We start from the raw sequence: 288358 nt of genomic DNA, 5'->3' as shown, positions 1-288358 counted from the left end.
CCTGTTCCAGCAGCTCCTCCACTTGGTCCAGCAGCTGCTCCTCCTCCAGCAGCCTCTTCTGCTCCTCCTGTTGCCTGTCCCGTTCCAAAAGCTTCTCCACCTGCTCCAGCAGCCTCTCCTGCTCCCGCAGTCTCTCATCCTGCTCCCGCAACCTCTCCTGTTCCAACAGTTCCTCCACCTGGTCCAGCAGCCTCCCCTGGTCCAGCAGCCCCTCCTGTTCCTCCTGCCACCTCTCCTGTTCCAATAGCTTCTCCACCTGCTCCAACAGCCTCTCCTGCTCTGGAAGCCTCTCCTCCTCCCGCAGCCTCTCATCCTGCTCCCGCAGCCTCTCCTCTTCCAGGAGCTTCTCTACCTGGTTCAGCAGCCTCTCATGCTCTAGCAGCTTCTCCTCCTCCTCCTCCCGTCTCTCCTGTTCCAACAGCTTTTTCACCTCCTCCAGCAGCCTCTCCTGCTCTGGCAGCCACTCCTGCTCCCGTATCCTCTCCTCCTGCTCATGTATCCTCTTCTCCTGCTCATGTATCCTCTCCTCCTGCTCACGTATCCTCTCCTCCTGCTCATGTATCCTCTTCTCCTGCTCATGTATCCTCTCCTCCTGCTCACGTATCCTCTCCTCCTGCTCATGTAGCTTCTCCTCCTGCTCATGTATCCTCTCATCCTGCTCATGTATCCTCTCCTGCTCGTGTATCCTCTCCTCCTGCTCACGTATCCTCTCCTCCTGCTCATGTATCCTCTCCTCCTGCCCAGATAGCCTCTCCTCCTGCTCACGTATCCTCTCCTCCTGCTCACGTATCCTCTCCTCCTGCTCATGTGTCCTCTCCTCCTGCTCACGTATCCTCTCCTCCTGCTCATGTAGCTTCTCCTCCTGCTCACGTATCCTCTCTTCCTGCTCACGTATCCTCTCCTCCTGCTCATGTAGCTTCTCCTCCTGCTCACGTATCCTCTCCTCCTGCCCAGATATCCTCTCCTCCTGCTCATGTAGCTTCTCCTCCTGCTCACGTATCCTCTCCTCCTGCTCACGTATCCTCTCCTCCTGCTCATGTATCCTCTCCTCCTGCCCACGTATCCTCTCCTCCTGCTCATGTATCCTCTCCTCCTGTCTCCTGTTCAGGAGACTCAACATCTGATTGTTTTCCACCTCGGCCTGAAGCTGTCTTCCCAGACTCTCCAGCTCCTTCCTTAGGTGTTTGGTCTCATCTTGTAGCTGCTCCACCTCAGAGGGCCCTCCTGGGGAATCTGGGGCCCGGGGTTCAGCTGAGAAAGGAAGCAGACAATAAGGGTCTCTGGATTCTCAAAAAAAAAAAAAAAAAAAAAAAAAAAAAAAAATCCTCCCATTGGTGCAGAGCTCCTCCTCTCAGGCTTCCCAAACTTGGCCTCACTGCTAAGGATTCCTCGCACCCAGATGGTAGCCAATCTTCCAAGCCACTTTCAATGGAGAGCACTGTGGGTGGCTGACAATGGGCACTCCTCCCTCTTTGCTGATGGGGACACCAAGGCTCAAGCAGATGACAAGGCTTGCAGTCTCCTGGCACAGACCTCTCTCCCTCTGCCTCAAAGCCCTTCCATCCACCCACCTCCCTGGGGCATTCTAAGCCACCCCCACAGCCCTCTGATGCCGGTCCTGCTCCCAGGTCACGCCAGCCCCATCTTACCCCTCTGGTGTTTGAGTTTGAACAAGCTCCTCCCAAGCTTCTGTACCCGATGTATCTCACGCTTCTCCTCCTTCAATGTGTGAACCTGCCCAAAGCACAGGGCAAAAGGGCCTTGGTGATAGGGGCTGAACCTCTAGAGACAGAGTTTGAGAAAGGCCCCCCCGTTCTGCCAGCTTGTGATTTAGAAAGGTGCGTTCATTCAACAAACATGTGCTGAGCACCTACAGGCCAGGTATGGTTCTTCACAGCAGAGATAGAAGACAGAAAAGGACAGACAGGAGCCCTTGGCCCTGAGGTTTCCATTCTAGGGGCCTTTAAATCTTGGACTCCCAGAGCGAACAGCGACCTTTGACACTCTCTACCTCGTCCAGAAACAGGAGCCCAAGGAGGAGAGAAGGCTTGTCCAGACTCAAAAAGCAAATTAGGGACTGAGTCAGGGCAGAAATACAGGCCCCTGACAAACAGCCAGGCTAGTGCTTCCCTGAGAGGCAACAACCCCAGGGCATGTGTGGCAAGGAGTCGAGCAGGGGTGTCTGGAGAAGAGAGAGTCAGCAAAGAGGGCAGTGCAGAAGAGCCATGCTGCACGGTCTGTGCTCTGGGGTCCATCCAGGTGAGGCCTGGGTGCCCCAGCTCCCCATTTACCCTTGGCACCAGGGGCCCCTAGACCCTTTCTTCAGGGCCTCAAGGGGAAACGAGTCCAGGTTTGGCAGCGTGGAATCAGAGGATGCCACTGGACCCTTCCCAGTGAATGGATGTTTTCACTGGGTTGACTGATTATTGCGGAGCTTTGAGTCAGGGGTTCCTGCTAGTTCTTGGTACTGGCTCTGAGGTGCATGCAGAGAGGAGGAGTTGGAGGATTGCGGGGAGGGGTAGAGAGAAGAATCATTAGAGCTGGGGAGGGGTGTGTCTGGGCTGTCTCAGCTGGGAGAGGGGCAGCCAGCCCCTGCTGTGGGAGGAGGTTGGAGGGCTGGCCTGCAGGGTCACTGAACCTCGGCCCAGGGCCTCTTACCTGCAGATCTTTCAGGTTAGTAGATGACACAGGGCCCTCCCCGTAGACACCTGTTGCTGACTACAAGAGACGAGAGTGCACATGGAGATGTTCTGTCCCCCTCAGTGTCTAAGCCCTCTGACTTCCTTTCTTCCCCATCAACTGACAAAAGTTTCTTTTCTGCCTATCTTGGACCTTTTGTCCCATAACTCCTTTGTGCCAACTTCTCTCATGGTTTTTATCACCCCACCATCCCACCCTGGGGCCCTTTCAGTGACTCCTAAAGGGACAGCCTGATGGCAAGTGACTCTTCTCATTGGCCTGGCTTCCCCTTGAGACTGGGAGTGAGAAAACTCAAACAGCAATGACCATTTCGTGGGTGTCCTGGGTGTTTACAGCAGGCCATGTACTAAGGAGTCTCAGAAAAACAACAATAACAAATCTCATTTAAACTTCACAAATAGATGTTTAAAAATCCCACCTCTATTATACAGATTTGAAAAGAGAGACCCGAAGATCTCAAGCAACTTGCCCTAAATCATATCTTAATGAATCCCTAATCAATCATTAGCAGATGGAGAGGCAGGATTCAAACCCAGAATTCTTAACCAGTGCCCAACAGTCCATCCACAATCTTAACAGTTTTCCTCTACTGCCCCTTAGGCCCCCTGTCCCCAGGAGCCTGGCCAGCCAAGACTCACATCCCCAGGTGAGCGGTAACCACCAGAAGCGGCGGTGTCAGGGCTACTGCCATTGATTTTCTTTTTCCTGTTAGCTCCTGCTGGAACGCCAGGGCTCTTCCTCTGCCAATATTCTTTTAACTGTGGGAAAGAAGAGCAGTGACACTCATGAGAACTATCAGCCCCTACAGCCACACCCTCCTTCACAGTTTTGACAAAATACTCTTCTACATCATCTGATTTAATGCCACCACCAACTGTACAAGGTGTTGTCACAATCCTTTAGTGACTGAGAGGGATTGATATCATGGCTAGAAAAAAAAAAAGAAATGAAATAGTTAATACTGGAACTTAAGCTCCGTCTTCTGACTCCAAGCTCTGGGGTTTTGCCATGAATCAGCAGCTGCCAGAGACCAAAACCAGGGGCGGAGTTAGAACAGTAAACATGAAGGAGGCAGGAACTGTATGCCGTGTGGTTTAGAGTCATACATCCTCACATGTCCGTTAGTGTGAAGAAGTGCACCAGTACCTCTCACACTTTCATGTCAATGTGTCCTCATGGCAGAAGGCAGCTTTCCTGTTAAATCTGGGAATTTTTCAGAAAGAGGACCACCCAAGCCTGATTTCAGAGAGAAGTCTGGTATATGCTTAGAAACCTATGTGACTGTCATCCCTAAGGACATTAATGTTTGATCTGAAGAGAATCAAGGGAAACTGATGCTTCAGAAAGATGTCCCACATTCATCCTGTGGCACTCAAAGTACCCCAGGTTGAGATGATATGAGGAAGAGTCAAGCTATCTAGTTCAGCTTCCCAAGATCTATTCCACTGAAGATGAGCAAATCTCACTTCAGAGACCACTGACTGAAGGGCGGTCTGGTCCCAGAACCGTGGAGAACTCAGAAAAGAATGTTAAAGTCTCTCTGCAAAGTAGAAGCCTGGGAGAAAACCAAACTAAGCCCATTCTCCCATGGCCACCCAGAGATACTGTCAAGGTTTTGAGCACACAGGGGAAGTGCTGTCAAGGTTTTTCCCACTGTCAGTGTCTCTGTGAAGGGAGTAAGGCGGCCTGAAACCTCTTGTTCCTGGGTCCCATAGTCCCCATTCCCCTTCCAACTGGAAATTTGTGCTGTGACCAGAGGATCCGGAAATGGGGTGAGAAAACTTAGGAGACTGGGTTGTAAGATCAACGGCTGGTCTTGCAGCAGTAATGGCAGTTCCTAGGAGGACTGTGACATCACTACATTCCATTCCTCCCAGTGGAGAGGACCACATCAGCGTGATGCCCGAGTCGCCACTCCATGATGGGGGAGGGAAACACAGGGTTCGGACCCAGGTCCTTGGAGACACCAGCCGAAGGAGCCCAGGGAGGTGGAGCTTGGGGCAGCAGGAGGGGAGGGCAGAGTCCGCAGTAGGGAGCCCCGGGAATCACCAGCCAAAAGTCACCCAAGGATGACTGGCAACGGTGGGGCCTGGGACTGGGGTACCCAGGTCCTGGGAGACGCAAGCCCAAAGAGCCCAGGAAGGTCAGGCTTGGGGCAGCAGGAGGTGAGGGCCGAGTATGGAGCGGGGTGCCCGCGGTGTCACCCGCCCAAAGTCACGCTGGGGTAAAGATCGGCAAGGGCAGGGATTGGGCTGCTTGCTGAAGGGGTGGGGCTGACTGACAAGAATTTGGTGAGGGGGAGCCCAGAGTCACTGGTGTTGGGGGTCCCATTCCGGTATGCCTGAGGAATAGTATGGGCTCTGGCAATGGTCTTGTCATCGGAGAGGATCTGTGGTTGGGTTGGGGGTTATGACCTGGTGCATTTTACCTTTTTCTTGGCTGCGGTGAATTTTCCCTGTCGTGTTTTTTCTGACATCATGGGGTGTGGAGGGAGGCGGGGTTGGGGTCACATCAGCGAAATCCCAGTGAGCACGGCTGAATGCTTCCAGTCACCTACCAGGCCGCTGTGCAACTGAGCCAGAGGAGGCGTAACCAGGGCCCCACTAGAACTCAGAAGAGGGGCGTGGCCTTAATGCTGCAAGCCCATTGGTCAGTGAGAAAGATGAAAGGGAAAGGAAGCGTGGCCAGGCGGCAGGGTGTCCAGAGGGACCTGTGGCATCACAAGGAAAGCTGCCCATTCAACCGCTCTCCCCGCTCTACTCAGAAGGAGGGGAGGGGCCTTCTCTGGGAGAGGCAAGGGTCTGGCTTTTGCTTTAAAAGCTTTAAAACTGTAAAAAATAAACTTAAAAATGTATACATGTGTATACTTTATATATATGTGTGTCTGTGTGTGTATATCTATGCGTTCCTCCAGAGCTGTCTTCATTATCCAGCTTCTATGCAAAGTCTATGATTTTGGACTATATTTTTCATCTTCATATGGAGTATAAGAATTACCAGTATCACCTTAACTGAGATACAGATCCTATAAAAATGGAAAATTCATAGCATGCTTGATGATTAAGGAAGTAGACTATAGTATCCAACATTCCAATAAGACAAAATAATCACAGTGATTTCTCTTTTTTGGAAGAACATTTCTCTTATTCTCCTACATTACGAAGATTTTTTTTTTTTAATGATAAACATGTCTAATATCTTTAAAAACACAAAGCTTTTGGGCCGGGTGCAGTGGTTCACACCTGTAATGCCATCACTGTGGGAGGCCGAGGTGGGTGGATCGCCTGAGGTCAGGAGTTCAAGACAAATATGGCCAACATGATGAAACCCTGTCTGTACTAAAAATACAAAAACTAGCCAGATGTGGTGGTGGGTGCCTGTAATCCCAGCTATTTGGTCGGCTGAGGCAGGAGAATTACCTGAACCCAGGAGACAGAGGTTGCAGTGAGCCAAGCTCACGCCCCTGCACTTCAGCCTGGGCAACAGAGCAAGACTCCATCTCAAAAGAAATAAAATAAAAGACAAAATAAGTAAGAACACAAAGCTTTCAATTTAATAAGCACTTAAAACTCTCTACTTGTTTAAGAGAAATACAAGTCCCAGTATTCTAGATCACCTGACCTCTCTAAGCCTTGCAAATGAAACTGAATTTCTCACTTGATACTTGGCTATGATTTGCAATCATGAAAACCAAGAATTATGTCACTGTGTACTGCTTGTTACCTGAATTCCACACTAGGCTGAGATCAAGGGTTGAATCTTTCATGATTTTCTCCATAACCTGTGTGCTTCTTATCCCAGACCAAACTAAGTTTTTTTCTAGAATTCTACAGTTTACAATTAATAGACAAGAGTGGTTTTCAAAATGTAGTCTATGGACTAACAGCACCAGCAGCACCTGAGATCTTTTTATAAGTGCACGTTCTCAGGTCCCACCCTGGGCCTGGTGAATCAGAAACTCTGGAGTAGGGCTCAGCAGTCTGTGCTGCAGTAGTCCCTCCAGGTGTTCAAGAACCTCTGGCATACGGCAGGCAGAAAAATATGTTTCCTTCTGTAGGTCCAAGCCAGGGATACCATATGTTCTGCCTTGTTATACAACAATGACATGCAATTAAAAGACATAAATCTCCTTCCTACTCCCACCCTCCATCCAACGTGTTTTATTTTTATGAGTTCAATTAGAAAGCAAGTGGCAATCAGAGATTTAGTCTAAAATATATATTTACAAGTGTCAGTTCTCATCCAGCCTGATCTCATACAAAACCATTTATGTCCTCTTACACTTCAAGTTTGAAAAATGTATCTTCACAATGTGAGACTCAGGCACACTAGCAGTTCTATCATAAAACACCAAGTAGATTGGAATGTTCAACCTTACTAGAGAAGAAAAGTGGAATCACTGGCTATATTTCCAATTTGCATTCAACAGGAAATTTGAGTTTTTTTCACCTTCATACTTCCAATTTAATAGAATTAAACCAGAATACGCCATTCTTTCAAAGCCTCTAGCCAGGCAAAGTTTTACCATATTATTTCTTGTTTTCCATGGATATAAAGCAGATTCCTGGTAGGCACATTTTGTATACCTGCAAAGATGCAGAACTAAACAGTTCCATCTGTTCAACATTGAAACAAAAGTCCTGTAAACCTCAGATGGTGAGTGCAATACTTCAGCATTAGCCCCAAAGCCTCAAATATGAAAGATACCAAGAACGCCACTAGCAATCAAAACTAAACTCTCGACTAGGAGCAGTAGTTCATGCCTGTAATCCCAGCACTTTGGCAAACTAAGGTGGGAGGATTACTTGAAGTCAGGAGTTCAAGATTAACCTGGGCAGCATAGCGAATTCACGTCTCCACAAAAAATTTTAAAAATTAGCTGGGCCTGGTGGCACACAGCTGTAGTCCTAGCTACTTTGCAGGCTGAGGTGGGAAAATTGCTTGAGCGCAGGAGTTCGAGGCTGCAGTAGCTATGATTATGGCACTGCACTCCAGCCTGGGTGACAGAGCGAAACTTAGATAATTACATTTTCTCCTGCTCCTGTTTACCCAGAAATCCCTCAGTTAAAAGGCTTTCAAATTTGGCAGGATAAAAATTAAGTGAAAAGTGACTTTGGAGCTTGGCTAGTGAAAGAAAGAAAGAAATGAAAGATAGAAGAAAAGAAGGGAGGAAGGAAGGAAGGAGGAAGGGAGGGAGGGAGAGAGGGAACAAAGAAAGAGAAAGAAAGGAAAGGATGAAAGAGAGAGAGAGAAAGAAAGAAAGAGAGAAAGACAGAGGAAAGAATAGGAAAGAAAGAAAGAAAGAAAGAGAAAGAAAGAAAGAAAGAAAGAAAGGAAGGAAGGGAGAGAAAGAGGGAAAAAGGGAGGAAAAAGCAAAGAATGGCAAGGAAGGAAGAAGGAGAAAGAAAGAATGCAGAAAGAAAGAAAGAAGGAAAAGAAAGGAGAGGAAAGGAAAGGGAAGGGAAATAAAGGAAGAAAAACTGAAATGACAAATTACTTAATGGGAGAAAGTTTTTGTAACCTCAATGACAGATAAAAGGTTTGTATCCTCAGTCTATAAAGAAATCTTTAAAATTATTAAGAAAAGAAAAACAAATGAATTTCAACTAATAATGGGCAATGGAGAAACTGGCACTTCTCACAAGAATAAAAATGGCCAATGGCATATAGAAAGATTCAAAAGCACTAGAAATCAAAAAATTGTCATGAAAACAGTGAGATTTTCTGTATAAAGGCAGGAAAGATGATAAATGGAAGGGGCAACCTGGAGCTCTGTCCTTGTTAGTGGGAGTATAACCTGGGTCACTTTTCCTGGAGGATAATTTGAAAATTTCAATGAAAAACCCTAAAAATTATTTTCCTCCAGAAATTCTACTTCTGTGAATTCAGTCCAAAAATGCTTGCTCGAGTCCATTAAAATGTATATATAAGAAAATTCGGCCAGGCGCGGTGGCTCAAGCCTGTAATCCCAGCACTTTGGGAGGCCGAGATGGGCGGATCACAAGGTTAGGAGATCCAGACCATCCTGGCTAACACGGTGAAACCCCGTCTCTACTAAAAAATACAAAAAGCTAGCCGGGCGAGGTGGCGGGCGTCTGTAATCCCAGCTACTTGGGAGGCTGAGGCAGGAGAATGGCATAAACCTGAGAGGCGGAGCTTGCAGTGAGCTGAGATCCGGCTAGTGCACTCCAGACTGGGCGACAGAGTGAGACTCCGTCTCAAAAAAAAAAAAAAAAAAAAAAAAAAAAAAAAAAAATTCACCTCTGGGGTGGCAATGGTTAACTTAATATACACCCAGCTATTAAAAATGATGATGCCAGGATATATTTACTGCCACAGAAATATACTCAAAATATACTAAGTGACAAAAGACTATATATATGATTCTACTTTTTAAAAGGTTTATATGCATAAAAACATATAAAAAGCAACAAACCAGAATGCTCTGAGTGACAAATTAAAGATTTTTCCTAATATTTGTCATGCAAATTATTACAAAAAGAATGATTTCCTTTATAATCAGGGAGAATTGTTATTTGCATGTATTTGTATTTAAATCTCTTTTCTTTTTCTTATTTTTTCTCCTGTATGTATCCCATGTAGGCTGGAATCCCTGCCTCTTGAGGTAAATCAGCCCGTTGTTGGGAAGTGCACTACATAAAGCTGCCCCATCCTCCTTTACTTTAAGAGATCTGGAGACATTTTTGTTTCAAATTGTTTGATTGTTCTCAGGTTATTTTTTTTTATGTATGAAATTGAGGAAAAGACAAAGGAAAGGCTGACTCCCTACCCTCCTGGGGCTACTCTTCCAATTTTTGCTGCTATTGTTATGTATTAATATTCACTGGGTACCAAAAAGATGGGCAGCCCCTTAGATCCTTTGTTCTTATCTCTTTGTCATAATCCTACTTCATTCCTCATTCCTTCATTCACTTATTTTTAAAAGGGTCATGTGTACAAATACATAGTTCAGAAAATTTTAAATATATCTATAAAAGTATGTGGCAAAATCGGCTGGGCGCGGTGGCTCAAGCCTGTAATCCCAGCACTTTGGGAGGCCGAGACGGGCGGATCACGAGGTCAGGAGATCGAGACCATCCTGGCTAACACGGTGAAACCCCGTCTCTACTAAAAAATACAAAAATCTAGCCGGGCGAGGTGGCGGGCGCCTGTAGTCCCAGCTGCTCGGGAGGCTGAGGCAGGAGAATGGCGTAAACCCAGGAGGCGGAGCTTGCAGTGAGCTGAGATCCGGCCACTGCAGTCCAGCCTGGGCAACAGAGCAAGACTCCGTCTCAAAAAAAAAAAAAAAAAAAAAAAAAAAAAAAGTATGTGGCAAAAAGTATGTGGCAAAATCCCATTCACAGTCTTATTCTCCTTCCACAGCCACTTTTTTTTTTTTTTTTAAGGAAATATCACTACAGTGTAATTATTCCCAGAATTCAATGCCCGTATTTGTAAATTGTTCCAGATAATCTGCCAACAACCTGAGAATGTTATGTTTTTTCCCTAAAACTTCCATCTATTACTGAGTGTCTACAATCATAGTTAACTCAATTGCGATGTGACCTCTGGTCAAGCCCATTCATAGCTTTTATTTTAGGTGATATTTTTTGTTTGTTTGTTTGTTTGTTTTGAGATGGAGTCTTGCTCTGTTGCCCAGGTTGGAGTTCAGTGGCATGATCTCGGCTCACTGCAAGCTCCGCCTCCCAGGTTTATACCATTCTTCTGCCTCAGCCTCTCCAGTAGCTGGGACTACAGGCGTCCACCACCACAGTCAGCTAATTTTTTTTTTTTTTTTTGGTATTTTTAGTAGAGACAGGGTTTCACCTTGTTAGCCAGGATGGTCTTGATATCCTGACCTCATGATCCGCCTGCCTCAGCCTGCCAAAGTGCTGGAATTACAGGCATGAGCCACCACTCTCAGTCTATTTTAGATTATTTTTAATTTTAATTTTTGATTTTGAAAGTTTCCTTTTTGTTTTTTAATCTAGCAGTGTCTGGTAAACTTCAACATTTCTATATCCCTGTGTCTTTGCACCTACTGGTCTCTGCTTGGAATAATATCTCAAGGTTTTATTCACCTGGAAAAATTTCTACTCACCCTTAAAGAATCATCTTAAATAGGCTGGGCGTGGTGGCTCATGCCTGTAATCCCAGCACTTTGGGAGGCCAAGGTGGGCACAACACTGAGGTCAATAGTTTGAGACTAGCCTGGCCAACATGGTGAAACCTCGTCTTTACTAAAAATACAAAAAATAGCTGGGTATGGTGGTTGATGCCTGTAATCCCAGCTACTCAGTAGACTGAGGCAGAAGAATCGCTTGAACCTCAGAGGCAGAAGTTGCAGGGAGCTGAGATCACACCATTGCACTCCATCTTGGGTGACAGAGTGAGACTTCATCTCAAAAAAAAAAAAAAAAAAAAAAAAAAGCTTAAATAATACCTTCTCTGAGAAGCCTTTATATCTTCCTATTCTTTCAGTAAGAGTTAACAATTCCTCAACTCTTGAAACATTTGTGCCTCTATTACTGTGTATCAGTCACTGAACTGAGTGCCTAGCATAGAAATATGAAACTGTAGACCCTGCCCTCACAGAGCTCATGGTCCAATATGGAAAACAGCCATAAGAACAAATAACCACACTATCTTCCTTGCAACCCACCAGGGCCTAACACATCACATCACTACTTTTGAAATTAGGAAACAGGCTCAGAAGTCCAAGAGCTTGACCAATGTAACTCAGCTGTTAGGTAGCAGAACCAGGTTGGTATGATTCTTCTTCAATATCCTGTCAGTTACATAGGTAAGTGGCCTCAAAATCAACAAAAGACAAGTAGAGGTGGACATGCATCAATGGAGAGAGGCTCAAAAGGATGACTTTATACACAACAACAGAACAGAAATGTTCTGGAAGTATGTCTGTGGATGTGAAGTAGGAGGGGGCACACCAGATTTCACCTCGGTCAAGTGAATCTGTAATTCCAACCTGAGCCTCACCCCTGAGCTCCAGACTTAGCTATCTGTCTTTCTTACTCTAATATAAAATACACAGGGCAGGACTTAATCTCTAGCTTGTTCACCACAAATTAAAGCAGAGTCTGGTATATAGTAAGTACTTAATAAATAAATAAACTATCAAAGAAGCTAAAGAAACATTCCACACTCTTGCGGGAAGGGATTACCATGAAACAGACCCTAGCAGTCGCTTACAAATACAGTTGACCCTCACTATTTGTGGATCCCACATTTGCAAATTTGCTTACTTGCTAAAATGTCTTTGTAATCCCCAAATTAATACCTGTGGAGCTTTCAAGGTGATTCATGGATGTAGTGAAAACTCTGTCACTCCTTGCACATGTCCCAAGCTAAGGTCAAATAAGGTGACCCTCGGTCTTCTTGTTTCAGCTCTCATACAAAGATGACCCGAGGACAGAGACAGTAGAGGACAGTGTAGTGTGGTGCAAGAAGCTGTGGCTCTGGAGCCAACTGGACGGGGTCTGAATCTTGTCTCTGGCACCTGTTAGTGGAGCAGCCTCAGGCAAATCACTTAACACTTCTGTACTTCCCTTATTCTTTTGGAAAGAAAAAATTCAATCTACCAGGATGAGTTGTTTTTAGGAATTAAGATTATAACCTATGTGAGATATTTATGTATGTACATATTTACCCTGGAAACAAGGGCTCAGTATTTGACTAATTCACTGTTCCAGGTAACTTTATAGAATATCACTACTGCAAATAATAAGAATTGACTGTAATTATTTATAAAGAAAGAACAGGGATGTAGACAAAACAATTATCTGGATGAGCTACAGGCAGCCTTTAAGAAGCATTTGAAAAAACAGAACTTCACCAGACACATAAGGTGTGGGAAAGGTTTGCAAAGAGAGAAAATGGTGCCTACAGAGAGAGGTCCAGATGGTGGAAAAAAACAGGTAAGTTCAGGAACTGGAACTTGGGAAGTCTAGAGCAGTAGAAGATGAGGTCAGAACATGGTGCCCCAGCGCTTCTCTGCACCTTGTATACACCTTGTACTGCAGAACCTCATTCTCTGCGTTGAATTCTTGGTTTCTAGTTATCTCTTCCATTAAACTGTAAGTCCCCAGGGTCAAGGTCTCTAAGAAGAAATCATAGCTACAGTCCTCTAAATTTGCAAACAAGTTATTATTAAACACAGATACACCCAAAAAGACTGTACAAAAATAACATTGGATTTTAACTGCAGTCATAACAATTTACAACTGGTATAGACTTGCAATTTGTCCAGGATTTTTCTCTGATAACTGCTGTAACTCTGTCATAAACCCTTTTCATTGTTTTAGACAATGAAATGTCACCCAGACATTTGTTAGAATGTCTGGGAAAAAAACATTCTAAAAGAGCAAGAAAGATCTTGGTCTTTTTAGTGTAAATGATTGATGGGTTGATTGACTGAGATGGGGTCTCATTATATAGCCCAGGCTGGTCTGAAACTCCTAGGTTCAAGCAATCCTCCTGACTCAGCCTCCCAAGTGGCTGGAATTACAGGCACACGCCACTACGCTGGGCTCTAGTGTGATGTATTAACGTTAGGCTTAAACATACAGCCCATTAGACAAGGCTGCCACCTCACAGTAAAGATTTCTTTTAATTCACTCTAATAGACTTATTTCTCCATATGCAAGATAGAATTTTACCATAGTAAAAATCAAGGAAGCATACTGATATACAAATATGTTACAAACAGGATAAGGAAAGCAATATAATTTTCTCCACAAAAGCCTGCAAAACCCTGGCCAAAACATAGTAAACAGGATGCTAAACTCACAGCTTACATTTCTCCACTGAGACCTAGGAAAAACAATTCTAGTTTTTGTACAGTCACAAAACTAAGCACTGTGAGAATTTACAAGTTTTGGTAAACTTGTATATTCTCCCCACCCCCATACACAAGTAGCCAAAGGAGCCTATCAGTCTTACCTCAACACTTCAATCTCCTCCAACCTCCAAAATAAAACCCTTATTGTCCAATATCTGAATTTATATTTTCAAACATCTAAAATCTTAATCAAAACTAAGAGCAGTGCATTAACTTTTCCCCCATGAAATTCCTGGTATAATTTTACTTAGACACAACAAAAGTTGTACTATTATCTAAAAACATATGGATAGAGCCAACATTACTAGAAACCAAACGAATATACTATGAACGTGAAAAGAGAATAGGGAGTGTTGTTTTTAAATGGATTCAGTGCTGTTATTCTCCACTCATAGACTGGGTGTGATCAAATCACATCATGCTGTACAGCTAAGTATGTCCTATATTTTATGACAAAGTAGGGTAACAAATTATTTATTGATGACCTGTTGGGTACACAGAGGCATGCTAGAAGCTGTAAAAGACTTGATTCTTGCCCTCAAGAAACTTTCTAGGTTGTACACAGCCTGACAGAAGGTAGTCAAAAGCAAATACTTCAAGCACTATCCATCACAACTACCTTAGGTATTTACTTTACCCTTCTACAAGTCTCTGAATATTTCCAGGCCCCCTTTACTATCTCCGATGGACTCTATGGCTCAACATTATTTATAGCCACAGGCTTTCATGGACTTCACATTATTATTGAATCTACATTTCTCTCTATCTGCCTCCCCTGCCAATTAAAATTCCAACCACTACCTTGGCTTTGCATCCAACCACCACCTTGGCTTTGAAGCCGCTGCCTGATATTGACACTTCGTAGATGTAATATGACTATACTTCTATGTGCCTCTATCTACTGATGAGGATCCTACTCTTTAGTATAAATAGTGCCATTGACTTCCAATCAATTACTTTTGATAATATCCAAAATATCAGATAATATCTGATAATACTCCCCAAACAAATAATGTTCTCTATAATAATAATGAGTGATGTTGTCTCAAATATATGTACAATCAAATGTGAAATGGAGGAGATGGGGAGGACCTTAGACTCAGAGACTATATTCAGGCCTTTGTAGTGGCATTTATTTGACATAATTATGCATTTAAAAAGCAAGTTAAATTGTCATTAGATCAGTCTGAAATTTTATAGAGGCTTTGGTTGGTGAGGAACATATTTTATACATAATAATTTTCCCATGAGAATGCTTTTGATTAATGTTATCTGTTAAAGATTTTAGTTCACAATATTTCCACTGTTAATAGTACACATCTTTGTAGAGCTGATCTGGAGAAGTCGAGGACCACATGCTAATTGCTATTTGATGTTATTCTAGTAGGACAATTGATTGGCTTTGGGTTGAGGGGAGTTGGAATTTGAAGGCAGGTCTGACTCTAGAGATATTGCCTCTGAATTTTGGCAAGTCTGTTGATTGTGCCTTTGGAAGTGACTTTAAATGCTTATGGAAGGCCGGGCACGGTGGCTCATGCCTGTAATCCTAGCACTTTGGGGGACTGAGGTGGCTGGATCATTTCAGGTCAAGAGTTTGAGACCAGCCTACATGGTAAAACTTTGTCTCTACTAAAACTACAAAAAATTAGCCAGTCATGGTGGCACATACCTGTAGTCCCAGCTCCTCAGGAGGCTGAGGCAGGAGAATCACCTGAACCTGGGATGTGGAGGTTGCAGGGAGCCAAGATTATCCCACTGCATTCCAGCCTGGGTGACAGAACAAGACTCCATCTCAAATAAATAAATAAATAAATAACATTAAATAAATAAATAAATAAATAAATAAATAAATAAATGGAGTATATTTTATAACTCTTCTGCACATTTCCAACAGAATAATAGTAACATCACAGAACATCCTTGGGCCATTGTTTCTATGTTTGGGGTTATTAATAGTTACTAAGTTAAAAATGTAGTAAATATATGTAATAGAGGTAACAAATTAATAAATAAATTTGGGAAATGCTTGGTAAATTCAACAGGACTTCTCAGAACAGTGAATTTATATGGCCATGATTGTGTATTTTTTTTTTCAAGGAGCTGTCACAAGACTTTGTAGTACACCAGTTTGGGAACTGTTGGTGTAGGAATCAGGGTAATTGGGATTTGGACTATTCCAGATAGAAATTGTCACTATGTTCAAGGAACTGTTCTTAGTCTTTGTATATATCAGAATTACCTATAGCAAATTAAGAAGCAAAAATATAAGAATGGGGCCTTGGCTCAGGCCTAACAAATCAGAATATCTGAAAAATTTGGATGTGGATAAGCTTCCGAACTACTCAATTACAATAGGCCTTCTCACCCCTTACTAAATGACTTGTTAATCCTAGTTGAGTATGCTTCTGTTTTGTTTTCTTGGACCTGGTCCAGAGACTAGACTGTTGCTATAATTAAGTTCAATTTTAGCATTCTTCCCACAGTATCTATATCCCAATTTTCAGATTCTATTTCATCAGTGGGACAAATTTATAGGTCAGTATAGGAGAAGTTTTTAACATTAATGGAAAAGAGATTGTATCATATTGATGTTGTCCTTCTAATCTGGCAGCCTTGAATTTAATTTAGAAAATGCCTCTATTTCTAATTGTACCTTAGTTTTGATATATTTTACTATTAAGGATCACATACATAATTTTCCTCTTTTTCTTGATTTCCTTGTCAACTAATACATTTTTGAAAGCTTCTGGTTAACTTCTAATTACAGGTAAGTGTTGTTTTCCATTTGCTTAACAAGCTTATTGAGGTTTTTTTCTTTTTGAGCCCGAGTCTCGCTCTGTTGCCCAGGCTGGAGTGGGATGACATGATCCTGGCTCACCGTGACTTCCACCTCCCTGGTTCAAATGATTTTCATGCCTCAGCCTCCTCAGAAGCTGGGATTACAGGTGCCTGCTACCACGCCCAGCTAATTTTTTCTATTTTTAGTAGAGATGGGGTTTCACCATGTTGCCTAGGCTGATCTCAAACTCCTGACCTCAGGTGATCCACTCAACTCAGCCTCCCAAAGTGCTGGGATTACAAGCATGAGCCACTATGCCTGGCCACTTCTACCATTTTTTACAGGATAGTTTTTTGAACTTCTAAGAACTCTTTAAAATAGTAAACCTCTGCCATAATGCTGTTAAAAACCTAAGATATAAAATGTGTAGTAACATGCTTTCTTAACATTAATGAAAAAGTGTTTTTTAATCAGTCCATATTTTCACACAAAGGACAAAACCAAAAGATTTAGAAAAAACTGTATATAGAAAGTACATATACCCCGAAGCTTCCAAGTGATTGTGAAGGAGTCACTTCCAAACCCTACTGCCCACCACCCAAAACATGAGGAGAAAATAAGAATGTTGGCCTTTTCTATTCTAATTATCAGTAGCAAAGTACTCAAAGCCCAGTTTAAAGAAATGTTTCTGCAGAGGCTTTACTGTACTGGGGATTTAGCCCTTTCTATTCTTCTAACTCACTGATTTCTACTTTATGTCTTTAATAATTTCCCCATTCTGCTTTCCGTCAGGTTTTTTGATTGTCCTTTCTAAGAATGAGTTAGAGGCTTCATTCATTTTCATTATTTTCTTAATGACATAAGGATTTTAAGGCAATGAACATTCATCTGAGCTCTCCTCTAGTCTCTAATCAGTAACGATTGCATTATTGCTATTCTCTGCATATTTGGCAGTTTTAATTTCAAATCCTTCTTGATCCAAGGGTTACTTGCATGAATTTAAAAATTCCACAAATCAGCATTTGTTTTCTGGTTTTGTTACTAACTTATAGATTTAACTAAGATCAAAGAATGCCATCTGTACTTTTTCTACTTTTCAGTATTTGGGGTGTTCTTCATTGAAAAAGATTAGCTTCTTGAATGTTCCAGAAAGGAAGTGGGAGGGAGAGAGAGAGAGGAATAGATACAAGTTTCGTATTTTAACTATGGTTCAATTCTAAGCATTCTAAAACTGCATTGAGTTTTTCAAACCATGAATTACAAGGGTGTTTAATTTCCAAATTCATGTAGCTTTTTGTTAATCTCTTTATTATTGCCTTCTAACATTAATTGCTTCATATTTAAATTATAAATTATATGGTGTGGATGGTACCAATAGTTTTTAAATCTTCTGACTTGCTTTATAAATATATAATTAATATTTCTCCAACAGTCCACATATGCTTGATAATAATATAGAATATCTAATTATTGGGTACAAAGGTCTATATTTGCCCATTACACCATGTTCATTCAGTGGTTATTCAAATCTACATGTGGGCATTCTGTGTAACTTACTTATGGTAAGCAGGGTATGGTGAAATCTCCAAATACAATGGCAGACTTGTCAGTTTCTCCCTGTGGTTTTATCAGTTTTTCTTCTGTATTTTGAGGCTATTTTGACAGGTACATAAAATATGAAAACTGCTACATCCTCCTAATTAACAGTCATTTAGCATCAAGTCCTTACTAACACTTTCTGTTCTAAAATCCTTTTTTGTTTGATACTGAAGCTCCATCACTTGTTTTTGATTAATGTATACTGGCATATCTTTATCACTCTCTCTCCTTTATAAAATCTTTCAATCTTCTCATATCCTCATATTTTAAATATGATGGATTAAAACAGCTGGATAGTGTTTTATTAGTTCCATCTGTCTAACTGGTAAATTTAGTCCATTTACATTTGTTGTGACTGATTGATGTGGACTTCCTTCTATCACCTTTAGAAATTCTATTTCTCTCACTTTCTAATATAATTTTAATATCTCCTCCTGGGATTCCACTAAGACATATTTTAGACCTCATTCTGATCTCCCTCCCTGCACAACCCCACCAACTTCTGCCCTGTCATCTATCCTCATGTCTCTCTGTGTAACATACTGACTTACTTTTGGGAGGTAATTGTCTAACCAATTAATTCTTTCTTCTGATGTCTAATCCATCCACTGAGTTTATTTCAACAATTACATTTTTTATTTCTTTATTTCATTTCATTTTGAGACGGAGTCTCAGTCTGTCACCCAGGCTGGACTGCAGTGGCATGTACCTGTAGCCTTGGCCTCCTGCGCTCAAGTGATCCTCCCACCTCAGCCTCCTGACTAGCTAGAACTATAGGCACATGCCCCATATCCAGCTTTTTTTTTTTTTTGGTGGTGTTGGGGTATTTTTTATAGAAATGAGTTCTCACCATGTTGCCCAGGCTTGTCTCCAACTCCTGGGCTCATACCATCCTCCCACCTCAGCCTCCCAAAGAGTACTGGGATTACAGGTTACTCAGCTATATATTTTATTTTATTTTATTTCTGTAAGTTCTATTTCATCCATTTTCTTTTCAGGTCCTCCTCATCATTCCTGGTGGTCTTACTGGTTGCTCAATTTTATGAGTCCATCTTTCTTCTATATTAGGTTTCACATGTAACTATTTTCTCACCATTCTAATATTTGAAGTCTGTGTTCTGTATCTGATAATTCCAAAACCTACAGTCTTTGGGAAACATATTATTCATTGTTTCTGACAATTCTCAAATATGTTGGGTTGAGACTACTTGAATGCTATGATTTGACTGAATTCATAGTTGCCTGCTTTTAATCTTCGGGAATCCTACAGGCTTAAGTTAGAGATGCTTTCCTACAAAAAATATCTGTGTCTGCTTCTGATGAGAGCTGTGGATACAACTAACATGAGACCACTTTACCACCATGCATAATCCTGACATGCTCTTGGATTCTCTTGGAGAATCTCAGGATTACACAAGGTTCTCAAATTTGGCTCCCCAACCTTGCTCATTTATACACAGAAGACTAGACTGCTTAGTACAGGTGGTGACTCACTTCCTGCTACCCTGGAAAAAACAAAGCAGATCTCTCATCGGAATGTGATCACAGACTAGGAAATTCTGAAGGTGAATAGCTGGAGGCTGTGGGCAGCAGGGAAAGATGGGTGTCTTTCCTGACCATAGAAATAGGTCAGAAGCTGCCTAAAGGCCGTGTGCTGCAGCATTTCACTATTTAGTTCAACTACCATTCCCTCCACAAGAGTGTGAGTGGAAGCTTCTTAGAACACCATGTTGCCTTTAAACAAAATCATATTTTTGCTAAAAAGTCATGGTCATGGTAAAAAGAAAACCTCTGGCTTTGGAAGGCTTTCTCTGTAATGTCCTAGAATTAAGGTTACAGCCTGCATTTCATGTTAACTAAACAGAAAACCAGCCTGACCAACATCCTTCTGCCCCATGGCTTGCTCTCAGCTCCTTTTGGTAGGGCTTAGGGCAGTCAGGCTGTCTCATTCCAATCCTTGCTCTGCCACCTGTGACCTTGGACAAGTTACCTGCCTTCAGTTGCCTCATCCATAAAATGCAGATATTAATAATACCCTCTTTTTAAGTTATTAAGAGGATTGAAAGAGCTAGTGAAAAGTAAAAAATAAAAAGACTTGGTAAGCATAGGCACAGAGGGAAAAAAAAGTAAAAATAAATAAATAAAAAGACTAGTGTCTAGCACATTAAAGTTCATCAGGAATTAATTCTATAACATGAACTTTGCAAAACTTCAAAGTACATATAACTTTTACTAGGGTATACATACCAATAATAAATTTACAACTGTAGACATGTTTGTCTACAGTAAATATAACAAAGACTAAACAGATACTAAATCATTAAGTGATTATTAGTCAGTGTCTTTAATTTTCTTATACTTCTATATTTTCTATAGATCATCTTTGTAACAAAGAGAAAACAAACCAAATGAAAATGAAATGAATTCTCTCAGAAAGAATTAAGACAGGAAGTAGGCTCACAAAGTAATATAAAATGTATCTTACGGTTTATGTAAAATTCTTAATAGAAGTACCTTCTTTGCTCCAAGCTGCACTTTGGCTTTGCCTTTGACTCAGGTGGCATTTATTTGCATGATGACTGATTCTATGGAGTAGGCACTGCTTCAGCCCTACAGGAAGAACAAAACATCTCTAGAACACAGCAGCATTCCTGATTCCCACTTGAGAAGCCCTAACAAAATGGCATATAACTTAACAGCAGCAGACCAGTGTTACAAAGTCTGGAGTCAAAGGGAAACAGTAAAATTGGAACATTTCCAGAATCTCACAAAAAACAACAAACCAATGTTCTAAGTGCCCAACATGAGCAAATTAGAACCTTAAATAAAGGTCACTCTTAATGCCTATCCTAGCATAGATTCAGCACCAAGTACAATGTCATTTTACTGGTTTACCTTTTTTATTTTATTTATTTATTTATTTATTTTGAGACGGAGTCTCACTCAGTTGCCCAGGCTGGAGTGCAGTGGTACCATCTCAGCTCACTGCAAGCTCTGTCTCCCGGGTTCATGCCATTCTCCTGCCTCAGCCTCCCAAGTACAGGGGGGCTGCCTAAAAGTGGTTGACTCTACTACTGGGACTACAGGAGTCTGCCATCACGCCCGGCTAATTTTTTTTTGTATTTTTTTAGTAGAGACGCGGTTTCACCATGTTAGCCAGGATGGTCTCGATCTCCTGACCTCGTGATCCATCCACCTTGGCCTCCCAAAGTGCTGGGATACCTTTTTCATTCTTGAAAGTAGGAGCTATGAAGAAAAAACAACAGCAACAACAAAAAACCCACTAAAATGTCTTTAAGAGAACCTTCTACTTACCATCTAACTTACATAATCAAAACACTCTATTGCGTGTGAAAACTGAGTATTATAAGAAAATAATCACCTGTTTTGTAAGAGTTTCCATACATAATGCTCCTTCACCCAATATATACCTTAAAAAGAAAAAAGGAAACATATAAAATTATCTTGAGAATTATTCCTGCTTAAACAATTTCTATGTGCCATTATTAAGAAAGTACACACAAAGTAAAGATAAGAAGAGAATATGCAAGCATGAACATACTTGTTAGGGATATAGGACTATGGATAATTTAAAAATTCTAATGATATTACTCTCATGTAATTGCTCTGAAATTCTAGTTAATTGTTTGAAATGGCTCCTAGAACAGAATACTTTGAAATTTTGATGATGTCAAAAACTAAGAACTTGGCCCTAAATAATCCAAAGAATAAGGGCAGAAGAACCCGTTTCCTTCAATGATATTTGAGTATTCTTTACGACGGAAACTTTCTCTCCCATCCTGTGATGGCCAAGGGTTTTTCCTCTGACAATGGCACTGACCTTACCCTATCCAAAATATGAACATCTGCATGGTTTCATGGTTCAAATTATTTTTATCCATTCTGTTGTGAGAATCAAATGGTTCACAGCATGTGGCTCCTCTGTGGGACTCCTCAAGTCCTTTCTAAGCCTGAAGACTGTTCTCTGAACCAAAGACAACTTCTGGGGATGTACCAAATCTCCCATTAGAAAATTATTGGCCAGGCGTGGTGGCTCAAGCCTGTAATCCCAGCACTTTGGGAGGCCGAGATGGGCGGATCATAAGGTCAGGAGATCAAGACCATCCTGGCTAACAAGGTGAAACCCCGTTTCTACTAAAAAGTACAAAAAACTAGCCAGGCGAGGTGGCGGGCGCCTGTAGTCCCAGCTACTTGGGAGGCTGAGGCAGAAGAATGGCGTGAACCCGGGAGGTGGAGCTTGCAGTGAGCTGAGATTGTGCCACTGCACTGTAGCCTGGGCGACAGAGCGAGACTCTATCTCAAAAAAAGAAAAAAAAAGAAAGAAAGAAAATTATTTAGATCAAGATGTTTTAACCTTTTAACTCTTTCTCAAACAAAATCATTTCATTTCTCCTTTAATGTTATTTTAAATTTCAAAATACACAGATAGCATGCCTAAAATAAAATCAAAGGAAAGATAGTTTTAGAACAAAAACTGTGGTAATTTTGAAAACACAAAAGCTAAGACACTGATTGGATCTACGTGGACACCAAGTCCACCACAAACTGTTCTCTCCTCTGGGGCTCTGGCCACACCTTTCCCTTGCCTAAGATTCCTTTTGCTTCCTACCCTTCCAAATGCTGTATTTCCCCCCAGAAGACTTGCCAAGACCACTCTAGCCTGCACATCTTCCATTTCAGCTAACCAAAGGCATCCTTGCATTGACTAAACCAAATTGTTTTGCAGAGAAGGCATCTAAAAACTTCTACTGTAGACCATTCAGCTTAATAATTGTTATCATGACATTATTCAATAACAAAATGAGGGAAAGAAGTCCTCTTTAACTCCTTTGCCCTGGAGAATCCAAGCAAGTGGCTTTCCCACTTGCTTTGACCAAACCCTGGGACCTTTCAAAGTGAAAGTTTAATGGAAAGGAAAGAAAATCTAAAAGAAAAACTCTCCAAAAAACTAAACTCAGGTAAAGAATCATGGGATTAAAAATTTTTATTCTTTGTGTATTTGATTTCTGAAACATAGAAATTGATCTCTCACTCCTTAAATCTGCCACTGGGCTAAGAGGATATTGCACATAATGTGTACTCATTGATTTAACAGAATTAGAACATCCAGGTACTCACTGAAATTTTGATTCCACAACTGCTCAAAGTCTATTCATTAGTTAATGAGTTAACACAACACTTAATTTTCAAATTTTGGAAATGCTGATGGTAGACAGGAACTTGTTTTGGCAAAAGGAAGCATATGGTAGACATTGTTACCCATTATCCAACCATTACCACCTTTCCTTTAAAGTACCCCACTCTTCCTTTAAAGTTGCAGAGTCTCAGATAGTGGGAAGAAAAGAAGATTTTGCATTTTCAGGTCAAAAGAAAGTACATTTGTACAACCACATAATAGCTATGCAAATGTTTGTTGAAATCTAAACAGAAGACAGAAGTAGTTCTAGTACCTTCACAAAACGTAAGATAAGTAAACTTTTCCTTAATACATACTTTCAGCAGCATCGACATCTAAAAGTGGTTGACTCTACTATTGTATTAAATTACATTCATTTTGTCAATATGTGTTCCAAATTCTTACTGCTCTTTGTCTCCAAAGGGATCCTACTGAATATTGAGACAGTTCAAGAATACTAGGGGAAAAAATTTGAATAATTGAAGCAAGGGTCATCTAAGGATAATATGTCACATATACAGACACAGTAATATTTTCAACTTAAAAAAAAATCAGTTGTCAAAGTTGCACAGCAAGCACTCTCCTAAGCTTAGCCTCTTCAGGCATTTGCTTTATAATCACTTTAAAGAAAAGTCAGTCACAAAATGCCACATTTTGTATGATTCTATTTATATGAAATGTCCAGGATAGGCAAATCTACAGAGACAGAAATTAGATCAGACATTGCCAGGATCAATGGTGGGGGAAATGTGTATAGGGAGTGACTGCTAATGGGTACAGGGTTTCTTTCTGGAGAGAAGAAAAGGTTCTGAAATTAGGTAGTGGTAATGGCTGCATAACTCTGAATATGCTAAAAAAAACTACTGAAATGTACACTTAAAAGGGTGTGACTTATATAAAAACTGTATCACAATCGTTTCAAAAATGTTTGGGTATGTCAAGAAATAAAGAAATAGGATCATAGCTCAAAGATATGGGATATAAAATAAATGGAACAAAACTGCTCAATAATCTATCCAGAATCACACAACGGTTAAGCTTTACCCTGACTAAAATTGCAAGCTTGGTGTTTTGTTGGTATTTCACATTTTTTACTTCTTCCTAAGTCAGCCAATAACTCCTCCTCCTCACTTAATAGTTGACTATGAAGACCGAGCCATTTTGATTCTGCCTCCAATGAGCTTTCACATGTCATTCCTCCTTCCACTCCCAGGACTACCAAACCAACATAGGTTCTCCTCACTTCACTCTAAGATGACGGCGTGGCCCTCAACCACTGTCACACTCTTCTAGGCTCTGTGAGCACAGTGTGTCTCATATTCTCTTCCGCTGTCACCAGATTTATTCTAAAACAGTTTCTTTACTGTTACTCCCCTGTTTCTCAGCGAGTTACATAGCAAGATGAATATCCGGGGTAATAGTTTACTTACTAGAAAAAAAAATCTGTCACCAATTCACAGAAATGTTTCAGTACAAAACATTACATCGGCAATATTTCCTACAACTCTTCTACATGAATCCTACCCTCCTTGTGTTATAGCTCAAACTGGTCTCATGTACTCTGAATCTCTCATTCTCTTTCCTAGATACCTGATTGTGTTTACTTTTCACCTATGTAAATAATCTTCCTGCAACCTCCACCAACTGACCAAACCCCACTCACATTTCACTGCCCAACTGAGATCCCACCTACTTAATGAAGAGCAACTCTTTGCAGCTTTAAACCTCAGAGAAATTAAGTCCATGCTTAGCTTTTCTTTTTCTTTTTTGTTCAGATGGAGTTTATCTTTGCCACCAAGGCTGGAGTGCAGTGGTGCAATCTCAGCTTACTGCAACCTCTGCCCCCCGAGTTCAAGCGATTCTCCTGCCTCAGCCTCCTGAGTAGCTGAGACTACCAGTACGCACCACCATATCTGGCAATTTTTTTTGTATTTTTGGTAGAGATGAGGTTTCACCATCTTGGTAAGCCTGGTCTGGAACTCCTGACCTCAAGTGATCCATCCCCCTCGGCCTCCCAAAGTGCTGAGATTACAGGTGTGTGCCACCATGCCTGACCTATGGGTAGCATATGATAATCAATAGGGTACTTAGAGTTCTTAGAACTTTTGATCTCCTCTTATATAGCTGGCATTTGGTATAATGAAAAACACTTTATTAGGAATCAAGATTTATTTGGGTAGGTCACAAGCTGACTTATTATTCAAATTATTTATCCAAATAATGAGGACCATAACACACTGTTGCAAAAAAGAATCACTGAAGAAACTATGTGAGAGATTTTAAAACTGAAAATGGCATGACTCATAACTTCATGTATTTGTCTCAATTCTAGGTGGTATACGAAGATCATACACTTACATTCTTGGCATTCTTACAACAAAATGTTGAAAAGCTATACTGGTCCATTGTATAATCACATTTTCAAATGTTTTCATACATTTATCCTGAATTTGCAGATTTTTATCCAAATCTTTTCCTTGATCATTTTTTTTTTTCCTCAAGTAAGATTCTGAACAAAAAAATGACCCATTTTCCTTTCCTGTGCTTATGGGAATATTGAGGCAACATACACGATTTTATAAACCAGTGCATAAAACTGAAGCACAATGCTAATGTCTTTTCTCCCCAATCAGTAAGGGCTTCATTAAAAAGCCCTTACATTTTAACATTCAACTATGAAAAACAAAAGAACTATGGCTTGGTGGCTAGTAAAAGGCTGGTATGGTGAGTAAGAGACACAAAGGTTAAACATTTGCTATTTTTCAGTCTTGTGTTTATTTTGTATATGTAAGTATTTGGCTGGGTTACCTAACACTGAACTTCCAAAACTGACCATGAGGTTTTATGCCAAGAGAAGTACTTTTTATAGCAATTTTACTGCTGAAACCAAAACAGCCCAGAGAAGATTTAAAGGTAACAAAATAAAACAGTACACAATTCTAAACAACTCTGCTTCACACCCAACCGGGGACTTACACTCACCTAATAGTATATTTGTGATCAATTTTGTAACAAGCTGTCAAAAGGAGACCTCTAACATCTGCTCATGAAGGAATCACTTCAGCATGTCCTGCTGTGCAGCAGGAAACACATGGGAATCACTCAGAACTCCAGATTTCCAACAGAGCAGCATTTCCCAGAGAGTAAGCCAGAGGGCATTGTCCTCTGAGATGCTGTCAGGAGCACTAATTAACAAATTTGGGAAAAACAGAAAATGGCATTAAGGCTTCCAAGAAGTCCTTTGGTAAAAGACACTTTGAACCTGGCTTCCCCAAATCCTTGCAATCCCCACAAAACAAATATCTATGAACATACCACTATATTAGCACTCACAGAACACTTGGGGAGATATGGCAAAGATTAGGCTGCAGGCCTCAGGTAAGTAAACTCTTAAAACACAATATTGAAAAAAATAGAAATCTAAAAATTAAAACAGAAAAACGAAAGCAAAAGATAAATAAATAAATAAAAAATTTTAACAAACAATATTAGGCTGGGCAAAGTGGCTCAGACCCATAGTCTTAATACTTTTTGAGTCTGAGTGGGGTGGATCGCTTTAGCCTAGGAGTTCGAGACCAACACGAGCAACATGGTGAAACCCTGTCTCTATCAAAAATACAAAAATTAGCTTGGCCTGGTGGCATACACCTGTGGTTCCAGCTACTCAGGAGGCTGAGGTGGGAGGATGATTTGAGCCCGGGAGGCAGAGGTTGCAGTGAGCTGTGATTGCACCACTCACTCCAGCCTGGGGCAACAGAGCAAGACTCTGTCTCAATAAAATTAATTAATTAAATAATAAAACCAATATTCATTTACTGTGTGGGGAAACTCAAAATGAGCTTGGCACATCCATACGTAATACTAAGGTTTTTTTGTTTTTTGTTTTTATTCTTTCTTTATTTTTTATTATTATACTTTGAGTTCTAGGGTACATGTGCATAACGTGCAGGTTTATTACATATGTATACTTGTGCCATGTTGGTGTGCTGCAACCATCAACTCGTCAGCACCCATCAACTCGTCATTTACATCAGGTATAACTCCCAATGCAATCCCTCCCCCCTCCCCCCTCCCCATGATAGGCCCCGGTGTGTGATGTTCCCCTTCCCGAGTCCAAGTGATCTCATTGTTCAGTTCCCACCTATGAGTGAGAACATGCTGTGTTTGGTTTTCTGTTCTTGTGATAGTTTGCTAAGAATGATGGTTTCCAGCTGCATCCATGTCCCTACAAAGGACACAAACTCATCCTTTTTGATGGCTGCATAGTATTTCCATATGAACTTATATCATAAGTTTCCATATGAACTTATATATCATAGTTCCATATGAACTTTAAAGCAATTTTTTCCAATTCTGTGAAGAAACTCATTGGTAGCTTGATGGGGATGGCATTGAATCTATAAATTACCTTGGGCAGTATGGCCATTTTCACAATATTGATTCTTCCTATCCATGAGCATGGTATGTTCTTCCATTTGTTTGTGTCCTCTTTTATTTCACTGAGCAGTGGTTTGTAGTTCTCCTTGAAGAGGTCCTTTACATCCCTTGTAAGTTGGATTCCTAGGTATTTTATTCTCTTTGAAGCAATTGTGAATGGAAGTTCATTCACGATTTGGCTCTCTGTTTGTCTGTTACTGGTGTATAAGAATGCTTGTGATTTTTGCACATTGATTTTGTATCCTGAGACTTTGCTGAAGTTGCTTATCAGCTTAAGGAGATTTTGGGCTGAGACAATGGGGTTTTCTAAATATACAATCATGTCATCTGCAAAGAGGGACAATTTGACTTCTTCTTTTCCTGACTGAATACCCTTGATTTCTTTCTCTTGCCTGATTGCCCTAGCCAGAACTTCCAACACTATGTTGAATAGGAGTGGTGAGAGAGGGCATCCCTGTCTTGTGCCAGTTTTCAAAGGGAATTTTTCCAGTTTTTGCCCATTCAGTATGATATTGGCTGTGGGTTTGTCATAAATAGCTCTTATTATTTTGAGGTACGTTCCATCAATACCGAATTTATTGAGCGTTTTTGCATGAAGGCTGTTGAATTTTGTCAAAAGCCTTTTCTGCATCTCTTGATTTTTTTTTTTTAACCCACAGTTTTTTTTCTCTTTTACTGGTGGATATCATGTCCAGATAAGTATTCTGTAGTACCAACACCACAGTTAATATGTATTTTGATTATACAGAATAATGATTCTTAACAGGATCTTAGCCCCCAAAACACATACATAAGCATGTACATCAAATACAAGTAAAAATAACTGTAGCAACAAAGCTCTTCTGGAGAGAGTTCTGAAGTCTGAAGTAGTCACTCATATTTTTACCCTAAATGCAACTATTACTATCTCAACCATAGAAATGATCAAAGTAAGGGCTGGAGATATTTAGATTTTAATCACCGTAATGTGGATTATGTCACATAATGGAATTAGTCAGCTGAGTGTTTGAAAATCCTCATTATTTTAAATTCCTCATACTTTCAGGGTCTACAGAACATTTCACAACTAACCTAGCAAACCGTGATCTTTTCCCCAGTTCTGTAAGACTTCCAATCACAAAAAACAAGCAATACAAATTTCAGTAAAACTGCATGACAATTACCATTTGATTCTACTACACTGCAACTATCACCTCTAGAAGTAATTAGCCAGCTCCACAGGTCCATGAGACTTCCCATGATTATTCCTAGAAGTACCAATTAGGATCACAGGCATGTGGGGACCACTCTGTAATCGTAACATTCTCTAAACCTTCAGTCACAATTTATGTTTGAAAAACCTTTGGTTTTTATGATTAAAATGTGTATATATGTGTGTGTGTGTACGTGTAAATATATATGTGTGTGTGTGTATACACATATATCACTAAAATCTCTACCTATCAACAACGTAATGATTTATAACCAACGGTTTCAGATGTGGGCCCCAGAACAACAGCATCAGCTTCACCTGGGAACTTCTTAAAAATGTAAATGCTCAGGCAACACCACAGACCTATTGAATCAGAAACCCTGGGACTAGCTCTCCAAATGATTCTGGTGCACACTGTATTAAAAAAAATGTAGGCCAGGCACAGCTGCTCATGCCTGTCATCCCAGCACTTTGGGAGGGCAAGGTGGGAGGATCGCTTGAACCCAGGAGTTCAAGAACAGCCAGAGCAACATAGTGATACTTAATCCTATAAAAAAATTTTTTTAAACTAAAAAAAAAAAAATTTAAAGTAATCACTTAAACGTATGCTCCTGAAAGAACAGTTAACACCACTCAAACAAATGGAGGATCAAATGGAAAGTTAGCCTAAAAAGCAAATAAGCAAGTTTAATTAATTTGAAGAACATCCTTAATGCTATATACTATTTGGAAGATTTTCAAAGAATCTATAAAAGAATATGTACATTTATTATCAGATAATGGGTGAAAGCCATAAAGGTAAAATTAGTAGGAACAGAAATGAAAACCAAAGCAAATAAAAATGAAGTGAAAATCAGGCCCAAACAGAACAGTGTTATGGTAAACTTATGGAACATATGAAGGGGTTCCACTTCAATAGAACTATATAAAGGAACCATTCCAACGATGACAGTCTAGGTAACTTAGATCAATCTTCCCACTGAGAATAGAAAAGTGGACAAAATGTAATGATTACAGGGGCTGAGAAAAGGGAATACCAGAGAACAGAGTCTTCCTTTCCCCCTTGGGTTTTCTTCCAATGACAGCAGAGAAGAAGAGGTTAATAAGCTGAGCTAGAACTCACAGCCTCACAGAGCTCACAGGGAGATAAACATTGGAGCTCAGCGTCCACTGAGGAGAGGCCCCGCTAACTCTCCCACTCCTCAGGTTGGGGACCTGAAGAACAAACTGCAAATTGCCCTGACAGGGAATGACGGCCAGCTTTAATCATCTCAATCCCTGATTGGATGAGACAATCCTGGGTCGCTAATTTCCAAGCCCCTGGCAGGGGCAAATGTAAATCCTCTCTGGAGAAGAATATCATCCAAGGCTTCAAATTAGCTCCACATTATATATTTCATATATAATGTCTATCACTAAAAATAAAAAGCCACATGAGACTTAAGAATGACATAACAGAAAATAAGAGAAGCAAACAACAGACACAAAACCACAAGGGATCGAGATAACAGAGTTACCAGACACACTTCAAAATAACTCTGCTGAACATGAGCAAGGAAAGACAGGACAAGACTGAAAACCTGGCAGAGAAATGCAAATTATGAAAATCAACCATATGAAATTCTGCAATTTAGAACTACCAAAACTGAAAGTAATAACTTAATGGATAAGTTTAACCACAGCAGTAACCTAGCAGAAGACAGATTCAGTAAATTCAAAAAAGGCAGAAAGACAAAAAGGCAGAAAATTGAGAAAATAAAAGACAATATGTTGAAAAGTTTATCACATACGTAGAGCCCTGGAAGAAAAAAAGAATGGGACAGAAGCAAGAGCTGAAGATATGGTTGCGGAGAGTTTTCAAAAACTGATCAAAGACTTCACAAGATTGAAGCACCATAAACACTTCAAGAGAAACAATGGAAGCTACCATAAGAGAATGATATCTTCAAGGTGCCGAAAGAAGGAAACTGCCAATCTAGAAACTTACACTCAGTGAAGATATTCTTCAATAATGACATAAAAAGTAAGGATTTTCTCCATCTGCAGACTCACACTAAAGGAAATACTAAAGGATATTTTCAGACAGGAGAAAGAGGATCCTCTACATCAAAACCTGGGGACTCTATTCCATAAACTCTGTACCCTGGAACTCAGGAATCAAGATTTTACAGAAATAAAAAGCGTTCTTCAGGGAGGGGAAAATAAAGATTGAGGGTGACTGGTAAAATGAAGTTTGAGTTACCTTAGTATATGTTAACTCTGAACCAGACTCTCAGGCTCTACAAGGATCTCATGAAGTTATCTGATTTCCCATTTAACATCTCAGCCTTCTAAGTTATTCATAAGGATGAAGAATATTCTATTTATCAAAGACTACATCACCAGGTCTAAATAGTTACAAGTCACTTCCTTACATTGAGTTGAAAATCTCCCCTTTGCAATTTGACTTATTAGTTCTAGTTTTATGCCCTGTCTTCACCAAAAACAAATAAAAATAAAAACTAATGCTTCCATATACATACTTTTTCAAATAGTTGAAGACAAGCTATCATGAACCTGAACCCCCATGCTTTCATCTCCAAATCCACAATTTCACCAGCTATCCTAGGACATGGAAAAGAATCTCTTCCCAATCCTGGCTATTATTCTCTAAATGAACCTATCCTTGTCTAAGTAGACCCTTCTTAAAGTACTACCTAGGAATTCAAGTCAGTAACTCTGATGTTGCCTGTAACATCAGAAAATGACTTCCTTAAAAGTACAGCAAGTTGGATTTGCCAAGTTGCTGACCAGGTTGCATTCCCTCCTGCCCTCACTCCCATCTTTGTGTTATGCTTTATCTCAAGTTTCATTTTGCTTATTATTCATGACTCTCAACATGTCACAGTGGACATCAGAGGCCATACATATATTTTGTTCTGGCTCTTTCCTGCAAATCTTTCTGAGTCATACCTGCTATTCTCCAAACTCTGTGAATCCCGATACTAATAACTTGGCAATTCAGTTTAAGGTCCTCTTCAGAAGGTCAGTTAGCTCAAGGCAATCACCTTCTTCCAAGGCCTCTTAAGAAATACTCCAACCCCAGAAAAGGCCCTTCTTTCTGGCATCAGGAGCCATGGGCCACAAACACAAATCCAGTAGAATTTCGGCCATTTACCTCCCAGATCATCCCCTCCCTAAAGTTCTAACTAGAGCAGGAAAAAATAATGAAAACACCACCTGCAGTCACAAATCCTCCAGTTTCTTGGCCAATATTTCATATTCCTTTCAAGATACCTCCCAAAGAGGACATGACAAGGGAGGGGCACACAGAGTGCTACAGGTACTGATAAGGTTCTATTTCTTTATTCTTTTTTCTCTTTTTGAGATGGAGTTTTGCTCTTGTCACCCAGGTTGGAGTACAATGGTGCGATCTCGGCTCACTGCAACCTCTGCCTCCTGGGTTCAAGTGATTCTCCCACCTCAGCCTCCCAAGTAGCTGGGATTAGAGACACTGGCCATCACACCCGGCTTATTTTTGTATTTTTAGTAGAGGTGGGGTTTCACCATGTTGACCAGGCTGGTCTCAAACTCCTGTCCTCAAGCGATCCACCTGCCTCAGCCTCCCAAAGTGCTGGAATTACAGGAGTGAGCCACCACGCCCAGCCAAAGGTTCTATTTCTTAAGTTTGGTGTTGGGCATATGTTCATATGATTTAATGTTTTTTTAAAAAATTATATCTTCCTTTTTGTGTGTATGTCTGTTTTTTGTTGTAGGCCTGCGTGCTTCATTCGTTTACCCATATGAATCCATAGAGAAGTAACCATTAGCAACTTCAGTCAATATATACTAGACTCATACTTTAGGAAGACAACCCAGTTGACAACCACAACAGTTTCTATGCTAACAAAAGTCAGAGAAAATACTGACATTAGGGTCATTTCAAGACAGTTTAATCATAAGACATATTCCCAAGCAAAAATACACACACAGAAAATCTAAGTCAGAAGCTTTCAGAAAACCACTACCATCCTTAGAGTAAGTACAACAAAGTATTCTTTTATGTCTTTGTTTTTTTCATCAAAATACTTCACATAGCCATAGATTTTAAACCATTACATCTAGATTCCATATTAGATCATTAACATTTTTTCTAGATTCCATTGTTATTGTTTTGTAACCTTCATTTTTAGTATCTTAAAAATACTTTATTAATATAACACATTCAGAAAAGTACACAAAATATACTTTAAGGTAGACCTTAACAAGTTATTCTAAATTATTTGCCCATTTAACCACCAGACTGCTTCAGAAAGATATTAGAGCCAGGATCCAAGAGCCCACAGACGTACCTTTCAGTTCACACCTCCCTACCTCCCACCTTAGGAGTCCTCCCTAAGATGGACTCCTTAACGTACTCTGTGTGTAATCACCTCTTTTTTCTTGACAGTTTTACTGCCCAAGTATGAATCCATAAATAAGTGTTTCTCAGTTCTCTTTTCATTTATGTTCTATGGCCCTTTGGGGGGCAGCAGACCATGGTAATAGGTAAGATTTTCTTTCACTGTAAGGACCAATTTTCACTCCACTGCAGGCGATATTGCCTCCACTAAGAATGTGTGCCCTAACCAACATGAGTTTTGCCTATTTTTGAACTCTATATAGAGGGAATTGTACAAAATACGTTTTGGGGGTCTGGTCTCTTTTGCTTAATATAATGTTCAAGATTCGCCCATCTCGTCCCACATAGCTGTAAGCCATTTTATGAATACCACAATTCTCCATTTTACTGGAATGAACGTTTGGGTTATTTTCTGTTTGGGGCTATTACAAACAATGCTGCTCTGAACATTCCTGTGTCTCCCGGCACCTACGTACTCGTTCTTGTGGAGTATATATCCACGACATTCCTGAACCATAGGGTATGAGTATCTTCCACTTTACCAAACTGTTTTCCAAACACTTGTACAAATATACACCCATTAGAAGGATATAGAGTCTCACAACAATTTTCTTACCTTAAAAGATAAGCAAAATGTCTCCTATCCCTTGTTTTTCTTTTAAGATCTGAGGATCACTGTGCAAGGACTATCAGGGTCAACCTTGAGAATTACAAAACAAAAAAACAATTCAAATAAAAAGATTATTATTATTATTATTATTTTTACTAAGTCAAAAATGAACCAATCTGAAAGCTAAAATAGAGCACCCAGGGTAAGTTCCAGAAAGAGGAGATCTTAAGCTTCTCTATATCCCCAGGAAGAATAGAGGCCACTATAGCTTCCAGCTCCTTTAGGATAAGTATCCCAAAGAGATCATAATAGCCTAAATCTAATCTAATAAGGGGGTTCAGAGTTTGTAGTCATTCTAAAGGAAAAAAGTCACATGTATATAATGTTCTCAAGAATTCAAAAAAAGTTTGCTATGCTTTCCTAAACTTGTGTTATTAGCCAGTGTGTTTAAGGAGAAAAATTTGCCATGGACAGAACTGTCAAAAGCTTTTTTTTTTTTTTTGAGACAGAGTCTCGTTCTGTCGCCCCCAGTGGCGCGATCTCGGCTCATCGCAAGCTTCGCTTCCCAGGTTCACGCCATTCTCCCGCCTCAGCCTCCGGAGTAGCTGGGACTACAGGCGACTGCCACCACACCCGGCTAATTTCTTTTTTTTGTATTTTTAGTAGAGACGGGGTTTCACCGTGTTAGCCAGGATGGTCTCGATCTCCTGACTTCGTGACTCGCCCGCCTCGGCCTCCCAAAGTGCTGGGATTACAGGCATGAGCCACCGCGCCCGGCCAAGAACTGTCAAAAGTTAAATCACTAAAGAATCAGTATTTTTCTACAACTGTCCTATATATACATATCCAATATGTATCCCAACCCCTACTCCCCTCTTTTTTTTTGTTTTATGAGACAGCTGGAATATAATAGTGCCACCCAGGCTGGAATATAATAGTGCAATCACAGTTCATTGCAGCCTTGACTTCTCCTAGCTCAAAAGATCTTCCTGCCTCAGCCTCCCACCACCCCTCATAGCTGGGACTACAGGTGTATTCTATCTATATATTTCAAAAGTAATAACATAACTACCTCCACAATAAGAGTTGAATGTTGCTTTCAAACTTAGGGGAAAAAAGTCACAAAAATCAACTTGGCAATCATTCCCTGTATAATGAAATGTATTACTTTTATTTACTTATCAAGCCATATTGCTCGAGCTTTTTGCCAGAAGATAAAAATCATGTAAATGTTCACTCTATCAGGAAGATGACAAAAAAAAATTCCAATGGGCTTATAAAAACAATTTCTTTAAATCCAAAAACAAGCAAACTTATCCTATCTTACCTCCTACATCTTTTGGAACTTGATTGTGTTTGAGTTTCACAAAATAAAGCTAATAAACATTTCCATTTCTGTCCAGTTTTAAGAAATGATATTTATAATCTGACAACAGAAAAGAACAAAGAACAATAAGAGCAGGGATTTAGAGATCCTTACCTGTCTTATAACTCTGTGATCTATATATGTCCCTGAGCTCTTCTGTAAGTCTATCTGAAGCTTACACTGACCCAGACACTGCAGCCTGAAACACAAAAGCCACTGTTTACCAGGGTCTACTGAGCCAACTAATTTAAAAATTTAAGGTATTTCAACCTACTCTAAAAGATTACAGTAGCCAGGCAGGGGGCTCACACCTGTAATCCCAGCACTTTGGGAGGCCGAGGCGGGTGGATCACGTGAGGCCAAGAGTTTGAAACCAGCCTGGCCGTCAGGATGAAACCCCATCTATACTAAAAAAATACGAAAGTTGGCGAGGTGTGGATGCACGTGCCTGTAGTCCCAGCTACTAGGGAAGCTGAGGCAAGAGAATCACTTGAACCCAGAAGGTGGAGGTAATACTGAGCTGAGATGGTGCCACTGCACTCTGGCCTGGGCCACAGAGCAAGACTCCATCTCAAAAGAAAAAAGAAAAAGATTACAATAAAATTAGATCATCACTTAACAATTTCAGAAGTAAAAAAAGGCAAGGCACTGTGGCTCATGCCTGTAATCCCAGCATCTTGGGAGGCTGAGGTGTGCAGATCACAAGATCAGGAGTTCAAGACCAGCCTGGCCAACATAGTGAAACCCAGTCTCTACTAAAAATACAAAAATTAGCGGAGTGTGGTGGTGCATGCCTGTAGTCCCAGCTACTCAGGAGGCTGAGGCAGGAGAATTGCTTTTACCCGGGAGGCAGAGGTTGCAGTGAGCCAAGACCATGCCATTGCACTCCAGCCTGGGTGACAGAGTGAAACTCCATCTAAAAAAAAAGAAAAAGTCCCATTAAATGAAGCATTATGAAGTTTGAAGATAATATAAAACTAGACACAAATCTGGTCCATTTCCTTTTTCTTATCACCTGAAAAACTCTAGCCAACATGTTCAGACCACCATGGACTCCACAATAGCATAGAATTCAGTATGAGTCTATTCCAAACCCGAGTAATTTTTGAAAATACTAGAAGACACTCAAGGTGACACATTATTAACTCAAATAGGCTTCCATTCATAAGACGACAAGCAAGAATATTACACAGATGGTCTAGTTCACACATTAAGACACTGGGAACCATGTGTGTTTACATGCAACAGGTTTCAGTTTTTCAGCGCAGGGACTTCTCTAAAGATGAAAAATATCGATATCATATCCTAAGACTATATAGAAATGGAACTACTTTTTGGTCATGTGAAACCAAAGGTTTTAAAGACTGTACTAGACTTTGAAGGAGAAAAAAAATCAAGTTTATAAAAATATTACTTCTTAGCTATGTAACCATGAACTCATTTCATATCTATAAAATATGAGAAGCTTTTCCTATCTCTAAAATATGAAGAGCACCTATTTCACACAGTGGCTATGATGAATAAATGAAAAGATCTATAAAGTATAAAGTATTTAGCATAGTATCGGTCATGCAAAAGTGTTCAATAATTTATCCTTGTTTTGAAGATAACTCAAACTGGAATTGATCACAAGACACAGAAAGAACAGTAACATTAATTCAAATGCTACAATCTCAGTTTTTTAAATAATCAAGATATGGGGCATTGGCTAAATTTCTTTGCCGTATGAAAAATTACCAATTAAATTAACATATAAACAAGATTGAAGGAGGGAGAGTTATCTATCTGATTTCAACATTTGGCATCTACTTGCTTAACAATTCATTCCCTGTTTTGGAGAACCTGTGCCCAAGACAAAGTAACTGGTCCTCGGATATTGTGGAGCTGGTAAATAGCTCTAGTACAAGGCAAGAAGCAGTAAGTGTTCAGACAATTATTTGATATTTCCCTACTCTGTCTAGGCATTTTTTGTATATACATACATCATTTTAATTTATTTTTCATAGCAACCATCCAAAAGATATGTACTGTCTAACCATATTTTAGAGTTGAGCAAAGTGAAACCATACGTGTGTCTGTCTCCAAACTCAGTGTTTCTTTCCCATCCTGCCGCTTCACCTAAAAGAGATTTTAAGTCAAAAGAGAAACATTACTTTTGGTTTGGTCAGAGCAGGATGGACCAAAGTCAGCTTCATGAAGGAGAAATAATTTGAGTTGTGTTTTGTAGGAGAGAATGAATTTGAATGTACAGATGCCACAGAAGGAAGGTCAGCAGAGAAAACAGCATAGACAGGTGGAAAGGGGCATATACAGGGATCAGCTGGTGGTTCAGGATGTGAAGAGCAGATGAACAGGATAAAAAGTAGCTATTCATAGATGAGAAAGATAACCCTGGGCAGCAAAGCATATGAGCGTGGCTGGGCATGGTGGCTCATGTCTGTAATCCCAGCACTTGGGCAGGCCAAGGTAAGAGGACTGCTTGAATTCAGGTGTTCAAGACCAGCATGGTCAACATAGTGAGACCTCATCTCTACTAAAAATCAAAAAGTGGTGTGGTGGCACATGCCTATAGTCTGAGACACTTGGGAGGCTGAGGCAGGAGGACCACTGGAGGCAGGAGGACCACTGGAGCCTGGGAGATAAAGGCTACAGTGAACTATGATTGTGCCACCGCACCCTAGCCCAGGTGACAGAGCAAGACCCTGTCTCAAAACCAATAAACAAATGACTGAATCCACCACTAAAGCAGGAATGGAGGAGGAGAGCAGCTGAGATCAGCATGTTCATGAATTGCCTGGTGTTAACTATAATTACTTGACCAAAAAGTCCAGGCTCCAGATATTTATACGCAATTACACATTTAAATGGTCTTACCTTTCAGTCTTCCTAATTCTCTCTAATATTGCCCAATTTTTGTTTTCAGTTCCTTCATCCTCCAACATTTTCCCACTAATAGGCTCTTCTTTCATCTCATAATGATCTAAGTCTTCTATATCCTGCAAAAAGAAGAAAAATATTAGCTTATTCAACCTATTTTCTTCAGCAGTTTCTTATGCCAAAATTCTTGACTCAATGGGGGACAAGAAACAGAATATATCTATCCTATGGGGAGAGAGATAAAGCCCTTACATTCCATTCAAGAGGTTCCCACCTTTTATATCCTGTATTTTATTTAAAAGTTAGACTCTGGGTAAAGCAGATTTAAAAGCTTTACAAAGTCACAACTATTATGAAATAAGACATCATTTATTTATTTACTTTTTATTTAATTTATTTTTTTTTAATATAGAGTCTCACTCTGTCATGTCGGGCACCGGCCTATAGTCCCAGCTACTCAGGAGGATTGCTTGAACCCAGGAGTTCAAGGTTACATGACCACTCCATCCTGAGTGACATAAGACTCTGTCCCAAAAAACAAACAAAAACAAGCTTACAACACTACTTCTTTAGTTCTGAAGCCCTCTAAAGTATATTTTAGATTAATAAATTCCAAACCAAGAAAATGAAAGCCTAAATTAATTATAAGACCCCAAACAGAAAAAAATCTTTTATAACAATCAAGACCATGGAATTCACATACATTCTATTTGGTCAATGCAGAGATATAGATCTTTGTTCCGAAGTTTAAATTTAAATGCAAAGCTTCAGAGCCTGAAAACATCTAAAATTATACCCATGACTGACAGCTGGCCTAAGCTCAATGTCTTTGGAATTTGCTCTACTAAATTTGCTACTGTTGGAATGTATTCCCTCCAAAATTCATCTGTTGATGTTGTCAATGTGATGATATTAACAGGTAGGACTTTTAAGAGGTTGTTAGGCCAAGAGGGCTCCTTCCTCATTCATGGGATTAAGGCCCTTATGAATGAGGCCTCACACATTGGACTAACTTGCTCTCCTGCCCTTCTGCCTGCTAACATGTGAGGATGAAACAAGAAGGCCCTGAGACACCAAATGTTGATATTTTCATCTTGGATTTCCCAGACTCCAGAACTGTCAGAAAATAAATGACTGTTCTTTATAAATTACTCACTCTCTGTTATTCTGTTACAACACTATAAAACAGACTAAGACAAATTTCTTTGATGATTTTTCAATGAGACAGTTTCACTACCTCCAGCAAGTAGTCCCTAAAATATTCTCAAATTCTCCTTTTATGCAAACATAAAATTTTTAAAACTCAGTAGTTTCTCTTCCAAAAAATAACCACATACAGGTTAAGTACTGATTAGTATTAAATATAATTTTAGTGCTAAAAGTTAAGAGCTTTTGTTTTCCAGAAAACCAAATCCAAGAATTCACATAAAACAATTTGCTCAAAGGCATATCATGAGTTAGAGGTAAACCCAGAATTTATAAATTACATTCCATTCCAAATACGATGTCTTTCAATTATTCCACATTAGTAGTTACTTATAAAGGAGATTAGAGAATTACTCAAATGTTCGAAACTGAAGATATTTATGATTTTTTTTTTTTTTTTGAGACAGAGTTTCACCTTTGTCACCCAGACTGGAGTGCAGTGGCACACTCTTGGCTCACTGCAACCTCCACCTCCCGGGTTCAAGCGAGAAGAAGGAAAAAGACAAAGACTCATCCTCCAAATTGGACTTTTATTTAAACCAGGGTTTGTCACCCTCAGCAATATTGGTATATTGGGCCAGACAATTCTTTGTGGAGGCTTCTCCTGGTGTGTTGTGGGACATTTAATAACATCCCCTCTACCCACAGAATGCCAATAAGACCTCCCGACCATGGCCAGTTGTGACCACAAAAATGTCTCCAGATATTTCCAAATGTCCCATGGGAGGCAAAATATTCCTGTAGGCAAAAGTTACTGTGTAAACTAGATCTACATCCTAGGTCTTAGAAAAAAGATGTAAAGCTTCCCAAGTTAGCCCTGCACACCCTTGATACTGAAATGAAATAAGAGCCTTAAAGGAAACAAACAAAACCTTAATCTTCTTTAATACAGAAGTAAAAACGCAAAAATAAAATATTACTATAGCCGTTCTAACAGTTTTTTTATAGGAATGTGATGATGATTCAAAATTAGGAAAATTTCATCAGGTAATTCACAAATTATATTTCTCCATAGAATTGTAGGCACAATCAGGAAAAACAAGGTAGCTCTATATGCATTAAGTCCGTGTGCTATTCAGTGAAAAACACAAGTTGCAGAAGTCTTACAGAAAAAACTGAACACTGAACACGTATTTCCACCATCTGCTCTTTGTCCTAAGGCTCCACTAGAAATACAGTGAAGAAGAAACATATAAACACACAATTACAAAAAAAGAAATAGGATTACCAACAGAAGAGAATTCACCTTCATTAGACAATGACAGTAAATGGAAAATGGTTAATTAATGGAGCAAAGCAAACAAAAGTGGAGGTTCCAGCCATCATTTATGATTGCACCGGGAGATAAGATAGAGGGGTAGAGGATAACAATTAGGAATCGGCATACATTCCCCCTAAAAGCTATCAGTTGCCAAGTCTTGGCCATGAAGAACTCCCAATCGATTTTCTGTTTTTATTTTTTATTTGTATTTTATTTATTTATTTATTTATTTATTGAGGCAGAGTCTTGCTCTTTCACCTAGGCTGGAATGCAGGAATGCAGTGGAATGATCACAGCTCACTTCAGCCTCAACATCCTGGGCTCAAGAGATCCTCCTGCCTCAGCCTCCCAAGTAGCTGGGCCTACAGGTGGGTGTCACCACACCTGGCTATTTTTTAAATTTATTTTCATAAAGATGGGGTCTCATGATGTTGCCTAAATTAGTCTTGAGTTCCTGGGCTCAAGTGATCCTCCCACATCAGTCTCCCAAAGCACTGAGATTGTAGGTGTGAGCCACCACACCCAGCGTCCCAGTCTTTTAGTACTTCTCTCATATATGAATAAACAAAAAGGGGAATTTAAAAAAAAAGAGAATACAGGCCAGCACAGTGGTTCATGACTTTAATCCCAGCAATTTGGGAGGCTGACTTGGGCAGAGCCCCTGAGATCAGGAATTCGAAACCAGCCTGACCAACATGGAGAAACAAATACAAAAATTAGCCGGGCTTGGTGGCACATGCCTATAATCTCAGCTACTTATGAGGCTGAGGCAGGAGAATCACTTGAACCCAGGAGCTAAAGATTGCGGCGAGCCAAGATCATGCCATTGCACTCCAGGCTGGGAAACAAGAGTGAAACTCCATCTCAAAAAAAAAAAAAAAAAAAAAAAAAAAAAGACTACAAATGATAAACAACATAGAATAGATATTTAAGGAAAGGCCTTAAAAAGTAAAATAAGACCAAAGTAAACTAAGAAAAAAATTTATTAAAGAACAAAGAGACGCTAGGGAGCAGGCAAAAGAGTATCAAAATCACTTCGTAAAGACACTTCTGAATGTATTAGATGAATAAAACAAAATAGAATATGAATAAGGAATAATCAGAGAAGAAAAAGTTCTTAGAACTCAGGGTTCATCTTGGGAGTTGGTCCCCAATGAGCCACACCTCCTGTCACCATGTCCTTGAACAGGCCCATCCCACAGTGAATCTGGGTTGGCCCCAAGACTCACTTTAACCTAGAGAATTTGGTAGAAATGACACTGGACCTGCTCCAGGTCTAAGCCTTCAGAACACCTGGCAGCTCCGCTTCTGTGCTTCTGGAAGCCAAAAATAACAATTGACTATCCTCTTGGAGAAAGACAAGCCACATGAAGAGGCCTGAGAGGATGAGACGCTATGCAGAGAGGAAGGCCACATGAAGAAACACCAAGACAGCAGACCTGTGGGTGAAGAAGCCATCTCAGACACTCCACTGCAGCTGAGCATCCAGATGACCAGTCCCTGACACCATCTAACTGCACAGTGAGAGATGCCAAATGAGACCAGCAGAAAAACTGTCCAGCTATCCCCAGTTAACCCATACGGTAGTGACAGATAGACAAATGTGTGATTTTATGCCATTAAGTGTTGGGAAAATTAGTTAAGCAACAATAAATAACCAAAACAAAACTTAAATTTATGACTATACAAATAAAATTTCCTAAAAGTCAAAAGATAAGAAAAATATTCCAGAACTTAAAATTTAAAAAAGAATTAGAAATAACGTGAGATACAAGACTCAAGACAAGAGGACTAAAATCCAATTAACAGACATTTCAAAACAGACAAATAAAATGGAAAAGAGAAAGTTAACAAAAATATGGCAAGATTCAAGATTCCATCTTTGAAAGACCCCATCCATACGCCTATCCATTTGGTGTACCCAGCACAATGAATGAAAAAAAGACCCACACTAAGTACAATGTTGTGCTATTTCAGCTCACCAAGGAAAAGACAAACTCCTAAAAGCTTCCAGAAAGTCATGTATAAATGAGTGAAACTCAGGATGACATGAGGTTCCACCACCACAACTGGTTAGAAGACAACAGCACAGACTTTGAAATTCTAAGGTAAAATTATCCTCAACCTAGAAATACATAATCAACCAAACTATCCATCAAGTGTGAGGGTAGACTATGACAAAAGAGAATAGTGATGGGGATGTGCTATGCACCAGGCACTATTCTAAATGGTTTACATGTACCAACTCATTTAATCCTCATAGCTCCCTAGAAACATAGGTACTAATGCTATTACTGGCTCCCCCATTTTGCAAATGGAAAATTGATGCATAGAGCACTTAGGGAATCAGCCCAAGGGCATACAGCTAATAAGTAGTAGAACCAAGATTCAAACCTATCTCAGACTGGCTCCATAACCCAAACACTGGATTGTATTTTTTCAGAAGCTAGAGATCAGAAAATATACCACTCCACGCTTTCTTAGGGTTTTACTTGAGGACATAGTCAGGTAAAATGACAAAGGGAAAGCCAAGAAAGATGACATGGGATCCAGGAAACTATGGATCTACTCTAGGAGAGCAGATGAGAAAAACCTCAAGGTGACATCTGCACAGCCAACCCAAAGAACGACCTGCCAAAATGGGCACAGAGGAGCCAAAGGCTTTGGAAGAGACGGAGATCTCACAGGAAGGGCTACAACCGAATTTTTTAAATTAAAAAGTACTATTAAGAGGAAGACACTGCAAAACTAAAAACACCATCAAGAAAACAAATATCCTATCCTAAATATTCTAGAAAACTTGGCTTTACAAAGTCCTAATGACAATTAGTGATAACTTATATGACTAAAGATAATGTTTGAGGAAGGGAAAGTGGGTGGTATAAGAGCTAAATTCTCATGTATTATACTAAAAAGTCAATAACAGAGGCCTAAATAGGTAAATCCAGGAAGAAGTTAGGGGTAGTGGTGACCTAGTGGTGATTTCTGTTGCTTGCAGGAGATAACATGTGGGTGAGTCCTTAAGAAGCAGAGACAGACTTAAGGAGACGGCATTTCTAGGTGAAGGTAATTCAATGAGCAAAGACAAACAATGAAAGAAGCAAGAACATTTATGGACACCAGGAATATTAACAATGAAAAGCTGGTGTTAGGGAAAAGGGCAATTTTTTTTACCTGTCATACTAAATGCTAGCAGCTCCAAAGAATGAAAAGGTTATTTTTAGTATCTAAAACAGAACAAACAAAACAATTCAATAGGAACAGAAAAACTAACTTCTAAATGACGTGAATAATAATAAAAAAAATCATCCTAGTTTGACTTTTGTTTGAGACAATTTATTTTAGCTCTTGAACACTGGAGAATTTTTACTTTACCTGACCCATGGGTAGTGGTTGATCTGGCATCTCAACATCCAGGTGCTTAGGAAGGTTATCTAATCTGCAGAGTCCACATATCCAGCACTTCAGTTGCTGATGAAGCCGTAAAACACATTTCAGTAAATAAGCATTATGTTAAAGAGCCCTTAGAAGACATTAATAATGTTATGACTACTGTAATCAATCCAGAAGGAAATAAAAAAGTTTGTTACTGCTCAACTGTAGCTTACAGATAAAAAAAACCTCTTTAAAATATTTTCAGGAGTCTCTATTTTAAGAATGTTACTATGGCTTGGGGTATAATCACTAAAACTGATAACTAGTGGAATGACAACAATATAGGCAGAGGAAGGAAGTTCCAGACATTGTCCAATTTCTCATTGCTACCTTGTTTTCTTAGAAACTTACAACTTCAAACAAGAGAACATTAATGCATTAATGAGGCTACCAAAAAAGAAAAAAAGAAGAAAAAAACATACAGGCAGTGTTGTTACACATGGCTTATAAAATTGTATATTCCAATCACAGCCAGTTAAAAGTACAAAAGCAAATGTGATCCAGCAGACAGAGCCTGGAAATCTAGATGACCTTGGATATCACATCTAATTCCCTGAGTTTGAGTCTACTCATCTGTAAAACAAAGAAATGAAAACTTTCCCAGAATGGTAAAGATCAAATAAACCTGCAAAACACTTGATACTTAGTAGGCTCTTAAGTGTCTGTCTAAAAAATAATAATTCACTAGGAAACTGCAAAGAATAACTGTAAATTTCCATGTTTAAGTCCTAATTGTGTTGTAAGCACATTTACTTTAAGGAAGTAAGCAAGGTAAACTATGTGCACAAGTGTGGTTTTCATTGTTTAAAATGTTTTTCAATGTATAAGGTGACTCAAATGGGATCCAATAAGGCAACTCACTTCACTTGGTCGGGAACAATTTTCTGGGTGTCTCTGACCAAGAAAAGAGATGAAGAGAAAGAAGCAGGTTTACAAAGGACAAAGAAAGAAGACACAGGATTAGAATGGGTTAACGAAGCAAAGAATAAGCCTTCCCAAAGTGATCAATGAAGAAGGTGGAAACAGGAAGGTTGAACCATAAATTAGGATCCACCAAAAATCCTCATGCTTAAAAGGAAGCCAAGCCCCAGTGTGGATTTGTTATGCACCCAATGTGCTCTGCTTTGTGCTAAGTACATAATGAAGATGAGGCAGGGCGATCTGGACACAGACCTGGACAGGACACTCTGACCTCTAGCACAGAAGGGACTACAGGAGGGCTGGAGTGAAACAGGAATTAAAAGAAATTAAAGGGCCGGGCGCGGTGGCTCAAGCCTGTAATCCCAGCACGTTGGGAGGCCAAGATGGGTGGATCACGAGGTCAGGAGATCAAGACCATCCTGGCTAATATGGTGAAACCCCATCTCTACTAAAAAATACAAAAAAAAAAAAAAACTAGCCGGGCGAGGTGGCAGGCGCCTATAGTCCCAGCTACTCGGGAGGCTGAGGCAGGAGAATGGCATAAACCTGGGAGGCGGAGCTTGCAGTGAGCTGAGATCCAGCCACTGCACTCCAGCCTGGGCAACAGAGCGAGACTCCGTCTCAAAAAAAAAAAAAAAAAAAAAAAAAAGAAATTAAAGAATGTGAAACTACCATCAGAGTGAACAGGCAACCTACAGAATGGGAGAAATTTTTGCAATCTACTCATCTGACAAAGGGCTAATATCCAGAAACTACAAAGAACTTAAATTTACAAGAAAAAATCAAACCACCCCATCAAAAAGGGGTGAAGGATATGAACAGACATTTCTCAAAAGAAGACATTTATGCAGTCAATAGACACATGAAAAAATGCTCATCAGAGAAATGCAAATCAAAACCACAATGAGATACCATCTCACACCAGTTAGAAGGGTGATCATAAAAAAATCAGGAAACAACAGGTGCTGGATAGGTTGTTGAGAAATAGGAACACTTTTACACTGTTGGTGGGACTGTAAGCTCGTTCAACCATTGTGGAAGACAGTGTGGTGATTCCTCAATAATCTAGAACTAGAAATACCATTTGACCCAGCCATCCCATTACTGGGTATATACCCAAAGGATTATAAATCATGATGCTATAAAGACACATGCACACATATGTTTATTGTGGCACCATTCACAATAGCAAAGACTTGGAACCAACCCAAATGTCCATCAATGATAGACTGGATTAAGAAAATGTGGCACATATACACCATAGAATACTATGCAGCCATAAAAAGGATGAGTTCATGTCCTTTGTAGGGACATGGATGCAGCTGGAAACCATCATTCTCAGCAAACTATTGCAAGGACAGAAAACCAAACACCGCATGTTCTCACTCATAGGTGGGAATTGAACAATGAGAACACTTGGATACAGGATGGGGAACATCACACACCGGGGCCTGTCGTAGGGTGGGGGGGAGTGGGGAGGGATAACATTAGGAGATATACCTAATGTAAATGACAAGTTAATAGGTGCAGCACACCAACATGGTACATGTATACATATGTGACAAAACTGCACATTATGCACATGTACCCTAGAACTTAAAGTGTAATTAAAAAAAAAAAAAAAGAATGTGTAAGCAAAAACTCAGCTGTATGTAAAAAAACAAACAAAAACCAATTCCCCCTAGAAAAGAAAAAGAGGTGGAGTCCTTTAAAAATTAACTGCTTGTTTTTCTGAGGCTAGTGAGCCTTATCTCTCCTCCTTTCCCAGGCATTGTGAAGACCCTGTTTCTCTAGCTGTGCAGCTGCAAGGTCACTAGACAGATAAACTCAAGTTGTAAAACATGTTTTTCCTTGAAAAGTAAGAAACAATGTAATGCATGTCTCAACTGAATAACTGTCTTTGTTTCTTGCTTCTGTAATATGCTTCCCCCTGCACAGATCTCCCCTCTACCCCACAAAATGCTTAAAAGGTAACCTGACTCTTTGTTCAGGGCTCAGTCCTTTAGATGTTAATCTGACTGGGCCAGGGCACCTAAATGATAATATATATCCTCATCAACCCCTCAGTCTCTCTGATTCCTAAATTATCCCGCTGCAGGGGGAGAGAGGCAGCAGAGTAGTGGAGTCATACCAAGCAACAAGAAAGGCAGGGTAGGGGCCGGGCACGGTGGCTCACACCTGTAATGCCAGCAATTTCGGAGGCTGAGGTGGGAGGATCACCTGAGGTCGGGAGTTTGAGACCAGCCTGGCCAACATGATGAAACCTCATCTCTATTAAAAAATACAAAAATTAGCTGGGCATGGTGGCAGGTGCCTGTAATCCCAGCTACTCAGGAGGCTAAGGCAGGGAATCACTTGAACGCAGGAGGTGGAGGTTGCAGTGAGCCAAGATTGCACCATTGCACTCCAGCCTGGGGGACAAGAGTGAGACTTCATCTCAAAAAAAAAAAAAAAAAAAAAAAGGAAAAAAAGAATGAAACAAAGAAAGACAGGGTAGTACAAGTTCCATGAATTTCAATTTTACTCTCCTTCCCCACTGCACACACACAAAAAGCATTTGAGGGATGGGAGGAAGAAACTGAGATCACAAGGAAAATAGTAAGAGACATTCAGAAGGACAGGTCTTAGAAATTTACTAGTTTCGGGGGGAGGGGGGCAGTCAGAGAGCAGTAGTATATAAAAGAATGCTAGGACAGTTCCCAGGTTTGCGCATGGGTGACTAGTTTGATTATTTCATTTTGTCCCACTCACAATGACAAGGAGAATTGTTGATGGAACACATGATGGGGCTGATACAGTGCTAAAAGGTAGATACATGAAGATTTAAATATCATCATTTTGAACACCCATGTTACTCCAAGTGAGATTCCCTAACATATATGATATACAGACAGATATATGGGTTTGAAACTCGAGATGAATATGGGTTTAGGAATCCCTGGAACACAGGTCATGACTTAAGTAATGGGAGTCAAAGATTACTCAGAGAAAGCACAGAATGAAAAGAGAAGAAAGAAGTAGGCCAAGGAAGAAGAGATTGGAGGAGACCAAGGTGGGTGATAAGATCAAAACAGGAGAAAAGAATCTGATAGAAGTCCCATTCGATTATCATGTCCCTTCCCAGAGGACATGGACATGCCTTTTTATCTTTTATACCCAATTATCACAGGTCCTGGCACAGAAGCCACACAGTTTTTTTTTTAATTGTGTTCTACTATTCAGTTTCCTGTATCCACCAGGGGAGAAAAAAGTATAAACAAGCACAGACATAGATTTTTTTTACACTGTATACTAAAGGGGTCAGATTATACACAATATTTTATGCCTCACTTTTTTACTTAATATATCTTAGAAGTTTGCACATGCTCTTATGGAAAGACTACTTGCATTTTTTGGTCTACAACAGAATATTCTATTATAAAACTACACTATAAGTTTTATTTAACCAGCTCTTTATTGGTGGACATCAAGAATGGAGGAATGTTTCAACAAGGGAACAATCCACAGTATCAAAATACTACAGAGGGGTCAATTTGGGGACTAAGAGGGGAGCCACTAGATTTGGCAACTAAGAGGTAAATTTTAGCGCAACGATGAAGGCAGAATCCAGATTATAATGAGCTCAATGAGAAAAGGTGAAGACATGTAGCTTATTCTCTCAATAAACTAGGTTATGATAAACTGGCAGAGGCTGTAAGGGTAGGAGGTGAGTTGTTTTCTCCTTCATGTAAATATATTTATTTTTTAAACACTAGGCCCCATTTTATATCCTACTTCATTTAACTTTATGAACATGTTTATGTATGTATGTATGTATGTTATATAATGTTTTAGACACTGAAAAATAACTCATTTCTGCTCTTATAAAACTGTTATCTTTAGATGTTCAGAAGCAACTCCCTAAAAGGAGGTAGCAGTAATGGAGCTATGTCTATCATTTTTTCCCATCAACCCCCCTGCTGGAGATGTAAACATGTGTTCATCAAACCTTTAATTTTTACCTCTTATCTTCATGGCTCTCCATACAAACCTTAACTCTTTTTTGTACTTGTATATGTATATTTATATGTATATCTATATCTAGAGAGAGAGAGAGAGAGTCTTGCTATGTTGCTCAGGCTGATCTCAAACTCCTGGGCTCAAGCAATCCTCCCATCTTGGCCTCAAAAAGTCCTGGGATTACAGGCATGAACCACTGTGCCCAGCCTCAGCCTTAACTCTTAAAATATCGTCCAACTGAAGTTCTTCTCTTCTAATATTTAAGAATAGATGTGTTTAAACTAACTATAACTTATTTTGACAAAAACTGAAGTTAAGACTCAAACTTCCACAAATGGCCAGTTCTCCTAAAACTATTTACAGAATAATCTATCTTTTCACTATGAAGGTAAAATATCACCTTTTCCTTATATTAAATTCTCATTTGCATGACTCTGGTTCTAAACTTCCATTGCCTTTATCTGTCTGGCCCAGGGCTAGTCTACAATATTTTATTTAATATCTGGTTGAAAGAGTCTATACTTGATTATTTTTTATTATTTACTCTTCTAAACAAATTTTAGAATTGTTTTGTCAAGTGCCAAAAATAAATCTGCTGGAATTTGTACTGAAATTTGTATATATATATACACACACACACACAAAATGTATATATATAAAAAATATATACACACACTTTTTTTCTCTTTTTTTTTTTTTTTTTTTTTTTTGAGACACGGTCTCACTCTGTCACCTAGGCTGGAGTTCAGAGGCATGATCTCAGCTCACTGCAACCTCTGCCTCCCAGGCTCATGTGATCCTCCTGCCTCAGCCTCAGGAGTAGTTGGAACTACAAGTGTGTGCCACAGACACCCAGCTAATTGTCATCTACTCACCTCAGCTTCCCAAACTTTTGGGATTACAGGTATGAGCCACTGTGCCCAGCAGAAATTACATTTATAAATTAATATGAAGACATGGTGATAACTAACATATTTATAGCATGAAATCTGCTTATCCAGGAACATAGAATGCAAATGTTTCATTTCACTCAGCAAAATTTTGTCATGTCCTTGATAAAAGTCCTGCACATCTAAGTTTATTCCTAGATATTTAATTTTTGCTGAAACACCTGAAAAACCTGAAAAAATACTGCACCACTATATCTTCTATGTGATTATAGCTAGCATTGGGGAAGGATATTGATTTTTATATAAAGAGATTTTAGCCACTAATCTTAAAAATTGTTTTTTCAGTTGGTTCCTTTGGATATTTTCAGGTAAACAATCATGTCAACTGAAAATAATGATTTTTTTTTCTATAAACACTATGACATCATGGTAAAATACAGTAAATACTTTTTAAAAGAATATAAAAGGGCCGGGCACAGTGGCTGACACCTGTAATCCCAGCACTTTGGGAGGCCGAGGCAGGCAGAACATGAGATCAGGAGATCGAGACCATCCTGGCTAAAATGGTGAACCCCCATCTCTACTAAAAAATACAAAAATTAGCTGGGCATGGTGGTGGGCACCTGTAGTCCCAGCTACTGGGGAGGCTGAGGCAGGAGAATGATGTGAACCCGGGAGGCGGAGCTTGTAGTGAGCGCAGATCATGCCACTGCACTCCAGCCTGGGCAACAGAGCGAGACTTCGTCTTAAAAAAAAAAAAAAAAAACTATAGAGAATATGACCTCAACTATTTAAACATATCTATAAGGGATATGTATTTTACTACCAAAGAAAAAATATATACTGGTAGAAAATGGCCATCATGTCAACTGTCAATAGTGGCAATATTAGGTAGAGAAATTACGGAAGACTTTAATTTTTTTCTTTTTCTTTTCTGTACTTTACTAATTTTCTCAACAATGGTTGCTTATGAGTTTTATAATTTAAAAAGGGTTTTTAAAATTTTTCCAACATGGAAAGTTATATTTCTTTACATACTAAAAATAAAAACAAAACTTTCTATTTGAATATCATTGACTTTTACTGCAGATTTACAGTCCCTTGAAAGAAAAGGCAATTCCCACCAGGTGCGGTGGCTCATGCCTATAATTCCAGCACTTTGGGAGGCCAAGGCGGGTGGATCAAGTGGTCAGGAGATTGAGACCATCCTGGCTAACATGATGAAACTCCATCTGTACTAAAAACACACAAAAAATTAGCTGGGCATGGTGGCACGCGGCTGTACAGCTACTCGGGGGGCTGAGGCAGGAGAATGGCATGAACCCGGGAGGCAGAGCTTGCAGTGCGCCGAGATCACACCACTGCACTCCAGCCTAGGCAACAGAGTGAGGCTCTATCTCAAAAAAAAAAAAAAAAAAAAAAGGCAATTCCCTCCTACTAGTTCTGGTATCATTCTCCCCATCACTACCTTCACTTCCACCTTGGTCTTTTTTCTACTTCTCACCTTGGCTAGTGGTCTCTACCCAAAATGCTTGCTTGGCTCTTAATGGTTAGAATTCAGGGAAAAAGAGATCCTGAATTCCTAATCTAAACTAAGGTTATACATGTGGTAAATAATAAAGCGAATCCAGATAGTAAGAAAGATTCGGAGGACTTAAAATACCCAGACTTTATTTATTTATTTATTTATTATTATTTTTTTTTTGAGACGGAGTCTCGGTCTGTCGCCCAGGCTGGAGTGCAGTGGAGCAATCTCGGCTCACTGCCAGCTCCGCCTCCCGGGTTCACGCCATTCTCCTGCCTCAGCCTCCCGAGTAGCTGGGACTACAGGCGCCTGCCACCGCGCCCGGTTAGTTTTTTCTATTTTTAGTAGAGACGGGGTTTCACCATGGTCTCGATCTCCTGACCTTGTGATCCGCCCGCCTCGGCCTCCCAAAGTGCTGGGATTACAGGCGTGAGCCACAGCGCCCGGCCATACCCAGACTTTAAATCCTCTAAGATTATGGTCATTAAGCATGCTTTTTAATCATGTTATCTCTTAACATTCAATTTCTATATATCATGTTCATGAGGAAAACAGAAAATAGGTTGGCTTCTTTTCTCACCAAATTGTTGTTCTTAGTATCTTCTAGACATTCCAGAACTTATGTCAGATTTGGCTCATCAGAGTCCACAAACCATATCGGTGAAGAAAATGAACAGGATTCCTGTTTAACACAGAGACACCTGTGTTTACATACAGACTAACCCAAATATAAAATTAAACCACACCACTAAATGGCAAGATGACCATGGATTTAAACAAAATGTATCAGGGGGAAAAGGCAACACATTAAAACTCATATGAGGCACTGGACTTCTAAGACAGCCATTCTCCTTGCATAGCACTGTCTGCTGCTACAGCTCATAGAAGTCAACAATTTTCTTCAACACTGGCAGGCAGCCTCTAAATGGCCCTGATCACTGTCACCTCCTGCCATTCATGCCTTTGTAAAATTCCCACTCCTGGACCTAGTGACTCACTTCTAACAAAGAGAATACAGCAAAAGTAACAATGTCACTTCTGAGGTGAGGCTACAAGGAGACTATGATGCCTGCCTTGGTCACCCTTCTCCTGCTCTCTCCATTGCTCCCTCTGATGGAAGCCAGTTGCCATGTGATGAGGTGCCCTATGGAGAGGCCCACATGGCAAGGTATTGTAAAAGGCCTCTGACCGATAGCCATCTAGATATGGAGGCCCAGTCCAACAGCCTCTGAGATGAATCCTGCCAATGTGAGCTTGGAGATGGATTCTCTCCCTATCCTGCCTTGGGATGATCACAGCTGCCACCAACATCTTCACTGCCTGGTGAGAGGCCAAGTCAGTGAACCCAAGGTAAACTGCACAGAATCCTGACCCACAGAAACTGTGAGATAAGGTTTGTTGTTTTAAGCCACTAAATTTGTGACAGAACAATAGATAACTAATTCAAACACCATAAAATTCTAACATTTTATTCTATCACACGAACCAAGTAATACCAATAAATGCCATTACTATACATATATTTTCAGAACACAATTACATGTGATTTTTAAAAAAAGTTAATGAACTAAGCCTTATGTGCTTTCACCCACTAATAGACAGTTCCTCTGTTATGTTGTAATGTTTTCTGTTATAAATTGGGGAAAAGCCATTATTATTACATATTAGCTTCAGAAGAACTAGGTTCAAGTCATGGAAAACCATTTCACACACACAACGTTAGGAAACACTGCTTTCAAAACTGTAATCTGAATTATAGCCAAAGCCACAGAAACCAAATACTTACCAAAGGTTCTTTTAAGAAAAACAAGTTGGCTGGGTGCGGTGGCTCACACCTCTAATCCTGGCACTTTGGGAGGCTGAGGTGGGTAGATCACGAGGCCAGGAGATTGAGACATCCTGACCAATGTGGTGAAACCCCGTCTCCACTAAAATAAAAACAATTATCCAGGCGTAGTGGCACGTGCCTGTAGTCCCAGCTACTCAGGAGGCTGAGGAAGGGAAATCACTTGAACCTGGGAGGCAGAGGTTTCAGTGAGCTGAGATGTGCCACTGCAGTCCAGCCTGGTGACAGAGAAAGACTCCATCTCAAACAAAAACAAAAACAAAAACAAAAACAACAAGTTGTATTGAAGGAGGACATCATTAACAGTGTATCTCTTCAAAAATTATTTATTTTACTATTCTCATTCTTCTCATTCCTCTCTTACAGTGTCCCAAATCTCTTTACAGGCTAAAACTCTTCAGAATTAATCCTATTTTTTTTTTTTTTTTTTTTTTGAGATGGAGTCTTGCTCTGTCACCCAGGCTGGATGCAGTGGCGCGATCCTGGCTCGCTGCAAGCTTGGCCTCCCAGGTTCACGTCATTCTCCTGAATCAGCCTCCAGAGTAGCTGGGACTATAGGCGCCCATCACCATGCCCAGCTAATTTTCTGTATTTTTAGTAGAGACAGGGTTTCTCTATCTCTTGATCTCGTGATCCGCCCGCCTCGGCCTCCCAAAGTGCTGGGATTACAGGTATGAGCCACTGCGCCTGGCCCAATCCTATTCTTAAAGAACACCACGTTTGGACTATTGCATTTTCTTCTTCAAATTCTGCAGCATACATTGGGAATACACCATATGGACCATTTCTACATTTTTAGTTTTGGGGTTTTTTTTGTTTGTGTTTGCTTTTTTTTTTTTTTTTTTTTTTTTTTTGGTTAAAGAAACTGCAACTAGATCTAGGACCTCATTCTATTAGGTTAGTATTTATCTAGTAAACTTCAGCATAAGCAAAATAAAATACATGTTGTTGCTCTGGACTGAAACCCATCAAAACCATATTTTAAAAATTACAAAAACATTAACTGCAATCAAGTTTTTAAAAATCCTGTAGATGAAAAGATATGATATATAGTAGGTGTAAGCACCTATTTCATTGGTTCCCAAAGTGCGGTCCTCAGACCCCCAGGTCCAAACTATTTTGACAGGAATACTAACATGGTGACATTTTCTGTAAGGGTGCAGATACAATGGTGGGTTAAAATGCTGGTACTTTAGCACAAATAAAGGCAGTAACACCAAACTACTAGTAGTCATGGTATGACTACTATGCACAGGAAAGGTTTAAAAAGGAACGGTGGGCCGGGCAGTGACTCAGGCCTGTAATCCCAGCACTTTGGGAGGCCAAGACGGGGAGATCACCTGAGGTCAAGAGTTTGCAATTAGCCTGGCCAACATGGCGAAACCCCATCTCTACTAAAAATACAAAAATTAGATGGACATTGTAGTTGCATGCTTCTAGTCCCAGCTACTTGGCAAGCTGAGGCAGGAGGATTGATTGAGCCCAGAAGGTTGAGGCTACAGTGAGCTGTGGTCATGCTACTGCATTCCAGCCTAGGTGACAGAACAAGGCCCTGTCTCAAAAATAAAAAGAATGTCTATGATGAAGGAGTGAAAATTTTACATTTTTTTTTTTTTTTTTTTTGAGACGGAGTCTCGCTCTGTCGCCCAGGCTACAGTGCAGTGGCCAGATCTCAGCTCACTGCAAGCTCCGCCTCCCGGGTTCACGCCATTCTCCTGCCTCAGCCTCCCGAGTAGCTGGGACTACAGGCGCCTGCCACCTCGCCCGGCTAGTTTTTTGTATTTTTTAGTAGAGACGGGGTTTCACCGTGTTAGCCAGGATGGTCTCGATCTCCTGACCTCGTGATACGCCCGTCTCAGCCTCCCAAAGTGCCGGGATTACAGGCTTGAGCCACCGCGCCCGGCCAAAATTTTACATCTTAATCCTTGAATATATCTTTTTAATATTTTATGTGATGAAATGGGAAGTATACATGAGCATTCCTACAGACTACCTGAGAAAAAACCCTCGTGTGACTAAGTCATGAAGTGAATTAACCATTTTAATGGAATATCATTTTTACTTCAAAGGATTACTGACAAAAAATGTTATTTCAGCTTGGGTTTTGGGAGACATTTTCTCAAAAAAAGGAGATTCTACTATTTCTTTTTTTTTTATGCTTTATCTTCTAGGGTACATGTGCACAATGTGCAGGTTTGTCACATATGTATACATGTGCCATGTTGGTGTGCTGCACTCATTAACTAGTAATTTACCTTAGGTATATCTCCTAATGCTATCCCTCCCCCCTCCCCCCAACCTACGACAGGCTCCAGTGTGTGATGTTCCCCACCCTGTGTTCAAGTGTTCTGATTGTACAATTCCCACAAATGAGTGAGAACATGTGGTGTTTGGTTTTCTTTCCTTTTGATAGTTTGCTCACAATGATGGTTTCCAGCTGCATCCATGTCCCTACAAAGGACATGAACTCATCCTTTTTTATGGCTGCATAGTATTCCATGGTGTATATGTGTCACATTTTCTTAATCCAATCTGTCGTTGATGGACATTTGGGTTGGTTCCAAGTCTTTGCTATTGTGAATAGTGCCACAATAAACATACGTGTGCATGTGTCTTTATAGCATCATGATTTATAATCCTTTGGGTATATACCCAGTAATGGGATGGCTGGGTCAAATGGTATTTCTAGTTCTAGATCCTTGAGGAATCACCACACTGTCTTCCACAATGGTTTACAGTCCCACCAACAGTGTAAAAGTGTTCCTATTTCTCCACATGCTCTCTAGCACCTGTTGTTTCCTGACTCTTTAATGATCGTCACTCTAACTGGTGTAAGATGGTATCTCATTGTGGGTTTGATTTGCTTGTCTCTGATGGCTAGTGATGATGAGTATTTTTTCATGTGTCTGTTGGCTGCATAAATGTCTTCTTTTGAGAAATGTCTGTTCATATCCTTTGCCCACTTTTTGATGGGGTTGATTTTTTCTTGTAAATTTGTTTGAGTTCTTTGTAGGTTCTGGATATTAGCCCTTTGTCAGAAGAGTAGATTGCAAAAATTTTCTCCCATTCCATAGGTTGCCTGTTCACTGTGACGGTAGTTTCTTTTGCTGTGCAGAAGCTCTTTAGTTTAATTAGATCCCATATATCAATTTTGGCTTTTGTTGCTATTGCTTTTGGTGTTTTAGATATGAAGTCCTTGCCCATGCCTATGTGCGGCATGATATTACCTAGGTTTTCTTCTAGGGTTTTTATGGTTTTTAGGTCTAACGTTTAAGTCTCTAATTCATCTTGAATTAATTTTTGTGTAAGGTGTAAGGAAGGGATCCAATTTCAGCTTTCTACTTATGGCTAGCCAGTTTTCCCAGCACCATTTATTAAATAGGGAATCCTTTCCCCATTTCTTATTTTTGTCAGGTTTGTCAAAGATCAGATGGTTGTAGATGTGTGGTATTATTTCTGAGGACTGTGTTCTGTTCCATTGGTCTATATCTGTTTTGGTACCAGTACCATGCTCTTCTGGTTACTGTACCCTTGTAGTATAGTTTGAAGTCAGGTAGCATGATGCCTCCAGCTTTGTTCTTTTGGTTTAGGATTGTCTTGGCAATGCAGGCTCTTTTTTGGTTCCATATGAACTTTAAAGTAGTTTTTTCCAATTCTGTGAAGAAAGTCATTAGTAACTTAATGGGGATGGCATTGAATCTATAAATTACCTTGGGCAGTATGGCCATTTTCACGATATAGATTCTTCCTATCCATGAGCATGGAACGTGAAGGACCTCTTCAAGGAGAACTACAAACCACTGCTCAATGAAATAAAAGAGGACACAAAAAAATAGAAAAAAGGAGATTCTGTTATTTCAAGGAAAACAACAGACAGGCCATAATAAAATTCAACAATAAAATTGCTAATAACAAAACTCAAGCTTTTGAACAAAAAATTAGAATTTTAGAAAACTTATATCCACCATAGCTTTCCAAATGTATTCTGATGAGATTGATGGTAATATTGATGAATGTATTTTGATACCATATAATCAAATGTATCAGCATATAGAAGATCTCAGTGAACCATTATTTTCAAAGTGACCAAGGTATGATATTATAGTATCATGCAAGGGTAAAATATCCAAAGTTCAAGAAAAATCAAGTTTTAATGGAGTATCAAAAAAGCAGCTAAGGCAACATGGCAAAACCCTGCCTCTACAAAAAATACAAAAAACTAGCTAGGTGTGGTAGTACAGGTGTGAGAGGACATTTTACAACCTCTGCCAAGATGCCTCAATTCAAATTAAAATTCAAGTGGTTTTGCCAGCCCCTCCTCCAAGTGAGAAGTACATACCTCCTCTTAAAGCCATAGGAAAGGCATTGGAGAGAGCTGACTGTCTCCTCATTTTGGACATGAGAAAGTGGGGCACAGATCAGACAGGGACTGGCCATAGGTCACACCTGGGCACTCAAAGCTTAAAGTCAGAGCACTGTATCGTAACCAGTGGCCATTGCTTGGGTGCGTGGGAAATGGACATACCAAACAGAGCAAAGAAACCTGCAACTGATGGCAGCCTCCCGGGGGAACACACTCCTGCTGGTGGTGAAAGGACAGCAAGGGGCCTCGCAATCGGAGGTGAGAGAGGACAGACCAGCACTGAAACTGATGAGTCAGCTGTGTTAGCATGGTGCTGTTGCATTGCAGGTATTCTCTCTTTTAATTATCTCAACAAATCTGGGTGATTAAACCCATTTCATGGATGAGAACACGGAGGCTCAGAGACAGTAAGTAACTTGTCTAAGGTAGTCTCATTAGAAGTTAGCTGTGCTGGCTGGGTGTGGTGGCTCATGCCTATAATCCCAAAACTTTGGGAGACCAAGGCAGAGGATCACCTGAGGTCAGGAATGTGAGACCAGGCTGACCAACATGTTGAAACCATGTCTGTACTAAATATACAAACATTAGCCAGGCGTGGTGGTGGATACCTATAATCCCATCTACTCAGGAGGCTGAGGTAGGAGAATAGCTTGAACTCAGGAAGCAGACGTTGCAGTGAGCCAAGATCAGATCACGCCACTGTAGCCCAGCCTGGATGACAGAGCAAGACTCACAAAAAAAAAAAAAAAAAAAAAAAAAAAAAAAAAAAAAGATTCAAAAGCATTAGAAAGCAAATAAATGTAATGAAAACAATGAGATTTTCTGCTTAAAAACCAGTAAGGAGTACAAATGGAAGGGGGAATGTGGAGCTCTGCCCCTGTTGGTGGGAGTATAAACTGAACCAATTTTTCTACAGGATAATTTGAAAATTTCTATTAAAAACCCTAAAACTGTTTTATGTTATTTTCCTCCAGAAATTCTATTTCTATGAATTCAATCCAAAAATGCTTCCTCTAATCCATTAAAATATATGTATAAGAAAATTTACTTCTGGGGTGGCAATGATTAAATTAATATATATTGAGCTATTAAAAATGATGATGCCAAGGATAGATTTACTGCCATAGAAATATGTCCAAAATATAGTGACAAAAGACTATATAATGATTCTACTTTTTAAAATGTTTATATGCATAAAAAAGTGTAAAAAGCAACAAACCAGAATGTTTTGAGTGGCAAAATTAAAGACTTTTCTTCATAGTTTGTATTCCAAATTATTACAAAAAGAATGTGATTTTCTTTATGATCAGGGAGAAGTATTATTTTTATTTATTTATATTTAAATTTCTTTTCTTTTCCTTATTTTTTCTCATGTATGTATCACATGTAGTCTAGAGAGCTTGAATCCCTGCCTCTTGAGGTAAATCAGCCCATTTCTGTCTATAAATTTGCCTTTTTTGGACATTTCAAATCAATGGAATTATACAATATGTGGTCTCATATCTGGCTTTTTTACTTAGCTAATGTTTTTGAGGTTGTTCCATGACATATTGTAGCAGGACGAGCCACAGACAAAACTCCTCAGATACTGTGTTAAAGAAGGAAGGGGCTTTATTCAGCTGGGAGCTTTGGCAGACTTGCATCTCAAAAGCCAAGCTCCCCAAGTAAGCAATGCCTGTCCCTTTTAAGGGCTTACAACTCTAAGGCTGTCTGCGTGAGAGGATCGTGATCGATTGAGCAAGCAGTGGGTTGTGACTGAGGGCTGCATGCACCAGTAATTGGAATGTAACAGAACAGGACAGGGATTTTCACAATGCTTTTCCATACAATGTCTGGAATCTATAGATAACATAAGCAGTTAGGTGAGGGGTTGATTTTTAACTACCAGGCCCAGGGCGCATGCTGGGCTATCTGCCTGTGGATTTCATTTCTGCCTTTTTGTTTTTACTTCTTTCTTTGGAGGCAGAAATTGGGCATAAGACAATATGAGGGGTGGTGTCCTCCCTTAATTCCCCCTTTGAGAACTTCACTCAAAGTGAGAGCTCTCACTTTTATCCTCATGACCCATGTCTTCTTGTAGGACAGATTGATAGTTATTTATATAGTACACTTGTGCTGAAGAATTTTGGTGAACTAAAGTAGTGACGAAGCTTTTTATCATTTGAAGGAGTACAGGTAGCAAACAAGGGAGGAGTAATCAGGTTCCTATTACTATTATAATTTCTGTTATAAAAGTTTTAAATCCTCCTAGCACTGGGAACCATTTTCTAAACATGGCCCCAGATTAAATACATGCCACACTTGCATGGGCACATGTACCAGTTTTGTCATATCTTTAAGTCTTCAACTACTTGCTCTTGTTCATCTATGTATAGACAGCAATTGGTAAGGTTAAACTTCCCACAGACTCCTCCTTCAGCTGCTAGCAAGTAGTTGAGAGCCAATATATTTTGATAGATAGCATTTCTCATCTTAGTTTCTTGCCGGCCCAGAATAGTCAAGGCTCTGCCGGTTTCACTAGTGATTATTTCTTTTTTTTTCTTTTTCTTTTTTTGAGATGGAGTCTCGCTCTGTCACCAAGGCTGGAGTGCAGTGGCACATCCCAGTTCACTGCAACCTGCACCTCCTGGGTTCACGCCATTCTCCTCCCTCAGCCTCCTCAGTAGCTGGGACCACAGGCACCTGCCACAACACCCAGCTAATTTTTTGTATTTTTAATAGAGATGGGGTTTCATCATGTTGGCCACAATAGTCTTGGTCTCCTGACCTCGCGATCCACTCGCCTCAGCCTCCCAAGGTGCTGGGATTACAGGTGTGAGCCGCCACACCTGGCCTCTAAGACAGCTTGTAACCATATGCTTTGGTTGAGCATATAAAGGGTGTCCGGTATCCCCACGAGCTGTCTTGTGACCAAGTAGCAGGCTCATAGTATTGTATGACTTTTTTAGGGAGCCATTTATCGTCTTTCTGATTACCTATAGCTTTTTTTGTTTGTTTTTGTTTGTTTGTTTGTTTGTTTGCAGGAAGCATAGATAGGGAAGCCCAGGAGTTCACCTGTTTTTATGGGCAGTAGGAAGAAGGATGGTTTAATAGTGCCAATCACACAACTACCTGCCCACTGGTAGGGTAATTTGGCAAAAGCTCTATGGCTGCATATCCAGTATAATCCAGTGGGGGCTGTCCAGTCCTGGTGGGACTCTGGGTGGGTCCACACGGTTTGCAACTTTGGGAATTTACTAAATGGGTTCATTTTAGTATGGCCTAGACCCCAGCAGATGGCTGTTTTTAATTTTATTTTAAAAACTGTAACCATAGGGGGCTCAGATGGGTTATAACACACATCAGGCTGGTCACTTCCTGGGCTAAATACCTTGTACTGGGTGACATTATACAAACAAGTCCCTATTAGAGTTCCTGCACATTTATAATATCTATAGAACAAAAAGACAGTTTTAACTTTTTGCCCTACCTTAGTGACCTCATGTATACACTGGGAACAGTCCTTATTTTGAGGAAGGTCATTTGAAGTCCTTACTGTACAAGTCCAAAATGTAAGGAAAATAAGTCCCATGGTGAGTTTCCTCATGTTTCGGCCATGCATGGACCAGTCAGCTTCCGGATGTGACTGGAGCAGGGCTTCTCATCTTCTTCAGAGTCACTTTGCAGAGATTGTTTGGGCTTGGTCTCACCTCCCAGGTCTCAGGTGCTGTGAGTTTCACGTGGCTGTGGTGGATCCAGGCTGGGATTCCTTTTACTTTTACAGCTGTGGGAGTGGTCAAGATGATGGTCTGGGGTCCTTTTCACGTGGCCACAAGGGGGGCTATGTTCTAATCCTTGATCAATACCCGATCACCTTTGCTGTCCTCTGTAACAAGTCAGCCATAAACACCAGCCCATTGTCCAACCCCATTCATAAGAGCAGTCCAAACCTATGGATGAGATCTCCACATTTGGACATCTCGGTGAAGTCTACTTGGAGATCTTCAAAGGGGGCTGTTCTATAAGCCTGTATGCCAGGCAGGACAGTTGGACCTTGCCTAGCAGTGTGCTGCTGGGAGGTGACACACTGCTGTGCCACTGTTTTGGTGAGGGTTGACAGACATGAGATGTAGAAGTACCAGCTTAACAACTTTTCAAGTGACTCTTGGCCTAGGTGGGTGGTCTCATACACAGCCAGTATGACTGCAGCTCCTAGCAGCTGTGGCACAGCTATACTTCTGTCCGATAACCGGATCCATCCTTCTTCCAATACCCACCCTCCCTCTAGTTGATGAAATACCAGGGTAAATGGGATAGCCAATTGGACTAAAGTACAAGTGCCACTCCAGTTATTCAGCAGTGTCCAGTAAAGGTCCACCACAATACCACCACACATTCGCTCAGGGATGAACAAGGGCTAACTTATTGCTAAGCTCTTGAAAATTCTTAAGCTCACTGCATCCCTTCAGGTCTCCAAGGAATGCTATGTTTCCTCCATGTCTTGACAGACATGAAGTGAACTTAGTGTCAGGAGATGGAAGTGGGATGGCCCTCAGGGGCTGACCCTCAGGGTGTTGAACTTTGGGATATAGCAGAGAGAGAGCTTGGCACAACTTGTTATTCCAGGCTGTAGAATCCTGGAAAAGAGCTACCATGTAGTCCACGCCTGGTTGACTGGAGGGCCACCTTAGTGGAAAGTGGTCAATCTGGGCTTTTGGTCTGCCATGTGCACAAGCATAACAATTGCTTTTGTTTAACATGCGGACAGAATATTTGATCTATTCCAACCAGGCATTTCCATCTTGGTATACTGTGTTAATTGTCAAGGTTTGTTTTAAGTCTTTAACTTCTATGATCCTCCAGTAAAATGAATGTATGATTTTAGGATATTACAAAAACTGGTTGGGGCAGTCCATCCTTGCTCTTTAGTGGTCCACAGAACATTGGACCAACTATGGGATAAAAGTTCTACATCGCAGGAGGCAGGGGGCAAGACTTCTGGTTGACACTGGGGTCTTTATTGAAATCTCCTCAAATTAAATGGTCCTAACTTAATAATGCCTAGTCTGAGGAGAATCAAGAGGGACAGAAGTACTTTTCTGAAGTAGAGAGCTGTCTTTGACTTGGCAAGTCCCCACAGGTTATAACAAAGCAAGCATTAAATGCAATAGTTTTAGGTGAAATTGACTTGGTTATGTTAATAACTAGATGATCAGCAATACAGTGAGGAAAGAAGAAAGAGTAATAGAATAGATGAAAGAGTTAAATTTTTCTTAGCTTTAGTTTGGTAGGGTTTTCCCCTGGAGCTATGGCCCACAACTCTGGAGGGGTTGGCACTTTCTTGACTCAGGTGTGATGAATCCATTCCTTTTTTGCTGTACGAACAGCAGTCTCAGTGCTTGGTAGCACAAGATAGGGTCCTTCCCAGGCTGGCTTGAGTTTTCCTTCTTTCCACCCTTTGATGAGAATGTGATCTTCAGGCTGGTGCTGGTTTACTGGAAATTTTAGGTGTGGTACATGTGTTAAAAGACTTTTAGTTTTGAGGGAAAGGAAAGTGGAAGATAAACCAAGTATATAATTTTTGAGAAATTGACCTTTTGTTTTAAATGTGGGGACATCAGCAGTGGACTTTATAGTCCTTGGTGCCTTCTTACTGAGAAATTTCCTTTAGCACTTATTTTTATTAGTTTTTAGACCAAAGAAAGCTAGACACCGTTTTATGTTTGACAAGGCTTTCTGTATGATTTTTATACCAGATAAGCTAAATTTCATCTTTATATTAGTGTGTTATTAATGAAAAACGTAGTTTTAATAAAACTTTGTAGACATATTTATTCAATTTTTAATGTCTGACCATAAGGTAAGATTTTTATAGACTCTTTTTAACCTTTTATAATTTTTGTTAAGGAGTAGGTTAGTGCTTTAAGAAAAACCCATTGTGTTTTTACTTTAAGGTCCAGTTCACAGAAAAACTGGATGATGCCCCTTTAACTTTAGCTAATATGTTTACACCAGAATTTGCTTTACAACTAATGTTTTAAGACTTGCTTAAACCTTGAAAACAAACAATTTTTTTTAACCTTTTAATGTAGGTAAAAATCCACATTCTTATGCCTCTGTATAATCTTTTTACCAGAAGTATATTTTACTTTCCTTACACATCTTGCACATAAACTGTTTTTTCAATAGTTTTACATTCAGGAGGCCTAATTACTTTTACATTATACAACATTTCTTGCAAACATTTTTTTCATGACTTTTGCAGACAATTCTTCGACATGTCTCAACTTTCTGACTTATTACAAACATTTCTTTCTTTAAACAACCAGTTAACTTATTTCAGGATAAGAATTTACCATACAGCATTCTTTTACATAAATTTTGCCCCCATTTTTTCCTATTTTTTTTCAAAGATGATAATCACTCTTTTCCAAAGCAAACTACTTTCGTGTCTGTGGACTAGACTGTCTAAGGCCACAAGATTAGAAGTTTACTATAATACATGTTACACTGTTAACTTTTAGCAAACTTTACTTTTGTTGAAAATCTTGTAGGTTTGGGATTTCAATTATCCTTTGCTATTAATAAGACCTTGTTTAGTCCAAATTAACTTAGAATTGGTATAAATGGCTTATTTTTTTTTTTTCCCTTCTATTACCTGGAAGGAACCATCTATCCTCCTGTCCTGAAGGGAGTTCCTCCTAGGTCTGGTTGGACCTTTGTATGGTAATTAAGATTTAGATCTCTGTTAGGAAACTTGTTGGGTTAAGGGAATTTTCAGTGATTAATGTTAAATTATCTTTTTTTTTTTTTTTTTAATGGAATAGCGCTATACTTTAATTTTTTTTTTTTTTTTTTTTTTTTTTTTTTTTTTTTTTTTTGAGACGGAGTCTTACTCTGTCACCCAGGCTGGAGTGCAGCATCGCAATCTTGGCTCACTGCAAGCTCCGCTTCCTGGGTTCATGCCATTCTCCTGCCTCAGCCTCCCAAGTAGCTGGGACTATAGGCGCTCGCCACTACGCCTGGCTAATTTTTTGTATTCTTTAGTAGAGACGGGGTTTCACTGTGTTAGCCAGGACGGTCTCGATCTCCTGACCTCGTGATCCACCCGCCTCAGCCTCCTAAAGTGCTGGGATTACAGGCGTGAGCCACCGTGCCCAGCCTACTTTAAGATTTTTAAGTTAGTAAGCTACCTTTTTGCCTTTTTTTTTTTTTTTTTTTTTTTAACTTAGGATACTTCTGAACTGGTGAGGTGTGCTCACAAGGAGGTTTCCTCTAAAACTTATTTTTCTACTTTCTTCTGTTAGCAAAGCAGTTGCTGCTACACATTGAATGCATTTGGGCCATCCGTGGGTTACTGGGTTAAGGATTTTTTGATAGGAAGGCTACGGGTTATCAGTGGCCTCAGTGCTTTCAGGGTAAGCCCTCATTTACACTGACAACAAAGTGGTATTGGAGTGTTATAGGGTTATGGAGAATACCTTTAATTATCAATTATAGGTTTTAAATTTACCTTGTCTTTTAAAGGAATAGGGTACACTTTTTTTTTCTTAACTACTTGTTTATCTCTCTCTTTCTCTCTCTTACTCCCTTTGACTTTCTGCCTCTCTGACTTTCCTTTTGCCTCTGTCTCTTCCTCTCTCTCTGCCTCTCTCTCTTTCTCTCTCTCTCCTTGACTCCCTCTTTGTCTCTCTGTCTCTTACTCTCTCTCTTTACCTCTTTTCCTCTCTGTCTCTTTCCTCTCTCTCTCTCTCTCTCTCTCTCTGCTGGTCTTTCTTTGCCTCTTCCAGCTGCTTATGCTGCTGATCTCTCAATCACTGTGGGGGCATCTAAAAGCAGCTGTAACCAAGTGTCTATGTACGGGAACTGGTCTGGCTCCCTGGCTTACAGGTTACCTTGTGCCATACCTTTGAAACAAGGGACCTGTCCAGGCTTCTTTCTGATGCCCAACCCACGTCTAATGCTGGCCAGTCTATTTCACACAAAGTTCTAAATTTTCCTGGTGTCATAGTAACACCGTAATTTCCCTTAAATCCTTTCTTGAAATTTTTCAACATAGTTCCTAGTGGGGTGGGCTTACTTTGTGCCTGACCCATGTTTCCTTGAAACAAAACACCATGCTCACACCACAGGCACACCACAAAACAAAGAAAGGGTAAAAAGGGCATACACATACTTTTACAGTTTACACCAAACCAGACTCAAAACCAAAATCAGAGTATCAAAAACTCCAAGCTAGGTCAAAACCAAAACCAAAGTAACAAGCAATCCAAGTCAAGTCAAAAACAAAAACCAAAGTGCCGGTATAGGCATGCTGTGGGTGATCAGGCCATTCTTCCACTCAAAAGGAGTGGGCAAGTTCCAAAGACCAGTTTTGCCAAGTTTCAGATATCTGGACTCCAAGTGCCAGTTCCTTCCCAGTGTTCAGCCACTGCATTGATCCTCCACAGGGGCCTGCCACAAGCTGCTCTGGTGAGGCGTCCCTCTGAGGCAATTGCCTACATGGCAGCGCTCTTTGGATCCAAAGAGCTGGTCAGAATCCCCTGCAGGGATGCTCCCCAAGGCAGGCCTAAGTCACCTAAGGGGCTGCTTCAACCATCTGCCAATCACCTCACTTCCCGGTCAGGGAACCAAGAAATGTAGCAGGACGAGCTGCAGACAACCTGCAGACACTGGGTTAAAGAAGGAAGGAGCTTTATTCAGCTAGGAGCTTCAGCAGACTTGCATCTCAAAAGCCAAGTTCCTTGAGTGAGCAATTATTGTCCCTTTTAAGGGCTGACAACTCTAAGGAGGTCCATGTGGGAGGGTTGTCATCGATTGATCAAGCAGGGGATACGTGACTGGGGGCTGCATGCATCGGCAATTGGAATGAAACAGAACAGGACAGGGATTTTCACAATGCTTTTCCATACAATGTCTGGAATCTATAGATACCCAAATCAGTTAGGTGAGGGGTTGATTTTTAACTACCAGGCCCAGGGTGTGTGCAGGCTATCTGCCTGTGGAGTTCATTTCTGCCTTTTAGCTTTTACTCCTTCTTTCTTTGGAAGCAGAAATTGGACGTAAGACAATATGAGAGGTGGTCTCCTCCCTTAATATAACATGTTTTGATAGTTTGTTCCTTTCATTACAGAGCAGAAGTCCATTGATGGATATAGCACATTTTGTCAGCAGAGAGCCTTTCAAACTTGGATTCCAACTTCCTGCAGTCTAAATGAAACCCTCTGAACACAGGACTTAGGGCAACAGGACTGAACACAGGACAGGGCAAAGCTGCTGTGCATGTCAAAATAACTACTTATCAGAATGAGCTTTGTCATCAGGAGCTTGAACTGCTGCAGAAATTTTTATCATTTTGCAACACCTTTTTTACAAGCAACCTTTGTGCTACTACACGTTAGGACTTTTGAAGCATCTGATACATCCATCTAATAAGTATGAGCGTGTGTCTGAGTGGACAAGTAAAACCATCTATGCTACACTGCATAATTTTTCCTCCCCTAGACTGGACCAGGGAATCTCTCAGTTTTCTAGAGTATCCTGTCTCCATTGACAAAGTGGAACAGTATTAAAGACCCTGCTGTCTTTGTTATGCAGATTCAGAGGGGAGGCCCAACAGCAAGGGTGGAAAGGAAATAGAGAGGGGAGCTTGTGGAACAGCTCCCACCTGTTGAGGATGTTGTGGATGGGGAAGTGCTGATGGTGTCCCGAGGCAGCCTAGCACCTCCATTGGGCCCAGAAGGTCTTGACTTTGGACCCTTACCCATGTTCCAGAAGTGTTTAAAAGATGGAGTTTTTTGTTGTTGTTGTTGTTGTTGTTATTTTCCTAAATACTAATTACTTGGTAGTTATTAATCTTTCTTTGGGAGAGGGTTGGGGCTTTAAAACTGAAGAACAGGCCGGGTGCGGTGGCTCAAGCCTGTAATCCCAGCACTTTGGGAGGCCGAGGCGGGCGGATCACAAGGTCAGGAGATCGAGACCACAGTGAAACCCCGTCTCTACTAAAAATACAAAAAATTAGCCGGGCGCGGTGGCGGGCGCCTGTAGTCCCAGCTACTCAGGAGGCTGAGGCAGGAGAATGGCGGGAACCCGGGAGGCGGAGCTTGCAGTGAGCCGAGATCGCGCCACTGCACTCCAGCCTGGGCAACAGCGTGAGACTCCGTCTCAAAAAAAAAAAAAAAACAAAAAAACTGAAGAACATAATTTTCATGAAAATATCAAAAATGGAAAAAAGTTACTTTGTAAACAATTTGCTATACAAAGCAAATGGCAGCTGTTGAGGATCTCAGTAAAATGTTAAATGCATTTGCTGCTTTTAGAAGAAAAGTGACAGACCTGAGTGAATCAGCACGTCTTAAAAAAAAATCTAATAAAACTACCTTTTAATAATCCTGAGGTTTGTTTTTGAAATAATAGATACAATTATTTACTCTAAGCATCTGGTTATGATTTTAAATCAGTAATGCATACTGTCTCCACCTTTTTTTTTTTTTTTAATGGAAACAGAGGTTTCATCCAGAAAACCCTAAAACAGTGATTTTTTTTTTTTTTTTAAGACAAGGTCTCACTCTGTCACCCAGGCTGGAGTGGAGTGGTGGATCTCAGTTCACTGCAGCCTTAACCTCCCACCTCAGCCTCGCGAGTAGCTGGGACCACAGGCACCACTGTGCCCAGCTAATTTATTGTATTTTTTGTACAGATGGGGTTTTGCCATGTTGCCCTGGGTGGTCTCAAACTTTTAGTCTCAAGCAGTTCACCCACTTCGGCCTCCCAAAATGCTGTGACTACAGGCATGAGCTTTAAAACCCTTTAAAAACTTTTTAAAAGCATCTCTTCTTAATTCCTTTAACTGGAGGTATCTCTTCTCTCATCCTCCTCGTCTTTGGTGTTCCCTCAGAGTTTACTGCTGACTGGATGTACAACATACATTTCAAAGTCAAGGCTGGGTGCGGTGGATCATGCCTATAATTCCAGGGCTTTGAGAGTCCAGGGCAGGCAGATCGCTCGAGTTCTGGCACAGGTTGGCAAGTGCATAATCTGGGGAAAAAAACAAGAACAACTTTGGCCTGGAGTAGTGTATGTGCGCCACCTTTCTAACCTACTGAACGAAACCCTGATCCTATTCTATTTCTCTCAGTGTGGCACTGTTACAAGGTTCAGACTATCCAGAAAGAAAAGGACTGGAAATAGCAAAGGCTATGCAAGTGTGGAGTGTGAGTCTGAGGATATTGCCAAGATAGTTGCTAAAACAATGAACAACTACCTGTTTGGTGAAAGACTCTCGGAGTGTCATTTCATGCCACCTGAAAAAGTCAGAAAGAACTCTTTAAAGACTGGGATATTCCATTTAAGCAGCCATCATATCCATCAGTGAAACGTATAATCAGAATCGGCACTTACACAAAAGCTAATGATGGAGGGGCAATTTAAAAAGAAAGAAAGGGCCGGGCGCGGTGGCTCAAGCCTGTAATCCCAGCACTTTGGGAGGCCGAGACGGGCGGATCACGAGGTCAAGAGATCGAGACCATCCTGGCTAACACGGTGAAACCCCGTCTCTACTAAAAAATACAAAAAAAAAAAAAACTAGCAGGGCGAGGTGGTGGGCGCCTGTAGTCCCATCTACTCGGGAGGCTGAGGCAGGAGAATGGCATAAACCCGGGAGGCGGAGCTTGCAGTGAGCTGAGATCCGGCCACTGCACTCTAGCCTGGGTGACAGAGCGAGACTCCGTCTCAAAAAAAAAAAAAAATAAAAATAAAAATAAAGAAAGATTGCTTTGGAAGAAATTAGTTTAAAAAGGAATTGATTATGATTTTCCTTCTTTGATTTTACAGAAAATGGAAAGTATTTCAAAAACGAATCATCAGATATCTACAAAAGGCCAGGTTTTATGTAAGAAGAAGAAGAAGTTTTAGGCACTCCTGACTCTCCTGAGAAGACTGCAGATACCCAGGGCCCCACACCAGTTTGCACATCAACATTTTTGGAGAGAGGAAAATCTGAAGCATCTGAAATGAATGGTGATGATGAAGATAATGAAATAGTTTTCAAACAGTCCATATCCTGTGTAAAAGAAAAAATACAAGAGACTCAAACACCTACACATTCACAGAAAAAAAGAAGAAAAACAATCACTGATTTTCAGTGTATTATATATGATTTCTTCTGAAAAGTATAATATTTTTATGACAAAAATACAAAAAAATTAGCTGGGTGTGGTGGCTCATGACTGTAGTCCCAGCTACTCAGGAGTCTAAAGTGGGAGGATCAACTGAGCCCAGGAAGTTGAGGCTGCAGTGAGCCGTGATCACGCCACTGCACTCCAGCCAAGTCAAATCATTACATTTATCTTAGCCTATTCTGGCTGGCGTAAGAGGGATTTGTATTAAGAATACAATAGGCAATGTCACAGACATCAAAGTACAGAACTCAACATATGACCACACCATGGAAGGACTGGGCTGGGAGATTATTTTTCTCTCCCGCATGCCTTTCTCTGGACTTCTGCTCCATGCTTGTGCTTTGCTCTGCAGATGGACATTCAGCATGTACACCAGGCTCCTCCAGCCTCTGAGGCTTTGGCTTACCCTGGCAGTAGCCCTAGTCCCAGTGTTACTGGATCTTTCCATACAGATGCTCATCTGCAAAAAAATCTATCGAGCACCCTCTGTGTCATTTCCAATGAGAGGATAGAGAATCTGATCTGCCTAGCAGTGGGGGTGGGAGTTCCATAGTTTTCCCTGGATGTGTAGTCCTGCCCTTTCCAGAGACTCAAGGAGGGGCTGGATATCCAAAAAGAGGGCATGGGTGGGGAATCAGTAATGCAGTCTATTTCAACAAGAAAGTATAAAGTAGAGGCGGTGGCTCATGCCTGTAATCCCAGCACTTTAGGAGGCCAAGGAAAGTGAATTACTTGAGCTCAGGAGTTTGAGACCAGACTGAGCAACATGGCAAAACCCCATCTCTACTAAAAATACAAAAACTTAGCTGGGTATGGTGACACATGCCTGTAGTCCCAGCTACTTAGGAGGCTGAGGTGGGAGACTTGCTTGAGCCCAGGAAGTCAAGGCTACCATGAGCCAAGATCATGATGCCACTGCACTCCAGCCTGAGTGACGAAGCGAGACCCTGTCTCAAAACAAAACAAAAAAAGTGTAAAGTGGAAGCATCTGTATGCATGATTGAAGTCATGCTTTCCACATTTTTTTCCACCTTGCCCTTTTTCTCTCTACAACACTGTATCTGAAGCTTTTCCCTATGTTATCAAGTACTCACAAGCATTATTTGAATGATTGCATCAGATCCATTATCTGGATTCATTGTCATTATCCATCTGCTGTTGCTGGAGTTACTGCCCTTTCTGCCACACTCAGTCACCCTTCTGACCTTGCTCTTGCCCTGTTATCTACTAATATATATACTGGTCACTTAGGACTTAAAGTTAAGAATAAATAGTTAACATAGTTCCTAACACTTCAAAGAGAATGTAGCTTCCTAAAAATAGAATGGCTTGGTGGTTATGATAATTTTAAAGTAAAATAGACAAATTGATATTGAAATTAATGTTTTGCTTTCTTCTTATATCTATTTTTCACTTCTCTGTCATTTTGATGGATAAATTTTCATTTGAAATTATTTTTATTTCAAAATAGAAATAGCATATGACATGAGAATGGGAACTCTGAAAGGTTCAACTTTCTAGTCATTAGTTTCCTTAGATTGTCACAAAAACTACTGATAGTCAATCATGATTGGCCTATATTGAAAGTGAGTTAACATTATGTACAACTTAAGCACTATACTTTCTATCAGATATAGAAAAATAGGTGGTGTGTTTGGAAAAGTATTGGGCTAGGAGTCAGGAAGCTTGACTGTTAGTCCCAACCCTGCTTCTTCAGTTGAGCACCTCTAGGCAATAATTCAGCAGCTATTTCTTAAATACCTACCGAGTTTCAGGCTTTGTAGTTGGGCTGGGAATATAGACATAGATATTGCATTCATGATTCTCCAAGTGTCCCCTCCTCACCCCGGCTCACAGTGAGCTTTCTTATGTATTGTGTAAATCTGTCTCCTAACAGGCCCCTACTCTGTCTCCAATCTGCTTCCCAGGGCAGTTATGAGGATCAAATGTGGGAGAATATGTGTGAAAGCAAATTGTAAATGATTTTAAAATGCAATAAATATATAACCCATGGAAAATTATTTAAAGATCCTTAGAATTTTAAATAAACAGTACATTAACCTGAGTTATCTATGGTTTTTATTTTAAATAGATATGAAAGTTTTACAATGAATCACTGATATGGTAGAAAATCTTGGTTTGATTATTCTCCAAGAAAATGAGAGGGGGGCGGAGCAAGATGGCCGAATAGGAGCAGCTCCAGTCTCCAACTCCCAGCGCGAGCGACACAGAAGACCGGTGATTTCTGCATTTTCAACTGAGGTACTGGGTTCATCTCACTGGGGAGTGCCGGACGATCGGAGCTGGTCAGCTGCTGCAGCCCGACCAGCGAGAGCTGAAGCAGGGCGAGGCATTGCCTCACCTGGGAAGCGCAAGGGGGAAGGGAGTCCCTTTTCCTAGCCAGGGGAACTGAGACACACAACACCTGGAAAATCGGGTAACTCCCACCCCAATACTGCGCTTTAGGAAACAGGCACACCAGGAGATCATATCCCACACCTGGCCGGGAGGGTCCCACACCCACGGAGCCTCCCTCGTTGCTAGCGCAGCAGTCTGTGATCTACCGGCAAGGCAGCAGCGAGGCTGGGGGAGGGGGCGCCCGCCATTGCTGAGGCTTAAGTAGGTAAACAAAGCTGCTGGGAAGCTCGAACTGGGTGGAGCTCACAGCAGCTCAAGGAAACCTGCCTGTCTCTGTAGACTCCACCTCTGGGGACAGGGCACAGTAAACTAAGACACACAGACACCTCTGCACAGACGCAAACGACTCTGTCTGACAGCTTTGAAGAGAGCAGTGGATCTCCCAACACGGAGGTTGAGATCTGAGAAGGGACAGACTCCCTGCTCAAGCGGGTCCCTGACCCCTGAGTAGCCTAACTGGGAGACATCCCCCACTAGGGGCAGTCTGACACCCCACACCTCACAGGGAGGAGTACACCCCTGAGAGGAAGCTTCCAAAGCAAGAATCAGACAGGTACACTCGCTGTTCAGAAATATTCTATCTTCTGCAGCCTCTGCTGCTGATACCCAGGCAAACAGGGTCTGGAGTGGACCTCAAGCAATCTCCAACAGACCTACAGCTGAGGGTCCTGACTGTTAGAAGGAAAACTATCAAACAGGAAGGACACCTACACCAAAACCCCATCAGTACATCACCATCATCAAAGACCAGAGGCAGATAAAACCACAAAGATGGGGAAAAAGCAGGGCAGAAAAGCTGGAAATTCAAAAAATAAGAGCGCATCTCCCCCGGCAAAGGAGCGCAGCTCATCGCCAGCAACGGATCAAAGCTGGACGGAGAATGACTTTGACGAGATGAGAGAAGAAGGCTTCAGTCCATCAAATTTCTCAGAGCTAAAGGAGGAATTACGTACCCAGCGCAAAGAAACTAAAAATCTTGAAAAAAAGTGGAAGAATTGATGGCTAGAGTAATTAATGCAGAGAAGGTCCTAAACGAAATGAAAGAGATGAAAACCATGACACGAGAAATACGTGACAAATGCACAAGCTTCAGTAACCGACTCGATCAACTGGAAGAAAGAGTATCAGTGATTGAGGATCAAATGAATGAAATGAAGCGAGAAGAGAAACCAAAAGAAAAAAGAAGAAAAAGAAATGAACAAAGCCTGCAAGAAGTATGGGATTATGTAAAAAGACCAAATCTACGTCTGATTGGGGTGCCTGAAAGTGAGGGGGAAAATGGAACCAAGTTGGAAAACACTCTTCAGGATATCATCCAGGAGAACTTCCCCAACCTAGTAGGGCAGGCCAACATTCAAATCCAGGAAATACAGAGAACGCCACAAAGATACTCCTCGAGAAGAGCAACTCCAAGACACATAATTGCCAGATTCACCAAAGTTGAAATGAAGGAAAAAATCTTAAGGGCAGCCAGAGAGAAAGGTCGGGTTACCCACAAAGGGAAGCACATCAGACTAACAGCAGATCTCTCAGCAGAAACTCTACAAGCCAGAAGAGAGTGGGGGCCAATATTCAACATTCTTAAAGAAAAGAATTTTAAACCCAGAATTTCATATCCAGCCAAACTAAGTTTCATAAGTGAAGGAGAAATAAAATCCTTTACAGATAAGCAAATGCTTAGAGATTTTGTCACCACTAGGCCTGCCTTACAAGAGATCCTGAAGGAAGCACTAAACATGGAAAGGAACAACCGGTACCAGCCATTGCAAAAACATGCCAAAATGTAAAGACCATTGAGGCTAGGAAGAAACTGCATCAACTAATGAGCAAAATAACCAGTTAATATCATAATGGCAGGATCAAGTTCACACATAACAATATTAACCTTAAATGTAAATGGACTAAATGCTCCAATTAAAAGACACAGACTGGCAAACTGGATAAAGAGTCAAGACCCATCAGTCTGCTGTATTCAGGAGACCCATCTCACACGCAGAGACATACATAGGCTCAAAATAAAGGGATGGAGGAAGATTTACCAAGCAAATGGAGAACAAAAAAAAAGCAGGGGTTGCAATACTAGTCTCTGATAAAACAGACTTTAAACCATCAAAGATCAAAAGAGACAAAGAAGGCCATTACATAATGGTAAAGGGATCAATTCAACAGGAAGAGCTAACTATCCTAAATATATATGCACCCAATACAGGAGCACCCAGATTCATAAAGCAAGTCCTTAGAGACTTACAAAGAGACTTAGACTCCCATACAATAATAATGGGAGACTTCAACACTCCACTGTCAACATTAGACAGATCAACGAGACAGAAAGTTAACAAGGATATCCAGGAATTGAACTCATCTCTGCAACAAGCAGACCTAATAGACATCTATAGAACTCTCCACCCCAAATCAACAGAATATACATTCTTCTCAGCACCACATCATACTTACTCCAAAATTGACCACGTAATTGGAAGTAAAGCACTCCTCAGCAAATGTACAAGAACAGAAATTATAACAAACTGTCTCTCAGACCACAGTGCAATCAAACTAGAACTCAGGACTAAGAAACTCACTCAAAACCGCTCAACTACATGGAAACTGAACAACCTGCTCCTGAATGACTACTGGGTACATAACGAAATGAAGGCAGAAATAAAGATGTTCTTTGAAACCAATGAGAACAAAGATACAACATACCAGAATCTCTGGGACACATTTAAAGCAGTGTGTAGAGGGAAATTTATAGCACTAAATGCCCACAAGAGAAAGCAGGAAAGATGTAAAATTGACACTCTAACATCGCAATTAAAAGAACTAGAGAAGCAAGAGCAAACACATTCGAAAGCTAGCAGAAGGCAAGAAATAACTAAGATCAGAGCAGAACTGAAGGAGATAGAGACACAAAAATCCCTCCAAAAAATCAATGAATCCAGGAGTTGGTTTTTTGAAAAGATCAACAAAATTGACAGACCACTAGCCAGACTAATAAAGAAGAAAAGAGAGAAGAATCAAATCGACGCAATTAAAAATGATCAAGGGGATATCACCACCGACCCCACAGAAATACAAACTACCATCAGAGAATACTATAAACACCTCTACGCAAATAAACTGGAAAATCTAGAAGAAATGGATAATTTCCTGGACACTTACACTCTTCCAAGACTAAACCAGGAAGAAGTTGAATCCCTGAATAGACCAATAGCAGGCTCTGAAATTGAGGCAACAATTAATAGCCTACCAACCAAAAAAAGTCCAGGACCAGATGGATTCACAGCTGAATTCTACCAGAGGTACAAAGAGGAGTTGGTACCATTCCTTCTGAAACTATTCCAATCAATAGAAAAAGAGGGAATCCTCCCTAACTCATTTTATGAGGCCAACATCATCCTGATACCAAAGCCTGGCAGAGACACAACAAAAAAAGAGAATTTTAGACCAATATCCCTGATGAACATCGATGCAAAAATCCTCAATAAAATACTGGCAAACCGGATTCAGCAACACATCAAAAAGCTTATCCACCATGATCAAGTGGGCTTCATCCCTGGGATGCAAGGCTGGTTCAACAGTCGCAAGTCAATAAACATAATCCAGCATATAAACAGAACCAAAGACAAGAACCACATGATTATCTCAATTGATGCAGAAAAGGCTTTTGACAAAATTCAACAGCCCTTCATGCTAAAAAACGCTCAATAAATTCGGTATTGATGGAACGTACCTCAAAATAATAAGAGCTATTTATGACAAACCCACAGCCAATATCATACTGAATGGGCAAAAACTGGAAAAATTCCCTTTGAAAACTGGCACAAGACAGGGATGCCCTCTCTCACCACTCCTATTCAACATAGTGTTGGAAGTTCTGGCTAGGGCAATCAGGCAAGACAAAGAAATCAAGGGTATTCAGTTAGGAAAAGAAGAAGTCAAATTGTCCCTGTTTGCAGATGACATGATTGTATATTTAGAAAACCCCATTGTCTCAGCCCAAAATCTCCTTAAGCTGATAAGCAACTTCAGCAAAGTCTCAGGATACAAAATTAATGTGCAAAAATCACAAGCATTCTTATACACCAGTAACAGACAAACAGAGAGCCAAATCAGGAATGAACTTCCATTCACAATTGCTTCAAAGAGAATAAAATACCTAGGAATCCAACTTACAAGGGATGTAAAGGACCTCTTCAAGGAGAACTACAAACCACTGCTCAGTGAAATAAAAGAGGACACAAACAAATGGAAGAACATACCATGCTCATGGATAGGAAGAATCAATATTGTGAAAATGGCCATACTGCCCAAGGTAATTTATAGATTCAATGCCATCCCCATCAAGCTACCAATGAGTTTCTTCACAGAATTGGAAAAAACTGCTTTAAAGTTCATATGGAACCAAAAAAGAGCCCACATCTCCAAGACAATCCTAAGTCAAAAGAACAAAGCTGGAGGCATCACGCTACCTGACTTCAAACTATACTACAAGGCTACAGTAACCAAAACAGCATGGTACTGGTACCAAAACAGAGATATAGACCAATGGAACAGAACAGAGTCCTCAGAAATAATACCACACATCTACAGCCATTTGATCTTTGACAAACCTGAGAGAAACAAGAAATGGGGAAAGGATTCCCTATTTAATAAATGGTGCTGGGAAAATTGGCTAGCCATAAGTAGAAAGCTGAAACTGGATCCTTTCCTTACTCCTTATACGAAAATTAATTCAAGATGGATTAGAGACTTAAATGTTAGACCTAATACCATAAAAATCCTAGAGGAAAACCTAGGTAGTACCATTCAGGACATAGGCATGGGCAAAGATTTCATGTCTAAAACACCAAAAGCAACAGCAGCAAAGGCCAAAATTGACAAATGGGATCTCATTAAACTAAAGAGCTTCTGCACAGCAAAAGACACTACCATCAGAGTGAACAGGCAACCTACAGAATGGGAGAAAACTTTTGCAATCTACTCATCTGACAAAGGGCTAATATCCAGAACCTACAAAGAACTCAAACAAATTTACAAGAAAAAAACAAACAACCCCATCAAAAAGTGGGCAAAGGACATGAACAGACATTTCTCAAAAGAAGACATTCATACAGCCAACAGACACATGAAAAAATGCTCATCATCACTGGCCATCAGAGAAATGCAAATCAAAACCACAATGAGATACCATCTCACACCAGTTAGAATGGCAATCATTAAAAAGTCAGGAAACAACAGGTGCTGGAGAGGATGTGGAGAAATAGGAACACTTTTACACTGTTGGTGGGATTGTAAACTAGTTCAACCATTATGGAAAACAGTATGGCGATTCCTCAAGGATCTAGAAGTAGATGTACCATATGACCCAGCCATCCCATTACTGGGTATATACCCAAAGGATTATAAATTATGCTGCTATAAAGACACATGCACATGTATGTTTATTGCAGCACTATCCACAATAGCAAAGACTTGGAATCAACCCAAATGTCCATCAGTGACAGATTGGATTAAGAAAATGTGGCACATATACACCATGGAATACTATGCAGCCATAAAAAAGGATGAGTTTGAGTCCTTTGTAGGGACTTGGATGCAGCTGGAATTCATCATTCTTAGCAAACTATCACAAGAACAGAAAACCAAACACCGCATGTTCTCACTCATAGGTGGGAACTGAACAATGAGATCACTCGGACTCAGGAAGGGGAACATCACACACCGGGGCCTATCATGGGGAGGGGGGAGGGGGGAGGGATTGCATTGGGAGTTATACCTGATGTAAATGACGAGTTGATGGGTGCAGCACAGCAACATGGCACAAGTATACATATGTAACAAACCTGCACGTTATGCACATGTACCCTACAACTTAAAGTATAATAATAATAAATAAATTAAAAAAAAAAAAAAAAAAGAAAATGATACAGTGGTTTGTGTGATGAATTTTCTAAAATTGCCAGCCAATAAAACCCAAAACCTCTTTTGAGTTGAGTGACTGGATCAGTAAAAGGAACATTGACTATGTAATGAAGAAATGTTTTCTGTGTTCACTAACAGCTTGCCGTTGTTTGATTCCAGCTGCAGCATATCATGAGTGATGAGATCTGTGTACAGGTGACTGACCTTTACCTGGCAGAAAATAATAATGGGGCCACCGGAGGCCAGCCAAACACACAGAACTCAAGAAGCCTCCTGGAGTCAACACATCAGCGGAAAGCTGAGCAGCTAATGTCAGATGAGAAATGCTTTAAGGTGAGAGTTGCTCATGTAGTCGAAGACCTTGCTGGTGACAATGTAAGTTGTTAGGATTCTCTGAATCAGAAGTTAAAGCCAAGATACTTTGACCTGTGATTCTACTCCTGGAACTTTTTAGAGTTCCTAATGAGTTCAGCAGAAAAACACAAAGTGGAAGTAACTTCCTGGACAATCTACTTTCTTTCTTGCCTTAAAAACAAGCAAAAACCTAATTATATATGATTTTTACAATTTTGTATTCTCTTTCTCTGAACATTTTTCATAGTACGCTTTGTAAATATTATTGTTAGAAAAACGTTGGTATGTGAAACCCATGGTCATGGTGATTATAGAAAAGAAAACGTAGGCCTGGCACACGTGGCTCATACTTGTAATCCCAGCACTCTGGGAGGCCGAGGTGGTCAGATTGCTTGAGACCAGCTTGGGCAGCATGGCAAAACCCCATCTTTGCAAAAAATACAAGAATACTAAAATTAGCCAGGGGTGGTGGCATGTGCCTGTAGTCCCAGCTACTCAGGAGATGGAGGTGGGAGGATCGCTTAAGCCTGGGGGGTCAAGGCTGCACGTCACTGCACTCCAGCCTGGGTGACAGAGCAAGACCCTATCTCAAAAAAAAAAAAAGAAAAAAAATGCAGATAACCAAAAAAATCACTTTAGAATTCTGTCCTGAAATTACCATTGATGACATTTCTAGGCTTTTCTGTGCTAGAGTATATATTTTGAAAGAGTTTATGCTGGACAAATGGTCTTTCACTTTTTTGGGGGGGGGGCAGGGTCATGCTCTGTTGCACAGGCTGGAGTGCAATGGTGTGATCTTGGCTTACTGCAACCTCTGCCTCCTGGGTTCATGCAATCATCATGCCTCAGCCACCCTAGTAGCTGGAATTACAGGCATGTGACACCACACTGGCTAGTTTTTGTATTTTTAGTAGAGATGTGTGTCAGATCCCAGCGTCCAGATCTAGCCCATGCTGAAGTCTGAGGGGAGTGGGTGGGTGAGCAGAAAGAACCCTTCGGAGGGCTGTAGGCAGGTGAAAGATAGTTTTATTCAGCGGCAGCTCTCATTAACAGCTTCCTTACACTAGCTCTCTTATTAGCAGCTTATTCTTAAACTGTTCACCCTGTCTCGGCTGCTTGAGCCAGCTGCCCCCACACACAGCTGCATAGCCGGCTCTCCCTCGCCTTCAGGGTCAGCAGCTTAACTCCTTCTGTCTCTGGGCATGAGCAAGCCCAGTTGTGCCCTGGCTCCCTCCCATCTGTCTGCCAGATGGATGGCTTTTGGCTCTCTCTTTCTCTGGGTACCAGTGCGCTCGTCATGTCAAGCCATGTTGAGCCCAGCTGAGCCAAGCCCCCAAGAGCCATGTCTCTTATGCACAACATCAACAGGGCAGTTATACCTTTTACAGACCACAGTGGTATAAAGCCAAGTATGAACTTACACAAATAGGTTATATTACAAGTGGAGCTGTGTGCTTGCACGCCAAACTCGAGCCATGCAGGCCTGGCTATCCGCCTCGGCCTATTCCTTGACCAAAGCACATCCATGTACCTTGCAATGTAGTTTTGCTGTGTTGGCCAGGCTGGTCTCCAACTCCTGGACTCAAGTGATCTGTCTGCCTCAGCCTCCAAGTGCTGGGATTACAGGCGTGAGCCACTGCATCTGACCTGAAATGGCGTATTTTTGCTCAGTTAGCAACACTTCTGGTCTTTAACGTCTTTTCTATGGCTATTTGATATTCACTTTATAGAGAAATAAAGCCTGTATTGTTGGACATTTAGGTTGTTCCCAATTTTTCAGCATTATAATGGATAATTATAAAAGCAAACAGTTGGAAACAACCTTGATGTCCAACCTACTATGGGGATTGGTTAATGATATCCTGTTATGAATACTGGAGACACATTTTGCAATTATTTTTTAATTTTTATTTATTTATTTATTTTGAGATGGAGTCTCATTCTGTCGCACAGGCTGGAGTGCAGTGGCACGATCTCGGCTCACTGCAAGCTCCGCCTCCCGGGTTCACGCCATTCTCCTGCCTCAGCCTGCCGAGTAGCTGGGACTACAGGCGCCCGCTGCCACTCCCAGCTAATTTTTTGCATTTTTAGTAGAGACGGGGTTTCACTGTGTTAGCCAGGATGGTCTCGATCTCCTGACCTCATGATCCGCCCACCTCGACCTCCCAAAGTGCTGGGATTACAGGCGTGAGCCACCGCACCCAGCCCACATTTTGCAATTCTTAAAAATAAATTATAAATTGGAGAAATGCAGAGTCTGCCCCTGACCAAACTATTTTGGAAATAACTGTATTTGTGTGTATGTATTATATTCTTGCCAGGCTATAAGCTTTACTAGCAGAGAGGAATTTTTAAAGTTTTAAAAGAACACTGAGCTGGATCTAGCTTCTGGCTCTGAGTTTATTGACTAGTGGTGTGCCTTGAGAAACCAGAACTCTCTGAATTTCAGTTTTGTCTCTGTGTAAATGAAGAAGGTTGAAATAGAAAATTCTCAAGTGTCCATCCAGGCTCTGATCTTCTCCATGTGATTCTGATAGTTACCTCGTCTGCAGAAAGCCCTTAGCGTAATGGCCCTGAGAATCTCAGGGTTCTGAAAGGGGAGATCCATGTGCCATCACCATTGATAGTTGTTTTATTCAAAACATGGTTTGCTTGCCTCTATTGGTGTGTTGCTTTTAAGCATGGATTTTTTTAATCACACAAATAATATTAGTGGAACTCAGAATTTCAGGAACTTCATATGCAATTAGTGTCATTATAACAACACTTGTTTTGTTTTGTTTTGTTTTTGAGACAGAGTCTCACTCTGTTACCCAGGCTGGAGTGCAGCGGTATGCAGGAATGCCAGCAGTTTTTAGCCAATGCAAGAGATCCCTGGAGGTCAACGCATCCTGGTTATCACTCTAGCCTTCCTACCAATTAGTTAATTACATCCACATTGTTGATGATGGTGAAGTGCCACCACCTGGCATCTGCTGTTCTGGCCTTCCACCATTCCCACTGACACCACGAAGCCTGGTCTCACGGCAGCATCTCCTCTTGTCAGTCCTGGCCTACAAAGGATAGTGCCCTGAGTCTCTGAAAGATTCAGGTGCCCTTCTCACTAGTGCCTTCCTCGTTAGCCTAGAGAGGGGAGTTCCTGTGAGGCCTCCAAGGGCACATAGTCAAGTGATGGATTCTGAATCTGCTGGCATATAATGAACCATTCCAACATTCCTACCTCCCTGTACTTTCCAGCTTCTTTGATGCCTCGTGAATGAAGTTGTATAATCTCCGCCTAATTCACTGCAGCAACTGTTACGTCCACATTTCTAGAAGCCACTCCAGCAGCATGTTACAGCCCCAGGTGTCCTTGCCAAGCCATTAAATCCTGAGTGTCCTCCCAGGTCAGTGTATTCTCATGTATACAGCCTTTAGTCTCCCCCTGGTCCAACATCCTTATGTCCAGTCCTCCACCTCCTCTCCCAGATTCTGCCAGTACACACTAGGCAGCCCCTACAACATTTTTGGCAAAAAAAAAAAAAAAAAAAAAAAAAAAAAAAAAAAAAATCACTCTCCCATAGCAGATTGTGCTTGTGACCTTGGGCCATGATGAGGAATGACCATAGCCTGGTGTCAATGTGGGGCAGCAATGATGACACACCTCATCCTGCTGTGAGGCTTTGTTGGAGGCTCTTTGCCTAGTCTCCAGGCAAGGGACAGATGCCTTTCTCTTAGCAAGGAAAGGGGGCTACTTCTTTTAGACCAGAGCATTCTGTGGAAACTGGAGGCTCAAAGTTCTCAGATGCATCCACTTAAGTTTCCCCATACCAGATATCATTCCTCTCTTCTCCTCTCCATTCCTCTTCTTTCCTCCATCCCCTCCTCTCCTCTCCTCTTTCTCTTCTTTTCTCTTTCTCTATCTTTTTCTCTCTTTCTCTTTTATTTTTTGTTTTTGAGATGGGTTCTCACTCTGTCGCCCAGGCTGGAGTGCAGTGATATGATCTCGGTTCACTGCAACCTCTGCCTCCCAGGCTCAAGTGAGCCTCCCACCTCAGTTTCCTTGGTAGATGGGACCACAGGTACATGCTACCACATTTGGCTAATTTTTGTATTTTTTATAGGGATGGGGTTTCACCATGTTGCCCAGGCTGATCTCGAACTCCTGGGCTCAAATGATCCTTCTATCTCAGCCTCCCAAAGTGCTGGGATTACAGGTATGAGCCACTGCACTCAGCTCTCCTTTTCCTTAAGTGATTCTAAATAAAAACAAGACTAAATCATAAAATAAAATTTGTGTTTTTTGGGGGAAATGACACAAAACTTCCATGACACCTGAAATTAAAACAGTTTGTTTCTAGATTTTCTGCCATGTGTGTTCATGTGTGTGTGTATCCGCACTCATTCTTGGTTGGCGCCCTATGTGTGTACTTGCTGTATCTACTGAGTCAATCTGCACAGTGTCTGACTGCACAATTTCTAGCACACAATAGCTCTACATAGCAGCTGAGACTGAAGCAGCAGTCTCCTTCTGGGCTTAATTTGAATTAAACTGTCAGGCTGTACTTGTGTGAGAAACTGACAATTTTCAGCAAGAAATTTCCAGATGAGGCCTGTCACCCTCCAGTGTAACTCTAGGGCCTGCTTGACAGGGGAACTGGCTTTGGCTGGAGGCTGGGTCAAAATGACTGCCCTGGAATGGCACATTCCCATCCCAGGATGAAGGTCTGTTGGAAGCATGAGATGGACTGAGAAGACCCATCCATTAGGAAAGTGACCCTTGGCCTGTCCAGTTTTAATGGAGGAGGGGGGTTGGTGCGATGACCTGTTTTGACAGGGGAACTAGTCGGGGACATGGGCATTGTCTTTCCCATGTGTGCCCCAGTGGGGGCCCACACCTGAGGGGTGAAAAGTTCCTGGAGACAGATCAAGAGTGGTGGACATGTCACAGCTGCCCAGGCTGAGCTCCTCCCACCACCCCTTGGTCTTGCCCTCTGGAACCCTGGGCAGACTGGCAGGAGCCCTGTTCTTGGTCTGGGTTTCTGGCCAGGATGCCTGTTGCTTCCTATCATCTATGTGGGGAAGGCTAATTTGAAGATTCTGAAACTAGGAGAACAGCAATTTATCAAGATGTGACTTGACTTGAACCCAAGATGTGACTAAAACTATCTCTGATGGCAAAGCCTTTGACGACGAAGAGTCTGGCTCATAGAAAGATGGCCCAGAGCATGGCACTTCTGACCAAATCCCTCACTCTGACCTATTGAGCAAATGAGCCTAGCCTTGCTCACAGTCAGGGCTGGAGGAAGATCTCATGGAGTCCACGCAATAACTGTACTTTCTGTGTGCCTGTCACAGCTGATTCCACCCACACTGTCCTCTGCCCCAGCCAGCCCAGCCCTGTCATGCCCTGCCATTGCAGTCAGGGCTCTTTGGGTGTGAGTGACAAAAAATTCACTTGAGTTGGCTTAGGCAAGAAGGGAAGTTCATTGGTCAGTAAGTTAGTCACGCACAGGGCAGGGAACAGCTGGGCCTCAGGAATACCTGGACTCAGAGTCACCAGCGCTGTCAGGATTTGCAGGCCCCTTCCCTTGTCTCTGTCTCCACCTCAGTCTGCAGATCAGTTTTGTGCTCTCAGAGAAACTTTCCCCGCAAGGTTGGAGTCAGGCTGTTGGTAGCACGAGACTTCCATCTTCCTGGCTTTGCCCCCAAGAAAGGATGGGGCTTCCCTCCATTAGTTCCTATTCAGAAAATTCCAGAAGAAAGTTTCTGCTTGGTCTGGTTTGGATTGGCTGGGTGGCTGGGTAGCTGGGACACTAGAACTTCTAAGCCCTCTAGTGTCATGTGGTTGAAGTAGGGTGGGGAGATGTATCAGTCAGTTCAGGATGCCATGCCAAAATACCACAGACTGGGTGGCTTAAACCACATTTATTTCTCACAGTTCTGGAGGCTGGGAAATCCAAGACCAAAGTGCCAGCAAGGTAGGTTACATTCTGAGGCTTCTCTTGACCCATAGGTGGCTGCCATATTGTGTGCTCACGTGACCTCTTCTTTGTATTTGTGAGGAGAGAGTGAGTGCACTCTCTGGTGTCTCGTCTTATAAGGACACTAATCCTACTGAATCAGGGCCCTACCCTTAGGACCTCATTTAACCTTAATGACTTCCTGAGAGGCCTTATATCCAAATGCAGCAACACAGAGAATTAGGACTTCAATGTGAATTTGGAGGAGACAGGGACATTCAGTCCATAATGGGAAGAAAAACTATTCAGGAAGAAAAGGGGTACAGTGGCCAGAAAAAGGGGGCAGATAAAACTTCAGATGCTCTCCCCATTTCCCCCAATACACAACACACACACACACACACACACACACACACACACACACACACACACACACACACACAGCCCTGCCTTTGCCCCTTCCCCACAAGGCCACTCCCCACTCCATTATTTACTTCTCTCCTATCCTACTCTCTGGAGCTACCTCTTCCCCTAAGTTGTCTTGTGGCTCAAAGAATGCTACATGCAGGTAGGTGCATGTAAATGTAGCCCGGAACTGGGGACCTTCTGGACCATGTGTGTCCTGAGCCCCACCATGGGACTGGGCAGGACGTAGGTCTCACCTATGTCTATTGTCCTTAGGCAGAGCCTAGCCCTGGGACATGAGTTCAGTGGGTGCTGCAACTTTGTTGGATTCACCTCAGGCCCCCTTTCCCCATCCACTTATAAGGTTCCCAGGGCCTTGATACCTCTGTTCTTGGAAGAAAAGAATGAGATTACCCAGCTCACATGAACCTGCTGGTAGCTTCCCCCAATAGAAGGACATAATTTTCTTTCTTTCTTTCCTTCTTTCTTCTTTCTTTCCTTCTTTCTTCCTTCCTTCCTTCCTTCCTTCCTTCCTTTCTTTCTTTCTTTCTTTCTTTCTTTCTTTCTTTCTTTCTTTCTTTCTTTCTTTCTTTCTTTCTTTCTTTCTTTCTTTCTTTCTTTTCTTTCTTTCTTTCTTTCTTTCTTTCTTTCTTTCTTTCTTTCTTTCTTTCTTTCTTTTCTTTCTTTCTTTTCTTTCTTTCTTTCTTTCTTTTTTCCTTCTTTCTCTCTCTCTCTCTCTCTTTCTTTTTTTTCTTTCTTTCTTTTTTTTTTTTTAGATGAAGTCTCGCTCTTTCACCCAGGCTGGAGTGCAATGGCGCAATTTTGGCTCACTGCAACCTCTGCCTCTCCAGTTCAAGCGATTCTCCTGCATCAGCCTCCTGAGTAGCTGGGACTACAGGCACCCGCCACCCCGCCCGGCTAATTTTTTGTATTTTTAGTAGAGATGGGGTTTCACCATGTTAGCCAGGGTAGTCTCAATCTTGGCCTCCCAAAGTGCTGGGATTACAGGTGTGAGCCACCACACCCGGCCAGAAGGACATAATTTTCTAGTTCAAAAGTGTGGGGTGATCAGGCCCAACACCAGGCTGTGGGGGCTACAAAGTCTGGAGGGGTCAAAGGAATGAGAAAAGGCCAGAGTGCATAAAGTGGGTCCAAGGGGCCAATGCTAGATTGGAGGCTGCAAAGGCCCCAAGCTCTGGGAGCCTACACTATTTATTGGTGATCAAACAAGCAAGTGGTGAGGACATGTGGATGTGCGGGTAAACAGGTGAGGGTGTGGGGACATGGGGGTAGAAATGTAGCAGTGCATCAAGTGTAACTGTGATGGTTTAGCATTTTCTTTGATGCATATAGAATATGCTCTGCTGCTTGAGATAATGGAGAACATGTTTACGAGCCTGGGAGAGCAACCAACAAGTCTGTACACATTCCAGAGGTTATGAGGGGTTTTATGCCCTGAGCCCTGGATTCCGTCCAAGCCACAAGGGATTTTATGCCCTGGGCTTAGATTTCTGGTGCAGTAGGGCAGCCTTCCACCCTTTGGCATAGCACTTGGTATTCCAAAGGCCACGAGGGGTTTTAGACCCTGGACCCCGGACATGTTGCAAGACTCTTTTATATTATGCCAGACAAGCCAGTCCTACCTCAGCTCTTCTACCAACAAAAAGCATCTACCAAGTAACTAGCACAGTGAATGAAGAAAGACTTACAAGAAGGCACATTGGACCAGGCGCAGTGGCTCACGCCTGTAATCCCAGCACTTTGGGAGGCTGAGGTGGGTGGATCACGAGGTCAGGAGTTTGAGACCAGCCTGACCAACATGGTGAAACCCCATCTCTACTAAAAATACAAAAATTAGCTTGGCGTGGTGGCAGGCACCTGTAATCCCAGCTACTCAGCAGACTGAGGCAGGAGAATTGCTTGAACCCGGGAGGCGGAGGTTGCAGTGAGCCGAGATCACATCACTGTACAAAAGACTGTACAGTGCTGTACAAAACACTGTACAAAACACGGTACACAACACTGTACAAAAGCTGGGCAAAAGAGTGAGACTCCATCAAAAAAAAAAAAAAAAAGGCACATCACTGAGAAATTCTAGAAAACCAAGGGTAGAGAGGAAATCCTAAAATCTTCCAGAGAGAAAAGACAAGTCATATGCAAAGAGCCAAGGCTCCGCATGACACTGACTTCTTCCCAAAAACACTGGGAACTAAAAAATAATAGAGCAGTATTTCCCAGTGTGAGAAGAAGTTATGTTTAAATCAGAGCATTACGTCCAGCCAAACTAGTAATCAGGAGATGAGGTAGAACAATGATATTTTAAAATATGTGCAGTCAGAAAGCTTGGCTTCCATTCACTCTGTCTCAGGAAGCCACTGGAAGATGTGCTGCAACACAATGAGAGGATAAACCAAGGAAAAAGAAGATCTGGGGCCAGGGAACAGGAGATGCACACAGAAGAGGCAGCAGGAAATTCACACGATGTTGCAGAGACACGCCAGGATGCCAGCTGTACCACAGGCTGAGAGAGCTGAGTCCAGTTTGCAGCAGAAGGATGGAGGGCAAGGGAGAGAGGGAAGCCTTCAGGAAAATAACGGGGCTGATACAGTATCCAGTTTTTCTTAGTTTTTGGATAATTATCACTAGACATTTAATAGATCAGTTGGAGCATCTGAAAAAAAAAACACTAGGTACTAGGTAGGTACAAAAACATATAAACAAATGAAGGGAAAATATCTGAAGCAATTCTTAACTCCAGAGGAAGAAAGAAATGAAACAATTTTAGTGCAGGACTTGGCTGAGGGAACAATATTGAGATATCTACAAGAATGTAAATATTTTGATTTCATAAGATTGTGATCCAATCAAATTGGTAGAACGGAGGCAAGGAAATTGTTAAGACCTCATAAGGGAGGTAAATCCCAGCACTGTGCTATGCCAGGAAGTCGACAGATACTGAGGAAAACAAATCAGGAAGTGGCAACATAAACATCATTTAGAAATATAATTATAAATACCAGAGGACATAGCAAAACGAGTTTAAAGTGATGGCCTCTGGGAATTAGCACTCAAAGGCAAGAAAGGAAAGGGCACAAGAAATGGTTTTTGATATAAGCCTTTTGTCACCATTTTGTCCTTTTCTTCTTTTTTTTTTTGTTCTGTTTTTTTGTTTGTTTTACTGAGCATTTCTTGCTCCAGATACCATTTTGTTCATAACTCTGTGTATCTAGTAATTTGATCAGAATTAATACAATGTTAGTAAGTTCTGGAGATCTGTTGTATAGAATGATGACTATAGTTAATGTATACTTGAAATTTTCTAGAGTAGATTTTTTGCTTTTATTATTTTTAAGTGACACTTAATAGTTGTACATATTTATGGGTACAGTATAATATTTTTACACATGTATACAATGTGCAATGATCAAATCATGGCAATTAGTGCCTCCACCACCTCAAGCATTTACCATTTCTTTGTTCTGGGAGCATTCAAAATCCACCCTTCTAGCTATTTGAAAATATATAATAAATTGTCATCAATTATTGTCACCGTATAGTGCTAAAGACACTAGAACATTTCCTCCTAACTATATATATGTGTGTGTGTGTGTGTGTGTGTGTATATATATATATATTTTTTTTTTTTTTTCAGGCAGGGTCTCACTCTGTCCCCCAGGCTGGAGTGCAGTGGCACAATCGCAGCTCACTGCATCCTTGACCTCTCAGGCTCAAGTGATCCCCCCACTTCAGCCTCCTGATGTTTACTTTGAGTACTTGGATTAAGGTACATCTGTCAAGTTTCTCTACTGTAAACTTTTCCCCTTTGTAATTGTGAGCAGATATTTTGAGGCAAAATATCTGTTCCTCATCAACTTTTTGCCCACTAGCTTTAGCATCTATTGGTGATATTCTAACTCCATCGTTCCTTTTGTATTTATTCGTATTCTACTGTAAGGAAGAGATTATTTCTTCCCAGCAAACGTTTGTATTTGTGTGGGTGGGGTGGGGGGGGGTAGGGCATTCTCAACAAATACTCTTATCTTCTAAATACAGCGCCGCATAAAGAAGCCCCTCCGCTAGGTCTGGCGTTAATGGTGAGGAAACGATTGGGCTTTGTGTAAGGATAGCGGGGCAGGGAGCTGAGACAAGGGGGAGCTTACACAAAGCCCAAACTAAGAAAAATTACCAATAATAATGAAACTTGGCAGCTTGCTGTGATACTTGCCACACTCCTCCACTGGGGGGAGCTGTCATTATTTTCATCATCCCAGCTCGCCCATCTAGGAAACCTGCGCTAGGTAACTTAGATACGAAGTAAGAGATGGGGAGGGACGGGCGGCTGCACGGGGGCTGCCGGAAGCAGTTGTAACAGTGCTCCAGCTGCGCTGGAGCAGTTTAGGCTTTCCTAAACAGGTTACTCAGAGGAACCTCTTTAGAGGAACCTCTTCCCTCTAAAACAGGACTAATCATAGTGCTCATTAGAGCTACCGGAGGATCTCATTAAACGCAAACGGTCAGGCCCCGCCCCCGCCGCCAGGGGCTGTGATTTGTGTTTGTTTGGGGCGGGCCCAGCACAGGTCTTCCGAGTGAGCTCTTCGGGCAGTTCCGTGCTCTGCCGGGTACCCTCGGGGGCTATCCTCCCAAATTCTATGTGTCAGAGTAATGCTGTTGGCATAAACTGGACTGGACTGTCTTTTGCTTTCTGTGTCACGGATACAGTGCTTGCTGAAGATTGAAAGTGCCCCCAGAAATTTTGGAGGTAATTATTTTTTCCCATATCTTTCTTTGTTATTTTCAACAAACAAAAGTTAAATAATTATATAAAATGAGTATTGTTAAATTTTTTTAAGTTTATTTTTATTTTTTGAGGCGGAGTCTTCCTGTCGCACCCTGGAGTGCAGTGTTGTGATCTCGGCTCACAGCAACCTCCACCTCAAGCAATTTTCCTGCCTCAACCTCCTGAGTAGCTGGGATTACAGGCTCCTGCCACCACGCCTGGCTAATTTTTGTACTTTTAGTAGAGACGGGCGGGATTCACCATGTTGGCCAGGCTGGTCTCGAACTCCTGACCTCAAATGATCCGCCCACCTCGGTCTCCCAAAGTGCTGGGATTACAGGCCTGACTCACCGCGCCTGGCCAAATTTTTTTTTTTTTAAAAAAACTCAATTGGGGGAACTAAGATGTTATAATCAGTTCAAAGGAGAAGTCAAAGAAGGACAAATTAATTTGGAGTAAAGTAACGTTGAAATGAATTTATAAATGGACACAAAAGTAACCTCTTCCTTCTACAGTGGGGAAGTCAACTGAAGCTCTATTGGAACAATTTTATTTGGAAGTCTCTAGACAGGAATTTTCTGCATGCTCAGGTATCTACAACTTTCAAAGTTGCAAAATCGCTTGAAGGCAGTGGAAGGTTCAGAGCCCCTGTAGAATCTGAATCAGAACCCAGGTTATTGCTCTTATCAGTGCATAGTTTTTCACTGAAGCACACATTTCCCCCCATATCTATAAATTCATATATGTTTCCTGTATTGCCTATGTCATGAAGATTTTCCATTTTATTAGTATGTAATTATGCATTGTTTTATCTTGTAACTAGGAAGATTCCAAATCTATTATGTCTCATATTTAATAGTCTTCATTTTCTGAATTAAACGCATCATGTGTTTGATTATTTTACTGATAGTTTCAAAGAACCAGCATTCGGAGTTCTTCCTCCCTTCTTTCCTCTTTACTTGAGGATGCCTCTTTTTCCCATTAGAACTTGTGAGAAATATGAATACTGCTTATTTTCTGTCTTCAGCTGCAAAGTTTGGCAAATGATAGCCAGCTGCTTGTTTGTGTGTGAGCCAGAAACTAGAAATGGCTTTTTATTGTTAGTTTTTATTATTTTTAAGACCACCCTCCAGCAGGTGTATAAAAATGGCTTTTACTTTTTTTTTTTTTTTTTTTTTTGAGACAAGGTCTCACCCTGTCACTCAGGCTGGAGAGCAGTGATGCCAGGGTGTGTTTCAATATGGCTGTGTTCCAATAAAACTTTATGGGCACTGAAATTTGAATTTTCACTGACCATATTCTTCTTCATCTTTTAAACATTTAGAAATGTAGGGCATGGTGGCTCAGCACTTTGGGAGGCCGAGGCAGGAGGATTGCTTGAGGCTAGGAGTTCAAGACCAGCCTGGACAACATAACAAGGATCTGTCTCTACTAAAAGTTAAAAAAAAAAAAAAATAGCCAGGTGTGGTGGCACACTAATTTTAAAGTCCCAGCTACTTGAGAGGCTGAGGTGGGAGGATTGCTTGAGCCCAGGAGTTCAAGGCTGCAGTGAGCTATGATGGCTCCTCTGCACTCCAGCATGGGCAACAGAGTGAGACCCTGTCTCTAATTTACCAAAAGAAAGAAGGAAGGGAAATGATTTTGAGTGGTTTTCCTTGGCTTTGGATGAGTCAACAGATGTTACCAATACTGCTCAAGGTGTCAGTGCCAAGTTTGAAGAGACTGAGAATTTGACTTTATGAGTAATCTACATAGAACAACTATGGGTGAGAATATTTTTGAAGAAGACTAGAAATCACTAGTTCAATGTAACCTGAGGTGGGAATCTGCTGAGCTCTGGTACAGCTGGTTATAGTAAAAGTGTGTGTGGAGCAGAAAAAGGCTCATTTGGAGAAATTCCAAAGCTTGCAAAAATGTAAAGTGTTTAAAACCATGGTTGTCATTATATTATTCATCAGATACCTTGTGGAAAATATCTATGTTGTGGATAATGGAAGTGAACTTCATTTCCTCTCACTTAACTATCATCAATTCTATGAAATTTGGTAAAGTGTTGTTTTGTTGTTTTTTTTTTGAGACGGAGTCTCGCTCTGTCGCCCAGGCTGGAGTGTAGTGGCCGGATCTCAGCTCACTGCAAGCTCCGCCTCCCGGGTTTACGCCATTCTCCTGCCTCAGCCTCCTGAGTAGCTGGGACTACAGGCGCCTGCCACCACGCCCAGCTAGTTTTTTTGTATTTTTTTTTAGTAGAGATGCGGTTTCACCATGTTAGCCAGGATGGTCTCGATCTCCTGACCTCGTGATCTGCCCGTCTCAGCCTCCCAAAGTGCTGGGATTACAGGCTTGAGCCACTGCGCCCAGCCTAAGTGTTGTTTTTAAAGTGTGATAAAATATAATATTTATCATTTTAACCACCCATAAGTGTACAATTCAGTGATGTTAAATGCATTCATGTTATGTATCATCATTGTGTATACTCAAAAAACTTTTTCATCATCCCAAATAAAAACTCTATACTCATTAAATAACTCCCAAACCCTTTCCCCAAACCCCAAGTAACTTCAGTTCTGTTTTCTGTCTCTATGAATTTGCCTTTTCTAGGTACTTCATATAAGTGAAATCATACAATATATGTCCTTCTATGCCTGGCTGCTTTCACTAAGCATAATGTTTCCAAGGTCCATCCGTATTGTAGCATATATCAAAATTATATTCCTTTTGTGGCTGAATAATGTTCCATTGTGTGTATATACCACATTTTGTTTATCTATTCATCTGTTGAAGGACATGTGGGTTGTTTCTATTGTGAATAATGCTGCTGTAAACATGGGTGTACAAATATCTGTGGAATCATTACTTGTGCTAACCATTCATTAGCACAAGATGTCTTTCTATTTATTTAGGCCTTTATTTAGGACTTTCAAGAATGTTTTGTAATTTTCTGGGTTATATTCCCATAAGTGGAATTGCTGGGTCATATAGTAATTCTATGTTTAAGTTTTTGAGGAAATACCATACATAATATCTTCCACAGGAGCTGCACCATTTTACATTCTCACCAGCAATGCACAGAATTCTGATTTCTCCACATCCTTGCCAACATGTTATTTTCCATTAAAATAATAGTGCTTATCCTAATGAGTGTGAAATGAAGATATTTCATTGTGGTGTTGACTTGCATTTCCCTAATGGTTAGTGATGTTGAGCATCTTTTCGTGTGCTTATTGAACATTTGTATGTCATCTTTGGAGAAATGTCCATTCAAATGCTTTGCCCATTTTTGAATCAAGTGGTTTGTTTTCTTGAGTTGTAGGAGTTCTTTATATATTCTGGATATTGATCCCTTATGAAATATGTGACTTGCAGATATTTTCTCTCTGTGGGTTGCCTTTAACTCTGTTGATAGTGTTCTTTGATAACTACTGGGGGAACCAGCCCCCAATATTTCAACGTAGGTTCTTTTCTATTTTCTCTAAGTGTCTGCCGGTCTGAGAAATAAAGATAAAGAGTACAAAGAGAAATTTTACAGCTGGGCCTCTGGAGGTGACATCACATATCAGCAGGTTCTGTGATGTCCACCTGAGCCGCAAAACCAGCAAGTTTTTATTAGGGATTTTGAAAGGGGAGGGGTATGCAAACAGGGAGTAAGTCACAAGGATCACATGCTTCAAAGGACCATAAAGATCACAAGGCGAAGGCAAAATTAGAATTACTGATGAGGGTCTGTGTTCCACTGTGCATGCATTGTCTTGATAAACATTTTAACAGGAAACAGGGTTCAAGAGCAGACAACCGGTCTGACTAGAATTCACCAGGCTGGAATTTCCAATCCTAGTAAGCCTGAGGGCACTGCAGGAGACCAGGGCATATTTCATCCCTTATCTCAACCCCATAAGACAGACAATCCCCAAGCGGCCATCTGTAGACCTACCCCTGGGAATGCATTCCTTCCCCAGGGTTATCAATTATTAATATTCCTTGCTGGGAAAAGAATTCAATGATATTTTTCCTACTCACACATCCATCTATAGGCTCCCTGCAAGAAGAAAAATATGGCTCTATTGTGGCCGACCCCACAGGCAGTCAGACCTTATAGTTATCTTTCTTGTTCCCTGAAAATCGCTGTTATTCTGTTCTTTTTCAGGGTGCCCTGATTTCATATTGTTCAAGCACCCATGTTTTACAATCAGATTTCATATTGTTCAAACACATGTTTTACAAACAATTTGTACAGTTAACACAATCATCACAGGGTCCTCAGGCGACATACATCCTCAACCTACGAAGATGATGGGATTAAGAGATTAAAGACAGGCAAAAGAAATTATAAGAGTATTGACTGGGGAAGTGATAAATGTCCATGAAATCTTCACAATTTATGTTCAGAGATTGCAGTAAAGACAGGCATAAGAAATTATAAAAGTATTAATTTGGGGAATTGATAAATGTCCATTAAATCTTCACAATTTATGTTCTTCTGCCACGGCTTCAGCTGGTCCCTCTGTTCAGGGTCCCTGACTTCCTGCAACAGATAACAAGTTTATTTTGATAAAGCTGAGTTTGTCTATTTTTTCTTTTGTTGCCTGTGCTTTTGGTGTCATATCTAAGAATGCTTTGCCAAGTCCAAGGTCATGAAGAATTACTCTTACATTTTCTTCTAAGAGTTTTATAGTTTTAGCTTTTATATTTAGGTCTTTAATCCATTTTTTAAATTTTAGTGTATAGTATGAGGTAGAGGCCCAGCTTCATTCTTTTACCTGTGGAACTCCAGTTAACCCAGCACTATTTGTTGAAGACTGTTCTTTCCACATTGAACAGACTTGGCATCCTTGTCAAAAGTCAATTTGCCACAGATGTACAAGTTTATTTCTGAACTCTCAGTTCTACTCCATTGGTCTATATATCTGTCCTTATGCCAGTACCACACTGTTTTGATTACTGTAGGTTTGCAGGTTTGTAGTAAGTTTTGAAGTTGGAAACTGTGAATTCTCTCAAGTTCTTTTTCAAGATTTTTTTTTTTTTTTTTTTTTTTTTTGGCCATTTGAGCTATATTAGTTTTCTAGGGTTGCCATTAAAAAAATACCACAAACTGGCTGGGTGCATTGGCTCATACCTGTAATCCCAACACTCTGGGAGGCCGAGGCAAGTGGATAACCTGAGGTCAGAACTTCAGACCAGCCTGGCCAACATGGTAAAACCCCGTCTCTACTAAAAATACAAAAACTAGCCTGGTGTGGTGATATGAGCTTGTGGTCCCAGCTACTTGGGAGGCGAAGACAGGAGGATCATTTGAACCTGGGAGGCAGAGGTTGCAGTGAGCCCAAGATCTTGCCACGGCATTCTAGCCTGGGTGACAGAGCTAGACTCTATCTCAAAAAGAAAACAAAAAACAAAATACCACAAAATGGGTTGCTTAAACAACAGAATTTTATTTTCTTACAGTTCTGGGGGCTGGAAGTCTAAGATCAAGGTGTCAGCAGGTATGGTTTCTCTTGAGGACTCTCTCCATGGCTTGCGGATGGCTACTTTCTTGCTACATCCTCATATGGTGTTTTCTTTGTGTACTTGCATCACTGATGTCAGTCAGTGTCTCCAAATTTCTCCTCCTTATAAGGATACCAGCTAGATTAGATTAGGGATCACCCTAACAGCCTTATTTTAACTCAATCACTTTTTTTTTTTTTTTTTTTTTTAAGATGAAGTTTTGCTCTTGCTGCCCATCCTGGAGCACAATGGCATGATCTCGACTCACTTCAACCTCCACCTCCTGGATTTAAGCAATTCTCCTGCCTCAGCCTCCCAAGTAGCTGGGATTACAGACACCCACCACCACGCCTGACTAATTTTGTATTTTTAGTAGAGATGGGGTTTTACCATATTGGTCAGGCTAGTCTTGAACTCCTGACTTCAGGTGATCCACCTGCCTCAGCCTCCCAAGGTGCTGGGATTACAGGTGTGAACTACCATGCCTGGCCCTCAATCACTTCTTTAAATGTCCTATCTCCAAATACAGTCACATTCTAAGGTACTAGGGGGTTATGGATTTGAACATGTGAATTGAGAGGACAGGAGGACACAATCCAGCCCATAACATAAGTTCCTTGCAATTTCATATGAACTGAAGATCAGATTTTCCATTTCTGCAAAAAAGGCTTTTGAAATTTTGTTAGAAGTTGTCTTGAATCTGTAGATAACTTTGGGTAGTATTGATATTAATTCTTTCCATTCATTAGCACAAGATGTCTTTCCATTTATTTAGGCCTTTCTTGATTTAGGACTTTCAGGAATGTTTTGTAATTTTCAGTGTACAAGTCTTTCACTCCTTGGTTAAATTCATTCCCAGATATTTCATGCTTTTAGATGATATTGTACATGGAATTGCTTTTTAAATTTCCTTTTCTGATTGTTCAATATTGGTATATAGAAACATAACTAGTTTTTGTGTGTTGATCTTGTACCCTGAATTTTTGCTGAATCATTTTTTGCTCTAGGAGTTGCCTTACATTCTTTGGGATTTTCTATGTACAAGATCATATTGTCTGTCAATATAGTTTTACTTCCTTTTCAGTTTGAATGCTTTTTATTTCTTATATAATTGCTGTGGCTGCAACTTCTAGTACAGGCCTGGTGCAGTGGCCAGTGGCTCACATCTGTAATCCCAACACTTCGTGAGTCAGAGACAGGTGGATCCCTTGAGCCCAGGAGTTTGAGACAAGCCTGAGCAACATGGCAAAACCCTATCTCTATAAAAACAAAAATTACCCAGGTGTGGTGGCACATGCCTGTAGTCTCAGCCTTAGGAGACTGAGATGAGAGGGTCACTTCAGCCCAGGAGGTCAAAGCTGCAGTGAGCTATGATGGTACAACTGTACTCCAGTGTGTATAACACTGTGAGACCCTGTCAAAAAAAAAAAAAAAAAAAAAAAAGGTAGAAACTTCCAATACAATGTTGAATAGCACTGGTGAAAACAGACATTTTTGACTTGTTTGTGAAGTTATGGGAAAAACTTTCAGTCTTTTCCCATTGAGTATGATGTTAGCTGTGGGCTTTTCATAAGTGCCTTTATTATGCTGAAGAACCTTCCCTCTATTCCCAGTTTTCTGAGAGTTACTTTTTAAATAAAGTTCTGTTTTTAATTCTGAGAGTTTTTATGAAAAAGTGTTGGCTTTTATAAATGCCTTTTCTGTACCAATTAAGATAATCATTCTATTAATGTGATGTTATATTAATTTGATTTTCTTATGTTGAACAACTTTTGCATTCCTGTTACAAATTCCACTTGGTGATGATATATAATGTATTGTATTTGGTTTGCTAGTGTTTTGCTGAAGATTTTTGTATTGATATTCATAAGGGATACTGATTTTTATTTTTTTCTTTATGTCTTAATATGGCTTTGTTAGTAGGGTAATGCTGGCATCTGAATAAGTTAGGAAGTATTCCCTCCTCTTTGAATTTTTTTGGAAGTGTTTGAGAAGGATTGATATTAATTTTTCTTTAAATCTTTAGAAGGCTTCATCAGTGAATCCATCTGGTCCTAGGCTTTTCTTTGTTGAGAAGTTTTGATTAAATGTTTTTACTTGTTATATGTCTGGTAAGACTTTCAATTTCTTTTTGAGTCAATTTATGTAATTTATATGTTTCTAGATATTTGTCCATTTCATCTAGGTTATCCAATTTTTGGTGTATAATTGTTCATAGTATTCTTATATAATGCTTTTCATTACTGTTTGTTCAGAAGTAATGTCCCTGCTTTCATTTCTGATTTTGATTATTTGCATGTTCGTGTGTGTGTGTCGAGCTAAAGGTTTGTCAAAATTTATTTTTTTCAACAAACTAACTTTTGGTTTCATTGATTGTTTTTCCATGATCTATTTTTATTTATTTTTACTCTAATCTTTATTTCCCTCTTTGTGTTAGCTTTTGGTTGAGTTTGCTCTTCTTTTTCTTGAGCCTTAAGGTATGAAGTTAGGTTATTGATTTGAGATATTTTTTCTTTTTTTATATAGGCATTTACAGCTATACATTTCCCTCTGAGTACCGCCTTTACTGCATCCTGTAAGTTTTGGTATGTTGTTTTCATTTTGTTTTCATTTTCAAATTTCGTTCAATTTCTCTTATGATTTCTTTGACCTATAATTTGTTTAAGAATGTGTTGTTAGCCAGGCACGGTGGCTCATGCCTGTAATCCCAACACTTTGGGAGGCCAAGATGGGTGGATCACCTGAGGTCAGGAGTTTGAGACCAGCCTGGCCAACATGGTGAAACCCCATCTCTACTAAAAATACAAAATTAGCCAGGCATGGTGGTGGGCACCTGTAATCCCAGCTACTTGAGAGGCTGAGGCAGGAGAATCGCTTGAACCTGCGAGGCAGAGGTTGCAGTGAGCCAAGCCCACGCCATTGCACTCCAGCCTGGGCAACAGAGTGAGACTCCATCTCAAAAAAAAAAAAAAAAAAAAAAAAAAAAAAGGCCGGGCGCGGTGGCTCACGCCTGTAATCCCAGCACTTTGGGAGGCTGAGATGGGCGGATCACAAGGTCAGGAAATCGAGACCATCCTGGCTAACACGGTGAAACCCCGTCTCTACTAAAAGTACAAAAAACTACCCGGGCGAGGTGGCAGGCGCCTGTAGTCCCAGCTACTCGGGAGGCTGAGGCAGGAGAATGGCGTAAACCCAGGAGGCGGAGCTTGTAGTGAGCCGAGTTCGCGCCACTGCACTCCAGCCTGGGTGACAGAGCAAAGACTCCGTCTCAAAAAAAAAAAAAAAAAAAAAAAAGAATGTGGTGTTGGCCAGGCGTGGTAGCTCACACCTGTAATCCTAGCACTTTGGAAGGCCAAAGTGGATGGGTTGCTTGAGCTCAGTAGTTTGAGACCAGCCTGGGCAACATGGTGAAACCTCATCTCTACGAAAAAAATACAAAAATTAGCCGGCCATAGTGGTGTGTGCTTGTAGTCCCAGCTATTTGGGGGACTCAGGCAGATGGGTCACTTGAGCCCAGGAAGTGGAGGTTGCAGTTAGCCAAGATCATGACACTGCCCTCTAGCCTGGGAGATACAGTAAGACCCTGTCTTTAAAAAAAAAAAAAAAGTTTTGGTTAATGACCATATATTTGTGGATTTTTTCCACCTATTATTGATTTTTAGATTTATTCCACTGTGGTCAGAAGATACTTTGTATGATTTCAAACTTTTAAAATTTATTTGGACTTGATTTGTATTCTAACATATGGTATATTTTGGAGAATGTTCCGTGTACATTTGAGAAGAATGGATATTCTGCTGTTACTGGGTGGAGTGTTCTATATATGTCTTTAGGTCTAGTTGATTTATGGTGTTGTTCAAGCTTTCTATATCCTTAATGATCTTCTGCCTAGATTTTCTATCCATTATTAAAAGTGGGATGTTGGCTAGGTATAGTGGCTTATGCCTGTAATCCCACCACTTTGGGAAGCTGAGGCAGGAGGATCATTTGAGGCCAGGAGTTTGAGACTAGCCTGACTCCATTTCTGGAAAAATAATTAAAAAAAAATAAAGCCAGGTGATGGTATGCACCTGTATTCCTAGTTACCCAGGAGGCTGAGGCAGGGGGATTGCTTAAGCCCAGGAGTTGGAAGCTGTACTATGATCACACCATAGTATTCTAGCCTGGACAACAGAGCAAGACCCTGTCTCTAAAAATAAAACACAACAAAAAGTGGGACATTGAAGTCTACAGCTATTATTGTAGAATGATTTCTCCCTTCACTTCTGTCAATATTTGCTTCATATATTTGGAACTCCGATGTTTGGTGAATATATGCTTATAACTACATAATTATATAATATATATGCTTATAATTATATAATCTTGGTGAATCAACTTATCATTTATTGATGTATAACATCCTTGTCCCTTGTAATAGTTTTTGGCATAAAGCCTGTTTTGTCCAATATTAGTATAGCAACCCCGGCTCCCTTTTGGGAACTATCTGCATGGAATCTTTTTCTATCCTTTCACTTTCAGCCTATCTGTGTGTTTGAATTTAAAGTGTGTTTCTTGTAGACAGCATACAGTTGGTTCATGTTTTTAAAAACCCATTTTGTCATTCTCTGTCTTGATTGGAAAGTTTCATCTATTTTCATTTAAAGTAATTACTGATAAGAAAAGACTTCTGCCACTTTGCTATTTGTTTTCTATATATCTTATAATTTTTTGTCCCTTGTTTTCCTTTTGTATTTTGTTGATTTTCAGTAGTGAACCATTTTGATTCCCTTTTCATTTCCTTTGTGTATAGTCGGCTGGTATTTTCTTTGTGAAGAAGACTACAGTAAAATCAAATTTTACTGTGGGGCTTACATTTCCCATCAATATTAGTCTGCTAGGGCTGCCATAACAAAGTACTATAGACTGGGTGATTTAAGCAACAGAAAATTTATTTTCTCACTATTCTGGAAGCTACAAGTTGGAGACCAAAATGTCAGGAGAGTTGTTTCTTTCAGCACTTTAAAATATGTCATCCTGTTGCCTCTGGAATCCATGGTATCTGATGAGAAATTGGAAGTAATCTTATTGAGGATAATTTGTACATGATGAGGTGCTTCTTGGTGCTTTCAAGGTTGTCTTTGGCTTTGAACAATTTGACTATGATGTGTTTCAGTGTGGGTCTCTTTGATTTTTATCTTACTTGAAATTTGGTGAGCCTCTTGGTTTTGCAGATTCATGTCTTTTATCAAATCCAACCCAGGGCTTCTTAATTTCTCTGTTTTTGTTTTTATTTTTATTTATATTTTATTTTCAGTTGAAAATCTCTAGGGGTTTCTTTGAGGTTTGGGGCCCTATTGTCAGAGGCATGTGAACCAGAGCAATTCCATCTTAAATAGGAGCTGGGCAAAATGAAGTTGAAACCTACTGGACTACATTCCCAGATGATTAAGGCATTTTAAGTCACAGTGTGAGACAGGAGGTCAGCACAAAATACAGGTTATAAAGACCTTGCTGATAAAACAGTTTGCAGTAAAGGAGCTGGCCAAAACCCAACAAAACCAAAATAGCAATGAGAGTGACCTCTGGTTGTCCTCACTGCTATACTCCACCAGTACCATGACAGTTTACAAATGCCATGGCAACATCAGGAAGTTACCCTATATGGTCTAAAAAGGGGAGGCATGAATAATCCACCCCTTGTTTAGCGTATCATCAAGAAATAACCATAAAAAAATGGACAACCAGCAGCCCTTGGGGCTGGTCTGTCTATGGAGTAGTCATTCTTTTATTCCTTTACTTTCTTAATAAACTTGCTTTCACTTTGCACTGTGGACTCGCCCTGAATTCTTTCTTGTGTAAGATCCAAACCCTCTCTTGGGGTCTGGATTGGGACCCCTTTCCTGTAACATATTTTTCTGTCCTGTAACACTATGGTTTAAATATTTTAAATACAAATTAAACATAATCAATACTCTTATAGAAGAAGTTAAACACTTTTTTTCATTTCTTATGAATAATCAGAGGGTTGTAATCTGGGTTATCTCATAATATATTTGTTTTTTTCATTCTGTATGTTCATTATCGCAAACCATTTCTCATTGGAGGAAGGATGTGACTAGTTTTTTGGGGTTCTGGCTTGCAGGGTACAGTGTTTCTTTGGGTTGATGGAACCCTTGTGTGATATTGTGAAATACATATATTTGGTCTTCATTCCTGTTTCTTGACATAACTTGTAAAACACTTGGAATCTCTGGAGTTATGAGTGTCTTTTTCTATGCTAATGAGATGACTGGTGGCTGGGGCCTTTGTAGCTTCGGAATAGGGGCTGGTTATAGGAAAGACCAAGGCATGATTAGAGGGTTGAGGCTTTTAGCTCCACCCACCAACCTGCAGGGAGAGGAGAGAAGCTGAAGGTTAAGCTGACCCCCAGTGGCCAATGATTTAATCAGTCTTCCCTATGTAGAGCTCCCAGACAGCTGGATGCTCCTTATCAGGCTGAGGAAGTTCCCTTTTATTTTTATCATGAAAGCGTTAAATTTTGTCAAATGCCTTTATTCTTTCTGTTGAGATAACCATGTGGTTTTGTTCTTTATCAATGTGGTGTATTACATTGATTGATTATTGTATGCTTAGCTGATCTTGCATTCCTAAGTTCCACCTGGCTGTGATGTACAATCATTTTTACATATTGCTGCATTCAGTTTGCTACTATATTATAGAGGACTTTTATGTTCACATTAATGAGAAAGATATTGGTCGGTAGTTTTCTTGTGACATTTTTGTCTGATTTTGGTATCAGGGTAATACTGGCCTCACAAAATGAGTTGGAAGGTGTTTCCTCCTCTTCTGTTTTTAGGGAGATGTTGAGAAGGATTGGTGTTCTTTGTTAAAATGTTTAATAAAATTCAGTGGTGAAGCCACCTGGTCCTGGGCTTTACTTTATGGGAAATTTTTATATTACTAATTCCATCTTCACTTGTTATAGGTCTATTCAAGTTTAACATTTCTTATTGAGTCCTTTTCATTAATTTGCATCTTTCTAGGAATTTCTATGTTACCTGGGTTATCTAATATTTAGCATACAATTATTTATAGTATTCTCTTGTAATCCTTTTTATTTCTGTAAGGCTGGTAGTAATGTCCTGTCATTCATGCTTTTAGCAATTTGAGTCTTCTTTTTTATTAGTCTAGCCTCTTTTCTATTAGTCAAAAATGGGGCCTTTCAGGTGGGGTTTCAGGCTTTGGTGAAATGGGTGTGGGAGGAAATGGGAAGGGTGACTTGTGAAAATACCTAATTGCAGGGCCTATTTTGCAAAGAAGATATTCGTTAAGCCACGCTTCTCAGACATGGGTGTGCACGGGCATGAGGTGCTGTGTTTCTGGCCAGTTCCTGGAGGCACCAAAGCTGCTGGTCTGCAGACTGTTAAGTGAGGGGCTGGAGGACTTTGCTTTCTTATTCATGGGCTTCTTTCCTTTGTGACTTGAGATCATCTAAGTGGAGTAAACAAGCATGTAACTCTATATACAAGATAGTGCTTAACTTTTTAAAATTTCCTCTTTTTATAGCAGGGTGAGACAAATTGTTCAAAAGTTTATTCAGCTTCTTCCTGAGCTTGCTATGAACTGATGACTACTAATTCCTTTCCTCATTGTTTCTGATCCTATTCCTTGGGGGAAAGGCTTCCTTATGACATAGAAGCCCGTTCTTCCACATCCAGTTATTTCTTTGAAGAAGATGGGGGAGCAAAACTGCTTCCTACTTTTCTTTGACCTTTTCCTGAGGTTCAGCTAAAATGAGGTGGGCAGACAAACCTTGGTCTTTTTCCAGGTTGGTAACTTTTGCCTCTATTTACATTTTCAATTTTCTGCCTAAGTCCCTGAGGGACACACTAGCTGGCACACTCACCTTGTCCTTGCAAGTGGAAGACGGAATCTCTGGATGAGGGTGTGGGCCAGGAGGTGGGAAGTCTGGACACTGTTGCTCTGTTCCTTTCCAGCCCCACGTGGTCCTGGGGGTCCTGGACCTCCTCCAGGGCTGCCACGTGGACTCTGACAGCCCAGGGTACGGCTGTGCTGTGTGACTCTCCCCTTCTTCCTCTCCATCCTTGATTATTTCAAGGCCTATGTCGAGCCAGACACAGCACAGACCCCACGGGCATCCTACAGTCCACTTCCAGCGGGCTCTGCTCCCTGGATGTCCACAGGCCCTGACACTCATTGTGTCCAAATCCGAGTGGTTGTCTTCCCTGGAAAGTCTGATTCTGTCTCTAGCATTTCCTAGTTACGTGACTCACACTGCCTTCTCAGTCATTCTGATTTTATTTAATTAATTTATTGATTTTGAGACAGAATCTTGCTCTATTGCCCAGGCTGGAGTGCAGTGGCACAGTCTCAGCTCACTACAACCTCTGCCTCCTGGGTTCAAACGATTTTCCTGCCTCAGCCTCCCAAGTAGCTGGGACTACAGGCATGTGCCACCACGCCCGGCTAATTTTGGTATTTTTAGTAGAGACAGGTTTCACCATATTAGCCAGGATGGTCTCAATCTCCTGACCTTGTGATCTGACCGCCTTGGCCTCCCAAAGTGTTGGGATTACAGGTGTGAGCCACCACGCGTGACCATCATTCTGATTTTAAACCTTAGAACAGGCTGCATGCAGTGGCTCATGCCTGTAATCCCAGCACTTTGGGAGGCTGAGGCGAGTGGATCACCTGAGGTCAGGAGTTCGAGATTAGCCTGACCAATATGGTGAAAACCCATCTCTATTAAAAATACAACAATTAGCCAGGTGTGGTGGTGTGTGCCTGTAATCCCAGCTACTCAGGAGGCTGAGACAGAATTGCTTGAACTCAGGAAGCAGAGGTTGCCGAGAGCAGAGATCATGTCACTGCACTTCAGCCTGGGCAAGAGAGCAAGACTCCACCCACCCACTCAAACAAACAAACAAAAAACCTTAGAACAAACCGCAAAAGTAATCAAATGGATTAAAGTTTGGGAAAGGCAGAAAAGCACAAGGTAGGAAATAAATCACCTATAATTCCAGCCTCCAGAGAGAACCACTGAAAATGCCTGAGGGTATTTCCTTCCACTTCTTTTACTAATCACATATTGCTTCACCTTCCATGCTTCAGAAGCAATATGTGATTAGGGAAAAAAAGTGGAAGGAAATATGTGTTCAATGTGTTTTCAGTGAATAACACAGCCTTGACATTTGTCCATTTCACTGATTGGTTTTTCTAAATCATTATTTTTAGTGGCTGCAAAAAGCACCCCTTTTGGAAATCATCCTGAATTTTTCTTCTTAACCATACTGAGTCTTTCTTCACCTATTGCCGGGTACTGTGGTTATTTCCAGTTTCTCAACCTGATTCAACACTGCTGCGAGCAGCATGCATGCATCTGTGCTGTCATCCCCACCCTGCAGTGTGTCACTTGAATTACTGTTGGGCTCCAACTGATGTCGCACCTCCTTCCCCTCCCAAGCAAGCCCGAGCCTGGAGCAGATTATTTTCTTTTACAATAGGTGAAATCAGCAGGTTTTTCTTATATGAACTTTGGGTTTTATGTCATGCCTTTTCTACTCTGAGATGATAAAAATATTTTCTTCATGGTTTCTTCTCATATTTTTATGTTTAATCTTTCACTTTTAAAGCATTGGCACATTAAGAATTTATTTCTGGCCAGGTGCGGTGGCTCACTTCTGTAATCCCAGCACTTTGGGAGACTGAGGCAGGTCGATCACTTGAGACCAGGAGTTTGAGACCAGCCTGAGCAACGTGGTGAAACCCTGTCTCTATAAAATACAAAAAAATGAGCCAGGTGTGGTGGTGTGCACCTGTAATCTCAACTACTTGGGAAGCTGAGATGGGAGGATGGCTTGAGCCCCAGGTCAAGGCTGCAGTGAGCTGTGATTGTGCCACTGCACTTCAGCCTGAGCAACAGAGCAAGACCCTGTCTCAAAAAACAAATTTTACTTCCTAGACACCTACCCAGTCATCCTAACACCATTTATTGAGTAATCTATCTTTTTTTCAGTGATGTGAAATATCACTGGATATCAGTGTGTTGATCACATATTGATTTCCTGTGTGTTTTGATTTCTGTGCTCTGTTTCACTTTTTCGTCTAAAAAAGTCAGTGCCTCACAGTTTTAATCATGGCAGCTTTATGATATATTTTCATATCTTAGGGCCAGTCCTTTCTTTTTACTCTTTGTATTAGTTCAGTCTCACACCACTATAAAGAACTACACAAGACTGGGTAATTTATAAAGAAAAGAGGTTTAATTGACTCACAGTTCTGCAGGCTTAACAGGAAGCAGGAGTGGGAGGCCTCAGGAAACTTATAATCATGGTGGAAGGTGAAGGGGAAGCAAGCACATCTTACCATAGCGAAGCAGGGGAGAGAGAGTGAAGGCAGAAATGCCACACAGTTTTCCACTATCAGATCTTGTGACAACTCACTATCTCGAGAACAGCGAGGGAGAAATCCACCCCATGATCCAATCACCTCCCACCAGGCCCCTCCCCTGACACATGGGGATTACAATCTAACATGAGATTTGGGTGGGAACACAGAGCCAAACCATATCACTCTTCATTTCCAGAATTTTCTTAGCTCTCCTTCTCTGAACTGTTTCAACTCACAACACTTCTGGTGTGAGTTTCTTTCCTCACATCAACCAATTTTCCAACTTCTTTGGATACCAACTGAATATCCCAAATTCTATTCAGTTCTGACGCTATCTGGAGTTAGTGCAGACTGTTAAGTGAAGGGTTCAGTTCTACAAGTCTGTCTCCACTTCAGGTGCCAACTGCAAGTTTGGGTCTCCCAAATCTCGGCTCACTGCAAGCTCTACCTCCCAGGTTCAAGCGATTCTCCTGCCTCAGCCTCCTGAGTAGCTGGGATTACAGGCATGTGCCACCACACCCAGCTAATTTTTGTATTTTTAGTAGAGACGGAGTTTCACCATGTTGGCCAGGATGGTCTCAATTTTTGGACCATGTGACCTATCCACCTCAGCCTCCCAAAGTGCTGGGATTACAGGCATGAGCCACTGCGCCTGGCTGGGTCTCCTATATTTCTGAATGACTGGTATAAAGTCAGAGGCTTCCCACAACCCCTTCCTCGGGTTCGATAATTTGCTAGAATAGCTCACAAAACTCAAGAAAACACTTTACTTACCATTACCAGTTTATTATGAAGGATACACCTCTGCAACAGTCAAATGGAAGAGATGCACAGGACAAGGCATGAGGTGGGTGTGGAGCCTCCATGCCCTCTGCAGGAACCCACCCTCTCAGTACCTTCATGTGTTTATCAGTCCAGAAGCTCTTCCGACTGTCGTTTAGGAGTTTTATGGAGGGCTTACCTAGGCATGATTGATTAAATAATTGGCTGCTGGTAATTAACTCAAATTTCAGCTCTTCTCTCAGTCCTGGAGGTCAGGGGTAGGGCTGAAAGTTCTACCTTCTAATCATGGCTTCATATTTCTGGCAACCAGCCTCATCCTGAAACTATCTAAGGCTCCCTCCTCATGAGGGGCTGCCTCATTAGAACAAAAGATGCTCCTGTCACCCAGGAAATTCCAAGGATTTAGGAGCTCTGTGTTAGGAACTGGGGACAAAGACCAAATATACATTTCTTACTGTATCACGCCATTACATAATATATGAATTTTAGAATGACTTGACTAGATTAAATTTTTTTCTTCAATTGGGACTCATGCTAAATTCATGGAACAATTTAGGTAAAAAGTGAAATTTTTACAAAATTAATTCACCCCCAAAATAAGATATACCTTTACATTTATTTATACCTTTTTTTTTTTTTTTTTTTTTTTTTTTTTTTTGAGATGGAGTCTTGCTCTGTCGCCCAGGCTGGAGTGCAGTGGCATGATCTCGACTCACTGCAAGCTCCACCTCTGGGTTCTCACTGTTCTCCTGCCTTAGCCTCCAGAGTAGCTGGGACTACAGGTGCCCGCCACCACGCCCGGCTGATTTTCTTTTTGTATTTTTAGTAGAGACAGGGTTTCACTGTGTTAGCCAGGATGGTCTCGATCTGCTGACCTCGTGATCTGCCCGCTTTGGCCTCCCAAAGTGCTGGGACTGCAGGCGTGAGCCACCGTGCCTGGCTATTTACACGTTTAAATTCCTCAGGAGCACTGTTCAAAATTCAAAAGGAACAAATGAGCATACGGGGAAAGCTTCCCCGCTGTTGTAGGAAACAGGGACTATGTTCCCTAGTCACTGTTTCCTTCCCACAGGCAATCTGTGTTACTGGTTTCTTGTGTATATAACCCATGATTTTAAGCTAATTTAGCACTTAAACAAATGCTTGCCTATGTGTATCTTATTCTGCATTATGCTTATGTTTTTTTCACTTAATATAGCTTGGTAATTTTTTCGTATCTATACATGAGTTTCCTCATTTTGTAAAAATGATACATGGCTTTGTGGGTTTTTAAAATACTTGATTTTGGGGGCCAGGTGCAGTGGCTCATACCTGTAATCCCAGCACTTGGAGGCCAAGGCGGGTGGATCATGAGGTCAGGAGTTCAAGACCAGCCTGACCAGCATAGTGAAACCCCATCTCTACTAAAAATACAAAAATTAGCTGGGCGTGGTGGCAGGTGCCTGTAGTCCCAGCTACTTGGGAGGCTGAGGCAGGAGAATCACTTGAACCTGGGAGGTGGAGGTTGCAGTGAGCCGAGATCACGCCATTGCACTCCAGCCTGGGTGACAGAGTGAGACTCCATCTCAAAACAAATAAACAAAACTTGATTTTTTAAAGGGTAGTTTTTAGGTTTACAACAAAATTGAGAAGAAACTTTTCAAAAATTTTTGAACTCTTTATGGGTGTCCCCCATTAGCAACTCCCCCAGCAGATTGGCACATTTGTTACAGCTGATGAACCTATACTGACACATCATTATCACCCAGAGCCCCTAGTTTACATTAGGATTCACTCTGCTGTTGTACATTCTGTGAGTGTGGACAAATGTATAATGACATGTATCTACCACTGCAGAGTATTTTCACTGCCCTAAAAATCTGCTGTGCTTTGCCTCTCTCTGTCCCCTTACCCCATGGCAACCACTGAGCTGTTTACTGTTTCTACACTTTTGCTTTTTCCAGGCTGTCAGTAGTTGGAGTCGTACAGTATGTAGCCCTTTCAGATTGGCTTCATTCATTTAGTAATATGCATTGGAGGTTCCTCTGCATATCCTCCTCCTCAAGGAGCCTTCATTCCTTGATAGCTCAATTCTTTTTAGTGCTGAATAAAATTCCATTGTCTGAATGCATCACAGTTTATCCATTCACTGACTGAAGGATATCTTGGTTGTTTCCAAGCTTGGGCAATTATGAACAAGGCCATTGTAAACATTCATGTGAAGGATTTTATGTGAACATAAGATTTTAGCTCCTTTGGGTATATACCAAGGACATGATTATTGGATCATTTGGTAAGAATACATTTAGTTTTGTGAAAAACTACCAAACTGTCTTCCAATGAGGCTGTATCACTTTTGCCTTCCCACCAGCAATGAATGAGACGTCCTGTTGCTTCACATCCTCATCAGCATTTGTTGTCTGTGTTCTCGAGTCTGGCCATTCTAACAGGTGTGTAGTGGTATCTCACTGTTGTTTTAGCTTGTGCTTCCCTGATGACATATGGTGTGGTGCATCTTTTCATATCCTTATTTGCCATCTGTAGATCTTCTCTAGTGAAGTCTTTGTTAAGGACCCATTTTAAAATCAGATTGTTTTCTTATTGCAGAGTTTTAAGAGTTCTTTGTATATTTTGGATAATAGTTCTTTATGTGTATTTTGCAAATATTTTCTCCCAGTCTGTGGCTTTTCTTCTCATCCTCTTCACATTGTTTTACAGAACAGAAGGTTTTTAACTTTAATGGAATCCAGCTCATCAGTTATTTCCTTCACAGAGTGTGCCTTTGTTGTGGTATCTAAAAAGTTTTCAGTATACCCATGCTCACCTAGGTTTTCTCTTATGCTGTCTTCTAGGAGCTTTACAGTTTTGCATTTTACATTTGGGCCTATGAGCCAATTTAAGTTAATTTGTATGAAGGTTGTAAGGTCTGTGTCTAGATTCTTTTTTTTTGTATGTGGATATCCAATTCTAGCAAAATTTAGTAAAAACAACAACAAAAAACAAAACTATTTTTGTTTCATTGTGTTGCTCCCTTGTCAAAGATCAGTTGACTACATTTATGTGGGGTCCATTACTTCTGGAACTCTATTTTGGTCCACTGATCTATTTATTCTTTCACCCTACCACATATTTTTGAATACTGTGGCTTTATGTCTTGAAGTCAGGTAGCATCATTCTTCCAACTTTGTTCTTCTCCCTTAGTATTCTGTTGGCTATTCTGGGTCTTTTGCCTCTCCAGTAAACTGTAAAATCAGTTTGTTAATATCCACAAAATAGCTTGCTGGGATTTTGATTGTGGTTGCATTGAATCTATAGATGAAGCTGGGAAGGAAGAAATTACATCTTGGCAATATTGAGTCTTCCTATCTATGAACATGGAATAGTTCTTCATTTATTCAGCTCTTATTTGATTTCTTTCATATAACATTTGTAGTTTCCCTTATAAAGATCATATATATATATATATATATATATATAGTTAGATTGATATATATTTCATTTTGAGGTGTGGGGGCTAACATAAATAGTATTGTGTTTTTAATTTCAAATTCTATTTATTGTTGGTATAGGAAAGTGACTTTTTTTTTTTTTTTTTTTTAACACTGTACCCTGCAACCTTGCCATAATGGCTATTCCAGGTTTTTTTATTCTTTTGGATTTTCTACATAGGTAATCATGTCATCTGTGAACATAGTTTTATTTCTTCCTTCTTATTTAGTATATCCTTTCTTTTCACTGGACTGCAGTCCAGCGTTGAAAAGGAATGGTGACAGGGACCTCCTTGCGTTGCTCTTGTTGTTGGTAAGAAAGATTCTAGTTTCTCACCATTCAGTATGAAAATAACTGTGGGTTTTTCATACCTGGGATAAATCCTATCTGGTTGTCAAGTGTAATTCTTTTTACACATTGCTGGACTCTATTTGTTAATATTTTGTTGAGGATTTTTGTATCTAGGTTCATGAAAGATATTGGTCTGTTATTTCCTTGCCATGTCTTTGTCTGGTATGTGTATTAGGGTGAGTCTGGCCCCATATAATGAGTTATAAAGTATCCCTTCTGCTTTGATCTTCTGAACCAGATTGTAAAAAAGTGGTATAATTTCTTACTTATATGTCTAACAGAATTCACAAGTAAATCCATATGAGCCTGGCATTTTCTGTTTTGGAAAGTTACTAATTATTGATTTTGTTTCTTTAATAGATATAGGCCTATTCAGATTGTTTCTTGTGAGTTTTGGTAGAGTGTCTTTCAAGGAATTGGTTTTTCCTCTTTTCTTTCTTCTCTTTCTCTCTTTTTCTTTCTTTCTTTTTTTTGATACTGAGTCTCACTCTGCTGCCCAGGCTGGAGTGCCGTGGCATGATCTCAGCTCACTGCAACCTCCGCCTCCCAGGTTCAAGCGATTCTCCTGCCTCAGCCTCCAAGTAGCTGGGATTGTAGGTGCCCGCCACCACACCCAGCTAACTTTTGTATTTTGAGTAGAGACAGGGTTTTACCATGTTGGCCAGGCTGGTCTTGAACTCCTGACCTCAAGTGATCCACCTGCCTCGGCCTCCCAGTGTTGGGATTACAGGCATGAGCCACCACACCTGGCCAAATTGGTCCTTTTCATCTAGGTTATCAAATTTGTGGGTGTGGAGTTTTTCATAGTATTCCTTTATCTTTTTAATGTCTATGGGATCTGTAGTGATACCCTCTCTTTTGTTTCTGATATTAATAATTTGTGTCTTCTTTTATTCTTAGTAAACCTGGCTAAAGGCTTATCAATTTTGTTGGTCTTCTCCAAGAACCAGGTTTTGGTTTCATTGACTTTATTTCCTGTTTTTAATATCATTTATTTCTGGTCTACTTTCTTACTATTTCTTCAGTTTATTTTGGATTTAATTTGCTCTTCTTTTTCCAGTTTTCTAAGGTAGAAGCTTAGATAATTAATTGTATACTGTATTCTTTTCTAATATACACATTCAATGCTATAATCTTCCCTCTAAACACTGCTTTCACTGTATCCCACAAATTTTGGCAAGCTGTGTTTAAATTTCATTTAGTTTAAAATGTGAAAATTTCCTGAGGTTTCTTCTTTGGCCCATGTGTTAATTATGTGTGTTTTGTTTTTGTTTTTGTTTTTGACACAGGGTCTCACTCTGTTGCCCAGGCTGGAATACAGTGGTGCCATCATGACTCACTGCAGCCTTGACTTCCCAGGCTCAAGCGATCCTCTTACCTCAGCCCCCTGAGTAGCTGGGGCTGCAGATGCATGCCATCATGCCTGGCGAATTTTTGTATTTTTTGCTGAGACAGGGTCCCACTATGTTTCTCAGGCTAGTCTTGAACTCCTGGTCTCAGGTGATCTTCCTGCCTCAGCCTCCCAAAGTGCTGGAATTAGAAGTGTGAGCCATAGTGCCCAGCCCTAGAAGTGTGTTCTGTAATCTCCACATCAATCTTTGTTTTCAGTCTTTTACTAATATAAGTAGGGCTGCCATAAATAATTTTGTAGACTATTATTTCCCACGTGTGCATATCTTTAGGCTAAAATCCTGGAAGTAGAATTGCCAGGTCACACTACATGTACATTTACAATTTGGATAGATCTGGCAAATTTGTAATTAGGTTGTACTAATTATACTCATCTGCCATGTCATTTCCACACATTCTTCCCCCGCCTCACCCCCGCCACTCCCCCCACCGAGACAGAGTCTTGCTCTGTCACCCAGGCTGGAGTGCAGTGGCATGATCTTGGCTCACTGCAACCTCTGCCCCCTGGGCTTAAGCAATTCTCCTGCCTCAGCCTCTGGAGTAGCTGTGATTATAGGTGCCCATCACCACACCTGGCTAATTTTTGTATTTTTAGTACAGACAGGGTTTCACTATGTTGGACAGGCTGGTCTCAAACTCTTGACCTCATGGTCTGCCTGCCTCGGCCTCCCAAAGTGCTGGGATTACAGGCTTGAGCCACTGCAACTTCTTATTAACATACTACATTATCAAGCTTTTTATTATTTACTCATCTTAAAGGCGAAAAATATCTCAAATTGGTTCTAATTTGCATTTTGATTACTATCAGTGAAGTTTAGTATAAACTTTAAGAACCTTTTTTTTTTTTTAACTTACAAACTTTCTGTTCATAACATTTTTAAATTTTTTCTTCCATACTGTTCATTTTCTTAAACATTTTAACAATCAGTATTATGGAAGTAAACTTTTATAAAATGAATTATAAACATTTTCCTGCTTTTGACATATTGTGATTTGTCACATAAAATATTTTGATTTTTATTGTTGATTTTTAAATTTTTTTCATATGGCTTCTGTTTTCTGTACTACTTTTTCTGCTTAAAATATGCCTGTAGTCCCAGCTACTCTAGGAGGCTGAGGTGGGAGAATTGTTTGAACCTGGGAGGTAGAGGCTGCAGTGAGCCTGACTGAACCACTGCACTCCAGCCTGGGCAACAGAGATCTGTCTCAAAAAACAAACAAACAAACAAAAATCCTAGCTGCCTTGGCCCTAGCTACCTTTAAAAAAAATTAATGTACTCACCACTAGACTTAATAAATGTTAACATTTTGCTGTGCCTACCTTTTTTTTCTTTTTTGAGACAGTCTCGCTCTGTCTCCAGGCTGGAGTGCAGTGACACGATCTCGGCTCACTACAACCTCTGCCTTCCAGGTTCAAGTGATTCTCCCACCTCAGTCTCCCAAGTAAGTGGGATTACAGGCGCCCACCACCACACCAAGCTAATTTTTTTTTTTCGTATTTTTAGTAGAGTCGGAATTTCACCATATTGGCCAGGCTGGTCTTGAACTCCTGACCTCAGGTGACCCACCTGCCTCGGCCTCCGAAAGTACTGGGATTATAGGCATAAGCCACCATGCCCTGCCTCTGCTTTATTATTTCAGAAATAGAAAATATACATAGTTCCCTTTGAAGGTCTTCCCAGCACCAGACCCCTCCCCAGCCTCCAAAGGTAACTGCCATTTTCAAGTTGGAGTATATACTTCTGGTTTGGATCAGAGTCCTTAATTTTGAGACTGGAGAACTCCCCTAGCCGGCTTAAGCGAAGGGATTTATTCAGTGCAAGAGCTGAAAAAATAGACCCTTGACTGTGTTTCCTGGAAAGTCTCCTTAAAATCACACCTCAGGCTGGGCTGCCAAAGTTACTGCTGTGGCTCCAAAGCCTTGTTGTTTCTACCACAATCAGGAAGCTGTCGTTATAGCTGCTGGGTCTAGAATGGCATTTCTGACATTCAAAATTAATGTCCCAATGTGGACCTTTGCTTTTTTCCATTTATGACTCAGTTCTAAATCAGTCTTGGACAAATGCCATCTGACAAGTGAATCTAAATTAGATATAAAAACCTGGGTGCAAGGGAGTTTGGAAGAAAGGCTTTTCACTCTCTGTGTGTACACCAGGAGGCTAGGCAGTATTGTATAAGCCAGTTCACAGTATTTGTAAACTTCCTGAATATTTGAATTTTAATGTTCCTACTATTAATTTCTACATGAGCATTAGTGTACTGGGTATTCAAAAAATTTACATAAACTATATCATAGTGCAATTTTGCCTTTTCATCCAGTATTATTAATCTTTCCCCCAGTTAACATCTGTAGCTCTGCTTCGTTCTTTTTCAGTGCTATACAGTTTACATATTAGTTATTTGTTGCTGTGCAACAAACTGCATTAAAACGTAATGGTTTAAAACATTTGTTATCTCAGTTTCTGTGTGTCAGGAATCCAGGTGTAGCTTAGCTGGGCCCTCTGGCTCAGATTCTCTTGTAAGGCTGTAATCAAGGTGTCTCCTGGGAGAGTGGTCTCATCTAAAGACTTGACTAGGGCAGGATCTACTTCCAGCTCACTCACGTGGTTGCTGGGAGGATTCAGTTCCTTGCTGGTTGTGAGCTGCAGGCTATCATTAGTTCCTTGCCATGTATGTCTCACAAGGCAGCTCACAATGTGGCAGCTTGCTTCATCAGAGTAAGCAAACAAGAACATGATGTCACCATCTGGTCATGGGTAGAACAGTTTCCCCCTGAAACCTCAAAATGTGACTCCATGTGGAAATAGGGTCCTTCCAGACGTAATTGGTTAAGGATTTTGAAGTGAAACCAGTCTGGATTTAGCATAGACCCTAAATCCAAGGACCAGTGTTTTTATAAGTAGAAGGGAAGACACAGGTCCCACAGAAGGCAATGTGAAGATGGAGGCAGAGATTGGGACGATGCATCTGCTAGCCAAGGAACATCAAGGATTGTCAGCAGCACAGGATGATTCCTCTCTCTGGGCCCACAGAAGGAACCAACCCTGTTGACACCTTGACTCCAGCCTTACAGTCCCAGGAAACATGAGACAATAAATTTACATTGATTTGAGCTACCGAGTTTGGTTTGTATCTTTTGTCATATGCTACGCTTTTTTTTTTTTTTTTTTTTTTTTGAGACGGAGTCTTGCTCCGTCGTCCAGGCTGGAGTGCAGTGGCATGATCTCAGCTCACTGCAACCTCCACCTTCCTGGTTCAAGCGATTCTCCTGCCTCAGTATCCTGAGTAGCTGGGACTACAGCACATGCTACCACGCCCAATTTTTGTATTTTTGGTAGAGACGGGGTTTCACCATATGCTTTTTTTTTTTTTAACATGTAGATCTTTTTTTTTTTTTTTTTTGAGATGGAGTCTCGCTCTGTAGCTCAGGCTGGAGTGCAGCGGCCGGATCTCAGCTCACTGCAAGCTCCGCCTCCCGGGTTCACGCCATTCTCCGGCCTCAGCCTCCCGAGTAGCTGGGACTACAGGCGCCCGCCACCTCGCCTGGCTAGTTTTTTGTATTTCTTAGTAGAGACGGGGTTTCACCGTGTTATCCAGGATGGTCTCGATCTCCTGACCTCGTGATCCACCCGTCTCGGCCTCCCAAAGTGCTGGGATTACAGGCTTGAGCCACCGCATCCGGCCAACATGTAGATCTTTACAGTAGATTGTGTGTATGAGTTTATACTTATTTCTGCCACTGTCTTTTCTAACTCATGCATTTTCTTTTTCCATTTTTCTTTTACTGGTTGCATTAGTTGCATTTTATTTCTTCTTTGCTTTCCTGTGATTTTTTTTTTTTTTTTTTTTTTTTGGAGACAGAATTTCGCTCTTGTTGCCCAGGCTGGAGAGCAATGGTGCGATCTTGGCTCACCACAACCTCCTCCTCCCAGGTTCAAGCAATTCTCCTGCGTCAGCCTCCTGAGTAGCTGGGACTACAGGCACCCGCCATAACACCTGGTTAATTTTTCTATTTTTAGTAGAGACAGGATTTCACCATATTGGCCAGGCTGGTCTTGAACTCCTGACCTCCTAATCCGCCTGCCTCGGCCTCCCAAAGTGCTGAGATTACAGGTGTGAGCCACCATGCCCGGCCTGTCTTTTCTCAGCTTTTAAGTATTTCTCTTTGTGCTCAATGGTCTACAGCTTCACTTGTGTGGATCTGTTTTATTTATACTGCTTAGGATTCAATGTGCCGTTAAATCTGTGGACTTGTGTCTATCAAATCCTGGAGGACTCTGTCCTCCTCCAGATGGTGCCTCTCCCCATTCTCCCTTCTGGATCTCCTAACTGGACATATTTTGAAGTGTTTCTTTCTATTCTCATATTTTATCTTTCAAATTTTCCATTTTTCTCTCTCTGTGCTGTATTCTAATTGAGTCCCTTCATTGTCTTCCAATTTACTAATTCCCTCTAGTTACGTCTGGTCTTCGGTGACACCTAGACTTTGAAGTTTTTTTGTTTGTTTCAATGACTATATTCATCATCTCTAGTCTATTAATATGGTTTTTTGTCAAATCCATTATTTTTAAACTGTGTTGGTTTAGTTTTTCTTTTTCTTTTTTTTTGAGACGGAGTCTTGCTCTGTCACCCAGGCTGGAGTGCAGTGGCGCGATCTCGGCTCACTGCAATCTCTGTCTTCTGGGTTCCCACCATTCTCCTGCCTCAGCCTCCAGAGTAGCTGGGACTACAGGCGCCTGCCACCACGCCCGGCTGATTTTTTGCATTTTTAGTAGAGACGGGGTTTCACCGTGTTAGCCAGGATAGTCTCAATCTCCTGACCTCGTGATCCACCCGCCTCGGCCTCCCAAAGTGCTGGGATTACAGGTGTAAGCCACCATGCCAGGTCTGGCTTAGTTTCTTTTTTGCTTATCTGTTTAAGCATGTTAAGCCTACTCATCTTAACGTCTCTTTCAGATTATTTGATAATTGTTACCAGTCTTGGTGATGCAAATTCCATATATTGCATACACTGCTATGTCTGCCTCAAGATGGTTGAGTTCTTCGTGTGCTTCATTTCCTTTTTCCTTTGCACCTGGGGAGGGGACAGAACTGTCTTCCCCACTTCGTCCACAATTACCATCCCAGGTCAAATGTCTTAACATAGGACAAAGCCTTTGTTTCCTTAAACAGAGACCCCAAAGGGCTTGCCCTGTCAGCCCTCCAGTGTCCTGACATCTCTGAATGGGTACCTGGTACCCAGCACCCATCTCTGAGAGCCCTCTGTCAGTTCTCCAGTGTGCCTCTCATCTCTCAATACCCATTCAGAGGTACCAGGCAGTGAACTAACGTTAATTCTGAGAACTTCTCATCATACTCATATGGCCCTGTGTGACCTTGAAAAAGTCATTTAACTACCAATCTTTTCTGTAAAGTAGGGAATATTATTTATTATTTAGAGATAGGGTCTTGCTTTGTTGCCAAGGATGGAATATAGTGGCATGATCATAGCTCACTGCAGCACTGAACTCCTTGGCTCAGGCAGTCCTCCCACCTCAGCTCCTAAGCAGCAGAGATCACAGGTGCATGTCACTATGCCTGGCTAATTTTTAAATTTTTTGTAGAGATGAGGTCTTGCCATGTTGCCCAGGCTGGTCTTGAACTCTTAGGCTTACAATGTACTGAGATTACAGTCATAAGCCACTGTGCCTGACCTTTATTTAAAAAAATAAATATTATAAGTATTATGAAACAAAGAATTCTCCAAAAAGATAAAACATGATTTCTTAAAAAGAAATGGTTTAATTTCATTTTCATCTGGGAAGAAACCACAAATACGAGTTTAAAATGAAATGACAAACACATTGACATGTCAAGTGTCATTTTTTATGGTATTATGCTTATTCAAAGTGTGAAGGTACAGAACCTCTTTATAAATTTCTGGCATCAAAGATTCCCACTGCAGATAAAAACAGGTTGGTTATAAAATGTCAATTCATTAAATATACCATTTTTGTTCTTTGTTTTTATAAGGAATATTTTGTAGAAACAGTATAAAATAGGGTAGACGTTTGGAATTCAATTATAAAATTTTAGAAAAAAGTGTTAAGCCCTAATTTTTCTTTGCAAACCAAGAAGAGTCTAATTTTACCTTGGGGAGTTACCTGTGAAGTTCATTAGGCAGCTAGAGCTATTTCAGAGCCCTGGGTTCTATAGAGTAGAAGCAGCCTTCTTTAGTGCTTAGAAAAAGACCCCAGCTTTTTCCAATTAGCCTCAATCAGAAAAGTTTAACATACACGAATATTTCTATAGTGCAGTAAAAATGTCATTTTATATTAATTTGCATTATGAAAATAAGTCTGTATACCAAGTAATGCATAATGAATATGAATCATGTAAATTTGGTCATGGTATTTGAAGTTGGCTTTGGCTTTGAACTATTTTTGAATTCACAGAAAATACTGAGCTTTTAATAAAATAAATAAAGCATTTTAATTGATATTAATAATCAAGTTCAAATTTTCTTTTAATTTTTCATTTGCTACTCAATTTTAAAAGAGAAGTCACTCTCAGTAGTGTTCCAAGGTGAGTGATTGCACCTTCTATGATGTGAAAAAGTTGCTAAAGATCCTATTGCCATTAGCTGTTCTTAAGTGCTGAACATAACTGAGAGAAATTGTTTGCAATAGACATGCTCTGTCACTGGCAGGAAATCCATTAATACCCTTTGCAGGGGCACTCCAGACCTTGTGTTTTATCAGAAAGCTGATGCAAACCATGGTCTTCATGTGCCTTTCTGAAGAGCTCCTGCGGCAGGCCCAGGCTATAGTGGCCAAGTCTCACTTGACAGTAATGGCATCGGATGGTGGCTGCAGAAGGTTACTGATGTCCCCGTGGGCTTTCACAGGCTATGCAGACCACGGGGCTGTTCTGCCTAATACTGAAAGGACCAAGGAACTCTGGCTGCCCTCAGGAATTCCAAATGACCAAAGGAACAAAGCTTCAGGGCTCTGGGTGGTGTCTCCCACTATTCAGGAGGTGGTCGGAGGCTCCGCAGGTTCATTTCGTCCAATCCTTTCCAGTATTTAAAGTTGTTGTCAAGATGCTGCATTAAATCAGGCAGGTCTACAAAGGCTGGAGAGAAAGATGGGAATGTGATATCCTTTCACAGCCTCTGTTTACATTTTAGGCTTTCTACTAAGAGCATTTTAAAGAGTGACAGATGGGAGCAGGCATCTGCATGAGGCTAAACAGACCCAGGCAAACACACCCAGCAGCTTCAACGAGCCGAGCCATGGCTGACTGAAGTTGGCTGACCCTATTCTCAATGCCAGCACCTCCTCTATGACCACCTGCTGAGCTGGTAACTGTGGTAAATAAAACAGAAGGTGGCTAATCTGCTTAATTACCATTAAACCAGCACCTTTGGGCCTGGGTGTCAGAAAGCAACATGTAGTGTGCCCCCCACCTGACGGCCTGGCCCTTGTGTGCTCGCTCTCCCTTCACGCATGCTTCACATACACCAGCATCTCCTTCCACCTGCACCACATGAAGAACGTGCAGCCTGGGGATGCACACGTCTGGTCTCAGTCCCAGAGGCAGTGAACTGCAGAGCATGCAGTTCCCCCAAAGCCGCAGCTGTCTCCACTGCTTCAGTCCTTCTCCCCAGCCGCCTACCCCTGTTCTACGGCCTTCTTGAGACACGGGTTTATTTCCTGGACATTTACCAGCCCTGTAGCCCCTCCTCCAAGGTGCAGCCCTCAGGACAAAGATGACCATGGAATATCAGTTCTCTGATATTTTTTTGATAGACTCCTGTGCCCCCCTGAAGTTAGAGGAGGGTGACATCCATCAGTCAGAGACAGACCCGTCCTTCTGGTCTTGTGTAGAGTGAGGCCGGGAGAAGCAGGGGATAGTGGAGGGCAAAGGGCTGCTGTAGAAACACCATGGGTTTTGGAGCCAGCACGATTGGTTTTGAACCCTAGCTGCTCTACTATAAGCTGTGGGGCCCCAAATTCAATCCCGTCATCTATAAAACAGGCATAAAGATGCCTAAGCCTGTGGAGAGTGTTAAGAAAGAACACCCAGCCCTCAGGGGCCCTCGGTGATGGTTCACTTCTCTCTAGTTCTTGAAAGCCCAGGCCCCAAATCATATTCTAAATGAGTCAAATGCACTCCTTCATAGTGGTTCCCTATTATTTAGAGGAAAATATGCTATTTTAAGGAAGATTTCTTACCATCCCAAGCATCAAACATGTCTGTGATGAAGTAATCAATGAAAGAGATTTGGGATTTGGGGATGCTGCAGGTATTTCTGTCAAAAACTGGCATTACCACAGGTAAGTCCTGCTGCTTCTCTTCATCAGTCTGCAAAGCAGAAAACGTCATGATCAGGAGATCCCAGCACCTGGTTTCACTCCACCTAGGGGCAGCCTCTCCGCCACGGGGAGCTTCTCCTGGCAGCCTAAGGTGGCTTGTCACAGTGTGAAGCCAATCGCCACCTCACCCAGCCAAACCAGGTCTCATAACAGATACCAAGTTGTTCTCAGAATGATGACTACTCCATGTCAGCGGGGTCTGAGGACACCCCAACTCAAGCCAAACTTTAAACATCTGGAAGCCTCCTTGCAGAAGCTCCTCAGGTAAGATCCCAAACATTTTCTGTAGTCAGCCACTGGTCTGTTGTTCCTACTGACCTAAAGAAACTGAGGCAAAATTAACATACAGAGTTTATTTGGGCCAAGGTTGAGGCCAGCTGCTCAGGAAACACTGGAAGTGTTCTGCAGAATAAAGGAGATGCTCCAGTTTTTAAAGAAAAATGAATGAATCAGCAATTATAAAAGTTTTAAGGAATTATTACTGTACTGGTTTATTAAAAGAACACTGATTAGTAATTGGCTATATACTGTTGAATGATAGGGTATGAATTATGGCATTGTTAGGTTAATTTATGGCTACTAGCTTAGAGTCCACAGAGCACGCAATTACCTTAGGTCAGTGTGGGGAGTGAGGCGTAACTGCTGTCACATTTCAGTGCCTCTCTGGGCCTGACAACTAAAGGGGACTCACGTTCCTCAGAGAAAAAGATCCTTTCTTTTCTCCTGTCACAGTGCAACTGTCCTTCCACCCAGCTTGAAGTGTCCCCATACAGGGGCCATTTCACAGGGAAAGGCCTATAGGCTGCTTCTCTTCTATGGCTGTATTATTTATTTGAAAAGGTTCTGAACACCCTTGAGATCCTGGATGTTAAAAAAAAAAAAAAAAAAAAAAGCTCTGAGTATTTATATATTTTAGTCAAACTCTTCCACATCTTCAGGATTCCAGAGAGACTCACAAAAAACTAAAAACATAATTAAGAACCTGAGGAAAAAGGCAAGTGTCCTGTTCTTTCTTTGATAAGGTCTCATTTTGGCCCAACAGTGCTGGAGAAAAGGGTGAGGTAAGGCCCATGGGGTGGTAAAGAGGCACTGGAATGAGGCCAGAAGTCCTCAGTGCATTCTCTAGAGGCCCCTGTGGATGTTCAGTGAGAATCACCACAAGATCCCTGCTGTGCCAGGGCACCTGTGCTGGGAGTCAAGTGAAATGGTGGGGCAGGATGAGAACAGGGCGAGCACAGATGGAGTGAGGTAGGAGTGTGCTGGGGGGAGCAGCTCTTCTAGATGGGACCCTAGTACATGTGTGCGGCTGGGTGGAGGGGATGGTGGCTGTGGTGCTGAACACTAGCCTTTCTTCCCAGTGCCGGGGCTGGAGTGGGTAGAGCCAGCCCTCTGGGGGTCACTCTGGGAGGGCCTGAGGTGTTGGGCCGGGTGTGGTAAGGAAGATGGGAGAAGGGTAGCTGAGTGCACAGAAGAAAGGCTAACCACTGAAGTCTCGTCCCACTGTTGGCCGCTTACAAGACGTGTCTTCTTGTAAGACAGCCGTACTTCTGCCTCCCAAATGGTCAGCAGAGTTCACCCCATCACAGCCAGGCTTCTGGGGGCTGGCGGAACCCACTCACAGCTCCTCCCCTTAGCCCTTGCTCCACAGTGCCTCACCATGGCTGCAGCGCCTCAACAAGAACATTGCCATGCTTGCACTCACAGGCCCTCCAGGAATGCCAGGTCAGAAAGTTCTCTCGTCCCAGCATCTCTCTACCCCTACCACAGCTCTACAGCACCAGCTCCGGCACTTGCATGGGGATCCCCAAAGTCACGGACTCCACTGCCTTTCTTCTGTGCACTCAGCCACCCTTCTCCCATCTTCCTTACTACACCTGGCCCAGCACCTCAGGCTCTCCCAGAGTGACCCCCAGAGGCCTGGCTCTACCAACTAGTTGTGCACCTTGCCCTGTGCACAACAACTCACTCCAGCTCTCCATATGGGCTCTCTACTTGAGGGAAGCAGGCAAACCTCTGGAGGTTTTCCTAGGATGGCACCGTACCTAGCACAGTGCCCAGAGGTGCATTTACGCTAGGTAAGTGTTGATGGTGCTGGAATCACGTGCCAAGAAAGAGGCCCATGCTTCCTGTTTTCAGGTGGACAGTGCCAGACTGTGGGACTGGGCAAAAGCCAGAAGTAAGAGCTCCTGCTGTTCTGGTGGTTTAGAATATGGGATTCACGTGCTTTGGTAAGAGAAGGAGTGGGGAACGCTGGCTCAGCATCCGCTGGCTGTGGTGAAGGCCCTGCTGTTGGCCACAGGCTGGCAGCCTCAGTGCTGTCTCAGAAAAGCAGTCAGCCCTACATGAATCTCTGCCATGGTATAGAGAGGAAGGGGTGGGGGGCGCAGGGAGGGCCTTGGGTTCACAGCCCATGGGCCTGTTCAGCTAAAACAGCAGTGCCCTGGGTGGGGCGCTCTCCTGATGTACCCTTCCTTGGTCATGCTAGACCCTAAACCAGCTCTCTCTGGGCAGCCATGGCAAAGGCTTCATTAGCTCAGCCAGTCAAGTCATCCAGAGGCGTATGCTCTCAGGGCCTGCCCTCCCTATTCACATGGAAGCAGCTGGCTGGCTGAAGGTCAGTGAAGACCCTCATGCTTAGATTTCTTCTCTTTGGCCCAATGTGACAAGTGCATGGAGCGTCCAGGGCCCCCGTTCCCTCCCGGAGACCACTGTTTACTAAGGAGACCAGCAAACTGTGGCCCATGCCCTCATCTAAGTCACCAGTGATAGCTCCACACCTATAGATGCTTCCTTTCTGTGATCCCACCTGAAGGGCAGGGTCTAGAAGTTTCACATTTCACCACTGTGCCCCAAGCAAAAATAAGACTGTACACCTGGCACAGAGCCAGGCAAGTGGTACTCAAGCTCCACTCCCCATGAAGTCAAGCAGCCCCAGTCAGAGAGAAACCACAGATGCCTCTTCACCTTGCTTCAGGCCCTGGCACTCTTGGTATCCATGCCATTCAAGAGAGAGGGTGGCTATAAGGAGTGAACTTGCAAACCTAATCCCACTGAATACAAGAAGCAACTGTGTCTTAATGACTTTAAAACCAAAGCCTGACCACCGGAGTAACATCAGTAATATGGTGGACTAGGAAGCTCCAAGTCCTCATTCCTCCATGAAAACATCTCCATGAAACAAGAGATTGGCTAAAATAACCTTACAAGGGACTCTGGAAAACAGTCAAATTCTACAGCAAACAAGTAAATGCCCATTCAAGAAAAGTCACATTCAAAACAGTAGGAAACTTAAGGGTATTTTCACTCAACCTTGCACCACTTCCCCAGCGTGGTACAATCTTGGTCCGGAGGAGGCAGCAGCCCAGTTTCCAACTGTGTCCCTTGAACTGGAGGGAGCAGAGCAGACCTTATCTGCAACATTCTGACAAGTCTGTGGGCTGCCTGAAGGATTAGTCTGTTTCACTTAGCTCCCAGGTAGAAAAGCAATTACTACTACTCAGGAAAGCTGCAGGGGGATGACAGATATGGATGCATAAAAACAAGAGATTATGAGCAACAGATGAACAATAGATCATCTCAGGCCCTGAGGATAACCTCAGACAAAATACTTCGGGAAATTAAGACATTCGAAAGCAGCTACGTATAGGGGAATTAAGAAGGGTGTGTATATGCAGACCCAGGCAAGACAGACTCATAAAACGTTTGAGAAAACTTAAAATTTTCATGATGGGTTAATTGTTAGGCTCAGAGACAGTTTCCAAAGACTAAGTAGGAGAGGTGGCTGTTTTTTAAAATGCCTAATTTTCAACAAAAATCACAAGGCATACAAAGAAACTAGAAAATATGGTACACTCGAAGAAAAGAAACTGTCCCTAAAGATGTACAGGCACTGGACAAAGACTTGAAAACAACTGTCTTAAATATGCCCAAAGACCTAACAAAACAAAACAAAACAAAAAAAACACACACACCAGGAACTATAGGAAATGACAGGTGAACAACACAGTGAGAATAACAGCAAAGAAAGAAATTATGAAAAGTAACCTAACAGGCCAGGCACGGTGGCTCACACCTGTAATCCTAGCATTTTGGGAAGCTGAGGTGGGATCACCTGAGGTCAAGAGTTTGAGACCAGCTTGGCCAGCATGGTGAAACCTCGTCTCAGCTGGGCATGGTGGTGGGCACCTGTAATCCCAGCTACTTGGAAGGCTGAGGCAGGAGAATCACTTAAACCCAAGAGGCGGAGGTTGCAGTGAGCCAAGATGGCACCACTGCATTCCAGCTTGGGCGACAGAGCAAAAACTCCATCTCAAATTCGAAGGTTGAAAAATACAAAAAAACAAACTTCACCAGAGGGGTTCAGCATCAGATTTGGGCAGACAGAAGAAAGAAAAAAGAACGAAGAAAAGTGAATAGAACCTAATGAACTTATGGGAAACCATCAAATGGACCAATACACATCTTATGAGTCCAGCAAAAAGAGGAGGAGGAGAAAAGGACAGAGATTATTTGAACCTAGAAGTTCAAGACCAGCTTGGGCAATATAGTGAGACCCCATATTTGAAAAAATCTTGGCCAAAAAATGCCATATTTTGGGAAAGATATGAATCTACAAATCCAAGAAGCTAAATAAACTCCAAGTAGGATAAACCCACAGAGATCAATCTGAGGCACACTATAACCAAACAGTCAAAAGACAGAGGATCTCGAAACCAGTAAAAGAAAAGAGACTCATCACATATAGGAAATAATAAGATGATCTGCTCATTTCTCAGCAGAAACCTTGAAGGCCAGAAGGCAGTGAAATTATATATATAAGTGCTAAAAGACAAAAAACTGTCAACTGAAAATTCTGATTCTGGCAAACTGTCCTTCAAAAAAGAGGGAGGAATTAAGACATTCCTAGATAAACATAAGCTGAGGGAATTCATTACCATTAGATCTGACCTACAAAAAATGCTAAAGGAAATCCTTTAGGTTGAAATAAAAGGAAGCTAGACTGTAAACTTGATATAAAGATCTCTGATAATGGTAAATACATGGGAAAATATAAAAAGCAGCATTTTTACAGTTTTGGTTTGTAACTTTGCTTTTAAAAATGCATACAAAATAATTTTAAATGTTAATGGGCATATAATGTATAAAGATATTATTTGTGACATTTACAAAACAGAGTGGGGTGGTAGAGCTATATAGGAGTTCGTGTATGCAATTAATGTTAAGTTGATATCAATTTAAAACTAATTGTTGTAACTTTAGGTTGTCCTAGGCAATCTCTATGGTATCCACAATGAAACTATCTATAGAATAGTTTAGATCAAAATGTGCCATTACAAAATATCAAATAAGCACAACAGGAGGCAGTAATGGAGGAAGAGGGACAAAAAAGCTGTAAGACATACAGAAAACTAACAAAGTAGCAAAAGTCTTTCCCTATCAGTAATTATTTTAAATGTAAATAGATTCAACTCAAAAGCCACAGACTGGCAGAATGGATAAGAACACACGATCCAATTACATTCTATCTACAAGAGAATCACTTTAGCTCTCAACACATACATAAGTTGAAAATGAAAGGATGGAAAAAGATATCTCATGAAAATAATACCCAAAAGAGAGCTGGGGTGAGTATCCTAAGAGACAAACTTTATGTCAAAAACTGTTACAGGCCAGGCGCGGTGGCTCAGGCCTGTAACCCCAGCACATTCGGAGGCTGAGGCAAGCGGATCACCTGAGGTCAGGAGTTCGAGACCAGCCTGACCAACATGAAACCCCACCTCTACTAAAAATACAAAAATTAGCCAGGCATGGTGGTACGTGCCTGTAATCCCAGCTACTCAGGAGGCTGGGGCAGGAGAATTGCTTGAACTTGGGAGGCAGAGGTTGCAGTCAGCCAAGATTGTGCCACTGCACTCCAGCCTGGAACGACATTAATAAAAGGGTCAATTCATCAGGAAGATATAACGATTATAAGCATAAGCACCAAATACCAGAGTTCCAAAACATATGAAGCAAACATTTATAGAACTGAAGGAAGAAACAGATACTTCTAAAATAATGCTTGGAGACTTCAATACTACACTTTTATAATGAACAGAACAATGAGACAATAGAGTTTGAACAATGCTCTAGGCCAAGTGGACCTAACAGAATGTATAGAACATCCACCCAACAACAGTAGAATATACATTTTTTTCTCAAGTGCAAATGGAACATTCTTCAGGATATAACATATGATAGGCCACAAACAGTATATATTTTAAAAGGTAAAGTCATACAAAGTGCCTTTTCTAGTAACAGTGAAATGAAAGCAAAACTCAATAATGGAAGGAAAACCAGGAAACTCACAAGTATATGGAAATTAAATAGCATATGCTTTGATATGGTTTGGATGTCTGTCCCCTTCAAATCACATGTTGAAAAATAATCCCCAGTGCTGGAGGTGGGGTCTGGTGGGATGTGTTTGGGTCATGAGGGCAGATCCTTCATGAATGGCTTAGTGCCCTCCCCATGGTAATGAGAGATCTTGCTCTGAGTTTACAGGTAATCTGGTTAAGAGTGTGGCAATTCCCCCTGCTCTCTTGCCATGTGATATATCTGCTTCCCCTTTTGCTATGATCACAAGCTTCCTAAGGCCGTCACCAGAAGCTAAGTAGATGTTAGTTCCATGCTTGTACAGCCTGCTGAACCATGAGCCAAAATAAACTTCTCTTTATAAATTACCAAGCCTGAGGTATTCCTTTATAGCAACGCAAATGGACTAATATACTCTTAAACAACCAAGGGATCAAACAAGAAATCATAAGGGAAATTAGAAAATACTTTGAGACAAATGAAAATGAAGCACACTATGCCAAAAGTTATTAGATGCAGCAAAAACAGTGATAAGGGGGAAATTAACAGCTGTAAATGTCTACAAGATTTTAAATCAACAACCTAACTTAACATGTTATGGAACTATAGAAAGAATAAACTAAACCTAAAGCTAGCAAAAGGAAGAAAATAATAAAGAACAGAAGTACACAGGAAACAGAAAAACCAATACAGAAAAATCAACAAAACCAAAAGATAATTTTTTGAAAAGATCAACAATATTGACAAATCTTTGGCTAGATGGACTAAGAAAAAAAGACAAGACCCAGATTACTAAAATCAGAATGAAAGTGGGAACATGACTCCAGGTTTCACAGAAATAAAAAGGATTGTAAGAGAGTACCATGAACAATTGTGTGCCAACATAATGACTAAATTCCTGGAAATATGCAACCTACCAGGACTGAATCATAAACAGAATCTGAATAGACCAATGACTAGCAAGGAGATTGAATCAATAATCAAAAACCTCCCAAAAAAGGATGGTTTCACTGGTTAAATTCTACCAAACATTTTGAGAGGAATTAATATCAATCCTTCTCAAACTCTTCCAGAAAAATTGAAAAGGAAGGAAGTACTTCCTAACTCATTCCATGAGGCCAGCTTATCCTAATAACAAAGCCAGACAAAGACACTACAAGAAAATTGCAGACCAATATCCCCTGTAAATACTGATGCAAAAATCCTTAATAAAATACTAGCAATCCAAACTCAGCAGCATATTAAAGGATTATACACAATGACTATGTGGAATTCACTCCTGAAATGCAAGATTGGTTCTGCACATGAAGATCAATCAGTGTGATATATCACATGAAGAGAACGAAGGGAAGAAAACACAGATCTAAAACAGTAAATTTTACCATAAAAAAAGAAGAAAAAAGGAACTGCTGAACTGCTTCCCAAAGTGGCTGTAGCGTTCTATGCATCTATCACAGATGCATGCATTCCAGTTGCATCTTCATTTGGTGGTGTCAGCCTTTCCCATTTTTAGCCATCCCATTGGGTGTGTAGTGGTATTTCACTGTGGTTTTAATTTGAATTTCCCAGATGACTAATGATGTTCAGCACTTTTTCATATGCTTATTGGTCTTTCATAATAGCTTCTTTGGGGCAGTGTCTGGACAAATACTTGCCCATAATAAACTGGGTGGTTTATCTTTTATTACTGAGTTACAGTTCTTTATATGGATACAGTCCTTTCAAATACAGTTCTTTATATATCTACGGATACAGTCCTTTCAAATATAATTTGTAAATATTTTCCTCCAGTATGGCTTGCCTGCACATTTTCTTAGGTGTGTTTGAATGAGCAAACTTTGTAAATTTTGAAGAAGTCTAATTTATCAAATTTTCTTTTTATCGTTGTTCTTTTTATTAAGACACAGTCTTGCTCTGTCATCCAGGTTGGAGTGCAGTGTACAATCATGATTCACTGCAGCCTCAACCTCCTAGGCTCAAGCAATCCTCCTGCAGCTGGGACCACAGGTATGTGCCACCACCACACACCACCACCACAGGCAACTAATTAAAAAAAATTTTTTTTCTAGAGATGAGGTCTCATTATCTTGCCGAGGCTGAGTCTCAAACTCCTGGACTCAAGTAATCCTCCCACCTTGGCCTCCCAAATTGCTGAGATTACACGTATAAGCCACTGCACCTGGCTGGTTGTTGCTTTCTGCATCTAAGAAATATTTGTCCACTTTCGTCACTGTGGATATTCTGGTATGTTTCTCTCTCAAAGCTTTATGGTTTTAGCTATTGTATGTAGGTCTATGAATTTCTCTATGGTATGAGATAGGAGTTGTGGGTCTTTTTTTTAATTTTTTTTTTGCATAGGAATATCCAATTATCCTAACACCACTTGCTGAAAAAATTTCACATTAGCCACTGATCATATAAATGTGATCTGTTTCTTGGATTTCTATTCTGTCCCATGGTTGTACTTGTTATCATCATGCCAGCACCACACTGTCTTGATTATTTTAAGTTTTGAAGCCAAACAGGGCATATCTTCCAACTTATTTTTTAAGTTTGCTTTGCTTATTCAAGGTCCTTCTCATTTTCATATTTAATTTAGAAACAGTCTGTTGATTTCTACAGAAAAAAAAGTCCGCTGAGATTTTGATTGGGATTGCATTGAATTGAAAAAACCAATTTGGGTAGAAGTGAATGTTAGCACTGAGCCTTCCAGTATGTGAACATGATATGTCTCACTGTTTATTCAAGTGTTCATTAAATTTTTCAGCAATGTTTTATGGTTTTCACTGTAAAGTTCTGGTCATCTGTTATTAAATTTTTTCCTAAGTAATTTTAATTTTTCAATTTTCTACTGTAAATGGGACTGGGCTTTTGGTTTCATTTTCCAATTGCTGGTTGCCAGTACATAAAATACAACTCACTTTTGTATATTGAGCTATGTCCAATGACATTGGTAAGTCAAATCCACTTATTAGTGCTAATAATTGTTTGTATATTTCTTAGAATTTTCTACATAAAATCATGTCACCTACAAACAGAAGCAAATGTATGTCTTAGTTTTTTTTCTTTAAACCTCTTTCTCCTCTGTCTATTGCAATGATGAGGACCACCAACACAATGCTGAACAAAAGAGGTAAGAATGGGCACCCTTACCTTGTTTCCAATCTTAAGAATGTATTCAATATCTCATGCCATTAAATATAATGTTAGCTGTATGTTTTGAGACAGGGTCTCACTTTGTTACCCAGGTTGGAGTGCAGTGACATGATCATGGCTCACTGCAGCCTCAACCTCCTGGGCTTCAAGCAATCCTCCTGCCTCAGCCTCCCAGGTAGCTTGGGACTACAGGAGTGCATCACTATGCCTGGCTAACTTTTAATTTTTTTGTAGAGACAAGGTCTCACCATGTTGCCCAGGCTGCTCTTAAGACTCCTGGGCTCAAGTGATCTTCCCACCTTGTCCTCCCAAAGCTAACAGCACTTTAAAGATGTTCCAGTGTCTTCTGGCCTTCATAGTTTTTGATGGGAAGTCAGAGGACGTAAGAATCACTGTTTTCTTATAAGTAATGTATCGCTTTTCCTCTGGATGATTTCAAGATTTATCTTCACCTTGTTAGCTGCTTGACTATGACACATCTGACATGGTTAAGGTTCACTGGGCTTCTTGAATCTGTATGCATATGCATATGCCCTCCACCAGATCTGGAATAATCTTGGCCAGTATATTTCCTAATATTTTTTTTCTGCCCCAAGAGAGATTTTTTCTACTCAGAAAGAATATGAAGACCAGATGACTCCTTTAAAGTACTTTCAGGAAAAAAATCATCAACCCAGGATGCTATATCTAACAAAAATATCCTGCAAGAATAAAGGGAAAATAAAAATATTCTTAGAGAAGAAAAAAATTTGTTACCAATAAACATGCAATACAAGGACAGAATTTTGTTTAGAACCCTGTTTCCTAGTGTTAAGTCCATTATCTTGTATGATTTCATGGGTTTTAACTCTCTCTCTCTAGAAACTTAAAAGAGGCAGCATCTTACCTGCGAAAAATATTCTTCTGAAATGCGTGCAGCCCACTCGATGCAGTACTGCAGGGGTCGGCAGGGATTGGACACATCAGCACATTTAATCAGCATTCGTTTGATTAGAGTCCGGTTCTCTGGAGTCCTAAGCATAGTGTTTATCATTTCCTGATTTTTATCAGTTTCCTGAAACATGAGTGGAATTCAAAGCAATCAAAATGGGACCCTTGGTGCCAAGCCCACTCTTACTGGTCTGTACCACTGTAAGCACAAAAAGAGCACTAGTCAGGATAAGGATCTCATGAAACAGTGCCAAGGATATTCGAGCACTGAGCTTGGCCTCTCACTTTACACAGGAGAAAACCAGGCTCAGTGATATTCCAACAGGACCTAGAAGTGGAGGGTAGCACTAGGGGTTGGTATATCTGCTGTTCCCCTTTTCCTTGCCTCTTTCTTCTCTTCCTCTCACTAAATCTTTCTCACCGTTGCCTTTTTTTCTCTTCCTCTCTCTCTCTCCCCCTTGGTAAGAACTCAAAGACTGGTTTTGTCTTTTATTTTATTAAAAAAGAGAATGAGCTGAAAAAAATAAATTTCTCTGCCCTCACAACAGATGGGCTCTTGTAGCCCAACAGGCTCCCTACTTCTCAACTCAGTCCTGTGACAGGGCAGATTCCCAAGATCACACCTAACATTTTTGATGTATAAATGACTTAACAGTCATTCTCTGTTGATCTGCACTCACAAGAAGATGTAATGGTAAGCATGAAAAGTACTATTGATTACATTTTACAAATGAGGACACTGAGACTCAGGGAGGTGAAGTGACTTGTCCAAAGCAACCAGCTGAGCCAGGATAAGAACTTAAGGTCTGCCTTTAGTCCCAGGCTGCCTTCCACTCACAGTACCATGTGCTGTCTGCATCACAAGGATCCCCACTGGATATGGATCAATTTATGATGCAATAGAACCACTATTTGTAGGCTCTCTGAAGAGAATTCAGGTTAGAGGTTATTGGGGCAGAGAGCAATGGAAAAGACCGAGGCAAGCAGGTCTCCTCAGTCTGATTCCGTGCCCATCAAGCACCCTTCCAAAGGAGTTAGTCATATGATTTCAATATGCAACAGCAGTAGCCTAAGAAGGCCTGATAGTCCCAGCTCAGAGGGAACAGATCTGCCATCAAGACGGGCAGGTGGCATCCTGACTCTAGGCTTCCCACGCTTCCTGGAGAGTGCCAAAATGACTACTACACCAGTGACACTTCAGTAGCTCTTGTCGCTCCAGGTTTCCACTGTGACCAGCTCTGTGCTGACACTTCTTTCTTCAGATCCATTAATACCTGCAGTGTGACTATAGTTTTGTACTGCCAGCCTGGAAACTATTTTCTTTTATCTTCCTTTCTCCTGCTCTGACCCACTGGATATTGATTTTCAGTCTCTCAGAAGTAACCCCCCGTACCGACAACAGAGATGAGAACTATAATGTTAAGTGGAGCAGAGAACTCAGCTAAGTCTAGGGGCTGTGCAGACTAGACAGAGGAAACCAAGTCTGTGAGGTGTGTGGTTTCCTTCTGTGGCATGAAGTCAGCCAGGAGTGGTGGCCAGGTGACAATCAGCCCTATCCAGAATGACAGGGCAGGAGGCAACAAAAGAGGCTGGTATAGGCACCTCTGCGTTAAAAGTCTTTGGAAAGAGAGTGAAGTCAGAGGCAGGCTGACAAACAGAACAGGAAAGGGTGAGGAAACAGAGTTCTCAACATCACGTTAAAACAAAGTAAGTGTCATGGGGTAATATGCTAGAAAGCCAGGGGGTAGACAAAGGCCGTGGCCAAACAAATGAGTTGCAGAAGTAAAATGGAGTTAGAAGTCAAGGAATTGTGATCCTAGCCTGCGAGGATAAGTCATCCCTGTGTGTGGCAAATATCTCAGGATGGTGATAGGAGCTGGGGAGGAGGGCGGTACAGAAGACTGTGAGTTGCTGTCAACATGTTCAGTAAATGTGGGCCTCAGAGGAAGAAGGTTCATGAAAGAACATATTCTTTAAGTTGCTGATGACATAATCTAGTATAATAGGCACCAGTTCTTAAGTGCCTACCATGTACCATGCTCATCAGTACTATGCCTTGAGACTTATTATCCCCATTCTACAGATAAGCAAATGATGGGAGCTTGGGCCTGTGTGCTTCCTCAGCTGGAGTCTCCTGACTGGTGAGAGGGTTAATGTTATCCTTGCCCAGCAATTGTTGTGGACTCCATGCCTCAAATGTAGAAACAGGGGCAACAATAATGTCACCCTTGTGACACAAATACAGTGTCCTTCTCAATCCACACACTCCTCTAAGTGAGGACCAAGAGAGGATAGCTGCTGCTACCATGGTATGTGCCCAGTGGGAGTGGCTGGAAAGAGATATCAAGGACTCCAACTGATCACAGAATGGCAAAGAAGGGAGGGGGATATTAGTGAGAAAGGGTGCAGGAATAGCTTACCTGTCTAAAGTTAGCTTATCTAAAATCTGACCTTCCTTTCGAGTTTTCCTATCTAGTTAGATGTGCTAATTTTTTTCCTGCCAAGTTTTTGCACTTTAAATAATTTTTTAACCAATAAAAACTAATTCAGTGAGCCCACTGTGATGGTTAATACTCAGTGTCAACTTGATTGGATTGAAGAATACAAAGTATTGGTCCTGGGTGTGTCTGTGAGAGTCTTGTCAAAAGAGATTAACATTTGAGTGGGTGGGCTGGGGAAGGCAGACCCACCCTTAATTGGGTGGGTACCATCTAATCAGCTGCCAGCAAATATAAAGCAGGCAGAAAAACATGAAAAGGAGAGACCGGCCTAGCTTCCCAGCCTACATTTCTCCCTTGCTGGATGCTCTCTGCCCTCGAACATCAGACTCCAAGTTCTTCAGTTCTGGGACTCAGACTGGCTCTCCTTGCTCCTCAGCTTGAAGACAGCCTATTGTGGGACCTTGCGATTGTGTAAGTTATTACTTAATAAACTCCCCTTTGTGTGTGTGTGTATATATCCTATTAGTTCTGTCCCTCTAAGAGAACCCTAATATACTCACTGAGGGAACACTTCTGTGGCTGATATCATGGCCCATGTGTCTCCATAACCCAACAGTACTAGGGCCCCAAACACAGGTTCTCTTTGCAGTAAGTTTCCCTTACCCCATTTTCTTCTAGCGTTGCCAAGGGTTTGTTGATGCTGTTGACAAATTTGTTGACATGCTCAAAGTGCTTTGTCATTTCCGTGGCTAAGACCATGTCGATAATTCCCTGGCGCAGTGTCCGATAGTCATTCCTGTTTTCGATGACAAATTAGAGGCTGCTACAGATTACTGATCCCGACCAGCCAGGTACTCCTGAAAACAATCTGTTATTCAGATTATGTGTCCTCTGCAGCTATAAATCTAATGCCGCTGAAAGTCACAAGGCACATTTTAAAAAGATGTGGAAGTTATGGGGTAGTGCCTAGATTGTTAGCAAGGAGAACCCAAACAGAAGTTAAAACCAAAAGCTATAGGCAAAACTTTATAGTTGCAGTGTTTATCTTGTCAATGTAGAGATCTGTGGTTAGAAAAAATATACCCCACATGGAGGTACCTTGAGCCCCAACAATTTTAGTGCCCATAGAATGTGAGGACCAATCTTTTGATAGCTTGAGAAATCATAGGGAGTACTTGATGCCTTTATCTCTAACCCTTACTTTTACTTTAGTACTTTAAAAAATTCATTTCTTGAAGGGGTATGAATGAATATGAAATAAAGTCTCTATTCAACCCCTTTTCTGCAGCTGAGTAGAAAACTTTCCCTAGAAAGTTAATAGGGTCTCATGTGGTTTTCCATTGATAACTGATGTATCTATAAGCAAATATAAATAGAAACTACTTTAACTCCACCTCTGAAATCCTAGAACATGGCACAAGGGAGTTTTACAAAATCAAGAATCCTCTTCTTTAAAAATCCAAATTAATAAGTATTCTTCATGACACAATGTTTTTTCCTTCTTCAACTGATATTCACTAAGTTACCAAACACTGTGGCACTGAGGGCACAGTGACATATGACCCTTGTGACCTTACAGAGCTTAAGAATCTATTCAGACATTATGCAAATAATTAAAAAATAATTAAGAAATGTGGTATGTGCTATGAAGAAATCTGGGATTGAATAATTAGATGGTTTAACTTAGCATGAGAGATCAGGGAAGGCTTCCCCAAGGAAGTGACATGTAAACAGAGACAATGCCAAGGAGATGTACGCTGAGCACGGGAGGGCAGCGTGGAGTGCTTCAGGGAGATAGATGACTGCTTCTCTGAGTCTCTAAGAGCTCAAGATATCGGCATTATACTTCGTCTTGAAACATCAAGACACAAAGTGGCTGAATCTTAAAAACACTGTGCTAAGTGAAAGAAGCCAGTCACAAAAGATCACACATTGTGTATGATTCTATTTACATAAAATGTCCAGAACTGGCAAATCTATAGAGAAAGAAAGTAGATCAGTAGTTGTCTAGGACTAGAGTTGGGGGAATGGAAAGGAACTGCTCATAAATTTGAGGTTCTATCAAAGGGGTAATATTCTAAAATTGAATATACTATGAGTTGCACAACTCTATGAATATACTAAAACCACTATGAATATACTAAAAACCACTGTACATGTTATTATTTTGAGACAGGGTCTCGCTCTGTTGCTCAAGCTGGAGTGCAGTGGTGTGATCATGGCTCACTGTAGCCTCAGCCTCATGAGCTCAAGCAATACTCCCACCTCAGCCTCCCGAGTAGCTGGGACTACAGACACAACCACTGAGCCTGGTTAATTTCTTTTCCTTTTGTAGAGACAGAGTATCCCTATGTTGCCCAGGCTGGTCTCAAACTCCTGGGCTCAAGTGATTTTCCTGTCTCAGCCTCCCAAAGTGCTGGGATTATAGGCATGAGCCACTATGCCCAGCCCACTGTATACTTTGTACACTTTAAATGGGTGAACTGTATAAGATGTGAATTATATTTCAACATAGCTGTTTAAAAAAGACAGAGAGGGATCAACACACTCCCCAGTCATTGTTCTTACCTCTCCATGTTTTTAAATATATTGCATTTATCATCTCCAGTGGTCAGCTGGAAGGCCAAGGCCGCATGGTGGCTCTCCAGCACAGCAGTGTCATTGTACAAAATGGCCAGCTCACTTCCAGCATTACACAGGAAGGAGTTGGTTCTCCCAGGGTGATCCACATCATGAATGGTGGCTGCAATGAGTGCAGCGACCTCATCAATTGGATCTAAAGTTTCCTGAAAACAAGACAGCTTTTAAATACGGGGGTATGACACTGAAGGCAAAGAAGCCTTCTGTATAGTTTTCTTTCTCCCCTATTACTTTCAGGTAAGAATATTTCAGATTTCTAAGAAAAGCATACTACGTGAGCAAATCTAGTTTTCCTACCTCCACCCTGAAACAGTTATATTTCTGCATAGTTTTGTTAGTCTCACACAAGTTAAGGACTTACCAAAATACAGGTGTTCTCAACAGATAGGAGTCACCTCCTCAGCCAGTCTTTCTCTAGACCCATCACAAAAAAAGTCCTTAGTCTGAGATATTGACTTAGACCAACATAAACTAGTATTAATAAAGGAGAGAAACAATTTTAAATAAAATTTAAAATAGGCACCACTTACATTAACTGGGAATTGCCTTAGTTTTCTTCCCCCTTTTAGTGCTATCTTTGTCAGGTTGATGTCAGAGTTTTGTGAGTTTGACAAAATGATCTGGAAGTTTTCCATCTTTTTCAAGGCTCTGAAAAGGTTTATGTAACATGGAAAAATTCCTTAAAGGGCTAAAGAATTCACCTATCCATCTGGGTCAGGAGCCAACTTTTGAAGAAATTAAATAATAATTTAAAAATTACTAAAATTACTTCCATGTTATTGGTCTCTTTTTAAAATACTTCTTACATCAATTTAAACATTCCATTAAAACTATTTTAAAGCTTTTGATTTAGTACATATGTGGGCAGTACTTCTACTATTTTCTGCTTTAAATTTGTATATTTTTGTGTTTTTATATCTTAACTAGTTTGGCTAGAACTTCATCTATTTTCTTGGTTATTTCCAAGAGCCACACTGGATTATCACTTTGTTCTTCCCATGTTCTTTTTCTTCCCTTTTTGAAGTAATTAGGGCATTTAAAACATAAACCTTTAAATATATAACTGACTTCATTCTATAGGTTTTGATAGGTAAGTTTCTCATTTTTGTTGTTTTCTAACTAATGTCATTTTGGTTTTATTTCTTTGTTGATCCCCAAATTATTAAGAATATTTTCTCATTTGTTGTAGCTGACATTTTAAATTTAACCGTTATTCTATTTTGTTGTGTTGTGGTTAGAAAATATAGCTTATGAAGTTTAGAAGTTCAACACATTATGTCCCAGTATAAGATCATTTTTGGAAATACCCTACAGACTCTTGAAGATGTTTAGCTAATAAATCAGCCTTGCAAATTTATTTAAATTGATTTAAATTAAAATTCAGTAATTTAAGTGGGCAAATAGTATGGTATGTGAATTACATTTCAATAAATGCTCTTTTTTTTTGTTGTTTTGAGACAAGAGTCTTGCTCTGTCGCCCAGGCTGCGATGCAGTGGTATGATCTTGGCTCACTGCAACCTCCACCTCCTGGGTTCAAGTGATTCTCCCGCCTCAGCCTCCCAAGTAGCTGGGATTATAGGCCTGCGACACCATGCCCAGCTAATTTTTCTATTTTTAGTAGAGATGGTGTTTCACCATGTTAGCCAGGCTAGTCTCGAATTCCTGATCCATTTGCACTGGTCTCCCAAAGTACTGGGATTACAGGTGTGAGCCACCATGACATTTCAATAAATGCTCTTAAAAACTGTTTTCAGTTAGCTTTCTAAATATATATTTGTACGTTGTCTATAGAGTACTTTAAAAGCAATAGAGCAAAAATTGGGTTCTTTATATACTGAGCCATATTGACACAGACGTCCCTCTGTTGTTACTTGTTTTCGTAATTTAGAAAACAGTCCCTCCTCTGGACACCTGTTTTACCTACAGTCTGATTTGATTTTTTTCTGGAAAACAAACCAACAAAAACAGAAATAAGAACTAGAGGGAGCAGGGAAAGTTCTGAGAAGGTATACCCTTCAAGGTGAGGAATGAACACTTGTTCACTTCCTCTGTGTGCCAGATGTCATCTTCTACTTTGCTCTCTGCCAAATGCCAGTCCCGTGATACAGAGAAGGAAATGTGGGCAGGAGCCACTTGCCCTGGCCCTGCATGATTGCAGTCATCTAGGCCCCAGCCAAGGGAGCAACAGGTCAAGGGCAGAAGCTTCAGAAACTAAAGTGGTTTGGCATGGCCCAAAAGTGGCCTGTGACTGAGGGAGAAGAGAGGAAATGATGAGAGGAGCTCATTGTTGAGGTGAGTGTGGAGAGCGGTAGAGGTTAAAGTTTAAATCCTGAGGGAGGTGGGAAGCTGCTCCTGGGAATGACAGTGTCAGGTGTGCTGTTTCAGAAAGATCACATTGGCAGTAGGGTAAGGGCGTTCCATAGGAGGCAGGGTAGGCAAGAATTCCAGTTTGGAACTGCCCAGATGGGAAAGGATTGCAGGGGGCCTCACTGGGACAGCAGCGAGAGATGAATCTGAGAACATTTAGGTGTGACAGGAGGCAAGGTCAGATGATCAACCAGATGTTGGGGGTTGAGGAGTGGAAAGAACCAAGGGTGACTCTCGGTTTCTAACCTGGGTATCTGGTTGGATAATGGAACCCTGGATTAGGTAGATAACCCTGGGTGGGAGCAGTGCTGGGAACAGAGATGATGAACTTGGCCTTAGAGCCCTGCAGACTTTGATGTACAGATGCAGGCCCTAAAGTGGGGATATCCAACAGTTACTTGGCTCTACTAGTGTACAGGCTTGGAGTGAGACCCCCAGAAGAATAGCCCTATCCTGTGGTTTCTCCTCCGGGACCAAATCCTGCCTCTTGTACCCTCATGGAATGGCTGGGATTATGTCATGAATTAACACATCTATTTCCCAAAGCTACAGTGTGGCCTCGCCCTTCCTGTGCCAGGCTGCACACGTGAGCAGTCATGCTACGTATCTTAGTGGAGGCAGGAACACTAGACTTTCCCCACTGTTCCTGCCCATTAAACGTGGCATGTAAACAACAACTCACCTTTATCCTCTCCTTGGAGAGAAAATAGGCAGTGGCATGAAGCACATCAGCAGAATGTGTAGAATTGTGGTAGGGATTGGAAGAATGATAATTGGCTTCGATAATTTGTAACCATGATCTTAGTGTTGACTCAGAGCAGTGTAAGAATTCACAGATTCCAAAGCGAGCAAACATTTTGAGACCAAGATAAATCAAAGGCCTATAGAAAGAAAAAACCCCACAATATTAGAACAAAAGCAAACAAATAGGCCAAGTGTTTGAGGCCTGAATAGGTTCCAAGCCAAATTTCAGGGAGTGCAGGGCAGCAGAGTGGAGATTGCTTGGGCTGTGCTGGCCTCTCTCTGGTGGAGCAAACAAACTTTGGTTCCACTTCTTGCCCTCAGGAGACCATGATGCACAGGTGAGAACTGGCTGTCCATAGCAGCTCTGGCCTCAGCCTCGTTGGGGCTCCTGATTTGCTGGGGGGAGTTTGCTCATTCTGTCCTTCCAGGTTCAGCTTCCTACTTGCACTACTGAATTTGTCACAACAATCCTTTTTCCAGGTTAAGCTTGTACCACCTTGAACACCATCCTCTCCTTTGGACTTGCTGGACCAATGCCATTGGCCAGACACCCTGCCTATAAGAAAACATTTCCTGAAAATGTCCTATGAGCCAGATACTGCCGTATGCCATGGAATTTTCTCAACACCTTTCTGGAGGTGGGTGTTACAGTATGAGGGGATTTCCCCGGAGATGACCAGCTGGCCACCAAGTTAGGTTCTTACTTGAGAAATCACCTTGACCCAGCTTCTGGCCCTTGCCTTTAAAGGCCAAGAAACTGGCTGTGTTGAGGCAGTATCCAGAGGTGATCACAGGACTTAAACTGACCTGCCTTAGCCCAATTCACATGGATGTAATGTCACTAGGATGTAAACCAGGTGCTTAAAGACTCATGTGCCAAGGGAGTATTCTTTTCCACTCTCCTCGGCTGTGCTGGGAGATGGGGAAGTAGAACGTATCAGAAGGTTAACTCAAGGTGAGCCTGAAAAAGTCAGGGGGTTATCTTGGGGACAGGTCGCCCAAACTGAGATGAGACCTGAGAAGCCATCCCAGGCCCTGGTAACTCAGAGCCACGTGGTGCCCTGCTACTCCTTCCTCAGAGCCCCTCCCTGACCAGGTACCAGCCCTGTGCACAATCCACACTCCTTAGGTAGCCTCTTCACACAGGCCCTGGGAATCTAGTTCTCCCTCTGCTGAGGTCTGCATGAACTCACCTATTGTGGGTGGCAGCCTCCAGTTCAAAAATATCAAAGTCCCAGTATTCCTCATTTTCCATGGCCCGAGCTATCCGTGGTGGGACATCATCAAGGGAGATGGGAGTGATTATATTGCTTGAAACCGTTTGAGTGTCTGTAAAGTGATGTAATTTGGAGAACAAAATTAATAGGCTTTAAAGGATTAACTTTTTTTTTTTTTTTTTTTTTGAGACAGACTCTCACTCTGTTGTCCAGGCTGGAGTGTAGTGGTGCGGTCTCAGCTCACTGCAACCTCTGCCTCCCGGGTTCAAGTGATTCTCCTGCCTCAGCCTCCTGAGTAGCTGGGATTACAGGCACCTGCCACCATGCCTGGCTAATTTTTTGTATTTTTAGTAGAGATAGGGTTTCGCCATGTTGGCCAGGCTGGTCTCGAAATCCTGACCTCGTGATCTGCCTGTCTCGGCTTCCCAAAGTGCTGGGATTACAGGTGTGAGCCACCGCTCCCAGCCAGGATTAACTGTTTCTTAGGGAGGATAGTACTGCCTCAGGGACAGCTGCTTTGTTTCTGAGACTTTATGATATACCAAGAAACTTCTTAATGAGGTGAAAAATTATTTAAAAACTTTTATCTGAAAAAGTTATTTTCATCACTTAAGCTAAACTGCAGTATTATAGTGATCTAAAAAATTAAAAAGGAAAAACTTACTTTTTGTTGAAAGAACATATTCATTCCCTGATAGTCTTCGCAAACCATCCTGATAAAAATCAAGGAAACAAGAAAAAGAAAAGTCACAACTGTTCTTTCCTTCCTGGAAACTCCAGGTGGTCCCCCCACAGGACAGCTCAGGGCAGCCCTCTCCACCAATCCACTCAAGGCTGCCCGGGGCCCAGCGGGTCCACCCCTGTGATCAACTACTGGCCTCAGTCACTTATTGGAGAACACAACAGGCTAATGCTGGGAAGGATGGTCCTGGCCCTGTTGGAAGCTAAACTCAGGACCAGGGTCAGCGCCCGGGAGGTGAGCTTGCATCTTTTGAGGGGTGGGTGGTCCTTAAGCCCAGCATTCTTGCTTGCCCTCCAGGACCATTTGGTTTCTTAGGAACAACTCTGCTCTGCCCTCAGTCCTTCTCCTCCATTTTCCTGCCACTCTCTTCACTCTGAGGACACAAGGTTCTCCTGGGAACATTAGCTCCTCTCTCACCTTCTAAGGGACCTCATTCCCGCCGGTGACTCTCCTGGGCTCCTCACCAGTGCTTCCAGACCACCTGGCCCAAACCCGGACTCTTAGCAGCCCCTTTTCTCCAGTCCTGTGGCTATTCTCATCTACTCGCCTCCAGAACACTATCCTACCCCATCCCTCATATTTTCATCTCTCACCTACAGTCTGGAGGAGCCTCTGTTTCAAAGAGGCAAGACCACAGTTAGGTATTATCAGCATTGGAAACACTCTACCTTCTAGATTTCTGCCTGGAACGTTATTTTTATAAAATCCAGTGAATTCAGAAAGCATGAATTGGGAAGGAGGTGGATTTTGCTTCTGACCAAGACAAAAGCTGACAGACAGCAATTGAGTAATCTGTGCTGCACAAAGTTGTCCCTCTCTTGTGAGAGCTCTACACCAGACATCCTGAAGGAGGCATCCAGGACCCCTCAAGAGTCTATGGCACAAAGCCCCCTTCTAGTGAAAGATTCCCAAACTCCTCTTTCCTACAGTCATCCAAATGTGTGTGGGATGCTTTGAAGGCCAAACTGTCACACCCCCGGCATCATTTTAAATACATATGGCGGGAGAAAGACAGTCTTTCTATTCTGCACTGTCCCAGTTTTCAAGCTCTTTAATACAACTAAACAAGCTTTATTTAGATAAATTACTGTAGAAGCCCTAAGCAACACTGGAGAACTGGCTCAGCAGACTGTCAGGATTACATTCCTCCCTGCTCTGCTCCAAGCTAAGCTCTCCCTAGGAGGCAGGCAGCAGGTGGGTGCTTGGCCAGAGAATAGAAGAACCCAGGCAATGGAGGAGAGTTTAGGTCTTGACTGAACCCTACAGTGCCCTGCCTGTCTCTTCAAAGAGATCTGTTTAAATGAGTAACCTCTGAGAAAACCACCAAGAACAGACAGGCTCTAGCCAGGAGTCTAGTCAAATATACTTACGGACATTAAGCCCCCAACAAGGTCATTGGCATGGGGATCATCATCCTTAGCACCAAACTGTGGTGAATATAACTCAGTGGTTCTTAGAATTTCCAGCACACGGTCTAGGGCTTCGGTCACAGGCATGGGACTACTTTCCTGGGCAGCATTGATAATATTGATTACCTACATTATGGAAAGAAAATACTTGAGTTTCATAACCTAAAAAACAATGAGAGGGTCAGGCATGGTGGTGTATGCCTATAATTCCAGCTACTCAGGAGGCTGAGGTGGGAGAATTACTTGAGCCCTGGAGTTTGAGACTAGCCTGGGCAACAGAAATGAGAGAGCCCATCTCTAAAATACAACAGCAAAAACAAAACAAAACAAAACCCAACAGGACTCAATCTGGCCATAGTAATTAATACCAACTTAAGACTAGTTAAAATGCTGACATCACACATCCTCTCTCTTCAGAGGAGGCTACTAGCCCCATACAACTATGACAGCATTCTCATTACTGCAGGTCCCTGTTTCTTCTCACTGGAAATGATCCTTGGGGAGAACAAGGAGTATGTGTGCTCAATGGAGACAGACCACAAACTGCTTCACCTTGGTGATGGGCGCCTCAATCGTCATGGAATGTATCCGGGCCATAGAAGAGTGTCGTCTCTGGCTGGAAACTGTGGAGAAAGGGATGCACAAATCAGGGTGTGCACAGCCCTGGGCACCTGTCTTGACAGCAGAGGGCTCAGTGTGCTCGGCTGCATGATGAAGGGGCAGGATAGAACTGAGTTTACTGAGCTTCGTTCCCATCCTAACAATCCTGGGGTTCTGGCATAACCAATTCTGTTTCCTTCAGTTCTAGGCACTAGGATGCACATATGACCCCATGGACTGAACCTCTGACGTCACAGGCCAGAGAGAAAACAGAGGAAACAATCTAGCAAGCCAAAGTCAAACAGCCTCTTTTTGTGTCTATGACAATAAGCCTTTATAATTATTTAGCTTGCCATTCTCTAGGAGTAAAAATGTTCTGGAAGACAATGCCACACAATGCTCTTTGTTTCATATATGGCAGGAGCAATACATTCAATTCACCAACAACTAAAATACACAAATTTCTGGTTAAATTTTTCAAGGTACCCTCTGGTGCTTCCCACTATTAGGTTTAATCTAGACTGATTAGGTAAATATCTTAAATGAGGCAGGCAGCAATTCTTAGGCTGTAAAGTTTGTTAATTTTTGTTGTTCCTGTCAAGATATGGTTCCTTTGTGATGAGGAGAAGCCCAGACAATATAGGCAGGAAAAACATTAACGTCCAGTCCTGGGTATCTCCACGAACAATCCCATCAGGCTAAATGCTGCTTTCCAAAGACGTTACAGGACCAGGGGCTGTCCCAGAGACTGATGTATCAACCTCATTTTACCAATGAAGAAACTGAGGCCCAAGGAGAGACACCGTCCAAGGTTAACCAATTCACAAGGTCTCAAATGTTTTAAATTTGGGGGCCCAACTAAACTTCTTAAAATTTTGGTGATTATAGGATTGCCAACCTTCCATTTTATCCAACAATGTCATTAAAACAAAAATAAAAACTGCTATTTTCTCACTGTCATAAAAGGACTTGTTTTCATTTAAAAATAATTGACATATGCTTGTAACAAACAACAGAGATCTATTGTACAACATGGTAACTACAATTAATAACAACGTATTCTAGAAAATTGCTAAATGTAGATTTTGTGTTCTCTCACCACAAAAAAAAATGAAAGTGTATGAGGTAATAAGTATGTTAATTAGCCTAATTTAGCCATTCCACAATGTACAGATAGGTCAAAACATCATGTACATGATAAATATACATAATTCTTGTCAATTAAAAAATAAAGGAATTAGAAAAAAATCAAACAGAGCAATAAGGTAAGAAAAAAAGTATAAAGATTGTCATGACTGTGTATACAGAAAGCCCTGAAGAATCTATAAATGCACTCCTCTTCTTTTACAGTGAGTTTGTAGGTTTGCCCAAGCTCTTGGATATACAAAGTCAATATTCAAAAATCAATTGTATTTCTATGACTATATACAATAAGCAATTGGAAATTTAAACAAGTAACACCATTACAATAGCGTAAGAAACCATCAATACCTAAGAATAAATCTAATTAAAGATTAGTATGACTTCTACAATGAAAATGTAAAACACTGCTGAGAGAAAACAAAGACAGCCTAAATAAATGGAGACATCGCATGTTCATGATTTGAAAGACTCAGTATTACTGAGATTTCAATTTTCCCCGAATTGATCTACAAATTTAAGGCACTCTGAAAACAAATCCCAGGAGGGTGTGTGTATAAACTAAGAAGCTCATTCTAAGTGTGACATGGAAATGCAAAGGATCTAGAACAGCCAAGACACTGAAGAAGAACAACTACTTACTACCAGGTATCAGATATCAACACTTACTATATAAGTAGCTGATTGTGATATTGGTGTAAGCACAGACAAACAGAAGAGTGGGACAGAATAGAGTCCAGGAACAGATCACATATTCGTAGTAACCTGATTTATAATAATGGTGCTACTGCAAAAGATGTTTATTCAATATGGTGATAGACCAGTTGGATTTCCCCAGGGTCAGGGGCAGTCATCCTTGATCTCTACCCTCACCAGATATAAAAATTTAAAATGGATCAAAGACCTAAAACAAAAGATAAAACAATAAAACTCCTAGAAGAAAACAAGGGAGAATATTTTCATGATCTTGGGATGAAGAACGATTTCTTAAATAGGACACAAAAAGCACTAGTAATAATATAAAACCTGATAAAATGAATTTCCTTAAGATTAAGAACCTCTGTTCTTTGATTAAGAATCAAAAGATACGATTTAGAGGGGAGAAGGCAAACCACAGACTAAAAAAAATATATTTGTGATACACAGATATTCCATACCTAGACTATATACAGAATCCCTACAAACCAACAAGAAAAAGATATACAACCCAATTATCAATATGGGCAAAAGACTTGAACAGCACTTCAGAAAAGGATTATCCAAATGGCCAATAAAAAGGTGCCCAACTTCAGTCATAAGGAAAATTAAAATTAAAACCACTGGAATGGCTAACATTTTAAATTCTGGTATTACCAAGTGTGGGAAAACATGGAACAACTGGAACTCTCACAGATGAGTGAGGAGAGTAACATGGTGCAATATGTTGGAGCTATTATTGGAGAATAAAACTGGAGAGCACCATTTGCAGCTGCTCTAAGGCCTAGCAATCCCACTTCTAGGGAGAAGATGAGCATATACATCCACAAAAGAAGACTTGTACAAAAATGTTCATGGCAGCCTCATTCTTAGCAGCCTCAAAATGGAAACAAAACAACTGTCCATCTATAAGAAGATGTGTACACAAATTGTAGTATATTCCTATAAGGGAATATTACTGAGCAATAAGAAGGAAGGAACTATGACATACCTAACATGGAAGAACCTTGAAAACATGAAAGTTCAAGAAGCTAGACACAAACAAGCCATACTGTACGATTCCAATTCTATGAGGCACAAGGAGACGCCAAATTAATTTATGGTGCTAGCAATCAGTGGTTGCTTCTGCATGGTTAATGATTTTGCATGGTTAATGTGTTTGTGTGTGTGGCTTTTCCATATCTATTTTGGGTGGTGATTACATGAGCACATAGAATTGTCAAAACTCATTGAGATGAAACAAGTGAATTTCATTGTATGTAAATTATAACTCAAAAATCATAAAAATAAAAAGTTACAAGAAAAAATGTTTATTAAAACATAGAAATATACCAAGGAATTCAAAGGATCAACAAACATTAGCATGTGGTGAGTGAAGGCTGTTCTGGGCAGGGACCTCAGCCCTGCTCTGTGCTGCTCCAAGACTGCAGAGAGTCTGGGACTGGAATCACAACAGCTACAATGAAGATGACGATGTCGGCTAACACTAACTGAGTCCCTACCCTTACTCACCAGGCACCACACACACTCATTTAATCCTCACACAATCCTCTGTAGACAGTAAATTATCCCCACTTTACAGATAAGGCAATGGAAACACAGAAGTCCACCCTCAAGGCTACACAGAGTAGATGAAGCTGGGACTTGAACTGAGGTCATTCTGACACCAAAGTTTACAGTCCTTCCCATAACCCCATACTGCTTCCTCACTGGCACCACCCCAATCCTGCCCTCAAAGCAGGGTTGTAATCTGTATGGTCTTTCCAGTGCAAGGAGTACACAGCATGTCATCTGGGCCTTATAACAAATCTGTGAGGGATGACAGGGTGGCATTTGATCCCTACTGTGTAATCTTAGCTGGTATCACCTTGGAAAAGTTTGTCTTTCGAACCAGTACAAACAGCTCTGTATCCTTCTGTATTCATTTTTGGGCCAAAGAATGTATACAGCTAGCAGTAATACCTGCATCTACACTCTGTATAAGCAATGTTGATTACATTTTAAAAATTAGGTCATTCAGGCCATGCACCTACATATTCTTTTTAAAAAGTATATTTCAATTAGAACTTAAATAATATTTGCTGAATAAGGTTCTTTCACAATTCCAAAATCGAGCTCACCTCTCTCTACAAGTTTCCATGGCAAACTGCAAACCACGATGGGATAGATCTTTAAGAATTATCAAATGCAAACAATTATAGCAGATGAATTGACATCTTCTGCTGTTACAGTTTAGAAATGCAACTATAGAATATATGGGAATGTATCTTTTCCTTTTCTTTATTTTCTGATTCCATTAAAAGGCTCAGAATGGAGCCCATTGGCAGGAGTCCACAGAGGGAAAAATGGAACACTAGTTTCCAGAGGGTTCCCTCTTCTCCCGAGAATTGGAGGTAGACAGGATGAGACTGGGCAAGGCACAGCAGGGCTCCATGTGTTCAACAGTGATTTGATCACATTTTTTTTCTCTTGTCTTGGTCACTCACCTTCAGTTGTACGGGAGGCAACAGCTTTGACGTCTAGTGAGCCTTTTCTTCTGTCTTTATGTTTGCCTGTCTGATTATCTGTAGAAACAAATGATAAATCACTTTTGATTTAAACAACATATTAAGGAAGGTTACCAATCTAAAATTTAAAAAAAACTTTCAACTTTAAGAATTAAACATGTTTTAAATGCCACAAAAGTAAACACAGTATAGAGATGAAGACTATGAACAACCAGTTTTACGGGGGTAGAGTTTCTCAAAATGTCCCACCAGGTGCACAGATAAACAAGGGCTTTACAGCTCCAGATTATGTAATTACAGAGTTCCAGGACATAAAGTGACAACTGATAGAAATGACCTCAGGGGAATTTCTCCTATTGTATTTCTATATAATTGAATAAAATGATGGGAAAATTTTGATCCCCACTCATCTTGCCCCAAAGAAAAAAAATCTTTCATTTTCTCTACAAAATAAGGACTACAATATCCCAGGGAAAACATTCTTCTCTTTCCTAGGGTAGTACGGTAAACACTGTTTGGGGTATATTTCAAATGATAGTTCATCTTCCTCCCTTTCACCCCCTCTTCTCTACGAAGGACACACTACTCTCCTAGGCTTCAAATGGGGGACTGTCTTTGACTCTTCTCTAATCCTGACCCCCACAGCAATCACTGACAAAGCAACTCTGACTTACCTTCCTGACCCCTTCTCTGTGCACCTGCTGGGTACCATACATCCCCATTTCACAGACAAGGAAACTGGGAGCTGCTCTGCAGATGAGTGCACAGCAGGGTGGGCGCTGAGCTCGGCTCTTCCCACAGCCATGGAGTAGCTTCTCTGCCTTGTCTTGGCTTCCTCACCCAGAACTTCTCTCCCTGCTCATGGACAGGATCTGAATGCAGGCCCTTAGCACTTCCTCTGCACCATCGAGAAGCCTTTTCACCTGCTCTTTGCTTCTTTGCCCAATTAAACTAAATCCTCTTCTCTGTGGGCACTAAAGAGTGAACATGTCAAGGTCACCAATGACCTCCTTTTTTGCTAAGTCTGAAGGCTACAACTCAATCCTTACCTGACCTGACTTGATTGTGGTACTAGACACAACTGATCCCTTTCTGGACACTCCTGTTTGCAGAGTCCACACTCTCCTGGTTTTCCTTCCACTTCTTACTACTCCTTTCTAGTTTCTTTCATGATTTCCTCTTCCTCAGTAACCCTGGTGTTTCCAAAGGTGGTTTTTCAAAGGTTCTGTCCTTAGTCCTTCTCAGTCAACAAAACCTCCTTGGGAGATCTCATTCCTTCCTATGGTTTTAATTAACTCCTATATTGCCATCTTACCCCAGGCCTCTCTCCTGAGCTCCAGACTTACATCTTAACTTACCATTTACCACCTTATCTAGACACTCCTCAGGCACTGCAAATGAATTCATTATCCACCATGAAGTCCTTATCTTTTTCCAAATCTGCTCTTTAACCCAGGTCACTGAACAGCATCTACCATAAGGTGGACAGAAGTCATCCATCACTTCTCCCCCTCTCCTTTCCTCCCCCTTCAATGGGTCAGCCAAATCTAAGGATTCTACCTCCTAAACACCTCGAGTCTATCCCCAGCTCTGTCCTTGTCCGAGCTCAGACATTTGTCATCCTCTCTGGATTATAACAATGGCCTCCCAGATTGGCTCCAAAACACCAACCTTTCCCCCTTCAACTTATTCTCTGCAGGCTGCCAAGTGATCGTTGTAAAACAAAAATCCAACCAAATCTCTCAATCAAAACACTTCAATGGCTCATCCTTGTCTTTAGGATAAGATTCAAACTCCTCAGTGTGGCACCCAGAGTCCTATGAGGTCTACGCCCCCTATCTCTATCCACCTTGAACTATTTATGATTTGTTAATTTGCCTCCCAAACCTCTATGATTTGGTACAAACCACTGACTTGGAAATGTGCCTCTCCCATGCCACCTTCTTCGACTGGTTACCTCTGATCTTCTTTGAAGATGCAGTTCAGGTATCATAACTTTTGGGAAACCTTTCCTTAAAGTCTCTCCACACCACCCCAACAGTGCTGGGTAACAGCCTGCTTTATTGTCTTGCCTTCCTTGCTAACATGAATGACTTGAGAGCAGGGACAGTTTTTCTTGTCTTTCCTAGGTGACCAGCACTGTAGCTACCATCTGCTAGAAGCAGCATATGTATATAGAAGCTCAATAAATACACATCTGCTTCACCAAAAACTTGCACCTTCCTGCTGTGCACAAATCAAAGTTCTGTTATATCAGTCACTCTGATTCTGTGGCTCCCCTGCTCAAAATCCTTCAGCGTTTCAGAGATAAAGAACTTCCTGGCATTCAAGGACAGGTAAAGCTGGCCTACAGCAGCCTGCCTTTCATCTTGCACTGTGTTTCCCATGAATGTGCTGCATCAGCACAACTGCTCCGTCTCTCGAACAGCCTTGACATCGGCTCCTTTCGTCTGAGACACGACACTGCACCCTCTTCAAGTGTTCATTCCTTCAAATGTCCCCTCTTCTCAACCACATGGAGCCAGAAGTGTGTCTCCTTCCTCTGAGCTTCATGATGAGTAATGTCCACATAGCCTGGGCTGGGAACTTATGATTATTTGTTCCTTCATTCTTACCTCTTTTATTCCACTCAACAAACCTTTACTGGGCACCCACCATGTGTGCTGCCCTAAACTAGGCATTAGGGAGGTGAAAATGAGTAAGTTATGGTCCATGAACTCAAAAGGAGATGGTCAGTGGGGAAAAGGGTGGGTAAATCAAGAGTTACAGTAATACTTTTAAAGTTCAGGAGGAGTCTGGAGGGGGAAGTGGCAGATTCTCAAGGGAGTGGGGGCAGAAAGGAGATGGATGGAGTCTTGTAGCTGCAGCCAAGATACGGAGGAGGAGGACAGCATTTCCAGGAGGAGGAAACTGCTTGTGCAGATAGAGGAGTGTGGCTGGAGAGGAGCAAGTAGCAACGTGTGTATGAAGGATGCACTGTGGAAAAATGGAGGGAGACTAAGCAGGCTTTAATTTCTATTTGACTGTTTCAAAGTTACTTTATGTAAATACAAGATCCTCTTGTTCCTAAAAGTCCTGCTAAGCTCACTCCTCCCCTAGTCCCTGTAGCACGTTATAGATGATTCTAGCAATTTTCGCCCAGTGGGTAGAGATGGACCGTGTCTCCACCCTGTCACCCCAGTGCCCAGTTCTCAGAAGCTCTCCTCAGGGAATACCAAGAGGTTGAAGATGAAGTGTAAGGCTTACATCCCAACGAGACTACCAACTCCTGAAAGTGTGCTGCGCCCAGGGCCTCCTGCTTACTGAGTGCTCAGAAAACACACACTCATCCTGAGGTACCCGGCCTGCCAGTGGAGAGAACACTAAACAGGCCTCCACAGCCAGGGCCTGGGCTCAGGATCACCTGCAACTTCATGTCTCTGCTCCTGGCTTCCTGTTCTGTGAAACAGGGTCCATAAGCTCTGCCCATCCTTTCAATAGAGAAAAATTAATAGCATTTCCTTGACCTGCTGGGTAAATCCTGGGAACCCTGGAAAAACAGTGGGGATGATGAGAGGGGGTAACCAATCAGTACCCCTCAAAAACAGCAGCTTCCTCCAACTCACATTAGCCCTGCAGCCTGGAAGTATGAGCTCCAGTTTGGATATGAGGAAGTCCAGGTCCCAGTATCTTATGTGACTTGCCCAAAAGTCATTTTGCCAGGACCACAGCAGACTGTCAGAGCATTTCCTCAGGCACTATCAACAAGCATTTGCAGAGCACTTACTCTGCAACAGGGCCACCTCCAAACTGCCAAGCCCACAGGACTCTGCACATGGGCCTCTGGTAACTAACTACCTCTTCCTCCCAAGAAAGCTCACTTTCTCCAGGTGCAGACCAAATCTCCCAAGTATTTTAAATGATCTATGAGGCCTCTAACAATGGCCCCAACCCTGGTAGCCCATGAGAACACCTGCAAAGTATGAGGCCTGGGCTCCATTCCATACAACCTGAACAAGAACCAGAGCCTGTCACATTACTGGTAAGGCCTGTCCTGACCACCTCCTCATCCCCTGAATGCCCAATCCCCTGGCTTCATTCTTCTCCACAGAACTTAACACCATATGATATACTGTATGTTTGTTTGCTTACTGTCTACCTCACCCCCAGCTAGAAACACATCTTGCAAGCAGAGACATAGATGTTGCCTGGTGCACAGCAGTTGTGCACTGAGTTTGGATGAATGATGAATGAATGAATTAATCCTGCTCCTCAGTGCTCCTCTGGTCATTATTCACATGTCTCTTATTGCTGGACTCCTTTCTTGGTACTCAGTCTTCCTGCCTCACTTTCTCTCTCCAGGAGAGTTGGCCCAGGGCCAAAAGTTTTGGCTTATCACTTCAGATGTGGTAAGTTCAAATCTAAACTTACTGTCCACTCCCTGTACAAATCTGCTCTTTCTTATGATCTTATGTGCACTTGTTATTTTAATTAATGTTATCCAGTGGCCAAGCTAGATATCTCGGTGTCATTCTCAAGTCTTCTCTTTATCCCACACAGTAAGCTGGTTCCCAAATCCTACTGATTATACTTAAGTAACTCCTGAATCCAGTCTCTGATTGGACTCCTGAGGCAGGATTCAGGAGTTACTTTGTCTTCAATCTCTTTTCTCCATGACTATCTTTATAAGACCTGACTCTTTCCCATTTACCTATTTATACAGATTCACTTGGCCTTCCTCTGCCTGGATTCACAGGATGAATCCAAACTGGCCTGCCCGAGCCTCGCCTCTCTACGCCTTTATGTGTGCTGCTCCTCCCACCTTGTCCTCTGCATGACCACTACTTCTCTCCAGACACCAGGTCAACCATCATCATCATTATTGCTGGGAAGCATCCCCCCCAGCTTTTCTCCAGTGTGGTACTACAAACCACAGCATATTCAAATTATTTTCTCCTGCCACCGGAGAGTGAGACTCATGTTCATTTCAGTATGCTTACAGCCAGGCTCATCGCCTGACCTAGAACAAATCAATAGATTGGACAATTGTCACTACAATTTGGTGTCCTCAGTGAGACAGTGTCACGTGAAAACACATGGGCCATGGAAAAGGGAGCATGTATTGGGATTTTATTACTCTTTTGGAGGCTCAGATCCTGAACCTTCCTTCCCATGTCTAGGGAGTACTAAGTCCTCTCACTATGGAAGGGAGAAGGCCAGAGACTCCATTGCTCCATACCCAGTTAGTGATAGAGTAGGTGACACAGGCCCAGCCAAATGAGTCTGCTTTTGAGTGAGTGAGGCAAGGAAGCGAGGTGTGAAGAAGCTATGCTACCCGTGGTGAGAACAGCAACATCCCATAACTAGACCTCAACAGGGCCAGTGGTGCTCAAAGTTCAGTAGTGACAGCAGGGGCCCCCTAAGCACAGTGCTCCTATGGCATGCCTAGGGCAGTGGGGACAGTTGCTCAGCTTCCCCAGGTTCCTGCCTCCTTTTCCAAAACTAGTTCTAGAGCTTTCTTGTCCAATCTGTAAGCAACCCTATTTCCTTCCAAAAAACAAAAAACAAAAAAACTCCTTTCTGCTTAAGATTTGATTTCTGTTGTGTGTAACCAAGGACTTTGGCTGGCCCATGGCCTATAATAGCTCCACCCTGCCTTCTCAAGTGAAGATGACCAGTTGAGACCTTTGGACATAAAACTGTTTATGCTGCTAAGGGGGGAGGTAGGATGGGCAGGTGGCTCATCTGGGTGGGATGGGTAAAACTCCTAAGTCAGCGTTGATCAAGTAAAACGACCAAATGGCCTCGATATAAATGCAGTTTGGGAGATGCTCCCCCTGCCGAACGTTTCTTCTGACTGCATCACTGACTCTGCCTCTCAGTCCCAGCTCTGCCATATCCTGGCTGCCCAACTCTAGGCTGTCTTTGAACTTTTTTCTTTTTTTAGACAGTCTTGCTCTGCCACCCAGGCTGGAGTGCAGTGGCGCGATCTCGGCTCACTGCAGCCTCTGCCTCCCAGGTTCAAGCAACTCTCGTGCCTCAGCCTCCCCTGTAGCTGAGACCACTGGCGCGTGTCACCACGCCCGGCTAATTTTTTGTATGTTTGGTAGGAACAGGTTTTCACCATGTTTCCCGGGCTGGTCTCAAACTCCTAGGCTCAAGTGATCCACCCGCCTTGGCCTCCCAAAGTGCTAGGATTACAGGTGTGAGCCACCACACCTGGCTCATTGAACTTTTCTGAGCCTCAGTTTCTTCCTCTGTAATAAAGGAATATAAATAATAGTCATACCTACTTTACAGCACTATTCTTTTTTTTTTTGGGACGGAGTTTCACTCTTGTTGCCCAGGCTAGAGTACAATGGCTCGATCTCGCCTCACCATAACCTCAGCCTCCCGGGTTCAAGTGATACTCTTGCCTCAGCCTCCTGAGTAGCTGGGATGAGAGGCATGCGCCACCACGCCTGGCTAATTTTGTATTTTTAGTAGAGATGGAGTTTCTCCATGTTGGTCAGGCTGGTCTCAAACTCCTGACCTCAGGTGATCCACCTGCCTTGGCCTCCCAAAGTGGTGGGATTACAGGTGTGACCCACCACGCCTGGCCATATGGTACTATTCTTAAGAGTTAAAAAACAAATGCTTAAAACCAAGTAAAAGCCCCCTGTGAACTTGCAGTGTAGGACTCTCCATAACAGGCCCACACGTGCTGCTTCTACTCTGACGCCTCCAGCCCCTGCAATCTGGCTTCTGCCCTCGCCATTCTCCAGAAACTGCATGTCTGCAGGTCACAGACAAGCTCTTGAATGCAAAGCATTCCATCTCTGGCTCCATATCCCCCTCCTTCCCTATGTGTGCTGCAGCCCTGACCAGTCTTGATGCTTCCCGTTCTCCCTGCCTTGAGCTTCAGCAACACTCTCCAGACTCCCCCACTCTCTGTAACCCCTCTTTCCTGCTTCTGTTTCCTCCTTCTCTGGAGGTAGGTGGTCTCCAGGAATCCACCTCACCCCTCCTCTCCTTTTCTTGCTGTTCTCTTCCACTGCGACCTCAAAGTTTCCATTCCCCTTTCCCATCCCTGGTTTCCATCACATCCACATCTGTGCTACTTGCTAATGCTTGGCTGGCGAGAAACATTTTCATCTCTAGTCCTAACCTCTTTGCAGAACACAGAAGCCAGTGCTCAGCAGGTACTCAACAGAAATCTGTAGAATAAATGGGCAAAGGGGTGAATAAACAAACCCACCTGACTGCCAGCAGGACCTCACAGGTAGAGCTCTACACATTCATCCTCCCCAGCCCTACTGCTACTCCTTGAATCTACAGGCTCAGAAACCACCTTTTCAAGGACTTGCTTTTCTCTCTCTAGTCCCACACCATCATCACATCTGGCCTCTCTTCTCTCTTCCTACTGTCGTCACCTTATTATTCCCTGGCCATTGTTTTCTTTCCTCTCGACTATGGCAGTGCTGGTATTCTCTCTGGTGTCTCCTTCCATGTCATCTGACATACATCCTCTAAGAGCTTCTCAGAGCTCAGATATCATCACGCTGCTCCCTGACTCACAAATCCTCAGAGACTCCTACTGTCTATAGATGAAAATGGAAACTTCCCACCTAGCATTTCAGGATTCTTACTGACCCAAATACCTCTTTCCCCACTGACCTTTTATACCAGTCAAAATTTAGTACTTCCTTTTTCTGGAACATGCCCTGTACTTTCCCTCTTCTATGCCTGTTTTTATTGCTGGAATGCTTTTCCGCTCACACTTCTTTTCTTATTCAAATCCACATCTCCCTGCCTAGGACACCACCCACTGCCCTCTCTCATTCCTGCGGATCACTTCTTATCGCTTGCTCTGTTCCTTTGTGTCAATGTGTCTCTCTTCTTTTCAGACTAAATCTCTGATTGCTCCTGAGGCACCCGTAAAAACTGTGCATCAGAGCCCTAGTGTTAGCCCTCCTGGATTCAGGTGCTAGCTCTGCCACTTCCTAGATGGAGATCTTTGGGCAGATTATTTAAACTTTCAGTTTCCTTACCTGTAAAGAGAATTTCACCTAAAAATGCTTACCTCCTTGAATTATTCTAAGGCTTCATTAAAATAAGCTGTACCTAAAGCACTTAGCACAGGTATCTTGTACACATTAAGTGCTCACAAAAATATGTAGTAAATGTTCCTAAAGTGAAAGAATGAACTGTTCTGGTAAGGCAGAAAGCATATCACCGACAGCATGAAGGGAAGCCTTCTCCTTAGAGGCTCGTACAGACCAGCTGGGCAAGCAGAGCACACTACTCAGGCAAGGCAGGGTGGCACACCAAGTGTCTACGCAGCCACTTGATGGAGCACCTCCTGCCTGAAGCTGGAGTGGCTCTTCACCATCCCAGCCCAGCCCCTTCATCTGTGAGGACCAGAATAGGAAGTGGCTTACTGAAGCCATGACACATTTGAAGGAAACAGGTGACTCCAAGTCAGGGAAATGCATTTGCAGTAACAAAGCTATGGGGATGAGCAGACGGTGTCCAAGGCATGGTTAAGAAACACAGAGGTGAGGCAAGTGCGAGGGGCCCAGTTACCTCCCTGTAGGCTGGCAGTGATAAGTGTCAGGACAGATGAAGACGTCCCTGTTAAAGGACTGTGTGATAATCACCCAACCCTCTTAAAGCATAAATGAGGTTATAAAACTACACTTCGCATGAGTTCATGCATTTCAGTTGACCAGTTCTTTCCCTTGCAGGTTCAGAGACCCGCCCCAGGGCACCTGTCAGAATGCTCACAGGTGCTCAAGTCCTTTGACTCATAAGCCAACCTGGGGAGTCAAGGAGAGACATGTTGCCACAGGCTGAGGAAAATCCCACCATTACACCAGGCAAGCTAGTTAAAGATCTGTTTTTATTTTTTTTCTCCAAACACTCAACGAACTCTAAGAATAAATATGGGGCACCCTACCTGTATGAGTGTCAGACTGAACACATTCGGGTATTTTCTCAGCCTAAAAGTGAATTTTAAAAGCCATTAGTTCTGATTGCTGAAAATCTTGCTGGGGTGTTCCTGGGGTCCCAGGGGCTCTCCTTACGTACCTTATTGTTGCCATTGCACACTCTGATAATGGACACATAGTGTCTAATTTTTCTGCAAGTAAAAAACAATGCATTATTTCTCTTCTGACTCTCTAATTTGATGGATATGTCGTTAATTTTTCATTATGAAATGGCACCTCCCTTTTGTAATACACAAAATGCTCTGAGAACATTTCTTCTTACTGTGACCAAGGCCACCAATAATAAACAAGAGATAACAAACATCCTTTGGTGTCTCTGTACAAGTGACTTCAGTAAAAATGACAAAATTCTTCCCAATTAATCATGAAACAATCAAATATACATGTTTTTTAAAATGAACGGCATGTTAACCAACCAAGAGGCTTTAGTTCCTTAACATGTTTTATTTTCACAACCCTTTATATTGATGCTTTTCTTCAAGTTCCAACAAACAATCTGCTCACAGTCACTGGTGGCCACAGCCGCAGGCCACACTGGGAGTTGAGGTTCACACTGAACGTGGTTAGCTAGACTTCTAAAACAAAGCAACGAAGGCTTAGCTCAGAGGCTGCTGACTCTTCTCATTTATTTATTGTTCCTTCAGTTTTTTCACTTTTTCCCCTTGATAATCAAATCCCTATGTACTTACCACAAAAAATTTGGAAAGGACATAAAAGGGCAAAGAATCAGAACAGAGAACCCACACAGATCCATCTCCCTGAGGCGATCACCAACTGGCAGCAAAGCCTGGTGACAAAGCACGTGAGCCGTGCAGTCAGTGCTGAGGTCTGCAGCCTGGCTGCGCCTCACGCTGGCAGCTGGACCCCTGGGCTAGAAACCTGACCTCTCTAAGCCTCAGTTTCCTCATCTGTGAAGTGGAGATGATCACAGCCCCAACCTCACAGGGCTGCAGTTAGGATGGAATGAAGTGGCATCTACCAGACACTGGGAACTGGCCAGGAAGGGAGGGGCTCAATTAAACAACAGCAGTTACTACAACTGTCACTGCCATACTTTCTCCTGTTCTTTTTTCCTTCTTTCCTTTGCACGATTGAGATTAAACACTAGGTATCATTTTACATTTTACTTTTTGCATTTAACATTATATCATAACCTTTCTCATATTTGTTTTTTGTTTGTTTGTTTTTCCTTTTGAGACAGCATCTTACTTTGTTGCACAGACTGGAGTACAGTGGCACGATCACAGTGTAGCCTCGACCTCCCAAAATCAAGCGATTCTCCCGATTGTCCCACATCAGTCCCCTGAAAACTGGTAAGTGTGTGTCACCACACTTAGCTAATTTTTAAATTTTTTGTAGGGATGGGGGTTTCACTATATTGCCCAGGTAGATCTCAAACTCCTGGGCTCAAGGGATCTTCCCACCTTGGCCTCCCAAAGTGCTAGGATTACGGCATGAGGTAATTTAATTTTCTATGATCATCATTTCTACTTTTTTTGGCCCTAATCTTAGAACCTGTGAATATGATCGTCATTTCTAATGGCTGCAATATTTTAGGTGTTCTGTAATTCATATTCATAATTTTCATCTTACCATATTATTTCTTTAAGATAGGTTTCTGAGATAAACTGTCTGAAATTTTTAGGCTCCTGATATATACTGGTTTCCAAACTGCAGTCACATCTGTTATTTATATAAGAATGTCCATAACTGTTAGTATTTAAAATATTTTTATCTAATTTGATGGGTCGTTGCAGAAATAATACATAGCCTATCAAATTAGGTAAAAAATATTTTCAATATAGGGAGTCTACCAGTTAGTATTTCATACAGCTTATTGAAGTGACATTCTGATTTAAACAAATACTTCGGTTTCTTGTGTATCCATGCAGCTTAAACAGGACTCTGAGTACGGCGGCTGTGCGCTGCAAGTGGAGGGTCAGACTGTAGCCATGAGGAAGTCACCAAGGAAACACTACCCTGGAAGGCCATTCTGTGATGACACCTGACCTTAAAACTTCCGTCAGCAGTCCTTAACTTAAAGCAAATTCTGCAATAACCCAAAACACTGTATGTTGACTGATGTACTTTTTTTTTCCACTTACCCTCCCTGTCCAATGACAGGTATTATCTTCACATTTTGTTGTATATTATCTCCGTTTTTCTTTTTGGCATAGTAAATTCCTTGCCACTCCTATAAATGGAATGTAAGCATCATCATACTTTGTGTTGAGAACATAAACCCAAAAACATTTTCCACTTCAGTTCTGATTCACTTACGTTACTAAAGCAATTAAGATAAAAAACGATCTCAACCCTAAACCGATTTCAGGTAATCGGACAATTCTTTCTTAACTTCCAAAGTCCGTCTCCTTCTGAGTTGCTGACAAAAGTCAGGTCACCATAGTCTAAGTGGCCATATATTTTCAGTGGCCATCTGCAGACAAGAGGGGTCCTGGACACACAAATAAAGGGCACTCCCTCTCACTTCCTCCTCTCAAAACTCCCACCTGCTGAAGTGGAAGAGGGGGCTTAGCCTCTGCCCCTGTGTTTGGGAGGGGAAGAATATCCAGACTGGGGGCCAAAAAGGGCCATTATGTGACCACTACCAGCTTCTGAAGTGAACTAAATGGCTTGAGGCCCCTCTGGGATGTGTGAAGGTTTCACCCCCTATATATGGGGTATGGAGGATGAGGTAACAGCCAGGACCAAACTCAAGTAAAACAAACGATGAGACCTCAAAACCCAGGGCTGAAATCACATTAGCTGTGCTCTCCTGATCAGACACAGAACGTGGGGATTCTTTCAGACAGGAAGTGCAGCCTGGGGAAGGAAGTCTATGCAGAACAAGACCACAGCAAGAGAACCAGGTTGTGGTGACTCCCTTTATCTTGGGGTGGTAGGGAAAGCCAAGATGGAGCTGGGTTTTGTCACCATCCTAAAATGTTATGAATTCCTCCAAGAAATCACCAAGGCCCTTAAGCTATGGAAATCCCTAAAACCCACAGTAGGACACTGAACCCCTAGGGTATACCATAACCTTCTTAGCCTTCCAGAGTCCCTCAGGACCTAGAGTTGACCCAGGCCAGGAGTTGAGCACCATGGCAGCCTTGTTGGCTTAGCTGAAGTTTCCTATCCAGAGCCCTACTCCAGGTCAATTCTGAAATATTCTAGTTTGGTACATGGCAACCTGCATCCAAATACCAATGGTAAGAGCTCATCTTCAGACTCCTCTAGGAAAGCAGATCAAAAAGAAACCAGGATACTCCGATAGAATCAAAAGATGATTACTGATGCTTCCTAATTCTGAAAACAATGGGCACCAAAAAAAGGGCTATATCAAAAAACAGCCAGAAAGCCCAGCTAAGTCCTTAGCTCACACTGGAGAAGAAGGGAGGTATGGGCCTTAGTACAGTTCTGAGGCGGAGCTCAGCCCAGAGGACGAGGCTGGCAGTCCAAAACCGCTAAGGACTAAACAGGGTTCCCTAGGCAGAAATAAGTGGGTTGTTCTCCATATCCACAACTTGCATGCCTACCTTAGAAGGAAGGCTTCAGGAGACAGGTCTAAGGGTTACCTCTGAAGCTCACTATCAAGGGGAATACGGGAAATTGTGACATTTGCAAAACCATGAATATACTAAAAACCACCAAATTGTATACTTTATTTATTTTTTGAGACAGGTTCTCGCCATTCACCCAAGCTGGAGTGCAGTGGCACAACCATGGCTTATTGCAGCCTCAACCTCCCAGGCTCAAGTGATTCTCCTACCTCAGCCTCCCAAGTAGCTGGGAACACAGACACATATCACCATGCCCAGCTATCAAATAGTATACTTTCAACGGGTGACTTGTATGGTACAGAAATTACATCTCAGTAAAGCTGATACATTAAAAAGAGAGAGAGAAAAAAAATTACAGGGATCAATTCAATCAGTGAGCATTTAAAAAAATATATTCAGGCTGGGCACAGTGGCTCACGCCTGTGATCCCAGCACTTTGGGAGGCTGAGGCAGGCAGATCACGAGGTCAAGAGATTGACACCATCCTGGCCAATGTGGTGAAACCCTGTCTCTACTAAAAATACAAAAAATTAGCGGGGCGTGGTGGCATGTGCCTGTAGTCCCAGCTACTTGGGAGGCTGAGGCAGGAGAATTGCTTGAACCTGGGAGGCGGAGGTTGCAGTGAGCAGCCTGGTGACAGAGCGAGACTCCGTGTACACACACACACACACACACACACACACACACACACATACACACACACTTTCAGGATTTTCTTCTCCTTTCTGAATAGACTTGAGTGGCTGAGCGATCCCAAGTCAAGGCTAACAGGCCATTCCAGCCAAAGTTCCACAGTCCATCTAAAGAAACAGGACAATTTAGACAATGGCTTGGCTTGGGTAACAGAGTCACTGGAAAACAGAGTTTTCCAGTCACCAGTGGAAACAAAAAATATTTACTTACATAAATATCATATAAGATTTAGCTCCAGCTGGGCACTGTGGCTCACACCTGTAATCCCAGCACTTTGGGGGCTGAGGCAGGTGGATCACGAAGTCAGGAGTTCGAGACCAGCCTGGCCAACATGGTGAAACCTCGTCTCTACTAAAAGTACAAAGATTAGCCAGGCATGGTGGTAGGCGCCTGTAATTCCAGCTACTCAGGAGGCTGGGGCAGGAGAACTGCTTCAACCCGAGAGGCGGAGGTTGCAGTGAGCCGGTATCACGCCATTGCACTCCAGCCTGGGCAACAGAGTGAGACTCTGTCTCAAAGAAATAAATAAAAAGATTTAGTTCCTGATAATAATAACAGTACTACCTTAGAATGCTATCATGAAGATTAGGTTGGGTAATTCATGTAAACAAACTCTTAGCAAAGTCCTGACATATAGTAAACATTCAGTAAATGAGCTGGTTTGGGTACAGGTGGTTTGCACAGGCCTCTTTCTCCAGGCCAAGCTCCCCTCAGAACAGGAGTAAGACTACTACCTCCCTTCTGTCTGCCTCAAGCTATGCACCAAGCTAGGCTTCTCTGGCTACTGATGCAGTCCCTCTTGGCACCCATTGTCTTGAGAAATAAATCATCATCATCCAGCCATCCTATCACCAAGGTGAGCACAGTGCATGCACATGATAAACTGTCAAAGAACACTTGGAGCTTTTGTTACTGAATGGGAAAGGTAGGCTGAGGTTCAACTATAGAATCCTGGCAGCCAAGTTGAGGACTATGAGCTCTATGCTGAGGAAGCAACATGACAAAATGATGACTCAGTAAGACTAATGAGGCAGTAGTAAATGGTGGACTGAGTGGAGATGGAGGATCCTGGACAAGGAGACAGAGTTACACGCTGTAACTCCACAGTGTGAGAAGGCGGCCCTGAAGAAGGTCAGGCCCAGGGAGTGGACCCTCAAAGCAGGGGTTTAATAGCCATCAATGCTCACGGATTTGATGGAGGGGACCAACAGGCAGGAAGGGATCAAAACCATTTCAGGAATCTAAGTCAAAGCAACTGTGAGGTTGGTCCATGAGCAGAGACAGCAGGAGTTGGAAGAGAGATTGGGTTTTTTGCTTATGGGAGATGAGAGAAAACCATTGCTAGACAATTAAGATGATAGCAGGATGCTGAACCAGACCTTGGAAAAGAGGCTGACACTAAAACCAGAGAAGTGTGAGATTTCTACAGAGCAGAAAAGATACTTCAACAACAAAGAAGCATTCTGAGGGACAACAATAGTGGGCAAAGGCCAGAGTTCTGGTAAATCTGGGAGGAAACAGGAGGAAGAAGAATAGGAAAAGGGGAGCCCGTGAGAGAGGAAAGCAAAGGCACAGGAGCTAATAAAGGTCAAAGTTTTGAAATGCTAAAGAGTTCTGCAGCTGCACATCATCATCATAGGCATCTCAGTAGCCACCATTTATTTGGCACCCATTAAATGGCAGAAGAAGAATAACACAGTTTCTGAGGGAGGGAAAAAAAAATCAAGATTTCTAAGAGGCCATGCATGGTGGCTCACGCCTGTAATCCCAGCACTTTGGGAAGCTGAGGGAGGAGGACTGCTTGAGCCTAGGAATTTGAGACCAGCTTGGGCAACACAGTGAGACCTCATTTCTACAAAATATGTCAAAAAAATTAGCCAGGTGTGATGGTACACACTTGTGGTCCCAGCTACTTGGGAGGCTGAAGTGGGTGAATCACTTGAGCCTGGGAGATCAAGACTGCAGTGAGCCAAGATCGTGCCACTGCACTCCAGCCTGAGTGACGGAGCAAGACCCTGTCTCAAGAAAAAAAAAAAAAAAGATTTCTAAAAGAGAAGAGACAATGTGAAGTTTAGGTATCTGAGAAGATGGGAGACTATGGGTTCTAGAGCCCTGATAGACAAGTCTTGGGGAAGAAAAAAGAAGAGTCAGGTGGATATACATACAGGATGCAAAGACACATGAGTGCAAGGGGCTGGAAATCAACATACCTGTTATTTTTACCCAAAAGAGGAGCCACTGACAAGAATGGGCAGCAGGGGTTTGTGGAGATGGAAAACATTTATAATATTCCCTGCTTGAACATCATCAAAATTTCTCTTCTGCCCTAAGAAGGTCCAACTTCAATATCCAACACCTAGTATCTGACACTCTAAGGCCCCAACTCCTGGCCATTTGGCCATTTCCTGAGTCTCCATTCTGCAATGTTGGTCCCCAGCAGATGCCTGAATTCCCCTTCCTGATCACATGCCACTGTTCCATAAGGCCTGCTGACCCTTCAACAAGCCCTGCTCCCTGGAGATGGAATTATGGATTCTTTCACCTCAAAACACAGGCCAGCTCAGCAGCCTGCCCTGCTGCCATGTTGCCCATAGACCGGCAGGTTGCTGACAAAGGACAAAGGTCACTTTTCCATGCTCCCCAAAAACTAGGAAACACAAAACAAATACCCAGGCTCTTTTTACAAATAAAGCAATATAGGCCAGCTGCAGTGGCTCACGCCTGTAATCCCAACACTTTGGGAGGCCGATATCGGAGGACTACTTGAGCCCAGGAGTTCGAGACCAACCTGGACAACATAGGAAGACCCCGTCTCTACAAATAATTAAAAAATTGGACATGATGGCATGTGCCTGTGGTCCCAGCAACTCAGGAGGCTGAGGTGGGAGGACTGCTTGAGCCCAGGAGGTCAAGGCTGTTGCACCTCTGCATTCTAGCTTGGGTGACAGAATGAGACCCTGTTTCAAGAAAAAAAAAAAGGAAAGCAGTATAGGGGTCAATAATTTGATGATGTTTCCTATTCTTTGCTCACAATAAGTGTAATTTTAGAGAGCAGGTCTCTTGCTATTCAAGTTTGAGGCCTTTTGTTACCTGGTGCCCAACAGCACAACCGCAGCAGAGGTGAGACACAGTTCACACAGAACTGGATGGAGCCCAGCACTTAAGAGCGCATCCCTTCCTTACCTCTACTTGCCCCCTCAGTGAGGAGGACATGGAATGTCTCAGTGGAAGTTCTGCCACATCAAGGTGTACAAGGCCCATCCTGGTTCATACCCAGTTGAACCTCACAACAAAACCACTGGCTTATCCAGCAGTAGCAAAGAACCTAAATGCCAGGATTGAGGTGGCCATGGTAACGCCCCCACCATGGCTGCTGTGGTCTCGGATGACTGCTGCTCTGTGGCCTCCTTCTGAGTATGCTCTTCTCAACCATGGAAAGGAATACTTGCCCTCACCTACATGGCGCACCTGAACACCTGAGGGTCTCTTCATCCATCTTAGCTTTCATACCTCTCTTTCTAGAGGACCTTCCACTTCCTCTAGTAAAAAAAACCGAAACAAAACAAAACAAAACAAAATCCTTGACAGAAAAGTTGAAGGCAAAATAAGAGTATGCCTACTTTTTCATTCCCCTAGCAGGGCTTCACTGGGCCCCTGCAGCCGGTCTATTCTTTCCTTGTTCTCACTTCAAGGCAATGTTGTGTGCTCAGAGACATAGGGAAGGCAAAGAGAAACATGCCAATTCATGGTGTCTTCATGGGGTCCAAGATGAGTGGAGTATAAGCTTTGCACAGCACCCTGCCCCTGTGGTAAGCTGCTGTTTTGTGCTACAAGATAGGCACTAGCCAAATGCCATAGGGGAGAGAGTATCACTTCCATCAGTGCCTCCACAGAACAGGCAGCACAAGTCACCAATTTTTCAAATGTTTGAAATAATCAGATTAATAGTCTCTACCCAACTTCCAAAAAAAAAAAAAAAAAAAAAGTCCAGCAGAAAGGACCACAAATGATTGTGAAAAGCAGTAGTGTTTTCCTTCTCATCATATTTTAAAATCTGTCACAATGAGGCACTATCAGAGGCTGCGGTTCAGAGAAACAACCTTTCAGACTGAGCCTGCCTTTCTTCTGCCTGTTCCTTCAGCATCATGATTATGTGACATCTTACATTATTGAATAATGGTTACTTTTATTTGTTTGTTTCCAACCCTTGAATATGAGCTCTCTAAGGCAGGAATTTTTGTTTTGCTCTTCTTTCCATACCAGAATCTAGCACAGTGTCTGGCTAACAGAAGGCATTTTTAAAATGCTCAATGAATTAACAAGGATTGGAGAAATCTTGGGCTCAGATGTCTTCTGAGAATGTGTTGCCTTACTAGCAATTCTTTACCCAGAACCATTTGCCAACATCTACAACTAAGAAGACCAGTTATTAGAAAGATCAAGTTATTCACCTACTATAAAGATAACAACAATGGTTGCTAAGTTCCAATTCAAGTTACTTTCCTTATTGGCTAATCATATTATATGTTTTCTTGACCCCAGTTTCCTCACCTGCAAAATGGATATAACAGGGATAACACTCCCTATACTTCCCTGGACTGCGGGGAGGAGTAACACTGAGATTACCTGGTAGTACTCAGTGAACACTAAGTCTTCCTTCTCTCTCTGTTGTGAAAGTTAAAAAAGGTACTGACCTCTTACTTACCTTGCCTATCCTGATGCATGAATTTATAGTATCGAGCAAGTCAGCCTTTTTTTCATTTATAGGCACTTCTCCTAACTCCTTCCCTATTAATTCACCTGACTGATAGCCCATTGTTGTTTCAAATGCAGGATTTGCATACTGAAGGGAGACAAAAGAAAAAACACAAAGTGAATTAAAAGTCATTTTGAAAAAGAGGACATTCAAAGGTTTTCAACCTAAGCCCTTCACGTTTTTCCCCAGAAAAAGCTCAAGAGCCTGGACCTCACCGTGGCAGTTCTGAAGCCATAAGCACATAACCCATGAAGAATTCTGGAGCCCAGATGAGCTTCTGCTTGGGTGACACCCAGCTCGGCTTTCCGCTATGTTCTCCTGAGGCTCCAGGAGGGCAGCAGGCCCACTCCTACTTCAACAGGGGCAGAGGAAGGGATGTGTACAGGGCCAAACCAGGAGCTGCTACAACAGAGCCATTTAGATGGGGGGTGGGGGTGGGGGCATGATGGAATAAAGCACCCGGTAGAGTGCAAAACACTCAGGCTCTCCTCCCCCTCCAAACATTGACCTCAGCAAGTCACTTAATCCCTCCGAGACTCTTATCTGGATATGGGAATGAAACATTTCTCTTGTCTCTTTCATATGGTTCAAAGAAATGATGTGTATGGAAAGCAGGCTATGAACTAGGAAGTAAATACAAATGTAAGGCTTTATGGTTAAGTTTCAAATATGACTGTAAGATAAGCAGAAAATGTATGGGAAAACTGTACACGTGCTAATGATGATGATGATAAAACAATAATTGGATACTATCTGTCAGGGTCTGTTTTCCTCACTGGGCACTATAGTAAACGCTTCACATACATTAACTCATTTAGTCCTCATGACATCCTTACAAAAGGCAGGCTGTTGTTCTTACTAATATTGCTTCCATTTCCATTTCCACAGACGAGAAAGCAGATTCAGCTGGATTAAGCAACTTGCCCAAAGTTGTTCAGCTGAAGCAGGATGGAGCCCAGGCCCATCTGACACCAAAGCCTGTGCCCTCAAACACTGGCTCACGCTGCCTCTCAGGGCACCAACTCAAAGTCAACACCATCAACTCTTCAACAAGGAAGTCACAAGTCACATTACAGTGAAAGTACTGGAGAGCCCAGAAGTGAAATCAAAGTGGAGCTAATTCTCAGACAAAAGGATGTTTTTTCTGGTGCAACTCCCTTTTTTGCTGTTATCTGAAAGCATTTAAGCTATGTTGCTTTAAGTCATATAAACTCACTTTGCTAATAATGTGTAATTTATTCAGTACTTACTAGGTATGTTATTTCTGAAACTTTTAGTTGTTTCTAGTATATTTCTGTAAGTGCAAATTATTTTCAAAAACAGTGAGAAAGGTGAAAGACTCGCAGACCTTATGGTCAGAGCATTCCCCCTCCTACAACAGGACTACCCCCAAGCCGCCAGCAATCACCCTTTTCAGTCTCTCCTTGTCAAACAAACTAGTGGAAATAATGAATGCAAATGTGGCATTTCTACAGGCATTTTCTAAGACCTTAATTGTTAGTATGTTTTCTAATCTACAGGGAGCTTATTTTAAATTACATATTTTATTGATTTTGTTCTGATAATCCTCGAAGGAAAAACTGGTCTCCTGAACTTCAAAAAGGAAAAAAAAAAATCATATTGGAGAGGTTCAATCCTAAAAACTGGAACTAACAAAACAAGAATCCAGAAAGACAGATTTCCAAAATAACAAACCTGTATAACACGGTCTTCACTTGTAATTTCAATTGCATCTTCACTGTTTTCTAACGCAGTGAATACAGAGTTACAAGCCCTTTATGAGTAAACAAAAAAAGGAATGATTAATGTAAATACTACAAAATCTAATAAAATCTTGGGTTATTACATTAACTTATTTAAATGTATTTTTTGTCTGATTTATAAGGAAGGGAGAAAATATTTTAAAACATAAAGAAGAAATAAACATCCTCCTGCAAGCCCCTCCATTGGGATCATCACTATGTACACACTGTGGTATCTTTCCTTCCAATGTGAAGGAAAGACACATTGGGCCAGTGGGCCAGGGTGGCCACACACCGGGGTCAAATCCAGCTCTTCAGCAGCTGTGGGACCCTGGGCAAGTGACTGAACCCCATCAAGCCTCCCCTCTTACCACCTTAGAGTCCTCATGAAGACTAAACAAGAGAATAGAGTCAAGAATACTGCACAGAGTCTGGCAAAGAGAAGGCAGTCAATCATTTGTACCTATTATTTTAAACAAATTATTTTCACAAAATTGAGGGCATCTGGAATGACTAGCTTTGCTTCCTGCTTTCTTCACTTAGCCGTCTTCTGTGAGCATTTTATCACATCCTTTGTGTTTGAAAACATTTTTAAAATTATATAAGTAACAATGTTTATTGAAAAAAATTAGAAAATAAACATTAACAAAAATAAATGGAACACTATACCACAGCCACTTGAATAATAAAAAAGACAGTCGACAACATGTATTAGTGAGGAACCCTCCTACACTGCTGGTGGGAATGTAAAAAAGTGCAGCCCCGTGTTGGAAAACAGCCCCATTAGGTCCACACAATATACAAATGTATATGTAATATGTATACAAAAACAAGATCATACTCTACAGTTTTATAATCTGCTTTTCTCACTGGCACACTATACATTAATCTTTCCATATCAATAATTGTAATTCTTTATCACTCTAAATAACTATACAATATTCTAAGATTATATTATGATTTATTCAATAAATCCCCTATGACTAGACATTTAGGTTGCTTCCAGGTTTTTTCCTTGTATAAGGAATCTCCCAAAGAATGATTTTAAGATTCTCTGGCCTTAGAAGATGAAAAAAAAGAAAACAACTGCCTGCTTATAAAGTGCAGAGATACTACTAAAAATAACAATGCTGGCCAGGCACGGTGGCTCATGCCTGTAATGCCAGCACTTTGGGTGGCAGAAGTAGGCAGACCACTTGAGTCCACGAGTTCAAGACCAGCTGGGCAACATGGCAAAACCCTGTCTTTATTAAAAATAAAAAATTAGCTGGGCTGGTGGTGCACATCTGTAGTCCTAGCTACTTGAGAAGCTGAGGTGGGAGGACTGCTTGAGCCCAAGAGGTCAAGGCTGCAGTGAGCAGTGATCACACAACTGTACTCCAGCCCGGGCAACAGAATGAGACCCTGACTCTAAATAAGTAAATAAATAAAACAATGCCTTTACATTATTCCTGGTATTACTAAACTGTCTCACTAAAGACAATAGCTTAGCCAATAAAAATCAGCTCATTTTTAGCGTGTAAAAAAAAAAACCAGGAGATAATATGTAAATTATAGCTCAATGAAGTTATTATTTTTTTAAAAAAGCAAAAAACACGCTGGGCCTGGTAGCTCATGCCTGTAATCCCAGCACTTTGGGAAGTTGAGGAGGATGGATCGCTTGAGGTCAGAGTTTGAGACCAGCCTGACCAACATGGTGAAACCCCACATCTACTAAAAAAACACAACAACAACAAAAAATTAGCCAGGCCTGGTGGCACGTACCTCTGTAATCCCAGCTACTTGGGAGGCTGAGGCAGGAGAATCACTTGAACCTGGGAGGTGAAGGTTGCAGTGAGCAGAGATCGCGCCACTGCACTCCAGCCTGGGCAACAGAGTGAGACTCTGTTAAGCTCTGATTCAAAAAATCAAAAAATAAAATAAGCAAAAAACAGTAAGAAATAAGTTCTCACCTCCAATATAACAAGCTTGGAGGAGATGGATCTGTGAGAAGCCCTACCGGGTATTATCATACTTGTTTAACTTTTGCAGATATGGTAAATAAAAAATGTTAAATCATTTGCAAGTCTTTATTAGTGAGGTTGAACATCTTTTCACATTCATTGGCCTATATCTCTTGTGAATCGCTTGAGAACATGTCTTTTAATATTTTTCTAATTTTCAATTGATCATTTTAAAATTGATTAATCAAAGCTCTTCATGTATTAGGACACTAACCTAATGTCTGTCCTATATGTTACAAACACATTTTTCCCAGTTTGTAATTTGTCTAAATTTTAAACACTATTTAAGGTTTATTTTAACTACAGACAAGCTTAACATTTTTATGTTGTCTAATCTGATTATCTTCCTTAATAAAATGTGGCTTTTATAGATGTTAGTTTATAATGACTTTGTCATCCAATTACGTATGTCCACTTTTATTTTTTAGTACTTATGTAGCCCTACTTTTTCACATTTAGGTTTTTAATTCATTGGAGTTCATTTTGGGGGTAGGATGTGAGATTGGAACATAGCTTAATTTTCTTTCCAACTAATTAACCAACTATCACAATTCTAGTCACTGAAAAGTCCACCCTTTCCCGTGTTGATTTAAAATGCCATGTAGTCATATACTAAATTCTTTTTTTTTTCCCCCTTTTTGAGACCAAGTTTTGCTCTTGTTGCCCAGACTGGAGTGCAGTGGCTCAATCTCAGCTCACTGCAACCTCCGCCTCCTAGGTTCAAGTGATTCTCCTGTCTCAGCCTCCCGAGTAGCTGGGATTACAGGCATGCACCACCAAGCCCAGCTAATTTTTTGTATTTTTTTAGTAGAGACGGGGCTTCATCATGTTGGCCAGGCTGGTCTCGAACTCCTGACCTCCGGAGATCCACCTGCCTCAGTCTCACAAAGTGCAGGGGGCCACCGTGCCTGGCCACTCATATACTAAATTCTTAAATATATCCAAGTCTGTTTTTGTTTTTGCTTTTTTTTGAGATGGAGTCTTGCTCTTGTCACCCAGGCTGGAGTGCAATGGCACCATCTCAGCTCACTGCAACCTCTGCCTCCCAGGTGCAAGCGATTCTTCTGCCTCAGCCTCCTAAGTAGCTGGGATTACAGGTACCCACCACCACACGCGGCTAATTTTAGTATTTTTAGTAGAGACAGGGTTTCACCATGTTGGCCAGGCTGGTCTCGAACTCCTGACCTCATGATCTGCCCGCCTCAGCCCTCCAAAGTGGTGGGATTACAGGTGTGAGCCACCACACCAAGCCTGTTTCTGGTTTTTATATTCTAGTTTACCAATCTAGCAGTGACACCCTTACTTGTTACAGCATTTTAGTGCATTTTAGTATCTGACAGAACAAGACTATTTCTCCCAATTCTTTAGTCTCACATTTCCTTTCCCTTTATATTTTTATATCTCCCTGTATAATGGACATCATAATTTGGCTGCCAGCGGGAGCACAGAGAACAAAGCAGGGCATGATGGGAGATGAGGACAGAGAGGTAAGCAGTGTACAGACCATGGAGACCCTTGTAGGCTACATTTTGGAGTCTGGACTTCATCTTGAAGGCAGTGGGTGCCTATCTGGGGTGTCACAGAACAGAACACAAATGGAATTATGTGTTACGTCTGTGTGGAGAATGAAGAAGGAATCAAGACTAGATATAGGGAGACTAATTGGTGCTTTCAATAATCCGGGTAAAAAGAGAGGGACCTGGACTAAGAGTAGCAGTAGAGATGAAGATTAAGTGGACAGATTCCAAAAATTAGTAAGATCAATTAGACTTGGTGAGTGACTGGATTTAGGGATGTATGTAGAAGAGACAGGGGTTTTTAGTTTAGGACCACAAGGTAGATGACAGCTAAGGTATACAGGAGGAAAAGGTTTGAGGTTACAGTCAGATTTAGAGATGGGAGAAAGAATGAATGCAGTTTCGAAAATGCGGATTTCAGTCTAAAGGACTATTTTTGCCATTTGCTGCTTACAAGATCTTGGGTGTGAGTCAGTTAACTTCCTTGGGTCTCAGTTTCTGATTCTTGATTGGATAACATAAGCTCCAGCTTCACCTACTGCTCCAAAATTCTGCCCTCCTCTGAGAGAGGGTAGTAGCCTAATTCACTGTGGGAGTGCTGCAGCCAGGCTGACATGACCCAGGAGTGGGAAAAAAGCAGGCCCAAGGGCAACCATCTACCTTAAGTTTCCTTGCAAAATCTAGCAGCATAAAAAATCTCTTTTGTATACCACACCAGCCTTCAAACACCTCTGCTCAGCAGCACTTCTTTGCTAACTCACACTCTGCCCACTAATCATTCATTTAGTTTTGTCTATAAAGTACCTATCTTCCCTACACGTGGAACCCTGTACTGGTCCTTATTAATCTTGGTACTCCCATTCTGATCCCCTTTGACTGTCTTGGGCACATACAAACGAAATGATCCAGTTCTCTCTTTGATCTCTAGTAAAGGAAATGTTAAAGAATAGTTGAACATCCAAGGAAGAAACCTAAAATGATAGGAAGCTGCCGACTTTATTTTTCTTTTGTCAAGCTGATAAAATTATATTAATTTTTCTGCTTTTCTTACTCTACAAAGAATGAGGCCTCTACTCATTTCACTTAAAAAATATTTTTTTAAAACCCTGTTTATTAAGAGCAGATAAAACACCTATTGTAGAGAAGAAAAAAATGTCACCTACCAGAGATAACTAATGTGAATAGATTGGGGGTGTGTGTATTAAAACCATTTTTTTCTCTAGAAAACAAAACAGATAATCCAGCATATGCAGTTTATATTCTGCTTTTTAAACTTACTATTATTTGGGGGCTCCATCTTTAAATGTGAGTCTCTAATCACTAAAATGACCGTTTATTAGACATCCAGGCCGACTCCAGAAAGTCTGTATGAGGGGAGCTGCCACTCCATTCTCTCCAATCCCATATTTGCAAGAGGCCACTTATGGCTCAAAAGTAATCCCCACAACCAAAGTTCTCACTTGCCATGCTGCCCTGTGTGGCCTGGAGGGTTTTCCCGAAGTGGTAGAATTACCTGAGTTTCAGTTGTGATCGCACCTCTCCAAACTCCAGCTGGAGCAGTTCATTGTAGCAGGCCATGATGTTGGGGTTTTCCACATACCTCTACAAACAGAAAGAGGAATTTTGTGGATAAACAAAGGTGCTTCTTTATGTGTGCCAATAAAAATAACTCTTTTAACAAACTTCTCAACTTGGCAACTGAAATCTAAAAAATACTTTATCATTAATGACGAACAGAAGGTAAGAGAGAAAATTTATGGGCACCAAATTAGCTTTTAAAAAAATAGGGTGTAAGAATGCTTTTCCTTCTATCATTTAGCAGCCTTGCATTTAAAAAAGAAAAAGAAAAAAGAGAAGAAAAGAATGCTTTTCTTTCAGCATCTTCCATTAAGAGCATTTTGGTTGTTTTCATGTCACTGATAAAGCAGAGGCTAGAACATGTAGAGGAGGAAATTTACCAACTAAACTCCTACTTATATTATGCTTTCAGAATATATTCAAGAACAGTATTTGGTCCTTTTTAAAGTCATGTAAGCTTACAATAAGCAAAAATACACTTGCATTTCTATTGGCACCTGTATTTCACAGGGGAAAGCCTGACATGGACAACATTTTCCTGAACTAACCTCCGACAGCGGCTCAGTGAAGCCGGAAGATGATTATCTTCCACAGCAGAGGCACTGGCAGAAGTCATGGATGGATTTGCCCAGTGTCTCTTATAGCTGTGGACATTAAGTATTTTGTATAACCTTTACATAGTGGAAATATCTCACAACAAAGTGAATTACATAGTTCTGAGAAGATGGACCCATTCCACCATCAAATTAAATACTCCATGAAGACATCTTAGCAGCCACTGTGTTCTGCCACATAGTTCTATTCAGACGTAAAAATATTTGTGAACATTACTCCCCTGTTTCTAAAGAGCTCTTTGTTTTTTACCTGCACAATAAGTGGACAATACTCTACCTGGCTGAGAAGGAAGCTGATGCCTAAGAGGCAGAGCCTCTGCAGATCACTATCCATAAGCCCCAGCCAGACCAATTGGGACAGGGGTCCCCTTGAAGAGTTCCTTCTACTACCATGGTGAACGCAAATGTCCCGTTTGAACTGTGATCAGGGTCTTGTCTGGGTGTCAAGCAACCCAAAAATCTAGCCCTTGGTTCATGCCTTAAAAGCTGTATGATTGTATACGAGGCATCTAACATTCCTGAGCCTGCTTCCTCAACTGTAAAGCAAGAAAAATAATACTGTTCCTATCCAGTGAAGGTCACCGTGTGAATAAAAAGAGATAATGGGAGAAAGCATTTTATGTACAAACTGCTGCATAAATGTGAAGAACAGCTACTGTCACCCCCACAGGGGAAGGCAAGACCTGTTGGCCAGGAGCATGATAAACCCTACACCTATAGGCCAAAACAGAGCCCCTTTCTCACCCAGAGGTCTGACAGAGGTGACATGCCTGCCAGCTCCCATCAACTGAGAGGGGAGGAGTATGCTAGACCTGCTGTCCACATCTCCATCAGCCAAGACCCCACGGGAACACCCAAAAGCACTGGACAGGAACCCACTTCTGACTGGGCAGGGACAGGGAAAGAGATTTCTTGACATAGTGCTTGTGCCACTCCAGGAGACAAGGAATGGTGGTCTTGAGATAGACAGGAGTCCTCAGTTCCTCTGCAGGTAAAATCTTCGGATGTGGGGGCTCTGGATGGAATGTGTATTTATCCAATTCCACAAATGGATTCCCATGCATGCAATCAGACTTTTTACTGGGTCTGAATGTTATCTAACCACCAAACTTTTTTATCCCAAAGGCAGAAAACCAAGGTAAAAAAAACTAGAACATGACCAAATGTTCAGCATCTTGCTCCTACTGTTTTCCCCCTCCCTCAAAACTTCTGTTTTGCCATACATGTCTAAACATTGCTCTCTTTATCTAAACATCTCATCTTTCCTGCCCCTTGCCAACTTTTGTTTCTGTCCCAAGGATCCCACAGGGCATGAAGGGTGAAGAACCAGGTCCAGGGATCCTCAGAAAGCAAGCTTATTCCCTCTGCTTAAACAGCAGTTAGCCTCCTCTCCCTTAACCCCTCCCATGAAAGGGGCTGGGACTACAAATCCTACAGTCTTCCAAGCTAACTTAACGTCACTTTCTCCAAAACATATCACACCCATGGCTAGAACCTGAGCCCATCTTTGCTAGGTCTCTCCCAGTGGTTCTCAACTCTCAGCTGCATATTAGAATTACCTGCAATTTGAAAAAACAGCAGCATGCAGGCCCCTCCTCAAACCAACTGAAACAGACTCCCATGGGATGTTATTCAGGGGATTCTAAGGCACACCCAGCAGTGAGTCTACTGACTCAATGGCCAAATCCAATTGAGGAGGCTAGCAGGTCCTCCATCTACTTTTCAGTCCTGAATCACGGCTAATCCACAAAATAGCTCATGCCCCTTCCTACCCACCATCCCCTATACCAGAGATATCATTATGGTGTCAGCTTTCAGATTCAAGCCTTGGCACCACTGCCTATAGCTGTGACTGGGAGAATCCCCTTCCTCTAGGTCTAACTGTTCTTCTCAGTAACCTGAGCATCCTTTTGTTACACAAAAGTAAGACTCTAGATGAGATTAGTTACCACTTGTGGTCTCTGAGGACTGGTCACCCACATGAATTCCTCATCTACAAAATGGTGAGCCTGCCACTACCCTCCACATTTCCTAAGTCAGGTGCTTCTAAAGTGACTACTGCAAAGCTTTTGGGCTTTTTTGCATGGACATGTGCTCACAGGGGCGTGCATCTAAAAGTTATTCCATCAAAGTCTTCAGAGGATTCCTTGATTAAGGTGCACAGGCTTGAGGGTAGCAAGAGTGTGTGTGTCAGATACTTTTCAAGTTAGCTCCATGATAACACTGTAATACTAAGAAAATAGAAGGACCATGATTTACTTGACCTTCTACCAGGATGCTCTTTCTGGTCCACAGAACTGTGCTGACACACTTCTCGGGCAGAATTTCAAATATGGCAGTCACCAAACACAAACTTCCAACAGTGCGTCTGTGTACTTTCAAAGAGACCTCAAACAAATACAAGGTTTAATGACCTCGTATGGTTGTAGGTAAGCAAATAACCCAAGGCAGAGGGAAAAATCTATCCCCTAAGTTTCACTAGAAAGTGGAAGCTTCTAAGGTTCTTGTTAAAAGGAATAGCCAGTTTTGCAGCCTTAGTTGCAAAAGCAAGCAGCTTAGGGAGGGATGATGTAAAGATCCATCAGGAATAGGGGACTTCTGACTTCCAACCTGGGACACCTTACTGCTGGCTAAGTAAACCGTTCTCACGCAATTTAACAGGGATTACTAGAGGTCAGGGAATGGAGGCAGGTGCTGATATGTGTGTATGTTGTGGGGGTTGTCCAAAAAGAAGAAACACAAGAAAGCCACAACTATACAAACTATAATAACCTATTGTGTGCTTTTTATATAAAATTGTATTTACATATAAACTAAAATCTTAAATTCCACCTAATCTGACATTAGTATCAATATTTGTGTTCTTTTTGTCTGCATTTACTTGCTACCTCTATGTTCCTTTACTTAAGCTCCTTTTATCACATTAAGTGTCTTATAAGTGTTACAGAATTGTACTTTTTAAACCCAATCTAACAGCCTTTTAAAGGAAGAATTCAGCTTATTCATATACATTTGCTTTTATTCTCTTTTTTTTTTTTTTTTTTTGAGATGGAGTCTCGCCCCTGTTGCACAGGCTGGAGTGCAGTGGTGCGATCTCGGCTCACTGCAACCTCTACCTCCAGGGTTCGAGCGATTCTCCTTCCTTAGCCTCCTGAGTAGCTGGGGTTACAGGTGTGAGCCACCATGCCCGGGTAATTTTTGTATTTTTAGCAGAGATGCAGTTTTGCCATACTGGCCAGGCTGGTCTGGAATTCCTGACCTCAGGTGATCCACCTGCTTTGGCCTCCCAAAGTGTTGGGGATTACAGGCGTGAACCATCGTGCCCGGGCTGCTTATATTCTTTCTATCTCACTTTGTTTCTCACTGATTTTACACTGTTGTTTCCTCTTTCTTCAGTTTCCCAATTTGATCAAGTTGCTGTAAACTCCCTAATTCCTCTTGTTATTTTGGAAGTTTTATTTAACTTTCCTGTTCTATCAATGGTTACCTTCTTTTTCATCATCTCAAAAGCAAACATAGATTTCTTTACTGTTATTTGTAAACAAGATACCAATTACCCCCAGAATAAAGTATCTCCCACATAGTGATGCTCTACTCTGCACATTTCCCACAAAGATGTGCTCATTCTCATTCTGTCTCTTAGATAAGCCTCAAAGAATGCCTGCATCCTCCCTACAAACCTTGCAAACACCTAGGGTTGACTAAGATGGTCTATAATTTAAAACTGAGCTATTATTAAAATTCCTCTTTGGGTACATCCCTTCTTCTAAAAGAATATTATATATTCCAGTCTATGTTTATTCATTTGGGACTAATGTTATATGCATAAGTGTAGGTACCTCTGTAAAGAAAGACAGAGAGCCAGAGAAAGCAGGAGGCACCACGAAGGAGTATGCACATGGCAGGGTTTATAGCTCACTACTTTTCCCTCCTCTCCTCTTCAAATTTCTGTTCTAGTTCATTTCTTATATGGCTAGAGTCCTTTTCTGACTTATTTTCCTCAGATAGACCGCTTGGGGAAATATATCTCTGAATTTTATGTATATCCCCAAAAGAAAGGTTAAGCAATAACTTGACTGGATATATAAGGCTGTAGTCTCTTTCTCCCTGTATCCTCTCATGAAACTAGACATTATTACTGTTTCTTACAGTAAATATATATTTACCCTATACAGATCATTTTCTTTACTCATCTCTTGCATTTCAGACCTTCCACCTGGAATTCACATTCCTTCTGGTCGACATATATCCTTTAGAATTTCCTTGTGAGGATCTGCTAGCTACAAATTCTCTCAATGTCCACATTTCTGAAAGTCTTTATTTCACCTTCATTTTTGAAAGATATACATGCTAGGTATAAAATTCTAGAAAGTTCTTTTCTTTTTTTCGAGACAGAGTCTTGCTCTGTTGCGAGGCTGGAGTGCAGTGGTGCGATCTCGGCTCACTGCAACCTCCAACTGCCTGGTTCAGGTGATTCTCCTGCCTCAGCCTCCCAAGTAGCTGGGATTACCACCATGCCCAGCTAATTTTAGTATTTTTAGTAGAGACGGGGTTTCACCATGTTGGCCAGGATGGTCTTAATCTCCTGACCTTGTGATCCGCTCACCTCAGCCTCCCAAGGAAGTTATTTTCTTTTACTGCATTGAAAACGTTATTCTACTGTCTTCTGTTTTCCACTTGTTGCTGCTGAGAAGCTAGTTGTTAGTGTGTCATTCTTTTGAAGGTAATCTTTTTTCCTCTAGCTGATTTTAAGTCCTTTTATTTTATTTTTATTTTTTTGCAGTTTCACTAGGATGTGTCCTCTTTTAAAATTTACTCTACTTTGGATATGTCAAAATTCATGAATCTATGAATTAGTTTTTCATCAGTTCTGGAAATTTTTCAGGTAGTAACTCTTCAAATATTTCCTCTGTTCCATCCTTCCTCTTCTCCTGGAACTCCAGTTATATATACACACAAAACTTCACACACTATCCTCCACATTTCTTCACCTAACTTATTTCCTGTCATTGTATTTCTGTGCTACATGTGACCTACTAAGTTTTAAATTTTTCAATTATTGTGTTTTAATTTCTTACAATTCAGTTTTGTTCTTCATAAAATTTGCCATGACACTTTTAATAGTTTCCTATTCCTTGCAGATATTTCCTGGCTTATCTTTCATTTCTTTAACTATAGTAAGCATACTTGCTTTATAATTCATGTCTCATAACTAGTCTCCGAGGGATGTGAGGGTCTGTTACTAGGCTTTTTTCCCTGCTAGTTTTTCTTTGGGATGCCCTGTCACCTGGTGGATTGACTCTAGCTTTGACTTACTGCTGCCTGCTGCCCTTGAGCAATTATTTATGGAGATCCTCTGCAGGCAAAGATGAAGCTGTCTTCCTCTGGGGAGGATTTGTATTTGCTTCTGTCAGGCACTTAGGAGTCCTACTCATCCAGAAAACTTGAAACTAAATTCACAGCTTGAGATTTCTTGACTACCTTACTTATACAAACCTGGGCTACAAATCTGCCCAAGGGTCAGCCTTACTTAAGTTCTCTCTGTATGATTCCTAAGGCCTCATTTGCAGCCAGCTGACCAAAGCCCCAAGCAACCTTTTGGCTTAGATAAACCAACACATTCAAGCTAGGAGTGGAGAGAAAGAGAGCTGTGTTTGGGTTGCCTTATTTCCAGAATCCTTGAACTGGCTTAAAAATTTGCATGTATACATGTCAGCATCATAACAATACATCCTATGGTATAATTTTTAGTGAATATGCCATTAAAGGGGATTTTATTATGTTTAGATGACTTTAGCAGGCGTAATTTTGAGAGACTGAGAACATGAACTGTTATAGATTAGATTAGCAGATTATAAAGTTAAACGAAGTTAAACCAAACTATAAAACAAGGACAGTAATTTTCTTTTTTTTAAGTACGATTGAGGCAGGTTCTCCTTATGTTGCCCAGGCTGGTCTCAAATGCCTGGGCCCAAGGGATCCTCCTACCTCGACCTCCCAAAGTGCTGGGATTACAGGTATGAGCCACCACGCCTGGCCAGAAAATAATTTTTTTTCTTCAAATTAATTCAAAGCTTTTGCTGGGTACCGAACTGAGATAAAATAATTTCTCATATTGAATTATACTTGTATAACAAATAAGTGAGTACATACCCTTGTAAATCCAGCAGCAATGAAAGGCATTACGGACAACTCTTCTCTATCCACCCTTCAAAATAACACAATAAAGAACACAGACATAGTTTTTATCAATTACATCTCACCTCTTTTACTCTACTAATTTAAATACTTCGTTATGAGTACTTTTAGATGAGTCAGATTAATATACAAATTTAAAGGATAAAGTTGAAAACTGTCTTCTGTTTCAGTTTCACATTTGGCTTTTTGGAATTACATATTCTAATACTTGAAATATAGAAACTACATTAATAGCAGGAATACAGGAGTGTCCAAATATCTTTTTAATATATAAAATTTTTAATTTAAACGAAGTTAAATTTACTCCTATTTTCTTCTACTTCCAGGTTTTTTTAATTCCTTTTTCCCCTACAGCTCAGGAAAAAAGTTTAAAGGACACAGAAACGTTTCTTCTATGTATAAAAACATATAAGCTAAATAACATTAATTTGAATACTTGCCCTTCTCCTAATATATTTCTCTTCTTTCCTTACCTCCAATTTAAAGACAAAACCTAAGATTCCCCCATTTATGTGTAATTCAAATCCTCAGAGATATTTGGAATTAGAAGGCCCTAGGAAGATACCCCTAGAAAACATTCATACTTTTAGGAATGGAATTCTCTCACAGTTTGCCTGTTTCTAAAGTGAAAGGCAGTTTAAAAATCACAAAAATCTAGCATGAGAGCAGAAAGTCCTTCCAGGAAGTTAACCAAAGAAGGGAAATAAAATAAGAAAGAATAAAGAAGAAAAGGCCATACTACAAAGGGGAATGCCTGACACAGCACGCAAGCTGCTATTTGGCCATCTGTTAAGAATAAGTATTACACTAACACCTCGATTTCAACATTAAAAAAATGAAAGTTTACCTGCGTACTACACCAACAATAACTGTGTTTTCTGAGAGTTTTGATGATCTGATAGACCTTAAAAAAAACACAAAACTTTAAAACAAATATAAAAATAATCCTTAAAAACCAAATATACTTAAACAATTACAACAATTAAAGTTGGAAGAGGGGTAAGAAGGGAGAGTAAATGATCCCCTCACTCTCTGAATTCACTCACCTTCTTGACTACTTGATCTTTCTCTCTTTTGGGGGCAAATTCCCATTCAATGGACTGTGTTAACTGTAACAATTATGGAGTATGAATTAACAGTTAACTAAGATGATATGCATTCACTTGTTCCGATCTTTGTTAACCTGCACTGTTTCAGGCAGAGTATTTTCCCTACTTTGTGCTTACATGAAAGAAGCCGTTGGTCTCTTCTTCCAAAGGAAAATGCAAGTTTATGTCTATTACCACAAGGTGATGGCTATGTTTACAACCGGGATAAAGGAGCCCAAGGGCTGGCTCCACTGCATTCTAAGGAGCACAAAGGATGAAGAGTTCCTAGGTAAAATGGAGGCTAAATTAATAACCAAAAATAATCCAAAACTAGGAAATGCAAGATATTGTAATCGGTCAGAAAGAAGAGCATCAACACCTCATGAGAGGGTTAAGAACAGAGGACTGGTCTAGAAAAGTACAAGAGACTGTTCCACTAAAGTTACCCAAAGAGTACGAGACTTCCCATACAGAGTGAATTCAACCCTTCTGCAGAAGCAGCTTTAGAGGCCATGGGGAATGAAAATACAGCCAAAATATCAGAGCAGAAATAAACGTGACATAGAATAGGAGACAGAAAAGAAGTGCTCCACTGGAGATATGCAACAGCTTTGAACTCATCCTACACTGGGAGAAGAAAGCAGGACTCTAGAGAAGAACAGCTCCACTGGAGAAGGAAGGAACTCACCCCAGACCCAGAGGAAGAAGACTCATGTTGGAGAGGGACTCTAAAAGGAGGAGAATGTAGAGGAACATAACCAGACTGCACTAGTCAAGTCAAAGGTGAGCTGGCCTCCTGGAGAATGTGTCTAGGAAGGCACAGAAATTAGTCAAGACTGACTGCATTTGCTTCAGCTGTTAGTTCAAGGATTAGAACCACTTCTGAATCACAGAATCCAGAAAATAATTTGAGCGACTAATTCTCAATTCTCCCAAAGATGGTACATAACATAACCATTCCAGATATGTAAGAGATTCATCATGCACGATGGATGCCCCCATCTTTTTTTGAGACAGGCTCTCATTTGTCACCAGGCTGAAGTACAGTGGTGCAATCACAGCTCACTGCAGTCTTGACCTCTTGGGCTCCAGCTATGAGTAGCTGGGACCTCTGGCACATGCCACTGGCTAATTTTTTTATTTCTTGTAGAGACGAGGTCTCACTACATTGCCCAGACTGGTCTCGAACTCCTGCATTCAAGCAGTCCTCCTGCCTTGGCCTCCCAAAGTGCTGGGATTACAGGTGTCAGCCAGTACACTCAGCCAGATGCCCCAGTCTTAGCAAACTTTTCCTGTAAAGGGTCAGGGAGTAAATATTTTAGGCTTTGCAGACCATATGGACTGTCACAACTACTCAACTCTACCATTATAGCACAAAGGCAGCCACACATAATACACAAACGAATGGGCATGACTGTGTTCTCCTTTGCCCATTCTTGCCTGTGGGCATTCAGGCTTCATTTTCTTACGGAATCCAGGTTGAGAAAGGTTGAATCTAACAACAGATGCAGAATAGGCCAGGGATAGGGAAGTTGCTCAGGAATGGAAAAGCAGCTCTAGGGACCAGCCAGTATCTCTCATGCTCACCTCTTCCCCACCCCCTCAACACCTCTGCTTTTCCGTGTTCACTCTGTACTCTTCTAGCGTCCACCTACATATCCTCTCCAGAGGGAGCAAACCAAAGGGTGCTGCATGGCTCTGCTGGAAGATCCCTTGTAGACACGCCACTTCAGGGCTTACTGGCCAGGTGTCAATCTCCAGTTCAACCCTGGTCCCCCTGACTGGGGAGAGCAGGCAGGCTCAGCTTCCTGGGGAAGAGCTATGGGAAAGGCTGCTTCCTGGGGAAGAGCTATGGGAATGCCTGGCCTCACTGGGAAAGTCTTAAAACCATGCTACTTGGTTTACCATTAGGATTCATTTTGGCCACACAAGATAGAAAACATCAGAGAAGAGTGGTTTAAACAGTATCTGTTTCACACATCAAAAATGTGCAGAGGGAAACAGTCCAGGGCTGCCACGGACTCTGCAGGATCAGGAACCTAGCTCCTACCAGTGTTTCTCCACTACTGTCTGTACATGAGGTTTCTTCCTCATGGTCCAAGACAGATACTGAACACTAGCCATAATGTCCACATTCCAGACAGCAGGAAAAAGGGAATGCTCCTTCCCTAAGGATACTTTCCAGAAGATACACATGATGGGTCCATTGGCCAGCTGTAAGAAAAACTAGGGAACACAATCTATTTTCTAGATAGCCATATGCCCAGCTACACATCAGAGATTCTGTTATTAGGAAAAGAATAGAAATGGATACTGGGGGCAACTACCAGACTCAAGCTACTCTAGGCAACTACAAATAATTCTGATAATGGTCTCAGCACAACACTGGAAAAAAGGCCACATAATGGAGGCTCACTATAAGAATATAGCCCAGCCCTTTAATGAGTTAAGTTTTACAAAAGCACAACTCCATTACTTGTGCTTTGCTATTTTTCTCTGCCATATGTATGAGTTTCAGATGACAAAGAATGGGATTGATAATGGTATATTATCACCTGCACACCAAGGTGAATCAAGAAATTGTATAAAAGCATCTGGTGCTCTGGGTTCAATCTTGCTTCTTCATTCAACATAGATTTTAATTCTGTTAATGTGTTTTGGGTTTTCAAGCAGTACTTTTTTTAATTTTCTCTATTTCCCTTTATGAGATTTTCCCTTTTATTACAGAGACCTACTCCTGTTGCACAAAGAAATACTGCCGCACCTCTTCTGAGTCCACTAAGCATATGTCTTCAAAAGGTTCTACAGTGTCTTATAAAAAATAATTTTCTTAGTCTTCAGAGCTGTTTTTCCCCCTTCATTATGTGGTGGCACTTTTCACAGGCCCCCCTTTGCATCCTGTTTACACATCCCTGAATGCAATTCGCATCTGTGCAGGCTGAGAGTTTGCTAACAAAGAGGGTCACAAGAGTTTCCTTAGCACCTCTTCACTGAACACCCTTGGTGTCAGTAGCCGTCCTTCTCTTAGGTCTGGGCTATAGACCACATCAACAAGCACAGTTCAGGTTTGGAGAGTACTGCCAGCAGGTATGCACAGGTCTGCTGCAGAGCGGGCTCCTGGCCTGTTTTCTCTGATTCTCAAACTAAAACTGAGAACTGATGCAATTTGCTGTTTTGAAACTACAGTATGTGGAGAACTATCCTCAGGTTCCTCATGCCTCTGTCCCTTCTTAAAACACAGTAGAAAAACCATGTCTCTGTCCATATCCTTCTCTTCCTTACCTTGGGTTTCTGAGTAGATGCAGAAAGTAAGGATTCAAGGGGCAGCAGGGATGGCAGGGGCTAGAGTGCAGGCCTCTGCCCAGCTCATACAGCCTTGCTGCTCTGCTGGGGCTCAGCCATCTGTTTCTCTGGTCAGAGCAATCCAGCATCCCAGGCTTGGCAGAACGCAGTGGGAGTAAAGCAAAGCTCATTTCCACTGCCTTCCTTTATGGCCACTGGTATTTCAGCTTCAAAGACTGAAGTGTGCGAGGCACAGTTCAGAAACAGGCTTCTTTATTAGTCTCCACGGTACGACAGATACAGTGGAGATCCCTATCCTTTTCTGTTCTCTCAGCTTCTGACCTATCATCTTATCTTTGTGTGTTTTTATTTATTATTGCTACGGTCAATTTTTGTCTCTTTTTCCCTCTTCATGGGTTTTTTGATAGGAAGTTGGGAGGAGACGTTGATATCAAGTACCACAGTGGGAATATGAAGCCATACTCTGTTGGGAACTACTGGATGGGCCTCTAGCAGCCTCACAACTGATTGACTTGCCTCATCTCCTCCAGTTTTCTACTCCATTCTCCACTTGGTAGCCAAGTGATTTTCTATCCTGCTCGACACTCTCCTGCGCAGAATATATCAGTGTCTCAACTACCTACGGGGTGGAGTCCACAGCCTTTGGCTCAGCACACAAGGCCTTCATCATCTGGTTCACGTCTGCTGTTCCAGCCTCCCCTGACACCCACTCCATATCTGCCTGACCAGCAGCCATCTAGCACTGAGCAGAGGTGCCCGGATGTCCTGCCTGTTTCTACACATGTTGCTCCCTCTACCTGGAACATTTTCTCCACCTTTCTTCCTTTCAAAACTTTAAGATGCAACTCAAGTATCCTCTGGCAAAGCCCTCTTTGACACAGGCACCCACAACACTCTGCGTAAACCTCTTCTGTGGGCACTTACAAGCCTATACCGAAATCACTCACTTTCCCTGCTAACTAAAGTATTAGCTCCTCAGAGACAAGAAGCACATCTTACTCATCTATGTAGCTCTAGTACCAAATGCAGTGCCCAGACCTGAGGAGACTTGCAAAGTAGGGTTCCTAAACTGGTAGATTTGGAAATACAACAGACATAGAATATTTGCTGTTAGCAAGGCATCTCATAAGGAGTGTAAGGAGTTCCAAATGCCCCCAACAGAGAGATACAGGTGAATGCTAGTCATTTAGACAGGTCAACAACCGATGAAAAGCTCTTCATAGGCAGTGTTGATTAGGTATCCCAAAAGGGAAGATGAAGGGAAGGACACAATTCTGCAGGGCTAAGGTCTCACGAGCCACGTAAGTCAGCTCAGAGACATGGCAAGCTGGTTTAGGGGCGGGAAGCCCGGAAAGATTTCTTGAACAGTCCAAAGTGGGCACGCATCCTTAAAGGGATGATCTCAAGGGAGATAAGCCAGGTAAGGGCCAGAATGAAGACAAAACTGATTAGGAAAATAAATCAGGGTCTGCTCTTGCCTCTAGAAACCTCACTACGATTAGTACAAGGACCCACCGCTACCCCAAATCCTCACCCAACAAGATGGAGATGATGTAGTAGAAAACAGCTTGTGAGAAAGACTTGAGATTCTTGGCCAAGGCTGTGATGTGGCCATCAGGAAATAAATGTGATCGGGGATTACATTTGTAAAGGCCTGCGCTCTCTGGCTAGCACAGTGGAGGGGACTGTTCTGCTTACTGTCACTGGTTCCCCTAAACCTAGTGTGAGCTTTTCGGTTCTGAAGCCATGCTTACAAGGGCTATCAATCAGAAAAGGGTACCCAGGGGAAGCATCCGTGATGCGGTGGGAATATGAAACCAGGATCTGTTAGGAGCCACTGATAGCAGTAAGGGTGTGCTCAGTTCAGAAAAGAAAAGATGTCTGTGGGGGACACAATTCCTGTCCTCTAATGTTGGAAATCCATTCTGGGGAAGAGGAATAATAGATCTGTTCAAGCAATCCTGTGGGCCAACTGTGGACAAAGTTGGGTTCAATAAAAGCAGAGCTTCTAAATCTCTGGGCTTTCACTTAGTGAGCCCCAGGTCCTGAGGAGAGGCTGGATGGAGGGTGCTAGGCACTTCACAGAGGAGAGGCACAGCTGTCTTCTCTGCTTCTCTAAAACCATATATTAAAGCAATCCAGTTCCCATTCTTTACTTAAAAACTATATAAAATTGTTATTTACACGATGAAAGAACTCTGATTAACTACAGTGCTTATGGAATTTGGTATTTGTGTGAGTTTTTAACTGAGCATGTAACATTACTTTTTTTCACTGAAATATTTCAGCTCCTCTAGTCTATAAGCTTATAAAAGACGAGAACTTCATTTTATAACTTTCAGTCTAAAACATTCTCTTGTACATAGCTCAATAAAAATCTGCTGAATGAATTAATCCTATTTTTTTAGAATATTCCTAAAACGTATAGCAACAGTATATTTTCTTCCCTTAAAAAGTGGAATATAATGTTATGTTTCTTTTACTACAATTTTTAACAGTGGAACATAACCAATACAATTTAATTTTTCTTTTACAATACAAGATGCTCTAGTAGTCACCTTTAAAGGTATGAACTTCCATTGTCCAGCACATACCTGTGGCTAGGCTTGGGCCTGGACAAGACTGGGAAAGAGACCAAGTTTTCTCCAGCCCCCTCACGCTGTCCTCCCTTTTCTATCTCGGCAGCCGTTTGGCCCACCTTAGACACCTCTACTGCCTTGCAACATTCCACCATGACTACCAAGCATCATGTAATTTACATATCATCTTCCCCTCCTCTGTGTGGTATCTATTCAATGTTAGGGATAAAGGGGATACTGGAAACCAAATGTTCCAAATTTACAGCTGAGCTAAAACATCCCCAGAGAAGGCGCAGTTACCCACAGACAAGCGGCTGTCCAGGAAGAGCCAGACAAGGACCTGGACCTCCCTCTTTCCTAGCCAGAGCTCTCTCTATTTCTCTTGGGCTGCAATCCCCCATGAACGTGCTGGGTGACTGGCCAGATGACATGTCAAGAAATCTGGGGTAGGGCGGGCACGGTGCAGTGGGTCACACCTGTAACCCCAGCACTTTGGGAGGCTGAGGCAGATGGATCACTTGGGGTCAGGAGTTCAAGACCAGCCTGGCCAATAAGATGAAACCCCGTCTCTACCAAAAATACAAAATTAGCCGGGCATGGTGCTGTGTGCCTGTAATTCCAGCTACTTGGAAGGCTGAGGCAGGAGAATCCCTTGAACCCTGGAGGCAAAGGTTGCAGTGAGCTGAGATCGAGTCACTGCACTCCAGCCTGGGTGACAGAGTGAGACTCTGTCTTGAGAAAAATAAAATAAAATAAAATAAAATAAATCTGGGCTACAATGATAATGGCTTATTGTGAAGTCAACCAGATCGAAACAGATGAGGAACATAGGGCACATCTCAGGCACTAGATCAAGGCCACAGGAGAAACTACTGGAGGCAAGTCGTGGAAGGGTAAATGCTACCTAGTCTGACTACCAGGAGTGTGGAGTTCTCACCACCAAGGAAACAAACCCACGTTGACGTCATCACATACCCCACAAATAATCTTCTAATATGGTGTCATTTGCTTGTCACCTCGGTTTTTAACCCACAGGTTTTTAATCTACTTAGCTTATATCTTTTCTCTCTCTTAAAAGTCAAGATTTTAAATGTCCTTCAAGTTAGTATGTCATAAAATTTTATATTTGCCTTGCTTCCATCAGCAGCAAGTAACTTTCTTTAAAAGGCATTTTTTAGGTTTAGGTCACTATACAGAATTCTCTCATAGTATTGACAATGTGCAAGTGTTATAAATAAAACCCATTCATCGAACATTAAAAGGCAATTTTCAAAATTTTTACAACTTTGAAAACAATCTGAAAAATTATAATTCTTACTGCACTAATATGCAAGTGATATCTGTGGTTAATTACATTTTGGGTTTCACTTTGACCCTTAATAATTCTTATTATTCATATTTTCTTACTGTTTCAAGTAAAGTGAAGCAAGACAAAACAAAAGAGACATACATCAGTCCTACAAATAGTGAGGTTCTAATATTCTGTTTATTTTAGATGCATGGAAAGCAACTTAAAAGAGAGAGTGAGTCTAACTTAATCTATTTCTAGGCTGCATGTATTGTCACAAAGGCCAATGGGACTATTTAGGCCAGAGTCTTGGGCTTACCTGCACAGTGCCTCTGCATCCAGTTGTCGAGGATTTCTGTGGTCTATGATGATAATGTCATGATGTTTGTCCAGGAAACAGGCAAGGACAGCCTGAGCCTCCTTGGTAACTGTACACTTAAACCCTGCTTTTTCACATGCCCTGCAGAATCCATTACATTGGTTATCTTCTTTGGTAAACACTAAAAGTACCTGAATCAAAAGAGCACAAACACTTTTTTAAACAAAGATGTTAGAATTGTCATTTCTTACACTTTTTTTTTTGTCTTGAGACGAGTCTTACTCTGTTGCCCAAGCTGGAGTGCAATAGCACGATCTCGGCTCACTGCAGCCTCTGCCTCCTGGGTTCAAGTGATTCTCCTGCCTCAGCCCTGCCAAGTAGTTGGGCCACAGGCACGCGCCACCATGCCCGGTGAATTTTTGTTATTTTTAATAGAGATGGGGTTTTGCCATGTTGGTCAGGCTGGTCTCGAACTCCTGAGCTCACGTGATCCTCCCACCTTGGCCTCCCGAAGTGCTGGGATTACAGGTATGAGCCACCGTGCCTGGTCAGAATTGTCATTTCTGTGTGTGTGTGTGTGTGTGTGTGTGTGTGTGTGTGTGTGTATGTGTTTTGGGGGGATGGTGGGTGAGCGACAGGGTCTTCCTCTGTTGCACAGGCTGGACTACAGTAGTGTGATGTCAGCTCACTGCAACCTCCGTCTCCAGGGTTCCAGTGTTCTTGTACCTCAGCGCCCCCAGTGGCTGGGAGATTACAGGTGTGCACCACCATGGCTGGCTAATTTTTGTACTTTTAGTAGAGATGGGGTCTCTCCATGGGCTTAAGTGATCCACCCGCTGTGGCCTCCCAAAATGCTGGGATTACAGGTGTGAGTCACTGCACCTGGCCATATGCCTACTTTTTTGCTAAGAAACCCACTGACAGAACTCAACAAAGGTTTAGTTAGGCATTTTATCTTGAAACTAAATGAATTAAAACACATTAATATTTATTTTAGTTAAAAGAAAGTTAACTGGGTAAGTTCTCAGATGGTGAATGCTAATATCTTGGTGAAATTATTGGAATACTTAATCCTATAAATAATGTATTGAAATGTTTGACTCAAGATTTTATGTAATTCCTCCAAGTTAAAAAAAAAATCACTTTGATTAAAAGAAGAAAGATTTAAAGTAGACCAAAATGTGACACTTCAAAGCCTGGTGACACAGTCACCAGGTACGAGAGGTAGCATCTGTGCCTCTGCCCAGGACAGTGGCTGGTTGCCCCTGATCACGTCAGTCCTGGCCTGGAGCAAGCGAGGCCTGTATCCATAACTTCTTCCTTATCCAGCCAGCCTCCTTCCCTCTCTCTCTGCCTGCTATTCTCACTCCCAATCTGGTTCAGGAGCACCGGTGCTCCATCCCTTCAGAAGCAGACTGACAATGGGGCAACAGTGGTAAGGAGGAGATGGGCAGCCTGTGAAACAGACTGCAAAGCTGTCAGAAACCCTCCTTAAGTTTATTTCTTCCGAGTTTACTCAACTACACAAAGACCATACATGCAGAGAACTAAGAGCACACATTTCTGTCAGCACTTTTCACATTATTTTTAAATGTAATAGTGAATGAAACGTGTTTATGTGCGGGGAGTCTGGATAACTTGACTAAATTTCAATTGGTTGTTTTCTGTCTCATATTTTGAATTACATGTATTACAGATATCTTCTCTCTGATACAGCTGATTCAGCAACATTGAAAAGACAATCTTTTTACTTTTTATATTGGAAAATCTCAGATCTACAGAAACATGAATGAAAATGAACACTAAAGATGCCCTTTCTCTACATTTATCAACATTTTACCACCTTTGCTATGCTTTCTCTCTCTCTCTAAACACGTACATGTACATACATGCAATTATACACATTTCTTATTTATTGCTGAACCAATTTTTTCCTTCTGTTTGAGACAGGGTCTCACTCTGTTGCCCAGGCCAGAGTGCAATGGTGCCATCATGACTCACTGCAGCCTTGACCTCCTGGGCTCAGGTGACTCTCAAAACCTCAGCCTTCCAAGTAGGTGGGACCAGAGGCGCACACACCTCCACGCCCATCTAATTTGTTGTTGCTGTTGTTGCAGAAACTGGGTCTCCCTATGTTGCCCAGGCTAGTTTCAAACTCCTCAAGGACTCCTCAAGCTCAAGAAATCCTACTGCCTCAGCCTCTCAAAGTGCTGGGATTATAAGCATGAGCCACCGTGCCTGGCCTACTGCTGAACCAATGAAAGCAGGCTACAAACACTTCATCTCTAAACACCTTAATGTGTATTTCTAAGAAGAGGATATTGTCTTATATAACTATAATACTGTTACAGAGTTCAGGGAATTTAACACCGATCCAAACACTATTATCTAAATGAAAGACTATTTTAAATGTGTAAATTTAGCTCCACCTCCACCCTTTTTAAAGAAAATCAGCATGTGAAAAATACAGCACAGTTCATTATTACCTGAAGTTGATCTTGATGAAATCTCATGGGGCCAAATTGCACATCAGCTACTGCTACCTGTAAGAAAGAGATCTGCTTAAAAATGAAAAAAAAAAAAAAAAAAAAAAAAAAAAAAGACAACAGAGAGAAGCTTAACTTTTTCTCTCTCTAATCAGTGCCAGAAATGAAAGCAAAATTTCTATTCTAGAGACAAATAAAGTAAATAGTAGATAAATGAAATGATTATGAAGAATCCTAAGGATCTCCTTATGGCCCCCAGGAGAAGTGGGGAGCAGGAAAGGAGAAATAAAATGAATAAATAAAATGAATGTGATTCTGGCTTTGCCTTTTACTAGCTACATGTGACTTTAAGTGAATTAATCTTCCTCAGCCTCAATTTCTCATTTGTTACAAAGGCCAAATGAGATGACAATACAGAAAGCCCCCCAATAACAGATACTAAATAAACGCTGATTCCCTCTGTGCCTATTTCCATTTATTTCCTGATGGACGATGAAATCTTATATCCAAATGGCACACGAGTAATGCAGTCCAGCAGTCAGAACCGTGGAATGTCATTGAGAAATGGTTGACACTTTCCATTTCACAGAGGAGCATAATAGCACTTACTGATAAGTACTTATCCATTTGAGAATGTAATGCTAAATCAAAGATAAATATAATATCGTAACCAAACCCCAATGAGTAACAACAATTACAGCACCAATGGAAGACTCAGTGTGTTCTGGTTATTGTGCTAAGGGCTGAACATATGTTATTTCACTGAATCCGATAGTAATGTGGTGAGAGTTTATAGCTGGAAAACTGAAGTTCTAATTACCCTGCATTAAGGCCACACAGCAAGTGGCAGTGCTGGGATTCCACCCAGGTTTGTTTAGCTCCATACAGTGTGCTGTAAACTCAGGAACACTAGACGATTTGAATAGTCTGTGTACAACACAAAGGGGCCCAAGGAAGGGAGAAGGTAGGGCTGAAATCCAGTTCCAGATGATGAATTCTGGCACTGGGCTGCTACCCAGGGAAAGAGATACATTTTGTAATTTGCCCAGAAACTCTGTAGGTGTTGATGAGATCCCAATCTAGGCCTCTATGTGATGGTATGATTCATCACAGCAACAGAAGAACAAGATCCATAGGACTTCCTACAAAATGTTTCCCAACTGACTGCCCTCCTCCAATCTCTCCCCTCAAGCAGTGATCTATTCTAGTAAGCACATCATATGAAGTTTGCTTAGTGACAGAAGAAAAATCGACATATATTTTTAACCATGAGAAGCTGATGTCTACTAATTATGGGCCACTGGTTCAGTTTCTGAATTGCTTTCTAATAATTTTCTCTCTCAGAAGGCATAAAAAGAATGACGGTCCCTAATATTCTAGACCAAAGACTGAGGAGGAAGATTCTTCAGTTAGGTGAAAGAGTCAGGAGAACAGACAGTGCATGGTATCATCTATCCTCTTGAGTTGTGCAACTATGGGCCAGTCTCATACTGGTGTAACCAGATGCCAAAGCCAGAATTTCTATGAGGGAAGATGGTCCAAGAGGTCCAAGGAGAGTCTTAAAAGATGGATTCAGAGAAGACAGTAGAGTAAGAAGCACCAGGAATCTGTCTTCCCACCTAGACAATATTGCACTGGCAGAATATGTCTGATATAGCTATTTTAGGAACAACTGAAGACTTGCAACTTCCAGGGGAAGGCTTGGATGGTAAACCACAGTTAATTTTAGCTCTTAGCACATAGCAGGTACCCAGGCCCATGGTGGGTAGCTGTGCATGTGTTCCTGAAGCAACCTGCACACAACTTGCAGGACCTAGGGAAGGCAAAAACAATCTTGTCCTCCAAATATCAGGGATCTGTGCTCTGATCACTGAATACAGAGGTGCAGATAAAGAAGGGGTGCATTATTGTTGCACTTTCTCCCATTGTTGCAAGCCATTCCCCCTCTAGTTGAAGAGACTTCTAGGAGATTTAAAGGGCTAACGCCCTTCCTCTCCTTTCATTTTTTCTTTTTTACCCTTTGAGAATCAGACATTAGGGACTAAGGCATTCAAAAGCAATGGCATATACAGGGAAAATTAGAAAGAGATTATGCAAGCCTAGGGAAAGGCTTAGAAAATGCCTGAGAAGACCTTAAGTTTACACATTAGACTGATCCTTGGTACAGAGATGGCCTACCACAATTAAAAACAAAACAAAACAAAACAAAACAATAACAGCAAACCCTGGGGAAGACGGAGAATATGACTTCCAGAGTTACCACATTATTAAATTCAAATGTCCAGTTTTCAACACAAATTCACAAAGCATACAAAGAAACAGGCAAAGTACAGCCAATTCAAATGAAAAAAAAACTAAATCAACAGCAACCACCCCTGAAAGATACCTAATGGCAGATCTACTAGACAAAGACTTTAAAACAACTTAAAGATGCTAAAAGAACTAAAGAAAGATGTGGTGAAAGTCAAGAAAATGATGCATGAACAACATGAAAACATAAGGAAAGAGATGGAAAAAAACTAAAAAGAAACCAAAAATAATTTCTGGAGCTGAAAAGTACAATAACTGGAATGAAAAATTCACTGAAGAGATTCAAAGGCAAATTTGGGCAGGCAAAAGAAAAAATGAGCACACTTACAGAGGGGACAATTGAAATTATCGAGTCTGGGAAACAGAAAAAAGCTTTGGAAAAAAAAAAAGTGAACAGAGCTTACAGTGCCTGAAGGACACCATGAAACAAGCTAATATATGCATCATGGGAGTCCCAGACGCTGGAGAGAAAGAGAAAGAGAAAATGTATGAAGAAAACATCCCAAACTTGATGTAAGACATAAATATAAATATTCAAGAAGCTCAACAAACAATAAGTAAGATGAACTCAAAGAGACCCATACCAAGATACACTATAATGAAACTGCTGAAAGATAAAAAGAGAATCTTGAAAGCAGCAAGAACTGGGCATGGTGGCTCACGCTGGTAATCCCAGCACTTTGGTAGGCCAAGATGGAAGGATCGCCTGAGGCCAGGAGTTCAAAACCAGGCTGGCCAACATGGTGAAACCCTGTCTCTACTAAAAATACAAAAAAAAAAAAAAATTAGCTGGGTGTGGTGGCGGGTGCCTGTAACCCCAGCTACTCATGAGGCTGAGGCAGAAGAATTGCTTGAACCTGGGAGGTGGAGGTTGCAGTGAGCCGAGATCGCACCACTGCACTCCAGCCTGGGCAACAGAGTGAGATGCCATCTCAAAAAAAATTAACAAATAAAAAAGAAGAAAAACAAAAAAAGAAAGCAGCAAGAAAGAAGAAACTGGTCACACACAAGAAATCCTCAATAAGATTATCAACAGATTTCTCATCAGAAGCTTAGGAGGTCAGCTATATTTAAAGTGCTAAAAGAAAAAAAATTGTCAATCAAAGATCCTATATCCTAAAACTTCATTCAAAAGTGAGGGAGGAATTAAGACATCTCCAGAATGAAAAACAAAAACAAAAACAAAATAAAACAAATAAAAAAAAACTAAGGGAGTTCATTACCACTAGATAAGCCCTGCAAGAAATGTTCAAGGCAGTCCTGCAGGGTGAAATAAAAGGATACTAGACAGTAACTCAAAGCTGTCTGAAGAAATAAAGATCTCAAAAAAGGTGAAACCATGGATAATTTAAAAAGCTATCACTATTGTATAAATGGCTTATAACTCCTTTTTTTGTTTCCTACATGATTTAAGAGATGAATACAGTTTGGTGGGAAAAAAAATCATTGGTTTAAAAGGAAGTATTATTGTAACTTTGGTTGGTAACTCTGTATTTTGCATTTTATTTTCTAAATAAGAGACATTTGAAAGTATTAGTGTACGCTTTTAGGCACACAATGTACAGTTGTCCCTTGTTATCTGCAGGGAAGTGGTTCCAGGAACACCCATATGCATGAAAAGCTATGGATGCTCAACTACCTTATATAACATACTCTCATTCTCCTCTATGCTTTAAATTGTCTCTACTTACTTATAATACCTAATCCAATGTAATGCTATGTAAACAGTTAATGCTGTACTAATTTTTACATTTTTTATTTTTATTGTTTTTTTTTTCCTAAATATTTTCAATCTTCAGTTGGCTGAATCCACGGATGTGGAACCCACCAATATGGAGGATCAACTACATAAAGTTTTAATTTTGTGACATCAATAACTGAAAAGGGTGGGAATAAAGCAGTATAGGAGAAGAATTTTTGTATGTTATTGAAGTTAAGCTGGCATCATTCAAATTAAATATTTATATAACATTAAGATGTTCACTATAATCCCCATGCTAACCACAAAAAAGTAGCTATAGAATATATACAAAGGGAAGTGAGAAAGGAATTTAAATATTGCACTACAAAAAATCAACTAAACACAAAAGAAGACAGTAATTAAAGAAATGGAAGAAAAAAAAAAAAAAAAAACCTATGTGACATACAGAAAAACAAATAGCAAAATGACAGAAGTTAAGTCCACTTTTATCAGTAATTATTTATTTTTAGGGACAGGGTACTGCTCTATCACGCAGGCTGGAGTGCAATGGCATGATCATAGCTCACTGTAGTCTTGAACTCCTGGGCTCAAGAGATCCTCCCACCTCAGCCTCCCGAGTAGCTGAGACTACAGGTATATGCCACCTCACCTGGTTAATTTTTAAATTTTTGTAGAGACAGGGTCTTGCTTTGTTGTGCAGGCTGAGTAATTACTTTAAATATAAATGGATTAAACTCTCCAGTCAAAAGACAGAGATTGGCAGAATGAACCCATCTATATGTGGTCTATAAGACATTCACTTTAGATCCAAAGACAAAAACAGGAAGTGAAAGGACAGAAAAAGATATTCTAATAGTAATCAAAAAAGAGCAGGGGTAGCTATACTAACATTAGACAAAATAGACTCTAAACCAAAAAAGGCTATAAGAGACAAAGGAGGACATTATATGTTAAAGATTCAATAGAGTAACAAGATATAACAATTATAAGCAATTATGTACCCAATGACAGACCATTAAAATATATAAAGTAAAAACTGCCAGAATTGAAGGAAGAGACAATTCTAAAATAACAGTTGAAGACTTCAACACCCCTCTCTCCATAATGGCTAGACTTAAGCAACACAATAAAACCAACAAGATCTAATAGACATATACAGAATGTGCTACCCAACAACAATACATTTTTCTCAAGTGTACATGGGACATTCTCAAGGACAGACTATATGTTAGGCCACAAATCAAACCTCAATAGATTTTAACAGATAGATATAACACAAAGTATCTTCTCTGGCCTCAACAGGATAAAGTGAGAAACCAGTAACAATAGTGAAACTGGAAAATTCACAAAATCGTGGAAATTAAACAACACAATCTAAACCAACAGATCAAAGAAGAATACACATGATAAATTAGAAAATACTTGGAGATGAATGAAAACAAAAACACAACATACCAAAACTTATGGGATGTAGCAGCAAAAACGGTGCTACGGGGAACATTAACAGCTATAAATACACTAGAAAATAAGATCTCAATCAACAACCTAACTTTATAATTTACGGCACTAGAAAAAGAGCAAATTAAATGCAAAGTTAACAGATGGAAATAATAAAGATTAGAGCAGAGATTAATAAAATAGAGAATAGATAATACAGAAAAATCAAGGAAACCAAAAGCTGATTTTTGAAATGATCAACAAAATTCACAAACCTTTAGCTAGATGGAGAAAAAAATAAAAATGACTCAAATTACCAAAATTAGAAATGAAAGTAGGGACACTGCTACCAATTCTACAGCAATAAAAATGATTCTAAGAGAATACTATGAACAATTATACACCAACAAATTGGATAATCTGGATAAAATGGACAAATTCATAGAAGCGCAAAAAGTACCAAGACCAAATCATAAACAGAAAACCCGAATAGATCTATTACTGGTAAGCAGACTGAATCAGTAATCGAAAATCCCCCAACAAAGAAAACCCCTGGACCCAATGGCTCCATGGGTGAATTCTACCAAGCATTTAAAGAACTAATACAATCCTTTTCAAACTTTTCCAAAAAAATGAAGAGAAAGAAACACTTCCTAACTCATTCTATGAGTCCAGTATTACCTTGATACCAAAGTCAGGGCCAGATGTGGTGGCTCACACCTGTAATCCCAGTCCTTTGGGAGGCTAAGGTGGGAGGACTGTTTGAGGCCAGGAGTCAAGACAAGCCTAGGCAACATAATGAGACCCTAACTCTACAAAAAAGAGAAGAAGAAGAAAAAAGCTGCTCATGGTAGTATGCACCTATAATCCTAGCTACTCAGGAGGCTGAGGGAAGAGGATCATTTGAGCCCAGGAAGTCCAGGCTGCAGTGAGACAAGATTGTGCCACTACATTCCAACTTGGGCAACAGAGCAAGACCCTATCCCTTAAAACAAAACAATCATGCCACTGCATTGCAGCCCAGGTAACAGAGTGAGACTCTATCTCAAAAACAAAACAAACGACAACAACAAAAGACACTAAAAGAAAATTACAGGCCAATATCCCTTATAAACACTGATGCAAAAATCCTCAACAAAATACTAGAAAACTGAATTCGCAGCATAATAAAAGCATTATACACCATGACCAAGTGGGATGTGTTCCTGAAACGCAAGGATGTATCGAAAAATGAAAATTGATCAGTGTAATACATTATCGTAAGAATAAAGCACAAAAACCTCATTCATTATACCTCAAATAATGCAGAAAAGGCATTTAACAAAATTCAATATCCTTTTATGATAAAAACACTCAACAAACTAGAAATAGAAGGGAACTACCTCAACATTTAAAAAGCCATGTATGAGCACAGGAGGTTCCAAGATGGCCGAATAGGAACAGCTCCAGTCTACAGCTCTCAGCATGAGCAACGCAGAAGAAGTGTGATTTCTGCATTTCCAACTGAGGTACGGGGTTCATCTCACTGGGTCTTGTCGGTAAGAGGGTGCAGCCCACAGAGTGTGAGCCGAAGCAGGCAGAGCATCACCTCACCGGGAAGCGCAAGGGGTTGGGAATTCCCTTTCCTAGCCAAGGGAAGCCATGACAGATGGTACCTGGAAAACTGGGAAACTCCCACCCTAATACTGCGCTTTTCCAACGGCCTTAGCAAACAGCACACCAGGAGATTATATCACATGCCTGGCTCAGAGGGTCCCATGCGGAGGAAGCCTCGCTCACTGTTAGAACAGCAGTCTGAGATCAAACTGCAGGCAGCAGCCAGGCTGGGGGAGAGGCCTCTGCCATTGCTGAGACTCCAGTAGGTAAACAAAGCGTCCAGGAAGCTCGAACTGGGTGCAGCCCAGCACAGCTCAAGGAGGCCTGCCTGCCTCTGTAGACTCCACCTCTGGGGGCAGGGCATAGCTGAACAAAAGGCAGCAGAAACTTCTGCAGACTTAAACGTCCCTGTCTGACAGCTTTGAAGAGAGTAGTGGTCCTCCCAGCACAGAGTTTGAGATCTGAGAACAGTCAGTCTGCCTCCTCAAGTGGGTCCCTGACCCCCCAGTAGCCTAACTGGGAGACCCCTCCCACTAGGGGCTAACTGACACCTACGGCTGGGTGCCCCTCTGAGATGAAGCTTCCAGAGGAACAATCAGGCAGCAACATTTGCTGTTCCGTAATATTTGCGGTTTTGCAGGCTCCACTGGTGATACCCAGGCAAACAGGGTCTGGAGTGGACCTCCAGCAAACTCTAACAGACCCACAGCTGAGGGTCCTGACTGCTAGAAGGAAAACTAACAAACAGAAAGGACATTCACACCAAAACCCCTTCTTAACATCACCAGCATCAAAGACCAAAGGTAGATAAAACCACAAAGATAGGGAGAAACCAGAGCAGAAAAGCTGAAAATTCTAAAAATCAGAGTGCCTCTTCTCCACCAAAGGAAAGCAGCCCCTCACCAGCAACAGAACAAAGCTGGATGGAGAATGACTTTAATGACTTGAGAGAAGAAGGCTTCAGACGATCGGTAATAACAACCTTCTCTGAGCTAAAGGAGGATGTTTGAACCCATCACAAAGAAGCTAAAAACCTTGAAAAAAGATTAGACGAATGGCTAACTAGAATAAACAGCGTAGAGAAAACCTTAAATGACCTGATGGAGCTGAAAACCATGGCACAAGAACTACGTGATGCATGCACAAGTTTCAGTAGCCAATTTGATCAAGTGGAAGAAAGGTTATCAGTGATTGAAGATCAAATGAATGAAATGAAGCGGAAAGAGAAGTTAAGAGAAAAAAAGAGTAAAAAGAAACGAACAAAGCCTCCAAGAAATATGGGACTATGTGAAAAGACCAAATCTACGTCTGATTGGTGTACCTGAAAGTGACAGGGAGAATGGAACCAAGCTGGAAAACACTCTGCAGGATATCATCCAGGAGAACTTCCCCAACCTAGCAAGGCAGGCCAACATTCAAATTCAGGAAATACAGAGAATGCCACAAAGATACTCCTCAAGAAGAACAACCCCAAGACACGTAATTGTCAGATTCAAAGTTGAAATGAAGGAAAAAATGTTAAGGGCAGTCAGAGAGAAAGGTTGGGGTTACTCACAAAGGGAAGCCCATCAGACTAACAGTGGATCTCTTGGCAAAAACTCTATAAGCCAGAAGGGGGGGGGGGGTGAATATTCAAAATTCTTAAAGAAAAGAATTTTCAAACCAGAATTTCATATCCAGCCAAACAAAGCTTCATAAGTGAAGGAGAAACAAAATCCTTTACAGACAAGCAAATGCTGAGAGATTTTGTCACCACAAGGCCAGCCTTAAAAGAGCTCCTGAAGGAAGCACTAAACATGGAAAGGAACAACCAGTACCAGCCACTGCAAAAACATGCCAAATTGTAAAGACCATTGATGCTAGGAAAAAACTGCATCAACTAATGAGCAAAATAACCAGTTAACATCATAATGACAGGATCAAATTCACACATAACAGTATTAACCTGAAATGTAAATAGGATAAACGTTCCAATTAAAAGAAATAGACTGGCAAATTGGATAAAGAATCAAGACCCATCAGTGTGCTGTATTCAGGAGACCCATCTCACGTGCAGAGACACATACAGGCTCAAAATAAAGGGATGGAGGAAGATCTACCAAGCAAATGGAAAACAAAAAAAGGCAGGGGTTGCAATCCTAGTCTCTGATAAAACAGACTTTAAACCAACAAAGATCAAAAGAGACAAAGAAGGCCATTACATAATGGTAAAGGGATCAATTCAACAAGAAGAGCTAACTACCCTAAATATATATGCACCCAATACAGGAGCACCCACATTCATAAAGCAAGTCCTTAGAGACTTAGACTCCCACACAATAATAATGGGAGACTTTAACATCCCACTGTTAACATTAGACAGATCAACGAGACAGAAAGTTAACAAGGATATCCAGGAATTGAACTCAGCTCTGCACCAAGCGGACCTAATAGACATCCACAGAACTCTCCATCCCAAATCAACAGAATATACATTCTTCTTAGCACCACATCACACTTATTCCAAAATTGACCACATAGTTGGAAGTAAAACACTCCTCAGTAAATGTACAAGAACAGAAATTATAACAAACTGTCTCTCAGACCACAGTGCAATCAAACTAGAACTCAGGATTCAGAAACTCACTCAGAACTGCCCAACTACATGGAAACTGAACAACCTGCTCCTGAATGACTATGGGGTACATAACGAAATGAAGGCAGAAATAAAGATGTTCTTTGAAACCAATGAGAACAAAGACACAACATACAAGAATCTCTGGGACACATTTAAAGCAGTGTGTAGAGGGAAATTTATAGCACTAAATGCCCACAAGAGAAAGCAGGAAAGATCTAAAACTGACACCCTAACATCACAATTAAAAGAACTAGAGAAGCAAGAACAAACACATTCAAAAGTTAGCAGAAGACAAGAAATAACTAAGATCAGAGCAGAACTGAAGGAGATAGAGACACAAAAAACCCTTCAAAAAAATCAATGAATCCAGGAGCTGGTTTTTTGAAAAGATCAACAAAATTGATAGACTGCTAGCAAGACTAATAAAGAAGAAAAGAGAGAAGAATCAAATAGACACAATAAAAAATGATAAAGGGGATATCACCACTGATCCCACAGAAATACAAACTACCATCAGAGAATACTATAAACACCTCTACACAAATAAACTAGAAAATCTAAAAGAAATGGATAAATTCCTGGACACATACACCTTCCCAAGACTAAACCAGGAAGAAGTTGAATCCCTCAATAGACCAATAACAGACTCTGAAATTGAGGCAGTAATTAATAGCCTACCAACCATAAAAAGTCCCAGACATGATGGATTCACAGCTGAATTCTACCAGAGGTACAAAGAGGAGCTGGTACCATTCCTTCTGAAACTATTCCAATCAATAGAAAAAGAAGGAATCCTCCCTAACATTTTATGAGGCCAGCATCATCCTGATACCAAAGCCTGGCAGAGACACTACAAAAAAGGAGAATTTTAGACCAATACCCCTGATGAACATTGATGCAAAAATCCTCAATAAAATACTGGTAAACCGAATCCAGCAGCACATCAAAAAGCTTATCCACCACGAACAAGTTGGCTTCATCCCTGGGATGCAAGCCTGGGTCAACATACGCAAATCAACAAACGTAATCTATCATATAAACAGAACCAAAGACAAAAACCACATGATTATCTCAATAGATGCAAAAAAGGCTTTTGACAAAATTCAACAGCCCTTCATGCTAAAAACCTCTCAATAAACTAGGTATTGATGGGACCTATCTCAAAATAATAAGAGCTATTTATGACAAACCCACAGCCAATATCATACTGGATGGGCAAAAACTTGAAGCATTCCCTTGGAAAACTGGCACAAGACAGGGATGCCCTCTCTCACCCCTTCTATTCAACATAGTGTTGGAATTTCTGGCCAGGGCAATCAGGCAAGAGAAAGAAATAAAGGGTATTCAATTAGGAAAAGGGGAAGTCAAATTGTCCCTGTTTGCAGATGACATGATTGTATATTTAGAAAACCCCATTGTCTCAGCCCAAAATCTCCTTAAGCTGATAAGCAACTTCAGCAAAGTCTCAGGATACAAAATCCATGTGCAAAAAACACAAGCATTCCTATACACCAATAACAGACAAACAGGAAGCCAAATCATGAGTGAACTCCCATTTACAATTGCTTCAAAGAGAATAAAATACCTAGGAATCCAATTTACAAGGGATGTGAAGGACCTCTTCAAGGAGAACTACAAACCACTGATCAATGAAATAAAAGAGGATACAAACAAATGGAAGAACATTCCATGTTCATGGACAGGAAGAATCAATAACATGAAAATGGCCATACTGCCCAAGGCAATTTATAAATTCAATGCCATCCCCATCAAGCTACCAATGACTTTCTTCACAGAATTGGAAAAAACTACTTTAAAGTCCATATGGAACTTAAAGAGCCCGCATTGCCACGACAATCCTAAGCAAAAAGAACAAAGCTGGAGGCATCACACTACCTGGCTTTTCAAACTATACTACAAGGCTACAGTAACCAAAACAGCATGGTACTGGTACCAAAACAGAGATATAGACCAATGGAACAGAACAGAGCCCTCAGAAACAGTACCACATATCTACAACCATCTGATCTTTGGCAAACCTGACAAAAACAAGAAATGGGGAAAGGAGTCCCTATTTAATAAAATGGTGCTGGGAAAACTGGCTAGCCATATGTAGAAAGCTGAAACTGGATCCCTTCCTTACACCTTACACAAAAATTAATTCAAGATGAATTAAAGACTTAAATGTTAGATGTAAAACCATAAAAACCCCAGGAAGAAAACCTAGGCAATACCATTCAGGACATAGGCATGGGCAAGGACTTCATGACTAAAACAGCAAAAGCAATGGCAACGAAAGCCAAAATTGACAAATGGATCTAATTAAACTAAAGAGCTCCTGCACAGCAAAAGAAACTCCCATCAGAGTGAAAAGGCAACCTACAGAATGGAAGAAAATTTTTACAATCTACCCATCTGACAAAGGGCTAATATCCAGAATCTACAAAGAATTTTACAAATTTACAAGCAAAAATCAAACAACCCCATCAAAAAGTGGGCAAAGGATATGAACAGACACTTCTCAAAAGAAGACAATTATGCAGCCAACAGCACATGAAAAAATGTTCATCATCACTGGCCATCAGAGCAATGCAAATCAAAACCACAATGAGATACCATCTCACACCAGTTAGAAGGGTGATCATTAAAAAGTCAGAGAACAACAGGTGCTGGGGAGGATGTGGAGAAATAGGAACCCTTTTACACTGTTGGTGGGACTGCAAACTAGTTCAACCATTGTGGAAGACAGTGTGGCCATTCCTCAAGGATCTAGAACTAGAAATACCATTTGACCCAGCCATCCCATTACTGGGCTGGATTAAGAAAATGTGGCAAATATACACCATTGAATGCTATGCAGCCATAAAAAAGGGTGAGTTCATGTCCTTTGTAGGGACATGGATGAAGCTGGAAACCATCATTCTGAGCAAACTATCACAAGGACAGAAAACCAAACACCACTCATAGGTGGGAATTGAACAATGAGAACACTTGGACACAGGGTGGGGAACATCACACACCAAGGCCTGCTGTGGGGTGGGGGGAGGGGGAGGGGTAGCATTAGGAGATATACCTAATGTAAATGACAAGATAACGGGTGCAGCACACCAACATTGCACACGTATACATATGTAACAAACCTGCACGTTGTGCACATGTACCCTAGAACTTAAAGTATAATAATAATAATTTTAAAAAGCCAGTATGTGCAGCCATAAAAAGGAACAAGACCATGACCTTTGCACAAACACGGATGGAGCTGGAAGCATTATCCTCAGCAAACTAACAGGCACAGAAAACCAAACACTGCATGTTCTCTCTTATAAGTGGGAGCTAAACGACGAGAACACATGAACACATGTGGGGGAACACCACACACTGAGACCTGTGGCAGGTGGAGGGAGGGAGAGCATCAGGAATAATAGCTAACAGGTGCTGGGCTTAATACCTGGTTGATGGGTTGATCTGTGCAACAAACCACCATGGCACACATTTACCTATATAACAAACCTGCACATCCCTAAGTACCTCGGGGCTTAAAAGTTGAAGAAAAAAAATTTTTTAACACATTTTTTAAAAAGCCATGTATGAACAAAACCCACAGCAAACATCATAATGAATGGTAAAGGACTTTTCCTCTAAGATCAGGAACAAAGCAAGGATGCCTACTGCTTCTATTCAACATAGAAAGTCCTAGCCAGAGCAAATAGGTAAAAAAAAAAGACAGTCGAAATAGAAAATAAGAAGTAAAATTATCTTTATTCATTTGTATGATCTTATATGTAAGAAAACCCTAAAGATTCCACACACACATACACAAAAGCCTGTTAGAACTAATAAAGTCAGCAAAGTATCAGGACATAAAGGCAACACACCAAACAAGTTGCATTTCTATACACTAACAATGACCAATCTCAAAAGAAATTACAATAAACAATTCCAATTACAATAGCATTAAAAAGAATAAGGCACTTATGAATTAATTTAACCAAGGAAGTGAAAGATTTGTACAAGTGAAACTACAAAATATTGCTGAAAAATTAAAAAGACTTAATAAATGGAAACACATCCCATATTCACAAATTACAATACTTAACATTGTTAAGATGTCAATACTACTCAGAGCAATCTATAGATTCAAAGCAATCCTTAATATGTTTTTTGAAGAAATAGAAAAAAACCCATTCTAAAATTCATATGGAATCTCAAGGGATCTCGAATAGCCAAAACAATCTTGAAAAGAACATAAGTGGAGAACTCACACTTCCTGATTTTGTAACTTACTACAAAGCTACAGTGATCAAAATAATGTGGTACTAGCATAAAGACAGACCTACAGACCAATGAACTAGAATAAAGGACCCAGAAATAAACCTTTGTGTATAGGGTCAAATAATTTTTAACAAGGGAGCCAAGAACATTCAATGGTGAAAGGAGAGTCTTTTCAACAAATGGTGCTGGGAAAACTGAATAACCACATTCAAAGAATGAAGTTGGACCCTTATCTAACACCATATACAAAAATTTATTCAAAATGGATTAAAGACCTAAATTTAAGACCTAATACACAGAACTCTTAAAAGAGAATACAGTGCAAAATCTTCACAACACTAGACTTGGCAATGATTTTTTTGGATATGATACCAATGGCACAGGCAGCAAAAGAAAAAAGAGACAAATTAAACTTCATCAAAATTTTAAAATTTTGTGCATAAAAAGACAACAGAGTAAAAATGTAACCCACAGAGCTGGAGAAAGTATTTGCCAATCATGTATCTGGTAAGAGAGTAATATCTAGAATATATAGAGAACCTCTATAAACTCAACAACAACCCAATCAAAAATGGGCAAAGGACTTGAACAGACATTCTTCTCCAAAGAAGATATGTTAATAAAAGAAAGGGCCAATAAGCACATGAAAAGATGCTCAATATCAATAACCATTAGGGAAATGAAAATCAAAACCACAATGAGACACCACCTCACACTACCACCAGAAAACAACAAGTGCTGATGAGAACATGGAAGAACTGGAACCTCTGTCCCCTGTTGCTGGAAATATTAAATGGTATAGCTGCTGCAGAAAACAGAATGGCAATTCCTCAAAAAATTAACAAAATAGAATTAACATATGATCCAACAATCCCCTTTTGGGTATACATTCAAAAGAATAAAAAGCAGTGATTCAGACAGAAATTGGTATGCCCATGTTCATAGCAGCATTATTCATAATTTCTAAAACATGAAAACAGCCCAAGTGTCTAATGACAGATGAACAAATAAACAAAGCCAGGAGTGGTGGCATGTGCCTGCAGTCCCTCCCAAGTGGGAGGCTAAGGCAGGAGAATCACTCGGGCCTGGGAGTGAGCTCAACACAGTGAGATCCTGTTTCTTTCTTAAAAAAAAAAAAAAAAAGAATAAATGTATTTTAAAACGTGATATATGCATACAATGGAATATTATTCAGCCATAAAAAGGAAATTCTGACACATATGCTATGGAACAGATGAATAGTAAGAACATTATGCTAGGTGAAATAAACCAGTCACAAAAAGACAAATTCTATGATTCCACTTATATGAGGTACTTGGAGTAGTCAAAATATAGAGAGAGCAGAATGTGTTTGCCAGGGAGAGTGGGAAGGGAAGAATGGGGAAGTTCTTGTTTAATGGATACCTTGTTTTAGTTTTACAAAATGAAAAGAGTTCAGGAGATAGATGGTGATCACAGTTGCACAACATTATGAATGTATTTAATACCATTCAAGCATACACCTAAAACTGGTTAAGATGGTATATTTTACGTTGTGTGTATTTTGCCACATTTTTTAAAATCAGGAAAAAAGGAGAGATCTGGTCTGTATAATCATTTTCTTTTTTATTTTCTTTTTTATTTTTTGAGACAGAGTCTCACTCTGTAGCCCAGGCTAAAGTGTACTGACGCGATCTCAGCTCACTGCAACCTCCACTTCCCGGGTTCAAGCAATTCTCCTGCCTCAGCCTCCCAAGTAGTTGGGACTACAGGCACCAGCCACCACGTCTGGCTAATTCTTGTTATTTTTAGTAGAGACGGGGTTTTGCCGTATTGGCAAGGGTGGTCTCAAACTCCTGACCTCAAGTGATCCGTCTGCCTTAGCCTCCCAAAGTACTGGAATTACAGGTGTTAGCCACCACGCCTGGCTTTATTATTTTTTAAAAGTCAACTTTCAAGTGCTTGAAATGGTCTGTATAATCATCATACTCTCACAGTGCAGGAAGAAGGAAAGCAAGAGGCTCTGCGAGACCAATTTGAACGATGAGTTTTTTGTTTGTTGCACCAGCACTTTATGAACAAGTTTAAAGCAATGAGCAAATGAATGAGACTGATCTATTGCTAGGAGAATGCAGTGGAACTGCTCAGGAAGAAGAAAGGAAGAAAATGACAGGAAGAAGAGAAAGAAAATCATTTTGCTGATTTCCTACAGTATGGGGCACAGTTTCATAAGAGAAAGCAGAAAAAAGCATAAACTGGAGGGATGCTGCTACTGCCACAATAAAGCAGGGTCAGAGAGCCACTTGGGTCCTTTATATGAATTGGTGTCTCAGTCTCTGACAGAATACTCATGAAATTTACTAAGAAGGATCAAACAGATAAAAAATAAAGTCTGAATGGAAAGAAAGAAAATATTTATAAATATTAGAAAAACATGATATATGAGGTTACCAAAAAAACCCTTATTATATATTCCTAAAGTAAAAACTGTACAGTTTTTATCCTTCAACGAAGCAAACTAGGAATTAAAAACTTAAGTTAAAGCAACAATAAAAAATCCTATCTCCTTAGAAAACTTAAAAATATTAACTCACAAAATTATTGAATCAAAGAGAGATATGCAAACTATGCCTACAGATTACTTGGAAAATAAAAGTGAATATTATGTAGTAAGACTTACAGGATACCACTGCTAAATTATAATGAGAGGCAAAATCTATAGTCTAAAACCTTTTTGTCACAAAATAAATAAGTATACTAAGCTTTCAAATCATTAAGTTTGAGAAAGTCAACAGTACAAACTTAAGGAAACCAGTAAGAAAAATAAAGGCAATAATAAATTGTTTAAATATTAATGACCAGCATGAATAAAAAGTATGTATATACATATTTATATTTGTCACAAGCTGAGGGAAAAGATAAAAGTCTGGAAAGCTCAGGGCAAAAGGCTCAACCCTTCTAGGTAAACAATCCTGAATGTGTGGTCTACACCAAAAGCTGGTGAAATAACTTGATTTGTACAAAGGACAGCATAAATTTATGATGTGAACTTATAAAAGTAACTCACCATTGGATTTATTTTAAGAAATAAAGGTAGCTATGGGTTCACTTTTAAAAGATTTAAGACTATGAATTTTGCCAGGGTAAAATTTTAGCAATATCATTTTAAAATGTTCATGTTTCAGCAATTCCTTTTTACCATTAAACACTTACTTTATTTACTTAACTAGATTGCATTTAACCTTACATCCTGTCTACGGGGTATATCCGGCTCTCAGGACCTCTATGGAGCAGAGTCTTCTAACAGCCGGACAACTACTTACCGCTGCTCCCCCCAAAATAACCACCACCAGGAAATCTGATGACATTACTCAGTGAGCAGACGTCAGCAGTGAGTCCTCAAAGAGTAAACAACTTCCTGACTGCTCTAAAAAGAGGACTGGAACTACTAGAATTCTTGTATCCATCCTTTCTTTATGTATGGAAATCATAACCAAACTGACCTAAGGCTTCAGGTCACAGCCCTCTTAATAATAACTTATTTTTCACATTAATATTTACAAGGGAATAGTCATTTTCAAATCAATTTAAATAGCATAGTTTTGATTTAATCTTTCAGCTTTAAAAGCAACTGACATTTTTAAGCAATATAGAAACAACACTCTGTTCAATAGCTGATATCAGTAATTATACCTGTTGTTAAATTTAATCTTTTATACTTTTAAATATTTGTGGATATATTAAGATTTATTATTTAAAAAGGTTATAAGATTATAATCAGACAATATGACGGTGCCAATTTGCATTTTAATATTGTAAAGTAAAATTTTTTGTAAATATAGTTGGCAGATATATGAAACAAATTATTAGAAGCTTTGATCTGTTTGCCTGATTTAACATCATTTAGATGTGGTACTAGAAGGCAAAGTTATTATGTTATAAATCTTGATTAGGGGTGAGTGAGAAAGAAAATAGATACACAATTCCAACCTATGTAAAATTTCTACTCCCCTCTACCCTCCCTGTCCCTTGCCTGCTTTGTTTTTTCTTCTTAGCTCCCAATCACCATTTGGTATACTACATATTTTATTATCTATCTTCTCTTTTGCCTGTTTCTCCCACTGGAATATAAAGTTCTGTAACAACGGGGATTTACCTGCTTTATTCATTACTGTATTTCCAACACCCAAAACAGTGTCTGGTACATGGTATTCAAAAAATATTTTGGAATTAATGTGCAGTCAACAGCTAATCTTTTTAAACCAATCATTTATCTAGAAATTATACTCATACCAGCTTATTACATAAATATATGTTGTAATACAAGACTTCTAGTTTTCAGAATAATTTCATAGGTACTTTATTCCATTAAGAAACAGAGAATGGCTGGGCGTGGTGGCTCACACCTGTAATCTCAGCACTTGGGGAGGCTGAGGAGGGCAGATCATCTGAGGTCAGGAGTTCAAGACCAGCCTAGCCAACATGGTAAAACCCTGTCTCTACCAAAAATACAAAAATTAGCCGGGAGTGGTGGGTGCCTATAATCCCAGTTACTCAGGAGGCTGAGGCAGGACAATCACTTGAACCTGGGAGGCAGAGGCTGCAGTGAGCCAAGACAGAGCCACTGTACTCCAGTATGGGTGACAGAGCGAGACTCTGTCTTAAAAAAAAAAAAAAAAAGAAAGAAACAGAAATAAAAATCTTACGAAGAGTGTAAGTCCTAGGAACTACAAAACAATCATATGATCTATCTCTTTTTTCCTTCATCCCTTTATTAAAAACAGAAGTTATCCTGGGGTCAATTTACATTAGCTGTATACAAAACCCACGAACTACAGTAAAGACATAAATCCAGTTTTGGCCTGAGCCATACCATCCCTTCAGGCTTTCCATGTACAACCAGTGACCATCTGTTTCTCTCTCTGGACAAAGAGAAATAATGTGATCAAAGGGACACAGCCTGGAAAGAATCAGGAGATACCAGTTTTTGGTGTGGAAGAGTCTAAATCCAGACACTTGTGGACCACCTACTACTGTAAGACAAGTGCAGCGCTAGATACTAGGAGTACAAAGAACCTAACCTAATCCTGTCCCTTGGGTAGTAGGAGAGGAAAATGTAAATAACAACATGGTCCAGTCAGTTTTAACAGAAAAAAGTAACACGTAAATACTTTGGATCCAATCATATTTAAGTCCAATTTAGTTCTTACCTTATAAGCAAGGTAAGCTCATCAACTCCATTTTATTGATGAAGAAGCTGACACTCAGAGAAGTATGGTCAAATAGTGGGTAAGCAGCAGTTGCAGGAATGGGACTCCGTTCTGTCTGAATTTAATTCCTGTGGTCTTTTCATGCTCTATTAGGAAAAGTCTAAAATAACCTGGCCCTAATCTATATCTAGCTGGAAAAAGATCAAGAAACTGGAAAACAGCATTTATCCTTCTGACAGATCTTTACTGAACATCCACTATGTGCCAAATGGTCTCCTAGGCATTGAGGATTCAACAGACAGCATGACAGACAATATCTCTACTTAACAACAGGGAAAGATGTGATGGAGAGTAAATGAATCAAGAGTCAAGGAAGGTCCCTCTGAGGCAGCAATGCAAGAGGTGAGATTTGAATGACAGGAAGTAGCCTGTCATTCTATGCAAGGTTATGCAAGAGGTGGAGGAAGGAGTACCAGGCAGAGGGAACAGCTAGTGCAGAGCACCTACAGTGGAAATAAGGTGGGACACTGGAGGAAATGAAGAGGAAGAAGGTCAAGAGATCAGGTTACAGCTAGGCAGGGGCCACACAAAGAAGGTCATGAGATGAAGTTACAGTTAAGCAGGGATCATACGATGCAGTGCTTTCTAAGGCAGGACATTTGAATTTTATTCTAAATTTCATGAAAAGTCACTTAAATGTTTTATACAAAGAAGTGATATAATCTGATTCTTCTTTCTAAAAAAGATGTCTTTGGTTGCCAATGGAGAATGAACCAATGGAGGATGAGAGTAGAGGCAAGACCAGTAAGGAAGCTTCCGCAGTAGTCCAAACAAGAGAAGATGGTGGCTTGGCCTGGGGCCAGCCACAGAGATAAACAGACAGATTTAGGATGTGTTTTGGAGAGAGTGATCAGGACTTGCTGATGGACAGGACACAGATCCACTGATTCCTAGACCAGAGTTCTGATTATCTGATTTGCAGTTTTCTATCAGTGTTGCATGGAAATTTGGGGCTCTGCAAAGGCATCCTAGTAGAAGCGGATGTGCATCTGCTTGGTCCTTTCCAGATCCACCCACAAGATGGCACCAAGGTCTACTCTGAGGCAAAGTTCCCAGCTGCTTTCCCTGGTTCTTCTCCCAAACTATCTGTCCCCCACTGTCATAGTCTTTTTCCTCCCCTCACCTGTTCCTAATTTTCTCAACAGTCGATTTAAACAGTAAATATTTACTGTGAACCTTTTGTATGTTACCCTGACTGACTGCAACTTCTAGTTATATGCTAGGGTGAAACCATGCATGTCCTTTTTTCCCAAACCCATAGTGTTGGGCAAAAAATGGTATCTGGACTAAATGAGCTATTTCAAGTAGTTACCACAATGCCTGACAATGAGTAAATGCCCAATAAATTCTAAGTATCTACAGCAAATATTTTCCAAAAAGCTTTTGCTATGAAATTATAATTCTATATGCACATACAAATTACAAGGCATTTTTTAAACTATATTTTTCCAAAGCACTTTCAGAACACAATGGCTGGGTGTGGTGGCTCACGCCTGTAATCCCAGCACTTTGGGAGGCCGAGGTGGGTGGATCACAAGGTCAGGAGTTCGAGACCAGCCTGGCCAATATGGTGAAACCCTGTCTCTACTAAAAATATGAAAAATTAGCTGGGCGTGGTGGTGGGCACCTGTAGTCCCAGCTACTCAGGAGGCTGAGGCAGGAGAATCGCTTGAACCCAGAAGGCAGAGGTTGCAGTGTGCCAGGATCGTGCCACTGCACTCCAGCCTGGGCGACAGAGTGAGACCCTGTCTCAAAAAAAAAAAAAGAACCATTAATTTCATGATACCTTGAAATACTGTACAAAGTAGGATCTAGTGCTTAAATATCATATTAACATATTAAATACAGGGGACAAATATAAGTTTTCCTGAAATGCTAAAATTACCTTTGAAAGTGAAACTAGTAAGAATTAACCCATAAAAAATGAGAATAGTCAATTGTAGGAGAGATAACCCAATCCCTGAGATCTTCTTCAAACATGCCACTGAGATCTGAGGATCCTCAAATCCAATGTGGCAATCTGAGGTATAACATCATGAAGGCCAGACTAGAATCTACCTCTTCCTCCACCCTCCCAAAAGATAAAATGGATCACTTGCCTATTCATCTGTCAGAATGAAAAGGGGGGCCTACAGGCTGCCCCAGGGAGCAGGGAGCCAAAGGTTGAGAACTCAGTGCTATTTATTTAACTCCCTTCTAAAGAAAAACTGAATTCAGCGGGCATGGGTGATATGCATACCGAATCAATTGATTAACAAATTAGCAGCCTGCCTCTCTCTCGGATGAATCTATTTCAGGCATATTTACATTTGTCAATCATGTTTCTGTAACACACTGTACATTCAGACAGCAGAGAGCCTTGTTTGGAGGTTCTATAGCTGTTTGCCTACCTACCTGATCACTACCAGCATCCTGACTGCAAAGGCCAGCCTAGGCTTTATTGGCTTGGCTAATGAACTTTAATGGATTTAAGGAGATTACAATGAGAATGACAATCCCACAGTCAAATTATCTAGAATCACCCACAGTTCCCAAAACCAGTATTCTGGAGGTTAGACAGACATGGGGTTTGAACTCTGACCCCCTCTGAAAAACTGTGTGACTTTAGGTGAGTTTCTTCACTATGTTAAGCTTCACTTGGAAAACAGTGATTGTGAAGATTAAATGAGTGACAGATATGAAGCACTCTATGCAGTACCTGCCACACAGTTGAGTGCTCCATAATGTATAGCCATTACTACTGGAAGTGGATGCACAACCATTCATAAAGCCGCTATTTTGATTCTAGAACAAAGAAGGCATCCTTGACCAGGAATGGAAACTAAACATGCTATCTCTGTCATAGCTTTGGGTAGAAAGTGAGTTTTGAGACTGAAAGCTATCTGAAAAAAATCTGCAACAAAAAGTAAATTGTTAACCCCAGTCTCCTTCCTGTGTTAAACCATCAGACCTTCTGAATGCTGTCCTCAACCTGAGGCCCTACTGTTAAAACCATCTCTTGGCTGGGCGTGGTGGCTCATGCCTGTAATCTCAACACTTTGAGAGGCTGAGGCAGGAGCATCACTTGAGTCCAGGTGTTCACGACCAGCCATAGCGACATGCTGTTTCTACAAAAAATTAGCTGGGCACAGTGGTACACACCTGTATTCTACCAGAGAGGCTGAAGTTTGAGGCTGCAGTGAGCTATTATTGCACCACTGCACTCCAGTCTGGGTGACAGAACAAGACCCTGTCCCCTCAAAACAAACAAACAAACGAACAAACAAAACCTCTGAGTCTTCTTTTAAGAGGGCTATACAAGTATTCTCAGCAACTAGCAACTGGCCTATACTATTTTTTATTAAAAAAAAAAATTGGTTTCTTAAAGTTTCTTTTTGGAATTTTACTACTAATTATGTCTAATTCTAAATTCAAATAATCTCAGAAAAATCAAGGAAGTCATTTGCTTACGTCCAAAAGAAAACTGAACTTGGGGTTTCAGAGGAGAAACTACAGGAAAGAAAGGTAAGTATATAGTAAAGGAACTAACAACATCAACAAAGAATGTGAGAACTCCTGAGGCAGATGAAGGCCTTCAGATCAAGGATGGGGGACATTAGGGATGGGGATTGAGGTGAGGCCCCAGCCTTGGACAATCATTGCCTGCCCCTTCATTGCAAATAGCAGCAACAGCCCAGGCTGAAGGTTTAGGAAACAAGGTTTAGGAAACCTAAACCTCTCCTAAGGAAGACCGTCTCTTCCCAGGGCTGCATCTTCCTAAGGGTTTAAAGGCAAAATCTTGAGCAGAAGTTGTCTGGTGTTTATATAAGAAAAAAAATGTGTATTTATATGCCCCCAAATGAATACATTTTTAACAAAATGGTGGGCAGAAATTATCAAATTATAATCCAAATACACTTATCAGAACATTGTAGTAGTCATAAGTGCATAAACATTTTGAAAAGCACAGACTGTCAAAGGGGATGTGCATCTCCACAGCTGCTGGCGCAGAGGGCATCCAGCACCATCCTCTGTGGGGCTGCTCTTGGCCTTCCTATGGCAGGTCACGAGAGGGCAGGCAAACGGTTCTTGTTGATGCATTCAAAGCAAACACTCACTAATAAGCTATGTCTGATAACAGAAAATGATGTTTCAAGCACTTTACATCTTACCAGACTAGATTACTACTTTACTAAGTTTCAGTTATGCTGTAGGAAATAGATTTGGGGTTGAGTTGACTTGTAATGAATCGTATTTTTTCCCATTAAAAATAACAAGAAATTCCTTCTGGTTGAAATTTTCATGTATAGCATCTGATGTTCAGGAATCAATTACTGAGGTTTGGCCTAAAATGCCTGCATTTGCATTACCCTACAACCCAAAAGCGATGAGCCTGGGCCTATTCAAAAAGATCTGTAAGGGGACATATGAAAAGATGTCTGTCTAGGGTTATGTGTGGTGGCAGGGGGTAACAAGCATTCTCAGTATATCAAATTAGGGGATAATAATATGATGAATCTTAAAAACACGCCAAATGAAAAAAATAAAGACAATGAGATCTATAATACAATACCATTTACATAAATTAAAAATACATAAGAACATAACAATATATACTTTATATGAACACAGAAAAAATTACATACATTAAGCACACTAGAACAGGTGCCTAGAGAAGACAGAAAGACAAAGGGAGTACATAATCAGAAACAAAACAAAAAGAGGAGACTTAAGGCAAAAATGTTTTTTCTTTTCTTTTCTTTTTTTTAAGAGAAGAGGTCTTGGCTGGGCACGGTGGCTCATGCCGTAATCCCAGCACTTCGGGAGGCTGAGGTGGGCAGATCACTGCAGTCAGGAGTCGAGAAGAGGTCTTGCTATATTATATTGCCCAGGCTGGCCTGGAACTCCCAGGCTCAAGTGATCCTCCCGCCTCAGTCTCCCAAGTAGCTAGGACTATAGGTGCACACCATCACACTCAGCTTCCTTTTCTTTTTTTTCTTTAACATATCCATCACCTCAAATATTTATCATTTCTTTATGGTAAGAACATTTTAAAATGCTGTCTCTTAAAATCGTAGGGTATTTGTCTCTCTGTGCCTGGCTTATTTTACTTAGCAGAAAGTCCTCTAAGTTTATCCATGTTGTCACAAATGACATAATTTCCTGGTTTTTAAAAGGCTGAATAGTATTCCATTGCATGTATATATTGCATTTTTCAATCCATTTGTCTGTGGATCAGCACGTCAATTGTTTCTACATCTTGGCTGTTGTGAATAAAACTGCAATGAACACAGGAGTACAGACAGACATCTCTTCAACACACTGACTTCAATTCCTTTGGATATATACTCAGAAGTGGGATTGCCAGATGGCATGCAAAGTCTATTTTTAGTTTTTTTAGGAACCTCAATACTGTTTTCCAAAGTGACTGTATATATTTACAATACTACTAACAGCATGTGAAGTTCCCTTTTCTCCTCCACATCCTCACCAATGTTTATTTTCCATCTTTTTTTTTTTTTTTTTTTTTGAGACAAGATATCACTCTGTCACCCAGGCTGGAGGGCAGTGGTGCGATCTTAGCTCACTGCAGCCTCAACCTCCTGGGCTCAAGCAATCCTCCCACCTCAGATTCCCAAGTAGCTGGGACTACAGTCATGTGCCACGATTCCTAGCTAATTTTTACTTTGTGTTCTGTAGAGATGAGGTCTTACTATGTTGCTCAGGCTGGTGTAGAACTCCTGAGCTCAAGCCATCCTCCTGTCTCAGCCTCCCAAAGTGTTGGGCTTATAGGCATGAGCCACTGTACCTAGTCTTTCTTTTCTTTTTTTTTGAGAAGGAGTTTCGCTCTTGTTACTAAGGCTGGAGTGCAATGGCGTAATCTCGGCTCACTGTAACCTCTGCCTCCTGGGTTCAAGCAATTCTCCTGCCTCAGCCTCCCAAGTAGCTGGGATTACAGGCAAGCACCACCACGCCTAGCTAATTTTGTATTTTTAGTAGAGACAGGGTTTCTCCATGTTGGTCAGGGTGGTCTCAAACTCCTGACCTCAGGTGATCCGCCCACCTCGGTCTCCCAAAGTGTTGGGATTACAGGCATGAGCCACTAGCCTCAGCCTTATCTTTCGTCTTTTTTATAATAGCTAATCCAAAGGGTATGAGGTGATATATTTCATTATGGTTTAATTTGTATTTCTCTGATCATTAGAGGTATTGAGCATTTTTTCATTTATCTGTTAGCCATCTGTATATCTTCTTTTGAGAAATGTCTATGCAGGTCCTTTGGCCATTTTTTAGGTTATGTGTTTTCTTGTTATTAGTAGTTTGCATTTCTTATATATTTTGGATATTAACCCCTGATCTGATGTGTGATTTGCAAATATTTTCTCCCAGTCTGCAGGTTGTCTCTCCATGCTGCTGTTTCCTTTGCTGAGTACAGAAGCTTTTTAGTTTGATGCAATCTCATTTTTCTATTTTTTGCTTTCATTGAGGCAAAGATTTCTTAACCAGATACGAAAAGCACTAATCATAAAGGAAAAGACTGATAAGTTCGATTTCAAAATTAAGCATTTCGGGTCATCAAAAGACCCATGTAAAGGAATGAAAAAGTAAGCCACAAAGTTGGAGAAAGTATCTGCAAAACATAAAACTGACGAAGAGCTCATACCCACAATATACAAAGAATGCCTGCAGATTAATAAGAAAACACACACACACACACACACACACACACACACACACCCCAACAGGAGAGAGCCTTGCAGAGTTAGATGACACTAACACCCAAAAGCTAAGAAGGATAATTCATTCTTCTTTTTCTGAACCCAACTAGCAAAAGAAAGTGAGCTCATCAACAATTTTTAAGTTTTAACAATTTTATTTAAATGTATGTCAGCAGGAAATTTGAACAGATTTTAAATTTTATAAAACATAACAAATACGACTAAAGTATCTTCTATTTCAAGAGTATTCTTGGGAGAAAATGGAAAAAGAAGTATTTGCGTCTACAATTTGTATATCTACAAGGGGAAATGAGTTACTTATGCAACTACTACACAGTAGAAAGCTTTGTTTCCATAGAGATTATTACACAACTGATTTAAGCCTTAAATTAGAATATTCCAATTTGAATTGAGAAATGATCTTTTTGTCTAAATGAATAGTGTATTCAGTGCAAATAAAAGCTCTGCACATCTGCTGATATCATTTCCTCTTTACTTCAGTAATAACAAGAAGAATACATCCACACTAGTCCCAAAAAGGCATTAGTATCCCTAAAATCCCACAAATGAGGTTTGAAAATAAATGGAATGACATATTTCTACAGGATATACAAAAATACTGGCCATAAAGAACCATCACGAAATATTCTGAAATATCTTTCTGCTCATTTCACATTACATTAAGCCTCAATTCAGTAATTAAAAATGATCAATCAATTTAAATAAAGTTCAAATCAGGCAAAACTAATCTACAGTATATTTTGTGGGATGAGGGGTAATCAAAAGGGAATACAGGGGCATCTCATGGGGTCCTGGAATGTTCTTTTTTAATCTGGATGGTTACATTTTCAAATATTTATTAAGTTGTACATTTATGATTTATGCATTAAGTTTAACTTTGTTACTTTCATAAAAAGAGTTCACTTTAAAAAGAAAGTGATCAGGCTGGGTGCAGTGGCTCACGCCTGTAATCCCAGCACTTTGGGAGGCAGAGGCGGGCAGATCACCTGAGGTTGGGAGTTCGAGACCAGCCTGACCAACATGGAGAAACCCCGTCTCTACCAAAAATACAAAATTAGCCAGGCGTGGTGGCTGGCACCTGTAATCCCAACTACTTGGGAGGCTGAGGCAGGGGAATCGCTTGAACCTGGGAGGCAGAGGTTGCAGTGAGCCAAGATTGCGCCATTGCACTCTAGCCTGGGCGAGAAGAGAGAAACTCCATCTCAAAAAAAAAAAAAAAAAATCAGTCCAATATCTTAAGAGAACTGCAACCTTCGTTTGAAGAAAAGACCTCTCTCTAATAGCAGGACCAGTTGCAGGGGCAGCCTGCCACTGGGGAAGAAGTTGGGGGTGGGGACTGTTCTGTCTCCCTCACTTCCTCCCCAACCTGCTAGCTGCTGTTTCTGAGGCAGAGAGGACAGGAAAGGGTCAGAGAAGTCCCTAACCAGTGCTGTCAGAAGAGGACTTCTCATTCTTGGGGACTGATGGATGCTTAAAGCTCTTTCTCTTATGAAGCATTTTTGTGATGTCTCTAGAGATTCTCTACTGTGTCCCTCCTGCTGCAACTTCCTTTAGATGGGCAGCTGAGGCAGTGCCTCAGCTGGCTTTTCTTGGTCCTTTCTCCTTTTCTACCAAAGTGTAGATCCCACAGCCTTGACTGCTGGAGTTCTCTCAGCCTGATGAGCTAACATCTTGGGCAGGAACTCTTTAAGAATGACCCCAGGTCAACATTCTACCTGGATCCTGCATCTGCTCATAGCCAAAGTGTATGCGTGCTCACAGCCTTGCTCTCTGAGCACTAATGTTTTGTTTGGTGGGAGGGAAGGGTTGATATATACAGGTTCAAGTCCACTAGGCTTTAGGAATAAAGTGGCTCTGCTTCCTGGCATAGGTACTCTGTCCTTCAATGTCTCTAACATGGTCAACTACTGGGGTGTTTCCTGTTTATGCTCCCGTATTAATCATGGGAGCCTCTAAGGCAGCATCACATTCACTGCTCAGATATATGCTGGCAGCCAGAATCTTTGAATGGATGTAGAATAGAGTAGTACCAAGAGCAAGCAGGAAGAAGACAGGGAATGCAGTACCTGACTGCTGTTAAAAGTAGCACCCACATAAACAGAGGAATTTAGTTGGCTGCCATGGTTAATGAGGGGTGGGCCATAAGGAAGTCAGTAAGTCTTCCCATTTTCTATCAAATTGCCAGGGGTGATATTCCTGTTTTAAAGTATGTTTTTCAATCCAGTTCCATAACTTCTAAATATGTGTCCCACTAGGCCTGTTTTTTGATGTTGTGAGTTTCAACCTCAGATAGTCCTGCTGAAAATTTGGAAAGGTGTCGTTAGCAACTGCTAGATGTCATTTAAACTAGAATCTCCATGTATGCTATTATTGTCTGTTACATATGCACACTATTTCCATGAAACCAAGGAATGAAGGCAGCTTTGGTTCTGAGGGTGAAACAAAGGAGAACATTAAATACACATATTAGGTGACCACATATTATGATACTTCAGGAAGTTGGTCTGTTTATAGTCCAAGAACTTCCAAAAACAAAATATATTTTCCTGGTCCTTGGGAATAGCTCTTGAGAAAAGAACTTCATCAAAAACTCCAACATAATTATTCAAAATAAATAATAATTTGTTTTTTTCTTTTTTAGTTTCATTCATTTATTAGTTTTGAATTTTTAATTTTTTCAGAGGAGTTAAACGAATCACTTTAAACAAAACACTAAGTACCTTCACTATAGTTGGCTGAGTGGAAAAGGAAATCACTTTAAAGTGAATACCCAGGGCCTGGAGTGGTGGCTCACGCCTGTAATCCCAGCACTTAGGGAGGCCAAGGTGGGCGGATCACCTGAGGTCAGGAGTTTGAGACCAGCCTGGCAAACATGGTGAAACCCCATCTCTACTAAAAATACAAAAAATTAGCTGGGCGTGGTGGCGGGCACCTGTAATCCCAGCTACTTGGGAGGCTAAGGCAGGACAATCGCTTGAACCTGGTCGGCGGAGGTTGCAGTGAGCTGAGACTGCGCCACTGCACTCCAGCCTGGGCAACAAGAGGGAAACGCTGTCTAATAAATAAATACATACCCAGAGGTGAGGTGCTGCTCCCGCTGACCCCAAAGCTTCTGAAATACCAGGTTTTGAGTTGCCTCTTCTGTCAGAGAAACATATTAGTGGAATATAAGGTCTGACTTCTTGATGACCAAGACTGTTGTAACCCCAACTCCCACTGATATTTATTGGTATGTCAGATATCTGTCCATTGTTTCTGTTACCCCTTGTAGAGGCTACTTTCCTTTGTGCATGTATTTTGATATTTAAGATAACTGATATTTTGTCTAATGGTTACTTTTATAAATATCTATCAAACTTTATTTATTTAGATAGTATCTATTTAACCCCCATGAAAATGATGAAATTAAAATATTTCTGGGCCAGGTTTGATGGCTCATGCCTGTAATCCCAACACTTTGGGAGGCCAAGGTTCACTTGAGCCCAGGAGGAGTTCAAGACCAGCCAGGCCAACATAGTGAGACCCTGTCTCTAAAATTTTAATAAAACTAAATAAATAAAATATTTTCTCCTGCACCATCCTTTTGCTAACCCATTTTGGTCAGTTATATTAACTCTTACTGTTTAACTTTGTAGCTTTAAATTTACCCTATACCTCTATTAGTTCATTGTCAGCTTTAAATGGTACCCTTTGAACCCTAGCTATTAAGGATGAGGGAACAGCACTCTTACTTCACCTCCCATCTTCTTTCCCCTCTCCTCTCACAGGTGGTTAGTTATACCACCGTACACTGTCAGGTCATATAACCTTTACATTCTGTTCTACAGCATCAATCTCCACATTTGTTTTAACCTACAGTTAGAGGGTCAACACTCATTGCCATCTACTTTGCTGTAGTTTTTCCAGTTATCTCTTGGCGGACTGAAGTTTGTCTTCAACTAGATTCCTCAAGAAGGGTTCATGAGAATATTCTTTCTTGATTTCTAACATTGAAAAATGCATTTGTTGTTTTTATATTTAAAAAACAATTTCATTGAATATAAAAATCCTTGAGTCACACTGACTTTCCTTATGGAGTTTCTCACTGTTGCTCCAGTGTCCTCCCATGATCGTTAATAATATAGAGGAGTGAAAATTTCTCCTTTGCTAAGTGACTTGATCTTTTGGCCTGGCTGCCCGAATGATTCTTGACATTTAAAATCTAATAACCCTACTAGGAGATGTTGCAAGGCTGGCCACTCCATGTTAATTTTTCCAGAGCACAGTGTGTCTTTTCAACCTGTAGATTCAAGCTTTCTCTTATTTCTGGAAACTTCTTGATTTGTACCACAAAACTTTTGCCCATTATTTGTTTCCTTCTTTAGGGAATTTTTGTGTTTTTTTCTTTTTCTTTTTTTTTTTTTTTTTTTTTTTGTTTTTGTTTTTGTTTTTTGAGACCAAGTCTTGCTCTATTGCCCAGGCTGGAGTGTAGCAGCACAATCTTGGCTCACCGCAACCTCTGCCTCCCACGTTCAAGCGATTCTCCTGCCTCAGTCTCCCAAATAGCTGGGATTACAGGCACCCGCCACGATGCCTGGCTAATTTTTGTATTTTTAGTAGAGATGGGGTTTCACCATATTGGCCAGGCTAGTCTTGAACTCCTGACCTCAAGTGATCCACCCATCTCAGTCTCCCAAAGTGCTGGGATTACAGGCGTGAGCCACCATGCCTGGCTTGGACCAGCTATTTGAAGATTCATTTGGGAGAGGAGCCAGGGCTCCTCTTCTACTCACAAGAAAGAAGTCTTCTTTCTTTTACTCGCAAGCCTCTGTGTATATATGCACACAGGGTTGTGGAAGGTATTCTTGAACCTCTCTCCCCCATTAACCAAAAGCAAAAGGCAGTTGTGGAGCTATTCACAGTGTAGTCTCTCCTTCCTGCTACCACAAGATCAGACGTCTCCCTACAAGTACTACTTGTCTAAGTCCTCGTTCAATCCAGCCTCTTCAGCCTCCTGGAATCAAACTAGCTGCAGGGAAGCTCCTGCCATCAGCTTGTGTGTTCATTTCCACTATTTCAAATGAAGCATTTGGTTTTGAATCCCAGAGTGTGTCCCTTACGGTGGAAAATCTCTCTCTCTTTTCCTGAGATCTGTAATTCCAAGTGCCTTCAGTCTACTTCCTCTCATACCCTGGTTCAATCTTTGAAGAACTCATTCTACTTATTTTCTGGCTTGGGGTTTCAGACATATCCCAATTTCTTCAAAGATGGAGTTTTCGTTTCTGTTTCTTTCTCTCCTAGCTGCTGGGGATAATTTCCCTGGGGAAGATGGAAAAAGGCTGACTTTACCATGTTCAAATCTTAAGTTCTACTTTTTTCCTCCATAAATAAAATGGCTTAAAAAATTCTTTTTGAATATGAAGTAACACATGGTCACTCCAAAATCCAGACAATATAGAAAGGCTGCAGAGGAAAAAAGTAAAAAGTGATTACCCGAAATCTCATTACCCTAAAGTAATCCTTGTTAACATGAGCACATATTCTTTGATTTTTTAAAATGCATTTAAATTGACCTTTTCCCATGCATTTTTCCATTTAAAATTGAGTATTTTCTTGAAAATACAGATCTAAATTCTAATTTTAATAGTTATATGATACTCAAGAGAACTTCCTTTTAACTAAGAGTATTATAAGACACTAACATGTTTAAACTTTTAAACAATCCCATAAACCAGAAGTCATGCCCCTTAAAGATCAAATTTTCCATACTTTAGTTTCCTTGTAAATCAGAGAAAATGAGGGGTTTATTCCACAGACTTTTAGAAATAGAACAAGGAAGCCTAGGTCTTTAAAAGCTAGGTAACCAAGGGCTCTTTTTAAAAGTTACTGTTTCCATGACCTTTGTTCCCAGTGTAATAAATACATTGTATTTTCTTTCCCTGGTTTTTCGTTTACAAGATACAGAAAATCCAAACAAAACTATCCAACTCTTATACCACGGACAGACAATGTCTACAGGATATTAATCAGGAAGAGGGTCAAGAGAATTACAGACTGCTCCTTTTACATCTAGAGGTGAGCTTGTACTATGGTGTCAAACAAGGGAATGTGTGCAAATTGCCTACTGTCTGTGAGTTTTCATTAAACTGTCTTTTCTAGTCCATTTCCTTAATTAACAGAGACTTAGAGCTATACAAACACTGAACCTCACAGCTGGCTGTGGCTGTGAAGCAAAGAGAGAAAACATCCTGTTCTTTCACTGAGCAGACCTTAGAGACAACCACTTTTTCAAAGTAACATCACCTATACAAATGAGCAAACCTCTACATGACAAAGCACTGGTGTGTGCCTGGGAACAAAAATCCTAAGTGAATGTTATTCGCAAAAATATTCCAACAAGTGTTTGAGGGTAACCTGTAGGTTAGGATATGTCCCTTACAAAACTGGGCAACCCTGGATTCAGCAATAAGCAGTCAGACACAGGAAGAGCTGAAACTAGAGGCGGCCAGTAATCAGCCTCTAGCGATTTATGAATAGTAATCAGGCCATCAACACCAATAATAGCACGTAACATGTGGATATTTACTATGTACCAGAGAACATCTTAATCCTTACATCAACTCTGTAAAGTAGGAACTGTTATTATTATTCCTAATTAGATATTTGGAAACAGACTCAGAGAGGTTAATCTACTTGTCAGTCACACAGCTAGGAAGCACGGGTGTGGACTGAGGGTTGTACTCAGTCACTGCATGGTATTGCTGCATGTGCTATAAACAGCTATGCAAACTCAGAAAATGGTTTAAGTGATTCTGACTGAGATGGTCAGAAAAGGCAAGAATCAGGCTAGGTCTGGAGCAACAGGGCAGGACTCCGGCAAGCGGAGAGCCAGAGGAAGGTCCACGTGAACAAAACCATACAGGTGAGGAGAGCAAAGGCAGGGTTTTTGACGACACACATACGATGCTAATCCCAAATCTCCCTCACCTATCTGGTAAGATGGTGTTATAGAAACTACAAGAAAAGCTACGTGAGAGACAAAGACACAGAAGTCTAGTCCTATCTCTGCCTCTCATCATTATGTGGCCTAGGCTAGTCCACTTAACCACTCCAGGCCTGTCTAGTCTGCCAAATAAGAAATGTGATGGGCTATCAGATTCAGTTTTAGATAACATGATAGCTTGTGTATTTTATAATTTATAATCTCCTAATATATACAGATTTCTTACAAGAAGGATATGAAGTTGATATTTATCAGCAGGTTTAGATGTAAAATTGTCATTTATTCATTTCAACATTTATAAAGCACCTTTTATGCACTAAACCTATATTGAGTACTGATATTATAGAAATAAACATAAATCCCATCTCCCAGAAGCTAAATATAGGATAGAAAAATATAAACAGATAATTACAACACTTTGTGAATGTTTAACAAGAACTTGTACAGAGTGTGACTGAAAAGTAACTTATTAACTCTGCCCAAGGGAAAAATCACAAAAGTTTTCCAAAGGAGTGATGCCTGCTGAGGTTAAATCTTGAAGGAAAAGTAGGGCTCTACCAGATAAGAAGAGGGAAATGAACATTCTAGAAAGAGAAAATATTATGTGCAAAGGCATGGAAGTATGAAGCCACTGAGCATGTGAAGGAATAGTAAATGACTAAGTATGGTTGAAATGTAAGATTCCACAGTAGATGAGGCTGCAGAGGGGTCAGGGTCAGATGACAGAGGGCCTTGTTGGGTCTCAGCAATTAACAGTGCTGCAGCACTTAAGTGCCCAGGCACAAATACCAGGTTAAAAGCAATAAAACTAATTCCAACACCAGTAGCTCTCAAGTTTTTAGAGCTGCTCCTACATTCCTCACTCTGATTATGCTTAGCACTGGAAGTAAGTGACTAATTCTCACTTCTCACAGGAAAAGGAACTGGTGACTGTGGCTGGGAGACAAAGAGGCTGTGGCTAGGATATCATACCAAATTGGGCCAGATTCAATGGAGGCTACAGGGGCAAGACACAACCTCAGGTTCCAGGAACTGAAAACATTCCACAAGCAGGAGACAAAACTCAGGCAGAATCATACCCTCTGTTTTCAACACTTCTAGGACTTTACAAAAAGAAAGACAAATAAAATGGTTGTGGGACTCTTAATTTAGAGTACAGTTAGAGCTCACCTATGGAAGTAACCGAAGGGAGGTTGGAGCTCAATGCAAGTGAGAATTATGCCTCTGACAGCACCTGTTGGTCACATTCTCAACATCATTTTTCCCTTGACAGCAGTGGAAGCCACCAGATGCTCCTTCTGCAACCCTCTTTAGGATAGAGCAGAGGCACACAGAACCCCTGGCCAGTGGGACCTGAGGGGAAGCCTGCTGGGGAGAGGTGGAGACTTCTTTCTCCCTGTTAAAAGAGTGTTCCCCTTCCCACCTGCCTTAGACATTGTCATATGAGTGACATTTGACTTCTAGACTCTGGACTTCTTATGTGAGAAAAGTAAGTCGCTTTTTAGTTCTGAATGCTGTTAGTTGCAGCTGAAGGGTCCTGACTGATACCATCTAACACTCAAAGATGAATAATGGCAGAATGTGCAGCTTCAGAGAAGGGTCCAGTCCAGCAGTGTCAGGCACCAGAAAATGTTTCTATCTCCAGGGTTTTATAGACTGTGTGTTACTATTGCATTTTTTTGTAATTTCACTCAGCATCACATATATACAAATTCATGTAGAAAATAAATAAATAGAAGTAAAATGTATATTTGGGAAGAAGATGGATATAAGGCAAACATAACAGAGGTAATAAGCTCAGAAAAAAGCCTTCAGTAGAAAATAGCATTGTCTCTGCAAATTTGTGACTGATGCTCCAAGTTTAAAGTCATTTAAAAAAAAAGAAAAAAAAAAAGACCTGTGAGGACAGAACAGATCTGAAGGGGTCTCAACCAAATACAACGGGAGAAGGGAAAGGCATTGAAAATAGGAAAGAGATGTTAAGTTTCCAATGGTAGCCAACACTAACTTATTAAGAAAATCTCTTTTAACAATAAGTTGGGTCATTAAAAAAAAAGTCCTGGTTTCAGAGGATCCTACTACCTATGGTTAATATAAGAATATTGACAAAACATTGGCTATTATTAACCACGAATTTCAGGGCTGGGCTGCCTAAAGGAAGTATTAGCTATAAATGAAAATGATTCAAAAAGAGGAGAGGCCTTTCTTTTGTTACTACAGGCAAATGACAATTCCTAAATAAAATACTAAATGCCCTCTCCAAAGTAGCTTTGCAAGGTCTTCAGCTTGATGAACATTTCTTTTCTTTACATTTCTGTCTCTCGACAGATTATTTTGTGCTGCCATCAATCCTTTTTGTTGGACTGCAATTTAACTCAATATTTACTGAATCTTAAACATATGCAATGAAATATGCTGCATGCAAAAGAAGATTAAAAAGTGAGTCAGATACAGTGCTTAATGCTCTCAAGTAAACCACAGGTGACTGGAAAGGACAAGAAAAATCCACAAGACAGAGCAGATGGGAAGTCTTCATTGTGCTGGGAGGTGTTAGGAAGGGGTCAGGTAGGAGGTATTTGAGATAAGGATTAAAGAACAGAGAGATAAAATGGTAAGAAGTTAAAACACAAATAAATCACACAACTAAGAAAGCAAATGACTTTTTTCTCTATCAAATTGTGAAATACAAGGAATAGAGAACAGTTTTGTAGGAGTATAAACTGGTACATTTGGGAAGGACAACTTAGCAGTACACATATAAAGCTTTCAAAATGTCCACGCTGGGTGGGCGTGGTGGGTGGCTCACACCTGTAATCGCAGCACTTTGCGAGGCTGAGGAGGGAGGATCACTTGAGGCCAGGAGCTCAAGACCAGCCTGGGCAACAAAGCAAGATCTTGTCTCTACAAAAAATAAAATAATTAGCCAGTTGTGCTGGCACACACCTGTAGTCCCAGCTACTTGGGAGGCTGAGGAGGGAGGATCGTTTGAGCCCAGGAGTGCCAGGCTGCAGTGAGCTATGATCACACCACTGCACTCCAGCCTGAGTGATAAGAGCAAGACCCTGTCTCTAATAAAATAAAATAAATAAATAATTAAAATAGGTTCATGCTCTGTGATTTAGCAGATCAAATTAGATAGGTATCTCCTAAGGAAAATCATAACATTGTGTACCATGTACATATGTATTCAAAAAAGATTTTAAAAAAATTTTAAGAATCATGATTAGAAAAAAGATTGTTAAATATTAATAGATGTTCACCACAGCATTGTTTACCACAGTTAAATGTTGTCGACAACATTTAACTGTTAACATTTGAATGTTAAGCATTCAAATACTATTTCTGTACAATGTAACACTATGAAGTTTTTATAATAGAAGTACGTTAATTGACATGGAATGTGTTCATCTAAGTTTAAAAAGTAAGTTTCAGAACAGTGTACTGCAACAGCCCATTTGCTTTTTAAAATGTATACATATCAGAAAAATGGCAGGAAGGATATGCAACCAAAAAAAAAAAAAATCAGTGGTAAATAATACCCCCTCTACATGGTAAAATAATAGTTATCTGTATTTTCTAGCTTTCTAGCATAAACATGTATCATTTTAATAAGAAGAAATAAAAGCACAGAATTGTGTAAATTTTCTAAAATATGTGAGCAAAATGTATCATTTAATCACACTCTTCCACAAAAATTGTTTTGCAATGCAGTGTTTTCTAAGATGACAGTAAATGCCATTGCTCAGTCATCTTTGCACATTTCCTTGAAAGGGTAGGAATAACTAAATGCAGTAAGTCACAGCAAGGGGAGGAAGGCAGATTGTTTTGGCAACACACGTAGCATGTCTTCTCTAGCAGACCCCAATCTCAGTATTTCCTTTTGATTTCAACACTGAAGGTAGAAAGCCTTTCCTGAGACTGTTTTACCACAGACACCACCTTGCTCAGGCTGGGTAGCTGTCTCTCTATTATTATGAATAGTTCTTGGGCTTCCAGTTGGCTAAATATTTTCTGACTGTCTCTAAAAAGAAGTATGTCCTCTTCATTTCACATTTGTTTGCTACTCTAGGAAACTGACTGGCAAAGATTGGACTAACATTTTAAGGAAGTTTTGACTCCTGGCCCAGACCACAGCCCATTCTGCAGTGCACTGACTCTCCAAGACTGGTCCACAGTCCAACAAGGCTTTCAGGGAGTCCCGGAGGGCAAAGAAAACAGGTCCCAAAGGACTTTTTGTTCTTACAGGCAAAGGACAATTATTCCTTAGGTTCTCATCTTTATAACAAAGAACCACACAGTAGTAACCTATTAACTGAAGTATTAAGAGAGAAAATTTGGTGTTCATAAACCAAATTAGGTGTTACTACAGTTAAGCAGTGTTTTAAAAAATGTTTTTGTAGACCACAGAAAGAAAAACGTTACCTCATAAACCAGAACACGCAGACAAACATAACTGAAACACCAAGTTTCACAATGCCTTTTTTGACTACATGAGGCACTCTGTTATTCTATATTCTAACTTGTTTTATTTTTTTAATTCAGTTTTTGTTGTTGTTGTTGTTTGTTTTGTTTTGTTTTGTTTCTGAGACAGGGCCAGGTTGGAATGCAGTGGTACAATCATAGTTCACTGCAGCCTCAAACTTTTGGGTTCAAGCATCTATCTTGTTTTAAAATGAAGTTGTAGTAGTTTTAAAAACAGCCACAAATCTTTTGACTCTCTACCCACTGACAGATGGGGATATAGATCTCCAACTCTCTATCTCCACTTCCCTTGAATCTGTGCAGGTTTGAGATGGCATCCACAAATCCAGAACAGCAGAAGTGATGACATGTGACTTCAGAGACAAGGTTATCAAATGTCCTTGTTCTCTTGGAACACTGGCTCTCTAGATGCTTCTTCTGGGGAACCTCTCTCTTGGAACCCAGCCACCACGCTGTGAGAAGCCCAGACCACATGGAGAGTCTACATATAGGTGTTCCGGTCATTGGTCCCAGCTGATTCCACTAGCTTTCAAGGCACCCCAGCCCAGGCATCAGATGTGGAGTAAAGAAGCCTCCAAATGATCCCAACCCCCAGCCATGATGGAATAAAGACAAGCCACCCCGCATTGTACCCTGTCCAATTCCCGACCCACAGAATCCATGAGCATAATAAATGGTTACTGTTTAATGTTACTAAGTTTGGGGTGGTTTGTTTCACAGCAGTTTAACTGGAACAACAGTGCTAGGCATAATCTGCTAAACTGATATCATGACCCATTAGTAGGCAGTTTGACAAACATGGGTTCAGAGGTCACTAATTCCATATTTGAAGCCTGGCACTCAACTGTGCTGAGTTTCCACTACTGAATATGTGCATATTCATACAAGTTGAAATTTTTGCAACTAGGGATGGATGGGATGGGTGTAGTGGGGTAAAGTAGATTACAGAGTGTTTTGCCCCATATATATGGGTCAGCATCAAAAAGGCCAGAGACTCACTGGGACCAAACCTGAAGCTCAAAGGTGAGCCACATTGTTCTGGCCCGAGTCTCAAGGTGTTCCTGGCTTCCTAAGGAAAACGTGATGTCCTTGTGCCAAAGCAGACACTTAAAGACTCCAGTGCCTCACAAAGACTTTTTGGTCTAAAGGTTGCCTATGTATCTCTATCCACTTCAACACTGTCAGCCCTGTCTACAGTTTCAGGCTTTTCTGTTAATGAATAACTTTCATCTAAATATAAACTCAGATTAATCCGTTAAGAATTAGCAGTTTAAAAAAGGGGAAGGGGGGATAAGAGGCATTTCTGGTAGATGGAGAGTATCCAGCAGGCCTGGGCCCAGAGAATTTAAGTGTAATTGGTTAACTGGGCTTTGGGTTTCTTTCTTTAAATGTCACTAGTTATGATAATAACATAGTACTGCCCGCCCCCATACCCCCCACCCACCCCCCTGGAAAAAACAGGAAATTCATGAATAGGACAGGACTCCCAGGAAAAAACGTCTGGGAATGGGGGCACTGAGGAAACCACCCAAATGAAAGGGAAGCTCTTCAAGCACCTCAAGAAAGTAGGTCACCTCAGGGAACTGGCTTCAAGGGAGTGCCCCTTAAAAGGAAAGTGGTCCAGTTCAACGGGGTAGTGGGAGTAAGGGTTGGGGGAGCCTCAAGTCAGAATTCAGGTGACTTCAAAAGAAACAGGTCTGATCCAGGACTTATGGTGGCCTTGGGATCTGAAGAGCACAGTTATATTACATTCTTGGTGATCACAAATCAAGAACAAACAATTCTCAGTCTGAGACTGGGAAAGAAAAGGCTTATCTCATTTATATACAGCATGTTTGCCCCAACCCATAATGGAAAAAACACCCGATAAATCTAATTTGTTTGTTTTTAATCTGGATATGCTGTTGTTCAATGCACTTTTTAATGTGTAATGCACACAGATCATTGAGTTTCTGAAAAACTGTATCTGGAGCATTGGTAAGCTAAAGCCACTGTTCAAAGGAATGACTAACAACCACAACAGCAGCGGCAGCCCCATTAACACATCTGAGCGAACAAACACCAGTATGAGACACATTAGAAGCAGAGAAACTAGAATGAACAAGTCCTAATTTTTGCCTGGCACATAGGTAACTCCGTAAGAGTCAACAGGGGAATGAAACGCATGCGCAAACTACTGGGAAATTTGGGGCAGCTAAGGAAGACTGAGAACAAAGAAGTTTCTTTTGACCCCCTCTGCTGAGGGTAGAGAAAAGCAGAAGGGAAGTTAATGTAACAAAAAGCCTAAGCAGCAGGAATAATAGAGGGTGTAAAGAAAAAAAAAAAAAAAAAAAAAAGGAAAAAAAAAAGCCTAAGCAAGATGAAAGACTGACTGGCCCACATAGAAATTAGTTGGTCACTAAAAGAGAAACAACCTGCATGGGACTTGGCTAAGGCCAAATAAGGGAGGGGCTTGTAACTTCAGAAAAAGATTCAAGATGAGCTGACAACAGAAAGTCACCTATTAAGGAGAAAATTACAAACTAGACCAAATTCACTTCGTAAATGACAATTTCATATAGTTCAACCAAATATATGCCAGGTACTGGGCCAGGGATGCAAAGATACAGTCCCTGCTTTCATCAAGGAAGTTATGGTGTAGGGGAGAGAAGGACAGCAGACGATGATGATATGGTATGATACCTGCTAAGTTAGAGATAAGCACAAGGAGTATAGGGGCAGACAGACAGATCAGAGAGTTCAAGAAAGACTTCCTGGAAGAAGTGATCTCAGAGCTCAGTCTTAAAGGGCCAGAAGGAGTTAGCCAGGTAGAGAAGGTAGGCAAGGGAGCTACAGGAAGAAGAAATACAAGCAAAGACCCAATGACCAACTTTTTTTTTTGGAAATCTGAGCAAATTCCACTCTTCATAGCATCAAGGCATCTTTGGAGGCTGTGGACAGCCAGTTCCATCAAACCTCCAGGTCCAAACCATCCCTGATCCCTTGGCAACCAAAATGCCATCTTTTAAGTGTGTTCATGCCATCTGGCCTCAATACTTCATTCCTGCTCAACTCTCCCCCCTTCCCTGAACACTTGGAACACTGTCATCCCCCCTCCACCAATGTCCTCCCATCGACCTGGTGGTGTCAATGTCCATATAAATAACCCATAAACCAATTTCAAGTTTCCTCACAACCCAGTGATCTTCACCTTACCTTGCTCCACTCCAGCCCCTCATCAGCCAGAACTGTCCCACAATGAAAATGGTAAACTCCAATATCCTACTCTCTAATATTCCTATTCTGCTAGCAATCTTGAATCTAATTCCTCCCCCAATAATTCTCTGACCTCCTCAAGACCTTCACTCTTTTACTCTCTCTCCAATCCCACCTCCCCAAGTCTGTACAGACCACCATGGAGTCACAAACCACCTCTCCAAACAAAGTCCTACCCTCTTGTCCCACCCTCTGCTCTCCTACCTCCGTTGCCTTCCCACCACAATATGTGGCAAAGCCCATCCCCAACCAACCCAATTATTTCCTATGCTTCTCCACCTGAGCTGATAACCACTGCGGGAGAAAATAACAGAGCCATGCAGACTGAGGCCACCAAGAATTCATGGTCTCTACCACCAGCAGCCTAGAAATCCTTTGGTGAACCCCAGACAACGCTCTTATTCCCCACAACACTTTACCTATTCAACGATGTCCTTAAGAACTGTACCTGCTCACTCTTAGGACATAATCTCACTCCTATTTCACAAGGCAAAATGAGGCAACTAGGGAACAAGTCCTTCAAATGTTTGCCTACTCATAACCTGAAAAACAGTAATGTTCCCCTCCCTTCATTCCTTCCACCTTCTTCCTGAGTGTCCATTCTCTTACAAGAGCTAACCCCATTACCTAGGTCTACCTTTTCAGGGAACCTCCCTTAACAGTACCGTCTGTCTTGATTGTTAATCTCTCCCCTACTAACTCTGTCCCTTTAGCATGTAAACATGTTCATATCTTCATCTTCCATTTAACAAAATAAATATTCTCTTGATCCCATTAGATATACATCTGGCTGGGTGCAGTGGCTCACGCCTGTAATCCCAGCACTTAGGGAGGCTGAGGTGGGCGGATCATCAGAGGTCAGGAGTTCAAAACTAGCCTGGCCAACATGGTGAAACCCTGTCTCTACAAAAAATACAAAAAAAAAAAAAAAAGGCTGGGTGTGGTGGCGGGCACCTGTAATCCCAGGTACTCTGCAGGCTGGGGCAGGAGAATTGCTTGAACCCCGGAGGCAGAGGTTGCAGTGAGCCAAGACCACGCCACTGCACTCCAGCCTGGGTGACAGAGCAAGACTCCGTCTCAAAAAAAAAAAAAAAAAATACATATATATACACACACACACACACATATATATGTATATATAAATCTATGACACTACCATGCCATAGCCCCTTCTGAAAAATGCAGCCTTGCCTGTTTATTCTAGTTTATTCTAGTTAATATGATCTGTGTCAGACATTACAAAAAATAAAAACCACTTCCAATATCCAGACAAAGGTGCCTGGGTGGACTGGTGCTAGAGCTAAAGGAAAGCAAACAGGCAGAGGCAGGGTGCACCATCCAGCTTGGGTGAGAGCTCGACCCATTCAAGTCCTGTCCAAGGAGATAGAACAAAATGTGAAGCACCTATGTCTTTGGACTAATGCTGAGATCTACCTGCCCTTTTCTACAAAGCTGCTGTACATCTCAGCTGAAAAGAACTAACACAAACCCCAAGTGGCTGAATAACAAGCTGTCAAAACATGCTACCCATGAGTTAAAATTCACCATTTGGCAACTATCAGTGGTATTAGCTATTTCAGACAAAAATGACCAACGAATGTTAAAACTAGTTGGTGACAGCTTAATGACTGAGACTATGTATATAATCTTCAAGTATCTCCCATAAGATATTTATTCATTTCAAAGCAGAAAATACTAAGGAAACCTGGCAGGCACCACCTTAAGTGATCACAGTGAAAATCACCAGTAATGGAACAAACAGACGGAATGTGCCTTCTGATATGATGCAGTAAGGAGGACACACAACCTCCCTTTTGTGGTATTCCCGCCAAATGTGCACAACCTGAATCTATCACAAGAAAACAGGAGACAAAGCAAACATAAGGAAAATCCTACAAAATAACTGTCCTATACTCTTCAAAAACATCTAGACCTCAATGGACAAGTACTTAATAATTGCCTCAGGCTGAAGACTAGAGAGACATGACAATTAAATGTGTGATCCTGGATTGGATACGAGATCAGAAAATAATAGTATTTTTTTTTCTTCTGCTATTGTCTTAGTCAGTTTGGGCTGCTATAACAAAACACCTTAGACTAGGTAATTTTTTTTTCTTTTAAGAGCCAGGGTGTTGCTCAGTTGCCCAGGCTGGAGTGCAGTGGCACGATCATAGCTCACTACATCCTTGAACTCCTGGCCACAAGCAATCCTCCCACCTCAGTACTACCACCACCCCCAACCCCAGTAGCTAGGACTACGAGCAAAGGCCACCAAGCCCAGCTAACTTTTTAATTTGCCTTCAGATATGGGGTCACATTATGTCACCTAGGCTGGTCTTGAACTGGCTTCAAGCGATCCTCCCACCTCGGCCTCCCAAATTGCTGAGATTACAGGTGTGAGCCACCACACCAGGCTTGGACAACTTATAAACAACAGAAATTTATTTCTCACAGTTCTGGAGGGTGTGAGGTCCAAGATCAGTGTCTGGTGAGGGCCTGCTCTTCATAGATGGCACCTGTTATGTGCTCTTACAAGGCGGAGAGGAGAACAAGCTCCCTCAAGCTTCTTTTATAAGGGAACTAATCCTATTTACAAGGGCTCTGCCCCCACGACCTAATCCCCTCCCAAAGGCCCCACCTCTTAATACCATTGCATTAGTGATTAGGTTTCAACATGAATTCTGGGAGAACACAAACATTGAAACCATAGCAGCTACAAAGGAAATTAGTGGGACAACATGAATAAGGTCTGTGGTACCTAACAATACTGTAACAATGTTAATTTCATGATCTTGATAACAGTATTGATAATACAGAATGTCCTTATTTTTAGGAATTAACACATTGAAGGGATGTAAAGGGGCACTGGGTATGCAACTTACTTTAAATGATTAAGAAAATAATAATATGAATACATACAGACAATAAACAGAAGCGCATGGTAAAATATTAATAACATTTGGGCAATCTGGGTAGAGACTATGCAGGAATTCTTTGTACTATTTTGTTGTAAATTTTCTCTAAATCTAAAATTATTTCAAAATTAAAAAAAATTTTTGTTGTTGTTTTCTTTGTTTTGAGACAGAGTCTCACCCAGGCTGGAGTTCAGTGGCACAATCTTGGCTCACTGCAACCTCCACCTCCTGGGTTCAAGCACTTCCCCTGCCTCAGCCTGCCAAGTAGCTGGGATTACAGGCACGTGCCACCATGCCCAGCTAACTTTTGTATTTTTAGTAGAGACAGGGTTTCGCCATGTTGGCCAGGCTGGTCTCGAACTCCTGACCTCAGGTAATCCACCCACCTTGGCTTCCCAAAGTGCTGGGATTACAGGCATGAGCCACCACGCCGGGCCCTTGTTGTTTTCTTAAAGCCCAGAGCTGTGAAAAGTATCAGGAAAAACTCCCCAAAATCACAACTGTGGAGAAGGACTTCAAAACACTACTCTCCTCCTTTGGCAGACAGAGCACGTAAAAAATAAACACAGACAGAGAATTGAGAAGATTAGTAATCTTGTGCCTAAGACAGAATACCTATTATTTGCCAATGACCATGATCATTTAAATAAAGGGGCAACCATAAACCTCCTTCTTTGACTCATTTCTGACTTTCCTGCTGGCTCCATTTGTAATGTAGATCACCAACCACCCTGCCTGCAAAGTGCCAGGAGAGAGACTAAGAAGAGAATCCTAGTCACAGGGAGCCAAAAAACAAAACAAAACAAAAACAAAAACAAAACAAAACAAAACAAAAACTCCCCTAAAGTTCTCCAAAGACCCAAGAGCCTTTTCGAAACATACACATTGGCCAGGCATGGTGGCTCATCCCTGTAATCCAAGCACTTCAGGAGGCCGAGGTGGGCAGATCACTTGAGGTCAGGAGTTTGAGACCAGCCTGGCCAACATCGTGAAACCTCATCTCTACTAAAAATACAAAAATTAGCCAGGTGTGGTGGCAGGTGCCTGTAGTCCCAGCTACTCGGGAGGCTGAGGCAGGAGAATCACTTGAACCTGGGAGGTGGAGGTTGCAGTGAGCCAAGATCATGCCATTCATTGCATACCAGCCTGGGTGACTAGAGCGAAACTCTGACTCCAAAACAAACAAACAAAAAAAACCCCACAAAAATAATGAATAGTATTAAGAAGCCAAGCACGGTGCTCCTCTAACGCCAGCTACTCCGTAGGGGCTGACGTAGATGGATCGTTTGAGCCCAGGAGTTCTAGTTCAGCCTACGCAACACAGCGAGACCCTATTTCTTTAAAATAAAATTTTAAAAGTATTAGGAACACTCATAAATCCATTACTCAACTCAAAAAATTTTTAAATGTTGATACATTTGCTACATCTATCTCTTATTTTGGCTACAGTATTTTCAAGAAAACCCCTCACATTTTTCACCCCTAAATACATCTATGTGTGTATGTAGATTTTTCTACTCAACCACGATTCCATTTTCACACCTAAGAAAATTTAAAAATAACTTCTTAATATCATCTATCACTCATATAAATTTCCCTTACAGAAGAGTTTTTAACTCCTAAGTTCCTCACACCAAAACCTTTTACCCAAGCAAGTTCACACTAGTAAACTGCCCTTATCTCCAAAGGGCAACCCCTTTAGAGACGGAAGCAGGGAGGCAGCAAGCCTTGACCAACTACACCTCCCAAGAACTATACTGCTAGGAGAGTCTATAAAAAAGGACAATTTCTACATGACGCAAAAACACCAAAATCTATTTTTAAAACAGAGGAAAAATATTTTCATTATACAACCAAAAAGAGTAAATAACCTTAATGTAAATGGTACTTACACTCCAAAGTAAAAATGATCAAAGAGCATTAAAAATGGCAAAGGTGGAAATATCAATTCCAAAAAACACATTTAAAATATTCTTACTAGCAATCTAATAAGTACATATTCATATAGCGACTTGCTATTTGTCATCCAAATTAGCAAAGATTTTTTTGAAAAAAGAAATCATACTGGTAAAAATGTGGCTCTGCAAGTGGGTAAAACCTTTCTGGAGAACAATTTGTCAATATGTTCCAAAATCCTTACTCTATTTCCAGGAATTATCCTAAAGAAATCATAAGACATATACACATAATTATAGAAACAAGCATTTCATGGCAATGTTACAAATTCCTAATACTAAACAAAAGATGATGTGAGGGCTAACCATCTACCCAATAGTAAGAGACTAGTTAAATAGATCATGGCTTGCCCCTAAGATGGATACTAGAGACTGATGTTGTTTAAAGTATGGCCTGTGGACCAACTGTTAACAATCCACAATGAAATAAAGAGTTTAAGCTAGAATGCAGATCAACCACAAAAATTTTTTAACAACAAGAAATCCTCAAGGAAGAAATCAGTAAATGAGTGTGTTGACTTACATCTGGCATGGAATCGGCTTGTCCTGAAACAGTAAGAAACAGTTTATCTACATGACTACTTTAATTAGTACCACTACTGACTCTACTTCCAAAATATATCCCAAGTTTGCCTATATCCCTCTACGTCTACTGCTACCATGAAATCCAAACTACCTCTCTGAAGAGCTGCAAGAGTCCTGTAGTTAGTTAGCCTACTGCCACTTTTGTTCCTCTACAATCTACTTTCCACTTGGCAGCCAAAGTGATTGTTTTGAAATGCCCATCAAACCATACCAATTCTGGATATTATAACTATAGAATTGAGAGTAGAAATAATCACAATACTTACCACCACCATCCTGCATGTATCTCACCCATACTTTGAAAAGAAGCAAAAAACACAAAAACTTTCTCCACATAATTTCTCCCATTATTCCTTTATTTATTTATTTATTTTTAATTTTTATTTATTTATTTATTTATTTTGAGATTGAGTTTCGCTCCTGTTGCTCAGGCTGGAGTGCAATGGCACAATCTCGGCTCACTGCAACCTCTGCTTCCCAGGTTCAAGTGATTCTCCTGCCTCAGCCTCCCTAGTAGCTGGGATTACAGGCACCCGCCACTACACCCGGCTAATTTTTATATTTTTAGTAGAGACAGGGTTCCACAATATTGGCCAGGCTGGTCTGGAACTCCTGATCTCAGGTGATCCACCCACCTCAGCCTCCCAAAGTGTTGGGATTTTTCAGGTGTGAGTCACCGTGCCCGGCCTTACAATCCTTTTATTCAGTGTAAAAGTCTGCTAAATATTAATGGGGAAAAACTAGAACTTTCCTGACAAAGTTAGAAACAAGACACACTATTTTGTGTAAAACACTATCTTCTTTATTATTTTAACACTGTATTAAAGATACTATCCGCCGGGCGCGGTGGCTCAAGCCTGTAATCCCAGCACTTTGGGAGGCCGACACGGGCGGATCACGAGGTCAGGAGATCGAGACCATCCTGGCTAACACGGTGAAACCCCGTCTCTACTAAAAAAAAAAAATACAAAAAAACTAGCCGGGCGCGGTGGCGGGCGCCTGTAGTCCCAACTACTCGGGAGGCTGAGGCAGGAGAATGGCGTGAACCCGGGAGGCGGAGCTTGCAGTGAGCTGAGATCCGGCCACTGCACTCCAGCCTGGGCGGCAGAGCGAGACTCCGTCTCAAAATAAATAAATAAATAAATAAATAAATAAATAAATAAATAAATAAATAAAGATACTATCCAATGCAGTAAGAGACTGCAATTAGTGGTCTAAAAATTGGAAAAGAGGTAAAACTCTATTTACAAATAATATAATGATATGTCTGGAAAACCCCAAAGAATTTATGTGCTTTGTATTACAAATCAGAGAACTTAGCAAGCTATATAAGAAACATATCAAAATCAACAGGCTTCATTTATTTAAAAAAAAAAAAAAGGAAATTCAGTCAGAAACATAATGGAAGAGAAAATCCTACTTATGAAAGCAAAAAATAATAGAATACCTGGCATAAACTCAATAAGGAAATCTACGAGGAGAGGCATAAAAACACTCCCAAAAAACACAAGAGATTTAAACAAGTAAAAAAACATACGATGATCTTGTATAAGAAGACACAACATCACAACGATGTCGGTTCTCCCTATACTAATTTGTAAATTTAATACAACCTCAATAAAAAGAAAAAACCTTTGAGTTTTCTTCCCACAGCTAGACAAGCTGATTATGAAGTTCATCTGTAAAAACAAACAAGCAAGAACAGCCAGAAGACCCTGAAAAGGGAAAGAAAAGAGAGAGGCATAGCCTTGCAAGATATTCTTATAAAGCTCTGTAATTAAAACAGTGTGGTAGTGGCACATAATTAAAGAAAGACTAATGGAACAGTACAGAGGATCCAGAAAGGAACTCAATTATGAACGGAATTTATCTCAAATCAGTGTGGGGAAATGAACAAAATAAGTGGTGCTGGGAATAATTCCATAGCCATATGGAAAAAAAGATTAAATTGAATTTATTTCTCATACCATACACCAAGATAAATTCCAAATGGACTGGAGATTTAAATGTGAAAAATAAAACCACTGAGTACATGGGTAAATATTTTATAACATGGAGTATGGAAAGCTTTCCCATTATGACTCAAACTCAAGAAGATATTAGGGAAAATATTGTTAGAATTAATTACATAAAAATTTAAATTTGCATGACAAGTCATTTTTTAAATTTTATTTACTTATTTATTTTGAGACCAAGTCTTGCTCGACTGCCCAGGCTGAAGTACAGTGGCGCGATCTCAGCTCACTGCAACCTCCACTTCCTGGGTTCAAGTGATTGCTGTGCCTCAGTCTCCCAAGTAGATGGGATTACAGATGTGCACCAACACACTCAGCGCATTTTTGTATTTTTAATAGAGACGAGGTTTCGCCATGTTGGCCAAGCTGGTCTCCAATTCCTGGCTTCGAGTGATCGCCCACCTCAGCCTGCCAAAGTGCTGGGATTACAAGTGTGAGCTGCCACGCCCAACCGACAAGTCATCTTAAAATAAAAAGAGAAATGAAGAAATGAAAAGAATATTTGCAATACAGAAAGAGATGCCAAAAATGGAAGGAAAATACAAACGACCCTTTGGAGAGAGTTTAGAGTGATATGGACAGACAGTTTACACAAAAAGGAATGCAGAGTTTAAACATGTGAAAAGATGCTCAATCAATCTCAATCATGATATGAGAAGTAAAAGTAAAATGACAACTAAAACTATACTGAGATATCACAAAATACTCTATGGCAAGGCAGTAGAGAAATAATACTTTCTGATACACTGCTGGTAAAAATTCAGAATGGTACAACCCTTATAGAGGGAAACTGAGCAACACCTACCAAAATTCACATTAAAAAAAAAAAAAAAAGATGACTCTCAGCACTTTGGGAGGCTGAGGCAGGTGGACTGCTTGAGCCCAGTAGTTTTGAGACCTGCCTGGGCACCATAGTGAGACTCCTTCTCTACAAAAAATACAGAAATTAGCCAGGCATGATGTGATCCCAGCTACTCAGGAGACTGAGGCAGGAGGATCACCTGAGCCTGGGAGGTCGAGGCTCTGGTGAGCTGCGATTGCACCACTGCTCTCTAGCCTGGGCAACCCTGTCTCAAAAAAAAAAAAAAAAAAAGACTTATGCACAAGGTCATATAATAATGCAGGGAAACAACTCAAATGTTCAAATGTTCACCAACATGAGCTGGTTAGCTAAGGCATAGACAGATCAGGCCAATGGAACACTGTGCTGCTAAGAAAAGGAATGAGGAACTGATTCAAACTATTAATACAACATGGATGAACCTTGAAAACATTATGCTAACTGAAAGAAACCAGACATGAAGGCCAGAAAGTACATGACTTTACTTAAATCAAACATTCATTGGTAAATTCAAAGAGACAGAAAATAGATTAGTGGTTGCCAGAGGCTGGGGTGTAGCAGGTAAATGGGCAGGAGGCAATGGGGAGGGACTGTTAATAGGTACAGGGTTTCTTTGATGAAAACATTCTAAGATTAGTGGTAATGGTTACACAACTTTGATTACACTAAAAAACCAATGAATTGAATTGCCTACCTTATAAGGGTGAGTATATTAATTATATTTCAATTTTTTTTTTTAAGAATGAAGAATTCCTCCATACACAACTATGGAGTGATCTCAAGGATATGCTGTGAAGTGAGAAAAGCAAATCAAGAGTACTATGTACGGTATGCTACCATTTCTCTAAAAGGGTACAAATATATGAACATCAATATAGATAATAAGAGCAACTGACTGAAACATATCAAATACATTAAAATCCTTAACTTCATAATAATACGAATAACATTTTACAGGTCCCCTTTGAAGGATACTAGGAAGTCAAATCATTATTCTGAAAACTGGTATAGCAAATGGAGAACAAGAAACAAGCACTTACCCTGCCTATGCTATTCAAACTTTATCACATAGTTAATGAGAGGAGTTTCTCTTTACAGAGGTATTCAGTATTAAATGAAAAAGTAATGAAAGAACTAGAATATCACCATTTGCCATCATATCACCACTAATGAATGAAAGATGTGATGACTGCGGCCGGGACTAGTGGCCCGCACCTGTACTCCCAACTCCTCGGGAGGCTGAAGCAGGAGAATAGCTTTAGCCCAGGAGTTTGAGGCTGCAGTGAGCTATTATCATGCCACTATACTCCAGCCTGGCAGCCTGAGTGACACAGCAAGACCCTGACTTAAAGAAAAAGAAAAAGAAAGGAAGAAAGATGTGATTATCATCACAAGATCGTGTATCATCTCCACCCTGAGTCAAAGCTGGTCTATGTAATACATAAAATGCAGTGGAACTGACAATATGTAGTCTAGGCTAGGTCAAACAGGGCATTGCAGCTTCTGCTTTGACTTCCTGGATCACTTATCTGCGGGAAGCCAGAGGGTACCTGAGCAGCCCTGTGAAGCTGACACACATGGAGAGGAATTGGGCCTTTCCTCAAACCCCAAAACATCCTGCACTAACTTGGCCAATCATACGAGTGAAGCACCTTGGAAGTGAATCCGCTGGCCCACTAAAGGTTTTGGATGACTGCAGACCCAGTCAATACCTGACTGCAACCTCAAGAGAGACTATGAGCCAGAACTATTGAGCCCCGCTTCTCTCCAATTCCTGACCCAAAGAAACAGTGAAAAATAAATGCTTATTACTGTTTTAAGCCAGTAAACTTTGGGGTAATTTGTTATGCAACAAATACAACATAATTCTACTTTTGTACATGTTATGAATTCTCCACAATAAAATACTTCAAAATACTAAGTTGAGTAATTACAGACAATCCTTTAAACAGAATTCCTCTATTCTTGCAAGCACATATAATAGATTAAATTGAAGGAGAGGAAGGAAGAGCTAATAAAAATTTGTTCCTTTTCTGTCTCACTGCCTTAAGAAAAGTATCATTTATCACGTTATCTCAGTTAACCTCAAAAACTCTAAAAGATGGAATTCATTATTCCCATTTTGCAGATAAGGAAAGTGATGCTCAGAGAAGTTAATAACTTGTTAAAAGTGCACAGTGGTAGAGGCAGGGTATAGAAAGTCTCTGTTCTTTCCACCACATCTCAAAGCCCTTCTGACCTTGTAATTTCTCTATCAAGCCCATCAGGACCAAAGTTGCTAAGGTCCAAATCTGTGACTTTTTGTATGTAAATACTACCTTCCATCCCTTACAAAACATCTCTCTGCTTCCCCTTTTCTCACCAACAAATGCAGGGTCATTTAGTGTAGCCCTTAATTCTAAGCACCTAGAAACTGCTGAAGAAAGAAAAAAGCAACAAGAGTACAAGCTCCATTTAATATCCCCAGATTTCTTTTAACTGTGGATGGGGCTGTACTTCAGGGGAAACAATTATTAGAGTTAACAATGGGTCAGGTTCTCCAAAATTCTCCCACTCCCACTCTTCTGTTTCCAAAGTAAAAGTATGAGGGTGATTATACAAGCATAATAATATTATATTTCCTTCTTTGTTCCCAAGGGTAAATTGTATAACTGGGTATTATATGATCATTTATAAATCATCAAAATTAATTTCCAAATAAATTATTAAAAAGAAAGCCCTAACCTACTTTTCAGAGTCTAACAATACTGTATGCTAAAACCATTATTTTTCTAACAATAAAGTTGAAGCTTCCATTTTAGGCAATTGTAATTTGTTGAGTGTTTATAATTTTTTAGGCATTGACAAACCATTTTACATTCAAAATTTAATTAAACCTTGATAACTACCACCATTTTACAAATAAGAAAAAGCTGGGGCCCAGAAAGTTATGAAACTTGTCAAAGGTCAAAAAGCAGAGAGAGGCAGGGTTGAGTTTTGGACCAGTACTCTCTGGCTCCAAACCTGTCTTCTAACCACATTACCCAAGAAGGAAAAAACCCTACAAAACTCATCCAGCAAATAAAGTGTAATGTAAATGTCTTATCTTAAATTCATCTTCCTAGTGGGCCAATCTGAGCATTGCTTTTGGCTTAATTCTGTCAGGTTAGAATGGTAAGTGAGAATGTGCCACTTCCCCATATCTAACTGAAAAAGAACTACTAAAGTTCAGAGAAAAATCAACATAGAGGATATTTATGATACTTGCAAAGTTGTTTCTAAGAACAGTTTGGAAGGAGGGAATGGGGAGGACAGCCAAGATTTCAATACAAAGGAGAGAAAAAGGAAATAGTGACTCTGAAACTAACTTCCAGGACATATTTCTCAGACTTAAAATAGACTTGACCTTAGGACTGTCATGAGAAAAGCCAGAACAAATGAAGTCATCATATATAAACTGTTCACTCTCAGGAACACGACTAGTGGGCAACACAGAACTAGGTTAAGGGATGCTAATAAGCCAATAACTGCTTCCCTCTTTCAGCTGAGTTTTCCTACAGGTCATACTTTAAGGCTATTAAAGTCACTATTATCTCAAAAATGTTCCATGCAACCTCACAGGGGCTCCAACCTCCTACTAACCCTAATTAAAAGTTGAAACAGGTGACAAAAAAAAGACTGTTCCCTTTGAAGTCAGTTCATTCATTCGACAAGTACCAATGAGCGTAGGCACTGTGGTGGTCCCTAGAGACATAATGACTGGCATAAATAGGCCCAGCGTCTCCTCAAGTTTAAACATCAGGAGAGGCAATCAAATACACACAGACATGTGAACTCCTAGCTGTGGTTCAGGACATGGTGCCCACAAAGGATACAACAGAGAAACTATACACTCCCTTCCATGTGTAAGGAAGAGAGGGAAGCAGATTATCAGAGAAGGTTTCCAAAAGGATGAGGAGTGTTTCACAAAAAGGAAGTCAAACTGCTTGAGACTGAGGCTAAAGCACATGCTAACTCCCTAAGACCAGAACGGACACGTGCATATGAACATGTGGCTCAAGTATAATAAACACTGAAAGTTTTTTTAATAGACATTTTTATTGAAGGTTAACATGCTTACAGAAAAGAATATAAATCCTAAGTGTGCAGCTTGGTGAATTATCACAAAGTGAATTCACCCATATTTTTGACCACCTAGGTCAAAAATAGAACATTCGAAAGCCCTCAAGCCTTCTCCAAATCACTACCCCTCCCCTTCCTCAAAGGTGAGCCCTATCCTAACTGCCAACAGCATAGTTCTGCCTGATTTTGAACTTTGTATAAACTAAATCGTATAGTATGTAATATTTTTTGTCTGGCTTCTTTCACTCAACATGATGCTTATGAAATTCTTCTATGGTGCTGCATGTAGCAATGTTTCTTTCATTTCCATTGCTATAAAGTATTTCATTGTATGCTTACATTAAAGTTTATTCTTTTGATGAACTATGGGGTTATTCCTAGTTTTCAGCTAGTATGACTAACACTACAATGGACATTCTAGTAGTGACTTTTGTTGAACATATCTACACATTTCTGCTGGCTATATAACTGGAAGTAGAACTGGTCATGAGGGAACATGCATATTTTTCAACTTCAGTAAATATTGCCAAGAGTTTTCCAAAGTAATCTTGCTAATATACGTTCCTACTAACAGCATGTGACATTTGTTTTTTGTGTGGCTGGTTTTTGTCATAACAGACAAGATAACCTACCACAGTCCAGAGAAAATCTAAACTTTTGATGAAAACTGGCCAGGAAAAATACAATGGCCCCTTCTCCAGCCTGAAATCCTTATGTGTACTTCTTTCCATGAATTTTATTATTTACCAACCAAAAGTCCTAAATTTTACAATGGGTATGCTCTTAGGACAACAAATTCCATTACAAAGAATGATCTTAACATCCTTATTTCTAGGTCATAGAAAACAATGTGTAGGAATAGTATTTTGTTGGTCTGCTTATAAACATTCTGTATTATCTACAGTCCAAAGGGATTTTCTAGTAGTCACTTTGAAAAGACTTTTTAGTTTTTACATCTCTTACATTAACAGGTAGGAGAGAACTAAAATTGTCTCCATAGGTCAGTTTTTTAGACTGCCTTTGCCTAGTCACAAAATAAAAATTACCTAGCTCTTCTACCCTTTTCCACTTTGAATATCCTCAGACCCTAAACATCACACACACACACACACACACACACACACACACACACACACTTACACATCAGGAAGTGAAGAAAAAGGGCAGAAGTTGTGTGAAGGACACTTCTTTCTTTTTTCTTTTTACAGGACTCAAAACTTATACCTCCCATGGGCCCAGTGTCAGAACAGGAGCCCTGAAGACAAGGGACAGACCAGCTTGGGAGAGGTGCCTGGGAAGCCTCGCAGGCTTACTAAGGTGGAATAGGTGCTGAACTCCAGACACAGGGAGAGGGAGGCTCTCTTTGTACCCCCAGCAGACAATGTTGGCAGACTATGCCTTAGGGAGATTCAGCAAATGCAGATGGCTCAGCAGGCAGGGGCAAGGTGGAATAGGGTGGGATGAAGGTGGTAATGAAGATTCAGGCAGACTAGAGGGAGGAAGTCCATGTCAAGTGATACGCTTGCATCCTTGGGGCCTGGAGTCAGAAAAGAGTTTGGCCAAATGTAAAGAAGATCTCAGCCGTGGGGAAGCTGGAGTACTGGCAGGTAGCCAGGATAGGGTATAAGAGCAAGACCTATACCCGGCAGCAGAATTTAAAATGAGAATGTGTCCACAGCCACAGGGCCCAGTTATTAGAAATAGGGTCCAGCGTGTGGAACTAGAATGACTTTAACTTTCTCCAACTGAACTGGGAGTGGGGGGTGAGTTACACAGTATGGAGGAAGGGTCTGGTGAGGGGAAACAGATCTAGCCAAGGTTCAAGGAGAAAGGCAGTAATGGAGTCTGACAGAGTGTTATGGGTGTCAGCAGGTGGAATTCTGAAAATGGAATTCTGAAAATATATTGAAGCAAACATAATTAACCCATATTTCACCATCACAACACTGCAAAGTTCCCTGGCTTCTGATCCCTCCCCGAGCCACTAACTATGCAGGCACAGAGACTGTAGGGAAAGTCCCGGAATAGGACTTTCTGCAAAGGTCACAGCTGCCCTCCCCAGACCACTCCCTATCAGAGGGAGCCAGCTTCTGACTCTCCCACTGTCATTCCTAGATACCCTGAGGCTCACGTCACACAGGAATGCCACCCTTGCCACCTTCTCTTGACCTCCAAGTCACTCACATTCATTAAGGACCTCAGTGCTGGCTGGGCGCGGTGGCTCAAGCCTGTAATCCCAGCATTTTGGGAGGCCGAGGCGGACGGATCACAAGGTCAGGAGATCGAGACCATCCTGGCTAACACGGTGAAACCCCGTCTCTACTAAAAAAATACAAAAAACTAGCCGGGTGAGTGGCGGGCGCCTGTAGTCCCAGCTACTCGGGAGGCTGAGGCAGGAGAATGGCCTAAACCCGGGAGGCAGAGCTTGCAGTGAGCTGAGATCCGGCCACTGCACTCCAGCCCCAGTGACAGAGCGAGACTCCGTCTCAAAAAAAAAAAAAAAAAAAAAAAAGGACCTCAGTGCTTTAAGCTCACTCCAAGTACTACCATCACCCTGGGCAAGGTCAAGGTTCATATGGTAACACAAACACCTCACACTTCCTTTTAATTCTGACTATGACCTGCAGTCCAACCCCACTCCGCTACAGGCACCACTGCATGGCCATACTTAGGATGTCATTTGGCAGAATGTCAAAGAGCTCTCTCTGACCACAAATTTCCAATTCATCAGTTCTCCCTCATACATATTTGCATTTATAATAATTACTTAAAAAATAATAGGTAACACTCTGGGAGTATTTACTATGTACTAAACACTATTGGGAGACTCATTTAATCCTCCTAGCACTCCTGTGATGTATGTATTATTCTCATTTTATATGACTCGAAATCTGAGGCACAGACAGGTTAAGTAATTTGCCCAAGGTCTTGCAGCTATAAAGTGGCAGAGCTGAGATCTGAAAACAAGTGGTGGCGCACCAAAGTATGTGCTCTCTTTCATCATTTTTTACATTTTGTTGAACATACACAGAAAGTACATATAGCATAACTGTACCAATAGATTTATTTTTGCAAACTGAAGGTACCTGTATAACCAGCACCCAGATCAAGAAGCAACACTACCAGCATACTAGAAGCTGCCCCGTGTACCCTCCCAGTACCACTGTGCTGAATTCTAATAGCACAGATCAGTTTTGCCTGCTTTTGTGCTACTGTGGCTGGCTGCTTCTTCAGTCTTCACTACTCACCACCACCCATGCTGAATCGTGTTGAGAAGTTCCACTTATTAGGCACTGCTCTAAGCATATAATTAATCATTTGGCCCCTTTAACTGACACTGCCTGGCCCTATCTCACCTGTTCTCCTAGTCCCCCTCTAATGCTTGTCCCTTCTATCAAACCCAAACCCACATCCCACACTCTTGCTCTCTCATCAGTAGCTACTGGACATTCTGCAAAATGCAAAATTCCAATTCCAGATCAATCTAACTGTCTGTCTTTCACCCATGTACAAAAGAATGGCCAAACACTGTTAACAAAAAAGATCACACAGCTTACAGAATGGTAATTAAATGCACAATGTCCCACCACAGCTGGGCACCAAGTGCTGCCGAGGGTGCTTTCTCCATGTCCCCAACCACTCCTCTCCTCTTCGTAGGGACTAGTCCAAATTCCAAATGTTTCCTCTTCTCAAGTACATGTCGAAAGTCCCTAATGCCAGAAGGGACATCATATATACATATGCCCTAATCCCATGCTCCCACTCTCAATACAGTAGCCTAATCCCCTCCTATTTCAGTTAGCAATCCTAAAAATGTTTACCAGGGACAAGTTTAAAAGGCAAACCAGGGGGGAAAAAAAAAGTTATTCACAACACATGACAAAAAGATTAACATTCTTAACTTTTAAAAAATCTACACAAATTAAGAAGAAAAACTCTAATTCTCCAATAGGAAAATAGCCAAACTAATAGACAATATAAAAAAATAAATTACAAATGGTTGATAAACATATGGAGAAAGACTCATATCCATTTCAAAACAACTTAATGTAAATAAAATTGGCCAAGATTAAAAATGGGTAATACTACATTCTTCCAGGTAGACTAAATGTTAATTCCCAAATCAAACTAACTGAGTGCCTGGACCATGTACTTTAGTCCCACCTGGAATCTGTGTATGGCATTCTGCCCTCAGCTTGCACTGAGAAACATTCACTACCACATTTATGATGGCAACATTGTTCAGAGCCTTGTCCCTCTAAAAGGACCCATGAGAGTAATTTATTTAGGTCTGAGCTCAGAAACTGTACTTCTCCTGAGTCACTTGCTAGTTTTAATTATCAAGAATCCTGGAACTGTTTTCTTATTTGGTGAGGCTGTGGAAGCTCAGAGCCGAACGTGTGACCCAGCCCCATGGCAACCATGCATGCCCCTGTGGCATGCATTTCCACGTACTGACCTGACTCCTGGCTTAACTGGTCAGTTCTTGCCATGTTTCCTTGGCCCAATTTCCTTTTTTAAAAACCTATTATATGTATTTTTTAAGTTACTTAAACTTTTTTTGAAATGAAACAAGAGAGGGCAGTCCTAATGCTGAGGTTGTCCCCACTCCCCTGTCCTCCATATTCTGAGAGAAATGAGTCAGGCTGGACTTTCGCAGTTTTCATTTGTCACTACAGGTGTATAAGGTGTCTGTGTCCTGGGCTAATGAATTCTGGTTGTGCAAATTAGCTTCTTAAGCAATAGTCCCTAAATACTTACCAGTTACTTCTAATTGCCTTACTAAATACCATATAATTCTCTCAAAATGTTCTTTCAGAAACACCAGGGGGCATATTTTTCAAGATGGAGGTGCTATAAAATCAACAAATTTCACAAGCTAATTCAAATTCTAAAATGGCCTGGAATATTTAACTCAAAATATTACAAGTTCCTGTAATAACAGCTGGGCACAGTGGCATATACTTGTAATCCCAACACTTTGGGAGGCCAAGGCAGGAAGATTGCTTGAGTCCAGGAGTTCAAGACCAGCTTGGGCAATATAGCAAGACTCTTTCTCTACAAAAAAATTAAAACATTAGCGGGATATGGTGGTGCATGGCAGCAGTCCCAGCTACTCAGGGGGCTGAGGTGAGAGGATCATTTAAGCCCAAGAGCTCAAGCTGTGATCATGCCACTGTACTCCAGTCTGGGTAACACAGCAAGACCCTGTTTCAAAAAAAAAAAACCCAAAAAACTTGCTATAGTAACATAGAGATAATACCCAGCTATAGACCAAATGCATACTGCGATGTTTATGATAAATGTATTCTATACACTTCCCGCATGAAAAGACAAACTTTAGAAAAGTCACTAAAACAAAAGAGGAAAAAAAAATCTTACGGACTACATTGAGTCCGTATGATTCCATTATGGTGGAAGACAAATAAAATGACTTCAAAGAGACTGTGTATCATTCAATCTAGAGAGAAATCATTGTCTAAAGGTAAAATATATATATATATTTAAAAATGTAATTATCCCCACTCTAATTCCAGGGAATGGGGGAGTGAAACTAAGATACATCCATTCAGATCCAATTTGGTTGTGTTCAAGTATTCAAAGAAACATAGAACCCATAGCAACAAAGGGAAGCAGAACTTAGAGAGCCAAATTGTATCCTTTCTCTCTCCCTGTTCCTCTTCCATTTTATTAGTTGTATCAGCCAGGATGCTTGTGGTTGCAAATCAAGAACATTAATCTTAAAGTATTAGGCGATAGAGTGGATTTACTGCCTCATGCTAACACAGAGTCCAGGGTCAGCTCTTGCAAGCTTCAGGAAAGGTTTGGTAGGACTTCACTCTATGGGTTTGCAATTCTCTAAGCCTGTTCTCACCCAGGAGTTGGCTTTGTCCTCACTGTGGGGGGTTGTGAGGGAGGTGGGAGGAACATCTTCCCCCAACCACTCCATAGTCTGATTGGCACAGTTTCTATTACATGCCTGCCCCTGAACTAGTAACTGGGACCAGAGGAATTCCATGTCCTGCTCAGCTTGGGCCTGGGTTATATATGTCTATTACTGAACCAATAAACGGGGCAAGGAGGTTGTTGGGGCTCACCCTGAGGCTGGAAATGAGCTCAATTACACCCAAACTACACAACTACTATGCATGGCAAAGGGGAAAAGGGGAAGGAACAAATGTTACCAAAGAAGCATGGCAGACGCTCGCTTGCTGGCTGTTCAAACTCAGTTCCTCTTCTTATTGGGCACACAACTAGATCATATTTCCTGGCCTTCACTGAAGTTAAGTGTGGCCATGTAGCCAATGGAAAGTAAATAAACTGACATGGACCACTTCTAGACTTGGCCTTTAAAAACCTCTCACTCATGACCCTCCATGCTCTTTTCCCTTTTGGGAGCTTGTCCATATAGAGAGGCATGGCAACCTTGGCAACCGTATGTTGAAGATAAAAAAGCCACAAATGGAAAGAGCCTTAGTCCCTGAATCACTGCTTTGAGAAGAGTCTTCCACTCTTCTTTAAGGACAAGATAGTTGTCTTTAGGGTAAAATGAGAATTAAATATCTCTTAGGCAGGCTACACGAAGTAAGGGAGAAAGTCAACTGGGAAGCCATTTCTATGTCAAACCTTGTTGAAATTTTCCTACAAACTACCTATTCTTCTCTTAGCAAACAGAATAAGCGGAAAAGTTCTCTGACAATGCAGAATACAAACTGCCTCAGAGTCAGATTAGGAATAAAAACTATCATTAAATATAAAAGTAGTATTAATTCTTACGCTGAAAAGTGTTTCAGGGCCTGGGCTGAACTCCAGTGCAGGGATAGCTATTGTTCTGATCAGTTCCCTTGCCTCCTCTGAGGGGTACTCCCCCTCATTCCAACTATCTTGTTCTGTGAAAGTTGTTGCCCATTGCAGAGGTTGTCTACTGGTTGTTGGAGTGGGCAGGTGTTTCCAAGCCAGGCCCATCTTGGTTTTTCCCTAGGATTTTCAAATCGGAATTAAGGGAAGAAGCTCTCTATTGATGAAGCTATAAAATGTGAGGCCAGGAGCTACTGATGGACATTGTTTCCTGTTGAACAGCAAAAAGCAGCCCAAGGAAACAAAGATGGCACCAATGACAGAGAAAGATGGAAAAAGAGTCCTGGTTTCATTTGTACCAGAGGCCAGCATACCCATGTCCTTCCCTTGGTCTGGTTATGTAAGCCAGATTATGCTGATCCACGAATTCCACTTCTGGATTCAGCTAGTTTAGACTGGATAATGTCACTTACAGTCAAAAGAAACCTGACTAATATAATCACGAAACTTGTCTTGATTAAAAAAAAAAAAAAATGACATCTCACTAAATTCAAAAAAGTAAAATGAAAAATACGGAAATATCAAAGTATAGTTGTGATATAAGAAATACATATTTTGGTCTTCTTCCACAATTCCTCGCTCATAGCTTATCTTTTGTTAAAATATTTGGTCTTTTGTCCTGAAACAGCTCTGGAGCAGCTCCAGGCCAATAAAGGTGAAAGAAGTGACTTCTGTTATTCATAACAAGCCCATTCCACAACACTGGAGTTTATGCTAATGAGGTAATTTGTGGAAAGCCCCTAGATAACCACAAGATGGAATGCTGGTTACCACAGGAAGCAACCATAGGATTAAAGGGCTGGGATTTTCAGCATACCTCCCTCGCTTCCCCCAGGAAAGATGAGGAAATGGGGATTGCTTCTCGGCCTTTTGGCTAAGATCAAGTGGAGAGGAAATGGGTTGAAAGTTGAGCTAATAACCAACGGCTGGTGATTTAATCAACCATGCCTCTGTAATGAAGCCTCCATAAAAATCCAAAAGGATGTGTTCAGGGACCATCCAGGTTGGTGAACAAGAACACATCCACATGCCAGAGGGTGGTGCACCCAACTCTACAGGGACTGAAGCTCCTGTGCTTGGGACTCTCTAGACCTAACCCTGTGTATCACCTCTTTGTTCATTTGTATCCTTTAATAAATATATCCTTCCTAATAAACTGGTAATCTAGTAAGTAAACTGTGAGCCAGTCTAGCAAATCATCAATCCCAAGAGGGTGGTCATAAGAACTTCCAATTTGTAACCAAGTCGGACAACTGGGGGCAACCTAAAGATCTACTATTTTCGTTTGGCATCTGAATGGGGGGCAGCCTCATGGGACCAAGTCCTTAACCTGGAGGGTCTACACTAATTCCAGTCAGAATTGAATTGAACTTTAGGGCACCCAAGCTGGTGTCCACAAACTGAAAAGCTGCTTTACGTGTGTGGGAATTTTTTTAGGAGGTCAATGCAGGAGGATCACTTGAGGCCAGGAGCTCAAGACCAGCATGGGCAACATAGCGAGACCCCCCATCTCTTCAAAAAAAAAAAAAAAAAAAAGGTAGAAGTTTGAAAAGGTGAATCTTTAAGGTAACCTCAAGCCCCCTGGATTGTCAACAGGATTAATTTAGTTCACGCACAAAGTACTTAAAACAGTGCCTGGTATGCAGTAAACAGTTAATACATTATAGCTTTACTGTTATACCAGTCTTAGTCGATTTCCAGGTTAGTGACCCATGCTTTTATAAGGTGTCACAGCTAGAAACATGTCAAGCTAATCACAGAAAGTGTGTTTGTGCCACACACTCATGCTGTGATCTCATAATCCAACACTCAGCAGTGCACCATCAAATCCAGAAGATCTTTGATTTGTAATGACAACGTCTTCAGGTGCCCAATAAGGTGAAGCCACTTCAACAACCTCAAATCCCTCCTGGAGTTCAACAAGGATACCCAGAATCAGCTGCCATGCTCTTCCAGTCCCTAGGATATCCATCCATTCTCTGCAACCTTCTTCCACTCTCTGGGTCCTCAAGGCCATAGTGAAACAGTCAGGAAGGAAAAACTGTCCTACAGCAGACCATAGGAACCTCTCCAACCTCTGAGCATGCATGACCTTGACAGTTGGAACCCTTTATCCTATCTTAGTCTTGTCTTTTTGTTTTTGTAGTGGAATATTGCAAATACAAAAAAAGGGGGCATTTTTTCCAGACATAAAGTCTTTTAACAGTTACCTACTTCCTTCTTAGTGCTCTTCCTTCATTGAGGTTTTTGTTGTTGTTGTTGTTAATTACACTGAATAAATTGGAAAGAAATTCTTGCAGAGCATTGGCAAGGAAACTGCACCGTCAAAAGTCCAGAGGTTATGAAGTCCCTGGAAATGTGAGTACTCAACACATTCAGTGTGTGAGGCACAGCAAGAAGCTGGAGAGGGGGCAGGAACCCATCATGCTGGGCTTTACACACCAAAGAAAGGAGTCTGAATTTGGCAACTGGGAGTCACAGGGAGTGTTAGACAGGGGAATAGAACAATCATATCTGCATTTGCTCACTCTGCTCCTTTTCTGAACCTCTGCTGGCAGGGTACAGATCTCCTAGACTTCTGCATGTGGGTTCTGGTTATCTGGGAATTAGAAAAATAAGATCTGAAAACAAGTTTTTCAGAAGAATGGATAAGGTGGGATAAAAATTCCAGAAAATTTCCTCATGAGGAAGAAAAACAAGGCAGATTATTTTAGCTACCTGGCTCTACAGTGGTAGAGAAAGCTAAGAAGGCTGAGGGCCAGAGCAAAGCCCTCACTGCCACCATTTAGAAACCACTGACTCCAAATGGACCTGGTGGGGAGGAGCCAGGGCCCAGTTCGCATGCAATGCTTGAAGGTCTTTCCAGAGCCTAGTTATGGGACAGGTACACTTCTCTGATTAGCCAGGGTCTGCACACTGGAAGAACAAGGCCAGTTCATAATAACCCTGACCAGAGACCACCTCCAGCCAGTCTACATTATTTTACTACAGCAGAAAGTGAGCACAGTAAGAAAAGCTAGCCCTATAAACAACTGAACCTAAACCAAAACCATGTGATTACCCAAGAGATTCAGTGGGATCTGAAGCTGTCCTACATTGCAGAAACATTCTTGGTCTTACAAGACAAACACAACTTTTGGCACTGAAAACTGTTTTTTGGTTTACAGGGCAGAAAACCAGTGCACCCCTGTTTATTTTTCCATTATCAGTATATTCAGCAGCACTGAAAGGATTATAACAGAGCTTCCTTCTCCAGTGACCCACTGGTGAGAAAACAAAACTCTGGTTAACACGCAAAGAAAAACAAGAAAAGTCTGTCACTTCTAGGCTGCATTAACAGATTAGAAGGTATCTTCCTATACCTTCTCTCATGTCCACATTTTATATACAAAGAACTGTGGCTCACAGAGAAGTTATTCAATTTGCTCCAGCTCACACAGCTAAATAAGTACCAAAACCAAAGAGAAAGCCCAGAATTTGAACCCAAGTTTTCAGATTTCAATTCCTCTGCTCTTTTTAACTGTATTGCAGCAACAATATGTTTACATTTCTATACAGGTTTTATAAAATCAAGGGGGCAGTGGAAACACACACACAATTAGAGGTAAAGTTGTTGTCTTGTGAGCTTATCATTTTAAAAGGGAGGCCAGCCAGGTGTGGTAGCTCATGCCTATAATCCCAGCACTTTGGGAGACCGAGGCAGGTGAATCACGAGGTCAAGAGATGGAGACCATCCTGGCTAACATGGTGAAACCCCGTCTCTACTAAAAATACAAAAAATTAGCTGGGTGTACTGGTGCCCGCCTGTAGTCCTAGCTACTCAGGAGGCTAAGGAAGGAGAATCGCTTGAACCCGGGAGGCGAAGGTTGCAGTGAGCCAAGATTGCACCACTGAACTCCAGCCTGGCGACAGAGCAAGACTCTGTCTTAAAAACAACAACAACAACAACAAAAGGGAGGCCACATCTTATTCATCATCACATTACCAGCAAGTGTCTAGTGCAGTTCCTAGCCCATGGTAAGCACCAAAGGTTTGCTCAATGAATGAGGGAATATTTTATTGTTCAATAAAGAATATGGGCTGGGCACAGTGGCTCACGCCTATAATCCCAGCACATTGGGAAGCCAAGGCAGGCAGATCACCTGAGGGCAGGAGTTCAAGGACCAGCCTGGCCAACATGGTGAAACCCCATCTCTACTAAAAATACCAAAATTAGCTAGGTGTGGTGGGTGGTACCCGTAATCCCAGCTGCTTGGGAGGCTGAGGTAGGAAAATCGACTGAACCCAGGAGGCGGAGGTTGCAGTGAGCCAAGATTGTGCCACTGAACTCCAGCCTGGGTGACAGAGCGAGATTCTGTCTTTAAAAAAAAAAAGAAAAGAAAAGAATGTGACCTATCAGGAAAATTTACCAAACTGGAGTTCTCTGTGTATATGGGAGAACTGACAAGAGAACATCTACAATGGAGTTCAAGAAGTCAGACTAGAAAACCACTAAAACAATTTCTAACTCATAGTCTCTGAAAACTAATCTCATTAGAGATTAGTGTCTAATGGAAGAACTAATTTTTAGCAATATTGAAAATAAGTATATGTTTGCTCATATAGTCAACTATCAATTATCTCCATAGAGGTGTTCTGTGCCTTTTGAAAATACTGCTGGCCCACAGGGTATTATCCCTGCCTGCCTTCTTCATCCCAAGGAAAGCCTTCATTATAATTCACCTCATGGGAAATTTTTGGCTTTTTAAGACCCTATTTCTTAATTCTAAAATAACAAAAAGACAGGGCATAATGATTTAGGGAGAAAAAAGGAACAAGACCTCCTGTTTTTACCTAAAAATGTTAGGGCAGTAAAGGAAGCTGATCAAAAATACAGTTAATGACTAAGTATTAATAAATACTGTAGGTTTCACTGCATGCCAACTCTAACCCCAAGTGTATGGGTTACAAACTAAGATGAAAAAACAGGTATCTGTACATGCATTCAAAATAAAAACAGAGCCATTTTGCAATAATCTAGCAACTCCTCTAATGACATCCAAGTTTAGAAATTCCAGGTGTTCAACTTCTTTATTGCTTCTGATACAGTAAAGCCTGCTGGACAAGGGTACACTTTGCAAACGTGAATTAGAAAAGCATGCAGAGTCTGAGGCCAGGCCATCTCAGTGAAATGACCAAAGGGAGTGAAGTAACTCTGGTTCACTTCCCATGAATACAAAAGGTGTCATGGGATAAAGGACAAGAGTTAGCTTGGGGTTCTTGTCCCAGCTTCACCAGTACTTGCAGTGTGATCTTGCACCTGTCTCCCAACTGCCTTAGGGTTTTGATTTCCTCCTCCATAAATTGAGAAAGTAAGTTGGATATGGTAAAGTCAAAGGTCCCACTAAGGAATTAATTCTTAAGAAAATGGAAGATTTCAATAAGTAAATATAACTTATCTAAAGCCAAGTTTATATATAAAAATTTTTAAATTTAGGGCGTTTTCAGTACAGACTACCCTAAAATGTTTTAAAACCTGAAATCAAGACTTAAAAGTAGATTCTAAGAATAAATCCAAGTCTTTGTGCACAAAGGCTTATAAAATTATACCCATCTTAAACCTGTTGTAAGAAGATATACATGTCCGGGCGCAGTGGCTCACGCCTGTAATCCCAGCACTTTGGGAGGCCGAGGCAGGCGGATCACCTGAGGTTGGGAGTTCGAGACCAGCCTGACCAACATGGAGAAACCCCATCTCTACTAAAAATACAAAAAAATTAGCCTGGCATGGTGGCATGCGCCTGTAATCCCAGCTACTCGGAAGGCTGAGGCAGGAGAATCACTTGAACCTGGGAGGTGGAGATTGTGGTGAGCCAAGATCATGCCATTGCACTCCGGCCTGGGCAACAAGAGCAAAATTCCGTCTCAAAAAAAAAAAAAAAAGATGTACATGGCAGTATTAGTACCACCATATAAATGTTCTGAAGAAATTAATAACATGGGAAGATGGCTGCAATTTATCATTACATTTAAAAATCAAGGCTGGGTGCGGTGGCTCACACCTGTAATCCCAGCACTTTGGGAGGCCAAAGTGGGTGGATTGCTTGAGCTCAGGAGTTCAAGGCCAGCCTGGACAACATAGCAAGACCCCATCTCTAAAAAAAAAAAATACAAAAAATTAGCCAGGCATGGTGGTGCACGCCTGTAGTCCCAGCTACTTAGGAAGCTAAGGTGGGAGGATCGACTGAGCCAAGGAGACAGAGGTTGCCGTAAGCCAAGATCGCACCACTGCATTCCAGCCTGGGTGACAGAGTGAGACCCTGTCTCAAAAAGAAAAAAAATTATAATGGTAAAAAGCTTATAGAATAACTATGTGAATAAAGAAAATACTTATGTACAGCTATACAGTATGTTCATGTTTTAAGCTAAGTATTACTTTAAAAGTGTCAAAAAGTTAAAAAAAAAACTTTATAAAGTAAAAAAGCTACAGTAAGTTGAGATTATTGAAGAAATAAAAATGTTTAAAACAAATTTAGTGTAGCCTAAGTGTACAGTGTTGATAAGGTCTACAGTAGTACACAGTAATATCCTAGGCCTTCACATTCACTCACCACTCATTCACTGACTCACTCAGAGCAGCTTCCAGTCCTGTAAGCCCCATTCACGGTAAGTGCCTTCTATAAGCGTACCACCCTTTTTTTTTTTTTTTTTTTTTTTTTTTTTTTTTGAGACAGTCTCGCTTCGTTGTCCAGGATGGACTGTAGTGGTGCGATCTCAGCTCACTGCAATCTCTGCCTCCTGGGTTCAAGCGACTTTCCTGCCTCAGCCTCCTGAGTAGCTGGGATTACAGGCATGCGCCACCATACCCAGCTAATGTTTGTATTTTTAAGTAGGGATGGGGTCTCACCATGTTGGCAAGGCTGGTCTTGAACTTCTGACCTCAAGTGATTCGCCCGCCTCAGCCTCCCAAAGTGCTGGGATTACAGGTATGAGTCACCATGCCCAGCCCATTTCTTATCTTTTATACTGTATTTTTATTATACTTTTTCTATGTTTAGATACACAAATACCTGCCAAGCAAGGTAGCTCACACCTGTAATCTCAGCATTTTGAGAGGCTAAGGCAGGAGGATCCTCTGAGCCCAGGATTTCAAGACCACTTGGACAACATGGGGAGATCCTGTCTCTTTTTTAAAAAATCTAAAAATTAGCCAGGCATGGTGGCATACATCTATAGTCCCAGCTACTCAGGAGGCTAAGGTGGGAGGATCACTTGAGCACAAAAGTTTGAGGCTGCGGTGAGGCTGCCACTGCACTCCAGCCTAGGCAACAGAGCAAGACCCTAGTTCTAAAAATCATTAAATTAAAAAAAAATGTTTAAACATTATCTAAAAAAAAGAAAAAGATACTTGAGGAAAAAAATTTGCAATGTACATGAGGTCAAAATTTAACATTCACACTTATTAAAAAGTTCTTGTAAGTAATAATTTAACCTCTAAAACCTAAATAGAGATATAGGCAACAGACATGAAAAATTCACAGAAGAGGAAATTCAAATGTACAAAACATACTTGGGAGAAATAAAGAGTAACAAATAATAAATGAAATAAATTCAAACTAAAATACCAATAAAATACCACCTCTCACAGTCAGATTGTTGAAAGCACCACAAAGCGCTCTCACACGCTCCTTATGAAATAAAAATCTGACCACAAGGCAGGGTAAAGTAGTGCATGCCCACTCAGGGATTTTTTCATTACAAAATTTCATCCCATTTTTCTGGAGGGCAATTTAACCATATTTATTGTGAGCTTTTAAAAGTTAATCGTGTAATATTATGAACTACTGAGACATGAAACATACATGAATCCCAAAAACATAATGCTGAGGGAAAGAAGTCTTATATAAGAGTACATACACTGGGCGTGGTGGCTTACACCTGTAATCCCAACACTTTGGGAAGCTGAGGCAGGAGGATTGCTTGAGCCCAGGAGTTTGAGACCAGCCTGAGCAACATAGTGAGACCCTATCTCTACAAAAAAATTTTTTTAATTAGCCAGGCATGGTGGTGCGTACCTATATTCCCAGCTACTCAGGAGGTTGAGGTGGGAGGAGGATCACTTGAGCCAGGGAAGTCAAGGCTGCAGTTAACTATGACCACAGCACTGCACTCCAGTCTAGGCAACAGAAGGAGACCCTGCCTCAAAAAAATAAATAAATAAAAATAAAAAGGTACATACTGTATAACTCCACTTATATTAAAATTAGGACAGGCAAAACTAATCTATGGTAAGAAAAAAATCAGAAGCATGGTTGGGAGATTGTCCAGTAAGGAGCATGATGAAACTTTCTGGAATGAAAATAATGTTCTATAACTTCATAGAGGTTTGGATTACACAGATATATGTATGCACTTGTCAAAACTCAGCAAATACACACTAAATATTTATGCATTTCATTGTGTGTAAATGTTGCCTCAAAAGGAAAAAACCTAAACAAATATCAAATTCATGCTGAAATATTTAAGGGGAAGTATAGGATACTAACATTTGCAATCACTTTTCTTTTTTTTTTGAGACAGTTTCCCCCTTGTTGCCTAGGCTAGAGTGCAATGGTGTGATCTCGGCTTACTGCAACTTCCGCCTCCCGGGTTCAAGCGATTCTCCTGCCTCAGCCTCTAGTAGCTGGGATTACAGGCACCTGCCACCAAGCCCAGCTAATTTTTTGTATTTTTAGTAGAGACAGGGTTTCACCATGTTGGCCAGGTCTTGAACTCCTGACCTCAGGTGATCCACCCTCCTCGGTCTCCCAAAGTTCTGGGATTACAGGCATGAGCGACCGTGCCCATCCTCATTTGCAGTTACTTTAAAATATATCAAAGAAAAAGGAAAATGATAGGTAGAAGAATGGATACATGGATATACGTGATAAAGCAAGTACAGTAAAATGCTAATGTAAAATACAGGCATTGGGTATACACGGGTGCCCTGTGAAAAATTCTTCAAGACTGCTGTATTTTGAGATTTTTCATAAAATGTTAAAAATACTGAAAAACAATGAACAGCCATAAGGCAGCCTTCTGGAAAGCTGGAAATGTTATCTTGATTTGGGTGGTGATTACATGGGAGCATGAGGAAAATTCATCAAGCTGTACACTTAGGGATTTTGTACACCCTGGCTGATTGTATTTATAACTCAATAAAAAGTGTTTTTAATAAACAGCAATCAGAATAGGACTTTAAAGTGAATATAATTAATATCCTCAAAGAGATAAGGGAGTATGCTGCAACCATAAAACATGAATAAGCAGTTATGAAAAAAGAGCAAACCATAGATTGAAGACAAAAACTCAAATTTAAAAACTCAGTGGGCTAAAGAGCTGAGTAGACCTTGAGGAATGAATTCGTGACTTAAAATATTGAGCTAAAAAATCCTTCCAGAAGATAGCACAGAGAGGGAAAGTAAAAGAAAAGTGAAGAGACATGGAGAACAGATCAAGATGCGTCTCAATCTATCTTTTGGAGGGAGCTGCAGAAGAGAAAATGAGAAAATTTAAGGGGACAGCATTTAAATAAATAATAGTTAAATGTTTCCTAGAACTAAAAAACAAAACTGCTTTAAAAATATTTTTGTTTTTTGCTTTTTAAGAGATAGCGTCTCACTCTGTCACCCAGGTTGGAGTGCAGTAGCACAATCATAGCTCACTGCAACCCCAAACTCCCAGCCTCAAGCAATCCTCCAGCCTCAGTCTACTAAGTAGCTGGGATTACAGGTATGTACCACCATGCCCAGCTAATTTATTTATTCATTTTTTTTTTAATAGCGAATGGGGGTCTTACTATGTTTCCCAAGCTGGTCTCAAACTCCTGGTCTCAAGTGATTCTCCCATCTTGTCCTCCTAAAAGTGCTGGGATTTACAGGCATGAGTCACTACACCCAGCCCAAAAAAGTTTTTAATTACAGTTATTTAAAGCAATCTACATGGATGGAAGGAAACACACCACCATTTTATAAGGCATGATCTCCTGACTGTGCAATTTAAGTGATTGTACAATTTAAGTGATCCTTGTTGGAGACGGAGTCTCACTCTGTCACCCAGGCAGGACTGCAGTGGTGCAATTTCGGCTCACTGAGAACTCCGCCTCCTGGGTTCATGCCATTCTCCTGCCTCAGCCTCCCAAGTAGCTGGGACTACAGGCACCTGCCACCACACCTGGCTAATTTTTTGTATTTTTAGAAGAGACAGGGTTTCACCATGTTATCCAGGATGGTCTCGATCTGCTGACCTTGTGATCCGCCTGTTATCCAGGATGGTCTCGATCTGCTGACCTTGTGATCCGCCTGCCTCGGCATCCCAAAGTGCTGGAATTACAGGCATGAGCCACCACACCCGGCTGATCCTTGTTCTTTTCTGTATGTTTAAAGTTTTCTACAATGAATATGACTTTTACAATCAGGAAAAGTAAAAGTTTATTTTTATAAGATGAACTCAGAACCAAAAGACAAGACAGGTTTTTTTTAAAAACTCCCTAACTTCACTTCCCTCTGACTTCTCCCCTATGCTATTACAGTGAACCTGTTTCTGTTAAGTGGTCAGTACAAACTTGAACAAGTCATTCAATCTCTAAATTTCTGCTTCTTTAGGCCTTAAACGGGGAAAATAAAATCCCTCCTTTCCACCTCCCCATGGTTTAGGGAACATCAAATGAGATGAGGTACAAAAATAGCATTTGGTAAACCATAAAGCACTGTACAAATTGTGGCATGTTATCACAGTCCTTCTAAGCTGGTAAACCCCAACCTCTGAGTCACCCTCCACTCTCCGCCCCTTCACTCACCAAATCCAATCTGTCACTAGTCAGTTTTTCCTTCCCTCATTCCCTCCTCTTCCAAACCACTGCACTAAGTTAGTCATACCTGGTCATACCTTGTGCCTGAACCACTGCAATAGGTCGTGGATAGTGCCCCACCTCTAGCTTTCCCTCACCCCACTTATTGCAATTTTTGCCTGAAACCTAATCTTCATGAAATATGTTTATCCTTTGACTACCCTGCTGAAAATGAAATGCCTTGAGAGTTCTCTAATATTTATAGGATGGACTTCAAACTCCTCAACCTGGCTTTTAGACCTCCCCTCCTATCCCTGGTCAGCCTCCTCATAATTGGAACATGCACCCAACCCCCGTACCCTTCCTTCCCCTTATCCAGAGATATATTTTCCACTTATCCACATCCTCCCAGTCTTTTAAGCCCAGGTCAAACCTCTCCCTCCTTTCCTCTTTCTGTACCTTATGACCAATCCAGACCAAGCTCCTGCCTCCACAATCCATCCCCCAAGGTGCCATCATCACTTCCAGGTCAGAGACCCACCCCACCTTTCCAGAAAGGACTAATTGTTTCCCGAGAGCAGGGCCTGTTATCCTCTTACAGCCTCTATATTAGGCACTCAAATTAACATGTTAAACATTTAAGTACTTAAAATAAACTTTATTTGCCTGAACTGATTTTATGGTAACTTTTAACACCTATGTGTGTATTACTATATATTGTTTAGCTTTTCTTTGTTAGAGATGGGGTCTTGCTATGTTGTCCAGGCTGATCTCAAACTCTTGGCCTCAAGTAATCCTCCTGCCTCGGCCTCCCAAAGTGCTGGGATTACAGGTGTGAGCCACCACTCCCAGCCTATCAATCTTTAAATAAAAAGAATCATACCTCATAAATTTGTTGACGGCTTCTTCTCTCCTCATTAAGTTTTTGAGATTTATGAAAGTTAATATCTGCAGCTGTAATCCATTCATTTTTCACAGCTGTGAAGTATTCCTTTCTTTGAACATACCACAACTTGTTTATCCATTATGTTGTTAATGGACATTTGGGTTTTACAGGAAAGTTTGCAATTAAAAGTAATGCTGCTCTGAAAATTCTCATACATGTTTCCAGTAAAGCTACATAAGAGTTTCTAGGAGAGAAGCTGCTATGTCACAGGGTCACCTGTTCAACCCTACCTGGCAATGGCAATGGGTTTCCCTAGTAGTTGAACTAATTTACACCTCTACCTAACGTTGAGCAGTTCCTCAAAATACTGCCAATCTGATGAGTATAAAATGTTATTTCACTGTGGGTTTAATTTGCATTTCCCCAATGAGGTCGAAAATCTTTTCATATGTTATTAGCTATTTGGTTTCCTCTTAGTGCTGTGCCTGTTCCAACCTTTTCCAATTTTTCAACTGGGCTGTTGTTTTCTTATTATTTTTAGGACCTCTCTGAGTACTAATCCTTTATTGGTACTATGCATTGCAAATGTCTTCTTCCAGTCTGCAGCTTTCCTTTTCACTCTTTTGATGAGAAGGTATGTATTTTAACGTAGTTGGATTTATCAACCATCTCCTTTATGGAAATACCTTGTGTAACTTGCTTAATCAGTCCTTCCCTGCCCAGAGGTCATGATGATATTTATATTTCCTTTTAATAAAAAAGTATTAAAATAAAAACTTTAAAAAGACAATACAGTAAATGAACAATAAGCACATGAAAAAAGTACTCAAAATCATCAACCATCAAGGAAATACAAATCAAAACCACAATGAGATATCACTACACACCCACCAGAATGGCTAAAATTAAAATACTGATTAACACCAAATGATGGGAAGGATGTAGAGCAACTGAACTTTTATTATACATTGTTGGCATGAGTGTAATATTGAATAACTATTTTGGGAAAAAGTCAAGCAGTTTCTTAAAAAGCTACACATATACCTATCCTATGACCCAGCAATTTCACTTCATGGTATTTAACCAAAAGGAATGAAAGCATATGTCTACAAAATAACATATGCTAGAATATTCATAGTAGCTTTAGTCATAATAGCCAAAAACTAGAAACGGCCCTAGTATCCATCAACAAAAGAATGAATAAGTGAACTGTGCTTTATTCATGTAACAGACTAATTAGAAAAAAGAACAAACTACTGACTCGTGCAGCATAGAAGAATCTCAAAAACATTATGCTGAGTGAAATAAGCCTTATAAAAAAAAAGAATAATCTAGACTGTAAGGTTCTATTTACATGAAATCTAGAACAGGCAAAAATAATTTATAATGGAAAAAATTCAGAACAGTGGTTGCTGGTAGCTGGGGGTAAGAACGGAGAGGGAGCACAATAGAACTTTTGGGGGTGATTATAATATTGCGTAATTCTCTATCTTGATAGAGATTTGTAGTACACAGGCATATACATTTGTCGTATCTCACGAATGGTACACATAAAATTTACACATTTTACTTTATGGCATTTCACACTTAAACAAGTAAACTTTGAATTTATTTAATTTTGAATTAATTTTTTCTTTTGAGATGAGATCTTGCTATATTGCCCAGGCTGGTCTCGAACACCTGGGCTCGAGTAATCCTTCTGCCTCAGCTCCTGAGTAGATGGGACTACAGGTGTGTGCTACCATGCCCAAAATTCAAATTTTGAGCTCTAGTACTTGATATACATACTGAAATATTTAGGGGTTGAGTATACTGATGGGTGGAACTTACTTTGAAACGAATCCAAAAATAAAACGGGTTGATGGATGGATAAAGGAGGATAGATATAAGACAAACATAGAAAAGTGTTAACTGCAGAATCCAGATGGCAGGCATATGAGTGCATAATTCTCTCAACTTTGCTCTATGAAAATTTTCACAAAATATTGGAGAAAAACAAAACTATATTAAAAATGAGAGCTGCATTAAAAAACAAATATATTTGAACCAAGTTCGCCTTTAAGAAAGGTTCTCATAAGAAAATGGTCAATCCTTACGTGTGACAGTGTCCTGGAGTTTACAAAACACTTTCACGCAGATTATTTTTAGTTATCCTCACCAGAACCCAGGTGTTCTAGCTTCATTCCATATTTGAGAAAACTCAGGATCAGGAGCTGCCAAATATCACATGGCCAAAGTCTGATGGAGCTGGACCCAAAACACACATCTTCTGGCTCCTCCTCCTATAGTCTTTTAACACTAGGGAGCTGCCATCAACACCAAACCTCTGCAGACAACCTGGGAACTGCTAATGTGCCACTAGCTCTTTGGGTTATCCTATAAGGAGAGTAAGAGGAAGTAAAGCAGCTCCTGTGCTCACTAATAGGACATGAAAGAGAGACGGCAGGCAGTGAAAGAGGATGAACAGCAAAGGTGTATTTCCAACCAATACAGAATAAAAGCACCGGCAAAGTCCTTCATCCCAAATTACTTGAGGTCACCCTCAAAGTTCTGGGAAATCTGCAACATCCTTCCTGTCTGTGTGGATGGGCAAACCAAATATGGTGCCTGTAGCTAAGACATGCAATACAAACTTGTCAAAACAGCTCTCTGACATGATACTCTACCACTCTTTACCAAACAGAGCAGAACAAAAGTAGAACAGAAGGAGGGGACCCAGGAACATTGCTCAACCCTAACTCAGCCAAAATTAGAGGTAAAAGCTTTACTAATCACCCCACAGATTAATCACTGGCTTAAGGGTATTTTAGCTTTCTGTTAAAACACAGAACACACCCCAACAACTTTTGTTAAATCTAAACAAGGTGAGATAGACTCGTGGAACATGAATAAAAGCCCTTTCAGCCTTAGAGACTGGTGTACTTATCCAAATATTTACCGAGTGTGCCAAGCACTTTGGGAACTATAATGAAACTAGGACACAGTACTTGCCCTCAAGCAGCCTATAATCTAGCAGAAGGCTGAAGACAGAAATCCTAGGCTCACAGGGATACAGGAGCAGGTCCCAAGAGCAGAGAAAAGAGTGCAAGCCAGCTAAGGGCTCAAGGAAGCTTTCAGCTGGGCCCTGAATAACTCCTGGGAAGATAGGTGCCTGCAGCACTGGTGGGGGAACAGCACCCTAGGCAAAGGGCAATGGAAAGAACCAGCTCCTGGAGAACTCTTGGTAAGGCAGGCTGCCTGAAACCTGAGCAGGAGAAAGAGGAAAGGAAAAAAAAACTCCCAAGGGATGCCCTCCCAACTCATTTCAGACAGCAGAGGGCAGATCGGAGGGCATCACAAAATATCTGGCTTCAGGAGTTAACTGGGATAGGGCTGAAGATGACTTCAACTTCCTCAAACTCAGGAACCTAAGGTAGGGCTGTAACCAACTTCCTCAGTAAGTCGAAACTTAACAAAATCCTGATAATGCAGATTCAAGATGCCTGCTTAAAACCCAGTTGACCTGTGAAATTTGCAGCTTAGCAGAAGACGAAAGAATGGGAAATGCAATGAACATAGCTAGTTAACAGAGAGTAACAACCTAGCAGGTGAGAGCCAGGACGAGTGGATTTGAATCCCAGCTTAAATGTATGACCCTGGGCAAGTTTCTAACCTCTGGTGTCTTATCTGCTAAAGGGAAATTATACCTGCCACCTCACAGGGTTGAAAGGATTAAATGAGATAATATCTTTAAAGCATCTAACATGGTGCTTGCAACACAGAGGGCATCCAAGAAATGGTGGTTATTACTAATATGAATAGTTTGCACTCTAAGAACTGCAGAATCCATCACCTCCTACTGCCTCAGTGTACTGAGAAACCAGGATGAAGCCACTGAGCTTGGGTAAGACTGAGGGATTACTCATGTCCTAAGTACTTCTCCCTCTGTTCTTTTTTTTCTTTTAAATTTTTTAAAATATTCTGTCCTTTAAGGTTATTCTGAGATGTCTGCCTCACCCTGTGTCCTCACATCATGAACCTTCTCCTATTTAAGAAGCAATCCAAGGCCGAGTGCGATGGCTCACGCCTATAATCCCAGCAGTTTGGGAGGCTGAGGCAGGCAGACCACCTGAGGTCAGGAGTTCAAGACCAGCCTGACCAATATGGAGAAACCCCATCTCACTAAAAATACAAAAAAAAAAAAAAAATAGCCCGGCATGGTGGTACAAGCCTGTAATCCCAGCTACTCGGGAGGCCAAGGCATGAGAATTGCTTCAACCTGGGAGGCGGAGGTTGCAGTCAGCTGAGATCGCACCACTACACTCCAGCCTGGGCAACAAGAGCAAAAAACTCTGTCTAAAAAAAAAAAAGGAACCAATCAAAATGAGCAAGCTATCCAAGGGAAAACCAGAGTCATAAGCCACTTCACAGGAAACATTTGTGCCAGAAGGGACCACAGACCCTATCTAAACCTTGCCTCAGCAACGTGAGGGTCAAAGCTGGTCAGGGACAGGTTTAAGGTGACAGAATTGTGACAATGTCTATCTTAAGAATCACACTTAAAAAGTTATGGTGGCAATGACAGTAAGTACTAAAAAAAAATGACATAAATGCAAAGTATTTTATGTATGTAAAAGGAATTCAAGAAAATGAATACAGAAATATCTTTCTATATACTGAGAGGCACAAGAACACAATGATGAGGGAACTCACAACCCCTGAGCTCTGGAGATAAACTGTAGTCACTTATGGCAGCAGAAAGTTTGGTCTCATTTTTCTCAACTACACCTGCAAAGGGAAACTTTCAGTAATTCCATATAATCTAGCAAGGGTCAAAGACCCCTAGTGGAGGAAAAAAATCAGTCAGGTCACACACAAAGAGAAAATTGCTTTAGTTTTGCCAAATATAAAATTTGGGGTAATCAGTCGGGCACAGTAACCCACACCTGTAATCCCAGCACTTTGGCAGGCTGAGGCTGGGGGAATCATATGAGCCCAGGAGTGTGAGCCTAGCCTGGGTAGCGTAGCAAGATCCCATCTCAACAAAAAAAAAGTTTAAAAAACTGGCCACGCATGGTGCACACCTGTAGTCCCAGTTATTTGGGAGGCTGAGGTGGGGGGATCACTTGAGCCCAGGAGGTCAAGACTGCAGTGAGCCAAGGTTGTGCCACTGCACTCCAGCCTGGGTAACAAAGCAAGACTCTGTCTTAAAAAAAAAAAAAAAAAAAAAAAAAAAAAAAATTTGACTAATCCACTTTGTAAACTAGGAGCAGGCAATAAATTTTATTTCATTGCTTACTAACATTTAGAAATCACTAAACTTTAGTTGACTAAGATGGCAAGAGTGGCCAGTTTCATGCAGGACGGTGGGCCAGCAGAAAAAAGCAAGGAGGAAGATGGAAGTGGGAGGGGAGGTGATGAAAAGTAAGAGAAAAGAGGATGGAGGAAGCGAATGACAGAAGCAAAGGGAAACAGAAATGGACCAACTGGAGAATGTCTGAGATTCTGAGTGAGTGCTGATAGCAGTAACACCTGATTAGCGGTTGGCATGCAGCTGTACTATTATCTATCACCTTAGCTGCACTAATCCTTACATCTTTTATTTATTTATTTATTTATTTTCGAGACAAGGTTTCTGTCTGTTGCCCAGGCTGGAGTGCAGTGATGTGACCTCGGCTCACAGCAGCCTTGAACTTCTTAGCTCAGGTGATCCTCCCGCCTCAGCCTCCCAAGTATCTGGGACTAAAGGTGTGCAGTGCCATGCCCAGCTAATTTTTTTTTATTTTTTGGTAGAGATGGAGTCTTGAGATGCTGTCCAGGCTGGTCTCAAACTCCTGGGCTCTAGCAATCCTTCTGCCTTGGCCTCCCAAAGTGCTGGGACTATAACCATGAGCCACTGCATCCAGCCTCTTTAATTTTTCTTTATAGGGAAATCTCTGCTGAACAGGGTAGAAATATATTACTGCCTCGTACAGTGCTCTGAAGAGCAATAACCAGAGATTCCCACAAAACCAAATCCAAACTTTATAGTCTCTACTCTAGTTAAAATTGGCTTCTATTTCTACTTACCTGGCCTGGGTGGATTTTCAACTTCTACAGTCTGGTTCACAAAATTATCTAATTCATATGTTTATGGAAGGCCTACTGTGTGCCAGGCCTGGGGGATATAGCAGTGAACAAAACAAACATGATTGCCATCTCACAGAGTTGATTACTGGGGGTGCGGGGAGCATCAATCATTAGCAGTGCAGTGGGTGTTTGCAAAAAGGAAGGTGGGGGGAGAGCATAGGGTCTCTAACACTACATGCAAATCTTTCAAGGGCAACTCAAGTCCTGGTTAGGGAAAGAGGAAATGGGGTAAATCCAAAGACTGGCAAGAAAATATTAAAATGTTACAATTAAGGCTCACACTGATTAAAAATAAACAAAACTCTTAAGTGTTCACAAACTTAACACAGCATTCACTATCTATAACCACATAAACTTAAACTCCTGAAACAAATAAACATCTAGAGGGTATTTTTAGTAATACTTAAATAAGTTCATACAGACAACACAGCCTAATATATTACAAAATCTAAAGTACCTTTGGAATCATTAAGAAGCAAATTACATTCGTTGAGTTTTACTGTTAAGTATATTTCTTGTACTTTGAATATTGGTATCTCACAAAAAAAATCAGGTCTTAACATGTGGCCTGCCTGACATATACCTCAAGAAAAGGGCTCCATAATCAACTAGTTTAGGAAATGCTGCACACTCTAAAAACCACTTGGAGACTCACAGATTACTTTCACAAATTAGGTTCTCTGACAAGTCCTACATAAAAGAACTCTGCTGAACTTAGTCTGAGCCAGTATAGGCCGCATATCTCTTGTCCCAAATGCTTGAGACCAGATGTGTTTTGGATTTCGGATTTTTTTTTTTTTATCTGCATTATATTTACCAGTTCACAGCATCCCTAACCTGAAAATTCAAACTCTGAAATGCTCCAATGAGCACTTCCTTTGAGCATCATATCAGCACTCAAAACAGACTTTGGAACATTTCTTATTTTCTGATTAGGGATATTCAACCTGTACTTCCCAAAAACTTACTAGACGATGGAACTCTTTTCTCATACTTATTAGCAGTTCACATATTGCTCCATGGAACACATGCAGGATACACTTTAACGCAGGGTACATACTGCTTAACCTGAAAATGCAATTAGTTATCAATCTCCCACCTACACTGATAAACTGGTATTTATTAAATACTGTAGGACTATAAAAGCATCCCCCAATGAATTTCTTGTTGAAATTCACTTAGATATGCTGACTTACTGTTTTAAAAAGAAATTTTGTAATGAATTAAATTGCATCTTGAGATGTTAATATAAAGAAATTAATTTTGATTTAATTTTGCTAAATTGCTAGCAGTTTACTTTCTCTAAACATGAATTTCCAGAGTATAGTTAATATCTTAATTTAAAAAGATGCATTCTCATAAAGAAAAAATATTAGACTAGAAAAAATGCTGACATTTACCTCTGCTCTACTATCCGACATGCCTAAATGAAAATATCTGTAAATGAGGTATCGACATGTACAGTTCATGAATAACAAGTATGGGGCTATTATTTCTGTGGTTGTGGTGTTATAATTCATAATCTGACTCCTGCTCTGGAAATACTATTATTCTGAAGTCTATATAGAAGGCTTTATGAAATCAAATTCCAATGACTGAAAATGTTTCATCATTCAGTTAACAATTTTTAAAGAAGTCAGTAAACACTTATTTAGTACCTACTATGTGTATGCCACTGGGTTAGGCACTTCAAGGATGAAAGTATTTTCTGGGCCCCCAACACAAGACAATAGTCTACCAATAGGGAAGAATGGTTGAAGTAAGCACTTACAAACTCAGGGACCTAAAGGCACTGCGATAGCACTAAAGCAAGCTGCTGCTGCACCAGGGAGGCTTACAAGACACCTAGGTGAATTTTAGGACACCCAGCCCACCACAAAAAAAAGCCTGTAAGACACAAGGGCCTCTTACTAAAAGGGCTACTTTGGTAATCTGAAAGTATCACATTAGTCTGCAAAATAACCAATGTTAGATTTGGACTGAAAACTTGAAAGCTGTTAAAGTTTCCATATGCACCTGTGTAACGCTTTTTTAAAGCCAGTTAGGTAGGCTTAACACATAGCTTAACACTGATATTAAGAGCACCTTGAGTTAATAAGTCTAAACCATCAGAGGTTTCTTTAAAGAATCTATAGGAGAAGGAATTCAATTTCTGATAATCAGAACAAAGTTGAATTTTCACTTAGGGTATGGGAATGGTGGGGAAATCACTTCAACTATATTACGCAACACTGAAAAAGACTTTCCTCTTTCATACAGAAAAAGTATCATGACGACTGTTAGAAATGTAAGACAAAGTACATCAAACTATATCCCTCAAACTTGGGATGTTCAGCAGTTCTCAGCAAGCAAGGAAAATCAAACAAATTTTGCAAATTACTCTTTCAAAAACTGGTCGTGATGAGAGGGATGACAGCCAACAATCTGCAGCCATTCACGAATTTTTTGTTGTCGTTGTTGTTTGTTACTGGTTTAACAAAACATAAACCAACGCATGAGTTCCAACTTTAAATTCTGAAATGAGAGAACTGGAAAGCTGCTGCTGTGTGCCTTCATGATCACATTTTTCTTTTTCCTTTGTATCTTTCCTTTAGAAAACTTTAACAAAGACTAAGCCCAGAAACTTTGACAAAACATAAGCCAAGGCAACATGGCTGGAGAAGACACACAACGTAAAAAAACAACCTCAAACAGTCACAACATGTCCCAGTAAGTCTGCTTAATAAAAGATTAACTTTGTTCTGCTGAATGCTTCAAAAATCGCGTTTCACAGTATTTTCTAATTACATATGCTTTAAATACAGTATGTATGCTAATAAACGTGGACCTCAAATACATGTGCAATGAAGCAAAGCTGATGTTCCAGATTACATTCTAATAGTCCGGAAGAAAATGGTAAACTGCAACTGCATGTACAAAGCTGAAAGGGAAAAGAATGGTGAGGCCAGTCGCCCTTCCCTTTGTACCACAGGAAAAGAACAAAGTTCACACCGATTTAACATTGCAGGGGCGCGCCAGTATGTCCTGGGGGTTTCCCTCCAACACCAGTTCTTGGAGAGGAAATTGATGCAAGCGCCTCAGTCAAGTTCACAGTGGGCCCTGCCGCTCCGGGAGTCGGATGTGTCCAAGGAACCGACGCCGCGACACAGGCGACGTCCTAATCGCAACCCTAGGAAATCAGGGTCGCGGCACCTGGGTCAGTCCTTCTCTGAACGCTGCCCCGGCAAGGCGGGCGACTGGCGTCAATCAGAACCAACCAAAGCGGGGCAAGAGGGCACCGAGGCCCGGGGGAGGGGGACCCCGCCCGGCCCCTGAGGGAAAGTTACTGACTGGCCGGGCCCGAGTTTCCCGGCGCCCCAGAGTGCCCGGCGCCCCTTACCTTCTTGCCGCTGCCGTCGCGAGGCTCCAACTCCAAGAGGCCGGCGCCGCGGGTCCGGGACAAGGCGGCCGTCTTCTGGCCCTGCGGGAGGCGCGGCCCGCCGGACGACAGCGGCGATGCCGCGGGGCTAGGTGCGTCCTCGGCCTCCAGGCTCTCGGAAATGTGGATGCTCGGGGCACAGCCCATGCTGGCGGCGGCGCCGCGGACACGCTGGCAGGTAGCCGCGATCCGGTCAGCAAACGGCCCACCCGGCGCCTCGGGACCGCCGCGGGCGCCGTGTCATCGCCGCCTGGGCGGGCGGCGGCGAGCGCGGATCTCGCGTCAGGAAGTGCGGCCGCCTCTTTTATCGCGGTGCGGGCGCTGCGGCGGCGGCGGTGGGAAGGGAGCACTGAGGCGGGTGGCGTGCCGCGGCCGCCCCTCCGAACATACCCTTCCTGAGGCAGGAGCCGCCGGCCGCCTCCCTCACATCGCCGCGCTCGCCTCGGCCGCGCTTCCGGGGAAATACGGGGGAGGAGATTTGCGCTCTCCTTACCCGGGAGCGGCTGAGTCCACGCCGCGCGAGCCACGCCGCCCTCGCCGAGCTGCGGCGCGACCCCCGGGGGAGGCGAGCTCCCGGCCGCGCCCGGCCCCGCTCCCGCTCCCGCCGCCGCCGCCGCCGCCGCCTCCCCGGCTCCAGACTCCGCCTAGCTTTGGACACCCACGCCGCTCCGCCCGCTGGGCCGCCGACTCGCGGAAAAGCTCCCCAGGCCAAGCGCCGGTGGGGCACAAGGCCAGCCTTAGATGCTCCCGCTGGCCGGGGTTAAGGCGCGGGTTCCTAGGGAAGCCCCTAAGGGCGGCCGGGCCACGTCCGCCGGGATAGGGAGGGGCGCACCTCGGCTCCAGCGGGGCCTGGGGCCGCACCGTCGAGAAGCGCAGAAACGGCTGCGCGCACCCGGGAGTTGCTGGCGGTTCGGCTCCGGCTCCGTGATCCCGGCCGGGTTTTGCTGGCAGCTCGCCGCGCCCAGCCCCCAGCGGTGACCTCCTGCGGGTGCTGGCGTCAATGCAAAGCAGCTGGGGCGCCAGCAGCCTCCTCTGGGCGCTGCCCGCAACTGAGCATGCGCGGCCACGACCCGCGCGGCGCCCGACTGGGCTACCCAGAGAATAAGAGAGACTTGCCCAGGGACACACAGCCACCTCCGTCCCGAGGCCATCAGAACCCCAACCGCCAACTTCGAATTCCGGCTCCGTAACTTAGCGGCTAGGTGACCTGGGTGGGGTCACCATGTGTGAGCCTTGGAGCTGTTACCCAGAAAAGAGACCGGTGGAAAGACCTCCTTCGGTGGTGGTGGTGAAAGTCAAACTAGGGCGCTGCGCGCCGTGTCCTGTGTGGGTGGGGCCTGGGCGTCTGCGAGAAGCCACAGTCCGCGTGCGCTCCCTCTCAAGCCAAAACCTGGCGCGCCACGCCTCGGACTACACAGGCTCCGAGCCGGCAGCAAAGCTACAGCTCGGTGCAGGCTGCAGGCGCCCGTCCTCCTGTCATTTTAACCAAAGGGCTAGTCCGGCGTCCGAGACCCCAAAGCCAGGGCCAGGGGAAGGGGCGGTGTACGCATTGCAGGCCTGGGGCTTAATGAGGACCCCAGACACGCCGGACACGCACACAGCCACCAGCTTGCTGTGTGAGCTGGGGCCAGTCGCTTAATTTCCTGGTGGCTGGGGCTCCTCCCCCACCAGCTGGAGGGCGGTGCCCCTGGGCGTCCATCATGTATCCTGTAGCTGGCTACCTCGGACCCCCGTCAGTCTTCCCGTCCTCCCTAAGCTCCGGGTTTTCGGAGACCCTGGCGCGGTGCAGCCGGCTCTTTCCTGTCCTTTCCCACCGTCCACACCTTTCCTAGCCCGGCCCTGGAGCGACCCTGAGAGGCAGCCGCTCCCGCCTCGGGCCTGGCTACTGTAAAGACCCGGAGGCGTGCTGCAGGCTGGATTCCCTGCTGTCGCGCAGGGGTCCCTGCTGTGGAGCTGGGACTGCAGCACAGGTTCAGGTGCCGGGTCCCCGGAGCCTCCATCTTCCTGGCCCGAGCAGGGTAACCCGAGAGTACCTTACTGGCCAAACTGCCACTGGCACGTGGCTCTATTACCAAGTTTAAGCACAGTAAGCAATATTAATATACCTCTCTGCCTTATAAAAGTACTACTGGCTTGGTGAAGTGTCTTAAAAAAGAAAAGATTTTTAAACATCACTCCTTATTGCACCTAAATCGTAGAATTTTTTTCTGCCTTTGCTCTGCAATTTTAAGAGGTCTTCTTTCTAGGTAGAATCTGGAGCTCTGTAAATAAAGGATACTTAATGGAGAAAATGCTTTGAGCCGCCAGAGTTCATGGAAGTTTAAAGCGCTACCTCTCCTCCCCGCCCCGCAGAGTCGTCCGGCCTTGACGACTCCCGGCGGCGCTGACCTTGCCGCTTCTGAGGCTCCAGGCAGCTCCGGTCCTCTCGGCCCTCCCCTGCTAGGCAGGACCTCCCTTGTTAGTCCTTGGCCACGCACTAAATGAGGGGGTTGGGGACTAGGGCTGGGGGATCAGCTGGCCTGAAAACCCCCGTGTGCCCCGCGGCACACCTCGCTGACTGCACGGACTGCTTTGTGCTGTCCTGAACTGGTCACTTACCCTCTCTGTTCCCAGAAAGCTGTAACTGATTTCCAGCTCTGCAATTTTGGGACCCTAGACTTAGAGACCTGGGGCTATGAATGATGCAGAAGCAGATAGGAAAGATAGGAGTCATCTGCCTGCTTCTGGAGTCTCAGTCCGTTTTTTCCCATACCCAGAACCTCAGCCTGGGATACTCCAGGAAGTCACAGGCCCTTCCTCTCGGCTCCAACCACCTAACATCAATTCCACCCCACCTCTCCTCCCCTGGCTCTAACCTGCACCTTGAGGTTCCTGAACACTTCTCTACCCTGTCACAGTGGACAGAAAATGGGTCACACTGACAGAAGTAACCCAAACGTCACTGGCATGTGCCACCCACTAAATCACCCAGGACTCCCAGGCCCCTGCAAAGAATCCTGTTCCTACCAGGTGTCTAGAGGGCTCATGAACAATCCCAGTACTGCTGAAAGGTAAGCTGCCTCCACCACACCAGCCATGTTGAACCTCACTATTCCGTGGCACAAAGTGAAACACGCTTCACCAGATCCATTTTCCCCGGGTGGAAGGACCCCCAGCCCCAGCTGCTTGACTTCCACAAGACTCAGACTTGTAGCTGAATGTCTGCTTCAGTTCTTACTCCAGGACTCGGGCATGAGGTCAGTGGGGCTGGGAAAGGAGATAAACCAAAGGACCTAGGCCCAGCCTCCCTATGCCTGTGACTGGCACAGATTTGTGGGTTATAGGTCAATCCATTCCCAGGAGACTCCTTAGTCTTCATGGCCCCCCTCACCAGTTCATTAGAGGCGTGCAGATGCTGGGTCCCTCACAGCTTTGCCTGTCTAAAATCCAAACCTACTCTGCTTCCACACCTCTTCTACTAAACCTGAGCCTCTATACGGCCAGTTCTCCCTCCTGGCTTGATCTCCGTCTCCACCCAGGGGTCAGTCATTCAAAGACTGTGCCACCTGCACCCAGTTCTTTGTCTTCCTTCCCTTGCCTTCCCCCATTGAATCATGCTTGAGACAGCCACAAGTGGGAGAGCTCCACACCCTGAGGTCTGAATCCCAGCTCTGCCATCAATTAGACCTTGAGCTCCTGACTTCTCTCCCAGCCACTGTACTCCACTCTAAATCTAGGATCTAAATGGTAGCATCTACCTCAGAGAGTAAATGGGCTCACTGATGTCAAATGTCAAACAACCGAGCCCCTGAGCCTTAGCTGCCTTCTCCCGGGTCCATTTAACATCACTTTTCTCCAGTCCTGCCCCCCGGACTGATGAAAACTGGTGGAAGAAATGAAATTACCATGGGGATTAACAGCCCTACAAATCTATGGCATCTGACTTCATGTTCTTTCCTCAAACTTTCAAAATTTTGTATAATATGATATTTAAATTTCATTATTTTTAAATTGTACATTTTATAATTATACACATGAATACATACTGGAAAAATAGTTTTTAAAAAATCCGAATTAAGCAGAAGTATATAAAGTCTACAGAGGCAAAGGAAAGTCTCTGTTCCTTCCCCACTCCCTTCCTTCCGTAGAGGTAACTATTGTTAACAGTTTGGACTATGTGCTTTCAGACCTGTTTCTACATAAAATGTATTACACACACACACACACACACACACACTTGCACATGCACGGCTATTACAATATTACAGCTACAGTGAACACCCTTGAATGTAACTTTTTTCGGTAGGATGAACTCCTAAAAGTGAAATTGCTTGATCTAAAGGTATTTTATCCCCTTCACCCCCTCAGCTCCAGAAGGGATGAGGGAAAATGAAAGAGAGAAAGGCCACCAGAAGCTGAGAGACTAAAAAGGAGAACTCCCTGGATCCCCTCTCTGCCCCTAGAAAAGGGGAATCCACCCATCACCAGATACAAGGCCTTTCGGTCATCTCCAGATTCATGAGCTCCCTTATCTTTATTTTCTCTTGGTACTTCCAAGCCTTTAGTAAAGGGTTCTTGAATGTTCCAGCCTTTTTTAGATAAGGGAGGGACCAAGTGACCACCCTTAAGGGAAAACTGTAAGGAGGGAGCAGCACCTCTGGGGCCAGAATAGTAAAGGAGTAAAACCCCAGGAGGACCCTCGCTCTACCTCCAGAGTTCAGGTGTGCACCTGCATCCATCTCCCTCCAAACCTTGGTTTTTGTAGTTCAGCTGGAGCCCTGGATTAATACCTTAGTATAGACTCCCTTTCTCAAAATGACCTTATTAACTGCCACAGTCTCAGACTTATCTTCCAACAAAGGGCTCTGTCCCCAGTGCTCACCCCACACGCCCTCTCCTCTTGACTCCACCCCTGCTTCCCACCAGGCAAGGGAGTCAAATCCTCTCCCACTTAATGGATAAAGTCCAAGATTATCAACACTGCTGTATTTTTAAATGTCAGAAACCCAACTTCACTGAGCTTAGCAAAGGTAGGTACTTAGGGGCTTAGGGGTTCACCTACCCAAATACAGGAAGGTCAAGATGAACTCAGCAACACGGACCCAGATGCCACTAGCACTCTCACAGTCCCGACAGCTTGACCTTCCTGATGAGGTTTTCTGTGATGATGAAACCAAAGCCTTTGGGATTCCCCGCCCTCCACCTTCACAGCCCCGTGACTACACTGTTGGTTTCCACGACAGCAAGAAGTTTCTTGTCCAGAGTTCTTAATAGGTAGTATTCTGGGGGGTGTCTGTTCTTACCCTAAGGGCTGGCTTCATGAGTGTGAAACCTCTGCAGTCACAGGCCCTGAGTCTACAAGGGTCTCACTCTTAGTTTAATGCTCTGATGTCACCATCTTGACTTTTTTTTTAGACAGAGTCGCACTCTGTGGCCCATGCTGGAGTGCAGTGGTGTGATCTTGGCTCTCTGCAACCTCTGCCTCCCATGTTCAAGTGATTCTCCTGCCTCAGCCTCCTGAGTAGCTGGGATAACAGGCATGTGCACCACCACGCCCGGCTAATTTTTGTATTTTTAGTAGAGATGGGCTATCACCATGCTGGTCAGGCTGGTCTTGAACTCCTGACCTCAGGTGATCCACCCGCCTCAGCCTCCCAAAGTGCTGGGATTACAGGCGTGAGCCACCGTGCCCAACCGAATTTTTTTTTTAAATAGACATGAGGTCTCACTATGTTGTCCAGGCTGGTCTCAAACTCCTGGCCTCAAGCAATCCTCCTGCCTCAGCCTCCCAAAGTGCAGGGATTATAGGCATGAGCCATGGCGCCCTGCCTGAAATTATTAATCATTATTGAACAAAGGGCCCCCACACACTTCATTTTGCAATGGGCCCCACAGATTATTCAGCTAGTCGTGCTCATCTCTGTCCCCCTTAAAAGCGCACCATTTAGGTGCACATAGAGGAGAGAAGCAGTGGAGTGTGTGGGAGTAATGTGGTGGCTCTGGAGAAATTCGCAGGGTCTGCTCAAGCAAGCCATGTGGTTATCTATTATAATAACAAGAGTCTTCTCCCCTCTGTGCCCTGGGCCGACTCAGCCCTTTGTCTCACTCAGCGGGTCCCAGCGGGTAGGCCAGGCCTCAGAGACTATCTCTTCAGGAAACAGGCTGCCCAGGGGCCCAGGGACATGCTGAGGTCCCACAGCTAGATGGGCACAGCCAGGACACCGGAGGTCCTCCAGCTTTTGGCCTTTCTCTGGGGGTCTTCATCCCAATCTATCCAGCCTCCCAACTGCCCAGCCTGTGACTTTCAGCCAAATTCCAAAACAGCACTTGGCTAATGGCGGCTGGGATCCCTGCTGGCCACACCACTTTAGTGGGGGAGCAGGGGAGAAGCCCAGGGTCTCCTGGCCTGGAGGAGGGGAGCAGTGTGTCAGGACAGCCCCAGATGGGACCCATGACAGTGATGACACTTGCCAGCCTGATGCTGCTAGACTCCCTGCCAGGCACTTCACATGTGTTAGCTCATTTAACTCTCAACAGCTCTGTGAAGTGGTTACTATTACCTTTGCTGCTCCTCCATAACTCTCAGTTCATTTTACAGATAAAGACATAGGTTGTTTTGTTTTGTTTTGTTTTAGAACCAGGGCTGATGTCCTTAATAAAACACAAAACTCATTCTTTTCAAAGACTCTTAAAAATACAAGGATGCTTCTTTAGTAAATGAAGGGCATTTCTTTCCAGCTGAGAGCCTTCAAGATACTTAATAATGAAGCACGAAAACACTCCTCAGGGCTGGGACTCAGCAGGTGTATTTTTGAATATCCTAAGAGCAAGAAACACTTTACTGGAACATAACTAACGGAACTGGAAATAAAACGAGGGGCAACAACCATCGCTGCTATTATCTAATGTTGTCAAGATGTTCTGAGAAGTGCAATGAGACATGACTTAGAAACTGGAATGCAGATGTTGGGACCAGAGATAACATTCATCATTAGTTGCAGGTGACATGACTTTATGTCAAAGATGCTTGGCAATCAACTCAAAAGTCATTAAGACAAAAGAGTTCTCTAAAGTGGCCAGATTCGAAGTAAAAAAGTTTATGTCACTGCTACTGTATTCTAGAAATACTCAATTGGGAAATAAAATTTTTTAAAAAATCACAGTAAGTGCTGAGTACTATGTTGGCCCTCATATGGAACCTAAATCACCCAGGCCTCACCTGGGATTACTGGAGTGGTCAGAACCTACATTTTTCTGGCTCTTCCTCTATCTTCTAATACAGGCCTCCAGCCTCCAACAAGGTGTCACCCTGTTATATCTGGGGGTGTCTAAGGGGAGGTAGTGAGATCACCCCATCACTATCCCTACCCTGATGCCCAGTACCATGTAAATGGCTGGGCCCACTGACTCCTCGTATGGGAAGGCTGAGGGCCTGGAAGTTCCTCTGGGTTTCAGGCCTCAATGGGGAAACAGCACACGTCCAGGGGACTGAGTCTTGGTTTGTCCAAGACCTCCCTCACAACCCGCCACTCCCCAACACACCCAGCATTCCACACTGTCTCCTGCATCCTAAAGCTACACCATTTGTGCCCTGTGGCTGACAGAGTATCTGGACAAGGAGCCCGAGACTTTCTCTTGAGGACTCAGACTAACTCCTGCACCAGGGTAGGACAGAGAGATACCTGAGCCCTACTGGCTTCCCCATTCTCCTCTCTCACACAAGACGTGCTTCTTCCCCTGCCTTTCACAAGCCCACCATAGCTTTGGCTAAAGCTGGAGGTTGCACAGAATCATCCCCATCTACACCTTCCCAAACCCCCGCAAGGTTGGCATTAGCATCGTTACTTGACTGGAGAGGAAATGGAGACAGAGAGGTTAAGTAATTTGTCCTTGGTCATGCAGCAGATGGCAAAGTCAGGTTGCCAACCGTGGCCTGCCTGACACCAAAGCCCAGAATGTCTCCACTGTGCAAGAGCTCCCATGAAAATAAGCTTTGGCAATAAGTTAAATATGGGAAACTGAGGAGCCAAACATCACCGATGCCTGAGAAGCAGAAAACGAAATACGATCTACCCCAGAGCAACTGAGGGCTGCTTCATTCCCAGGATAAATGTGAGGCAAAATGCAAAGCGGCACATTGGTTACCAAAAGTATTTGAGGCTTTTTAAATGTCAGCCGCAATGATTGTGAATCACTCTTTTTAAAGTTCTTAATCCAAAGTGACCCTCCTTTTCTCCCTGGCTCCCCTCCTGATTCAAGTCCCCTCTGCTGGCCTGAATCATCCACTCCAAGTTCTGGTACGCAGGCCTGCCAAGTCCCATAGGAAAATTGTCATTCTCTTGTCAGGGGAGATGTGTCCTGTGTAAGTGTCCCCAAGCCTGCTTGAAGAGAAGATTCTGGAGGGGAAGATTCTGACCTTAATGGCAGTGCAGCTGGAAAAGCCAAGGCGGTAGGCTGGGCCTAGTCACACCCAGGGTCCCAGATGAATCCTTTAAAATGTGTACTCTTTATTGAGCGCCTTTTTCATCACTGAGAATATAGTGATGACAAAATAGCCCCTGACTTCACGGAGCTCATAATCTGTTGCGGGAAGCAGATATCATGCAACTACACGAGCATATAATTACAAGATAATGAGTGCTGTAATGTACAGGAAGCTGTGAGTGTGTATCACAGTAGGGACTGACTTAATCTTGGAGGGGGAGAGTGGGCACCAAGAGCACCTCCCTGGACTGAGTGAGACATGAGTGGATCACTGTCTCCATGCTCAGCACCCACTCATCCTTCTTAGAACTGTATCTGATTTTCTTCAACTCAAGTTATGGCCATGGCAATTGGCTTAGAGATGGGCACATGAGCCAATCTAGAGTTAATGGGTGTTGATGTCAATGGTTAAGCCCCTGATAGAGACATACCTAAAGTCAGAACTATGTTTGGACTTTTAATTTCTGCTTTTGCTTATCATTTTGGGTCTGGTTTTTAGCCTCTTACAACCAAAAATATCCCACCTGGACTAGGGGGATAAGTCTGAAGTAATGAGATTAAAAAATATGGGAAAGAACATTCCAGGCAGAGGTAAAAAGAAAGTACAAAGGCCTTGAAATGGGAGGAAGGAGCAGGGCATATTCAGGAACTGAAAGAGGGCCAGGATGGCTAAGAACAGAAAACAAGGGGCTTAAGTGGAAAAATGAGGTGGAAGAGGGCACTTGCACATGGGGCATTTGCCATTTCACATTTTCTCAGTTGGGAATATAGAAACACAGCTACCAATGTAGCTCCTTGGAAATTGGAGAATGTCTTGGAAGTCCAAAGGAGTCTTAGTAAAAGACCTGTGAAAGCCCTGGCTACCCCTAGAAGGGTACAGTGGGACCCTGATGCAAGGGGGCCTAGGAGCTTGTTGCAAAGGCCGTGGCTAGAAGTATTGAGATTATTGTGATGGTGATGATGATGATGATGAAGATGGTAATGAACACAATTGCAGCTGACATTTGTTTAGCCCCTTCTAAGATGCTGGACACTGCTAAAGTCCTTTATAATGATTTTCTTCTTGAGCCTTTACAACAATACTCTGAAATGGGTATATCATCATTCCTATTTTATAGATGAGTAAACTAAGGCTCACACCAGGGAGGTGACTTGCCCAAGATCACAGGGTAAAGACCCAAACCCAGGCCTCTCTGAGTCTGAAATTTATGCTGTTGATCATCATCTTACATGTTTCTGTTCCACATGTGATCTGTTGGGGCCTCAATCCATTCCTTTCCATCCCCGTCCTCCAACCAGTTGGTTTTTAATTGGGTCTGGCCAGTGGAAGTACTGAAGAGATGAGAAGGCTGGAGGAAGGGAAAAAGCCATTCTGGCTCTGCAGTGTCAGTGGCTCTGGCTGGATTAGGGGCTGGATTACTGTGTAGGGTAGGGGCAGCCCCTCTAGCAGCTCAACAATGACATGTACGAGAGCCTGGAATATAGCAGCTTGCTAATCCCTGGAAAACATCCATGTCTTAGTCCATTTTTATTGCTGTAAAAGAATACCTGAAGCTGGGTAATTTGCAAAGAAAAGAGGGCTGGGTGTGGTGGCTCAGGCCTGTAATCCCAGCACTTTGGGAAGCTGAGGCAGGATGATCGTTTGAGCCCAGAAGTTCGAGACCAGCCTGGGCAACATGATGAAACCCTGTCTCTATAAAAATACAAAAATTAGCCAGGTATGGAGGCATGTGCCTGGCGTACCAGCTACATGAGGGGCTGAAGTGGGAGGATCACTTGAGCCTGGGAGGTGGAGGTTGTAGTGAGCTGAGATCGTGCCAGTATACTCCAGCCTGGGTGACAGAGTAAGACCCTGTTGAAAAGAAGAGAAGAGAAGAGAAGAGAAGAGAAGAGAAGAGAAGAGAAGAAAGGGGAAGGGAGGGGGGGGAGGGGAGGGGAGAGGAGAGGAACAAGGGAGGGGAGAGGAGGGGTAGGGTCTATTTGACATACATTCTGCAGGCTGTACAAAAAGCATGGCACCAGCGTCTGGTTCTGGTGAGGACCACAGGCTGCTTCCCCTCATGGTGGAAGGGGAAGGAGAACCAGTGTGTGTAGATCACATGGCGAGAGAGGGAGTAAGAGAGATGGGGAGGGGCCAGGCTCTTTTTAACCAGCTCTTGTGAGAACACTCTAATAAAGCAAGAACTTGCTCATTGAGGATGAGGATGGCACCAACACGTTCATGAGGGATCTTTCCCTGTGACTAAAACACCTCCCTTTCAGCCCTACCTCCAACACTGGGGATCAAATTTCAACATGAGGTTTGAGGGGACAAACATTCAGACTATAGCACCCCTTATCATATTTTTGTTTTCTAGCCCTTTCAACAGCTTTGTAACCAATCCTCATTAAAACTTGAAATATCTCTGTGGTTTCCATTTTCCTGGCTGGCCACTGACTGATACAATCTCATTGATGGGGTGCCTGATAGGGGTTGCTACTCTTATTCGCAGATGGTATCACTGCCAGCTGCTGCCAGAATAGTTTGCTGAGATCAACAAACAGCAGATAAGGCAGTGATGGCATTTGAACCTGCAGCCGGCCTGGAGAGCACTTGCCCACTGTGCCCTTGAACTTCTCACTGGCATTCCACTGGGGCTGGAGGCATAACAGACGTCAAGGGCTTGAGTCAGCTCAGAAAATTACATCTCAGACTGGCCATGGACTTAAGGCGATTTTATATATTTTTTGTTTTGTTTTGTTTTGTTTTTGTAGATATGAGGTCTCGCCATGTTGCCCAGGCTGGTCTAAAACTCCTGGGCTCAAGCAATCCTCCTGCCTCTGCCTCCCAAAGTGTTGGGATTATAGATGTGAGCCATTGTGCCTGACCCTTAAGATGATTTTAGAAGGAAAAGTTTTCATGGAGAATCAGATTCTTAGTTCCAGGCTCGAGTTGCTCTAGGCCATAAGCAAAAGGTTGTGATGATATAGCTTGTCCAAAAGTAAGAACCAAATTTACCCCCGACTGACACCAAGTCCTGTGGGACTTGACTGGAGGAGATCTCTCTCAAGCTCAGGTCACCATCTGTGAGGAGAGGAGCTGAGCCATAAAAGACACAGTTTGTTTTCTGTCCAGCCAACATCCATTCCCCCTCACCTACTTCCCACTTTTCTTCCTGTCCTGTATAGACCCTTCCCATGCACAAGGGGTCAAGGTTGATTGGTTTCAACCAACTGTGGTCACTCCTTTCCCCATGTGAGAGATTGGTTAGTCACGGGCATGTGACACAACCATGACCAATGAGATGTATGGGGTGGTCTTGGGGGATAGTGTGGAGAGGGGCTTCTGAGAAAGTTTCTTTCCTTCTAAAAAAGAGACACGAGAAAGATACCTAACCATTTTCTGCTTCTGGAATGACTGGGCGAGAAAGCATTACCTGGAGCTGTTTCAGCTATCTGGCCACCATGAGCGGAGCTGCCACCACCTGGGGATGGCAGAATGGAAAGATAGAAAGAACCTGCATCCCTGTCCCAAGTGTAATCACAGAGCTGCTGAAATTAACCAACTCTAGAACCACCCAACATTTGAACTCTTTGCTATGTGGTGTAATACAGCTTTGTTGTTTAAGCTATTTCTAGTTAGGTTCTCTGTTACTTGCAGCCAGAAGCATTGTACTTTACATATTAGGCCATTAGTCAAATCCCTCTGTCTTTTTTACATGTAACATTTTGTGATTCAATTTCTTCTCTTTTCAAAGAAAGAAATTAAGGTTCGACAAGAGCGGAATAGTTGAAGACTATGCCATACATGTGTGGCAGAGCCAGGACCCCTGGGTTCCCACATTCTCTCCCACTATACCCCTTTGCCCAAGCCCTTTATATAGCAATGGAGATTATTGCTAAATAGTTATTGTTTCTAAGAAATGCTTCAGTGTCTCACTCACCTATAGCTTCTCACAGATGCAAAGGATTACAGTATTGGATAAAGATGACCCTGGATCATTTCCTGTAGCCTGTCCCTCTGCATGTTATGCTTGGGACCCTGCAGTCTGCCCCCTGCATGTGTGCTCTTGGGACCCAGCAAATTACAGAAGTTTGAGTGGGGGGCAGGGTGCTCTCTTTCCCAGCACATAATTACCAGGCTTGCCAGCAGTGGTGCTGCCAGCATCTGTGGACCACCCAGCCACTGTGCTCCCAGCTGCAGCTGATCCAGAAGATCAGAAGGGGCTGAGTTCACACATGCTTCTCCTCCTTTTGCAGTGTGAAGGCTTGCCAGGGCCCACATGAAGGTGATGGAGGACTCAGTGAATCCTGATTTTCTGGCCTATCTTTGGTAGGCGACCTGACTTGTATAAATTCAGTGCTCTCCTGGCCCACGGTGGCAACCTCAGCAATTCTCCTGGTTGCTAGGAATCTCTGCTGGAACTAGTCCAATACCAAAGTTAAGCAGGGAATCTGAGAAAGGAGAAGGATTCTGTCCTTCACAGAGACTAAGCCACAGAGCCAGCTGTAGAAGCTGGCAGAACCAGAGTCATATCATTACTATACAAGCATTTTTCTTTTTCTTTTTAACTAACCATGACTATTTGTGTGTATAAAAGCCACGTTTTCTTTCCCTTCACAGTGCCTGTTCTTGGATCCTAGAAGACCAGGTCAGGTTTTTGAGGTTCAAAGTGAATGTCCCAGAGGGTGCCCCAGCTCAGGAGCCTCCTTTCCCTCTCCCCTTAACTGGGCTGATGGGCTGGGCTTACTCTCTGGGATCAGTCAGGGGCTTTGGTTGTAAGTCACACAATCTGACTCTGCCTACCTTAACCAAGAAAAAGAACTTTTGGGATAAGATATCAGAATGTTCTCAGTTACAAGTAACATCATAACAGCAGGACTTCTTACATCACTTAACAAGAAGTCAGGCAACAGATCGTTCTCCAGATTGGTTCCGCAGCTCAATTAGGTCATTGTGGTAGCAGCCTCCAAGATGGCACCAATGCTGCCCACCTCCTGGTAGCAGTGCCTCCCATGTTAGAAAGGGTTGGCCTGTGTAACCAATAGGAGACTGTAGAAGTGAAAGCATGTGAGTTTCAAGGCTAGGCCATAAAAGGCATTGTGGGTTCCACTTTGTTCTCTCCCTTGGGTCACTCATTCTGGAGGAAGCCAGCTGCCATGTTGTGAAGACACTCAAACAGCTCTAAGGAGAAGCCCATGTAGAGACGAGCTGAGACCTCTGCCAACAGCCTTGTGAGTGAGCCATCTTGGAAGTAGATCTTCCAGCACCAGTAAGGCCTTCAGATGACTGCAGCATGAGAGACCCTGAGCCAGAGCAACTAGCTAAGCCACACCAAACCAGGCATCAGACTGAGTTTTTGCATCCCACCCTCACAACACCCATGAAGCAAGCTTTATTATTACTCCATGCTGCAGAAGAGGAAACTAAGGATCAACCAGGAAGTGGCAGAGATGGGATAAAATAAGGCCTCTCTTCAAGGGTTAGATGGGCCAGATGGGTTCTAGCCAGATGGGTTTGGGAGAGATAGCCCAGCGCTGCTTACCTGTATAGGCTTCAGAAATCCCCTAAACTATGCCCCTTGTCCTGGGTGTCTTGGTCCCCATTGATTCCTCAAGTACAGGGCTCTGCTTGTATCCTCCATACCAACTAACAGTGGACCAGATAGGAAATCCTTACTCCAAGATTCACTAAATCTGAGCCCTTCTTTTGCCCCAGCCTCTGAAGTGGGTCTGTCTCTAACCCTGCCTGCATCTTCATTCCCTGGACTGGCAGTCTACCCTCAGACTCACCCACAAACCCAGACAGTTGCTGGGTTGCACAGGTGCACCTGAAGCCAGTATTTCCAGGAACAGCGACACTTTCTTAGAAACAACAGTCACCTGGGACATAATGCAACCTACGGAACCTGGGTCTCATAGGTTCCCTTTCCAAGGTGATGGCCCCCAGAGAGGTCCCCGAAGGAGCAAGTCCCATACAGGGCTGCTACAAGGGACAACGTCTGCTGCCAAGTCTCTCCTAGGGATTTAGGCTGATGCAACTTTTTCTAGGATTTAACTTTCTCTTTCTTTTTGGTCTCTAAGTTCACTATTATGTCTGTGTCTGAATGAATTTGTGCAGTTCATATGTAAATTGACAAACAGCTGGGAGGGGAGGGTCAGAGCATGACAGGGCATCAGGCCATCACTATCCCTTTAAGAACCAATGGCTTTCAAATTGCTTTTTAGGAAGGAAACCCTTTTGCTAAAGGAAGCAAGAGCAAGAACCACTCTGGCTGAAGCCTTTGGTGAGGTGGGGGTAGAAAGTTTACCATAATGTCAGCCACTCATCCCCCAAGGCAGCCCCTGAGCACCTGTGTGGAAAACATTTTAACTTTTCAGGACTAACACCTGCTCTCCAGTGTGCACAAGTAGCAACATAACAAAGCAGATCTCCAACACCCCAGCATCCTCCAAGGCTTTAGACCTGTTTCTCTATCTGTTAGCATTTGCTGCAGCTGCAGGTCATAGATAATCCAAAATAACAGAAGCTAAAATGACATAGAAGGGCCAGGCGTGGTGGCTCATGCCTATAATCCCAGGTACTTAGGAGGCTGAGGCAGGAGGATCACTTGAAACCAGCAGTTCAAGACTAACCTGGGCAACATAGCAAGACCCCCAACAAAACAAAACATAAAAAACTTAGCTGGGCATAGTGGCATGTTCCTGTAGTCCCAGCTACTCAAGAGGTTGAGACAGGTGGTGATATGGTTTGGCTGTGTCCCCACCCAAATCTCATCTTGAATTCCCACATGTTGTGGGAGGGACCTGGTGGGAGGTAATTGAATCATGGGGGCAGGTCTTTTCTGTGCTGTTCTCGTGATAGTGAATAAGACTCATGCGATCTGATGGTTTTAAAAAGGGGAGTTTCCCTGCACAAGCTCTCTTCTCTTGTCTGCTGCCATGTGAGATGTGCCTTTCACCTTCTGCCACGATTGTGAGGCCTCCCCAGCCATGTGAACTGTCAGTCCTTTAAACCTCTTTCTTTTGTAAATTGCCCAGTCTCAGGTATGTCTTTAACAGCAACATGAAAACAGACTAATTAGGTGGATTGCTTGAAACCAGGACCTCAAGACCAGCCTAGGCAACATAGCAAGACCCCAGGAAGATTGCTTGAGCCCAGAAGTTCCAGGCTGCAGTGACCTGTGATCATGCCATTGCACATACCAGCCTGAGTGACACAGCAAGACTTTGACTCTAAAGAAAAAATAAATAAATAAGGTGGGCATGGTGGCTCACACCTATAATCCCAGCACTTTGGGAGGCTGAGGCAGGCAGATCACTTGAAGTCAGGAGTTCAAGACCAGCCTGGCCAACATGGTGAAACTAAAAATACAAAAATTAGCTGGGCATGGTGGTGGGCATCTGTAATCCCAGCTACTCGGGAGGCTGAGGCAGGAGAATCGCTTCAACCCAGGAGGTGGAGGTTGCAGGGAGCCAAGATTGCACCACTGCACTTCAGCCTGGGTGACAGAGCAAGACTCTGTCTCAAAAATAAATGCATAAAATTACATTAAAAAACACCAATGACATAGAAGTTTTTTTTTCTTTGAGATCACTGACACCTAAAGGGATTAATCAGAAATCTAGGCTCAGGACCCCTCTCTATAGAAACAATTTGAGTAACCTAAAATCAATGTGCCTGCACCATTCCAGCAGTCTAATCTTTTTTCCCGCTGCCTCCCTCCAAATTAGCAACCTAATCTTGTAAGATCCTCAGTGTGTGACTTCCACCTTGGGGCTCCACAATGGCCTCTATCACACTTACATTCTAGCCAGAAGGAAAGAGAAAGGGATGGAGAATGTGACCAACTATCCTGGCTTGCCCAGGACTGAGAGATTTCCTAGGACTCTTAGTGCTAAAACCAGTAAAGTCTCAGGCAAACCAGGACAAGTTGGTCATCCTAGAAGAAGTGCATGGCCCCTCTCTTAGGTATACTTTGGAAGTTATATAGCATGTTGCTTTCATCTCATTGGCCGAAACTTAGTTATATGCCCCCATCTACTGCAAAGGAGGCCAGGATGTGTTGATTTTATTCTGGGTGGCCATATATCCAACTATACACTTATGAGAAAATAAGGGAAAATGGCTATTGGAATCAACAAGCAGTCTCCAGCCTAAATCCAGAGAGGAGACTTCCATATACTGCCCCCCAAAAAACTGCCATGCAGGTCTGTATTAGTCCATTCTCATGCAGGTAATTTATAAATTACCTGAGACTGGGTAATTTATAAAGGAAAGAAGTTTAATTGACTCACAGTTCTGCAGGGCCAGGGAGGCCTCAGGAAACTTATAATCATGGCAGAAGGGGAAGCAAACACATTTTTCTTTACATGGTGGGAGGAAGGAGAAGTGCCAAGCAAAGGGGGGAAAGCCCTTTATAAAACCATCAGATTTTGTAAGAACTCACTCAACTCACTATCACAGAACAGCATGGGGGCAACCACCCCCAATACTCAATTACCTTCCACCAGGTCCCTCCCATGACACGTGGGGATTATGGGAACTACAATTCAAGATGAGATTTTGGTGGGGACACAGCCAAACCATATCAAGGTCCAAGCAATGGGATTCCATACTGAGGATCTTCAAAGGCAAGGAAGTTTCAAGCCTCACAGGTAAGACAAAGAGGGAAGCATCAGTCATCCCCTACTGCTCCTATGTTGGCAGTCTGCCTCCAGCTGCAGACACAGTTGCTTTTCCAGCCTCCCTTGCAGCTACAGCATGGGCCTTTGGCTTAATCCAAGGATAGAAAGAAATATCTGCTGGGGGGCTTCTGTGGAAGGATTCTTCCCATCTAATGAATGCATGGGAGGAAAAGCCTTTTCTACTAGTCATGGCTCTGTCTCGGTATAACATCTAGAACTTCAGCAGCCATCTTGTGACCACAAGGGGTCAATCCAAGGATAAAACCAAAATAACAGAGCAGAGAGGTGGCAAGAGCCAGGGTCATTGATACCATTATTGATGCCTGGATTAATCCTGGAGCAACCCTGGAGTTGCTACTATGTGAGATATTAAAAGTCTCACATCACGTAAAATATTTTCTATTGAATGCACTGTCACTTGCAGTTGATATTGGATAATGTCAACCATTCTAACCAATAAAGAGCATGTCTTCTACTGAGTGAGAGGAAGGAATAGGTGATCTCTGTGCAGCTTGTCCTGCTGGGAAGATCTGTTGGGGCAATGAGTGCCCGGAAAGGAGTGGACAATCTTCCTTCATCATCTTCCTCGCCTCCTTCCCTCTTTCTCTTTTCTTCTTCCTTCCCTCCTTCCTTCCATCTTTCCCTCCCATGCCCTTATCTTTTCCTTCCCCTTCCCTTCCTCCCTCACTAGACATCAAGCTCTAAAGATACTGTTTTAAACAAGATGGACACAGTTCCTGTCCCCAGAAGCATACTGACACGTATTAGATGATTAAACAAGACTTCATGAGGTATGACAGGGGCCAAGACAGGAGAATCAG

At 41.6% G+C, this 288358-nt stretch overlaps 2 protein-coding genes, 2 long non-coding RNA genes and 2 pseudogenes across 10 annotated transcripts in view; 2 read left to right on the top strand and 4 right to left on the bottom strand.

Annotated features, from left to right (window-relative positions):
* The window catches only part of LOC126958064 (golgin subfamily A member 6-like protein 4), an 8140-nt gene extending 2697 nt beyond the window's left edge, over positions 1-5443 (bottom strand). Inside the window, exons 1-7 of the mRNA XM_050796158.1 lie at positions 5129-5443; positions 3339-3458; positions 2659-2718; positions 1650-1734; positions 745-1251; positions 431-474; positions 1-178 (exon numbers count right to left, since the gene is read on the bottom strand). The exon at positions 1-178 is cut by the window's left edge and continues 131 nt beyond it. Coding sequence (XP_050652115.1) covers positions 1-178; positions 431-474; positions 745-1251; positions 1650-1734; positions 2659-2718; positions 3339-3458; positions 5129-5179 — 1045 coding nt within the window. The 5' untranslated portion in view covers positions 5180-5443. The remainder of the gene's footprint in view (positions 179-430; positions 475-744; positions 1252-1649; positions 1735-2658; positions 2719-3338; positions 3459-5128) is intronic.
* A 28372-nt stretch (positions 5444-33815) lies between these two features.
* Positions 33816-43949, bottom strand: LOC126959251 (ubiquitin-conjugating enzyme E2 Q2-like; annotated as a pseudogene).
* A 21974-nt stretch (positions 43950-65923) lies between these two features.
* On the top strand, positions 65924-69993 carry LOC126959250 (MKI67 FHA domain-interacting nucleolar phosphoprotein-like; annotated as a pseudogene).
* Positions 69994-88971: 18978 nt separating this feature from the next.
* LOC126958092 (uncharacterized) lies at positions 88972-142225 on the top strand. Of its 5 annotated transcripts, XR_007727078.1 has the most exons (6): positions 88972-89400; positions 97426-97484; positions 128084-133012; positions 138774-138931; positions 140291-140486; positions 142128-142225. It is a non-coding gene; the product is annotated as an uncharacterized LOC126958092 (long non-coding RNA). The 5 variants fall into 5 exon arrangements; XR_007727075.1 differs by lacking the exon at positions 140291-140486; XR_007727076.1 differs by lacking the exon at positions 142128-142225 and having other exon boundaries at positions 97426-97474; positions 140291-141628.
* PDE8A (phosphodiesterase 8A) lies at positions 114988-270857 on the bottom strand. Of its 3 annotated transcripts, none has more exons than XM_050796136.1 (22): positions 270369-270857; positions 189298-189354; positions 186812-187002; positions 179082-179138; positions 178190-178244; positions 171358-171446; positions 166278-166356; positions 164532-164669; positions 157679-157767; positions 155653-155704; positions 155522-155564; positions 146584-146661; positions 142214-142284; positions 141623-141787; positions 140175-140223; positions 139487-139622; positions 138232-138430; positions 135110-135327; positions 133205-133337; positions 130057-130224; positions 119520-119649; positions 114988-118416 (listed from the first exon to the last, which is right to left on the bottom strand). In XM_050796136.1, exons 1-22 carry the CDS (start codon positions 270552-270554, stop codon positions 118310-118312), a joined length of 2490 nt encoding a protein of 829 aa, XP_050652093.1. In that variant the 5' UTR covers positions 270555-270857; the 3' UTR covers positions 114988-118309. The 3 variants fall into 3 exon arrangements, with proteins under 3 accessions (XP_050652093.1, XP_050652092.1, XP_050652094.1); XM_050796135.1 differs by having other exon boundaries at positions 179082-179156; positions 270369-270834; XM_050796137.1 differs by lacking the exon at positions 270369-270857 and adding an exon at positions 218274-219925 and having other exon boundaries at positions 179082-179156.
* On the bottom strand, positions 216057-219981 carry LOC126958108 (uncharacterized). The gene is made up of 2 exons (XR_007727104.1): positions 219919-219981; positions 216057-217995 (listed from the first exon to the last, which is right to left on the bottom strand). It is a non-coding gene; the product is annotated as an uncharacterized LOC126958108 (long non-coding RNA).
* Positions 270858-288358: the final 17501 nt, after the last annotated feature.

Source organism: Macaca thibetana, chromosome 7 (assembly GCF_024542745.1).
Source record: "Macaca thibetana thibetana isolate TM-01 chromosome 7, ASM2454274v1, whole genome shotgun sequence".
Lineage (NCBI taxonomy): Eukaryota > Metazoa > Chordata > Mammalia > Primates > Cercopithecidae > Macaca > Macaca thibetana.
This window is presented reverse-complemented; position numbering and strand designations above follow the sequence as displayed.

Excerpts from the sequence above, each read along its gene's own strand:
- PDE8A (XM_050796135.1), bottom strand. The coding sequence starts at position 270,554 with ATGGGCTGTGCCCCGAGCATCCACATTTCCGAGAGCCTGGAGGCCGAG. Across the intron at positions 178,245-179,081 it reads ATTGTTGGTGTAGTACGCAG|GGTGGATAGAGAAGAGTTGT; the intron begins GTAAACTTTCAT and ends GTTATTTTGAAG. Across the intron at positions 119,650-130,056 it reads CAGAAGAATATTTTTCGCAG|ACTGATGAAGAGAAGCAGCA; the intron begins GTAAGATGCTGC and ends TCTGCTTTGCAG.